The following is a 288,358-nucleotide window of genomic DNA, read 5'->3' as shown; positions in this document are numbered from 1 at the left end:
GCTTTTTAACCTGTTGTACAGCACATTTTTAAGGCATCTATTTGCTCATCAGTAATGGAGCTAGTGCTGTTAGCATCTCTCACTGGAGAGAATGTTTCCATTTCATTCTCACGTCTGAAACGTGAAGAATGATCAGAGTTGAGTTAAAGGGTAGGGAAATCAGTGCTGGCCAGAAAACCAATATCGATCCACCATTGCAGAAAGGTCTGCATTTCTTGGACAATGACGGAAACTTAATTCCTCCATTTACTGGAGAAATGTTTCTTTTATCAGAGAAATAACTAAATTCAAATGCTTCAGTAGCCTTAAATTTAACTTCACACATCCAGGTTAGCATTTTTAAATGGCAAATCATATATTTTCATAGTTCAAAATATCTGGCCGACCCACTGATAAGAACCATGGGATGATATGAGTTACTAGGCTAAAAACACATCATAATGCAGTTTGAAATCAGGGTGTTTGATCTGATAAATCAATCTAAGCCAAATCCCATGGTCTTAAACAAGCCTAAAGAATTCCTATGTGAATAAAAAGTTGTATCAATATTGAACGGTATATCAGTGACAGCATCAGGGCAGCTTATTTAGCTGATTTTCTAACAATCAAAGTGACATGATCAGTAAATGTACATAGGTTGATGTTTTGTTTTGCCCACCACGTCACCTCAGACTAGACCCACGGATATGCAAATCAGGCTTGGTCCTACTCCAAGAGGACCACATCCACCCCAAACCTTTTTTGTATTCCTCAGTTCAACGCTGAAAGTGTGACAGGTATGTCCAGATGTGGAGCCTGTGCTCACTTTGCCCACTGGAATCAAACTTTACCTCACTGATGAGACCTAAGAAGGTTAAAACTTATTTTCCGTCCACTGAAGTTGTAATTAGCCCCATAGTCTGTTTTGTGGGTTTATCTTTATCAGCAGAGATTGCAATGTCCTGTTACTGTACCATGTTTGTTTCCTGTACTTTGGAAGCAGCAGGGTTCTTGTATCTGTTTTGTAAGCTGATCCCGCTATGTTTACAGAGTTTCTTAGGTTCATCTGTACTGCCTCCTGTATATTATTATTCAACCATGGCCACCTGCTGTTCCACAAATAGGTGGGAGACAGTCAAGCACCCCATACAGCAGAAGATGTCTTTATTTCATGTTGCAATCTTTCCATCCATCAAGTCAATCATTCTCTGCGTGAGCAGCTGCCCTAGGATGGCATTATTAATCTCATGGCTTTGGGAATAAAATCTCTGTGTACCTCTTGTGTTTAGTCCTGATAAGCACTGTCTTTCTGTGAGTTTTTACTATTTTCCATGACAGTTTTGTGCTTTGCCCTTGTATACTTTTCCTATAGTCCAGATACTTGAATGTGTTTATAATCTGTTTTCCTGCTTCTGTTCCTTCTTTTATCTCCACTTATTGCTGGACTGTCTATCACGCAATCCATTTTGCAAAAAGCTTTGCAGGTGCAATGAAAGAAGCAGGTAGGCCTGAAGTATTTAGGCCTCTGTTTATCACACTACATCTTCTCTTTATTCTGATATGATGATGTTACCAGAGTATTTGCAATGGTCCTAGGAGGGTGGGTAGGTTGGTGTTCCCAGAGACCCAGGCTACTCCGAATATTCAAGTGTATGGGTCATTCATTGGCATTCAGTGATCTTACGTTTGACGTCCCTAATAATATTGCTGATCTGTGATAATTCTGTGGTTACAAAACTGAAGGACAGATCAGGAATCCCAAGCTGTCCAGCCTATAGTTATAGCGTTTTAAGCTGCACTCCGGCCTTACTTTCATTCATCAGTAGACTTCCTTCCACCTTTTCCTCTGGTTGCTTTCTGTGTAGGCACTGGATCTTTGTCTTTCCAAAAGTATTTGTGCACACCCACAATACCCTTTTAATATTGTCCATTTTCATGCATAGGTAAAGATGAGTCTTTTTTTGGCTTTTGACATATGCTGGCCATTCACAGTTTTCAAGTCATCAAACAGCATAAGTGATATTATGAGTTAATTATAACCATATCCAAGGCCACACACAGGGCTGTTTAATGGGTTAAATGTTTATTAAATGACAATTGAGAGATATTCACAGATAATCTCAGAGGTCAATGTTCAGACATGCCCTCAGTTTTTGAATGCTGCCACAAACCCTGTAATGTAGTTGTGCGTCCTCAGCTTATTTGATGAGGGAGATGTCTTGTTTTGCAAGATGTACCCATGATGGTTTAATTTAAAAGTTGAAGAATATGGAGCTTTTGGAAATGGGTAAACACTGGTGATTATTTCTTCTGCTACAATGGAGTTTAGAAGATTGGTTTTCATTCTGCAAAGGAGGGAAATAACCTCAATTCCACACCATGCTTGTACAATGTTCTACAATCTATGAAGCAGAACACTACAAACGTTTCATTTTCATATCTGTAGTCCGCAGATGTTATCACAACGGCTTGGTGCCCAGCTGGCACTCTGGAATGGTGCTAGCCGGCGCTATACTTTTTTACGCAAACCTGTGCTTACGCAGGTTTGCATCAAAAAGTATAAATCAGGGCCTGAGTCTTGCAGCCACAGTGAAACACAGGGTAAAACATGACCACTAAGCACACTAAGCGAGCAACTGGGAGTGCAGGGAGGAAAGGGCACTGAGTGATGAGTGGTGGGGAGGCAGTGAAAGCTGCTTGTCTTCTTTCTTGCATGAGGTTAAAACTGATGCTGGCACTTGTGTAGTACTAAGGGTATATGGGAACATTATTTGATAATAGTCTCATTCTTTCTTTCAAGCTGTGAAGATCCCAGAAGGAGGCTCCGGCAGGGGTTGACAATATTGCAGATTTAACCCCTGCATACAGGGAAATCCAAACAAGAATTTTTACAACCCTCAATGTATATTGATGTATTTTGAAACATCTATTTGGCATATCTAGAGCATAACTTTAACTCTCTCATGTTGAGTCAGATTCATTTTAAAGCTGATGTTTATCTGCCATTCAGAAAAAAGGTGATGTTTCCCTTGCATGAGTTCTCTCATGTACAGTGATACTGGATTTATGAATGAAACATTTCTGACATTCCAAGCACGGATAAAGGCTTTAGCTCCAGTGTGGGTTCTCTCATGTGCAGTGAGATGCCTTTTGTAACTAAAACTTATCTGGCATTCAGGACATGGGTAAACTTTTTCTCCATTGTGGGTTCACTTCTGTTGAGTAAGATTACTGCTGCATCTGGAGCTTTTCGGACATTCGGAGCATGAATAAGGTTTTTGTCAAGTGTGTATTTTGTGATGTTTAATAAGACTATTTTTGTACCTGAAGGACTTGTGACATTCAGAGCACTCATAAGGTGTTTGCCCAGTGTGGGCTCTCTCGTGTCTTTTGAGATTGCCTTTCTGATTGAAGCTCTTCTAGCATTCAGGGCACTGATAAGGGTTTTCCCCAGTGTGAGTTCTTTCATGTGAATTGAGATTGTATTTAATACTGAATGTTTTCTGGCATTCAGAGCACTGATAAGGTTTTTGCCCAGTGTGAGCTTTCTCGTGTCTTTTGAGATTGCCTTTCTGATTGAAGCTCTTCTGGCATTCAGAGCACTGATAAGGTTTCTCCCCAGTGTGGGTTCTTTCATGTGAATTGAGATTGCACTTATTACTGAATGTTTTAGGGCATTCAGAGCACTGATAAGGTTTTTCCCCAGTGTGGATTTGCTTATGTTGAACAAGACCAATTTTCTGTCTGAAGATTTTCTGACATTCAGAGCACTGATAAGGTTTATCCCCAGTGTGGGTTCTCTCATGTAAAGTGAGATTGGATTTATGGCGGAATGTTTTTTGGCATTCAGAGCACTGATAAGGGGTTTCCCCAGTGTGGGTTCTCTCATGAAGTTTGAGAAAAACTTTCTGTCTGAAGATTTTCTGACATTCCGAGCTCTCATAAGGTTTTTCCCCAGTGTGGGTTCTCTCACGTGCAGTGAGATTACTTTTGCAACGGAAGCTTTTCTGGCTCTCAGAACAATTATAAGGTTTTTCCCCAGTGTGTGTTCTCTCATGCACAGTGAGATGACTTTTGCAACGGAAGCTTTTCCGGCACTCAGAGCAGTAATATGGCTTTTGTCCTGAGTGGGCTCTCTCATGTGCAGTGAGATAACTTTTGTAAGTGAACCTTTTCTGGCATTCGGGACATGAATAAGGTTTTTCTCCGGTGTGGGTTCGCTCATGTTGAGTAAGATGACTGTTGCATCTGAAGCTTTTCTTACATTTCGAGCATGAATACGTTTTTTGCCCAGTGTGCATTTTGTGATGTTGAATAAAAGTGTTTTTAAGCCGGAAGTGTTTTTGGCATTCAGAGCACTGATAAGGTTTCTCTCCAGTGTGGGTTCTTGTATGTAAACTGAGATTGAATTTATCGCAGAATGTTTTCTGGCATTCAGAGCACTGATAAGGTTTCTCTCCAGTGTGGGTTCTTGTATGTAAATTAAGATTGAATTTATGGCAGAATTTTTTCTGGCATTCAGAGCACTGATAAGGTTTTTGCCCAGTGTGGCTTCTCTCGTGTAATTTGAGATTGCCTTTCTGACTGAAGCTTTTCTGGCATGCCGAGCACTGATAAGGTTTATGTCCAGTGTGTGTTCTTTCATGATGAGTGAGCTTGGTTTTATGAGTGAAGCTTTTATGGCATTCAGAGCACTGATGAGGTTTTTCACCTGTGTGGGTTCTTTCATGCTGAATGAGACCAACCTTCTGACTGAAGATTTTCTGACATTCAGTGCACTGATAATGTTTTTCCCCAGTGTGGGTTCTCTCATGCAAAGCGAAACTGGATTTTTGACAGAATGTTTTCTGGCATTCGGAGCACTGATAAGGTTCCTGCCCAGGGTATGTTCTCTCATGTTGAATGAGATTGCGTTTCTGACTGAAGCTTTTTTGGCATTCAGAACACTTATAAGGTTTTTTCCCAGTATGGGCCCTGTGATGTTTAATGAGAGTAGTTTTGCAACTGAAGCTTTTCTGGCATACATAACATTGATAAGGTTTTTGCTGAGTGTGGGTTCGCTTGTGTAGAGAAAAATTGGATTCATGACTGAAGCTTTTCTGACATTCAGGGCACTGATACGGTTTTGCCCCAGTGTGTGTTCTTTCATGCTGAGTAAGATTACACTTATAACCGACACTTTTCTGACCTTCAGAGCACTGATACAGCTTTGGTCCAGTATGTGTTATTTCATGTTGAATGGAATTGACTTTCAGATTCAAGCATTTCTGGCACTCTAAGCTCTTATAAGGTGGTTTCCCAGTGTGTGTTTTCTGATGTTGAGTGAGATATGACTGATAAGTAACCTTTTCTTCACACTGAGTGCACTTATGAAATTTCATTCTGGATTTAATTGGGGTTTATCCTGGATACTTCCCATGGTATAACCGAACTGAATTCCACAGTCAGGACATGTTTACATAATGTTCATCACTACCCTCAAAACACTTGTATTGAACCATGATCACTTTTGTTTGGAGTTCATTAGGTGTCACATCTGTAGGATGCCTTTCTAAGTAATCCCGTAAACCTTCTCTGACCATTCCCTTGCACCTATGATATTTGGTTTTGTGGCGAAGCTTTTACTTACAAGGGGTTTATGCAGCACTGATACGTTCTTTGCCGGGGTGAGTGATTACAAGTTAGATACAATTTTACATGCCTGGATTGTCAGGAAGTAGTCCCTGTTAAGATATTATGTACCATTAGTAGCAGAACACAGGTTAATTTTTTCATTTACACACTGCCCACACCAGGGATGTCACTGAATCTGAAGGTTCTGACCAGTTACAAATAACCAGGATTATCTCCAGGGATGGAGATGGTGGTAAGAATAGTTAGTCACTGGATATGATGTTCCAATGTTTTTGCTTTCCTAAGATTAAAGAAAGATCTTTAACTATTACTTTCTTTTGTATCATGCGTGTTCTATGATCCTGATTCAGATAAGACATATGAGTAAAATCTGTTCTCTCATGTTGAAGTAGATAGTCTTTCTGACAAAGATTTCACAGTTTAGGCACTGCTATAGTTTTTTCTCAGCATTACTTCTCTATCGCATTCCTCATTTGCCACAAGACTGAATTTATAACAGAGGTTTGGTAATTCTCTAATGCCAGATTTTCTTCTGTTTTCGGTGCTGCTTTTCTGCAATTTGCATTGCTGTGTAAATCATAAGTTGTATAGAGTAACATGAAATATTCTTTCAATTAGTATGTATTTTGGGCTCCAATATGCATATGTATATTTTTTACACTTTAAAGGCTGTTCTAGCTCGAATTCTCACACTACCATTTATGTCTTCTGTATTTTAGATGTCTGATTATGTATAATGAAATTTGTGGAATTCGACAAATCATTTGCGGTTTCGGTAGTTTCCTTTAATGTTAGTTCCTCACCAATCCTGAGGTCTAGGCAGAAGTTAATTTTTGGAGCTCTGGGCATCTTCTACAAAAAAGTGTTTATTTCCATTCATATTTTTAAATAACTGGTCTGCTTTTTTGCCAAGGTTGCATTCACCTGTAGGATTAAAAATAGAGATGTTACTAAGTGTAAACCGGTACAATAAAAGAACCACTTTAATGTTAAATGGTAGCACATTATCAGAAGGCAGCCAATTCAAGTACAATTTGTATTTGTATTTTTTTTTATAGTTTAGCTGTTTTACTGCGACCAGTTGATGTCCACCACAATCTAAAGGAAATTTGGCAGGAATGCTAGCAGGAAAAGGATTTTCTTTCAAAAAGCAAAGTCTGAACATGAGACAAAAGCTTCCATCACGTCCTGAGTTCATTTTTTTTGTTTGCTGTAGCACCTTGATACATTCCTTATGGCTTCCTGGAGTCGCAGGATTTGGTTTCTCACACCCTGGAACTAAAGATACAGTTAACCTTCCAATCCAAACCAGACAGCCAAGAACTCCATATTGTTCTGCCTGGATAAAGTTGTGGTTAAATATACAGTCCATGAGCTGCCTGTGAAGGCCACCAGTACAAGCAAACTTTGAATAAAGGGGGTGCTGAAGTCATGCCACTTTTGTCTGATATCAGTGGTGTGAAATACTCCTCTTACCCTTTAACCACAGGACTTGTTGAAAAATTTTAGAACAAACAATAAACAAGATTCAGCCAGAAAGCTTGTTGAACACTTAAAATAAACATTAAGTAAGGTTTTGCCTCATGACAAGAGCTTGTTGAACATTTGTAAAGTGAACAATAAGCATGAAGTGGCAAACAGACCTTGCGGCTACTGCTGGATTGAGTGGAACTATTCTTTTATGAAAGACAAGAAGGATTGAGGCACGCAGGCACTAATCTTCTGGAAGCACACAAGAGGAATGTTATACTATCAGGAATGAATTTGCATGAGCTTAATTATCACCATTTGTTGACACATTTGTAAAACCGAAGAACATTGTAGGTGTTGTTGGTCTCCAGCTGGTGAGGACAGATAACAATGTTTACACATACTGGTGACCACAGATGGCCAATGTGAAAATGGACCAGAGGCTGCTACAAATCCAAAATAAGTTATAAATACTGATAAAAACAAAACGTGTCTGGAAAGAAAAACTACACAAATTAGTTTAAAAGTTAACCACAGGTCTCTAAAATTGGCTCATAGAAACGTAAATCTTTGTACAAATGGAGCATTTTAAACACAGCAACTTACAAAAAACAAATTATAGAACCCAATATGTTCCACTTTATCAGGTCACTTACCATCAAAAGAGCAGCTACACATTATACAATCTAAAACCACAATATTGTTAAAATCTGCTGTATTCGGGAAACGTTGACTAGTGTTTAAATGGAAGATGCATTGACTAATATAGTGCATTACAGGAAGGGTTACTACTCAACTACTTATGGTATCTTTTATCACCAGAGACTCTATAGCTAACATCACAGGGTTCTCCCAGTTCCTGTAACGAGAAAGCAGAGAGGGACCAGTTTATCACCAGGGATCGGCTGCTCCCACAACAGCAGGTGTGCTTTGTCCTGAGCTCTTCTGCGCCGGGTGGCCGCTGTCTACGGTACAAGCTACATACTGCATACTGGAAATATGAAAAATACTGTATATATAGAGATATACCGAAGTGGAGTCACATATTTGTTATTTACAGTAGAGTTGTATGTTCTATTTCTCTTAAACACATTTTAAACACACTCTCTCTCTCTCTTTCTATATATAAGGTTAAAGTGACATCATAAGTAGGTAAGGCAATAATAGTTAACTTTACGTTAAAAACAACCCTATAAATTAACTGCAATAACAAAGGTTAAAGTGATGTTGTTCTAATTAGGTAATGTCAGTCGTAACAATGTGTTTTAAATCCAAAAACACACTGACATTCACCAGTAATATTTGACTGAGCCAACTATAAATTGAGCCCCTTCCATGCACATCACATATTACTTCACTCATGTCATGTTTAATCACACCACTGATGACATCACTGATTAAAGCTCAAGTGGCATCATTGATGACATCACTGATGACATCATTCAATGAATGTGACAGTTTAGTATATGCCTAACATATCAAAGGTATTCAGCAAGGTACATCTAGACCTAATTTTCCATAGCCTCTTTTTCGTTAATGTGGGTGTAAGCTTTTGCCACAAGCTTGGCCTCCCAATGGGTTGTGGGTGTATGAAGGGAGTGAGCTCGCCACGAGTGGTTGTGCAAACACGGTGCGCAGCAGAGACTTGCTGACTAAATTCAACAAGTTTATTTCCAGGTCTCACCCCATGAAACGTACAAGCAAATATATAGGTCTGTTCTATGGACACATACAACACAGTACAAGCAAATATATACATCTGTACTACAGACACATATAATACAATACAATACAATGAAGAGCATAAAACAGTAAAATGCATGATTCCAGAACAAAAAAGCATTAAAATGTCACATTTAGGTGCTTGGTCTCCTGGTTTTACACAAAATGTCAAGAAAACAGTTATAGAAGATTTTAAAAAAATCTCATTCAGTGCAAAAAGTCACTGAGAAACAATTGCTTCACGTATTCTAAAGATGAAGTGCATGATTACAAACAGCAATGGACTGGACTAATGGGCTCAAATACTGAGCTTCCATAATTCAAATCGGCTTAGTGTCGTATCGTACTCAAATAGCAAAAAACACTCCATTGTTCAATGATCATAGCAGTAATCCCTGCTTCTTCCTATAGAGCCAAACCGCATATAAGCAGCGACTAAATGCAAAGACTACTAGGGGGCTGGTATCCATCTTAAAAATCAGAAGAGCTATTCTATATTGTCTTACACCTAGCACTTGGCATAGAGGCCCTATCCATGCCCATCTTGTCTATAATATGACTGGAATGTGTTCAACATCCTGTCAAATCTGTTCAAAGTGAACAATGAGCAGAATTTCTATTGTCGGACTTCCAGTTTTTGGTAAATGTATTAGCTAACAAAATGAAGAACCAAAATTTACTATACAGTGCTTCGGCTTGGCTGGGTGCAATTACCACCAGGTAGAGCTCTAGGGAAGGGATGTATTTATTAGCCAGAAACTCCTCCGTAAGTCCTCCAATTTTAGAATCACTGTGATAGGACTGGATCTTGAAGCCTTTTCTACCAAAGCATTAGTGCCTGGGTAATGGATGTGGGATCACTCCAACAACTAGCCATCCCTATATTACCCAAAAGCGTTGTATTGGACCCAAGGAATTGGGTGCATTTTCCCAGTGTTCATAATTTCAGTTAGGTCACATCTGAAATGTAACAACTCAGGAGTGGACCACAATGTAACGCAATGGAGGAGAGGTCTAAGGGAGGCCAGGTATCCTATCAAAGAACAAGGGAACCTGAGGAGTATTCTATGGCAGACTAAATAGGGATATAACAAATCAGTTTTCCCTGTGAGACAACCCATAAATATTCCCTGCTCCCCAAATTTCAGACCCTACAAAGCTGCACTTTGTGTCATTGCACAGTACACCTTAATGGCGAGGGAGACAGATTCAGGAGTTATACCTTTATATCTTTTAAAGATGGCAAATGCTCTTTGTTGGAGGATCATTTCGCTTATCTATAGTTGTGATCTCCAAAAACATGAGTTGTCTAGTCTACCAGGTAATCTAAATTGTTGACAGAATGTAAAGTCCAGCCTTTCATCGAAAACCTCCTCTAAAGGACCCGTGCAGGATAGCACCATGACCTTGGTTTTTGATGTATTCAGTTCAAGGCCTCGAGCTACATGGAAGTCAACAAAGTTGGTAAGCGGATTCTGTAGCCAATTTGGGGTGCAGGAGACAATCAGGGTATCATCTGCGAGTAAAAGGGAGGGCACAGAGTTGCCTCCTATCTTTGATGCATCGTGCGTGCAGTTGCTTAGAGATTTAGTAAAATTGTGTATGTAGAGAGAGAATTAGGGGTGAGGCAGGATCACAGCTTTGACGCACCCCACACTCAACAGGTATGAGGGTCAGAAGTTTGCCCCCACCTTACTTGGGAAAAGTCTCCTTTGTGAAGTTTCATAAAAATACTTAGTATTCCCATTGAGGCAAGGGTAGACCATGGGGAATACCAGGTGACCAAATCGAAAGCCGCTCTTAAATTCACAAATCCCACATACAGGTAGGTGATGTTGGATAATCCCAGGTACTTTCAGCACAAGATGAGACTTAAACAAAGAATCTGGTCCATCATGCTCACCTTAAGGCGGAAGCCTGCCTGTAGAGACAAGAGGATGTGAGATTCTGCTGTAGAGAAGTCTACATCGTTTTGGAATTCATCCATAGCCACATTATTAGAACCAGTTGGATTGGTGTATAATGCTCCGTAGTATTCTTTGAATTCTTCATTCATCATACCTTGTGTATGCACTAATTTGCAAGACCTATTTCTGACAGATTGGGAGAGGGGGTACACTCTTTGGTTTTATTAACCAGACAAGCAATTTCCGTGCCCTATCACAAGTAGAATGCGTTCTAGTCAAGCAGGATGTCATGTCTATGCGTTGTAATCATCCTAGTAATTCAGCATGTTTATTTGTAGTGCCCTTTAGTTGCCACCTTTGTCCTGCAGTTATCACCATTTCTCTCTCTAATTCTTGCAAGGAGTCTTCCTCTCATTTGAATTCAAAGTCAATAGTTTAACAAACAGCTATCTTAGTTTTTATACATATGATTCTAACCAGAACTCCAAACACCTCCTTCTCCAGGAGGGGAGTGCAGGCAGTATTCCCATTTTTATTAAAGAAATGAGTGATTGTGTCTCTTAAATGTTTCTGTAAATGTTGAGTCAGTCAGGAGGGATATAGCTTATAGGTATAATTGAGAGTGTGGATTCTTCCCTCCTGTATCTGTAATTCGAGAGGGTCATGGACTGATAACATCCTGCCTCTGTAGGACACATTGTATACATACAGGAGTAACATAGTGGGATAAACAAAATGGTCCATGCATCCATGGAGATCATGGGGGGCAGGTTAAGAGGCAGGGAGTGAGTGGCAGTGCAGTAAGGGAGTGAGTCAGAGGCAGTGCAAACAGTGAGTCAGTGGCAGTGCAGGGAATGAGTGGCAGCGCAGGGAGTGAGGAGCAGTGCAGGAAGGGAGTGAGAGACAGTGCAGGAAGGGAGAGAGAGGCAGTGCAGGAAGGGAGCGAGAGGCAGTGCAAACAGTGAGTGAGTGGACGTGCAGGAAGGGAGTGAGTGGCAGTGCAGGGAGTGAGTGGCAGGGCAGGGAGTGAGAGGCAGTGCAGTGAGTGGAGGTGCAAGGAGTGAGTGGCAGGGCAGGGAGTGAGTGGCAGTGCAGGGAGTGAGTGGCAGGGCAGGGAGTGAGTGAGAGGCAGTGCAGTGAGTGGAGGTGTCAGGTGTCATGATAAAGGTAATCTATTGTCGTAATGCCTTTAGAAGCCCAAGAAGGGACTAACGTTAATGATTTTGGAGTATGGATATTTTCTTAGTGTACCAGATGTAGGTGCAAAAAAATTTGTAAAACTTAGGCCCGTATTTATACTTTTTGACGCTAAACTGCGCTAACGCAGTTTAGCGTCAAACATTTTTGCGCCGGCTAACGCCATTCTGAAGCGCCATGCGGGCGCCGTATTTATTGAATGGCGTTAGCCGGCGCAAGCAGACCGGCGCTGCCTGGTGTGCGTGGAAAAAAAACACGTACACCAGGCAGCGCCGGCGTTGGGAAAAATGGCGCTAGGGCGTCTTAAAAATGGTGCAAGTCAGGTTGACGCAAAAAATCGCCTCCACCCGATTTGCGCCATTTTTAACGACGCCCAGACGCCATTTACATGACTCCTGTCTTAGTAAAGACAGGAGTCATGCCCCCTTGCCCAATGGCCATGCCCAGGGGACTTATGTCCCCTGGGCATGGTCATTGGGCATTGTGGCATGTAGGGGGGCACAAATCAGGCCCCCCTATGCCAAAAAAATATATAAAAAAAAAAAAAATTATACTTACCTGAACTTACGTGAATGTCCCTGGGGTGGGTCCCACCAGCCTTGGGTGTCCTCCTGGGGTGGGCAAGGGTGGCAGGGGGGGTCCCTGGGGGCATGGGAGGGCAGCTGTGGGCTCATTTTGAGCCCACAGGTCCCTTAATGCCTGCCCTGACCCAGGCGTTAAAAAGAGGCGCAAATGCAGGGTTTTTTGACCCGACCACTCCCGGGCGTGATTTTTGCCCGGGAGTATAAATACGACGCATTTGCGTCGCAGTCATTTTTTTGGACGGGAACGCGTACCTTGAATCTCATTAACGCAAGGAAGGCGTTCACACAAAAAAATGACGCTCTTTACTCATACTTTGGCGCTAGACGCGTCTACCGCCAAAGTATAAATATGGCGTTAGTTTTGCGCCGAATTTGCGTCGAAAAAAACGACGCATATTTGGCGCAAACGGAGTATAAATATGCCCCTTAGTGTCGAGGATCGAATGCAACGACAGGATGGCATATACAGTATCTTTAATGATTTTCTGGAAAAACTTGGGTGGGATGTGAGACATTGTTGAGGACGGGGGTGGAAAAGGGTGGCAGATTGTGGCTTCAGCAGGTAGCCAGATAGGTGTACATTCAGTATTGGTGTCAAACCAGCGTGCACCTTGGGTGGCTAGAAAGGCTGTCTTTTACGTGTACCAGTTAGGGAAATAGCATCCACCTAAATCCCTTGATGCCCATAGCTTTTTCAAACTAATTCTAGGTTTTTTGTTTTCCCAGAGAAAGGAAACGATCGCTTTGTCGACGCTTTGGAAAAAGTCTGTGGCTATTCGATTTGGGATCACACTACCGAGGAAGTTGATTAATGGAGAGGCCATCCTTTTAATGGTCTCCAGCCTGCCCCACCAAGATATGTGTTTCGGGGACCATATTGCTAGTAGTTCTTTAATTTGGCTTGGGTTTTATATTAATTGGATGTGACTGATTCTTCGAGATTATTGGAAAACCAAATACCAAGGTACTTAATGGAGGATTTCCATTGGAAATTAGAAGGGCCAATTACCGACGGATGACAGTGGATATTAAGAGGAAGGATCTCTGTTTTGTCTTTGTTCAGGGAGTATCCGGAGTATTGGGTAAATTGATTTACAATAGAGAGGATTTCCAATATAGCCGATTCCGGGGATTCAGCGCCACTTCCGTTACATCTGCCTCCAAGTCTTTACTGGGCGCTTGGATCATAAATAACCATAAGTAGCGATGGTGGCTCAGCGCTGCCAGGGCGGGATAGTTAGATGCGATATGCAGTGAGTAGACACAGTAGAGGATGTCAGACCTTCGTTATGTGAGCATACACCTCGAGGCCAAATCAACGGAACTGGGCCACGCTCTGTCCTTTTTATATGTTCTAGGCGTTCATTGTAAACAGGTCTTAGATACACAAATCCTGCAGGTCGTTCATTACATGTTCGATGTTTTTTAAACTTACAGTCCGATCCTTCACTTGCTGGGGGGAAGGTTGGGAGCACCTTCCTCATGTATCCAGATGCTCTGGGCAGGTCAGGAGTGTGGGGCAGGCTGTGTGCTTGAAGCCCTCCCGTCTCGTTTCTATCCAAGGCTTGCGAGCGCAATTTCTCATCAGTGGGGTCCAGGGACTCCCATTTCAGCTAAATTCTGGGGAGGTTCGGTGGGTTGAGTGATGCGGTTGTGCTAAGCCCTCCCTAATCTGGTGTTTGCATGCGCGGTCTCCGTGTCCGAGGGATACACGGTAGCTAAGGTCCCAAACATATACTGTGCTTCCGTCTTTTTCTTATGGCTCAGAATGAACGCATTGGGCACCGGGACCGGAGAATGCGCGCTGGGCTCCGGGTAGGTCGGGCGCACCGAGCGGGTCGGGCCAAGTGATCAGAGCAGTTTTGGCGCATGCACCCCCATCTTGGGCTCCAAGGAGGCACGCTGCAGGCACATTAGGCCAACATATCAGCATTGTGGTGAGTCTTCATGGCGATCATTCAATGTAGGGCAGTCGCGGAATGCCTTAAAATGTTTTTGGGGTTCATAGAGATGTTTGGGGCCAAGTTTGCAGTCATGTTGTGCAGCAGGCTCGGAGCAGCTCACAGGAAAGCCGCTATATTGCGCGTATGCTGACCACGCCCCCCCCCAATAGCTATCAATTATATTGAAGACACAGAGGTGAGTATTATGTATTACTTTCCTTGGTTTGTCTATACAGCAGCCAAGTTAAATGTAGTAACAAAAAGACTGCCATTCCAGAACCCACTGGAATTCCTCACTGCAGCAGTCTGAACTGGGTGCACTGTCATGTCTCAGTACCTGTGCACTTCTTCTGTTGGTTCCTCACAAGCACCTACCTGTGCACCTCCTCTGTCAGTACAGCCAGGCGAGCTTCTAAAAATGAAGCTTGTGATACCTGTACTTCCAGCCGTGGCCGTTGACTATCAGACTGTTACCTGATGTCTTCTCTGTGCAAGCATTGAGTTGATCCCTGCGTTTTGACTAACAGTGAGCCTTCGGAGTGAATGTGCAGACTTAGGGGTGTGAGGGGCAGGTGATGGAAAGGAAATCAGGTGAACATGGATATAAGAAATGCCCAAAGGCAGAAATGCCGCATCCACCTGTTAACAACGGACACTTCCTCCCGCTCTGCCAAAGGCTTTTCTGGCCACAGAGAAGCTTCCTCTGCACTAAACGGACAGTACTAAGGGACAAATTTAGGTTTTAGAGGAGGGGTTAATCCGTCACAATGGCGACGGATATCCAGTCCGCTGAAATCGAAATCCCATTATTTCCTACGGGATTTAGATTTCGGCAGACAGGATACCCATCACCATTGTGATGGAGTAACCCATCTGCCAATATCTAAGACAGGCCCATAGTCAAATACCCTTAAAAGGAAGAAAAAGCAACAGTTGTTTAATATGAACACATCTGTTGGCTACGGGACATGTCAGGTCAATTACTGATTGTGATGGCTTCAATCTATTAAGAGCTAAATGGCTGATAATGCTGTTGTTTGTGCCCCTTGTCTATGTGCATGATGTAAAGGTACGTATTCCAGTGAACCCCTCCTTCTGGAAGGAGCTGCAGCTTAAAGCAAAATAAAATCCAAAATGTATCTGCTTTAGGAAGAACTAAAGAATCTCTCTGTGTGAAGTGTCCAGGCCAGAGCGGGGCCGTGGAAGCTGCACTAGTTTCAGGGAGATGGACCAATATTATGGCCATAGAAAATCCACCTTAACGCACGACTCCCAGGGGGGCTGTAGAAAGTGGCAAAGATAGCTTTACATATAACAAAGTCAAGAAAGGAGTTCGCACTTTAGCTGATCCAATGTGAACAGAAAAGGAGTGTGAATGGAGTTACCTATATTATACACTTCCTGGAGAGTTTCCTTTGTAATATGCTTCCTGGAGAGGTTCCTTTGTAATATGCTTCCTGGAGAGTTTCCTTTGTTATATACTTCCTGAAGAGGTTCCTTTGTTATATACTTCCAGAAGAATTACCTTTTAGTATATACTGCCTGAAGAGTTAACTTAGTTATATACTTCCTTAAGAGTTTCCTTTGTTATATACTTTCTGTAGAGTTTGCTTTGTTATATACTTCCTGAAGAGCCCTTTATTATGTACTTCCTGAAGAGTTTCCTTTCTTATATACTTCCTAGGAGTTTGCTTTATTACGTACTTCTTGAAAAATTACCTTTCTTCTACACTTCTTCAACCTAAAGTAGCAGCATCATGTCCCCATCCATCTCTCTTTCTGCAAACTGTTCTTGTTTAGATTAAATCTTGTCCATGTGCACTTCCTAAAGCTGTACCTGTAGCATGTGCGTGCTCTGTGAGCGCCCCTCCTTTGCCAAGTTACTCTGTGAACACTGGTAAACGTCCGCTTTTTCTGAAGTGAAGAAGATGCAATGTTCTCAACAGAACTTTTAGCTAAATATTTGTATATGATTAAATGCCCCTTGAAAGTTTCAACAATGATGAAATAATGACTTTTACAACCAGATAAATATTTTTTATTCATGTTCCTTTACGTTTCCATTTAGCGATTTTCAATCTTTTTACATCCAACAGGAAACAAGCTTTGAATGCGCAAAATGATTATGAATAATGAAGATAATTTTGTAAATCTGGAAAAACGGTCAGAAATGATGAGATCCAGTATTCAGGAAAACATCAGTGCAGTCGGCGACTGAGAAACCTGCACATAAACAGATCCTGGAAGAAGCAGACAAGAGCAGTTCAGTGAATGTAAGAGCCTGAGCTGTGCACCTCCACGCCACAAGACGAAGAAATGACCTCTAGAAAATGAAGGCAACAAAACTGACAAACCTTCCAATGGAGTGAAGCCAGACAACTGAAGGGCAAGGGAAAGAAGAGTTCTGCCGTCTAAAATACAGAGCACGGTCCCAATTTGCACTGACCAGAAGGGGGTGAATCTTTACCCGCAAGCGTCCAAAACCATTATCCAATCTAAAGACAAAATCACTCAAAAAGAAGCCTTGCACATATTATGAGCGTGGCCATGTCGGCCCATCAGGAAACACAGTCATGGAATGTAGTTAAATATATACCAGATCCTGGGACACTAACCAAGAAAGACAAATCATACGCCTGCAGCAAGAGCTTTTGTTTGTCGTCAGAACTAAAGCACCCTCGGCAAACACACACATGTGAAAGAAAATACAATGAATGCGTTAATATCGTCAGTCATTCAGCACTCTTAAAAGGTCATCAACGAACACGCATGGGAGGAAAACCATACCATTGCAATGAATGTGAAAGAAGTTTTAGTGATTCTTCAAATCACATGGCTCATCAGCGAACACACACAGGGGAAAAGCCATTCAAGTGCAGTGAATGTGTGAGGAGCTTTAGTCGATTACTAGTCCTACAAAGATATCAGCGAACACACGCAGGGGAAAAAACATTTAGATGAAGTGAATGTCTGAAGAGCTTTAGTCGATTAACACTCCTAAGAGAGCATCAGCGAATACATACAGGGGAAAAGCCAGTCCAGTGCAGTGAATGTCTGAAGAGCTTTAGTCGATTAACAGTCCTAAGAGAGCATCAGCGGATACATACAGGGGAAAAGCCATTCCAGTGCAGTGAATGTCTGAAGAGGTTTAGTCGATTATCGAACTTACAGAGCCATCAGCGAACGCACACGGGATAAACCATTCAAGTGCAGTGAATGTGTGAATAGCTTTAGCCTGTTATCAATTCTACAAGTACATCAGCGAACGCACACAGGGGAAAAACCATACTATTGCAGCGAATGTGGAAGTAGTTTTAGCGAATTTTCAACATTAAGGAGGCATCAGCGATCAAACACAGGTGAAAAACCATACCATTGCAGCAAATGTGGAAGTAGTTTTAGTGAATCTTCAACATTAATGGGACATCATCGAATACACACAGGGGAAAGGCCATTCAATTGCACTGAATGTGTGAAGAGTTTTATTCGATTATCAGCTCTCCAAAGACATCAGCGAACACACACAGGGGAAAAACCGTACCATTGCAGTGAATGTGGAAGTAGCTTTAGTTACTCTTCGACATTAAGGAATCATCAGCGAACACACACAGGGGAAAAACCATACCATTGCAGCGAATGTGGAAGAAGTTTTAGTGAATCTTCGACATTAAGGGTTCATCAGCAGATACACACAGGAGAAAAGCCATTCAAGTGCAATGACTGTGGAAAGAGCTTACGTACTTTATTACACTTAAAAAGGCATCAACGAACACACACTGGGGAGAAACCATTCAATTGCACTGTGTGTGTGAAGAGCTTTAGTCACTCAGCACTCCTTTTTTAGGCATCAACATACACACTTGGGGAAATCCATTCAGATGCAGTGAATGTGTGAAGAGTTTAAGGGGGTCATTCTGACCTCGGCGGTAAAAGGCGCTTACCGCCGGTCAGAAGACCGCCATAACACCGCCGCGGTCGCGGTAAACCGCCACGGTCATTCTGACCCGCTACTTGAAAACCTCCAAAAACCCGACATCCACAAAAGTCCGCCACACCAAAGGTCAGCGAAAAAATGGCGGTGACCAAACCTCCACCGTCACGCCAACACAAAAACGCCCATGCCATTCCGACCCACGAATCCACGCAGCGGTCTTTCAACCGCGGTATTCCATTGGCGGTACACACCGCCACGCTCAAAATACACACACCCTTACAAAACACAACCACATTGGACAATTTGAAATACACACACCTGATACACATACAAACACTCCCACACACCCAATACAATATAAAACAAGAAGAAATTAATTTTGACTCTGCATTATGTGCAATGTTATGCGTCAAAAAATATGACGCACAATGTGTATGCGTGAAAATATGACGCATAACGGGAAAATAAAAACGGCGGCCATTTTATGCAGGAAGTGATGTAATAGGATATTCTGTTTACAAAATCTGTACTGTGAGTTAACTTTCACTTTCACTTTGCAGTCTCAGATTTATCTAGACTGTGTGGTTGTGTGAAAAGTGTAGTCCTGTGTTTAACTGCTTTTGTGTCCTGTGTACCTTGTATTTTGTCTTTTTGTGATCATAGTCTTGTTGTCTAATATTGTCTTAGTCTGTTTAGTGTACTTTTGTCCAATCCTGTTTTTGTTTGTATTGTCTGTGGGAGTCTGTTCTGGGTAGTTTAACTTTGGGGTTAGTTGGGCTATTTTTCTTAAGTTTTCTTTTTCCTTTACTACTCTACCTTTCCCCATTTCCCACTTTTACTTGTCTATCTCATTTTTCTCCTTTAAAGTAGTAAATATGTCAGGTAGGCCTCGGCTTGCCAGGATGGGTTAGGAGGAATTGGGGGGATTCATTTGGCTCGTTTGCCATTTCCTCCCATTCATGCTGGAGGCTGGGGGCCGTGTGATACAGGGGTATCACAAGGAGGCACGGAAAGTCCGGTGGGGGAAGGTGCGCCATCACCTGGTCCGGGTGTACAGGAGCATGAGGAATGAGCATCAACTGAAGCACCGCTGGGCTGATCTCATATCCAGGGAGCAGGACCTGCTGGACCACCTGGGAATCAGGATTGGTGGCCATGTTGGTGAGTCCAAATCAATTACATGTGAATAAATGAAATCTGTGTGGGGACATGTGATGATTGTTACCCAATCTGCTAGATAAGTAGCTGACTGTGTATAATGCTAGGGAAACCTAATGTGTATTTGTTGCACAATGTGTAGGAAGACCAATGCTAGCAGTCAGATGGCTCATGTTGTCAACACATACCGGATGCCTGTAGCTGTATGTAATGTAGTGTTGCCTTTGTGTCAGACAAGTGACACATTAATGCCTCTATTTGAACCCTACAGGTCATATTGGCCAGTGAGAAAGTCATGTAGAAACAACATACCTACATATGTTGACGCCATAGCTAGACAGAAAATTGTAAACCCATGATGATGCTATAAATGTGTGGTGCCTTGACGTCACATGAAGTCAGCTATGTTGTCCACACATATGTCACATGTGTGTCTGGTTGCTGTGTGTTGAAAATGTCCACCTAGCCTGTTTGATTGTGAGGGGTCATGCAGTCCTCAAGTAACCAGCTTTTGGATGTCTCTCTGGGATGCACATGATGAGATGTATGCAAGCCATTATTGTTGGGGCATACTAATGGAGGGGTATCTTTGACAACACCTGACTGTCCTGGCCACTGCATGTGTGTAGTAGGGTGTGTAACTGTAGCAGGAGACTCATCCATTGTTAATGTTGAATAAAAATTCATCCATGTAGTATGAGCATGTGGGAAAGTGTATCATTACCATGTCATATTCACACAGTGTCATAGTAACTGCAATTATTTGTCAGAACACCGAGTCTGAGTATATTCTTCCTTTCATGCTTTACAGGTGGACCAGCACCGTACACCGTGGGAGAGGTGGCACATTTTGAGGACCCCGATACCTACAGTGAGTGTGGCCTGAGTGCTATATTTATTGTTTGCTAGTGATGCATGATGGACTACTGTGTGTTCAACAGAATTCATGATTTGATGCGCTGGCCGTTCATTGTCATTGTTGCTTTAGTGGGATTTCAAATATCACTTCTGTTTCTGTAGACCAATACTTAGCCATCTCTCAGATTTAGGGGCTGTAGGTCATTCCAGTTGGGCCGCTATGGGGAATGGGATGAGTCATGTGGAATACACTGGTTAATGTAAGAGTTGCTCTGGGACTTGGCTTGAACTGAGTCTGCATATCAGACTGACATTCTCCCAGATAGCTTTGGCAAATGGCTTGTATGAAATGTGCAGCTTCCTAGTTGAGGATGCACTGTGTACACTGTAGGTTGGATCTTCCGGGGGCATGTACTTCCACTAGTTGAACTAGAAGTGTGTGTGACTAGAGTGCAATGGCCTAGGTGTTCAGTCGACTCATGATCATGGGTGTTCTTGCTCCTCTGTGTGTGTTGTAAAACATGCCTCACTGATAGTATGTGATGTTGGCCTCAGTCAGAGCATTTTGACATGTATGGACCTTGGATATGACAATGTTTGGCTGACTCCAAAGTGTTGCTAGCCCTTCACTGGTGTTGTGTGGGAAGGCACATACTTGTTGACCTTTCTATACACTCCTGGGTGTGCATTGAACATGGGATTGTTGGTTGTTCTTCCCACCACACCCTCAAAGACTGCCATGTGATTGGGAATAGGGTACCTAGGACTGTAGCAACCAGTATGTTACACGTACTTGTGACCTTTTGCAACTTTGTTTAGAACCTAGGGCCAGATGTAGCAAACAGTTTTCAAGTTGCAAACGGCATAAATTGCCCTTTGTGAGTCGCAAACGTCTGTTTGCTATGCAGAAATGTATTTTGTGATTCGGAGCCGACTCGCAAAATGCATTTCCGACTCGCAAATAGGAAGGGGTGTTCCCTTCCTATTTGCGACTCGCAGTGGTATGCAATTCCATTTGCGACCGAGTATGTGGTCGCAAAGGGAGTCGCAGTTACCATCCACTTGAAGTGGATGGTAACCCACTCGCAAACTGGAAGGGGTCCCCATAGGAACCCTTCCCCTTTGTGAGTGGACTCAAAAACTTTTTTTCCGAGCAGGCAGTGCTCCAAGGGACCACTACCTGCCATGAAAAAATCCGAAATTAAAGTTTTTTTTTTTTTCTAAGTGCAGCTCATTTTCCTTTAAGGTAAACGGGCTACACTTAGGAAAAATAAACCTGCTTTATTTAAAAGCAGTCACGGCCATGGAGGTCTGCTGTTCCCAGCAGGCCTCCATCCCCGTGAGTGCCCATAGTCGCTAAGGGGGCGCAAATTGGGACCCACCTCATTGATGTTAATGAGGTGGGTCTTTGCGACCCCATAGCGACTCGCAGACGGTGTCGGAGACACCGTTCTGCATAGCAAATTGCAAGTCGCAATTTTCCGTCTTCCTACATCTGGCCCCTAGTGTACACATTCGGTTATGGCCCATGGGTTCAATATTAGCAAACAACAAATTTCAAATGGCATTGAGTGAGGGTTGTGATAGTTAGCACATAGAGTGACATATGTAGTGAAGTCAGTATGCGGAAGAGGTGCAGCCATAATGTCAGATGCATTAGGCATTATTTAGATGAGTAGTTTAGGGTGATGTCATCCATCATGTAGAGACATGGATATGCTAGGTGTGAGATGCCCTTATGTATGCAGGCTTCACATGTACTTCCTCTGAGCCTTTAAGTGAACTATGTTGTGACAATTGCTGCAACAAATACATTACAAGTAATGTACAAATAACCCATTGTGCTATTCCACCCAATGCAATTCCAAAGGTAAATATTTGCCATTTCTCTTCACAGCTGCAAACATGAGTGCCGCAGATAGACACCAATTTGAGAGGCGTGCCATGCGATACAGGCACATCCTGCAGGTGCAGTCGGGGTACCGGAGGATGGCCCGAAAATATAAATCCGATCGGGCCTCCGGGGCCTGGTGGGCCTCACCACAGGGTGGGCCTACATTGCCCACAACAGCCACCAACACCACATCCACCAGGTCTCCCCAAGTGGCCCCAGCAACGTCGGGAACAGTAGAACCTGGCTCATCCTCAAAACCTGGACCCAGCCATGTTCTACAACCAGGACAGTCCAGTGGGCATTCAACTGCTGGCACAAGCTTCACCTCGGCCGGCACACAAACAGCATCAGCCCCTCCTGTGGACCCAGCCGCATTCCTGGCATTGAGCCGTAAATTGGACAAGGTGTTCAATAAGGTGGACAAGCTGAGCCAGGATGTGGCGTATATAAAAAAAAGGGTTCGCTCCATCAGGCGGACCCTACGGAGGGCCAACCTCTAGGACATTTGCCGTGTTGAACTTTTACCCCTCCCCTTTCTCCTCTTTTCTATTTTGTACTGATAGTTGGGTTTTGGGGATTAGTATTAGGTTAGTATAGGTAATTAGCTTAGTTAGTGTTAGGGAAGAGGGTGGGGGGTCCTTATTCTTTCTATCTTTATTTTTTGTGTCTGGTCAATGTTGGGATTCATGTTTGTTTAAAAAAAAAAAAAAAAAATTATGATTGTTTAGGATAGTATAGTATGTGTGTAGGTTAGTAAGTGTTGTCCTGCATGTGTCCTGTCTCATAATGGTGGGTGGGGGGTTGATGTTTAGATCGTTTCGTTACATGTGTAGAGTAAGTTTAGCTTAGGTTAGTTAGGGACAGTTGTGGGTTAGTAGTAGTCAGGTTAGATTAGTGTAGGTATTACTTTTCCCTTAGTTGCCTCTTGTGTTAATAAATAGTAATAAATATATAGTTAACCCTTTACATGATGCGTTAGGTGCTACTTTATCATGGCCTTGACATCAGTGTAGGTGAATGTTTTTGTATGACATTAGTGTCCTATGCTCGCCATCCCCAGGAAATGGAGGTTTAACATGCCAGCTACCCGTGTGATAACTTGGTAAGTATCCACCATTTGGGAGACCCACCATTGGTAGTTTGCATTGATCACCAAGGTTTTGTGTTGGTGAGTATGTATTCTACTTCACAAAGTGTGCTTCCAGACTTGTTATTGTGGGTAATTTCATAGGTCGGACTGCAGTGTGAAGTTCAGGGAGATCTTTGTAGATGAGGAGTTGTTAACACTCTTGTCTTGTTGCCTTCATTGCTGACCTACATCATGTGTGTACTAATTCTGCATGACTTTCCTTCATGGAAGTATACTCAGAAAGGGTGATTGATGCGGTGTTATTTTTTATGTTTGCTTACATTTTGCAGCATAATTTCATGTTTTAGTATTGCATGGTGCCTACATTTCTCAGCCACCATTAGTTGACTTGAATTGCTATAGATGGTGCATCATTCTGTCCAACACAGCATGATTGTGTGTGGTTAGTCCCTTCATCAGTTATTCTCCTCAGTATGGTAAGGCTATGATGCAATCCTGGCCACTGCACAGATGTTTCAGACTATATGATGTCAGGACAGTTGTATTGACAATCTACATGGTTGCCACACAGGCACTTTGGAGTTATGTACTGCACAGTTGAAGTGTGAAATAACACAGAGACATAATAGGTGTGCAAGTGCTATTTATTGATAGGTGCTGTAGTGCAAAATGTCCATTGTCCATGTTTGCTGGGTCCGTTCTGGTGCATTCTTACATGGTGATCCTACAGAAGGGGTGTGGATGATGCTCCTGACATGCTGGGGTGATGTCACAGACAGTGCAGAGGGACAGGAATTGGCAAATAGTAGGAGGGAGACATTCACTGGCAATGCTGACAAGTCATACAGTGGATTGCAGAACAGTCATTGAGTGTAGTTGTTGTGAGACTGGCATTTGACAAAACGTAGGACCTTGGTCAAAGTAGGCCATGGTGCAGGGACTAGTGCTTTCGGGTACTCTTCCGTGAGAATGTGATCTGTTCCATGTCTTCTTCTTCTGATGTGTGTGTTGCCTGGTTTGTCATTGTTGTTGGTTGTGAAGGGGCAACACACACCTCAGTGTTAGAAGATGTGGAGGCAGACATCCCGGGGGCTGCTCCCTGTGGAGTTATTAAGGGCAGTACTGCAGCAAGGAGGGCCTGCTGGTTTTTGAGAATGGCAGCCACATCACGATGGTAGGCAGCCAGGTCGGCCCTGAGGGGTTCAATGTTGCATTCGTGCACACGTTGACTGGATTGCAGTTGTAGGTGTTGTGTCAACTGGATGACAGCTGTGCTGATTTCCTTCTGCGTTTTGGCAAGTTCCTGCAAGAAAGATGTTAGGGCTTGCATAGCAGCTGCCTGATCTGCAAATGACGTCATGCACGAACGCACCCCCTCAAGGCTGGCTGCCATGTTTTGCATCCCCACCCGCACCTCCTTGGCCAGCTCCCGCTGTACCCCAACTACAGTTCTTTCAAAGCTGGTGCCAGTGTCGTCAGAGTCCTCAGCTGTGTTGGAGCTGGCAGGTCTTAGAATTGGGGTGGTGGGTGTTTCTACTGTGATGGCTGCTTCTTCTGTGCTCCTCCTTGTGACTGAAGGTGGGGTCTGGAGGGTTTCAAGGACCTTTTGGATGGTCTCCTGTGGAATGTTTATGGGCTTGTCATCCATGTCATCAGGGAAATCAGGGACAGGCATATCGGCAGAAGATCCATGTTCCTCTGCAATGAAACAGGGTACAATTAGTGTGTCTGTGTTGTGACAATTTTGCAATAAGATGCAAGCCTTTGGATGCCTTAACTTTGTGCTCTGTTTTTGTCTTGGTATCTGCTGTCCTTCATATGGGCATTGTTATAGGCCTATGGCCCACCTGTGTGTCACATGTATGATATAGAGTTATCAGACTTGTCTGCCTAATTGCCTCCAGGTGTTGCTTTGTACAAATTTGGGAATAGCCATCTTTTTGTCCTACTCGTCCCTCCGTGTATATCTATTCTTATGGAGAGACATTTTGTTGCGTGGGCTCTCATTATCCTACATGAGATTACTGTCTTTCTAGGCAGCAGGATAGCTAATGGTGTGGGGGACTGAGTCTGACCCACTTGTAAATAACTCTGTCACCCTGATTCTTTCTTTTTGCTCTGGCTAACTAGTAGTGCCTCATGTTTCCCACGGCAAAGAAATGTTTAGACATCCGAGCGCATGACATCTTTGGAACTTCTCAGGGAAGTTGTGGTCACTCAGATCCAAAACAATTCTCTCTTTTCCAGTATGATCTCATACACAAATGACAAAGACAGTATTTGTTTTATATGATGATTTCATTGAACAACTGACTTGTAGATAATTAGGTGTGAGCCACAATAACCCAAACAATACAACATGGTAGAATTGAAATAGTCAGCAGGAGAGTAAAACATTTGAACAAAGCTATCATGGTGTCTAACTGTTTCTACTATCCCTCTGCTTGTTCTATTTAGAGCACAGCATGTTAAGCTTCGAGCTTGCCTGTCTGAATCACTGGGGAGACATCATCCCTCATATCAGAGCAATGGCCTGTGATCTGGTTCAGCATCTGCAGCAAGGCAGGCAGCGTCTAGTTGTGGTTTTCTGTTCGGAAACTCCCTCTTGCGTGTCTTGGGACAAGGAAGTGATTTTATAAGTAACATGTCATCGTGATGACAAAGTGTCCCTACGCAGGAATGCCAAATCTTCACTCCTACCACGTCTATCGGCAATGTACCAGACTGTATCCTTGACTGGGGCACAGAGTGAATATGTTCTGGCGAACTCCAGTGCTGAAGTAGGCAACACAGTGTGATTTGACTAATAAACAACACCGTAGGACTGGCTATTTGCAAAATTAATTGATACGAAGCCTAATAAAAAGCATTTAGTGCAAAGTGCTCAGAGGCTCTTAGATGTAAGCAAATGAGTAAAAGTACATTCAGGGCAAGGTGCACAAAGGCCTAAAGCCTGAAGCTAATTCGCAAAGTATACGTTTCACTTACAACACTACACTTTGACTGGCTGTGGGTGTTGTGAATGCCCTGGCAGCACACTTGCCTCTCAGGACCTGCCCCAAACACTTTTTATTCACATTGACCTAAATGTACATGTGACGTGGCATATCCTATGCATGGCAATGTTAGGATGTGGTATGGATGTAAACATTGTTGATGTTTCCAGATGATGTTGGGTAATGTGTGTTTAATTGGATTGCCCTGTTTATCGTATCAAAGTCCTATTTTGTCCTCAGACTGTGCAGGTGTGTTTCAGTGACCAGTTGCATGTGTCCCCTCCTCAATGTTGTTGTCTGAGCAGTATGACATTAGTGATGTAGCCTTGTTAGCCAGGCACGTGAGGGACCCTGACGTATGCAGCATGTGTGTGTCCTTAGTGCTGTGTGGCTCCTATTGCTGTTTACTTTGGCTGATGTATGTGTCAAGTATGGGCATTGGCATTTGAGTGTACTGGTGCCTTTGTCTTATTTCTAGAAATAGTTGCAGATGTCATCCTCACCCCCTAATTTAGGTATGTATGTTCCATGGGGAGGTTCCTGCCATTTGCTACTATAGCTGCACAGAGATCAGAGGTGTTAGTGTCAACTGTTGTTGCAGTTACATTGCAGTTGTTGTTTTGGCTACTGGATTACTGATAGGGACCTAGTTGATGTAGGATACATTTTGACTGACGAGTGCCTGGATGTGAGTTTGACGTAGTGGCCTTCCCACCTGACGCTTCTTTCCCTTGGCTCTATTGTTGTAATTACAGTATGGCCCCATGGGACTGTTGTTGGTGCTGTATTTTGTCGTGCCCCAGCTTCAGTCTGTGCTGGCCATGCCCACCTGCCGTGCCTCTTTACCCATGCCACTTCATATATGTGCTGACTTACATGCATTGTGTAGTAGGTATTCCCCCCCCCCCGGTTGCATGTATCATTATTGCATTTTAATTCCCCATGCGACTTACCCTGCATGTGCGTTGTGTGGTGATAGTCTGCGCTGTCCTGTCCTTTAATCCCTGTGACGATCTCCTCAGGGATGACGGCTGCGACCATCTCCTCCATGTGGTCCAGGGCCTCCTGGTGTGCTGGACTCCCCCCTCCAGTCTGCAGTGCTGCCTTCCTGTTCCTGGCCATTTGTTCTTTTGTCCTACGTTTGCAGTCATGCCAGCGTTTCTTACACTCGGTGACTGTTCTGCGTTCTTCAGCCACACTGTTGATCTTGTCCACAATTTTTTGCCATATGGCCTCTCTCCTACTGATTGGCAATTTAGAGGTGATGAACAATTGGTGCTGGTGTTCCGTCATCTCTTTAACCAGGATTGCCTGCTCCTCTGCACTGAAGCGACACTTTCTTTTTTTTTCTGAAAATGTCCTGATCCGGTATGGTTCCTCCTGGCTGGTTCCTGGTCTGCTGTCATCTTCCTGGGGTCTGTTGTGGCATCTGGGATCCATTTTGGCTCTCCTCTGCTGAAAGGGCAGTGTTCGCGGGTAAATTTGACGCTATTGCGTAAAAAAAAAACGCTTTCCAGGTTGCGCTGTCGTAAATCGACCCACAGTGATGTGCGTCACGTAAACGTTGGTTTTCTTTACGACTTGACGCCGCTGTGTGCTTCACGAAATAATGACTCTCACCTGTTGGTTGCGCCGCCGTGCGTCAAAGTATAAATTTGACGCCCGCACAGCGCATCGAAATGGCGTTAGCCGGCGTTAAAATTTTTGGCACAAAGCTGCGCCGGCGCAGCTTTGCGTCAACAAGTATATATATGGCCCTTATTTTTCTACTTCAGGGTGAGGAACTTGCCTAGAGGATCTGGTGATCAGAGTTGTTTGGTCCCTGAAAGGACAGGGTCGGTTGGAACTGCAGGCAATGTAGCTGGTACTGAAGGCCTTCGTCTCCTCCATCCGTGGGCAGTCTGTCCAGATCCTGGCAGACAACTCTGCAGCAATATGCTATGTCAATAAGCTAGGAGGAATAGAGTCTCATTTCTTTTGCCTGGAAACATTGAGACTGGTCTTGGGCAAACCACCAAGGGATTTGGATCACCACCGGCCACCTAGCGGAGTGTCCCTGAATGTCAGAGCTAACAGTCTCATCTTGTGTTACCTTGTCGACCATAAGGGACATCTGCTTTGGACATTAGTCCAGGTCATCTTCCCCTGGTGGGGTACTCTTAAGATGACTTGTTCGCTTTTTCAGAAAATGCTCAATGCCAGCAGTTCTGTGTCCTCCTGTATTCTTTCATGGGAGCCTGGGGGGACACGTTTCAATTCAGGTGGAGCTTTCAACTGCACTACACATTTACTTTGATTTCTTGGGTTCTGTGGAAGTTACACCAAGACCGGTCCCAAGTCTTTCTCACCGCCCCAGATTGGCCAAGGGGAGTGTGGTATGAAGACCTTTAGCAGTTCTCCATATGTCCACTTCTGAAGCTGCCATGCAGACTACACCTTCTATCGCAGTCGGCGGGAATGGTGCCACATCCCAATTTCCAAGGCCTTCTCCTTCATGCCTGGAGATTGAGCTGGACATCTGAACATCTGGACATCTGAACTCAATGTAACTGGCACCAGAGGTGGTAGACATCATCTTGTCAGCATGTTGACCCTCCACCAAGTCCATCAGAACAAAAGGTTAATTATTAATAGTGACAATCTTTCTGGGGTATGCTCTACCTGCAGATTCCTCATTGACCCGTCTACCTCCACATTTGATGGACGTGTTAAAGGGAGAATTATTAAGATCCCAAATTCATTTTTTGGTACTGGATGACTCTGTCGATGTTACTCAGTCTACTGGCCTCGAAGCTGGGGAAATAAACGGATGAAAACGGCTGTCCTTGTGCACGAAATGGTTTTGATGACATCATCGGACTCCACTTCCGGACCTGATGCGAACCAACGCCCCCTACCGGTGATTTGAGAGGTTAGAAGTTTCCAGATCCAGACTGGCACCTCTACAGGTGAGGAATCTGCAGGCAGATAAGAGTATCCACCAGAAAGATCTCAGGGCTATCTGCATGGCATGGTGGGAGTTCACTGAGAATTGTCTTCTCCAGCGGGGCTGAGACCACTGGGGATGTTTGATTAATTAATTTAAATAGCTTGTTGATTGATGATAAATCTGTCCCTAGCCTTCAGTGTGGATGTGCAGAATAAGTAGCCGCTCTGACATCCAGTTGTGTGACTTTAAGGCAACAGATAAAAGGAAAACAGAATTGCATTTTGCAAGCTGCTTTTGTCAATTTATTGTTGTCCTTAAAATGAAAATAACATTTTTTTAAAAAAAAGCTAATGTGAGAAGCTGTAAATATGTAATGTCTTTCCTCCTAATACACATGACCTAAGTGTAATTTGTAATAATTTGCAGAAAGTATGAAACATACTGAAACTAGAGCAGAATTGACAAAGGTTGAGAGTTTTAGGTCATAAATTGACGTCATTAGTATAACAATTCATGTAATCCATAGGTTGGAGGAAGCTGCTGGTATATATTTCTGCAAGTTTCATTTAACCATTGGTGTTTTAAAGTATGGGTTCCATTTAAGTTAGTCTATCTTTGGATATTTCATCAAACGTATAATAATTTGTGGAAATCAGATGTGTGGTATATTTTTTGTGCAGCATTTCCTTGTTTGCCTTCTACTGTTTATGAATTGATTAGCTAATGTTAATTTGCATTTTTGTATTTTGTGTATTTTTTTGTACTATGGATGTAACAATTTCATGGAATATACATTAATGTACATTCATTCTAAAATAAATCTTGATTGGCTCATTCACTCACATTCTGTCAACTCTTATTTATGAAGACAACACTGAAATGTATGCCTAAGACCAGGGGTCTGGAGGCCCATGGAGGTCTGTGAAGCCACTCAGGGGATCCGTAACTGCTCAGAAAAGCAAATAATGTTAAGAGATTAATAAATTGTATGTAAGAAGAGACACACAATGTACAACTTATTTTTTTAATGTTCCGTAAATGTGATAAATTTGAAATTGGAGGCTGAAAATTAACTTGCTATCCTCAGATTGCGAGACTTGTGAGAGCAGTGCAAGTGCATCAAACAGAATATAGTATGGACGATGAGTGGCCTCAGATGGATCTGTGAGAGCAGTGCAAGTGCATCAAACAGAATATAGTATGCACGATGAGTGGCCTCAGATGGATCTGTGGGAGCAGTGCAAGCGCATCAAACAGAATATAGTACGGACGATGAGTGGCCTCAGATGGATCTGTGGGAGCAGTGCAAGCGCATCAAACAGAATATAGTATGGACGATGAGTGGCCTCAGATTGATGTGTGGGAGCAGTGCAAGTGCATCAAACAGAATATAGTACGGACGATGAGTGGCCTCAGATGGATCTGTGAGAGCAGTGCAAGCGCATCAAACAGAATATAGTATGGACGATGAGTGGCCTCAGATGGATGTGTGGGAGCAGTGCAAGTGCATCAAACAGAATATAGTATGGACGATGAGTGGCCTCAGATGGATCTGTGAGAGCAGTGCAAGCGCATCAAACAGAATATAGTATGGACGATGAGTGGGACCAACTGAATTAGAAAAGCTCATACCTTCCTATTAAAATGTTGCTTGTTTATGTTTGTTTGCGAATTAAATAAAAATGTAATCATTTTTGTATTTGTTTGAAGAATGTTTGTTTGTTTCCGTGTTTTTTGTGCATTGTTTTGTGGTTCAAATGATCAAAGATGCTTAGGCCAGGGTCGCCGGCTTCCACTAATGACTCGGTGTGTGTCTCCAGATTCCAGTGATGATGCAGGGGTCCATCGAAGTCAGAAGGTTAAGGACCACTTGTCTAGGGTCAAAAGCCTGAGTTAACAATGTTGGTCAGTCACAGCTTAAAGTGGAGGGCACTGACTCATAGCCAGAGGATTTGTCTTGAACCTGATGATCGCCTCTTACTCATCCTCATTGATTGCAGTAGGTGAACTGGATCAGGTCTCCTCCTCCCTTGTTTAGACGGACCACTAGCTGGGTGAGTTCATCTCTCATTTCAAAATCAACATGCAGCACTTATCGGAGAACACTCTCCACAAACCTAGCCTACTCTGCACCTTCTCCGGCAGCACTTGTAGGAGACTTGTGGGTGAACACCAGAGTCTATGTCATACCCAACCTATTCCATTCTTTTACAGCTCTAGTAAAAGACTCATAGGTGAACATCTCAAGCAAATACAACAAAACTGGGACTGCCGACTGAGCGGATCACAGCCCCTAAGTGACTGTTCCTAGATATCGACCAGGGCTAGTTTGTCCCATGTGTGGGTGGAAACTTCACAGGTTTGTGTCCAGAAAACCTGATTGTTCACAGGGGCAAGGGCACCTTGTTCTGGAAGGGCATGGCTGCTGACTACATTTGACTGGGAGTTACCTGTCAAATTATTGATAGTTTAGAGATCACTAGTATACCGTATGCTGTCAGACTCTTCAAGGTGGAAGAGAAACCTTCTTCATGCAGCTGCAGCTAGATCTGACCCTGGGAACAAACCAAACTTCAAGCAACTTGGTTTCCACTGGTTCTCCTGGTAGATCATTAGAAGATCCTCCATTAGGTGAATCTGTTCTCATACCACAATAGAACAGAAAAATCTGGTTCACTTACTGGAGTAGTCAAGGCTTATTTCAGGAGGTAATAGGAGTTGAGCTCAACAAAAGTTATTGCAAGGATAACTAGATGAATCCATGTTACTGGGAGAGAACCTTTCTGAGTTTTGGTTTAACCTATCAGCGCATTCTGTGAGTTTTAGTCTTGGTTCATTTTAATTCAGCTAATTGGACCAATACACCTGATAATGTTATGTAAAGCAAAGTCAAGGCATGAAAAGTGGTGTGGTGATGCCATTTTAGTGATGCTTGAGGGCACGTTACTTTAGCGACTAGTCCTGCTGCCTCTACCCTGTAGGCTAGTAATGCTTTATTTATTTCATTTTTTTTCTTTTAGAAAGTGGCCACATTTGTGGTGCTGTTTTATTTGTTTTTATCTTCTTGTTCTTAGCTTAGGAACATATTCATATTTTTTTAGCACAAAGTTTTCTCGTTCTGTACTTTTTCCAAGAGTGAGATGAGATAGGAGTGTCAGCACAAGTGGTACACTGCGTCTCTAACATTTCACAGAAGCACACGTGGTTTTACACCGGACACTTTCTCAGAACATTAGTTGTTTTATTATAAAACATTGCTCTGTCCCTTACACGTTAGTTGGAGGTTCCAGCCAGACGACTGCCACTGTATGCTGATTTACTTACTACAGCCATTTGCTGAGACTACCGGTTCCCTGGTCTGTATGGGGAAGGTGTCTCTATAGGCAACAGGGTTCTTCCTATTTCAGGTACGGGGATGATGTCTTCCCGGAGGGGCGGGGTCCTGAAGAGTGGATTAGAGCTTAGCCTTACATTAGTAGCACAGGCAGGAATCACACACTTGCAACGTGACAGTATGGTGGGACTTTTCTTGTGTTTCATGTTCCTTGTCACCATTTTATTCTTAGTATGTCTTTTCATCATCGCTATTGCAGTTCATGCCTTTTTATCCAGGACACAGCTGATTCAATAAATCTTTATTGAACCATTTCCTGCCTTTGTTTGTCTGTGCATGTGTGAGCTGAATGTAACTGAGAGAAAAGGATGAGATCTGATCCACCACGATTTCCCTGAGAAGTCACAGTGTCATGCGTCCGGCTGCCACAAATCACCCCTTGCTCACGGGCATAGGTGAGGCTCTGTTAGCTAACCGGAAACAGATTGGGCCGACAGCTGTCACATGGTGTGGGATCGAACTCAGGTCTCCACTATTCAGGTGAAGCTGGCGCCTCAAATCCAGCAGCCTGGTTGGTATAATGAGAACCAAGGCAACAGTGGTGTCCATGTGGACATGAAGCCACCTGATCACCTTACGTATGATAGGGTAATTTCACACAGCATACTTCATGTCCTGCTAGAGCTGTTACTTTTAAAAAGAATAAATATTTATAGGGAGGGCAGGTAGAACTGGAAATACCATATAAATAATGTCCTAGCAAACTGTGTAGTCAAAGGTTTATAGATCCTAGAATATGAATCTCTATACAATAAACCATCTGATGGATGGAAAGCAAACACTGTAGCGTTGGTCAAAAGTCCCTTGCACAATATTCACTTGATAACGTACATTTAATTGTAGCATACTAGCACACATGGAATGCTTTCTTATGCAGGAGGCCTGTCTACAGAGTCACCTGATACGTGCTATAAGTGACAGTATTAAGTTGCTACTGAAGCAGTACTTGATTCTGGTGGGTTATAGGGATCCCCCAGGGTGGTTCTCCATTAGACTTAGACATAAGTGACTACTGCCCAAAGACTAGGTCTTGGCACTACCAGTGATTGGTGGCAGCTGACTATAGTAGTGTGTGATAAGCCTATAAACATGACCCCCTGATGCAGACTGGCCTCTGGCTCTTCCTTGTAAATCTGTGCAGTATTTCATGACTAGGATTTGGGTTCCTCGGTGTGTAAGTAGCCCTAAAAGTGTAGGGTGCTTCATAGGGTTACCATTAGTGTTGGGGTGGGAATGTCTGGTGCACGGTGTTCATTTGTGTTCCCTTGTCCTGAGTGCCTAACTGTGAACATCTGGAATCCCAGTCAGGGTTTTATCATGTACAGTGGTGATGGCAGTGTACAGAGTTTTGTGAATCAGCAGTCGCTGGGATAGCGCAGTGGTGTGGGAAGAATGTAAATATTCAGTTGTGTTACATATTGGCTTCCTTTACATTTTCTCTGACTCCCCTCCCCTGGCCAGCCTCAAGACAACCACACAGAACTGAAACAGACGTATTGTTCATGTGTCATTGAGTAGCACTGCAGCCCCGCTAACATCAACATGTCATCCTAGCGTTCCACTAACAGTAGTTTTAATAAAACATAGCCAATGCTCCATAATCCACAGCAAATATTTGTCGTCGGGACTCTCTGGCTGTCTGCTCTGAAGAGTCTCCTCAGCCCAGTGGGTTCCTCCCTGCGCAGAAGGCTGTGTCTGGCTGTTTAACAGATATCAAGCGCCACTGCACAGCGTTAGGTGTATTTGTAAAGCACACTGTCACCCACGAGGGGATCCTGGCCAGGGTGTGTGTCTTTGGGGGGTAGTTTTTCCAGTTCATAATAACACTAAGTTTTGCTACGAGCAATGCCAAGTCTATACATTTCACAGGGCTGTATCGTACTTATCATTTTAAGAACATGGACAAAGGCCTGGTATATGGAATTATGGATGTCACAACCACTAACTTGGGATAACACATTAACTAATAATTAGTTAATTAATTAATTAAAAATAGGATGGTAGTGAGCTACAGGGCCACATAATGTGAGCAAAATTGGCATTATCCTTAAAACAACTAGAGGAGGGCCCAGGCTAAATTATGTTGGGTGTTAAGTAGCCCATGTTCAATACATTAAGTCGAATGCATTTAGGGGTTGATATTTTGGATGGTTAGATGAGTATCTTCTTCCATTCCATGTCATTCAAGGGTCAAGCAAAGCTTAGATCAGGACCCATCCAAGTGTCATATGAAGGCGCTATATAGCTATCTAATCGATACACATCCAAATGTCATATGATTGCAAGAGTCCCCTGCTGCCCTCCTGGAATGCGATTCTGGTAGCTTGCCTGCGTCTGGATAGACAAGCGAGAATCAGGGACACAGAGGTGTTATCCCCGTCCCGCTGATTCCCCACTGCATCTGGTCAGATACTGTCACTGCTGTGGCTAACATTCCTGCTGCCCCTGTGGAGCTGCTCCCGGCGGTTCAAACCTGATTTACCTGTGTGCTGTCTGAATGGTGCGGCTGAATGGCACACCTGACCTCGGCGAGTGAGGAATGTGATAGTGAAGGTTGCACATGCGTGCTTGGGAAGGTGCAATCAATTGTTGCTGGGTGATTGCTGAGTTCTGCGCTTGAAGCACCATCACACTACCTCCCCAAGAAGCACGTGACTGCTGGCCTACCCTACTGCTGGGAGTCAAGAGCTGAAGGTGTTCTACTTGATCCAATTTGCAGAGCCATAGGAGGATGTACCCAGGGGCATCAGAGGCAAACAACCCCAGGCCTCATAGCCGAGGCCCAGTAGCCCGTTTGTTCTGAGCCCACTCTTGTGAATGGGCTCTGACGATCAGTGAAGCGTTAGCTGCATTCCTCCTCACCTGTGCTGCTCCTTATATTACCCTTTCCCTCTAGTATTGTTTATGAAGCCAGTTTCACTCGGCCAACACAAACCGGGCTGTGGAGTATTTAAAGACCTTGAATACCAACTCCCTCCATGCAACTTTGGAACCACATACAAGAGTGCTTGTAGTCTCTTACACCATTCTCGTCAAATAGTATTGACTTGTCACATTGGTGTCCCTCTGTCGCTCACATTAAAAAAAACATTTTAATTAGAACATGAGCCCTCACCCACCCTCAGCTGGCATGCTTAGTTATAGTGTTCCTTCTCATCCCATAACACCGTTATTATGGCGTGGGCTACAACTCTCCGAAGGGAGGAGCTCTGGAGAATGGACAACTTGTGTGTGCAATGGTATGGGTATATGACTTCACTGACCTCTGGCCGGCGTTTGCATCGCTCCCCCCAATCCCCTGTTGCTGCTGCTGCCCTTCGCTCTCTGAGCCTGCCTGGCTCTGTGTGTTCGATGCCCTCATCCACCCACAGGCTCCCACCGCCCCTCATCCCGGTGGCCTAGTAGTGGCCTTTTGTCTCTCTCTCTGCTGCCTGCTGCCTTTCTGTGCCTTTTTGCCTTTCTTTCTGTTTTGTTCACTCTTTTTTCTTTGTTTTTCCTCCTTACCTCTGATCCCAGAGTTTCCCCTGCCACCCCACCCCCTCCCAGCACCATGTTTTCCCGCCCTCCCACCTCCCAGCTGAATGATCCGTCCCAACTCCTTCCCCTTCTTAATGGCATCTGCTGTGTGGGCGCGCAATATGCTGCGTGGGAGTTGTAATACGTTGCATTCCACAGAGGTCTCCATCGAGCCCCACACGAGCCGTATTGGTGCACTTTCTAGACTTCCTGACATAGTGAAAGGTATCAGCAGGTTCCTGGAAAAAGAGCACATGTGTGACTGGGCACCCGATATTCTTGGACAATGATCACACTGGAGGGGGGTCCTGGGCCCTCTTAGAAGCAAGGACTCTAAGTAAGCTACCTTGTGACCGTCTAGGCTATGAATGTGGCTGGACAGTAACGGAAGGACTTACTATTGTGATCCCTCCGGAGATGTCAGGGATGAAAACAGACAACAGAGATGACAACTGCATGTGAAAGCCGAGTAGTGGACAGTCCAGTGGGTTGATGGCCGCGGGCAGGTTGTTCCTTCCTTTAAATTTCCCTGTTTGATCCAACCCTAGAAATCGGCTCAAGTGCCCACATTGTGGGGTGGAGTTTCTTGGCTATCACACATCCCTTGCATGAGTATGGTTTGTCAAATATAACAGGAGAGCGGACTTGGTGAATGGACACCAAGGCCTGACCTATGGGTGTCTCATAAACACTGTGATCATTCCAGGTTTAGTCTGTTTTTCTTTCTGGTCTCAGCTTCCCCTTATCTTTACTGAAGTGTGAAGTTCTTAGGAAATCAGGGAAATGCTGATATCATTACCGCGCCTGCAGCACAGGCTGACATGTTTTATTATATTCTGATGAGTCTCTTGGTCACCTGCGTTGATGCTGCCAGTGCATTATGGCCTCTTCCTGTGTCAGTCGCAATGTCTTTTATTGTTAGTCAACATGTGGACAAGGCAGACCCTTTTTGTGTTATATTACTTTAGCCTTTTACATGCTTTTCTGTTTCCGAGCCCTGTTTTACTTTGAAAACATGAGCTTAAATCAGTGGTCAAATCCTATACAAACTCCAATACTTACCTATGAATTGGTTTTCATGCTAGCATCTCCTATACTTATCTATGAATTGGTTTTCATGCTAGCATCTCCAATACTTACCTATGAATTGGTTTTCATGCTAGCATCTCCAATACTTACCTATGAATTGGTTTTCATGCTAGCATCTCCAATACTTACCTATGGATTGGTTTTCATGCTAGCATCTCCAATACTTACCTATGGATTGGTTTTCATGCTAGCATCTCCAATACTTACCTATGGATTGGTTTTCATGCTAGCATCTCCAATACTTACCTATGGATTGGTTTTCATGCTAGCATCGCCAATACTTACCTATGAATTGGTTTTCATGCTAGCATCTCCTATACTTACCTATGAGTTGGTTTTCATGCTAGCATCTCCTATACTTACCTATGAGTTGGTTTTCATGCTAGCATCTCCAATACTTACCTACGAGTTGGTTTTCATGCTAGCATCTCCAATACTTACCTACGAGTTGGTTTTCATGCTAGCATCTCCTATACTTACCTATGGATTGGTTTTCATGCTAGCATCGCCAATACTTACCTATGAATTGGTTTTCATGCTAGCATCTCCAATACTTACCTATGAATTGGTTTTCATGCTAGCATCTCCAATACTTACCTATGGATTGGTTTTCATGCTAGCATCGCCAATACTTACCTATGAATTGGTTTTCATGCTAGCATCTCCTATACTTACCTATGAGTTGGTTTTCATGCTAGCATCTCCAATACTTACCTACGAGTTGGTTTTCATGCTAGCATCTCCAATACTTATCTATGAATTGGTTTTCATGCTAGCATCTCCAATACTTATCTATGAATTGGTTTTCATGCTAGCATCTCCAATACATACCTATGAATTGGTTTTCATGCAAGCATCTCCAACACTTACCTATGAATTGGTTTTCATGCTAGCATCTCCTATACTTACCTATGAGTTGGTTTTCATGCTAGCATCTCCAATACTTACCTACGAGTTGGTTTTCATGCTATCATCTCCAATACTTATCTATGAATTGGTTTTCATGCTAGCATCTCCAATACTTATCTATGAATTGGTTTTCATGCTAGCATCGCCAATACTTACCTATGAATTGGTTTTCATGCTAGCATCTCCTATACTTACCTATGAATTGGTTTTCATGCTAGCATCTCCAATACTTCCCTATGAATTAGTTTTCATGCTAGCATTCTCACCAGAGGTCACAGCAGATCCAGCTACTGCCAGTCGAAAGTTGATTCCTGACTCCGGATGTGTGCTGAAGGTAGGTCTGACTGATGCAGACATCCTCACTCCTTCGGCAGAGCTCTGATAAGGAACAGTTACACTGACTGATCAAAGGTATGATGTGCAGTCCATCTCAAGAAACTTGTGAGTCAAGTTCTGATGTTTAACGCCTCAGTTACATTTTAGCATTGTGGTTCTAAATAGCTCTGGAGTCTGGGCTGGACTGGCCTTGGCGGCATCGAGTGATTTCCCGGGGGGCTGGAAGGGTGGGGGCCGGTTTTGCAGTACCCCACCTCCCCCCACGCCCCAGGGGGTAGTGTGACAAAGTTGCCAGGGCTGCTTTGGGATCCCAGTCTGGCCCTGTTTAGAGCAGCAGCTGTTTAAAGTGCTAGAAATATTCAATTTGTTTTTGCTGACAGTGACTTGCCTACTTGCTCTTATGTTCACACTCTGTGTGGGTTCGGTTCATATTAAATGCACTAGACTGCGGAGTTTAAAATAAACATTTGAATCTATATGTCTCTGTTTCTTAATTTTAAATGTGATATTCATAAAAGATTGTTTGATTTCCACTGCATCCCTGAAACTTGATAGTGACATGAAAACACTGCCTGTGCAAGACTGCTCAGCAGGTCTGTCAGGGCTCTGGTGCAACTGGCTTTCTAATCCAGTCCTGAAATTCTTGCATCAAAGGGTTAGAAATCCAACCCTTGCAGCTCTGGAGACCACCCTCAGAATTAATCTCAGGTGATCGAAGGATAGTGCGTCTGATCGTGGCCACTGTACCCTAATCAAGAGAACCAGGCTACCGGGCAATCTCAGGAAGAAAATCTGCAACATATCCCTCCTACCGGAGACCCACATGCGAAAGAACAAACATCCTTCATACTGTAGCGGCCAAAAACAGAAGAGACAGGTTTTTACCAGCCCATGTCTGCACTAAATCCAGACATCAAGATTGTAACCAAAATGGTATCAGAGACATTGGATGGATGGATGAAGGTTTGTATCACTCTGGCCAGGCAGGTCTCGTTGGAGGTGGAGTACGGTAGGATAGCATCAGACGACTCTTCACAGTTCCCAGAAGATTGAGGAAGGGGTAGGGCGGCACCAAGAAGATGTGTGCGTTCATGAGGCTCGACTTGGAGAAAGCATCCAACCACGCAGTGTCCCTTCATACAGGCCGTGCTCATACAGATGAATTCCATCCAGAGTTAACAAGACGTGTGAGCAACACGCATCCCCTCCACGCTTATGGGCGATGGAGTTCTCTCAGGCTGAATGTCGCTGAGCCGAGGAGGGAGGTAAGGATGCCCTCACTCTCCTTTCAGTATTTGTTGTTCAAATCTTTTTTATTTTGATCATTACAACATTTCAAACTGATGCAGTACATTGGGTGCACATTATGAGTTTGTAAATATTCGTTAACAAGGGTTCTTGGGGGAAGGGAGAAGGACCTGGGCTTCTGAGGTGTCTGGTAAAGATAAGTGGTAATACTTTTTTGGCATTTCTTGGCTACATATAGCAGTTTGTATTCTCTCATTTCCTTAATGTTGTGCATAGGTAGTAGTTCTGTTTCGGATGGTTTGCGTATATTGTGCTTATTCTGTGTCGACAGCCTTGTGTGTTGATTAGAAGGTGCGTTACTGTAGGATGCTGGCCTGGTTTGTAGTGGGTAGCTATGGTACTTACACCTTATACCAGGTCCAGTTATCCCTTATTAGTGAAATGTAGTCAGTGTCTAGAAGCCAGGCCCTCTAGGGCTAGCTGTAGCTGAGCAGCCAAGGCTTATCTAGGAGACATGCAAAGCTCATCCAATACCACTGTAGTCACACAGTACTCACACACATGAAAGAAAATACTCAGTGTTACAAAAATAAAGGTACTTTATTTTAGTGGCACAAATGCCAAAAATACCATAGAGGCTATACTCCCCTAGGAGGTAAGTAATACACAAATGATATACACTATCATGCAGAAATAGCTATAAAAACAGTTAGAAACAGTGCAAATAGTGAAAATCACAATAGTTAGAAATGGGCCGAGGGGGAACACAAACCATTAACTAAGAAAGTGGGATGCTAAAGTAATTTTCCCACCTAGGCAAGTGTAGTTCGTACAGGGGTGCTGGGAGTATTGGAAAACACCAAAGGTAAGTAATAGAACCCACCCAAGAGCCCGGGAAAGCAGGAGTAAATCACAGTAATGTTCCTAGGACACACAAGAACACGAGAAAGAAGATTATGCAAGAACCAGCAGAAAGTGCAAGACACCAACAATGGATTCTTGGACCTGAAGAATTGTGGAAGAAGGGGACCAAGTCCAAGAAGCACAGAAGAGTACAGGGAGAACAGGAGCCCCTGCTAACCTCAACGAAGGTGCAAAAGAAGAACCACCAGTGAAGAACATCAGTCAGTACTGCACCCAAGAAGATGAATGCGGGTTCCTGGTTGGTGCAGATAATGTCCCACGCTGGATGGATAATTGCAGTCTGGTTTGCGTCACTGGATTCCGCCAACAAGGCTTGTCATTTGCAAAGCTCGCAGTTAGCAGAAAATGGAGTTGCGCGGGACCAGGAAGGACCTAGTGGACTCAGAGGGGGCTCTCAGCAACTCAGAGAGCCCACAGAAGACCAGGCAGCGCACACAGAGGTCCCACAGCACAGGGACAAGGATGGTGCAAAGGGAGCCCCATGCAGCACTACATCAAAGGTTCCCACACCTCCAGAGAACTATGCAGGAAGCTGTGCATCGCAGAAAGGAGTGCAGGGGGCCAGAGCTGCATGGTGCACGAAGAACTTAGCGGAATGATGCCAACAAGCCTTGGCAACTGCAAAACACTTGGTGCACGGGAACTGTCTTGCGTGGGGAGGCAAGCTCTTACCTCCATCAGAATTGGACAGTTGGACGTCAGGACTGTCGGGACCACTTCAGCCCACCACCTGTAATGCAGGATCCACGCAGCTCATCAGGAGAGGGGTCCCACACAGCCTGTCATTGATGCAGAGAGGTGACTGCAGAAACAGGGGAGTGACTCCTTCATCCCAAGGGAGATTCCTTAGTTCTTCTGGTGCAGGCTGTCCTCTAAGGATGCACGACCGGGAAACAGTTGAAGTTGCTGGCAGGAGCTGAAGATACAATGTCGCAGAAGTCGTCTGTGCTTCTTTGTTGCAATTTGTAGAGTTCCTGGAGGGTTCAGATGCAGTTTCTTCAGTAAGAAGGTGAAGTAAAGTATGCAGAGGATTCATGCGGGATTCATGCAATCCGAATCTGAAGAACCACCCAAGAGGGAGACCCTAAATTGCCCTGAAAGGGGGATTGGTCAGCTACACAGGTAAGCACCTATCAGGGAAGGGCTCTGACATCACCTGCTGGCACTGACCACTCAGGTGCCCTTCAAAGCATTTCCAGAGGCTTGGGAAGGCTACCCCCAAGCCTGGAACACCTATTTCCAAAGGTAGAGGGTGTAACACCCCTCTCCCAAAGGAAATGCTTTGTTCTGCCTTTCTGAGTTTGAGCTGCTTAAGCAACAGGAGGGCAGAAACCTGTCTGAGAGGTGACAGCAGCTGGGGCTGCCTGTAAAACCTCAGAAGGCAGTAATGGCAATACTGGAGGTCATCTAAAGAGCCCCCAGAGTGCAGGGAATCATACAACCAATGCTTGCAAAAGCATTGGGGTATGATTCCAACATGTTTGATACTAAACATGCCTATGTTCAGAGTTACCATTATGTAGCTGGACATAAGTAGTGACCTATTTCCAGGTCACGGGTAAAATGGTGTCCCCGCACTCACAAAGTTGGGGAAATGGTCCTGGAGGTCGTAGGGGCACCTCTGCTAGTGCAGGGGTGCCATCACACATAGGTATTCTGCACTGTGCCCTCAGAGCTGGAGGGCCTGCTATACGGGTGACTTATAAGTGGCATGGCACAGTGTAAATGGCAGTGAAAGGGTGCATGCACCTTTTCATGCAGGCTGCAATGGCAGTCCTGCAGGAGCCTTTGCATGGGCTCCCTATGGGTGACAAAAGAAATGCTGCAGCCCATAGGGATCCCCCGGAACCTCATTGCCCTGGGTACCTAGGTACCATATAATAGGGACTTATAAGGGGGCACCAGTATACCAATTTTAGGTGAACTACTGGGTTACCAGTATGCAATGACAAAATTTAGAGGCGAGAGAGCATAATCACTGGGGTCCTGGTTAGCAGAATCCCAGTAAACACAGTCAAGCACACTGACATCAGGGAGAAAATGGGGGTAACCATGGCAAATAGAAGGTACTTTTCTACAGTTACTGTCCGGTTACTGTGATGGTGCCTGGGTGTGAGTGTGATACCTAACTCACTAATCCGCCCTGATTTTGATTGATGTTGTGTGGCACGGTATGTTGCACCGCTATGCATGACATGATTTTCCAAGTTGGACTATGAGGGTTTGTATAATTAGTGTGTGTGCCACTCATAGTAGAATGTGTTCCTGTGGTGTGTTGCATGGTTGTCAGGTGTTCTTGGTTTTAATGGCATGCATTGTAATTCGGAGGGGGTGGATGTCGTTTTTGGCTTCGGTCCGAACCAGGTAAGTGTCCCAGTGCCTCGCCCCATTATTGTCACGCCCCTGTCGCAGTACCTGAGCCTCGGCTCCAGCCCATTGCAATACGTTTCTTAGCCATTTTTTGATATCTGTAGTGGCTGGTGCTTTCCATTGCATTGCTATTAGACGTTTAAAGAAGAAGAAAGCCAGGTCTATGAAACTACGTAATTGTTTATCACCCTTCTTTTTGGTGTGAATGCCTAATAGGCAGGATTCCGGAGTAGGTTGCAGTTGGTGACCTTTGAGTTCCTCAGTTAGTGTAACTATTTTGTGCCAGGCCCTTCGTATGGACGGGCATGTCCATACCATTTACCCGTATGTCCTAAGTGTGCCTTCCCTGAAATCCTCTGTGGTATGGTATATTTGAATGCCTAGATATTTGAAGGTAACATGACACCATGATAATCGGTACTCAGGGAGATCAGGCCGCAGTTGCTCTTGAACGGGGGCCATTGGAAACAAATATGACTTCGCCAAGTTCACCTTTGTGCCAGATACACATGCCATGACAGGTTGGGGTACCCAGAGTCACCTGCAAATGTCGAGGGACAGCTGTTAGACACACACTAGCCCTTAGGGACAACACCAGACCCAGACAACTATTTACAGGGTATAGGGTCCTTGTCCTTACCTATTAGCCACACGTGGTGCCTCTGGGGTTGCCCCATCATACTCCTCAGAATGTAAGCGTCATGCACTGAGCCAGGAAACTTGGCATTCACATGGGAGATGTACTCGTCAGCCAAACACACCATCTCCACATTCATTGAATGATAGCACTTCCGGTTTCTGTACACGTGTTCACTCCTGCGGGGGGTACCAAGGCCACATGTGTCCCATAAATGGCACCTATGATGTTGGGGTTATGTCCCAGGGCACAGAAGTCACCTTTCACTGTAGGCAAATCCTCCACCCGAAATCCTCCACCTGAGGGAAAACGATGTAGCTGCGCATGTGTTAAAGCGGGGCAGAAAACACTCTGGACAACACGTTTGAGAACGTAGGCTGGGACATCCCTGATGCTATGGCCACTGTAGTCTGAAAAGACCCACTTGCCAGGAAATGGAGTACTGACAGGACCTGCACTAGAGGGGGGATTCCTGTGGGATGGCAGATAGCTGAAATCAGGCCTGGCTCCAACTGGGCACACAGTTCATGGACTGTTGCACGATCAAGTCTGTAGGTGACTATTACATGTCTCTATTCCATTGTCGACAGGTCCACCAGCGGTCTGTACACCGGAGGATGCCGCCATCTCCTCACCTGCCCCAGCGGACGTGCCCGATGGACGAGAACAGCGAGCACAGAGTCAGCTAGCACTGAGGTAGTAAAAAAATAATTTATTGCACACATTTTTCAATCCACTATGTGCCTGTCTCTGTGTGTATGCAGGGCCTAGATATTTGTGATGCTTTAAAAAATAATGCCATGTGGCCCCCTGAAATGGCAGCTGCCTGACCTGTAATGTGGGGCAAGGGGATATGAGGTAACTGCGCTGGCGTTGTACACCGTCGCGGTAGGCAGTCGAAGACCGCAGAGCAATCCTGCATTGGTTAACATTGGGCCCTATGGGTCCCAGGAGCCAATGACTATGTACGCCGGTGGTGACGGTACGCACCGCCGCGGACATGACCGCCATTTTCACTCTGTTCACTCACTTGATACCTGACCTTCGACAGGAGAGGACCTACACTGCAAGTGCTGCTGTGACCTCAGTCTGGAAGCGACGATGGCTCATGTGTCTGGGGAAAGGGCCCCTGCCTTCACTTCAGAGGAGTTGGACAAGTTAGTGGATGGGGTCCTCCCCCATTACACGCTACTCTATGGTCCTCCAGACAAACAGGTGAGTACACTGTGAGCATGCTGTATGGGCAATGCCTGTTTGGAGTAGTGTGGATGGAAGATACGGGGGGGACTGGGGCCCGCATGAGCGGACGGTGAGTGTATGTGCGTCAGGACAAGGGTGGGAATGTGGGCCAATGACTGTGACGGTCTGGACGGTTAAAGTTTTTCCTTTTCCACTGTACTATTCCTCTAGGTCAGTGCCCACCAGAAGAAGGATATTTGGTGTGCCATCGCCAAGGACGTCCGGACCCTGGGGGTCCACCACAGACGGAGCACGCACTGCCGGAAAAGATGGGAGGACATTCGCCGCTGGAGCAAGAAGACGGCGGAGGCCCAGCTGGGGATGGCCTCCCAACATGGGAGGGGTGCCCGTCGCACCATGACCCCCCTGATGTTCCGGATCCTGGCGGTGGCGTATCCGGAGTTGGATGGGCGCTTGAGGGCATCACAGCAGCCACAAGGGGGTGAGTACACTCTCATTCAGCTGACTCTGCGCACATTAGGAGGTGTCTGGTTGGGGGAGGTGGGCAGTGGGGTCCCCTAGTCCAGGGCGAGCTTTGTAGGCAAGGACCCTTTGTGAGGCAGGCTATGTGGCACCCCAACCCCACCAGTGGTAAGAGCCATCTACACCTAGTCAGGTTCCTGTGACCTCCATGTGTGCAGCAATCGGGCATAGGCCTAGTACCCCATATGTCCCTGTGATTAATTAGGGAACTCTAAGTGCACGGTGTAGTGCAGAGGGCTGCTGTGTCTGTAGTGTCTGCCTACGGTAGCGGTATTGCATGCACTGAACATGTCTTTCTTCTCTCCCCCCCCCCCTTTTTGTGGTCTCCCTGTTCTTGTGTGCATTAGCATCATCAGGGGGAGGAGCAGTGCCACCGGAACAGAAGGGAGCTGCATCCCACATGGCCCTGGAGGGCGAGACAAAGGAGTGAGGTCACCAGTGGGGCGGAGGGCGAGGGGAGCTCCACGGCGGGGACAGGAGCAGAGACCAGCGACACCGATTCCTCCTCTGATGGGAGCTCCCTTGCGGTGGGGGGGCCCCTCTGTGCCCTCTGCATCAACAGGTACAGCCGCCACCCCCCCTACCAGCACCGCCCTCCCAGCAGCCCCTCAGCGTGTGTCCCATGGCTGCTCACCCAGGAGGGTGGGCATGGCCCCTCTGTACCCACTGCATCCACAGGTACAGCCGCCACCCCCCCCCCCTACCAGCACTGCCCTCCCAGCAGCCCCTCAGCGTGTGTCCCATGGCTGCTCACCCAGGAGGGTGGGTATCTCCTTTGCCCCAGGCACCTCAGGCCCTGCCCCAGTCAGCCCTGCTGCCCTCAGTGAGGAGGCCACTGACCTCTTGAGATCCCTCACTGTTGGGCAGTCTACCATTCTGAATGCCATCCAGGGTGTAGAGAGGCAGTTGCAGCAAACAAATGCATACCTGGAGGGGATTCATTCTGTCCAGGCAGCCCAACAGAGAGCATTTCAGGCTCTGGCCTCAGCACTGATGGCAGCCATTGTCCCTGTGTCCAACCTCTTCCCTCCAACTTCCTCCACCCAGACCCAATCCCCTGTACCTCAGCCTATCCCAAGCACACCATCAGACCAGCATGCACACACCTCAACACACAAGGGTGGCTCAAGCAAACATAAGCACCACACATCCCACAGGCACTCACACAAGCATCATACCCATGCACACATACCAACATCCACTGCCTCCACTGTGTCCCCCTCCTCCACGTCTCCCTCCTCCCTCCCAGTCTCGTCTCCACTCATACCTGCATGCATTACATCTTCAGCCACTACCTCCATCACCAGCACGCCCATCACCACACACCGCTCATGTGCACTCACCACCCCTACTACCATTCACACATCCCGTGTCCTCTCCCAGTGTGTCTGTGAGCCCTCCTCCCAAAGTACACAAACGCAGTCAAACACCCACCCAACAGCCATCCACCTCACAACAGCTTACAGCCCATGCACCTTCACCCAAAGTTACCAAACGAACACCTCCACTCCCATACCCCCTCCATCTACCCATCCCTGCACTGGAGAGACTTGAGAGACTGTGGTTTTGCACTCCCCAGGATAAAGCAGTGGGCAACCCACCCACTGTAAAGACTTGAGAGACTGTGGCTTTGCACTCCCCAGGATAAAGCAGTGGGCAACCCACCCACTGGAGAGACTTGAGTGACTGTGGCTTTGCACTCCCCAGGATAAAGCAGTGGGCAAACCACCCACTGGAGAGACTTGAGAGACTGTGGCTTTGCACTCCCCAGATAAAGCAGTGAGCAACCTACCCACGGTAAAGACTTGAGAGACTGTGGCTTTGCACTCCCCAGGATACATCAATGGGCATGGAGCGCCCTCGTGGAGCTGGCGTTGTGCACTCATCCGGCTGAGGTGCCCCCCTTCCCTTCCCCCTGAGGTGCCTGTTTCATTTCGATCTGATGCCCCAGCAGTGTTCTCTCCGTTTCGAGTCTGGTATCTAGTGTGGGCCTCGCCCATGCATTTTGGGCCCAGTGGTCCACAGACTATGAATGGTGCACTACCCGGACTTGATTGGTTGGTGTACATAATTATTTATACTGTATATAAAGTTTTGACTAATGGATTTTTATTGATTACAATCGTTCAACTCATTTCCTTTTGTCCTTGCGTTCTTCCAGTGGGTGGGGGGTGTAAATGTAAGGTTGCAGCATGTATTGATGTGTATTTTGTTGTGGGTGAGAGTGGGGGTGTTGTGTGTTACGTGTGTGTGTGTCACTCTCTTTTCCCTCCCCCCTCCTCTGTGTTGTAGGTGCAGTACTCACCGTGGTCGTCGTAGTCGTCTTTCGTGCTCCTGGTAGAGGAGCCGGAATACTATCGCAGGGAGTATTTGGAGTTCAGGCTCCATGGCGTCCTGGTTCCTCGTGGGTTGTGTAGAGGTGAGTGTTTTCCCTTCCAAGTCCTGTTTCTGCTGTGTTTTTATTCGCGTTGAATCCGCCCCGGAAAAGGTGGCAGATTGGCCTGTCATAATAGTGTGGGTGGTACATTGTCTTCCGCCTGTCTGTTGGCGGTGACCGCCGGTGTGTTTGTTTGTACTGCCGTGGCAGTTGGAGTGTTAAAGTGGCTGTATATGTTCGCGGTTTCCGCCATGGTCGTGATTCCATTTTTTTTACCGCCGGCCTGTTGGCGGTCTTACTGCTGCTTTAACACCGACCGCCAGGGTTGTAATAAGGGCCATAGTGTTGTGCCGTCGTAGCTGCGAGTCCGCATCTTTGTGTCGTGCTCGTAATTCACGGAGTGTTCAGGGTCTGCGGTGCCTCACGCCACCCCGCATTCTAGTGCATGCAGGTCTGTCTCTAATGTGGTCAATTTACATGTTAAGATGTGCCAGACTCCCCCAGTGGCTGAGAGGCAGTGTCTTTGTACCACCACCTTGTGTGCGTCCCATTCCACTGCTCGTGATGAAGCTGTTCCCTTATGCTCAAAGTATCTTACGATACGGTCACCTAGCTCTTGGCAGAATGGCAGATCTGTAAGTATGGCAGGCTACATTCACCACACTGGTATACTTGTGCGCGGCCTGCCCATTGTAGTTCGACCCTTAACAGACAATGTGCCTAAATATTCTGCCTGCAGGATGTCTTGCGCCAAGCGTGTTGGACCTAAAAGTAAGTCTATGATAGTATGCTGTCCATGTACTGGGGATTAAAAGGAGTATTCCCGCTGTGTCCCTTTTCCTTCCTGGCTCCCCATGTCTCCATCAAGAACTTTGTGTGAACTAGCAACTCCCCATCAACATCCCTCTGGGTTGGTGGCCAACGGGCCTGCAGCCATCACCCCCCATGCAGATAACAGAAAAAGAAACTGTTGTGGGGTGGTTTTTCATCCATTCGGAAAGACATGATGGGGACGCAGGTATCTGGATGGTGTTTGCTGCTTTTCTCCGGCCCGCTCCCATAATTAGCCAAGTCCTCAAGCTCCGCGTCCCCTTCCAGGTGTGGGTGCTATGTGCGTCCATCGAACGCTTGTGGCCATCACCTTGATGTTGTTAGAGGTCTACAAGCATGGCTTTATGCCACTGACGCGAGCCAGTGTCTTCCGGTATGAGTGTTTTTGGGTTCCTTAAGTCAATAAGGACGGTTGATTGTTGCAGCAAAGTTATTCATTAGTGCTTGTGGCGTACCTGAATCTAGACTCCACGTCTACGGAGTGGATTCTACATTTAAATCTCAGGCAGTGCCAGTTATAGTAGTGTGGTTACAAATCGTCTGCTGTGAGTGGGGTGATACCTGGTCCCTGTTTCGAACTGGTCGTCGTGACATTTGAATGACACTCTGAGGAATCAGTATTGGATGTGCGGCCCTCCTGTAGAGTTGTGAAGCAATTGAACATGAGCTGTGTGGCTTCCAGTAGTGCTTGGGCTTGACTTTCCGCCGCTTGAGCTTTTGGCAGTCGCACCCGGGCACCCGGTTTCCTTTTGTGTCGGGGTATCATCCATCCCTCGGATTGAGATCCCTCGTGTGTCGATTGTGCCAAGCCTTTAGCGTACAGCCATGTCCAGACATCTTCTGGGGTTGGGAAGATGTGATTTTTTTCTCCGACTGTCACTCAGCCTCATTGGAAAGAGCAGTGCATATTTGATGCAATGTTCGTGTAGGAGTTGTTTGACCTTTGAGAATGAGCTTCTCCTGCGCAGTACCTCGAGCGTGTAATCTGGATAGGTTGTGATGGTGCATTTTCGAATCTCCATGGGCCCTCCGTTAGAAAACTCTGCAGGATGAGGTCTCGATCACGGAAGTTGAGGAGGCAGGATATCAGTGGCCTGGGTGGGGCACCGGGTGGTGGTGGTCTGCAGGCGATCCTGTGTGCTCGTTCGATGGAGAAGAAAGCCGGCATCCTGTTCTCCAGTACTGTGGTCGTCAACCACTGCTCCAGGAAGAGTTCGGCATTGGCTTCCCTTCACACATTCCGGGAACCCCAGGAATCGGATGTTGTTCCTCCGTGATCACCCTTCTGCGTCTTTGGCCCTGCGCTGCAGGGAAGCCACTTCCATCTATAATTGCGTTACCATGCTGCAGAGTTTCTGTACTGTAGGCTGCAAGGTCACCAGAGATGACTCAGTATCATCTACTCTATCAACCAATTTGCGTTGGTCCACTCAAAGTAAGTTAACTTCATGTGACACGGATTCAATCTTTGATTCTAAGGCAGTTTTAGTGTCTAGTACTGCTTGCAGGAGTTTCTCAAATTGTGCGGAATGAGTTTGAAGCGTGATATTCATCTATTGGAGTATGGCGCCATCGCATGGTCCCTCCTAATGGTAGGAGAACTTCGCCATTTTGGGCTTCACCATATTTCGCTCTGGCAATTCTGTGCCCACAGTTCCAGGTTCTCCGTTGGCAGCCCTCTCAATATTGTGGTGTTTGGGTACAATATGCCAGGGATTTCTTAAACATTCAGTAGCTGACTCTAGGGCCCGACCCCTCTACGCTGCTCTCTTTGTTTCCAGCACCACCAGCAGTAGGCCTCACCGTTCTGCCTGTCTTCTGGTCTCTAGTTTAATGTCCGTAGGGTGGGCCATATACTGTGGGTGTTTTTTTCAGTGAAGTTGATGCTCTCAATTGGGGTCCCTGGGACCTATATTTTTGGTGTGGGGCCCTGTCGGCCAGTTCGTCCACTCTGAATAGTCATATTGTGCCTTTCTGGGGTAATGGTCGTTTCAGGCGGTTCCTTTTCCTCCTGCGGTCAATGCTACTCGGAGTTTCGGATGTGGGGTGCGCCCATCTCTCAGTTCGGGAGCCCCGTCGCCAACGTCAGCCTGATTAGGATGTCTGAGCTCCCCCGACTCACCAGTTTGCCTCGTGTTGCACCACTGCAGCACTCGGTGGCACGTCGTTTGTCTCCGCATCGCTGTCTGCACTGTTACTTGTTGTAATCTCTGAGGTTCACAGTGGCTTCATCTTCAGTGCCCGCGTCAGCAGCACCTCGCGTTCAATGGTCACGTTTTGGTTCCCGTGTTCTACTTTCTGCAGCGACTGTCGGAAGGTGGCTGTACAGCGTACTCTGGCAGGGGCCTCGCCTAGGCGCTTTCACTCCGCTTCGTGCAGTGGCCTCCAGGGGACCCAGTCAGCTTTAATTCAGGATGGCTGGGTGCCCAGGCAGGGTAGATTTGGTCGAATATTAATCAGGCCTGGATCGGAGCTCCATCTTAGGCGTCTGCTCCGGTCACCATCTAGGCCACACCTCCCCCCACTCTCTTTCAGCATTGCCTTAGCAATATAGCCTTTCCCTGTTACAATTAGATCGTGTTTTTCATATTGGACTGGGACCCGTAAACGTACTCATCCTCAAAGTCTTTGGTAAAGTCTCAGGATATAAAATAAACACAAAACATAGGGCCTCACTTACAAGGAAATGTCGGAGCCGGTGCAGTGCCAAATTTGGCAGCGCCGCACTCCAACATTTCCAACAATACAGGGATACGCCATATTTACAGCAATATGGTGCACCACTGTGTTTCCCCCTGTGCCAGCACTAAGGGCCAGATGTAGCAAACTCCAAATTGCGAGTTGCAATTTGCGAGTCCCAGCGACTCGCAAATTGCAACTCGCAATTTGAAATGCAGAAAGGTGTCTCAGACACCTTCTGCGACTCGCTATGGGTCAATTTGCGACCCCATAGCGAGTCAGGGCACTCACGGGATGGTGGCCTGCTGGAGACAGCAGACCACCATGTCCATGACTGCTTTTAAATAAAGCAGTCTTTTTTTTTCAAAGTGTAGCCCGTTTTCCTTAAAGGAAAACGAGCTGCACTTTGAAAAAAAAAACGAAACATTTTGTTTCAGACTTTTTCAGGGCAGGTAGTGGTCCCTTGGACCACTGCCTGCTCTGAAAAAATATTTTTTTGTCCAGTCACAAAGGGGAAGGGGTCGCAAATGGAATTGCATCGCGAGTCGTAAATAGGAAGGGAACACCCCTTCCTATTTGCGAGTCGGATCCAACTCGCAAAATGCATTTCTTCATAGCAAAGAGGCATTTGCGACTCGCAAATGGCGATTTTCGCAGTTTGCGACTCGCAATCTCTTTGCTACATCTGGCCCTAAATTAGCTGCCTTGCACCAACAGAGCCACTCTAGCGCCATGGTGCAAGGATGGTTGCGTTGCAGGGGATATTGTTTCTGTGCAGGAAGGAACACCTTTCTGCACAAAAAACTATCTTTAATGGTGATTTTCTCCTTCTATGAATGCAGCACACATAGAAAGAGGAAAAAACGAGGAGAAATAAAAATATTTCTGCGTGTCGCACCATGCTAATGCCACTCCTGGGGTGGCATTACTTTGTGGCGCTGCCTCAGGTTCACGATTTCTAGTAAATCTGCGCCTGCGTCAAAAGCAATGGGTGTTGTGGAGTAACACCGACAGCAGCAACAACTGCACGCTCCTCTGTCGCAGAAAGCTGCGTCGGAGGTGCCCATATCCGCAAGGTGGTGTTAAGTCACGAAAAGTGGCTTAGCCCAGCCTTGTAAATATTGAAAATGGCACAGCGCCACCGCAGCATCACTGACAGTGACGCTCTGGTGGCGCGAGGGGCTTGTAAATAAGCCCCATAGTGGCTTCACCTAACCCCCTTATGACCAATGTCTTCCCCAAACAAACGCAAAATATATTACATGGCCGTATGGCGCACTGATGATTTTTGGGCAATTAGCAAAAGCAGAACTTTCTTCTAAAGCAGAATCCCGGTTGCACCTCATGGCTGCGACGGACAATAAATTAATTATATATATGAAGCGACCGTCCCCTGGTCGTACATTTATACAGTTGAGGCGGAACTCTAAAACCAGAAGGGGTTTGTTCACAGGGGCATCTCCAGGACACAAAAGATTCTTATTGCCTATGGAGGCCCCCCCGGGTTCTATACGGTCTTCTGTCATCTTTAGCTTTTGCATGGAGCTGGCTGGTGCTTTACTCACAGATAACAGCATGAGGATTCATTAATATGCCAATGATACACAACTCTACTTCAAAGTCTACTTTGCTTCAGAAACCCAACACTTCAACCACTGATTGTACTCCATCCAAAGCTGCATGTCCAGGATCAACACGAGCAACAACCAAAACAAAACAAGCCAGGTTCTGTTGGAGGCTGGCCTGGCTTATAGTGGGTACAAATGGTACTTACACCTTGTGCCAGGTCCAGTTATTCCTTATTAGTAGATTAGAGGTGTTCTAGCAGCTTAGGCTGATAGAGGTAGCTGTAGAAGAGCAGCTTAGGCTTAACTAGGAGACATGCAAAGCTCCTACTATACCACTTATATCATTTAGCACTATGTCATAAGAACCACAATACTCAGAGTTACTAAAAAGGTACTTTATTTTAGGGACAATGGGCCAAAAATATTTCAGAGGATATACTCCCTTAGGAGGTAAGTCAAATACACAAAATATACACACAAACCAAAATCAGGCAAGTAATACTGTCAGAAAGTAGTGCAAACACTGTAGAATACAATAGGATGCAATAGGCCTAGGGGCAACACAAACCATATACTAAGAAAGTGGAATGCAAACCACAAATGGACCCCTAGTCTGGTGTAGTGTGTAGAGGGTCGCTGGGAGTGTAAGAAAACTCTAAGGAGGTCCAAGATACCCCACCCCAAGACCCTGTAAAGAAGGAGTAAAGTACTACTATTTCCCCAGAAACACACTAAAGTTGTGATAGAGGATTTTGCAAAGACCACAACAGACTGCAAAGCACTGAAGATGGATTCCTGGACCTGAGGACCTGCAAAGGAAGGGGACCAAGTCCAAGAGTCGCGTAAGTGTCCGGGGGTCAGGAGCCCTCTAAACCCCGGATGAAGGTGCAAAATGGCTGCCTCCGGATGGAAGAAGCTGAAGATTCTGCAACAACGAAAGGTGCTAGGAACTTCTCCTTCGTGCAGATGATGTCCCAAGGAGTGCTGGAGGATGCAGGGTTGTTTCCTTGGCAAAATACCGCAAACAAGCCCTGCTAGCTGCAAGAGTCATGGTTGAAGAAAAAGGAAGGGTGCTGCCCAGGCCCAGGAAGGACCAAGATGTCGCCACTTGGGAGTGGAGGTAGAGGGGGCCCTCAGCAACGTAGTGAGCCCACGCACATGAAGGTAGCACCCACAGAAGTCCTTGAACACGGGTTCAAGAAGTCTGAACACAGCGGTTGTCTCAACACTGCAAAAGAGGGTCCCACGACATCAGAGATCAACTCAGGGAGCTGAGCATCGAAGGACAGAGTGCTGGGGACCTAGGCTTGGCTGTGCTTGCAGGTTTTCATGGAAATGTGCACAGAAGCCCTTCTGACTGCAGTTCACGTGGTGCACAGGATTACTGTCTGGAGAGGGGAGGCAAGGTCTTACCTCCTCCAAATTTGGAAAGTTGGCCCCCTGGACAGTCTGAGTCACTTGGGTCCATCACCTGTGTTCCAGGGGCCACGCTTGTCTGGATGAGAGGGGTCCCAGAGTACCGGTGATGCTGACGTTTGGTGCCTGCTGAAGCAGGGGGAAGATTCCGTCAACCCACGGGAGATTTCTTCGTGGCTTCCAGTGCAGGATGAAGGCAGGCAGCCCCAAAAAGCATGCACCACCAGTCGAGAAAGCCGGCAGCATTAGGCGCTACAATGTGGCAGGTAGTCTTCTTGCTACTTTGTTGCAGTTTTGCAGGCGTCCTGGGGCAGTCAGTGGTCGATCCTTAGCAGAATTCGAAGAGAGAGGTGCAGAGGAACTTTGGTGAATTCTTGCAAGTCGTTATCTGAGGAAAAGCCCACTGGGGAGACCCTAAATAGCCCTCAGAGGAGGATTGGCCACCTAGTCAGGTAAGCACCTATCAGGAGGGGTCTCTGACGTCACCAGCTGGCACTGGCCACTCAGAGGCCTCCAGGGTGCCCTCACACCTCTGGATTCAAGATGGCAGAGGTCTAGGACACACTGGAGGAGCTCTGGGTACCACCCCTGGGAAGGTGATGAACAGGGGAGTGGTCACTCCCCTTTCCTTTGTCCAGTTTCACGCCAGAGCAGGGACTGGGGGTTCTCTAAACAGGTGCAGACTGGCTTATGCAAGTAGGGCACCATCTATGCCCTTCAAAGCATTTCCAGAGGCTGGGAGAGGCTACCCCTCCCCAGCCTTTAACACCTATTTCCAAAGGGAGAGGGTGTAACACCCTCTCTCAGAGGAAATTCTTTGTTCTGCCTTCCTGGGACTGGGCTGCCAGACCCCAGGAAGGCAGAACCCTGTCTGTGGGGTGGCAGCAGCAGTAGCTGCAGAGAAAACCCTAGAGAGCTGGTTTGGCAGTACCTGGGGACAATAGTGGAGCCCAGGGGATGCATAGAATTGGCATGCCAATACCAGATTTGGCATGGGGGGACAATTACATGATCTTAGACATGTTACATGGTCATATTCGGAGTTACCATTGTGAAGCTACACATAGGTATTGACCTATATGTAGTGCACACGTGTAATGGTGTCGAAATGGCCCTGAACTATGTGGGGGCACCTTTTCTAGTGCAAGGGTGTGTAGGAAAGTACCATCTTGCCTGGCATGTTACCCCCATTTTTCACTGTATATATGTTGTTTTAGTTGTATGTGTCACTGGGACCCTGTTCTCAAGGGCCCCAGTGCTCATAAGTGTGCCTGAATGTGTTACCTGTGTAGTGACTAACTGTCTCACTGAGGCTCTGCTAATCAGAACCTCAGTGGTTATGCTCTCTCATTTCTTTCAAATTGTCACTGACAGGCTAGTGACCAATTTTACCAATTTACATTGGCTTACTGGAACACCCTTATAATTCCCTAGTATATGGTACTGAGGTACCCAGGGTATTGGGGTTCCAGGAGATCCCTATGGGCTGCAGCATTTCTTTTGCCACCCATAGGGAGCTCTGACAAATCTTACACAGGCCTGCCACTGCAGCCTGAGTGAAATAACGTCCACGTTATTTCACAGCCATTTTTCACTGCACTTAAGTAACTTATAAGTCACCTATATGTCTAACCTTTACCTAGTAAAGGTTGGGTGCTAAGTTACTTAGTGTGTGGGCACCCTGGCACTAGCCAAGGTGCCCCCACATTGTTCAGGGCCAATTCCCCGGACTTTGTGAGTGCTGGGACACCATTACACGTGTGCACTACATATAGGTCACTACCTATATGTGGCTTCACAAAGGTAACTCCGAATATGGCCATGTAATATGTCTATGATCATGGAATTGCCCCCTCTATACCATCCTGGCATAGTTGGCACAATCCCATGATCCCAATGGTCTGTAGCACAGACCCTGGTACTGCCAAACTGCCTTTCCCGGGGTTTCACTGCAGCTGCTGCTGCTGCCAACCCCTCAGACAGGCATCTGCCCTCCTGGGGTCCAGCCAGGCCTGCGGTTCCCAGCAATGCAGTCTAGCGTGGGGAGGCAAGGACTTACCTCCACCAAACTTGGACTGAAGAGTCACTGGACTGTGGGAGTCACTTGGACAGAGTTGCTGAGTTCAAGGGACCTCGCTCGTCGTGCTGAGAGGAGACCCAGAGGACCGGTGATGCAGTTCTTAGGTGCCTGCGGTTGCAGGGGGAAGATTCCGTCGACCCACGGGAGATTTCTTCGGAGCTTCTAGTGCAGATAGGAGGCAGACTACCCCCACAGCATGCACCACCAGGAAAACAGTCAAGAAGGCGGCAGGATCAGCGTTACAAGGTCGCAGTAGTCGTCTTTGCTACTTTGTTGCAGTTTTGCAGGCTTCCTTGGCAGAAGGTGAAGAGAGAGATGCAGAGGAACTCTGATGAGCTCTTGCATTCGTTATCTAAGGAATTCCCCAAAGCAGAGACCCTAAATAGCCAGAAAAGGAGGTTTGGCTACTTAGGAGAGAGGATAGGCTAGCAACACCTGAAGGAGCCTATCAGAAGGAGTCTCTGACGTCACCTGCTGGCACTGGCCACTCAGAGCAGTCCAGTATGCCAGCAGCACCTCTGTTTCCAAGATGGCAGAGGTCTGGAGCACACTGGAGGAGCTCTGGGCACCTCCCAGGGGAGGTGCAGGTCAGGGGAGTGGTCACTCCCCTTTCCTTTGTCCAGTTTCGCGCCAGAGCAGGGCTGAGGGATCCCTGAACCGGTGCAGACTGGCTTATGCAGAGATGGGCACCATCTGTGCCCATCAAAGCATTTCCAGAGGCTAGGGGATGCTACTCCTCCCCAGCCCTGACACCTTTTTCCAAAGGGAGAGGGTGTAACACCCTTTCTCTGAGGAAGTCCTTTCTTCTGCCTTCCTGGGCCAAGCCTTGCTGGACCCCAAGAGGGCAGAAACCTGTCTGAGGGGTTGGCAGCAGCAGCAGCTGCAGTGAAACCCCGGAAAAGGCAGTTTGGCAGTACCCAGGTCTAAGCTAGAGACTCGGGGATCATGGAATTGTCTCCCCAATGCCAGAATGGCATTGGGGTGACAATTCCATGATCCTAGACATGTTACATGGCCATGTTCGGAGTTACCATTGTGACGCTATACATATGTCGTGACATATGTATAGTGCACGCGTGTAATGGTGCCCCCGCACTCACAAAGTCCGGGGAATTTGCCCTGAACAATGTGGGAGCACCTTGGCTAGTGCCAGGGTGCCCACACACTAAGTAACTTAGCACCCAACCTTTACCAGGTAAAGGTTAGACATATAGGTGACTTATAAGTTACTTAAGTGCAGTGGTAAATGGCTGTGAAATAACGTGGACGTTATTTCACTCAGGCTGCAGTGGCAGGCCTGTGTAAGAATTGTCAGATCTCCCTATGGGTGGCACAAGAAATGCTGCAGCCCATAGGGATCTTCTGGAACCCCAATACCCTGGGTACCTCAGTACCATATACTAGAGAATTATAAGGGTGTTCCAGTATGCCAATGTAAATTGGTGAAATTGGTCACTAGCCTGTTAGTGACAATTTGGAAAGAAATGAGAGAGCATAACCACTGAGGTTCTGGTTAGCAGAGCCTCAGTGAGACAGTTAGGCACTACACAGGGAACACATACATAGAGGTCACAAACTTATGAGCACTGGGGTCCTGACTAGCAGGGTCCCAGTGACACATAACAAACATACTGAAAACATAGGGTTTTCACTATGAGCACTGGGCCCTGGCTGGCAGGGTCCCAGTGAGACAGTGAAAACACCCTGACATACACTCACAAACAGGCCAAAAGTGGGGGTAACAAGGCTAGAAAGAGGCTACTTTCTCACACAACCCCCCCCCCAAACGAAGGACAATAAGGCTAACCTTGGCCAGTTGAGACTTTATTGTCTAAGTGGTGATAAGTAGAGAGTAGCTCTGCAATAGACTGGTTACTCCCTTTATCATCCACTATATGGTTACTTCCCTGTGGGGATGTAAACCACCCTGTTTGAAGTTTTTTAGCTAAGCAACATTGTGAAGATGTATTTTCAGAGTTTCTATCAGTAAGTTTTAGTTTAGAGCAGTGGGAATTGTCCACTGAACCTATTTGTAGTGATGGAAATGCCAGACAGGGATGCTGTCTCAGAAAAGCCATAGCTGGGCAAAAACTTTGTCCATATGGCTGGAAGAGAGAACAGGGATGCTGTTTCTCTTGAGTTGGAGCAGGGCAGGGATGCTGTCCTATGAGCTCCACACTAGGGCAGGGATGCTGTCCTAAGTGTTGTGAGGCAGTGCAGGGTTTCTGCACTAAAGTTTCTCTGGGAGGGTTGGAGGGATGCTCCATGTTAACTAAAATTGTGCTCTTTTTCTCACCAATGTTAGTTATCCCACAGAGAGGTACTTCTACCTCAGGGAGTACAGTTTTGCCAACTGATGATTCCCTTGGAACAGGTTCCACCCTAGGAGAGGTTTCTCCCACCACAGGAATGGTATCCTGAATGGTAGGGTGGTTAGGGGATACTGTGATACCCATTTTACCTGTTGATGGAGAGGGATCCTGAGTTTTCAGGCCTTCTCTCCTTTGCTTTTTCATTTCAGTAGAAATGAGAGGGAACAATTCCTCAGGGATGCCCAGCATGGCTGCATGGGCATAAAACTCTACATCAGCCCAACCTGAGGCCTCTAGGTCATTACCTAAGAGACAGTCTACAGGTAAGCTAGGTGATACCACCACCTGCTTTGGGCCAGTAACTCCACCCCAACTAAACTGAATTATAGCTAAGGGAAGAAACTTAGTGGAGTTATGGACATCAATAATCTTATACTGTTGTCCAATGATGTGTTGATCAGGGTGCACTAGGTTTTCAGTCACCAAAGTGATACTGGCACCTGTGTCCCTGTAGGCCAAGGCCTCAACACCATTTATTGAAACTGTCTGCCTGTACTTATCAATTGTAAGGGGACAAGCAGCCAGTGTGGCAAGGCCAATGCCACTAGGTGAGACAGAAACTGTCTTGGGAGTGACTACCCCAGTTTCTACTATGGACCCAAAAGTGAACCCAACTACACCCTTAACTTGACTGTTGCCAGCAGTCCCACCACTAGTACCACTACTGCTAGGGGCACTAGAGCTTGATGTATTAGTGGTGGTAGGCTCAGGGGGTTTACCTGGACAGGACTTATCCCCTGGCCTATGGCCTCTGTTTTTACACACAAAGCACCAAGGCTTTTTAATGTGTGCAGGTTGAGAAGAAGAGGAAGAATTAGTTTTATCCCCACCCTCTGAAGAGTGTTTAAGATTTGAAGTGGGATCTTTGGTTTTACCCTTATCCCCATGCTTATATTGAGATTTTTCACCATCTTTCTTCTTATTGCCATCTTTGTCACCCCCTGTATGAACTTTTCTGTTCACCCTTGTTCTGACCCATTTGTGTGCCTTCTTTCCCAATTCTTGGGGAGAGGTCAGATCAGAGTCTACCAGGTACTGGTGCAACAAATCAGACACACAATTATTAAGTATATGCTCTCTCAGGATTGTGTTATACAGGCTTTCATAATCAGTAACTTTACTGCCATGTAACCACCCCTCCAAGGCCTTCACTGAATGGTCAATGAAATCAACCCAGTCTTGTGAAGACTCCTTTTTGGTCTCTCTGAACTTTATCCTGTACTGTTCAGTGGTTAAGCCATAACTATCCAGGAGTGCATTCTTAAGAACTTGGAAATTATTAGCATCATTTTCTTTCACAGTAAGGAGCCTATCCCTACCTTTTCCACTAAATGATAGCCATAGGATAGCAGCCCACTGCCTTTGAGGGACATCCTGTACAACACAGGCCCTCTCAAGTGCAGCAAACCACTTGTTAATGTCATCCCCCTCCTTATAAGGGGGAACTATCTTATGCAGATTCCTGGAATCATGCTCTTTTGCAGGATGACTATGGGGAATACTGCTGCTGCCACCATGGGTATCTAAACCCAACTTCTGTCTTTCCTTCTCTAACTCTAAAGACTGTCTAACCAAATCCAGCTGTTGCTTCTTGAGCTTCAGTCTGGTTTGTTCCACTCTCAATCTATTGAGCTCCCTTTCTAACAATCTGTCATCAGGGTGGGTGGGAGGGACATGCCTTGAAACAGAAGTATGGTGAGAATGGACAGAAGGAGACCTGTCCCTTACAGAAGCCACCCTAACAGCTTGGTTAACAGAAACATCACTACCAGTATGGTGAGAATAAATGCTTTTGCTATGATGTGAGACAACACTATTTATATGGTGTGGCTCCTCATCATTACCAACTATGCTAGACTGTCTAGTAATGGGCAGGCTAGGAAGTTTCTTTCCTGAATCTTTTCCTGGGGGAGTCCCTGGATCTGATTGAGAACCATTAGCTACTTTTTCTACAGATTGGGCACTTATGGCCTTATCCTGTACTCTAAGCATGTTAATTAACAGTTCTAAGGAAGGATTCTTCCCTACACTCAAACCTCTCTCTATGCAGAGATTCCTTGCTCCTTTCCAGCTAAGGTGATCATATGCAAGTTTGGACAGATCAACATTTTGGCCTGTGCCAGACATTTTTTAGAGAGAGTTAAAGTGATAGTAAAAGATAAAAAGTTTGTCAGAGCTTTTAGAAAGACAGAGAAAAAACTTTTTAAACTTTTTAGAAAGTTAGAAGTACTTTTCAGCACTTAGAAAAGAGTGAAAAGAGGAAATGCAAAACTTTTTGGCTATGTGTATATACACTGACCTTGTTTTGTATATTTTTCTCTTATGAAAAGTACAATGACAAGAGTGGTAAGTAGTCTCAAAGCACTTATCCCACCGCTGCACAACCAATGTAGGAGGCTGGACTGGCTTGTGGTGAGTACCAAGGGGTACTTGCACCTTGCACCAGGCCCAGTTATCCCTTATTAGTGTATAGGGTGTCTAGCAGCTTAGGCTGATAGATAATGGTAGCTTAGCAGAGCAGCTTAGGCTGAACTAGGAGACGGGTGAAGCTACTACAGTACCACTTAGTGTCATATGCACAATATCATAAGAAAACACAATACACAGTTATACTAAAAATAAACGTACTTTATTTTTATGACAATATGCCAAAGTATCTTAGAGTGTACCCTCAGTGAGAGGATAGGAAATATACACAAGATATATATACACAATAGCAAAAATATGCAGTATAGTCGTAGAAAACAGTGCAAACAATGTATAGTTACAATAGGATGCAATGGGGAAACATAGGGATAGGGGCAACACAAACCATATACTCCAAAAGTGGAATGCGAACCACGACTGGACCCCAAACCTATGTGACTTTGTAGAGGGTCGCTGGGACTATTAGAAAATAGTGAGAGTTAGAAAAATAACCCTCCCCAAGACCCTGAAAAGTGAGTGCAAAGTGCACTAAAGTTCCCCTAAGGACAAAGAAGTCGTGTTAGAGGAATAATGCAGGAAAGACACAAACCAGCAATGCAACAACTGCGGATTTCCAATCTAGGGTACCTGTGGAACAAGGGGACCAAGTCCAAAAGTCACAAGCAAGTCGGAGATGGGCAGATGCCCAGGAAATGCCAGCTGCGGGTGCAAAGAAGCTTCTACTGGACAGAAGAAGCTGAGGTTTCTGCAGGAACGAAAAGGGCTAGAGACTTCCCCTTTGGTGGACGGATCCCTCTCGCCTTGGAGAGTCGTGCAGAAGTGTTTTCCCGCCGAAAGGACGCCAACAAGCCTTGCTAGTCGCAAATCGTGTGTTTGGCGTTTTTGGACGCTGCTGGGGCCCAGGAGGGACCAGGAGGTCGCAAATTGGACCTGAAGAGAGAGGGGACGTCGAGCAAGACAAAGAGCCCTCACTGAAGCAGGTAGCACCCGGAGAAGTGCCAGAAACAGGCACTACGAGGATGCGTGAAACGGTGCTCGCCGAAGTTGCACAAAGGAGTCCCACGTCGCCGGAGACCAACTTAGAAAGTCGTGCAATGCAGGTTAGAGTGCCGTGGACCCAGGCTTGGCTGTGCACAAAGGATTTCCGCCGGAAGTGCACAGGGGCCGGAGTAGCTGCAAAGTCGCGGTTCCCAGCAATGCAGCCCAGCGAGGTGAGGCAAGGACATACCTCCACCAAACTTGGACTGAAGAGTCACTGGACTGTGGGGGTCACTTGGACAGAGTTGCTGGATTTGAGGGACCTCGCTCGTCGTGCTGAGAGGAGACCCAAGGGACCGGTAATGCAGCTTTTTGGTGCCTGCGGTTGCAGGGGGAAGATTCCGTCGACCCACGGGAGATTTCTTCAGAGCTTCTGGTGCAGAGAGGAGGCAGACTACCCCCACAGCATGCACAAGCAGGAAAACAGTCGAGAAGGCGGCAGGATCAGCGTTACAGAGTTGCAGTAGTCGTCTTTGCTACTATGTTCCAGGTTTGCAGGCTTCCAGCGCGGTCAGCAGTCGATTCCTTATCAGAAGGTGAAGAGAGAGATGCAGAGGAACTCGGCTGAGCTCATGCATTCGTTATCTAAAATTTCCCCAGAGACAGAGACCCTAAATAGCCAGAAAAGAGGGTTTGGCTACTTAGGAGAGAGGATAGGCTAGCAACACCTGAAGGAGCCTATCACAAGGAGTCTCTGACGTCACCTGGTGGCACTGGCCACTCAGAGCAGTCCAGTGTGCCAGCAGCACCTCTGTTTCCAAGATGGCAGAGGTCTGGAGCACACTGGAGGAGCTCTGGACACCTCCCAGGGGAGGTGCAGGTCAGGGGAGTGGTCACTCCCCTTTCCTTTGTCCAGTTTCGTGCCAGAGCAGGGCTAAGGGGTCCCCTGAACCGGTGTAGACTGGCTTATGCAGAATTGGGCACATCTGTGCCCAACAAAGCATTTCCAGAGGCTGGGGGAGGCTACTCCTCCCCTGCCTTCACACCATTTTCCAAAGGGAGAGGGTGTCACACCCTCTCTCAGAGGACGTTCTTTGTTCTGCCATCCTGGGCCAGGCCTGGCTGGACCCCAGGAGGGCAGCTGCCTGTCTGAGGGGTTGGCAGCAGCAGCAGCTGCAGTGAAACCCCAGGAAGGGCAGTTTGGCAGTACCAGGGTCTGTGCTACAGACCACTGGGATCATGGGATTGTGCCAACTAGGCCAGGATGGCATAGAGGGGGCAATTCCATGATCATAGACATGTTACATGGCCATATTCGGAGTTACCATTGTGAAGCTACATATAGGTAGTGACCTATATGTAGTGCACACGTGTAATGGTGTCCCTGCACTCACAAAGTTCAGGGAATTGGCTCTGAACAATGTGGGGGCACCTTGGCTAGTGCCAGGGTGCCCTCACACTAAGTAACTTTGCACCTAACCTTTACCAGGTAAAGGTTAGACATATAGGTGACTTATAAGTTACTTAAGTGCAGTGTAAAATGGCTGTGAAATAACGTGGGCGTTATTTCACTCAGGCTGCAGTGGCAGGCCTGTGTAAGAATTGTCAGAGCTCCCTATGGGTGGCAAAAGAAATGCTGCAGCCCATAGGGATCTCCTGGAACCCCAATACCCTGGGTACCTCAGTACCATATACTAGGGAATTATAAGGGTGTTCCAGTAAGCCAATGTAAATTGGTAAAAATGGTCACTAGCCTGTTAGTGACAATTTGGAAAGAAATGAGAGAGCATAGCCACTGAGGTTCTGATTAGCAGAGCCTCAGTGAGACAGTTAGGCACTACACAGGGAACACACACATATAGGCCACAAACTTATGAGCACTGGGGTCCTGACTAGCAGGGTCCCAGTGACACATAACAAACATACTGAAAACATAGGGTTTTCACTATGAGCACTGGGCCCTGGCTGGCAGGATCCCAGTGAGACAGTGAAAACACCCTGACATACACTCACAAACAGGCCTAAAGTGGGGGTAACAAGGCTAGAAAGAGGCTACTTTCTCACAGGCAGCATGGGGGATGGAGGAGGGAGGGGAGGGAAGAGGTCAACCGGGAAAGGAAAATCTTAGGACCACGGGGCGGGTTGTGAGAGGAGGAGTGGAAGTGGAGGTAGAGTGAGTGGTTGTATGAGGAGTAGGTGTGCTGGACTTTGGTTCAGGTGCATGGACAGAGTGCGTGTGTGAGGTGGATGTCTGTTTGTTGTCTGATTGGGAGCATTTATGTTTAATTGGGGGGCAGACAGGGTGGGAGAGGACAAACAGGACGTGTGTATGTATTTGCGTTGGTGTCTGCAAGTGAGGTGGGTGTGCTGCATGAGGTTGTGTTGGTGGTGGTGGTGACTGCACATGTGGTGTGTGAGATGCATGTCTGCGAGTTTGGTGTTGTGGTGACTGTGGGTAAGACTGTACAGATGGTAGGAGCTTGGACTGATGATGCACTGCATGCAGGTGTGAGTGATGATGTGACTGTGAGGGAGGAGGAGGTGGACGAGACAGTGGAGGCAGTGGTTGTTGTAATATGTGCATCTGTGTATTGGCTGTGTGTGTGCTTGTGGAGTGAAGTATGGTGCCTGCGTTTGTCTGTGTGAGTCCTGTCTGTTGTTTTGAGTGAATGCTTCTCAAATTGTGTGTGTGTGATGGGTTGGGAGAAAGGGCTGTGGGACTGGGAACAGGTAGTTTGAGGAGGGATGGAAGAACCAGGGACACTGGCTGCCATCAGAGAGGAGGCCAGAGCCTGAAACGATTGCAGTAAGGCTGCCAAGCCACAGTGAATGCTCTCCAGGGAGGCACTGCATTGCTGCATCTGGGATGCCAGCCCCTGGATGGCATTCACTATGGTTGGCTGCCGTACAGAGATGGATCTCCCTCCTCACTGAGGGCACCAGGGATGACAGGGACAGGGCCTGAGGTGCCGGGGGTGAAGGAGATGCCCACCTTCCAGGGTGAGTGGGCATGGGCAACTGGGTGGGGGCTACTGGGAGGTTGGTGCTGGTATGGGGTGGCAGAAGATCTTGTAGCTGGGGTGGTCCCAGAGGGGTCCACCACCACCAGGGAGCTTCCATCGGAGGAGGAATCTGAGTCTGTAGTCGTCGCTCCTGTCTCCCCCTTGGTTCTCCCCTCGCCCTCCAGCCCACTGGTCCCCTCAGCGCCTGTGCTCTCCACCTCCTAGGTCCCATTGGCTGCAGCTCCCCCACTAGCCGGTGCCCCTGCTCATTCGCCTAATGCGCAGAAGGACAGGATGAGAAAAGGAGAGAGGGTGGGGGAGAAAGAAAGGGAGCACAGGGTCAATTACAGCAACAACAGCACATATGGCATAAACATCACATTCACTCACTGGGACTTAACAAGGTTGCAGTATGGACAACACTGACAAACTATTACCTAGGTAAAACAGCAATAAAGAACCCAAACACTACCAACTGCACACCTACTGGAACTCACTAAGCTATGTCTGCCATGACATGCAAGCTGCTCATCAATACCAGATATACATTCTACACTACATAGCTTAGTAGGACCACACATGAAAAGCTAAACTGGCATATAGTGGCACCCACTGACTAGAACCTTGCACCCAAACCCCATGCCTGCCCAAATAAATAAAAACCACCCCCTTGTGGCTGCTGTGCTTCCCTCAAGCTCCCATCCAACTCAGGATTGACCACCGCCAGTATGCAGGCCATTGGGGTGGGGTCAGACTCCGACGGGCACCCCTCCCTCGTTGGGAGGCCTTCCCATCTGGTCCTCCGCGGTCTTCTGGGCCCAGAGTCTCAGGTCCTCCCACCGTTTCCTGCAATGGGAGCTCTGCCGGCTAAGGATCCCCAGGGTCCGCACGTCCTTGGTGATGGCATGCCACAACCCTTTCTTCTGATGGGCGCTGACTTGCAGAGGAGACACAGACAGAAGGTGTTGAGACGAGGCCACTCACCTGAAAAGTAGGATGTCTGCAGGAGCAATGGTATGCCCCCCGATCTCCTGGATCACCTCTCAGCACTTCCTGGTGGACACAGAAACCCCGGAAGGTGCCCAAAAGTAAAGGGGGAGTGGAAGAGAAAGAGACAAAACACTGCCACATCTTGCCGGTCCAGCCAGGCAACCTGTAACTTCGGGGGGCAGGTCGTTGTTGACAAAGTGATAGTAGAGTTAGTGCACTCAGCTTCCTTGAAACTGAATCTCTCTTTCTGATATGGGCATGGGAACGGTAGAAGAACACCAGGATGCTCCAATACTTTTCTTGGATAATAACTGTTGGCACAATTACTAACACTGCATTACCAAAAACCCAAACTGAGTACCATAACAATAAGTACTGCGACACTAGGGCTGGCTTCACAGAGATTCACTGTTGCACACTACAATTAGAACTGTGGTTGCACTTGTCATGCACAAGAGAGATAAACAAGGGCATTTTTGAAATCACGTATAACTTTCCTGCATGCATAGGGTTAAACTAAAAGGAACATAAACAATCCAAGAAATACAAATGTCCACTCTGAGTTTAAACAGTTAGGGTGGCACTGTTTGGTTTGGTTTCACTGTGTGTGTGAAAAACCCTTCAAAAGCACATTTCCTCAAAACTGAAACACAGGCATGAATGACACAATTTAAATCCAAGAGTTATGCTATTAGAGAAAGAAAAGTCATGTAAATGCTCTTTTAAAATTGCAGTCACTTTTTGTAGTACTTGAGCTCAAGCAGATTTAGGCAAGTAACTGCAATAATAATGTAGAATGTTCAGAAATGCAATTGTCTCTTCACGATAAGCACTCTGCCAAACTACGAGGTCTGAAATACACCAGCTGTTCTAAGAAAGCACAGCGCTCAAAGAACAAACTCCCTGGAGAATACTAGTCACTTAGCTGCAGTCTTTTCCGGAGTGCTGGAGTAATGCCTGGTGTCAGCTGGTATAGGAACGAAGAAAAGACTTGCCTCGAAAGTCCTGAATACAAGGTTGACAGCAGGGGCTGGACTGCCAAATCAGATGCTGAGATCAGGAAGCAAAACAAAGCCAAGCAGGGAGGCATGCTTCACTCTGCTATTTATAGCCAATCAGGAAAGTAGTTGAGTTTCCACATGTGGATGAGTCACCACACCCAATTAGAAGCACATGTCTGCACCACACCCAATTAGAAGCACATGTCTACACCTGCTCACATTAGCAAACAAGAATTGGTAAAACAAGCATTGATAAAACCAATTGTGTAACACAGCACTTTATGTTTACTTAGAAACATTAAGGTTTAACCAAGAACAGAGATATGATTTAACCCTAATCCCTGGGGATTCTGACAGATAACGCACAAGGCACCTTGGGGATTCCTGACAGAAGAATACCATGAACTCAACAATCCATTCTGTTACACAGATGGTTTACATCCAGCATATGGCCCACATGAAGCACACACATGACCCTTACCTCTGCATACACATTTCATGTAGCCAGCACACACATACCTCTTCATGCAGCCATGTTGCATCCAACGTACCCATTATGCACTCACCTATTGGTCTGGAGGCCCATACAACTGCCCATACAGGGGTACAACCCCATCCACAAGCTTCTCCAACTCCTTGGATGTGAAGGCTGGGGCTCTTTCCCGTGTAAAACCGGCCATCGCAGGTTCCGGACACAGGTCACATCAGCACATGCAGTGGAGATGTTCAACTCTACAAAGTCAGGAATCAAGTAAAGTGATACAGAGAAAATGGGGGTCACGTCCGCTGTGGTGAACACCGTCACTGCCGGCGTTAATCATCATTGGTTCCTGTATTCCATAGAGCTCCATGTTAGCCAATGACGAGTTGCACAGCGGTGCAGACTGGTGTCCTCCATGATGCCAATCGCCGCCAGAGTGAGGTCACTTCCACCTGTCCCTGCATACAGGACATGCGGTTGCCATTTCCTGATAGTAGTACTCATGTTCCACACAATATTGTGCGTCATTGGTATCGATAGTACACATCTTGACAATTCCAGTCCTCTACATATATACATGTACTGTGTACTGTGATACTGTGTGTTGATACTTCCTGTAGTCACACAATTTTTTTTTGGCTCACTTAGGTACCAACCACTGTGGAGGAGGAGGAGGCAAGCTCCTGTGTAAGGACCCCTAGTGGACTTGGCTTCACTGGAGGAGCAGCATATCATACTCACCTACCATGTAGGCAGGGCCACAATTACTGAGCAGTGTGCACAATTACAGCCTGATCTAATTCCTGCTATCCGTAGCACTACAGCAAGTCCCCCTGTAGTGCAGGTACTCTCAGTGCTCCACTTCTGGCAAGTAGTTCATATTCCAGGTAACAGTGGGCTTGGCTGTAGGAATGTCACAGCCAATGTCTTCTGTAGTGCTTGGAAAGGTTTTGGCTGCCTTGCTCAAATATATGGACAGCTACATCTCATTCACCCAGTGTGAAGGTTTGTCCACTGTGAAAGCAGGATTCTACACCATGGGACACTTACCACATGTGATTGGGGAAACTGATGGGAACCTATTGCCTTGGTCCCTCCCAGGGCATGTGAGTAGGTCTACAGGAATAGGAAGAGTTTCCACTCAATTAATGTCCAGATGATGTGCCTGGCTGATCAATACATCTCCCACGTCACTGCCAAGTTTCCTGAATCTGTGCATGATGCATATGTATTGAGGAATAGCAGAGTCCCACAGGTGATGGCACAACTACAGAGGCACAGAGTGTTGCTCATAAGTGAGACTGAATCTTCACACAATGTATGTCAGTGTATGCCAAATGGAGTTGTACTCTAGGCAATTTTACATTGGTAATGTGTGTCCCTCACTACTTCCAGGTGACTCAGGCTACCCAAACCTGTCCTGGCTGTTGACCCCTGCTAAGAATCAGAGAACAGGGCCTGAGAATCGGTACAATGAGGGACATGGCCGTACCAGGAGGGTTGTAGAACGCACATTTGGTTTACTTAAAGCCAGGTTCAGGGGCCTCCATTTAAATGGTGGGTCCCTATGCTATGCCCCTAAGAAGGTCTGCCAGATTGTGGTGGTCTGCTGCATGCTGCACAATTTTGCCCTCAGACGCCATGTGCCCTGCCTGCAGGAGGAGGGGTGACAATGCACCTGTGGCAGCAGTTGACACTGAAGACAGTGAGGAGGAGGATATTAACAACAGGACCCATCTCATATAGCAGTACTTCCAATGACACTCAAGTAAGACTGTAGATCTGATCATATCTCTTATTAAGCTAAGTGCTGTGTGCCAGCTGTGTTGTGCCAATCACTGCCTATACATTTCTACTGATGTCACTTATGCATTCCCTTTTTGCAGATGTTGGTGTGGTCATAACTGTGTGCTGATGTGATGACTACATACTGCTTTAACACTTTTGTTGGATGGAATCACACATTACAAGACATTTGCACAGGATGATACAGTTAATTTCATTGCACATTTATGTCTGATAAAGCACTATTACACAAGTTTTGTTCAAGGGTGTTTATTTAAGTTACTATAATAATGGGATAGTGCTATGGAGTGGGGTGATGGTTGAAGAAAACTTCAATGTGGTGGCTCACTTTGTGTGTAGCTCAGGTCCAGTGTCCATAGGCCGAAGATAAGCAATGGCAGTCCAAAGTGAACAAGATGACTCAGTGGGACACATGGGGAACACTCTTAAGGGGCTCCTTTTCTGGCGGTGGTCTTGGTCTTGGCAACAGTCTCTGGTGTCTGTCAGGGTCGCAGGGAACTTTTGCGGGTGGTTCTTCTGCTGCAAAGGGAGGGGTGCTGTTGTACTGTGAGTCTTGTGGTAGGTCCTCTTGGCCACTAGCTGCAGCAGATGTTGATGGCTGGTGAGTGGACTGGCTAGTGGAAGTGGGCTGGTGTTATCTGTTCTCCCGCATGGTGTTGGCCATGTCACCCAGCACCCCTACAATGGAGGCCATGTTGGCATTTAGGCCCTGCAACTGCTGCCTGACCTCCTGGTGGTGTACCCCCTGCAGGCGCTGGTACTCCTGCATGATGCTGATCAACTGGCCCATCCTGTCCTGTGATTTCTGGTATACCTGAGGACATGTGAGCGTGACCTCCCACTGCCCGTGTCTGTGTCCCCTGAACAGTGTGCCCACTCTCACTTACACCAGGACCTTCATTGTCTTGTCTGTGTGGTCTCGGCTTGGGTCCCGGTGGGCATACTATTGAGCGACATGTCCTGGGGACAGGGGTTTGGGGACGTTTGCTGGCTGCTGTGGTGTTGGAGTCAGAGTGGGGGGGGCTCTGGTGGACTGGCTGTGGGATGTGAAAGCCGACTGACCTGTGGTCGCAGATGGGCCAGGGATTTCATCCAGCTCGGGACATCCAGAGTTGCTGTCATCACTGAGGGCATCTTCTGGAGGAGGACTGGGTTGAAGTGGCAGCTGCTCGTCGCTGACATTGGCTGGGGCACCTGTGGGGATGTAAGTGATTTGTTAGGTTAATTGTCTGTCACATTTTCCGCATTTCTACTTTCCCTATGGGTTTGCTGTTGCCCTCATACCTTTGGTCCTGTATGATTATGGATTGTGGGATTGGTTGTTCTACAGGCTGTCCATGCAGTGCTGGGAGGGGTGTGCTTGCAGTGGGTAGTGCATGCAGGGGTACAAATTTAAGTTTGGTCACTGGGGTGGTGCACTGTGTGGGATGGAGTGGGGTGTAGAGAGTCGGTGACAGGGAGACATGCCATGCAGCTATTGGTGGAGGTAGGTATTAATGTGACTTACCAGTGTCCAGCCCTCCAGTGACTCCAGTGAGGCCCTCAGGATTGCCAAGACTTGCTCCTCCCATGGTGTGAACTGTGGGGGAGGAGGTGGGAGTCCACCGCCAGTCCTCATGATGGCGAGCTGGTGCCTTGATGTAATGGAACGCACCTTCCCCCGTAGACTGTTCCACCTCTTTCAAATGTCATCCCTTGTGTGTGGATGTTGTCTCACGGAGTTCACCCTGTCCACAAGCTTCCTCCATAGCTCCATCTTCCTGGCAATATAGATCTGCTGGACCTCTAACTTGACAATTTCCTCCACCATCACCCGCAACGCCTCATCTGTGAAACAGGGGTGCTTTTGTGGGGACATGCCTATTGTCTGTTGTGTGTGTTATGCAGTGGGTGTTCAGTGTTGTGGTAGGGTGTGAGGTGTTGGATGCGTGATTGATGTATAGGTAGATGTGTGTGTGAGCGGTTCTCTAAGTGATTGACCTGGCAAGGTGTAGCAGTCTTTTCGTGTTTACAAAGGATTGTGGGGGGGTGTTTTATGGTGCTGTTGGTGGGTGTGTGTATATGTGTCAGGTGTGGGTTTTTTGATCTGACCAATGTTGGCCTGAAGTGGTGTTGGGTGCCCAATTCCACTGTGGCGGTGTGCACTGCTGTTAAATGTCCACTGTGGTGATTTGTGGGTCATAATTTGGAGGGTGGTGATTTGATGGCGTGGCGGTGAGGGTGGTGGGTCTGAGAGTTTTTCGCCTTCGTTGGGTCTGTCGGACTTGTGGTTGTGGCTGGTTTCTGTCAGTTTTCTGTTTGTGTGTCATAATCTGGCGAGTGGATTACCGCCTCCACGGCAGTCTTTGCTAAAGACCGCCACTGTGATAATGACCACCAAAGTGTCCAATTTGGAGAAGTTCCATCAGATCTTTTATACATGAAAACCACAAAGACGTGAAAATATATTGTCCGATCAGAATAACATAAACTTGATTTCTTCAAGTACATGGTGTGATGTTGATTAGAAGTTGCATGGTTTTACACATATATTAGGTATCTAACCAATTCATGATAGCAGCGTGATACAAGATGACCACAAGAATGACCTTCACATTACTCAAATGGTTGGGACATTCAAAGGCATCAACCCCTACCCTGTCCTATGTGGACATCCAGATAGCTCTTTGTTGCTGGGCAAATGAAGCAATTCATGTCGCATGAGGTGTCTGTTTCAAGCAAGCCTTAGATGTCAGGGTACATTAGTTTAATAAAGGTCATCCAGCCCTTTGCATATGGATCATCACTGAGTATCACAGAATGAGGACAAGCCTGAGGAAATACAAAATGGATTTGTTACCCAGTTTCTACACTTTGACGGTTGCGGTCACTTCTAGCTTCTCCATCGCAGTGCACAGGTGGTACCAAGAACCTAAACATGTGTGACTAATGCATTTTTGTGTGGTAATGCGGAACACCACACTCAAATGTGTTAGTCTAACCTCTGATGCGTGTTCCTTGGAAGGGCAGCAGCTTCACTTCACATCAGCATCTTCCAAACACCGGTGCAGAGGGTTGACTTGTATCTGGTGTTTACAGAAAGGTGGCAATTAGAGATGACAGCCTGTATTTCATTAGATACATGCTTGAAGTAAATTGGGCAGCTTTTTTCTAATTCCCCCTTTTCTGTAGGTTATTCTTTATGTTTGATAGGGCTGTGTATGAAGCTAGATTCCAGGCGTGACACCAGAGACTGTCTGTTTGCTGCTTTGTTGACCTTTAGGATTGCCGCCTTTCGCATAGACAAATACTGGCCGTCTGGTAAAGTTTTCACACTCTGCAAAGGGCCGGACATGGTTCTTCAGTAGACTTTGTATGAAATCATCTGTGTTCATTTTAACATGGCCTCTGTCTTTATTTACTTTATTTAGCAGACAGGTGTGATATGGAAAGCATATTTACATTACTTTTGAAAGTATGCACTGATAAGGTGAAAAATACCAGCTTGAAGTGACTTTTCAAATTTTTATTACGACCGGGGCATTACAATTCTGGCCATGCCGGTATAAAACTGTCAAGGAGGCAACGCCACTGATCACCTCCCTCCAAACAATGGTTGAATTACAAAGCAAAAAAGCAATAGGCTGTAGTCAATAAATTCACAAGACAGAGCAATCAGGTATCATGAAAAGTAGTGAGCGATGCTGGGTCTGAAGGACTAAAGGGTTATGTCACCACTCGAAAATGTTAGACTCCTTCAAATAGGCTCCTATTAGGGCTGCCACCTTTTCCAGAGAAAAATACTGACAATTTGTTCATGTTTTAAGATTCTACAAAGGCCTAAACTGGATACTTAAACTAGACTTTTCATGAAATTGTCTGTATTTACCTTTAACATGGCTTTACTGCTTTGTTTACTTTAACTGTCAGTCATGGATTATTAAGGCAGCTATATTAAGTGCGGCTGAAAAGAGGAAAAGTACTGGTTTTAGATGATTTTGTTCTGCTTTTTTCTGGCCGGGAAATTAACATACTGGTCATGCCTGTAAAGAACTGGCCAGGTGGTAACCCTAACTCCTATATCATAAGACACTCCTCGTCCAATCAATCAATTAATCAGTATTTGTAGAGCACAGCACTGTCACCCCTGGGGGTATCTGGGCACTGGGGAGCAATGTCTCTGTCGAACAGCTAGGTCTTGAGTCTCTTCCTGAAGTCCGCCAGTGAGGGTGATTTTCGGAAGGGGAGGGTTAGGTAATTCCATGCTTTGGAGACGATGTAGGACAAGGAGCGGCCACCATTGTGGTTGCGCTGGATTCTGGGTATGTACCTGAAGGCCAGTGAGGAGCGCAGGTGTCTGGCGGGCTGATAGAGGATTATACGGTGGTTGATGTAGGCTGGTCCTTGATCACTTAGAGCTTTGTAGACAAGCATGAAGAGCTTGAACTGGCATCTCTTCTGGGAGCCACTGGAGGTTTGTGAGGTGGGGGGTGATGTGGGTGCATCTGGGGAGGTCTTGGACGTGTCTGGCTGCCGCGTTCTCTATGGTCTAGAGCATCCTGAGAAGCTAGGAAGAGATGCCGGAATAGAGATTCTGCAGAACATAGGGAGGGTGTAGGTCGGGAGACGACTGTGTTGTTTGTAATTCATGGGGAGTTTGCTGTCAAGGATGATGCTGAGGTTGCACGCGTGGTCTGTAGCTGTGGAAGTGGGTCAGAGTTCAGCTGGCCACCAGCTATTGACCCATATGGATGTGTTTCTCTGAGGATCAGCAATTTCGTTTTGTCGCAGCTGATTTTGAAGCAGTTTGTTTTCATCCAGTCGGCTATGTTAGCCAAGTTTGTCCTGGTGGTGGAGGGGTCTTCTGTGAGCGAGAAGATGAGCTGGGATACGTCTGCATAGGAGATGATGTTGAGTCCGTGGAGTCTGATGATGTCATCCAGGGTGATCATGTAGGTGTTGAACAAAGTGGGGCTGAGGGATGATCCTCGGGGTATGCTGCATATGATGATCTTGGGTGTGGAGGTGAAGGGCGGCAGCCTGACACTATGGGTATGTCCTGTCAGGAAGGAGGTGATCCATTTGAAGGCGTCTTCCTGTATGCTAATGCTATGGAGTCTGCTGATGAGGGTGTGATGGGAGACAGTGTTGAAAGCAGCTGATAGGTCAAAAAGGATAAGGGGAGAGTCTTCCCCGTGATCAAGTTGCTTTCTTCCAGGTAGCTGGTGAGCTTTTCAACAATGGCCCTGTCGAGAACTTTGGCAGGGTAGGGAAGCAGAGGAATGGGTTGGTAATTTTTGTAGTTGTCTGGGGTTAGTGGAGGGTTTGCTTTCCAAGAGCTTCCATTTGTCCGTACAAACACCTAAGGTGATGAAGGTGTGGAGGAAGCTCGTGGGTTCCATGCTGATGTGGTTGATTCAGACTTGGAACAGGTGGTGGGGGCATGAGTTGGTGAATGTCCTGGAATGGATGGATGACATGCTGGCCGAGGTAGATTACAGCGCCCACGAAAAACACAAAAAATGGCCTCAGCTAAAGGAACCTTCACACCCTGAACAACAGAGACTGCAGTCCCACACTTTGCCTCCACCATCTACCAAATGGCAGAGCTTATGAAGATAAATCACCTACCCTCACAGCAAAAGAAGCCACTCTAAATTCAAAAGGGAGCCCTATCTTCTCCTCCAGAGCTTAATGAATTTCCAAGAAAAAACACAACCCAATTTTGTACACTTGACCAGGTCCAGGACTTACAAAATGAAACCCAAAGGTCTCCAATTGTTCTGCTTTCCAGCTCTTATCTCATAACCAAGCTTACAGAACCTCTCTGGAATGCACTTCTGAGTTTGAAGAAGACATTTATTGTTATTATTACTTCACTGCAAGGTTCCTGAGAGACGGAATTGGTAGATTGGAAACACACGTTCAAAAGTAGTCACAGCAATGAAAGCAAAATATATCAAAGTACTTCTCAGTTGCAATGTACACAGCAAATACATGTGATTATATTATACCATAACTTCAAGCAAAGCATAAAAGTCAAAATTCATCACCGTAGGGCAAGGCTGTAGGGCCTATATTCAGCTTCAACTTTCTGGGGTCTGCAAATTGATGACTCCGGTCAACTGCGAGAAAGAGATTTTCTACCCAAACGGGAGACAGGCAACTGATATCTCCGTTCCTGTCTGAAGTCAAGCAGATTCAATCTACCCCTGCTGTAGTCTAGAGTCATCCTTAAAAGCAAACTCAGTGTGAGAACCGAAGAAACTTGGAGAGTGGCCAATTCTCCCGAGCTCACTCGTTCTCAGACTGGATTGCGAGGTAAACACAAAATCTACGTGCTCTTATCAGCTAAGGTCTGGTGTGAAAAACACTGCTTGGTCTACCATGTGGAAAAACACAGCTTGGAAAAAACACAGCTCATCTGCAATGTCTCAACTGCAATGTCTAACCCCACGTTAAAGCCAATAGGCAGCTAACCTAAATATCAAATGTTATGTCTAATGTCATGTCAAAGCCATTAGGCAGCTAAACTGAATACAGAATGTAATGGCTAATGCCATGTCAAAGCCAATAGGCAGCTAAACTGAATACAGAATGTAATGGCTAATGCCATGTCAAAGCCAATAGTCAACTAAACTGAATACAGAATGTAATGGCTAATGCCATGTTAAAGCCAATAGGCAGCAAAACTGAACAAAACATATAATGTGCTACTGGTGAACATTGAGCAACTAATATGCGCAGTGGTGAAACACAAAGTCATTGGTCAAACACCATTAATAGCATCACACCAATTCTCTGGTTTACTCATACACACAATGAATGTCTTATACAGGTAACACGTGAATGCACACACATAACATGCACAGGATGTTAGCACCAGGATCTGGGTTAGTGCATAGAAGCAGAACTCTACATGAGTGGGCAGTAAGCCCTACATTCATGTGACAAAGTTCACAACTACTGATTTACAAAACTCTGAGAAACCATCGCTCTACATGATAAAACCATGACAGGGATTCTAGGCCACTGTCCAACAAATGAGCGCATGCTTTGGTTGCCCCTCCAGGTCCAGGCCAAGGGACAAGCCTAAGCCTTCACACACAGACACCATATCAGTGTGACACTGGGGGAAAAAAGAAAAACCATGACGCCAGATGGTCGAGGGTAGGCACTCAGGGCAGGATAACACAAATTGACACCATGCACCGGACATTCCCACCCCAACACTAATGGTAACTGTGAGAAAGTAGCCTCTTTCTAGCCTTGTTACCCCCACTTTTGGCCTGTTTGTGAGTGTATGTCAGGGTGTTTTCACTGTCTCACTGGGATCCTGCTAGCCAGGGCCCAGTGCTCATTGTGAAAACCCTATGTTTTCAGTATGTTTGTTATGTGTCACTGGTACCCTGCTAGTCAGGACCCCAGTGCTCATAAGTTTGTGACCTATATGTATGTGTTCCCTGTGTGATGCCTAAACTGTCTCACTGAGGCTCTGCTAACCAGAACCTCAGTGGTTATGCTCTCTCTTTACAAATTGTCACTAACAGGCTAGTGACCAATTTCACCAATTCACATTGGCATAATGGAAGACCCTTATAATTCCCTAGTATATGGTACTGAGGTACCCAGGGTATTGGGGTTCCAGGAGATCCCTATGGGCTGCAGCATTTCTTGTGCCACCCATGGGGAGCTCTGACAATTCTTACACAGGCCTGCCACTCCAGCCTTAGTGAAATAACGTCCACGTTATTTCACAGCCATTTACCACTGCACTTAAGTAACTTATAAGTCACCTATATGTCTAACCTTTACCTGGTAAAGGTTGGGTGCTAAGTGACTTAGGGTGTGGGCACCCTGGCCCTAGCCAAGGTGCCCCCACATCGTTCAGGGCAAATTCCCCGGACTTTGTGAGTGCGGGGACACCATTACACGCGTGCACTATACATAGGTCCCTACCTATGTATAGCGTCACAATGGTAACTCCAAACATGGCCATGTAACATGTCTAAGATCATGGAATTGTCACCCCAATGCTATTCTGGCATTAGGGAGACAATTCCATGATCCCCGAGTCTCTAGCACAGACCCGGGTACTGCCAAACTACCTTTCCTGGGGTTTCACTGCAGCTGCTGCTGCTGCCAACCCCTCAGACAGGTTTCTGCCCTCCTGGGGTCCAGCCAGGCTTGGCCCAGGAAGGCATAACAAAGGACTTCCTCAGAGAGAGGGTGTTACACCCTCTCCCTTTGGAAAAAGGTGTCAGGGCTGGGGAGGAGTAGCCTCCCCCAGCCTCTGGAAATGCTTTGATGGGCACAGATGGTGCCCATCTCTGCATAAGTCAGTCTACACCGGTTCAGGGATCCCCCAGCCCTGCTCTGGCGCGAAACTGGACAAAGGAAAGGGGAGTGACCACTCCCCTGGGAGGTGCCCAGAGCTCCTCCAGTGTGCTCCAGACCTCTGCCATCTTGGAAACAGAGGTGCTGCTGGCACACTGGACTGCTCTGAGTGGCCAGTGCCAGCAGGTGACGTCAGAGACTCCTTCTGATAGGCTCTTACCTGTGTTGCTAGCCTATCCTCCTTCCTAGGTAGCCAAACCTCCTTTTCTGGCTATTTAGGGTCTCTTCTTTGAGGAATTCTTTAGATAACGAATGCAAGAGCTCATCAGAGTTCCTCTACATCTCTCTCTTCACCTTCTGCCAAAGAATCGACCGCTGACTGCTCTGGACGCCTGCAAAAACCACAACAAAGTAGCAAAGACGACTACTGCAACCTTGTATCGCTGATCCACCCGCCTTCTTGTCTGCTTTCCTGGTGGTGCATGCTGTGGGGGTAGTCTGCCTCCTCTCTGCACTAGAAGCTCCGAAGAAATCTCCCGTGGGACGACGGAATCCTCCCCCTGCAACCTTAGGCACCAAAATACTGCATCACCAGTCCTCTGGGTCCCCTATCAGCACGACGAGCGTGGTCCCTGGAACTCAGCAACTCTGTCCAAGTGACTCCCACAGTCCAGTGACTCTTCAGTCCAAGTTTGGTGGAGGTAAGTCCTTGCCTTCCCACGCTAGACTGCATTGCTGGGTACTGTGTGATTTGCAGCTGCTCTGGCTCCTGTGCACTCTTCCAGGATTTCCTTTGTGCACAGCCAAGCCTGGGTCCCGACACTCTAACCTGCAGTGCACGACCTCCTGAGTTGTCCTCCGGCGTCGTGGGACCTTCTTTTGTGACTTCGGGTGAGCTCTGGTTCACTCTTCTTCGTAGTGCCTGTTCCGGCACTTCTGCGGGTGCTGCTTGCTTCTGAGTGGGCTCTTTGTCTTGCTGGACGCCCCCTCTGTCTCCTCACGCAATTGGCGACATCCTGGTCCCTCCTGGGCCACAGCAGCATTCAAAAACCCTAACTGCGACCCTTGCAGCTAGCAAGGCTTGTTTGCGGCCTTTCTGCACAGAAACACCTCTGCAAGCTTCTTCACGATGTGGGACATCCATCCTCCAAAGGGGAAGTTCCTAGTCCTCTTCGCTCTTGCAGAATCCACAGCTTCTACCATCCGGTGGCAGCTTCTTTGCACCCACAGCTGGCATTTCCTGGGCATCTGCCCACTCCCGACTTGAGTGTGACTCTTGGACTTGGTCCCCTTGTTCCACAGGTACTCTCGTCTGGAAATCCATCGTTGTTGCATTGCTGGTGTTGGACTTCCCTGCAGAATTCCCCTATCACGACTTCTGTGCTCTCTGGGGAACTTAGGTGCACTTTACACCTACTTTTCAGGGTCTTGGGGTGGGCTATTTTTCTAACCATCACTGTTTTCTTACAGTCCCAGCGACCCTCTACAAGCTCACATAGGTTTGGGGTCCATTCGTGGTTCGCATTCCACTTCTAGAGTATATGGTTTGTGTTGCCCCTATACCTATGTGCTCTCATTGCAATCTATTGTGACTGTACATTGCTTGCATTGCTTTCTGTTACTATTACTGCATTTTTTTGGTATTGTGTACATATATCTTGTGTATATTTGCTATCCTCATACTGAGGGTATTCACTGAGATACTTTTGGCATATTGTCATAAAAATAAAGTACCTTTATTTTTAGTATATCTGTGTATTGTGTTTTCTTATGATATTGTGCATATGACACCAGTGGTATAGTAGGAGCTTTACACGTCTCCTAGTTCAGCCTAAGCTGCTCTGCTAAGCTACCCTTTTCTATCAGCCTAAGCTGCTAGACACCCCTCTACACTAATAAGGGATAACTGGACCTGGTGCAGAGTGTAAGTACCCCTTGGTACCACTACAAACCAGGCCAGCCTCCTACAGTAACCATATGAAGCACCCTACAAATTTAGGGTTACTTACAGACAGATGGCTCCTAATCCAAGCCAGGAGTCAATCTCCCCACTGGAGGTCAGGTATAAAGACTTATCACACATTACAATAATCAGTTGACCAACCACTGGTAGTGTCAAGACCTAGTTTTAGGGCAGTCTTCACCACTGTCTAAAGGATTACCACTGCGTGACCAAACAAGCCCTGGTCGATCTCTAGGACCAGTCACTGAGGGCCAGTGATCGGGTCGGACAGCAGTCCCAGTTTTATTTTATTTGCCTGAAATGTTCACCTACGAGTCTTCTACAGGTGCAGCAGGAGGTAGAGAATAGGTTGGGTTTGACATAAAGAGTGTCTGGTGTTCACCCACTAGTCTCCTACAGGTGCTGCCGAGAGAGGGTGTAGAATAGTTTTGGTTTGAATAATATTGCCTGGTGTTCACCAACCAGTCTCCTATAGGTGCAGCCAGAGAGGGTGTTGAATAGTTTTGGTTTCAAAGAGAGTGCCTGGTGTTCACCCACCAGCCGTCTACAGGTGCTGCTGGACAGAGTGAAGAATAGGTTCACCCACGAGTCTCCAAGTGCTGCCGGAGAAGGTGTGGAGTAGGCTGGGTTTGTGAGAGAGCATCTGGTGTTCACCCACCAGTCTCCTATAGGTGCTGCTTTAGAGGGTGTAGAAAAGTTTTGGTTTGAAAGAAAGTGTCTGGTGTTCACCCTACAGCCGTCAACAGGTGCTGCTGGACAGAGTGAAGAATAGGTCGGGTTTGACAGAGAGAGATGCTCATAAATGGGCGCTGTTAGCATTTAAATGATCACACTCCTGTTTGCAGTACTTGAGTAGGGGGAGTCACGGAGAAGTTGGTGTTGCCTCAACCCTCCTCCTCAATGCTTACAAGATTGTCTTGCTTTTACTTTTAACATCATGAAGCCTTGATTTTGAAATGCATGATGAACTCACCGAGCTAGTGGTCCATCTGAACAAGGGAGGAGGGACATGATTCAGCTTTTCTAATCCATCTGAGGCCACTCATCGTCCATACTATATTCTGTTTGATGCGCTTGCACTGCTCCCACAGATCCATCTGAGGCCACTCATCGTCCGTACTATATTCTGTCTGATGCGCTTGCACTGCTCCCACAGATCCATCTGAGGCCACTCATCGTCCGTACTATATTCTGTCTGATGCGCTTGCACTGCTCCCACAGATCCATCTGAGGCCACTCATCGTCCGTACTATATTCTGTTTGATGCGCTTGCACTGCACCCACAGATCAATCTGAGGCCACTCATCGTCCGTACTATATTCTGTTTGATGCGCTTGCACTGCACCCACAGATCAATCTGAGGCCACTCATCGTCCGTACTATATTCTGTTTGATGCGCTTGCACTGCTCCCACAGATCAATCTGAGGCCACTCATCGTCCGTACTATATTCTGTTTGATGCGCTTGCACTGCTCCCACAGATCCATCTGAGGCCACTCATCGTCCGTACTATATTCTGTTTGATGCGCTTGCACTGCACCCACAGATCAATCTGAGGCCACTCATCGTCCGTACTATATTCTGTTTGATGCGCTTGCACTGCTCCCACAGATCAATCTGAGGCCACTCATCGTCCATACTATATTCTGTCTGATGCGCTTGCACTGCTCCCACAGATCCATCTGAGGCCACTCATCGTCCATACTATATTCTGTTTGATGCGCTTGCACTGCACCCACAGATCAATCTGAGGCCACTCATCGTCCATACTATATTCTGTTTGATGCGCTTGCACTGCTCCCACACATCAATCTGAGGCCACTCATCGTCCATACTATATTCTGTTTGATGCGCTTGCACTGCTCCCACAGATCAATCTGAGGCCACTCATCGTCCATACTATATTCTGTTTGATGCGCTTGCACTGCTCCCACAAATCAATCTGAGGATAGCAACTTAATTTTCTGCCACCAATCTCACATTCATTCACATTTACAGAACGTTTACAGAATTTTCAGTTGTACATTTTGAGCCTTTTCTTACATACACTTTATTAATCTCTAAATAATATTTGATTTTCTAAGCAGTCACAGGGCCCCCTGAGTAGGCTTCACAGACAACAACGGTTCCCTGGACCACAGGTTAAGAATCACTGCCCTAGACACACATTTCAGTATTCTCTCTTCTTAAATAACAAAATCACTGAAGAGTTGACAGAATGTGAGTGAATGAATACATCAAGAATTATTTTAGAATTAATGTGCATTAGTGTACATTGCATGAAGGTGTTACATCAATAGTACAGAAGAATACATCAATGACAAAAATGCATTTAACATTAGTTAATCTATTCATAAACGGTAGTAGGGAAACAAGGAACTGCTGCACCAAAAGTATAATTTACATCTAATGTCTAAAAACTAACTTAAAGCAATCAATAGTTTAAAATATCAATGGTTGAATGGCACTTGCAGAAATATGTTCCAGCAGCTTCCTCCTTCCTATGGATGACGTGAATTGTTAGGCTAATGACATCAATTTATGACTCAAACTCACACACTCTCTAGTTTCAATATGTTTCATACTTTTGGGAAAGTATTACAGAACACTTGGGTCATGTGATATTAGGAGGAAAGTTATTACATATTTACAGTTTCTCACATTAGCTTTTTTTTTTTAATAGCGTTATTTTCATTTTAAGGGCAACAATACATTGACAAAAGCAGCTTACAAAATGCAATTCTGTTCTATTGTTATTTGTCTCCTTGGAGTCACACAACTGGATGTGTGATTGACTGTGTGCAGCTCTTTGTTCTGCACTGAAAGCTAGAGACAGATTTCTTATCAATCTACAAACCATTTAAATTATTCAAACATCCTCACTGCCCTCTGCCCAGGTGCAGAAGACAATTCTCTTTAGTGACAGGTGCTGACACACTTGACTCTCATTGGGTCACAAAGCCTTCAATACGAAACATGCCAGGATGTACAGAACTGGCAACATAGATGTGCTGTGTTCATTCGGGTATTTAACACCAAGTAACAGTTTCATTTTCAAGTTCTGAAAGTGACCTCATCCCAAACTACCACTACTAGGATCAGGTGATGGTGGTCCGCAGCAGGGACTCAGCACTTTACTAGTAATTCAATGAAATGCATTCGTTTTTATCCATCTTAGGCTACTGAAGATGTTTCCATTTCTTTCTTCTCACATTAATATTTTATCAGAGAACTAATTCATCTACACGAGGCTGGACTATGAGAATACTCTATTTGGCGTCTCGAGAAATACAGAAGCACATTTAAGATGAGTCAGAAAGCTGCGGTCTATCTGGTGGTCCGAGAAAGTCACAACTGCATCACAAATGTTCATTCTTTACTCACGAGGCAGCACACACTCTTTAAGTCCTTGCATTCACCAGCAGAGCTATATAAACTGAGAGTTCCTTTTTGCTTTTAAACATAAATCTGAATATCATTTGTGTTTCTTTTCTTCTCAATCCAGATTTCTTTTCCCGTGCCAAGGTTCTAGAAATGTATAGAATTTAGTCAATAGTTCTGGATGCTAGCTTCTAAGAGCTGGAATTCTTTCCTGTTGAAGATTCAATCTTTACTTAACGGTCAAGCCTTCAGAAACCTATTAGGATCTAAACGTTTCAACATCTTTTTCTCCTATCAACAGTTTTGCCATCATACACTGATTCTATCCTTGCACCAGTCAGAATTTGGTTGAATGATTCTCTGCAAATAACAAACTCATAAAATATATTTACGGGAGTGGCTAAGATGGCCACCGTGTAGGAGCCTTTCTCCTGCGCTCCGCCATCGGCCTGGAGAAACACCAGCTTGTGCGCCCTGTTGTATAACCAGTAGGCACGGGCAGTGTCCCCTGGTGCTGTGCGGGCCCCTGATACTGGCCGCAGAACCGGAGCGTGGTCCGGCAGATGGCGAAAGCAGGGCTGTGGCAGGTCACGAATGGCGCGGAGGCCTCTTGGGTCCCTGCCGGGGTGAGGAGGCCCGGTTTGCGGGGGATGTTGTGTGGGGGCACCCCCCAGTGTACAGCCCATCAGCCTGGTGAGTGTCTCCTGGGGCCGGGGGACCTTGTGTGGTGCTGCGGGCCAGGGGCACTGACCGGTTGCCTGCGGAAGTGGGCTGAGGAGGACCGCGTGTTACGCGGAAACTGCTGGGGGCTTTTGAGGCCCAACCGGATGCCGAGGAGTGGTCAGACAGCCCCCTGATCACCGGTCGGGCGAAGGAGAGGCGCCGGAGCCGCGCTGGCTTAAAGGAAGGACAAGACAGGCCTAGCGGAGCGGAGGCCCATGGACGCTTGAGTGGCTGCAGGGAAGGTAGAAGGTGATGTAATCAAACGACAGAGAGCGGGAGCACTGAGGCCGTTGGGGACATGAAATAAGAGCGGCTGCGTTGCGCGGCCGGAGAAGCGAGTCAGTCTTCCACGTGAGGATCTGGGACGGGGCGGATCAGACCAGCGACTCCGAGACTGCCTGGGACCCTGGGCTACGGGTAGGCGAGGGGGGGGGTGAGCGGACACCCCCAACCCAGAGACCTACGTGACTGCTGCTGTGTTTGGCCACCAACGGCGAGTCAGGTGAATGACGTAGGACATTCCGGGGCACCTTGACCCCAGCACAAGAACTGCGACAGAGGCCAAATTTGGGGCAAACTTGGAACTAGGATAGGGGCGCTCTGCACGGCCCGGAGACTGGACTGAGGGTTGACACCGGACCTGACGACTCAGGTATCAGCGACGGTACAGAGACACTCAACAAGCAGACGAACGCAGCTGGTGGACTATATTTCCAATAAGGTCAGAGATCGCTCACGGGACGGCTGCAATGATGTCCCAGGGACATAACAAGAAGGAGGGTTCCCTCAAGGACCTCTTCAACAAAATTCCAGCCAAGAAGGCACAGCCATTCGAGCCCCCGTTGACGGAACGTGGAGAGTCGGTAGACCAAGGAACATAGGGAGACGGAGAAGCACCCCTGACTAGTTGCTTCATGGAGCAGCTATTTGGGTCCCTACGTGGAGACTTGAAACAAGAAATAGTGGTGGAGGTCTAAGAACTTAAACGAGAAGTTGTGGATCTGGGTAAGTGAGTAGACACATTAAAACAAGCCAGTGATGCGCAAGAGGAAGAACTGGACTGCTACAAGAGAGAGCCTCTTACCCTACAGGACAAGAATCAAGAACTGCAATACCAGATCGAGGATTTGGAGAATAGGTCACGACGCTCCAATATTTTAATAAAGGGTGTACCATCGCAAGCGGTGACGGGAGTGCTAGAGGACTTAGTGGTGCGCCTTTTCCAACATATGGCACCGGCCCTAAAGAATCAGACTGTGATGCTTGACAGAACACACAGGGTTGGCCATCCGATCTGCTCACAAGGTCAAGCTCAGGACACACTGACCTGCCTGCATCACTACAAAGGGAGACCATAATGTCAGTGGTATGAGACCAAACATTAATTGACTTTGAGGGTTTTTGAGTTTATTCCAGGACTTATCGACGCTGACGCTACAGCATTGTAGAGTGTTCCGACCTGTAACGGACTTCCTAAGAGAAAGTGGTATTAGATATAAGTGGGGCCATCCTTTCCGCCTCCACTTCGTCTGACAAAATGAAACCCACAGCATCCGCACGTTGGAGGAGGCACAGGCCATGGATGGAATGCCATCCCCCTCAGAGACATGGCACAGTCGCCAAAGGAACGAGAGCAGCAACCGCGAATTGATGGGGGGGCGCTCAAAAACTGAGGCCAGACGAACCAAACATCATAAGCCCACAACGGCAGAGAGTCAAAAAGAGAGGGTGACATTACTTAAAAGCCTACGCAGCCATGAAAGCGTCTCGGAAGTGGATTCGGACCAATGAAGATCCACATACAATCTTGACAAAGAACTGCGGCCCGATGGGCAGTTAGAGAAGCAGAGCACAATCTGGTGAAGGCAAAGGGACACTTGACTGAGACCGCCATGTGGCGGAGCTCCAATCCCCTCAACAGTGGTGGTCGCCTGACGACGGAATGAGGACCGGGCTCACCCCCAGATTGATCTACGTTTGTTCTCCGGCGGGGAAAACTTTTCAGTTTATACCTTGTTGTTTGTTCTCTCTTTCCCTATTCCCTATCCCTCATTCCTGAGTTTGCAGGGCCACTCCTTACACCCTTGCCAGTCACGGGTACACATACCTGAGTACTTTTCCTATTGGGTAAAGGGTTCAATCAACACTGTATCAGTAAGCCTCACCTTCCCCATGACCACTGCCCTTAGTCTAAATGTTCAGGGTCTTAATGCAGCTGTGAAACGTCAAGTACTGCTGATACAGCTCAGAGACGCAAGGGCTGATCTTTGCCTGCTACTGGAAACTCATCTAGTTCGCTCGGACTGGAAAAGGCTGAGACCACGCTGGTTTGACAGACAATTTTACTCCTCAGGCCCCGGGAGGCGGGCAGGGGTAGCAATCCTTTTGGCCACCAACTTCCTGGGACGGGCACTTGGTGTACAAGCCTAGATTCCTGGGAGTCTTCTCTCCCTTCACATAGACCTTCAAGGCTGATGGTAGCTACCATTTACGTTCTGAATGAACAGCAGGCACGATTCTTAAGAGATGTCCTGGGGAGGGTTCTGGCTACCCTGGACGAGGACATTGTGGTGGAGAGAGACTTTCACCTAGTGCCAGACACCCAGCTTGACAGATCAGTTCAGAGATATGGCCATACGGTTGCCTTCCCAAAGAATTTCCGGGAGTGGGTGGGGGCGGCACTACTCATAGATATCTGGCGCAAGCAGCACCCGACGGAGAGAGCATACTCTTTCTTCTCTGCTGCGCACCAGACCTACGCATACATTGACCTTTTCCTCACCTCACCACACGTTACCAACCGGGTAACCAAGACTAAGATCGGGATGGCATCCCTGTCGGATCACGCCTTGCTCAAGTTGTCGCTCAGCCTTTCACCGCACGTCCCAGATGCAAAACGTTGGCACTCCTAACATACAAGGACACACTAGCAGAAATTGAGGACACGATAAAGCATTACCTAGACACAAATGACACCCCTGAGGTCAGTGTTGCCACTTTATGGAAAACTCTTAAAGCAGTTATTAGGGGACATGGCATAGCGATAGCGGTGAGACTAAATAAGGCCAGATGGGAAAAAGGCCATGAGCTAGAGGATGACATAAGGAGTCTGTAAGTCACCCATGGCCGGACTGGGTCTTTGGTAGTGAGGAGACAACTTAGCACTCTCTGTAAGCAGCTACAAACCTTAGACGGGGATAAGGCAGAATACGCCCTATTACAGACTAAGCAGAAATACTACGCAGGGGGTAATAAAGCGGGCCACCTACTGGCTCACCGACTCCGTGTGCAGGCAGCAGGACGACGTGTGGTGGAGCTCCAATTGCCTGATGGCAGGTGGACCTGCCAAGAGGAGCAAATTTTACACCAGTTTGAGCAGTTCTACTCTGACTTGTGCACAGCAGAAGAACTTGATGAGAAGGGAGTGGAAGGCTATCTGAACTCTGTCGCCCTGACCCGAATCCCCCCAGCTGCTAGTGAACTAATGGACGGGGATATCACTACAGCGGAGGTCCTTGTGGCCATACACCGTTTACAACCAGGTAAAGCGCCTGGTGCAGACAGCTTTGAATCAGAATTCTATAAGTCCTTTGATGCCCAGCTAGCCCCAGTGCTGGCTCAATTATACAATATTTTAAGCACGGCTTCCCCACTCCCCCCACTATGCAACTAGGCGTGGTGACCGTTATCCCTAAGCCGGGGAAGGACCCGCGCCTGTGCTCCTCACACTGACCCATCACATTACTGCATGTGGATGCCAAGATCTTTACGGGAGTCCTAGCCCACAGGCTGAACCCATACCTGCTGGGCCTAATCGACCCGGACCAAACTGGGTTCAGCCCTGAGCACTCCTGTAGCGATAATACTAAAAGATTATGCTATTTACTGGACAAGGTACATCACGCCCAAATCCTAGCCCTTCTTCTTTGTATTGACGCAGAAAAGGCCTTTGACCGGCTCCACTGGTATTACCTCCATGAGGTTCTGAGGCATTTCGGGCTTGGTTCCAGATTCTGCGACTGGATACGCTGCAATTATAATAAACCTAGAGGTATGGTATCTGTGAATGGCAGATTGTCCCAGCAGTTTTCTATTTTAAGGGGCACACTGCAGGGCTGCCCCCTCTCGCCTCTACTTTTTGCAATATACATGGAGACCTTTGCTGAACGTATACGCAATCATCCAGATATAACTGGGCTACCGATGGGTGGTAGAACGCATAAACTGGCTCTCTACACAGATGATGTGCTGCTCCATCTCTCTCAACCTCAAATCTCCCTGGCAGGGGTCATGACAGAACTGATAACATTTGGTAAAGTCTCAGGCTTTACAACCAATCTCACCAAATCATCGATACTGAACTTAACTATCCCAGAGGCAGAGAGGTGCACTCTAGAGGTGAGGCTGCCCTTCTCATGGGCCGCACAAGAAATCATGTATCTGGGCCTGAAAATACATCCCATGCCCGAAGCGACGGCAGCATGCAACTACAAAAGTATATTGGATACTGCTCGCACTGAACTGACGAAAGGGAGGGCCTACAGCCTCTTGTGGCTGGGTCGTACAGCTGCTATTAAGATGACTCTTCTGCCTAAAATACTTTACCTCATGCAGAAACTGCCACTGCAGCCACCTCCCCACCTGCTAGACAAGTTGCAGGCACTTATATGGGAGTATATTTGGAGTGGCAAGAGGGCTAGAATGTCGAAGGGCCAGGCATGCCTATCGCAGGCAGAGGGAGGCCTGGGTGTCAGGCATCTGCTTAGCTACTATTACGCAGCTCAGCTGCACTATATGGTCAAATGGGCCCGCCTGCAGACGTAAAAATACTGGTGTTTTATTGACCAGGCAGTAGCGGGAATGCACATATGGAAGGTGCCATGGCTACCTAGAAGACACTGTCCGCCCGGAGTGTATGTTTCCCCAGTCCTGCGGGTTACGATGGCAGCATTGGGTCAGGGTATAGATGGCAAAGGGACTGTCCATGCCGATCTCCCCCCAGACACCGCTTATTGGCAACCCCAATTTCGCCACCACAATTGGGGAGCCTGCTTATCTAACGTGGCAGGACTCACAGTGCAAGAGAATCATGGACCTCTTTAATGAGAAAGGTGTCATGGACTTTAGCTGACTATAGGCAGAGTATGGTTTCCCTGACAACGCATACTGGCAATACCTGGCTGTCCACCACTGGGTAACCTCCCCCGCAATACGTCCGCATGGGAGCAGACCCCTAACTTGCTTCAAACAGTGGCTCCTAACTAGGGAAACGGACAAGCGATTCCTGTCCGATATTTACGCCTTTTTGGTTACGCCGACCACGCTTCTCACCACACCAGCCAAACGCAGATGGGAGTTCGAATGCGAGTGCACCTTTACAGATCGAGAGTGGCGGGATATTTTACACAGGGCACGAGTGACAGCCCGCGCCACAACCACCAAAGAAATGGTCCTGAAAATAGCCCACTACGTGTATTACACACCCGCTTGGATGGCTAAATGGGGGGTGCATAGCAATGGTAAGTGTTGGTGTGGATGCAGACAGCAGGGCACACTCACTCACTTGTTGTGGCACTGTCCAAAAGTTACCCCCTTTTGGGGCCCAATTCTCCAAGCAATAGATGATATTTATAACACCAACATACCTCTGTTTCCTAGTTATAGCCTGCCGGGCCTCCCCAACCACCAAACATACCCGCTCCGCTCCTCTAGGGGCCGGGCTATTACTCTGGCCTTGGGAGCTGCTAAGCAGCTACTGCTGGCGCGCTGGGGCTCGGAGTCTATCCCCACTCAAACTGACTGGTTACACAAATTGTGGACACTTATGGGCATGGAAAAACTGACGGGAGCAGCGACCAGTACACTACCCTGCTTCGATAAAACTTGGGGCCCGGCTCTTATACATATGGCAGCAGGGCTTAGGGAACTGACCGGCAACTCATACCTCCGCATCCTGCGGCTGACAAGGACAGTAAATTCTCATGGCTGAACCAATATACTTACCCCTGACAAACAATTCCGGCCGATAATCCGAGCTCTGGGTGGGCCCAATGACTGACAACAGCAAACCACTGAAATAAGGTATCCCCCGCCTCTACACCCCTCTACCTTCTCATCTTTCCTTCTTTTTGTTTCCCCCCCACCGGCCAATGGTTGTAGGTGGGAGATATTGCAATGTTCTTTAAAATAAATGAAAGAGATCTTAAACCATAAAATATATTTACATACAATTAAAAAATCAAATAAATCATTTAAATAGACCATGGTGAGCCATCCAGTCTCCCAAGGATGGAGCTGTTGAACACCACTGCGGAAGTACCACTATGGTGGGTGCATTAACAAATGCATGTGATAATGGAAAATGAGCATCACTTCTCCTGCATTATCTTGGGAGGTAAATGCTGAGCACTGCAAACATTAACCCAGAGAGTTACTGTTCACATTTTCCTACTTTCGATTCTTGTGCTTTTGGACACTGTTCTCTTGCCACTGTCACTGAACCATCTTGCATAAAGCACCAAACACCACATTCAGCTATGAATATTCTCCAGTGTGTGCTTGTTTAATCGGTTTGAGTGTGTTGGGTTTATACGTTTTAGCACTAATTCCAGAAGTAATCTGAAATACACGTGTTAGTCCAAGCATTGGTCATAGTGTTGCTTTTACAGGCAGCATGATCAGGTGTGCTTGGATGTTTTTCTTTAGAACTTTACTTCATCAAAGAAAAAACACACTTTTCCTTTTAGTCCACACTCTGTTGATGTCTTAATGTGTTGATTGCAACTTCTTTTCTTTTTCTTATATGTAGAGAAATGAAATGAGCAACCACTGACAACAGACACTTTTATGATTCTACAACTATCTGCGTGTTTTTTGTTTACTTACTAGCCAAGGCTTCTATCATCTACTTATCATCACTTGGAATTTGAATATCCCGCATTATTGTAATGTTATCATCTTCTGAAATTCACTGATAGCTATGTACACTTGGTAATCAACTAAAGCTCTTCTCTTATTCACTGCACTTGAATAGTTTTTACTCTTTGTGTGTTCGCTGATTTGTTTGTAGTTGCAATAACTGGCTACAGCTCTTCACACATTCACTGCAGTTGTATGTTTTTTTCCCCGGTGTGTGTTCACTGATGGCTTCGGATGTTTGATAACCAACGACAGCTCTTCACACATTCATTAAACTTGAATGGCTTTTCCCCTGTGTGTATTCGCTGTTTCCTTAATGTTGAAGATTCACTAAAATTACTTCCATACTCGCTGCAATGATTTCGTTTTTCACCTGTGTGTGATCACGGATGTTTTTGAAGATCTGATAAATGACTGAATCTCTTCTCATATTCATTGCAATATAATGGTTTCTCCCCCATGTGTGTTCACTGATGCCTTTGGAGGTGTGATAACAGACTAAGGGGGTGATTCTAACCCTGGCGGTCGGTGTAAAAGTGGCGGCCAACCCGCCAACAGGCTGGCGGTCCAAAAAATGGAATTCTGACCCTGGCGGGAACCGCCAACACAGCCCGCCAACTTAACACTCCGACCGCCGCGGCGGTACAGACAAACAGCGCGGCGGTCACCGCCAACAGGCAGGCGGCAGACAATGTACCGCCCACACTATCATAACTCACCAATCCGCCACCTTTTCCGGGGCGGGAGCACCGCCGATAAAAACACGGCGGAAACAGACTACGAACGGGAAAACGCTCACCAAAACACACTCCACGAGTACGGAGGACAGCATGGAACCCGAATTAAACATCCTACCTGCTCTCGTCTACCTTCTCATCTACCACGAGTACGAAGTCCGGCGCAGACGACAACGGTGAGTACTGCACCTACGACACACGGGAGGGGGAGGACGAAAGGTTACGGGCACACACATATGCGACCCCCCCCCCCCCCAATCATGTACTCACCAATGCAGAGCACCAAGTCACAGTGACACCACCCAAACACCCCTGAAAAATGCTAGGACATAATCATATTTGGAATAAATATTTATGTACCAAAAAGCTCCAGAAAATTAGCGTACAACCATGAAAGATATCCACAACAAAACAAATGACATACACATCAGTGTATAACTGAAGTAACAAGTCCTGCACATCCTACGAATTCAGCATGTCCGTGGGCCAAAGTCTTGAGAAACAAGGGCAAAGCCCACACAGGAGACCTGAGTCCTTTGGAGAGAACACTGCAGGGGCATCAGATGTAAAAACTACAGGCACCTCAGGGGGAAGGGAAGGGGGGGGGCACCACAGCCACATGAGTCCACGACGCCAGATCCACGAGGAGCCACCATGCCCACGGGACCATCCTGGGGAGTGCAAAGCCACAGTCTCTCAAGTCTCTGCAGTGGGTGGATTGCCCACTGGACCATCCTGGGGAGTGCAAAGCCACAGTCTCTCAATGTCTCTACAGTGGGTGGGCTGCCCACTGGGCCATCCTGGGGAGTGCAAAGCCACAGTCTCTCAAGTCTCTGCAGTGGGTGGATTGCCCACTGGACCATCCTGGGGAGTGCAAAGCCACAGTCCATCAGGTGGATGACAGTCTCCACTGGTCAAGGAGGAGGCATGGTGGGCACAATGAACCATCAACGGTGCTTGAGACGGCGGTGCCCTGTTCAGCGGTGCTTGAGACGGCGGGGCCCAGCGGAGCGGTGCTTGACAGGAAGGGCCCAGCGGAGCGGTGCTTGAGACGGCGGGGCCCAGCGGAGCGGTGCTTGACAGGAAGGGCCCAGCGGAGCGGTGCTTGAGACGGCGGGGCCCAGCGGAGCGGTGCTTGACAGGAAGGGCCCAGCGGAGCGGTGCTTGAGACGGCGGGGCCCAGCGGAGCGGTGCTTGAGACGGCGGGGCCCAGCGGAGCGGTGCTTGAGAGGAAGGGTCCAGCGGAGCGGTGCTTGAAATGAAGGGCCCAGCGGAGCGGTGCTTGAGACGGCGGGGCCCAGCGGAGCGGTGCTTGACAGGAAGGGCCCAGCGGAGCGGGGCTTGAAATGAAGGGCCCAGCGGAGCAGTGCTTGAGACGGCGGGGCCCAGCGGAGCGGTGCTTGAGACGGCGGGGCCCAGCGGAGCGGTGCTTGACAGGAAGGGCCCAGCGGAGCGGTGCTTGAGATGGCGGGGCCCAGCGGAGCGGTGCTTGACAGGAAGGGCCCAGCGGAGCGGTGCTTGAGACGGCGGGGCCCAGCGGAGCGGTGCTTGACAGGAAGGGCCCAGCGGAGCGGTGCTTGAGACGGCGGGGCCCAGCGGAGCGGTGCTTGAGACGGCGGGGCCCAGCGGAGCGGTGCTTGACAGGAAGGGCCCAGCGGAGCGGTGCTTGAAATGAAGGGCCCAGCGGAGCGGTGCTTGAGACGGCGGGGCCCTGTTCAGCGGTACTCTTCTGCACCGTGGGCCCTGTTCAGCGGTGCCTATCTCCACGGCGGGGCCCTGTTCAGCGGTGCTCTTCTGCACCGCGGGCCCTGTTCAGCGGTGCCTATCTCCACGGCGGGGCCCTGTTCAGCGGTGCTCTTCTGCACCGCGGGCCCTGTTCAGCGGTGCCTATCTCCACGGCGGGGCCCTGTTCAGCGGTACTCTTCTGCACCGCGGGCCCTGTTCAGCGGTGCCTATCTCCACGGCGGGGCCCTGTTCAGCGGTACTCTTCTGCACCACGGGCCCTGTTCAGCGGTGCCTATCTCCACGGCGGGGCCCTGTTCAGCGGTACTCTTCTGCACCGCGGGCCCTGTTCAGCGGTGCCTATCTCCACGGCGGGGCCCTGTTCAGCAGTGCTCTTCTGCACCGCGGGCCCTGTTCAGCGGTGCCCATCCAGCAGGTCAAGGGAGCCAGACCTGGCCTGGACTCCCTGTTCAGTCGCCCTCGGACCGTGACGTTTCTGGACCCTTCGGGGACGGACTCCTGGCCTCCTTAGTGTCCTCCTTCCCAGCTGGGATGTGGCATGTGGGGTCCACCTTCTCCGCGCTCCTGCTGCCCTTCCGCTCCTTTGATGGGGCTCCCGGGCCCTTGCCTCCCCCAGATGGTGTGGGTGGTGAAGTGGCCGCACATTGCTCCTTGGGGGCAGCCCTGTCGGTCCTCGCACGGCGGTCCTTGGTTTTGCGGGTCCTCTTGCCGGGGGGGGGGGCTGGACGTGTCCTTGCTGCTGATCGATGTGTCACTGCTGGCAAAGGGTGGGCTCCAGAACCCAGGCACAACAGTGACACCCGAAGCTGGGCTGGTGGTGGCTGCGGTGCTCTTGGGACTCTTTGAAGATGGATGGGGGAGGTCATCGGGGGGAAAGAGGTTAAGGTTAGCCAGGAAAAGTTTTTTAGGGCCAAGGTAAAGGGTAGGAGAAGTGGAGATGGAAGTGGAGGTAGAGGAGGTGGTTGTAGGAGAGTCAGGTGTGCTGTCATTGGGTGAAGGTGCTGGTGCTGTAGGCTGTCGTGAGGTGGATGGCTGTTGGGTGGGTGGCTGCCTGCGTTTGTGTGTCTTGGAAGAGGGGGTGACAGACACAGTGGGAGAGGACACAGGGGACGTGTACATGGCAGTGGGGGTGGTGACTGCACGAGTGTGGACTGTACTGGAGGGTGAGGTGGTGATGGAAGCACTGGCTGATGTTGGGGTGCATGCAGGTGTGAGTGTAGACATCACAGGGAGGGAGGAGGGAGACGAGGAGGAGGGGGACACAGGGGTGGCAGTGGCTGTTGGCATGTCTGCATCTGGGTGTTGCTCGGGTGAGTGTTTGCGGGATCTGTGGTGCTTGTGTTTGGATGAGCTGCTCTTGGGTGTTGAGGTGTGTGCAGGCTGGTCTGATGGTGTGGATGGGATAGGCTGAGGAACAGGAGACAGAGACAGGCTGGAGGCAGTCAGAAGAGGGAGGCTGGAAACAGGGACAATGGCTGCCGTCAGTGCTGAGGCCAGAGCAGTGAACGCTCGTTGATGGGCAGCCTGACCCGAATGAATGCCCTCCAGGTACGCATTGCTCTGTTGCACCTCCCTTTGCACACCCTGGATGGCATTCAGAAGGGTCGTCTGCCCAACAATGAGCGTCCTTACCAGGTCAATGAGCTCCGCACTGAGGGCAGCAGGGGCAACAGGGGCAGGGGCTGAGGTGCCTGGGGCGAAGGAGACGCGCGCCTTCCTGGGCGAACCGGCACGGAGCGAAGACTGAGGGGCTGCTGGGAGGGCGGGGCTGGTGCGCTGGGTGGCGACTGTACCTGTAGAGGCGGGGGGCACGGATGTTGCCGCCACCCCTAGGGAGCTCCCATCCGAGGACGTGTCGCTTTCGCTGCTCTCACCAGCGGTCCCCGTCGTGGTGCTCCCCTCGCCCTCCGGATCACTGGTGCCCTCAGTGTCTGTTCCTGGGCCCACCGGGGCCTTGTGTCCTGCAGCTCCCTCGTGCTCCGATGCCATATCTCCTCCGCCTGATGATGCTAATGCACACATGCACAAGAAGATGAAGAGAAAGGGTGGGGGGAGAAAAAAGAAGACCAGGTTGAGTGCATGCAATGTCAACACCGTTGGCGGAGAGGACAGACACAGGTGCCTAATGCACTAAGCCGCGCATTCGGGGTACACTACTCAGTACTACTGACTAAGACAACAGGCCAAGAGACGTCAAACGCGCACATGGGAGATGCTGGACCTTCAATGGCTGTACTTGTCACCCTACAGAGGTGGGGGCCGGGGGCACAGGGCCATGCCTAAGGGAGAGGACTACACTACAGAAAGCGCCCTGGCCTAATGTCACCCACAGCCCTCCTCCCCCACCCAGACGCCTCCACTGCGCAGAAAGATAGGAGAATGTGCTGATACTCACCCCCTTGTGTCTGCTGTGATGTCTTAAAGCGCCCATCCAATTCAGGGTAGGCCACCGCCAGGATCCGGGACATCAGGGGGGTCATGGTGCGACTGGCACCCCTCCTAGGTTGGGAGGCCATCCCCAGCAGTGTTTCTGCGGTCTTCCTTGTTCCGCGGCGGATGTCCTCCCACCTCTTGCGGCAGTGGGTGCCCCGTCTGTTGTGGACCCCCAAGGTCCGGACTTCCTTGGCGATGGCACGCCAAATCTCGATCTTCTGATGGGCGCTGACCTATTAGACATGTACAGGGTGGAAAGGAGGAAATCATCAATGGCCTGCATGTTAGATGTAATTGGCCCCCCCCACCCACTTTGCCATATGGCACATGCTCTCATCTGTCGGGCGTTGCACTCCTCATTCGCCCCCCACCCCACCAACTTACATCCACCCCAATCCACACAGGCATAGCCCATTCCATTAGCACCCGGGGTACTCACTTGTTGGTCTGGAGGACCGTAGAGTAGCGCATACTGGGGGAGGACCCCATCCACGAGCTTGTCCAATTCTTCAGACGTGAAGGCAGGGGCCCTTTCCCCAGTCACAGCAGCCATTGTATCTTCCAGACCGAGGTCACAGCAGCACTTGCAGTATAGGTCCTCTCCTGTGGATGATCAGGTCTCGAGTGATTAAGCAGATAGAAAATGGCGGTCACGTCCGCGGCGGTGCGTACCGCGGCGGTGCGTACCGCGACCGCCGGCGCACTTCGTTATTGGCTCCTGAAACCCATAGGCTTCAATGTTAACCAATGCGGCTTTGCGCCGCGGTCTTCGACCGCCTACCGCCACGGTGTGCCCCGCCAGCGCAGTGACCTCACATCCCATTGTCCCACTTCACAGGTCAGGCAGCCGCCATTTCAAGGGCCCACATGGCTTAATTTTGACTGCGACACACAGGCCTAGGCCTTGCATTGCCACACATACACGCCTTTCAACCCATTGCCATTCTTTAACTGTGCAAGCTGTCTGTACGTACCTGTGGTTTGGCTGACTCTGTGCTCCATGTTGTCCTTCCTAGGCACCGTCCGCTGGGACTTGGGATGAGAAGGAGGAATCCTCGCGTGTACCGACCGCTGGTGGACCTGTCGACAATGGAAGAACGCCATATAATCCTTCGATACCGACTTGACCGTGCCACTATCCATGAACTGTGTGCCCAGCTGGAGCCAGCCCTGATGTCCCCCATCCGCCAACCCACAGGGATTCCCCCTCTGGTGCAGGTTTTGTCAGTCCTCCATTTTTTGGCCAGTGGGTCATTCCAGACCACAGTGGCCATGTCATCTGGAATGTCTCAGCCTATGTTTTCAAAGATTTTGAGCAGAGTGTTGTCTGCCCTGATGAAACTCATGCGGAGCTACATCATTTTCCCCGAGGAGGGTGACTTGCCCACAGTGAAGGGTGATTTCTATGCCCTTGGACATATCCCCAACATCATTGGTGCCATTGATGGGACCCATGTGGGTTTGGTACCCCCAAAAGACGATGAGCAGGTGTACCGAAACAGAAAGAATTATCATTCGATGAATGTCCAGGTGGTCTGTTTGGCTGACCAGTACATCTCCCATGTAAATGCCAAGTTCCCAGGGTCAGTGCATGACGCGTATGTGATGCGAAATAGCAGCATCCCCTATGTGATGGAGCAGCTACAGAGACAACGTGTGTGGCTAATAGGTGACTCTGGTTACCCCAACCTGCCGTGGCTACTGACCCCAGTAAGGAATCCCCGGACAAGGGCAGAGGAACGCTACAATGAGGCCCATGGGCGTACAAGGAGGGTGATTGAGCGAACCTTTGGCCTCCTGAAGGCCAGGTTTAGGTGCCTGCATATGACTGGTGGATCCCTAATGTACTCACCAAAGAAGGTGTGCCATATCATCGTGGCGTGCTGTATGCTTCACAACCTGGCTTTGCGACGCCAGGTGCCTTTCCTGCAGGAGGATGGTCCAGATGGTGGTGTTGTAGAAGCCGTGGAGCCTGTGGAGAGTGAAGAGGAGGAAGACTCTGAGGACGACACAGACAATAGGGACAGAGTGATACAACAGTATTTCCAGTAACACCCAGGTAAGAATCACCCACGCCATTTCACAATTGCTTCTAGCCTCCTGCATCTGTACTTTCTGTAGTTCCCCACAGATGTTTTTTATTAATTTATGCCTTTCCCTTCCCTTCTCAGTGCTGTCTGACTCAGTACCTGACTTCTGCTTGGTTCGCCCATGAAATACAGCGTATTGACATTGGTATGTTGTCATGACTAATTGACAGAACAGAAATTGAACAGTAATATGTTATCCCTTTGTTAATAATACAGCATGACTCAAAACAGGTTTGTGTGCAAAATGTGATTTATTTACAGTGCTAGATACCGGTACATGTGATTCTAAGGGTGATGGGTGGGGGTGGAGGAATATCCATGGCAGAGTCCAGTTCTCAGTCTCACAGGTGCATTGTTCTTTTGCCTGTGGAAGGATGGAGCATAGGCAGTTCATGGTTGGACAGGGTGGCAATGTGGGACAGTGGGAAGACTTGAGGGGGTATGTCCTGCTGGCGGGGGTCTTGACATCCTACTCTGTCTTTTTCTTTGGTCTCAGGCTCCTCTTACGGGGTGGTTGTTCTTCAGCAGGAGGTGGGGTTCTGGGGGGCTGTCGAGGTGTTGGGACCTCCTGTCCACTAGCGCCGGCGGAGGTGGTAGGCTGTTCCTGGTCCGGCCTAGTGACAGGGGCCCTGTGTGGTGCACCATGGTCCCGCAACGCGTCCTCTATCCTGTGGAGGGCCAGGACGATGGTCCCCATTGCGGTCCCGATGATTCTCAGCTCCTCCCTGAACCCCATGTAGCGTTCCTCCTGCTGTGCCTGGATCTCAGTGAACCTGGCCAGTACCGTCGCCATCGTTTCTTGGGAGTGGTGGTAGGCCCCCATGAGGGTGGTGAGGGCCTCTTGGAGAGTGGGTTCCCTGGGCCTCTCCTCACCCCCCTGTCGCACAGCAGCCCTCCGAGCTGCCCGGTTTCCCCCGGCCTCTGTCCCCTGGCCGGTGTGCCCGCTCCCACTGCCCCCAGGTCCCTGTTGTTGTTGGGGTGTCGGGTTAGCCTGGGTGCCCTGTAGTGGCAGACACACCGCTGATTGAGCTGTCCTAGAGACAGAGGCATGGGCCCGCTGGGTGGGAGCTGTGCTGGTGTCGGCAGAGGGGGTCGGGTCTGGTGTGGCCTGTGTCTGGGTGAGGGGAACCGACTGCCCAGAGGTCCCCGATGGTCCGGGCTGGTCATCAGGTTCACTGTCGACAGAGCTGCTATCCTCAGTGTGGGCCTGTTCCGGTGGTGGGATGGACACTTCTGGACCCTCCTGGCTGGTGTGTTGTCGTTCGGGTCCTGCATGGGGTAAGAGAGTTTGGTTATTGTTTCTGTGTGTGCAATAGCATGCGTGTTGTGGGTGCCCTTGTCCCCCAGTGCAGGCATTCCCTGGAGGGAGGTGTTGTGAGGGTATTTAGTGGGGGGGAGGGGTTAGTGCAGTGGTCATGCTTAGGTGATGGGTGCCCATGGTTTGTGTTGGCATGCAGGAGTTGGTGTTGGGATGGGTGGGTTGTGCTGGTGAGACATTGTCAGGAAGGATGTGTGCTGGGGGGTTGGGGGTGAGGGTGGGGGTGTGGGTTGGCATGCTGGTGGGGTGTGGGGGATATAGTAGTTGAGATGGGACTTACCAGAGTCCATTCCTCCGGCTACTCCTGCGAGGCCCTGAGGATGCAGGATGGTCAAGACCTCTTGCTCCCACGATGTAAATTCGGGAGGGGTGGGTGGGGGTCCGCCGCCAGTCTTCTGGACCGCGATGTTGTGCCTGGAGACCATCGACCGGACCTTCCCCCGTAGGTCGTTCCATCTTTTGCGGATGTCCTCCCTATTCCTGGGATGCTGTCCCACCGCGTTGACCCTGTCCACGATCCGCTGCCATAGCTCCGCCTTCCTGGCTATACTGGTGTGCTGCACCTGCGAGCCGAAGAGCTGGGGTTCCACTCTTAGGATTTCCTCCACCATGACCCGGAGTTCTTGGTCCGAAAATCGTGGATGCCTTTGGGGTGCCATGGGGTGGTGTGGGTGAGGTGTGGGGTGGTGTATGTGATGAGGAGTGTGTTGGTGAGTGGTGCTTTGTGCTACTATGTGGTGTGTGTGATGGTGTAGTGTGCCTCAGTGTGTCTTGCTTTGGATTGTCTGCTGTGTCTCTCTCTCCTTCTCTCAGTAATTGGGGTCGCAGGGGTTTGTGGGTGATGTGGGTGTGTGTTTTATAGTTGGTTGATTGTGTGGGAGTGGTGTGTGTATGTGTATCAGGTGTGTGTTTTTCAAATTGTCCAATGTGGCTGTGTTTTGGTGATGTGTGTGTATTCTGACCGCGGCGGTGTGTAGCGCCAATGGAATACCGCGTTTGAATGACCGCCGTGTGGATTCGTGGGTCGTAATGGCATGGGCGTATTTCTGTTGGCGTGACGGTGGAGGTTTGGTCATCTCCAGTTTATCGCTGCCCGCCGATGTGGCGGGCTGCAGTGGAGGACGGATTTTTGGAGGTTTGGCCGTTGTGGGTCAGAATGACTGTGGCGGTTGACCGCGGCCGCGGCGGTGTTATGGCGGTCTTCTGACCGGCGGTAAGGGCATTTTACCGCCGAGGTCAGAATCACCCCCTAAAGCTCTTTCCACTCTCACTGCAATGGTATAGTTTTACCCCGGTGTGTGTTCGATGATGTTGTTGTAGGGCTGATAAGCAACTACAGCTCTTCACACGTTCACTGCAATGGTATGGTTTCTCCCGTGTGTGTTCGCTGATGTATTCGTAGGTGTGATAATTGCCTGAAGCTCTTCACACATTTAATGCAATTGTATGGTTTTTCCCCAGTGTGCGTTCGCTGATGTCTTTGCAGGCATGATAATTGACTAAAACGTTTTGCACATTCACTGCATCCGAAGGGCTTTTCCCCTGTGTGTATTTGCTGATGTTTCCTTAATGTTGAAGATGCACTAAAACTACTTTTTCTACATTGGCTGCATTGATAAGTTTTTTTGCCTGTGTATGTTCGTTGATTTTTTTGGAGATCTGATAACTGACTGAATCTCTTCACACATTCATTGCAATGGTATGGTTTCTCTCCTGTGTGTGTTCGCTGATGGCTTTGGAGGTGTGATAAATGACTAAAGCTCTTCATACATTCACTTCAGTTGTATGGTTTTTCCTGAGTGTGTGATCGCTGATGCTGTTTTCGGTTTGATAAAAAACTAAAGCTCTTTTCACATTCATTGCACTTGAATAGCTTTGCTCCTGTGTGTATTCGCTGATGATTCCTTAATGTCGAAGAGCTACTAAAGTTACTCCCACATTCATTGCAATGATAGGGTTTTTCCCCGGTGTGTATACACTGATGGCTTTGGAGAGCTGATAATCGACTAAAGCTCTTCACACATTCAGTGCACTTGAATGGCTGTTCTCCTGTGTGTATTCGCTGATGATTCCTTAATGTTGAAGAGCCACTAAAGTTACTTCCACAGTCACTGCAATGGTATGGTTTTTCCCCGGTGTGTGTACGATGATGGGTTTGGAGATCTGATAACAGCCTAAAGCTCTTCAGACATTTATTGCACCTGAAAGGCTTTTCTCCTGTGTGTATTCGCTGATGTTTCCTTAATGTTGAAGATGCACTAAAACGACTTTCACATTCGCTGCAATGGTATGGTTTTTCGCCTGTGTGTGATCGGTGATGCTGTTGTAGGGCTGATAAGTAGCTAAAGCTCTTCACACATTCACTGCAATGGTATGGTTTTTCCCCTGTGTGTGTTCGCTGATGTATTCGTAGGTGTGATAACTGACTGAAGCTCTTCACACATTCACTGCAATGGTATGGTTTTTCCCCAGTGTGCGTTCGCTGATGTCTTTGCAGGCATGATAATCGACTAAAACTTTTTGCACATTCACTACATCTGAATGGCTTTTCTCCTGTGTGTGTTTGCTGCTGGTGCTTTAATTGCGATGACAAACTAAAGCTCTCACTGCATGTGTATGATTCTTCTTTCTTGGTTAGAGTCTCTGGGTCGGGTCTATATTTGTCTACAGCACATGACTGTGTTTTCTGATGGGTCAACATGGTTGGTAAAGCACTTGTATTAATCTCACTTTCCTGTATTTGTTCGTATTAAGGACTTTTGATTTCCAATTTAAAAGTAAAGTACAATGGTCACTAAATACTTGCCAGACTCATAATATGAGCAAGGCTTCCTTACGAGAGATTATGTATTTAGATTGGATAACAGTTTTCAAGGCTTGTGGGTAAAGATTAATCCTCTTCCTTTTGGTTGATGTACATTGGGACAGTCCGTTGTATCGTAGACAGTAGAACTCTTCTTTTCTTTATCCTTCAGTTGTTGTCTCCACTCAGTTGTGCTTTTCTCTGGTTCTTGTGGTGTAGCCAGGAAGAGTTTACCTAGAGCATTGAATTATGGTCTGTTATCATTTTAGGAACCGGAGCACCGTGGTAAACACATCATACAGATCCCATGAATCAAAACTGGTGTTGGTCGCCTGTTTATTTAGGAGGTGGTTTGTCAGTGCTGTTGCCTTAATTTTCTTGAAATCATTTCACAGTCTTGTGGTGTGAAGGTGCACAGCTTACAGTCTTGTGTTCACTGAATTGTCCTTTAGAGCTTCTTCCAGCGTCTGTCAGTTTATGCTCAGGGTCCTCAGTCTCTGACTGTACTGATGTTTTCCTGAATATTGGAGGTGATTGTTTCTGACCATTTTTGTTGACTTACAGAATCACTGTTGTTATTCATAAGCATTTCATGCATTCAAGGCTTGTTTTCTGTTGGATGTAAAGAGATTTAAAATTACGAAATGCAAATGTAACAGAATGTGAAAAACAATATTTAACTGGCTATAAACACCATCTCTTATTTACCATATTTGAAACTTAGCAATGTTTTTTTCACCACCCACAGATATTTAACTAAATGTTCTGTTGAACATGTCACATCTTATCCACTTCAGAAAAGGAGGTGATTTATTAGTGATCACGTAGTAACTTAGCATGGAAAGGGCAAGCACGGGCCACCCACATGCTACAGGTACAGCTTATGGTAGATGCAGATGGACCAGATTTCATGTAAACAAAAACAGATTGTGGAAAAAGAGGATTCAGGATGTACTGCTGTTTCTTTAGTTTCAGGAAGTGTACAACAAAGTTAACTTCTCTGGAAGTATATAACGAAGTTTACTGCATTCATATAATTCAATGCTTTCCTGATCCCATTGGATCATCTCAAGTGCCACCTCCTCTCTTCACCTTGTCTTTACAGACCATCTGAGATATGAAAACTACTCTGGAAACAAATTGGAAACCTTAGTTAATTATATATTGGTCCTACAAGCAGATCAGGCCACCTTTAGGGACAGAATAGATGCGAGCAAATTGGTGCTGCTGGGAACGCGCCCCTTGCTGACAGAGATTCTGTCCCACATCAACGCCCTTCAGATGGAGGTATCACAAGTACAAACCATGGTGGAGGACACTGAGGGCCAATCTTGACAGAACCATATGCAAGTGGTGGGCCTCCCAAGAGGTCCAAATATGGAACTTTTACTCAAGGAATGTCTGCTTCATATTGTCCTTGGCAGTAAATGTATCAAGTCTGGACACTGGATCGGGTCCACTGAGACCCAGGCCGGACCCCACACAGGGGTTCCATCCCCGCTGGAGGTGGCTTGTCTCTTTAACTACTGGGAATGCAATCACATACTGCAAGTTGCCAGGTCCAAGGATCCCTGATGAATCTCCAAGGCCTCAATGAACATGTATCCAGACTACACTACAGAAGTACAAAGAGTCAGAGGTTCATTCTTGATGGTCACACAGAACCTCCAGCAACTCGGCCTGAAATATTCTCTTACACACACAGCCACATTGCCTATGGTGGACTCTCAAGCCACCCTATTTTTCACAACACTGGTAAATGCCTGGGGCTGGCTGGAGATGAAGGGGGTGTCTGCAATGTCCCACGACATTCAATGCAATACAGACTGGAAACCTTCCACACCACAAAGGCATCAGCCCAGGACCCCCAGGAGCAGGCCCTCCAGCGAGTAGGAAGAGCAAGAACGTGCCATGGTTGTGGCAGAGGTTGTATCCTGCCACAGTAAAACAGCGACCTTCCCTAGGTTCCCTTCCATCACCCCAGACCGGGAGGTGATCTCTGATTTGGATCTCACTCTAGCAGAATTGAGCACAAGCCTGGAATTAATGTCCATGACATCTGACCAAGTGATATGACACCACAAAATGTGTTCTATTTTGGAGTGGAGGTGCTTCTCAGAGTGCAGACTGAAAAGGAGAAGAAAAAATGGGCACCACCATTAGGGTACGGTTTGTGCATTTCTCTCCTTGACAAACGAAGAGACTGTAATCCCCCGGTCTCATATGGAACATGTTCCTCATGGCCACATATGAGACACAACCAGGGACCTGGGAGTTGGGGTAAATGTTTTATGTTTTTGTTCGTGGACAAGCAGCATTACTCTATACACCCAGGTCGGGGACCGGCTGTGGTCACAGGTTCTAGAATTCAGAGCCTGGAAGAGAGCAGGTGGATAGCCTAGGCACCAACATGCGGACAAGTCACACATATATGCCTACATATAACATACTGACCTAGACTATACCGGGAATGGCCAAGCCCAGATGCCGTCACCTAATTTATTCTTACTTTTGACGCAGACTAACATTGCGTTTCTTCAGAAAACACATCTTACTGCAAAGATGGTGGGTGGCAACCTCTTATTTGGAGTATCAATCAACTCAGTTTTATAGAGTGTGTCTACTCACTTGTGAGGGTATCCAGGCACTGGGTTCTTGCTTGGATCAGTTGAAGAACCAGGTCTTCAGTCCTTTTCTGAATTCAGTGAGAGAGGATGATGTTCGGGGGTGCAGGGGGAGGTCGTTCCAGGACTTGCCAGAGAAGTGGGAGAAGGAGCATCCTACACTGCTGCTTCGGCGGATGCGGGAAATGTGAGCGATGGAAATGGAGCGCAGGTGTCTAGAGAGCTGATGAAAGTTCAGGCAGTGGTTGATGTATGCTGATCTAGGGCCTGTGCCTGGGTGGATCCCTTGCCTACCTCAGGGCTACTCGAGCAAGGGGCAACTATCCTGTGGAAAAGCCCGCTGGTTTGCAGAGACCACCAAATGGTGGTCCTGTTATAAATTCCACTGTGTCAGCTAACGCCTTGATCCCTGCCCGAAATGGGATCTACATGTCCTGCAATATGAAATCAATAGTGCCTGCTGTCATTCAGTGCGAGAGCCTTGAATCCCTGCTTGTGTTGAGGTTTACACTTACTACAACATGCAAATAATATTGCCTGCTAAGATTCAATGCGGGAACTAATATTGTCTGTGGTTGCCGCCTTGGACCACTGCCTGTACTGGGGTTGCATGCAATGCAATATGCAATCAATATTCCACGCTGCAATTCTGTAATTCAGTGCACGTCAGCACTATAAAATCCAGAAGCACTGAGCGTGCTCACTATTCCAGGTACTGATCAGAGGAACACCTTGTTTCCTGGGCTCCCGCACTAAACTGGATCTCTCAGTTTTGTTGACAGACTTTGTTGGCCAAGGTTTGTTCACCTGAGCACTTTGGTGATGAGATTGCTCACGCTGCAAGTGATCCGGCCCTCACTTGGGACAGAGTGGATGCTCCCTGGTAGGAGCCAAGTCGGCTGAATTCCTTAGCGTTTCAAGCCTCGTCACAGTTTTGGTTCTAACTCAGAGGAAGAGACTAAGGCCCTAATTATGACATTGGCGGTAAGTCCCACTTACCGCCATGCTGACTGCCGCCAACATACTGCGACCGCAGCGGTATACCGATACCCATATTATGACACACACATAGCAATCCGTCACTATACGGACACAAACACAAGTCCGTCAGCCCAAAGGTCAGTGATAAAATGGCGGTACCAAAACCCACACCGTTACGTGAACAGAACTATGCCCACAGCATTATGACCCACAAATCACCGCAGCGGACATTCAACCGCGGTAAACCATTGGCAGTACATACTGCCGCTTTGCAAATACACACACACACATACAAAACAGCACCACATTGGACAATTCAAAATACACACACCTGACACACATGCACACACCACACTCACACACCCACACCACTACAAAACACACACACACAATACCCACATCCCTTTACGACAAACACAATTTGTAACTAGAGAGAGATACAGCAAGAGCACCCACACAACCAGAGCCTCACAGCACACACCCCAACACATCACCCCACACACCCTCAAACACACCATACACATTACACCCATGGCACCACAAAGACATCCCAGGTTCTCAGAGGAGGAGCTAAGGGTCATGGTGGAGGAAATCATCCGGGTAGAGCCACAAGTATTCGGATCACAGGTGCAGCAGACATCCATTGCAAGGAAGATGGAGCTATGGCGGAGAATCGGGGACAGGGTCAATGCTGTGGGACAGCACCCCAGAACAAGGGATGACATCAGGAAGAGGTAGAACGACCTATGGGGGAAGGTGCGTTCCGTGGTTGCAAGACACCAGATAGCTGTACAGAGGACTGGCGGTGGACCCCCACCTCCTCCCCCACAACTAACAACATAGAAGGAGCAAGTCTTAGTAATACTGCATCCTGAGGGCCTGGCAGGAGTAGCTGGAGGACTGGACTCTGGTAAGTCAAATCTCTATTACTATCAGCCCCATACCTGCATGCCATCACATACCCCCACCCCCATCACCCCACCACCTCACATACACCACACCATCACAACCCACTCATCCCAGTACCCAGCACTGCATGTACCACCAATGCATGGACATCACTCACAGCCCTGCATAGACACCCATCACAACAGCATGCACACTAGAGAGAGCACCTGGCCCACTAAATCACTACTCACACAAGGCAAAGCTGACAGGGTACTCACAACCATACAGGGCAACACACCCATGCACAGGATGTCACATGCAGACACATTAACACTGCATTTACATCCCCACAGGTCCCACACCCAACATCACCGGAGAGGAGGTGCCAGCAATAACCAGTATCCCCCCCGACAAAGAGTTCCACAGTGATGACAGCAGCTCTGCTCGCCTCGATCTGGATGACCAACCTGGCCCATCAGGGACCTCCGGACAGTCGGTTACCCAGGTACAGTCCCATACCAATACAGAGCCTCCCCACTCAGGAAACACCAGCACAGCACCCACCCAGCAGGTCCATCCCTCTGTCCCCAGGACACGTCAATCAGCAGTGTGTCCACCACTAAAGGGACCCCAGGCCACCCCACAAACATAGGACGATCAGGGACCTGGGGTCAGTGGCAGTGGGCACACAGTTCAGAGGACAGAGGCACAGGACAACAGGGAAGCTGGGAGGACTGCTGTGCGACAGGGGGAGGAAAGGCCCAGGGAATCGACCCTCCACGAGGCACTCACCAACATCCTGGGAGCATACCACCGTTCCCAGGAGACAGTGGGCCAGATACTGGCCAAGTTGCAGGAGACCCAGCGACTGCAAAATGGACAGTGCCTGGGGATCAGGGAGGACCTGAGGGACATTCACACAACCCTGGTCACCATTGTAGGGGTGCTGGCAGACATGGCCAACACCATGAGAGAGGCAGTGGCACACCAACGGGCCCCTGACACTAGCCACACCGATGAACAGCCCTCCACCTCCGCTGACACTAGCGGACAGGAGGCCCCACCACAGGAACAACAGGCCACTAGCACCCTTCTCCCTGCAGAAGGAGAACCACCCTGAAAACGGTCCCTGCGATCCAGGCAGAAGCCAGAGAACATTGCCAAGACCCCCGCCAGGAAATAAGACTCTCCTGAATGCCACCCTTGTGTCCCACTCTGTCACCTTGTCCACCTTGAACTGCCATTGCTCCCCTTACTATGCCCCCGTGGACAATGCACCTGTGATACAAAGAGACTGGACTCTATCCTGGACTCTCCTCCACCATCACCCAAGCCCACTGCACATCCCCATTAAATTTTCAGCAATTAAATAAACACAAGTATGTAGTATGTCAAATGATTTAAGTATGTATTCCTTTAACAATCTGTAGACATTGCAAGTAGACTGTACAGTGATGTATACATAGGTATGACCTGTATTGTGCTGCAGTCAATATACCAGGAGCGAGAGTAGGGCACAAATATCTGTGAATAGACATGTCGAAAGGTACAGTAAGTGGCCATAGTAGTGGGAACAGCAGCCTGGCAGTGAAAATGTACAACACAAAACTGCAATGGGAGGCGAAGTTACAGTGTCTTACCTGTGTGTCACTGGACGTACTGTTGAATGATAGATGTTCTGTTGTCCTCATCCTCTGCCTCCTCTTCGTCACTGTCCACAGGCTCCAACGCTGCCACACACCCATCTCCAGCCTCATGCTCCTGCAGAAAAGGCACCTGGCGTCTCAAGGCAAGGTTGTGCAACATGCCACGATGATCTGGCACACCTTCTTGGGTGAGTAGCACTGGGAACTACCAGTCAGATGGAGGCACCAAAACCTGGCCTTCAGGAGGCCAAAGGTTTGCTCTATAATTTGCCTTGTTCACCCCTGTGCCTCATTGTAACGTTCCTCTGCCCTTGTCCTGGGATTCTTCACAGGGGTCAGTAGCCATGAGAGGTTGGGGTAACTAGAGTCACCTGTAAATATCGAGGGATACCTTTTAGCCAGACACTCACCATTTGGGGCAACCCCAAACCCATATATCAACATACACTGGGTGGGGACCATGGGCTCACCCATTAGCCACACCCTGTGCCTCTGGGGTTGAGCCATCACATATGGGATGCTGCTATTCCTCAGGATATAAGCATCATGCACTGACCCAGGATACTTTGCATTCACAGAGGGAGATGTACTAGTACGCCAGGCACACTATCTGCACATTCATGGATTGAAAGCCCTTTCGATTTCTGAACACCTGTTCATTTCTCCTGGGGAGGACAAAGGCAATATGTGTACCATCAACTGCCCCAACAATGTTGGGGATATGTCCCATTGCATAGAAGTCAGCTTTCACTGTGGCCAAATCCTCCACCTGGGGGAATACGATGTAGCTGCGCATGTGTTTCATCAGGGCAGACAACACTCTGTTCAGCACTATTGAGAGCATTGGCTTGGACATTCCTGCTGCCATGACCGCTGTCACTTGGAAGGAGCCACTCGCCAAGAAATGGAGCACAGATAGGAATTGCACAAGAGGGGGGGATCCCAGTGGGTTGACTGACAGCTGAGATCAGGTCTGGCTCCAATTGGGCACACAGCTCTTGGATTGTGGCCCTATCAAGTCTGTAGGTGAGGATAATGTGCCTGTCCTTCATTGTTGCCAAGTCCACCAGGGGCCTGTACAAGGGGGATGTCTCCATCTCCTATTCATCCTCAGCGGTTGTACTCTAGGGGGCAAAACGATGAGCATCTGGTCAGTTTTCAACATTTCCTCAATGTACAATGCATTGCATGTTGTGACAGAAACAGTATGTTTATTTTAGTCCCAAAATGTGCTTATGTCGGCTGTGACACAGTTAGGTGCCATGGCCTGCCCCCCCTGAAATGGCAGACACCCGTTATGTGTGAAGCGACAGGTGGAAATGAGGTAATGCAGCTGATGTTGCGGTTGAGTACCGCAGTGCAACTCCTCATTGGTTATCATTGGGCCCTATGGGTTACAGTAGCCAATGGTGATGTACGCCAGCAGTGACAGTATGCACCGCAGCGGACGTGACTGCCATTTTCTATTTGTTCCCTCACTTGCTACCTGACCTTCAACAGGAGAGGACCTACACTGCAAGTGCTGTTGTGACCTGTGTTTGGAAGCGACCATGGCTCAAGTCACTGGGAAAAGAGCCCCTGCCTTCACCACTGCGGAGCTGGAGAGCCTGATGGATGGGGGGTCCTACCCCAGTACCGATTGCTTTATGGGCCTCCAGACCAACAGATGAGTACACTGTGTGCATGATGCATGGGGCATGAATGCATGGTGTGCTGTGTGTGAAGGCCTCGTGTAAGAGGGGAGTGGTGGAGGGGTCCTGGGCAGCGTGCTGCATGTATGGTGGGCAATGTATGTGTGTAAGGGGATGGGAGGGATATGGTGGGCCATGGGTGTAACAGGCCGGACAATATGACTGATCCCTTTTTCTATTTTAATTTTTCTGCAGGTCAACGCTCATCAGAAAAGGCTATATGGCATGTGATCACCAAGGACGTGCGGGCCCTGGGGGTCTACGGCAGGCGGAGCACCCACTGTCGAAAACGGTGGGAGGACCTGAGACGCTGGGCAAGGAAGACAGCGGAGGCCCAGCTGGGGATGGCCTCCCAACGAGGAAGGGGTGCCCGTCGAACCCTGACCCCCCTGATGTTCCACATACTGGCAGTGGCCTATCCGGAGCTGGATGGGCGCTTGAGGCCATCACAGCAGCCACAAGGGAGTGAGTATAGTTTCCAAAATCTGCAAATTGCGCGTGGTGGGGTGGTCTCTGGGTGGGGGATGTGGGCCTGTGGGTGCCCCTAGGCCAGGCCGGACATTGTAGGGTAGGTTCCATGATGGGAAGAGGCTAATGCACTCCACCCCTAAACATGCTAGTGGGCATCTACTACTGGGCAGGGATCTGTGGCTCTCAGGTATTACTGTCCATGGCCTGGTGACTAGCATTGTGAGAGGTAGTGCACTGCGTAGTGCGTAGGGCTGTCCCCTGTGTGTTGTGTACGCCAACAGTGGTGTTGTTGCTGGCATTGACCAAGTGTATCCTCTGTCTTTCCCCCCCCTTTTTGTTTTGTCACCCTGTCCTTATGTGCAATAGCATCATCTGGTGGAGGAGCAGAGGCACCGGCGACGGAGGGAGCTGCATTCCACATGGCCCTGGAAGCCAAATCCACAGACCGTGAGGGCACCAGTGGGACGGAGGGCGAGGGGAACACCACTGCGAAGGCAGGAGGGGACAGTTTGGACAGTGATACCTCCTCCGATGGAATCTCCCTGCTTGTGACGGACACCTCTGTGGCCGCCCCAACTACAGGTACAGCCGCCACCCCCCGTACCAGCACCACCCTTCCAGCAGCCCTTCAGCGAGTTTCCTGTGCCCGCTCACCCAGGAGGGTGGGCATCTCCTTCGCCCCAGGCACCTCAGGCCATGCCCAAGTTAACCCTGCTGCCCTGAGTGAGGAGGCTATTGACCTCCTACGACCCATCTCTGTTGGGCAGTCAACCATAGTGAATGCCATCCAGGGGCTGGCAGGGCATTTGCAACATACAAATGCATTCCTGGAGGGCATTCACTCTGGCGTGGCGGCCCAACAGAGATCATTCCAGGCTCTGGCCTCCTCCCTGATGGCAGCCATTGTCCCTGTCTCTAGCCTCCCCCCTCCAACTTCCTGTATGCAGTCCCATTCCCCTGAACCCCAACCTATCCCAAGCACACAATCAGGACCAGCAAGCACCCAAGACAACACACAGGAGTGGCTCAGGCAAACACAAGCACCACACATCATCACACAGGAACTCACACAAACACCATCCAGAAGCAGACATACCAACATCCACTGTCTACACTGTGTCCCCTCCTCCTCCTCCCTCCCAGTAGCGACTCCACTCACACCTGCATGCACTACATCCTCATCCACTACCACCATCACCAGCACACCTATCAGAACACACACCTCACTGGCAGTCACCAACCCCACATCCATGCACACGTCCCCTGTGTCCTCTCCCACTGTGTCTGTGCCCCCTCCTCCCAAAGTACACAAACACAAGCACTCAGACACCCAATAGCCATCCACCTCACAACAGCATCCAGCCCATGCACCTTCACCCAAACACAGCAGACAGACACCTCCTACAACCACTCCCTCTTCCTCCACCCCAAACGTTCACCCTCTTCCCTCCCCAGTGTCCCTAAGAAGCTTTTCTTCTCCACCCTTGACCTCTTCCCTACCCCCCACCCCGTCCTTCACTTCGGGCCAGGGTGGGCAGAACCCAAGCCAGCACCTCAGCCACCCAGTCCACGGCCACTGTAGTTTCGGCAGCTACTGCAGGTGTGAGAGGCTCCAAGGAGACACCCATCAGCACTGGCAGTGTGCCTGCACCAGCTGCCAAGGACAAGAAGGGACCACCAGCTGCCAAGGGCAAGAAGGGACCACCAGCTGCCAAGGGCAAGGAGGCACCACCAGCTGCCAAGGGCAAGAAGGCACCACCAGCTGCCAAGGGCAAGGATGCACCACCAGCTGCCAAGGGCAAGGAGGCACCACCAGCTGCCAAGGGCAAGGGTAAAGGGCCTGCCCCGCAGGCAGGAGGGACAGGAGGCCTGGTGCTGTGACAGGATCTGAGCCCCCACCACCAACCATGGCGCTTCAGCCATCCAAGGCTGCAGGGGAAGAGCTGGAGCCTCCCCCCACCACTGGCAGCACCGCCACCAGCACCACTGGCAGCAGCAGCAGCCCCAGTGGGCTGACGCCTGAGGCTGCAGCGGAAGGGCTTGTGCCTCCACCCTCCACTGGTAGCACCAGCACCACTGGCAGCAGCAGCAGCCCCAGTGGGCAGCTGTCTGAGGCTGCAGGGGAAGGGCTTGTGCCTCCCCCACCACTGTCAGCACCGCAACCAGCACCACTGGCAGCAGCAGCAGCCCCAGTGGGCAGCCGTCCGAGGTTGCAGGGGAAGGGCTTGAGCCTCCCCTCTCCACTGGCAGCACCGCCACCAGCACCAATGGCAGTAGCTCCAGTGGGCAGCCATCCGAGGCTGCAGGGGAAGGGCTGACAGCACTGACACCAGCACCGGCCCTGCCACCACTGCGCAGCTGTTGCCGCCGGCTGATTGACTGTAGTCCTGCCTCCATGGAGTGTCATGCATCCTGCCCACAACAAATCATGTGGGTCTGACACCCAGGTGACGGACTGTGACCTTGCACTCCCCATGTGCTGCATCACAGAGCACAAGGCCCCCTCCAGAACCAGTGGAAGAAGGCATCCACTCACCCCCTCCTTGCCAGGATGAGGCACACTGGGTACAAGGCCCCCTACAGAAACAGTGGACGAAGGCATCCACTCACCCCCTCCTTGCCAGGATGAAGCACACTGGGCACAAGGCCGCATCAAGAACCAGTGGATGAAGGCATCCACTCACTGCATCCTTGCCAGGATGAAGCACACTGGGCACAAGGCCCCCTCCAGAACCAGTGGAAGAAACATCCACTCATCCCCTCCTTGCCAGGATGATGCACACTGGTCTCAAGGCCCCCTCCAGAACCAGTGGAAGAAGGCATCCACTAACCGCAACCTTGCCAGGATGAGGCACACATGGCACAAGGCCCTTTTTCCTCCCCCCCTCCCCTGTGTGCTAGGCGGCAGTACTCACCGTGGTCGTCGTTGCCGGCGTTGGTATTCCTGGTGTAGGAGGAGGTAGACCAGCATGGGGAACACCTGCAGTTCGAGCTCCATGGCGTTGTGGTTCTTCCTTGAGTCTCCAGAGGTGAGCCCTTTGCCTTCTGTGTACTATTTCCACTGTGCTTTTGATTTTGTTGGTTCCGCCCCCGAAAAGGTGTCGGACAGGCCAGTTGTAATAGTGTGGGCGGTACATTGTCTTCCGCCTGGCTGTTGCCGGTTTCCGCCACGGTGCTTGTTGCTACTGCCGGGGTGGTCGGTGTGTTAAAGTGGCTGTCTGTGTTGGCGGTTTCTGCCGTCGTCCAAATTTTATTGTTTTACTGCCGGCCTGTTGGCGGTATTACAGCCGCTTTATCACCGCCACCAGGGTTGTAATGAGGGCCTAAATGTGACCTAATTTCTTGCGCTACAAGTAAAGATCATTATTGATAGACACACATTCGAGAGAAAGCAGTTCCATAAAGACAACCAGTTTGACTGAAGAGTAAAGAACCTGATTCATGAATATTAGTTCATATAACTACCTCTGTCAGGTAGGTGACTTAACCTGGGGCATTTAGCAATTGAAGAGAGAAAGAAACGTTTAATGAAACTCTTATTGGTATGTATGCCTGCAGCAGTGTCCAGAATGGGGTGCAGCTAAGGTGTTAAAAGGAATGCATTGAACAATACGGCCTGGCGGTGTCCTGCTGGTGTGGCGCTCCCGTTCCCTGCCGGAGGACCTTCTCCACGGACCACGTAAGGTGACCGTCTGACAGAGGAGTGTGTGGTGTCTGCGTGTGTGCATTAATGTGTGTATGCGTGGTTGTATGCATGTCTGAATGTTAAAATGAGTGTGTGTCTGCATGTAAGTGTGTATGCTTGTGAGTATGCATGTTTGGATGGGTGTGAGTATGCGTGTATGAATGTTGTGAAAGCGTGTATGAATGTTGTTGTAAATACATGTATGAATGTTGTTGTGAATGTGTGTATGGATGTTGGTGTGAATGCGTGTATGGATGTTGGTGTGAATGCGTGTTTGGATGTGTGTGAGTAAATGCATGTATGTAAGTATAGGTGAGTGTCTACATGTATGTGGGGGTGGGAGGCACTGTGGCTGAAGGAGGGTTGGGAGGATGCGGCGCTGTGGCTGAAGCCTCAACCAGTGACAGGGAAGAAATTCCCTGTCACCTGTAGCCTTTCCGCCATGGTTTAGTGGCGGTGCCACTGTGGAAACCATGGCGGAAAGCTGGCTCCTAATATCGCCGGCGGTCTTCTGTGGATTGCCTGGCAGGAGATGATCATCTCTGGCCCGGCGGTTCCGGCTGTCATGGTGGTATGAGTGGAGATGTGGCAGGTTGGCAGAGGCCCACCCGCCACTCTCATAATGTGGCGGTCTGCACCGCCAGCCTGTTGATGGTGGGACTGCCACGTTTACCCTGGCAGTCAAAATGAGGGCCGATGTGTCCTCATCCGCCTGGTCCTCTCAGCAGAGTTTGAGACAGTCTCCAACCCCATACTCATCCAACGCCTACACGAGATCAGAATCCAAGGAGATGCACTCCGATGAGTCTGCTTCTTCCTGAGTGGAAGAACCAAGTCAGTTAGCCTGGCACCGTACACCTCAAATACCTGCGACCTCATCTACACAGTTCTACAAGGATCCTCCCTGAGCCCGACCCTCTTCAATGCATACATGCTCCCTATAGCCAAAATCATCCGCTCTTAGACCTGACAGCCTTAGGGTGGTCATCCCCCAACTTTTTGCCTCCCTCCATTCACTTTTCTGACACTGTTTTTGCTGATTGTAGGACTCTGTACACTTTACCACTTCTAACCAGTGCTAAAGTGCATATGCTCTCTCCCTTAAACATGTTAACATTGGTTCATTCCCAAAGGCATATCTGATTTACTCGTAAGTCCCTAGTAAAGTGCACTACATGTGCTAAGGACCTGTAAATTAATTGCTACTAGTGGGCTTGCAGCACTGATTGTGCCACCCACATAAGTAGCCCGTTAACTATGTCTCAGGCCTGCCATTGCCACTGCCACTTCTCCTTGGCATTTAAAAGTACTTGCCAAGTCATAAACTCCCCTTTTTCTACATATAAGTCACCCCTAAGGTAGGCCCTATGTAACCCATAGGGCAGGGTGCTATGTAGGTAAAAGGCAGGGCATATACATGTGTGTTTTATATGTCCTGCTAGTGGAAAACTCCTAAATTCATTTTACACTACTGTGAGGCCTTCTCCTTTCATAGGAAAGCATTAGGACTACCCTCATATACTGTTTGAGTGGTACATTGTGATCAGAAAGGGCTAACTAGATCATATTATTATTGCCAGAATGGTGAGGCTGGATTTTATAATACTATTTTAGAATTGCAGCTTTTAGAAACTGAGAATTTTTCTGCACTTAAAAACCATCTGTGCCTTGCAGCCTGTCTTTAATCAACCTCTGGGCTGGGCTGGTTGACAGCTTCCTTGTGCATTTCACCCAGACAACCACAAACACATGACACTCAGTCACACCTGCACTCATCTGCATAATGAATGGGTCTTCCTGGACTGAAAGGGTGAAGGGCCTGACACTTACATATCAAAGGCTAGTGGCCTACCCTCACACAATGGACTGCCAAACCCCGTACGAGGACCCTGGTAGACAGACCTCTACTGAAATGGGAATCTGTGCACTTCAAAACCACTCTTTGAAGGCTCCCCCAATTCAAAAGCATTTTTGGGTATATAAACTGGGTCCCTGACTCCACCAACTCAGACACTTCTGGACCTGAACCTGCAACCTGTCAAGAGGAACTGCCTGGCTGCCCAAAGGACTCATCTGGACTGCTTTACTGAGAAGTACTGCTGCCCTGCTGTTGCCCTGCTGCCCGCTGACTTTGCTGAGAAGTGCTCTCCAAGGGCTTGGATTGAGCTTGCCTCCTGTTTTCTGAAGTCTCAGGTTCAAAAAGACTTCATCTCTTCAGGAAACTCCTTGTGCACCGAAAATTGACACACAGCTTGCTGGAAACGACACACAGCCTGCCTTGCGACTGAGAAATCGCCGCATAGCAAGTGGAAATTCGACACAGCACCTGCCTTGTGACAGAAAATTTGACACATCACCCTACTGGATGGACTTCTTTCAGCGCGCCCAGGTTTTTCCCACATCGTCCTTGGGCGTCAAAAAGATCCCCGAGACTGCGCATCGAAAAATGACGCAAGCCCCTTGTAGCATGAAAAGAAATGCTGTGTCAGAAAATCCGATGCACACCATATTTTTCCACGCATCTCCTCCTCTGCGGTCCTCATGCGTGTTATTTTTTACACAAACCAGGTACTTTGTGTAATCAAGAGACAACTGTTGGTTTCTAAGATTTAAGACTCTTTTTAATCTTGCAAAATTGATATTTCAACTTGTGCTTATTGAATCTTCATCGTTTTGACCTTATTTTATTCAGATAAATATAATCTATTTTTCTAATCCTGGGTGGTGCATTTTTGTGGGGTTTTCACTGTGTTACTATATGATTTATTGCAGAAACACTTTATACATTGCCTTCTAAGTTAAGCCTGACAGCTCAGTGCCAAGCTACCAGAAGGTGGGCACATGATAATTTGGATTGTATGTGACTTACCCTGACTAGTAATGTGATCCCTACTTGGACAAAGGTGTATACCTCTGCCAACTAGAGACCCCATTTCTAACATCCGCTCTCACAACAGCATCCTCTCCTATACTGACAACTTGTAGCTCATTCTGTCTCTCATGGTCAAGATTCCCAGTACCTTTGGTAGAGTTGTTGTTGAAAAGTAGATAATCTCTCCTTCCTGAAGATACCTCTGCACAGTGGATCTCTCCACAGGGGAGAGATACCCAAGCAGGGATCCATCGACTAGGTTCCAGGGACATTGGAGAGCAGCCCCTTGGGAAAGGGATTGTGCTCACCCACCACCCCTAAAATATCTTGGTCTTTCTTTCCCCCCTGGTGAGCGGATGAGGTTATTACCCCCAATCTGCCACCTTGGTGGGGGGGGGGGGGGGTAGATGAGGTTATTACACCCAAACTGCCACCTTGGGGGTGGGGGGGCAATGCGGTTATCACACCCAAACTGTCACCTTGGGGGTGGAGGGGGATAGTGGGGGTGGCACAAAGCCCACTAGACACCAGGGAAAAAAGAACATATAGGGGTGAGGACTGCCTACCATGAGCAAGTCCATACTGTAGGAGGCTGGACTGGCTTGTAGTGAGTACCGAGGGGTACTTACACCTTGCACCAGGCCCAGGTATCGCTTATTAGTGTATAGGGTGTCTAGCAGCTTAGGCTGATTGATAATGGTAGCTTAGCAGAGCAGCTTAGGCTGAACTAGGAGACGAGTGAAGCTCCTACAGTACCACTAGTGTCACTTGCACAATATCATAAGAAAACACAATACACAGATATACTAAAAATAAAGGTACTTTATTTTTATGACAATATGCCAAAGTATCTCAGTGAGTACCCTCAGTGTGAGGATAGCAAATATACACAAGATATATGTACACAATACCAAAAATATGCAGTATAGTATTAGAAAACAGTGCAAACAATGTATAGTTACAATAGGATGCAATGGGGACACATAGGGATAGGGGCAACACAAACCATATACTCCAAAAGTGGAATGCGAACCACGAATGGACCCCAAACCTATGTGACCTTGTAGAGGGTCGCTGGGACTGTAAGAAAACAGTGAGGGTTAGAAAAATAGCCCACCCCAAGACCCTGAAAAGTGAGTGCAAAGTGCACTAAAGTTCCCCAAAGAGCACAGAAGTCGTGATAGGGGAATTCTGCAGGAAAGACCAAAACCAGCAATGCAACAACGATGGATTTCCAGACGAGGGTACCTGTGGAACAAGGGGGCCAAGTCCAAAAGTCACGACCATGTTGAGAGTGGCCAGATGCCCTGGAAATACCAGCTGTGGGTGCAAAGAAGCTGCTACTAGGCAGTATAAGCTGAGGATTCTGCAGGAACGACAAGGGCTAGAAACTTCCCCTTTGGAGGATGGATGTCCCACATCGTGAAGAGTCGTGCAGAAGTATTTTCCCGCCGAAAGACTGCAAACAAGCCTTGCTAGCTGCAAATCGTGCGGTTAGGGTTTTTGGATGCTGCTGTGGCCCAGGAGGGGCCAGGATGTCACCAATTGCGTGAGGGGACAGAGGGGGCGTCCAGCAAGACAAGGAGCCCTCTCAGAAGCAAGCAGCACCCGGAGAAGTGCCGGAACAGGCACTACGAAGTGGAGTGAAACGGTGCTCACCCGAAGTTGCACAAGAGAGTCCCACGCCGCCGAAGGACAACTCAGGAGGTCGTGCAATGCAGGTTAGAGTGCCGTGGACCCAGGCTTGGCTGTGCACAAAGGAAATCCTGGAAAAGTGCACAGGAGCCGGAGTAGCTGCAAAAGACGCGGTTCCCAGCAATGCAGTCTGGCGTGGGGAGGCAAGGACTTACCTCCACCAAACTTAGACTGAAGAGTCACTGGACTGTGGGAGTCACTTGGACAGAGTTGCTGGATTCAAGGGACCTCGCTCGTCGTGCTGAGAGGAGACCCAGGGGACCGGTGATGCAGTTCTTTGGTGCCTGCGGCAGCAGGGGGACGATTCCGTCGACCCACAGGAGATTTCTTCGGAGCTTCTAGTGCAGAGAGGAGGCAGACTACCCCCACATCATGCACCACCAGGAAAACAGTCGAGAAGGCGGCAGGATCAGCGTTACAGAGTTGCAGTAGTCGTCTTAGCTACTTTGTTGCAGTTTTGCAGGCTTCCAGCGCGGTCAGCAGTCGATTCCTTGGCAGAAGGTGAAGAGAGAGATGCATAGGAACTCTGATGAGCTCTTGCATTCGTTATCTAAGGAATTCCCCAAAGCAGAGACCCTAAATAACCAGAAAAGAGGGTTTGGCTACTTAGGAGAGAGGATAGGCTAGCAACACCTGAAGGAGCCTATCAGAAGGAGTCTCTGACGTCACCTGCTGGCCCTGGCCACTCAGAGCAGTCCAGTGTGCCAGCAGCACCTCTGTTTCCAAGATGGCAGAGGTCTGGAGCACACTGGAGGAGCTCTGCGCACCTCCCAGGGGAGGTGCAGGTCAGGGGAGTGGTCACTCCCCTTTCCTTTGACCAGTTTCGCGCCAGAGCAGGGCTGAGGGGTCCGTGAACCGGTGTAGACTGGCTTATGCAGAAATGGGCGCCATCTGTGCCCATGAAAGCATTTCGAGAGGCTGGGGGAGGCTGCTCCTCCCCTGCCTTAACACTTTTTTCCAAAGGGAGAGGGTGTAACACCCTCTCTCTGAGGAAGTCCTTTGTTCTGCCATCCTGGGCCAAGCCTGGCTGGACCCCAGGAGGGCAGAAACCTGTCTGAGGGGTTGGCAGCAGCTGCAGTGAAACCCCTGAAAAGGCAGTTTGGCAGTACCCAGGTCTGTGCTAGAGACCCGTGGGATCATGGGATTGTGCCAACTATGCCAGGATGGCATAGAGGGGGCAATTCAATGATCATAGACATGTTACATGGCCATATTCGGAGTTACCATTGTGAAGCTACACATAGGTAGTGACCTATGTGTAGTGCACACGTGTAATGGTGTCCCCGCACTCACAAAGTCCGGGGAATTTGCCCTGAACAATGTGGGGGCACCTTGGCTAGTGCCAGGGTGCCCACACACTAAGTAACTTTGCACCTAACCTTTACCAGGTAAAGGTTAGACATATAGGTGACTTATAAGTTACTTAAGTGCAGTGGTAAATGGCTGTGAAATAACGTGGACGTTATTTCACTCAGGCTGCAGTGGCAGGCCTGTGTAAGAATTGTCAGAGTTCCCTATGGGTGGCACAAGAAATGCTGCAGCCCATAGGGATCTCCTGGAACCCCAATACCCTGGGTACCTCAGTACCATATACTAGGGAATTATAAGGGTGTTCCAGTATGCCAATGTGAATTGGTGAAATTGGTCACTAGCCTGTTGGTGACAATTTGGAAAGAAATGAGAGAGCATAACCACTGAGGTTCTGGATAGCAGAGCCTCAGTGAGACAGTTAGTCATAACACAGGTAACACATTCTGGGCACACTTATGAGCACTGGGGCCCTGGCTGGCAGGGTCCCAGTGACACATACAACTAAAACAACATATATACAGTGAAAAATGGGGGTAACATGCCAGGCAAGATGGTACTTTCCTACACATACCCTCACCCCGAAAACTACAGCATGAGTCTTTCTGCCCCACCGGGGGGGGTGTCGATGGGGGTGATTACCCACCAGCTGCTCCTTGGGGCACCAGGTAAAGTTTTGGAAAAAAAAATTCAGGGGTGAGGGAAGTCCCCTAATAGGTGTTGCTTTGACCTTAACCCAAAAACTGTGGCATTAGTCTTTCTGTCCCCCTGGGAATGTTTATTCCCAGGGGGAACCCTCAATTTGCCTGCCTGTGAGGCCAAAAAGCCCACTATATACCAAGGAATGTTTGTAATTTATTGTTTTACAGGGGTGGATGGCCTGCCCACCATGGGCATAGCGATGCCCCACCCCCAAAAAAGAAACAAGTCTTTCTGCCCCGTCTGGGCAATTACCCCCAAACTGGGGGGGAGGGTCAGAAAGCCCACAAGACACCAGGGACTGCATTTATGCAGTGTTTTGTGCTATGCTGGGCATTAGCCTGTCCTCTCCTCTATCCCACTGTCCAATAGACTTTCTGCTCTCCGATGGCGGGTGAATAGGGGTATTCATCCCTAATCTGCTCCCCCAGGAACATAAAGGGGGTCATTCTGACCTCGGCGGTAAAATGCCCTTACCGCCGGTCATAAGACCGCCATAACACCGCCGCGGCCGCGGTCAACCGCCACGGTCATTCTGACCCACAACGGCCAAACCTCCAAAAATCCGTCCTCCACTGCAGCCCGCCACATCGGCGGGCAGCGATAAACTGGAGATGACCAAACCTCCACCGTCACGCCAACAGAAATACGCCCATGCCATTACGACCCACGAATCCACACGGCGGTCATTCAAACGCGGTATTCCATTGGCGGTACACACCGCCGCGGTCAGAATACACACACATCACCAAAACACAGCCACATTGGACAATTTGAAATACACACACCTGATACACATACACACACCACTCCCACACAATCAACCAACTATAAAACACACACCCACATCACCCACAAACCCCTGCGACCCTAATTACTGAGAGAAGGAGAGAGAGACACAGCAGACAATCCATAGCAAGACACACTGAGGCACACTACACCATCACACACACCACATAGTAGCACAAAGCACCACTCACCAACACTCTCCTCATCACATACACCACCCCACACCTCACCCACAACACCCCATGGCACCCCAAAGGCACCCACGCTTTTCGGACCAAGAACTCCGGGTCATGGTGGAGGAAATCCTAAGAGTGGAACCCCAGCTCTTCGGCTCGCAGGTGCAGCACACCAGTATAGCCAGGAAGGCGGAGCTATGGCAGCGGATCGTGGACAGGGTCAACGCGGTGGGACAGCATCCCAGGAATAGGGAGGACATCCGCAAAAGATGGAACGACCTACGGGGGAAGGTCCGATCGATGGTCTCCAGGCACAACATCGCGGTCCAGAAGACTGGCGGCGGACCCCCACCCACCCCTCCCGAATTTACATCGTGGGAGCAAGAGGTCTTGACCATCCTGCATCCTCAGGGCCTCGCTGGAGTAGCCGGAGGAATGGACTCTGGTAAGTCCCATCTCAACTACTATATCCCCCCCACCAGCATGCCAACCCACACCCCCACCCTCACCCCCAACCCCCCAGCACACATCCTCCCTGACAATGTCTCACCAGCACAACCCACCCATCCCAACACCAACTCCTGCATGCCAACACAAATCATGGGCACCCATCACCTAAGCATGACCACTGCACTAACCCCTCCCCCCCACTAAATACCCTCACAACACCTCCCTCCAGGGAATGCCTGCACTGGGGGACAAGGGCACCCACAACACGCATGCTATTGCACACACAGAAATAATAACCAAACTCTCTTACCCCATGCAGGACCCGAACGACAACACACCAGCCAGGAGGGTCCAGAAGTGTCCATCCCACCACCGGAACAGGCCCACACTGAGGATAGCAGCTCTGTCGACAGTGAACCTGATGACCAGCCCGGACCATCGGGGACCTCTGGGCAGTCGGTTCCCCTCAGGCAGCCACAGGCCACACCAGACCCGACCCCCTCTGCCGACACCAGCACAGCTCCCACCCAGCGGGGCCATGCCTCTGTCTCTAGGACAGCTCAATCAGCGGTGTGTCTGCCACTACAGGGCACCCAGGCTAACCCAACACCCCAACAACAACAGGGACCTGGGGGCAGTGGTAGCGGGCACACCGTCCAGGGGACAGAGGCCGGGGGAAACCGGGCAGCTCGGAGGGCTGCTGTGCGACAGGGGGGGGAGGAGAGGCCCAGGGAACCCACTCTCCAAGAGGCCCTCACCACCATCATGGGGGCATACCACCACTCCCAAGAAACGATGGCGACGGTACTGGCCAGGTTCACTGAGATCCAGGCACAGCAGGAGGAACGCTACATGGGGTTCAGGGAGGAGCTGAGAATCATCGGGACCGCAATGGGGACCATCGTCCTGGCCCTCCACAGGATAGAGGACGCGTTGCGGGACCATGGTGCACCACACAGGGCCCCTGTCACTAGCCCGGACCAGGAACAGCCTACCACCTCCGCCGGCGCTAGTGGACAGGAGGTCCCAACACCTCGACAGCCCCCCAGAACCCCACCTCCTGCTGAAGAACAACCACCCCGTAAGAGGAGCCTGAGACCAAAGAAAAAGACAGAGTAGGATGTCAAGACCCCGCCTGCAGGACATACCCCCTCAAGTCTTCCCACTGTCCCACATTGCCACCCTGTCCAACCATGAACTGCCTATGCTCCATCCTTCCACAGGCAAAAGGACAATGCACCTGTGAGACTGAGAACTGGACTCTGCCATGGATATTCCTCCACCCCCACCCATCACCCTTAGAATCACATGTACCGCTATCTAGCACTGTAAATAAATCACATTTTGCACACAAATCTGTTTTGAGTAATGCTGTATTATTGACAAATGTATTACATATTACTGTTCGATTTCTGTTCTGTCAATTAGTCATGACAACATACCAATGTCAATACGCTGTATTTCATGGGCGAACCAAGCAGAAGTCAGGTACTGAGTCAGACAGCACTGAGAAGGGAAGGGAAAGGCAAAAATTAATGAAAAACATCTGTGGGGAACTACAGAAAGTACAGATGCAGGAGGCTATAAGTAATTGTGAAATGGCGTGGGTGATTCTTACCTGGGTGTTACTGGAAATACTGTTGTATCACTCTGTCCCTATTGTCTGTGTCGTCCTCTGAGTCTTCCTCCTCTTCACTCTCCACAGGCTCCACGGCTTCTACAACACCACCATCTGGACCATCCTCCTGCAGGAAAGGCACCTGGCGTCGCAAAGCCAGGTTGTGAAGCATACAGCACGCCACGATGATATGGCACACCTTCTTTGGTGAGTACATTAGGGATCCACCTGTCATATGCAGGCACCTAAACCTGGCCTTCAGAAGGCCAAAGGTTCGCTCAATCACCCTCCTAGTACGCCCATGGGCCTCATTGTAGCGTTCCTCTGCCCTTGTCCGGGGATTCCTTACTGGGGTCAGTAGCCACGGCAGGTTGGGGTAACCAGAGTCACCTATTAGCCACACACGTTGTCTCTGTAGCTGCTCCATCACATAGGGGATGCTGCTATTTCGCATCACATACGCGTCATGCACTGACCCTGGGAACTTGGCATTTACATGGGAGATGTACTGGTCAGCCAAACAGACCACCTGGACATTCATCGAATGATAATTTTTTCTGTTTCGGTACACCTGCTCATCGTCTTTTGGGGGTACCAAAGCCACATGGGTCCCATCAATGGCACCAATGATGTTGGGGATATGTCCAAGGGCATAGAAATCACCCTTCACTGTAGGCAAGTCACCCTCCTCGGGGAAAATGATGTAGCTCCGCATGAGTTTCATCAGGGCAGACAACACTCTGCTCAAAATCTTAGAAAACATAGGCTGAGACATTCCAGATGACATGGCCACTGTGGTCTGGAATGACCCACTGGCCAAAAAATGGAGGACTGACAAAACCTGCACCAGAGGGGGAATCCCTGTGGGTTGGCGGATGGGGGACATCAGGGCTGGCTCCAGCTGGGCACACAGTTCATGGATAGTGGCACGGTCAAGTCTGTATCGAAGTATTATATGGCGTTCTTCCATTGTCGACAGGTCCACCAGCGGTCGGTACACGCGAGGATTCCTCCTTCTCATCGCAAGTCCCAGCGGACGGTGCCTAGGAAGGACAACATGGAGCACAGAGTCAGGCAAACCACAGGTACGTACAGACAGCTTGCACAGTTAAAGAATGGCAATGGGTTGAAAGGCGTGTATGTGTGGCAATGCAAGGCCTAGGCCTGTGTGTCACAGTCAAAATTAAGCCATGTGGGCCCTTGAAATGGCGGCTGCCTGACCTGTGAAGTGGGACAATGGGATGTGAGGTCAATGCGCTGGCGGGGCACACCGTGGCGGTAGGCGGTCGAAGACCGCGGCGCAAAGCCGCATTGGTTAACATTGAAGCCTATGGGTTTCAGGAGCCAATGACGAAGTGCGCCGGCGGTCGCGGTACGCACCGCCGCGGTACGCACCGCCGCGGGCGTGACCGCCATTTTCTATCTGCTTAATCACTCGAGACCTGATCATCCACAGGAGAGGACCTATACTGCAAGTGCTGCTGTGACCTCGGTCTGGAAGATACAATGGCTGCTGCGACTGGGGAAAGGGCCCCTGCCTTCACGTCTGAAGAGTTGGAGAAGCTCGTGGATGGGGTCCTCCCCCAGTATGCGCTACTCTACGGTCCTCCAGACCAACAAGTGAGTACACCGGGTGCTAATGGAATGGGCTATGCCTGTGTGGATTGGGGTGGATGTAAGTTGGTGGGGTGGGGGGCGAATGAGGAGTGCAACGCCCGACAGATGAGAGCATGTGCCATATGGCAAAGTGGGTGGGTGGGGGCCAATTACATCTAACATGCAGGTCATTGATGATTTCCTCCTTTCCACCCTGTACATGTCTAATAGGTCAGCGCCCATCAGAAGATCGAGATTTGGCGTGCCATCGCCAAGGAAGTCCGGACCTTGGGGGTCCACAACAGACGGGGCACCCACTGCCGCAAGAGGTGGGAGGACATCCGCCGCGGAACAAGGAAGACCGCAGAAACACTGCTGGGGATGGCCTCCCAACCTAGGAGGGGTGCCAGTCGCACCATGACCCCCCTGATGTCCCAGATCCTGGCGGTGGCCTACCCTGAATTGGATGGGCGCTTTAAGACATCACAGCAGACACAAGGGGGTGAGTATCAGCACATTCTCCTATCTTTCTGCGCAGTGGAGGCGTCTGGGTGGGGGAGGAGGGCTGTGGGTGACATTAGGCCAGGGCGCTTTCTGTAGTGTAGTCCTCTCCCTTAGGCATGGCCCTGTGCCCCCGGCCCCCACCTCTGTAGGGTGACAAGTACAGTCATTGAAGGTCCAGCATCTCCCATGTGCGCATTTGACGTCTCTTGGCCTGTTGTCTTAGTCAGTAGTACTGAGTAGTGTACCCCGAATGCGCGGCTTAGTGCATTAGGCACCTGTGTCTGTCCTCTCCGCCAACGGTGTTGACATTGCATGCACTCAACCTGGTCTTCTTTTTTCTCCCCCCACCCTTTCTCTTCATCTTCTTGTGCATGTGTGCATTAGCATCATCAGGCGGAGGAGATATGGCATCGGAGCACGAGGGAGCTGCAGGACACAAGGCCCCGGTGGGCCCAGGAACAGACACCGAGGGCACCAGTGATCCGGAGGGCGAGGGGAGCACCACGACGGGGACCGCTGGTGAGAGCAGCGAAAGCGACACGTCCTCGGATGGGAGCTCCCTAGGGGTGGCGGCAACATCCGTGCCCCCCGCCTCTACAGGTACAGCCGCCACCCAGCGCACCAGCCCCGCCCTCCCAGCAGCCCCTCAGTCTTCGCTCCGTGCCGGTTTGCCCAGGAAGGCGCGCGTCTCCTTCGCCCCAGGCACCTCAGCCCCTGCCCCTGTTGCCCCTGCTGCCCTCAGTGCGGAGCTCATTGACCTGGTAAGGACGCTCATTGTTGGGCAGACGACCCTTTTGAATGCCATCCAGGGTGTGCAAAGGGAGGTGCAACAGAGCAATGCGTACCTGGAGGGCATTCATTCGGGTCAGGCTGCCCATCAATGAGCGTTCACTGCTCTGGCCTCAGCACTGACGGCAGCCATTGTCCCTGTTTCCAGCCTCCCTCTTCTGACTGCCTCCAGCCTGTCTCTGTCTCCTGTTCCTCAGCCTATCCCATCCACACCATCAGACCAGCCTGCACACACCTCAACACCCAAGAGCAGCTCATCCAAACACAAGCACCACAGATCCCGCAAACACTCACCCGAGCAACACCCAGATGCAGACATGCCAACAGCCACTGCCACCCCTGTGTCCCCCTCCTCCTCGTCTCCCTCCTCCCTCCCTGTGACGTCTACACTCACACCTGCATGCACCCCAACATCAGCCAGTGCTTCCATCACCACCTCACCCTCCAGTACAGTCCACACTCGTGCAGTCACCACCCCCACTGCCATGTACACGTCCCCTGTGTCCTCTCCCACTGTGTCTGTCACCCCCTCTTCCAAGACACACAAACGCAGGCAGCCACCCACCCAACAGCCATCCACCTCACGACAGCCTACAGCACCAGCACCTTCACCCAATGACAGCACACCTGACTCTCCTACAACCACCTCCTCTACCTCCACTTCCATCTCCACTTCTCCTACCCTTTACCTTGGCCCTAAAAATCTTTTCCTGGCTAACCTTAACCTCTTTCCCCCCGATGACCTCCCCCATCCATCTTCAAAGAGTCCCAAGAGCACCGCAGCCACCACCAGCCCAGCTTCGGGTGTCACTGTTGTGCCTGGGTTCTGGAGCCCACCCTTTGCCAGCAGTGACACATCGATCAGCAGCAAGGACACGTCCAGCCCCCCCCCCCCGGCAAGAGGACCCGCAAAAACAAGGACCGCCGTGCGAGGACCGACAGGGCTGCCCCCAAGGAGCAATGTGCGGCCACTTCACCACCCACACCATCTAGGGGAGGCAAGGGCCCGAGAGCCCCATCAAAGGAGCGGAAGGGCAGCAGGAGCGCGGAGAAGGTGGACCCCACATGCCACATCCCAGCTGGGAAGGAGGACACTAAGGAGGCCAGGAGTCCGTCCCCGAAGGGTCCAGAAACGTCACGGTCCGAGGGCGACTGAGCAGGGAGTCGAGGCCAGGTCTGGCTCCCTTGACCTGCTGGATGAGCACCGCTGAAGAGGGCCCGCGGTGCAGAAGAGCACCGCTGAACCGGGCCCCGCCGTGGAGAAGAGCACCGCTGAACAGGGCCCCGCCGTGGAGAAGAGCACCGCTGAACAGGGCCCGCGGTGCAGAAGAGCACCGCTGAACCGGGCCCCGCCGTGGAGAAGAGCACCGCTGAACAGGGCCCCGCCGTGGAGAAGAGCACCGGTGAACAGGGCCCGCGGTGCAGAAGAGCACCGCTGAACCGGGCCCCGCCGTGGAGAAGAGCACCGCTGAACAGGGCCCCGCCGTGGAGAAGAGCACCGCTGAACAGGGCCCGCGGTGCAGAAGAGCACCGCTGAACAGGGCCCGCGGTGCAGAAGAGCACCGCTGAACAGGGCCCCGCCGTGGAGATAGGCACCGCTGAACAGGGCCCGCGGTGCAGAAGAGCACCGCTGAACAGGGCCCCGCCGTGGAGAAGAGCACCGCTGAACAGGGCCCCGCCGTCTCAAGCACCGCTCCGCTGGGCCCTTCCTCTGAGGCACCGCTCCGCTGGGCCCTTCCTCTCAAGCACCGCTCCGCTGGGCCCTTCCTCTCAAGCACCGCTCCGCTGGGCCCTTCCTCTGAGGCACCGCTCCGCTGGGCCCTTCCTCTCAAGCACCGCTCCGCTGGGCACCGCCGTCTCAAGCACCGCTCCGCTGGGCACCGCCGTCTCAAGCACCGCTCCGCTGGGCCCCGCCGTCTCAAGCACCGCTCCGCTGGGCACCGCCGTCTCAAGCACCGCTCCGCTGGGCACCGCCGTCTCAAGCACCGTTTATGGTTCACTGTGCCCACCATGCCTCCTCCTTGACCAGTGGAGACTGTCATCCACCTGATGGACTGTGGCTTTGCACTCCCCAGGATGGTCCAGTGGGCAGCCCACCCACTGTAGAGACATTGAGAGACTGTGGCTTTGCACTCCCCAGGATGGTCCAGTTCGCAATGCACCCTCTGCAGAGACTTGAGAGACTGTGGCTTTGCACTCCCCAGGATGGTCCAGTGGGCAGCCCAGCCACTGTAGAGACATTGAGAGACTGTGGCTTTGCACTCCCCAGGATGGTCCAGTGGGCAGCCCACCCACTGTAGAGACTTGAGAGACTGTGGCTTTGCACTCCCCAGGATGGTCCAGTGGGCAATCCACCCTCTGCAGAGACTTGAGAGACTGTGGCTTTGCACTCCCCAGGATGGTCCAGTGGGCAGCCCAGCCACTGTAGAGACATTGAGAGACTGTGGCTTTGCACTCCCCAGGATGGTCCAGTGGGCAGCCCACCCACTGTAGAGACTTGAGAGACTGTGGCTTTGCACTCCCCAGGATGGTCCAGTGGGCAGCCCACCCACTGTAGAGACATTGAGAGACTGTGGCTTTGCACTCCCCAGGATGGTCCAGTGGGCAATCCACCCTCTGCAGAGACTTGAGAGACTGTGGCTTTGCACTCCCCAGGATGGTCCAGTGGGCAGCCCAGCCACTGTAGAGACGTTGAGAGACTGTCGCTTTGCACTCCCCAGGATGGTCCAGTGGGCATGGTGGCTCCTCGTGGATCTGGCGTCGTGGACTCATGTGGCTGTGGTGCCCCCCCCTTCCCTTCCCCCTGAGGTGCCTGTAGTTTTTACATCTGATGCCCCTGCAGTGTTCTCTCCAAAGGACTCAGGTCTCCTGTGTGGGCTTTGCCCTTGTTTCTCAAGACTTTGGCCCACGGACATGCTGAATTCGTAGGATGTGCAGGACTTGTTACTTCAGTTATACACTGATGTGTATGTCATTAGTTTTGTTGTGGATATCTTTCATGGTTGTACGCTAATTTTCTGGAGCTTTTTGGTACATAAATATTTATTCCAAATATGATTATGTCCTGGCATTTTTCAGGGGTGTTTGGGTGGTGTCACTGTGACTTGGTGCTCTGCATTGGTGAGTACATAGTTGGGGGGGGGGGGGTCGCATATGTGTGTGCCCGTAACCTTTCGTCCTCCCCCTCCCGTGTGTCGTAGGTGCAGTACTCACCGTTGTCGTCTGCGCCGGACTTCGTACTCGTGGTAGATGAGAAGGTAGACGAGAGCAGGTAGGATGTTTAATTCGGGTTCCATGCTGTCCTCCTTCCTCCTGGAGTGCGTAGTGGTGAGCGTTTTCCCGTCCGTAGTCTGTTTCTGCCGTGTTTTTATCGGCGGTGCTCCCGCCCCGGAAAAGGTGGCGTATTGGTGAGTTGGAATAGTGTGGGCGGTACATTGTCTGCCGCCTGTCTGTTGGCGGTGACCGCCGCGCTGTTTGTTTGTACCGCCGTGGCGGTCGGAGTGTTAAGGTGGCTGTCTGTGTTGGCGGTTCCCGCCAGGCTCAGAATCCCATTTTTTTTACCGCCAGCCTGTTGGCGGGTTGGCCGCCGCTTTAACACCGACCGCCAGGGTTAGAATCACCCCCAAAGTCCACTAAACACCAGGGCCCATATTTATACTTTTTTAGTGCCGCATTTGCATCATTTCTTTATGCCAAAGTGGAGCAAAATTACAAAATTCATTTGTATTTTGTAAGTTTGCGCCATTTCTGCGCCAAAAAGCAGTGCAAATGCGGCACTAAAAAAGTATAAATACGGGCCCAGGTGTTTAAAAACTGAGCCAAAACAAACAAAAGGAAGTACGGCCTACCCTGGCATGGAGCCATGACCCGTCCCAGAAGGGTACTAGTGCCTTTCTGCCTATAGGGACAGGTAGGAAGTTTGTAGCAACTGGGAAGGTTTCCCCAAATATGTCTCCCGGGGAGGTAGAAAGTCCACCTGACCCCAGGAATTTCAACATTAGGGCAAAAAAAAGTGATGCAGGTGCACCCTGGCTTTAGTCACACTCCCACCCCAAATGGCATAAACAAGTCTGTCTGCCTCCCTCCCACCCTGCAGGGGCAGATAGGTTTGCTCCCCAATTTGTGTCTGGGGGCAGAAAGCCCACTGTATGCAGAAATATATTTTAAACAAAATAATGGAGTGGGTCCGGTTCATCCTAACATCAAGCCCATCCTCACCCCTAAAGGCTCAACAGTCTTTCTTCTCCACAGGGGACATTGGATTCTTTTGGATGCTGTCTTCACATATGGGCCAGGAGAGTGTGGCTAACTCCCAAAGTTGTCCACCTGTAATGGTGAATTGCTGCACTTTCTGGGCTTGGGTAGGCTGCCACCTGGAAAAGCCTACCAGACAAAAACAGATCTGAAAACTAGACACCGGGGAGAGTACAGGGCGATGTGCATCATGTGGATCCCACAACAACGTCTTATCCACAATGCCCTGCAAAACTAAAGGTTGACTAAAATCAGACATTTTCCTCACATTTCTGTGAGGAAAATGGCTGTAATCTGCAGAGAGTCACAAGTTTCCTACCACCCAGAGATCCCATATCTCCATGATAAGAACAGTACCCTACTTGTATGGGTGGGCCAAGAGACCATAACACAAAATGCCCTAAAGTGCTACGTTGATAGTTAAGTAATAGGGGTATGAGCTGTAGTATTTGGGGCTGTGCTGTGGTGCCATCCAAGCAAACTAACAAACCTAAGACATTCTTGAAAACTACACAACCAGGGGATTCCCGGGTGGGGTGCCTTGCACGGATCTCATGAGGTTTTCTTACCCTCAATGACTGCAAACCTCAAACGTTCCCTGACATCATGCCCTTTCCTTACATTTCTGTGATTGAAACTTTTGGAATCTGAAGGAATCCACAAAATTCCTAGGATCCAGCCTTACCCCACTTGTGCTGATAAAAAGCAGTGTGCCTCCTGCGTGGCTGAGCCTAGTTCCTGCGACAAGAACGGATCAAATAACGGTCAATTGGAGCCCTTGTGAGTAGGCTCCCATTGACCAAGTTACCCCACCCTAGGTATCTAGTTTTAAAAAATGTGCAAGTTTGCTCGGTTTCCCTAGTTACTGGCTGAGCTAGGGCCCACAATCCACAGATACTCACTTTACAAAAAAAGGGCCAGCTTTGAGTGAAAAAATGTGATGCATCCATTCTGTGTTTTGGGCTTTTTCCTGTTGCCGGCACAACACCTACCCTCACTAGTTAGTTACCATTTTTATCAGGAGACTTGGGGGAACGCTGGATAGAGGGAAGTTTGGAACTCAATGCAGATTGCAGAACTTTTCATCACAGAAATGTGAGGATAATGTGTTTTTATAGTTAAAGTTTGACGTTTGCAGCGTGATGAAAGCCACATACGTCACCCCATCCTGGATTTACCCAGGTGTCTAGTTTTCAGAAATGCGCCGGCTGAGCCAAGGCCCAAAATCCACACCTACCCACTCTGCAAAAAAAGGGTCTATTTTGAGTGGAAACATGCGATGTTCACATTTTGTGCCGTTTCCTATCGTAGGCACTATGCCGACGCACACAAGTGAGGTACCATTTTTATCAGATGACATGTAGGAGAATAGAATAGTAGAACACTTATTATTACCAATTGGATTTCACTACATTTGTGCCTTCCAAAACTAAGCCAGTGAGTAAGAAAGGAGACATTTTGAAAAATACCTTCTAAATCATATGCTAGTATGGGTACGCTAAAGTACAGAGTTGTATAAATAACACTTTTGCAAATTGGCCATTGTGTAAAAAATCTACAGATTAACATGTTTTCACGAATGGCTGTTGTTCCTACTCATTTTCAATATTTCTTTATTTCAACAGTTAGCATCTTTGGGGAAACCTTAAGAGTTTACAGATAACACCCCTTTCTGAATTCTGAGTTTTGTCTACTTTTCAGAAATCTATGGACTTCCTGGATCACACATGGGTTTCACAATGGTTTTCACCACACAGTGGAAGTATGTTCAGGGCACAAAAAGAGGAAAAATGGGCTACCTCTTTAATTCAGCTCTGCAAGTCCCTGAAAGTTGTGAAGATGGTGACTTTAATGCAGCAAATGTTCGATGATGTCGTTTTTAGGGGAAAAAAACAGACACTTTTATCCAGAGCACTTTTTTCCTATTTTCATTCCCACAAAACTCAAAATTTAGCTTTATTGTGCCCATTATCACAATCTCCTCCAAGGGGATCCACAAACCCTGGGTACCTTTACAATACCCAGGATGTTAGAAATAAGAGGAAGCAAATTTGCCATGGGTACCTTATGTGCAAACAAGTTATGGAGACCTAAGCACAAACTACCGCAAATAGCTGAAAAGAGGCTCAGCACATAGGTGTGGTGGGAAGGTCCAGAAGTTAAGGGGTTAATATGAGTAGTCAACAAACATTTCAGCTAGATTTTTTTACCCGAGAGGACCATTAAGGGAATTTTACTAATCCAAATCTGTGGTTTCTGCATTTTGGATCTCAAATTAGTTGAATTAGTTCATTAAACATGGGAGCTCCTGTTACTATAGGAGTCAATTACACAACATTGAGAAGACAGGGGTGTCCCTGATAACGGGGATGCAATAACATTTGTTCTACCTGCACGTGCTGCATATGCCTTTGAAATTTTTTCCTAATGCTTGGACTTTGATCCATAAATACTATTACTGGGCTTTCCATACGTACAAGTATGCAGCCGTTCCTGCACAGCACTAAGCATATCATGACCTTGAGGCCTGCTTACCTATCAAGATCAGCAAAATTTGTTTGTTGGTCACTTACCGCACACACCTTGGAATGTCAGACTGGGTTCTCTAATTCAGGGGCCTCCTGAAACCATACTGGCTGGGTACACACGGTATCCTACATAGGTGAATCAGACAGCGTGTACAGCAGAAGAAAGAAGGCACAGCAGTTCGAGTAGGACGTGCAACATAAACAGAAGGTTCCATACAGGCAATCAATCCATTGACTTTATAAGCGTTGTTATGGGCAAAGCAACAAAATTGCCTTCTGGATTGCTTGCAACACTAACAAGACAAGCAGCATTTTGACTACGTGCCACCTTCAGAAGAGTGCACCACCTGGGGAAGTAGCTACTCTTCTACACATGGCAGACCCTCACTGGTACTACTGGTGTACTAAGGCCAGTACCAATGAGTACAAAGCTGCATCAGCTGTAGATCTAGGAATGAAATGACTGGGCAAACAGTTTCTTCCATCATTCAGAGCAGAGAAGCAGCAGCCTTGGCCATGTGCTAAAGGCTCTCAGCAGTCCCCGTTCAAAAGCATGCTTGGAAGCGTATACATCTGTGAGCTGTGACACCTTGGGGTCATGAGCCATCAAACCACATCTCAAAACAAACAGGCATTGGCAAAGCCAATACGTCACGCCTATGGATGAGCTATTGGCTTTGGCAATCGGGTGGGGGTGGTGAATGAGAGGGCGGGTGGGGTGGTGAACGGGAGCAAGTTGGGGATGTGGTGAATGAGAAGGGGGAGGGCAAAGTGAACGGGATGGTGGATGGGTGGCGGTAAATGGGAACGCGGGCAGGTGGTGGTGAACGTGATGACGGGTTGTTGGTGAATGGAAGGATATGTGGGTGTATATAATGGGACTGGCAAAAAAGCATTCACCAAAAAAAGGTACAGATACTTCAGAAGGATCAGATTCTGGGCAGATCTAGTGTTCATCAAGTGACAGAAAGAGAAAAAAACATTTAATGAATAGTCGGCCTGGGTTGCACAGAAAGGAAAATGCATTGGCAGTTGTGGAATGGGGAAGAATAGTGAGTGTGGTAGATTGGATTATAGTGGAGCGGAGTGTGATAGATTGCAGTGGAGTGGGGTACATTGAATAGGAATAGAGTACAGTGTGGTAGATTGGATTATAGTGGAGCGGAGTGTGATAGACTGCAGTGGAGTGGGGTAGTTTGAAGTGGAATAGAGTACAGTGTTGTAGATTGGATTATAGTGGAGTGGAGTGTGATAGATTGCAGTGGAGTGGGGTAGTTTGAAGTGGAATAGAGTAGAGTGTGGTAGATTGGATTATAGTGGAGCGGAGTGGAATAGATTGCAGTGGAGTGGGGTAGATTGAAGTGGAATAGAGTAGAGTGTGGTAGATTGGATTATAGTGGAGTGGAGTGGAATAGACTGCAGTGGAGTGGGGTACATTGAATAGGAATAGAGTACAGTGTTGTAGATTGGATTATAGAGGAGCGGAGTGTGATGGACTGCAGTGGAGTGGGGTAGTTTGAAGTGGAATAGAGTACAGTGTTGTAGATTGGATTATAGTGGAGCGGAGTGTGATAGACTGCAGTGGAGTGGGGTAGTTTGAAGTGGAATAGAGTAAAGTGTTGTAGATTGGAATATAGTGGAGTGGAGTGTGATAGATTGCAGTGGAGTGGGGTAGATTGAATAGGAATAGAGTACAGTGTTGTAGATTGGATTGAAGTGGAGTGTGATAGATTGCAGTGGAGTGGGGTAGTTTTAAGTGTAATAGAGTAGAGTGTGGTAGATTGGATTATAGTGGAGTGGAGTGTGATAGATTGCAGTGGAGTGGGGTAGTTTGAAGTGGAATAGAGTAGAGTGTGGTAGATTGGATTATAGTGGAGTGGAGTGTGATAGATTGAAGTGGTATAGATTAGCCTGGGGTGGAGTGGGTAAACTGGGGTGAGGTAGAGTAGAGAGGAGCGGGGTAGATTGGGTGGAGTGGAGCTGGGCAGATGGGTGCGGAGTAGATTTTAGAGAAGTGGAGTGAGGTGGGTGGGTGCATTGGAGTGGAGTGGGGTAGGATGAAGTGGTGTTGTGGAGTGAATGACGTAGGTTAGAGTGACGTGGAGTAGAATGACGTGGAGTTGAGTGGCGTGGCATATCGGAGAGTGACTTAGAGCAGAGAGGCGTAAAGTGAGTGGAATGTCGTAGAGTGGAATGGCATAGAATGGAGTGACATTACATAGAGTGGAAGGACATAGAGTGAAGTGGAGTAATATGGAATATGCATGGTTTTATAGCACATTGCCATTACAGACAACACATTTTCAATTGAAATTACCATTACATTTGCATAGAAATTCGGTTTTACTCCACACAAATCATAATGTATGCAAATGTAATCCCCTAGTGTATTGATGTGTTTTAATTGTATTAAAATATTTGTTTCCACCACGATTCAGAATTACAAAAAAATGTGCTTCATTTGTACTAATTCTGAAATGTACTGCAACATCAGCACATTTTTCTTTATTGTGTGCTGGTAAAAAACATCCAATAACCTCATCTCTTGCATGGATACTCAGCAGTCAGAAAAATAAAAATAAACACTATGTTCCCTGGAAGAGAGAGCCTAACAGTTGACCTCTGCCTCTGAATGCACAGCAAATGTGACAAGATAAGAACAGGATTTAAAGGCCAGTTTAAAGAAAGCGAGTTTGTGGAAGAATACAGCAACAATGTTTAGGCTACAGGAGGGACAAATTCAAGCTGGACAGCCTAAAGCAAATAAAACCAGCAAATAGAAAACCAAAAAATGTGAGCCTCAAAGCATAAAGTCAATGGTAAGCAACAGGTGGAATGCATTCCTGGGGCAGGCTTTGACCTAAAAAGTAAGACAATTACTTGCTTAACTAAAAAATGCCATACAAACTTTGAATACTTCTGCAGAACAGGACTTAGGTGACATTGTTAGTGGACAGCCCAACTGAGTGAAAATAGTGCACCAGACTCTTTGAAAACATCTGTTGGTGAATCAGACTGAAGACTACATACAGGTTTGCTCCAGATGGACATGCACATTCTCCAGACAGGGTTTTGATTGTAAAAATACGAATTGAGGGGATATACCACACAGATTTAAAGCACAAATGTATCAGATGCCTACAACATCATTCTTGCAGAGGATCACTGTCCTCCATCCTTTAGAAGGAATGCACCCTCAGGAGAGAAGGAAAATTATTAGCATTTTCCTCCTACAATCCTGAGGACCTCAGGGTAAAGTATGCAAGTGTGAGCTTCAAATCAAGCTCCAGGGCTATATAGAAACCAAGTAGAGGTTGATAAAGAATCTATTCTATATGTCATTGGTGAGCCCCCAAAACAGGCTCAATATCCTCTGAAGCCAGAATCAAAACACGAAGGTTATCTTGAATCAGCTTATTATCAGGGCATTATAGTGCCTTACAGTTGTACATCGAACACCCCTCTTACTAGCAGTAAAGTTACTACTAGTAAAATTACTAGTATTAAAGTTACTAGTATTAACTTACCTTTGTGAATAATGAAAGTAGTAGAGTTACACTTTTGGTCTAAGTAAGACTTCTCCTCTAACTTTACCTTTGTAAATCGGGCCCTATATCTTGGTACCTTTCCATAGTTTTGGGCAACAAGGTTTCTGCTAAACTAGGCTGAAGGGCTTATGTACTCTCATGTGACACACCTAATGTGTGACACGGCACTAGTCTGCCAGGCAGATATATCATAAACAGGTCAAAGAACCTCCACTGATAAGGGACCAAATGGATTCTTCGGATTCCCAGCACTGAAATCGCCCATCAGAGCAGTTCTGTGAAAACTATGCCTGCCAAACCCTCCTTCACCCAGGACAACAGGTGGGATCTACGATGAGTTCAACCAGAGAGTCTTCCAATCAGTCTTATTCAGCAATGAAGCCTTTTCTGGAATTCGGAGGAGTCAGCCAACTATAATAGAGAATGTTTTAGATTTGTCTCTGCCAGTCTTTCTTCATGGAAGTGGAGGCAGGGTCACAGGAGGCCGGATGTGTATTTGACATCCCATGATGGACATCTAGTAAGCAACAGGGGGGTATATCAGGAAAGACACCAAGGGTTGCAATCAGAAGCAGGCGACATGCACAGGGGCTGAACTTTAAGGGGAGAAAAATCCAGTTTCTCTGCCCTCACATGTTCACAAGTTAAATGAGGTTCTCATTGAGTTAGAAATTGTAGAGTTTAGCACCGGGTTTCTTCAAAAACTTTCTGTAGGATTATAATCAACAACTCTACTTTGTGTATTTCTAGAAATCAGCAGCCTCAAAGTAAAATATCGAAGAAAAATTGGAAAAATCTTCTCTTGATGTTGGTAATGTGGAAGTACAGGCCATGTAACAGAAAGACTGGATATCAGAATAAATCTATCAGTGCACTTTACAAATCTGTAAGTACCCTTACCCAAACGGCAGAGCACAGAATTAGTCGTTTACAAACATCCTTCATAACTGTGCAGAATGTGCAGATGCACACTTTAGAAAACACCACAAATAGTGTAAGAAAACAAAGAGCAGAAGGCACAGATTTACCCTTTTGTAAACACCACAAATAGTGTAAGAAAATAAAGAGCAGTGTGCACAGATTTACTCTTTTGTAAACACCCCTCATAATGAAGTAACAACAGGGCTTTGTGCACAGATTTACTTGTTTATAAACATCCCTCATAATGAAGTAAACAACAGTGCTTTGTGCACAGATTCACTCTTTTGTAAACACTCCTCACAATCAAGCAAACAACGGTGCTTTGTGCACAGATTCACTCTTTTGTAAACACTCCTCATAATCAAGCAAACAACGGTGCTTTGTGCACAGATTCACTCTTTTGTAAACACTCCTCATAATCGAGTAAACAACGGTGCTTTGTGCACAGGTTCACTCTATTGTAAACCCTCCTTATACTCAAGTAAACAACAGTGCACTGTGCACAGGTTCACTCTTTTGTAAACACTCCTCATAATTGAGTAAACAACGGTGCTTTGTGCACAGATTCACTCTTTTGTAAACACTCCTCATAATCGAGTAAACAACGGTGCTTTGTGCACAGGTTCACTCTATTGTAAACCCTCCTTATACTCAAGTAAACAACAGTGCACTGTGCACAGCTTCACTCTTTTGTAAACACTCCTCATAATCAAGTAAACAACTGTGCAGTGTGTACAGATTTACACTTTTATAAACATCCCTCATAAAGAAGCAAACTGTGCAGCGTGCACAGATTCACTCTTTTGTAAACACTCCTCATAATCGAGTAAACAACGGTGCTTTGTGCACAGATTCACTCTTTTGTAAACACTCCTCATAATCGAGTAAACAACGGTGCTTTGTGCACAGGTTCACTCTATTGTAAACCCTCCTTATACTCAAGTAAACAACAGTGCACTGTGCACAGCTTCACTCTTTTGTAAACACTACTCATAATCAAGTAAACAACTGTGCAGTGTGTACAGATTTACACTTTTATAAACATCCCTCATAAAGAAGCAAACAACGGTGCTTTGTGCACAGATTCACTCTTTTGTAAACACTCCTCATAATCAAGTAAACAACGGTGCTTTGTGCACAGGTTCACTCTATTGTAAACCCTCCTTATACTCAAGTAAACAACAGTGCACTGTGCACAGGTTCACTCTTTTGTAAACACTCCTCATAATCGAGTAAACAACGGTGCTTTGTGCACAGATTCACTCTTTTGTAAACACTCCTCATAATCGAGTAAACAACGGTGCTTTGTGCACAGGTTCACTCTATTGTAAACCCTCCTTATACTCAAGTAAACAACAGTGCACTGTGCACAGCTTCACTCTTTTGTAAACACTCCTCATAATCAAGTAAACAACTGTGCAGTGTGTACAGATTTACACTTTTATAAACATCCCTCATAAAGAAGCAAACAACTGCAGCGTGCACAGATTTACACTTTTATAAACATCCCTCATAAAGAAGCAAACAACTGTGCAGCGTGCACAGATTTACACTTTTATAAACATCTCCCATAAAGAAGCAAACAACTGTGCAGCGTGCACAGATTTACACTTTTGTAAACATCCCTCATAAAGAAGCAAACAACTGTGCAGCGTGCACAGATTTACACTTTTGTAAACATCCCTCATAAAGAAGCAAACAACTGTGCAGCGTGCACAGATTTACACTTTTGTAAACATCCCTCATAAAGAAGCAAACAACTGTGCAGCGTGCACAGATTTACACTTTTGTAAACATCCCTCATAAAGAAGCAAACAACTGTGCAGTGTGCACAGATTTACTCTTTTGTAAACACCCTCATAATGAAGTAAACAACGGGGCGGTGTGCACAGATTTATACTTTTGTAAACACCCCAAATTCTGTAACAAAAAAAGACCAGTTTGGACAGATTTTGTCTCCATCAATGGCTCTCAGAGCATAGTAAAAAGCATTGCAACATACAGATTAGTACAGTAAAAAGCAATTCAGTGAGCACAGATTTCATATAGTTCAGTATGAACCAGAGAAGTGTGCACAGATTCCTCATACTGCAGTAAGAGGTAGTGCAGTGTGCACAGAAATCTCAGAGTGATCTAAGATGCCCTTATTAGTAGATTAGTAGTGCTCTAGCAGCTTAGGCTGATAGAGGTAGCTATAGCAGAACAGCTTAGGCTGAACTAGCTCCTACTATACCACTTATATCATATAGCACTATATCATAAGATCACAATACTCAGAGTTACTAAACATAACTTTATTTTAGTGACAATGTGCCAAAAATAAGAGGAATCAATTCCTCAGGGATACCCAACATGGCTGCATGGGTACTAAACTCTACCTCAGCCCAACCTAAGGCCTTAGGTCATTCCCTAAGAGACAATCTACAGGTAAGGTAGGTGATACCACCACCTGCTTAGGGCCAATAACTACACCCCTACTAAGCTGAACTGCACCTAAGGGGAGAGACTGAGTGGAGTTACTGACATCAGTAACCTGGTACTTCTGTCCAAGGAGATGTTGTGCAGGTGATATCAAGTTTTCAGATACTGGCACCTGTGTCCCTGTAGGCCTGGGCCTCAACACCATTTATGGAAACTGACTGCCTGCACTGTAAGGGGACAAACAGCCAGTGTGGCAAGGCCAATGCCACCAGGTGAACAGATTCCTCATAGAGCAGTAAGATACAGTGCAGTTCACAGATCCCTCACAGTGCAGCAGGATGCAGTGAAGTGCACAGATCCCTCACAGTGCAGTAAGATGCAGTGTACAGATTTCTCACAGAGCAGCAAGATGCAGTGCAGTGCACAGATTTCTTACAGTGTAGTAAGATGCAGTGCAGTGTGGACACATTCCTCAGAGTTCAGTAAGATGCAGTGCACAGATTCCTCAGTGCAGTAAGATGCAGTGCAGTGCACAGATTCCTCCCAGTGCAGTAAAGATACAGTGTACACATTACTCACAGCGCAGTAAGATGCAGTGTAAACATTACTCACAGTGCAGCAAGATGCAGTGCAGTGCACAGACTCCTCACAGTGCAGTAAGATACAGTGCAGTGCACAGATCCCCTCTTTAACACAAATGGTGACCACAAACACCCCCAGGGCCGGAAGCAAAGCCCCCCAGAGGTCCCCGGATAGAAGAGCCCAGCTCAGCCTGGCTCCATCCAGAGATTCCTCATAGTGCAGTAAGATGCAGTGCAGTGCACACATTTCTCAGGCAAGTAAGATGCAGTGCACAGGTTCCTCACAGTACAGTAAGATGCAGTGAAGTGCACAGATTGGTCACAGTGCAGTAAGATGCAGTGCACAACCCCTAAGTGCAGTAAAATGCAGTGCACAGACTCTTCACAGTGCAGTAAGATACAGTGCACGAATTCCTCACAGTGCAATAAGATGCAGTGCAATGCACACAGATTCCTCATAGTGCAGTAAGATACAGTGCAGTGCACAGATTCCTCATATTGCAGTAAGGTGCAGTGCACAGATCCCTCAGTGCAGTAAGATGCAGAGCACAGATCCCCTCTTTAACACAAATGATGACCACAAACACCCCCAGGGCCGGAAGGAAAGTCCCCCAGAGGTCCACGGATAGAAGAGCCGAGCTGGGCCTGGCTCCTGACAGAGATTTCTCACAGTGCAGTAAGATGCAGTGCAGTGTGCACAGATTCCTCATAGTGCAGTACAATACAATGCAGTGCAGTGCACAGATTCCTCACAGTGCAGTAAGATGCAGTGCAGTGCACAGGTCCCTCACACTGCAGTAAGATGCAGTGCACAGACTCATCACAGTGCAGTAAGATGCAGTGCACAGATCCCTCACAGTACCATAAGATGCAGTTCACAGATTCCTCACAGTGCAGTAAGATGCAGTACAGAGATTCCTCACAGTGCAGTAAGATGCAGTGCACAGATTCCTTGCAGTGCAGACTCCTCACAGTGCAGTAAGATGCAGTGCACAGATTCCTTGCAGTGCAGTAAGATGCAGTGCAGTGCACAGGCTCCTCACAGTGCAGTAAGATGCAGTGCACAGATTCCTCACAGTGCAGTAATATGCAGTACAGATTCCTCAGTGCTGTAAGATGCAGTGCACAAATCCCTCACAGTGCAGTAAGATGCCGTGCAGTGTGCACAGATTCCTCACAGTGCAGTAAGATGTAGTGCACAGATTCCTCAGTGCAGTAAAATGTAGTACAGTGCACAGATCCCCTCTTTAACACAAATGATGACACAAACACCCCCAGGGTCGGGAGGAAAGCTCCCAGAGGTCCCCGGATAGAAGAGCCCAGCTCAGCCCGGCTCCTGGCAGAGATTCCTCACAGTGCAGTAAGATGCAGTGCACAGATCCCTCAGTGCAGTAAGATGCAGAGCACAGATCCCCTCTTTAACACAAATGATGACCACAAACACCCCCAGGGCCGGAAGGAAAGCCCCCCAGAGGCCCCCGGATAGAAGAGCCCAGCTCAGCCCGGCTCCTGGCAGAGATTTCCTCCAGGATTATTCAGTCTATTTCTACAAACACAGCAGAAGGTGCTGACAATCTCCTACCTGAGCAGAAACCTGTGCAGACATTTCCAGGCTCTCTCCTCCTCCTGGGGCTGGGGGGGGGGGGGGGGGGGCAGGTGCAGATTTGGGGTCTGAGGTGGCGGGGGCTGTGAGGGTCTGAAGATGAAGATAACTGCACAGACAGACAGGGGGTCCCTCCTCCTCTGCAGCAGGCTGGACACAGATGGAGAGGCCGGAAGTGATGTCAGCATCCGCTGCTGCTGCTGTCTCTGCCACCGCTGACCCGGAAGAGGAAATCCTTCTCCCTTTCATATAATGTGCTCAGTGGATTTCATCAGCAGGCGAGGAGCGCCCTCCGGTGGCCGCTGACGGAACCGCCGCCTCCAGGAAGGAACTGAAATTTCGACTTTTATTGAATTAAATATATGAAAATGCAGGTTTTGTTGCTTTGGAGATTTCTGTTGCTTCCTGTTGTGTTGTCCCGCCCTCCCTGGTGTGTGGCTGCTGCTGCAGAGAAGTATTAACAGCTTCACTTCACATGAGCATCTTCCAAACACTGAGGTAGAGGACTGAAGTGTATTTACATCACACACTCCACTCTCATTCTTCCTCGCCATGTTGTGTCGCAGACAATGTGACGCCGCGCACGGGCGCTGTGGAATGCACAGGTCTCACTGCGTGTGCTGTGCTCCTGGGCGTCCGTCTAACTTCTCCTTCTTAGAGTCGTGTCTCCCTCACAAAGCACTGTATGAACCGCTCTTTGACTTTACCCCGCTACTCTCCATGTCTTCCAGGGCAAACTCTTCAAGCGCCTCCAGATGTGTCTGGGTGTGTCCTGTTCCACAATCACTGAGGCGGAAGGGGGGCAACAACATGAACCTAGCTCTCATCGGTGGCACACGTAAGGCAGCACAGCAGCAAGGATGACATGCTGGTTCTGCAACACAGCAGCAAAGCAGCAACGTCCCAGTGGTAGGCACCCAAGCTGGCAATGAAGCAGTCCAGCCTTAGATCCAGGGCACCAGGATGTTCCTTACTGTCCCCAGCTTTTTTGCCATCTCACTAGTGACACTTTGGCATGACATTTGTTCATGCCTCTGCCTCATGATACCAGAGATGTCAACCAGAGATGTCAACCAGAGATTGCTGGAGGCCATGGAGCGGAGAGTAGGTACCTCTTATGGGGGACAAGTTGTCCTTATTCGGAATGAGGCATCCTTGGACTCCCGGAGTTCCGACCATGGTCTCCATCCCCACCCTCACCTGATCTGCCAGCTCCCACTCGACCCCTACCTCGCTCCTTTGGAAGGTTAATTGTGGGTCCTGGGAGTCCAGGTCTCCGTGTGGGCTGGCAGCTGGTGTCTGTTGCAAATTGGGCAGATCATTTGGGGATCCTGGGATGCTGCCAACCCTGCCCGTGACAGGAGATGGAGTCTGTATGGCACCCAGGAGTTGTTGGAGGGTGTCTTGGTGGATGATTTGCAGGTGGTCATCGCCATCCTTGGGAAAGTCCAGGACAGACAGCTGGGCAGGAGGTATGGCATCATCCGCTGCAAAGATAGAAAGGTATGTTAATGTTAGCCTCTGCTAGATGTTGACATGAGTAATCTATTTAATAATCGAGGTTTCTAAAGGTGCACTTTCGCCCCTCAGTTATGTGGTCCTAGCAGTACACTGTGTAACCAGAGTGTCATTGTTTTTGCTGCTCTGCTGGTAAATAAGTACCCCTTTCACACATGCCACTGCGTGTTAGGTGAGTTCCATGGGTGTTGCGTAGGGTGTTCCATTATAGCACCCATGGAGGCCAGAGATTTTTTGCGCATTCCCAGATTTGGTTTTATTGAAAAATGACAGATTCCTAGAACCCCTCAGGGGTGGCACTGAAGTGGTCTAAAGGGGAGGATTGATGTATTTCTCCAGAATTACGTTCTCTTGCAGTGTGTGCTGCATTATGCAGCACGCATTGAAGTGGTAGACAGCATTCCTGTTTGTTAGTGTACAGGCAATTGTCCTTTCATACACATGGTAAATCAAACCTGCAACACAGGCACACTTCCACCATGGTGCAAGGATACCTGTGTTGCTGTTGGAATTATGGAATGCACAGGTATGCACTGCTTTTTGTGGATAAAACACATCCCTGCATTTTAAAAGTATTGTTACATAGCACAGTAAGCTGGGTTGCAGCACCACAATACGTGATTTCCACCTACATAGGTCCCTGAGTTGAATAGTGTTGTGTGGTACACCTGTTGGCCATGGGTATTGATGCACAGTTTAGCAACATTTCCATTACATATGGATTGTTGTCACATGCACTTTGTGCCTGCTCTGAGGGGATGGGCCATGTCCTGATGGTTAGCTTATCTCACTGACATTCTCCCCCTGACATCCAGTTATGAGTAGTTCATCTGCAGAGTGTCACACAACATTTGACTCTAGTCCACACCTGTGTATTTGTAGGGACCTCCTCAGATTACCTACACAGGTGAGTGGCACACAGTGTTCATACCCAGATCAAACCTTAATTCTTAAATGCCTGCAACATGTTGATCATGCATGTCCATATCCAGTGTGACCACATGTTGTTTTGCTGTGGATGGCAGTGGTTGATGTTTTACCCAGCATTGTACTAGCAGTACAGACATCAGAGTCACACATCATTGGGCCCACCCACTTCAGGCTGTGTTCTTCCATAGGTTGTATCATTTGTGGTGGTTAGGTGTTTCTTGTTATCCCTTGTCAAGTCCGTGTTTGACATCCTCTAGATTGTACTTGTGGCACCATGAGACAATGTTCCATCAGACTCCCTCCTGGCACGCGCCACATGTTCCCCCCAATCCAGATGACATGTAGCTTGTATACCCCCAGTGGTCTTTTCTCAGCAATCCCTTCCCAGGTGTGCTACAGGCATTGCATAGTCAGACCCAGTGGCCCTTGTGTAATTGTGTAGGTACCATTTAGTAAACATTCCCACCTCTGCAGTATGCACGGTCTCCCACTTCACACAAAATGTAATTTTGGCATGCACAGTCAGCACCTAGCTTGCGGAGCAGTATCAGCGCCCCACCATGCCCACAATCAATCAATGTATGTGCCCACACATGGTCCAGTGGTGTGCATCTCTTAAATCCCCCTCCAAATGATGATTTGGGATGAACCCACATATACTCATAGTAGGAGGCTGGCCTGGCTTGTGGTGGGTACCAGAGGTACTTACACCTTGTGCCAGGTCCAGTTATCCCTTATTAGTGTAGAAGAGGTGTTTCTAGCAGCTTAGGCTGATAGAAGGTAGCTATAGCAAAGCAGCTTAGGCTGAACTAGGAGACCTGTAAAGCTCCTACTATACCACTGGTGTCCTATGCACAATATCATAAGAAAACACAATACACAGAAGTACTAAAAATAAAGGTACTTTATTTGTATGACAATATGCCAAAAGTATCTCAGTGAGTACCCTCAGTATGAGGATAAGTTATATACACAAGATATATGTACACAAACCAAAATTAGGTAAGAAAAGTAATGCAAACAGTGTAGGATTACAATATATTGCAATAGGAGCACATAGGTATATGGGCAACACAAACCATTTACTCCAAAAGTGGAATGCGAACCACGAATGGACCCCGAACCTATGTGAGCTTGTAGAGGGTCGCTGGGACTGTAAGAAAACAGTGAGGGCTAGAAAAATAGCCCACCCCAAGACCCTGTAAGGTAGGTGTAAAGTTAACCTACAACCCCAGAGAGCACAGAAGTCTTGATAGGGGGATTCTGCAAGGAAAACCAACACCAGCAATGCAACAACAGTGGATTTCCGGACCTGAGTACCTGTAAGACAAGAGGACCAAGTCCAAGAGTCGCGACAGTGTCGAGAGTGGGCAGGAGCCCAGGAAATGCCAGCTGAGGGTGCAAGGAAGCTGCCACCGGATGGAAGAAGCTTGGAGTTCTGCAAGAACGAAGAGAGCTAGGGACTTCTTCTTTGGAAGATGGATGTCCCACATCGCGATGAAGCTTGCAGAGGTGTTCCCACGCAGAAAGACTGCAAACAAGCCTTGCTAGCTGCAAGGGTCACGTTAGAAGTTTTTGGGTGCTGCTGTGGCCCAGGAGGGACCAGGATGTCGCCACTTGGAGGAGGGGACAGAGGGGGCACCCAGCAACTCAGGGAGCCCTCACAGAAGCAGGCAGCACCAGCAAAAGTACCTGAACAGGCACTTGGAAGGAAAGTGAACCGGAGTCCACGCGAAGTCACAAAAGGGAGTCCCACGATGCCGGAGGACAACTCAGAAGGTTGTGCACTGCAGGAAGGAGTGTCGGGACCCTGGCTGTGCACGAAGGAAATCCTGGAAGAGTGCACAGGAGCCACGGCAGCTGCAAATCACACGGTACCCAGCAATGCAGTCTAGCGTAGGGAGGCAAGGACTTACCTCCACCAAACTTGGACTGAACAGTCACTGGACTGTGGGAGTCACTTGGACAGAGTTACTGAGTTCCAGGGACCACGCTCGTCAGGATGGGAGGGGTCCCAGAGGACCAGTGTTGCAGTCTTTTGGTGCCTGCGTTAGCAGGTGGAAGATTCCGTCGACCCACGGGAGATTTCTTCAGAGCTCCTGGTGCATGGTGAAGGCAGGCTACCCCCAGAACATGCACCACCTGGAAACAGTCGAGAAAGCCGGCAGGATGAAGCGATACAAGGTTGCTAGTAGTCGTCTTGCTACTTTGTTGCGGTTTTGCAGGCGTCCTGAGCAGTCAGCGGTCGATCCTTTGGTAGAAGGTGAAGAGGGAGATGCAGAGGAACTCTGGTGAGCTCTTGCATTCGTTATCTAAAGACTTCCCCAAAGCAGAGACCCTAAGTAGCCAGGAAAGGAGGTTTGGCTACCAAGACAGGTAAGAGCCTATCAGAAGGAGTCTCTGACGTCACCTGCTGGCACTGGCCACTCAGAGCAGTCCAGTGTGCCCCCTGCACCTCTAAATCCAAGATGGCAGAGGTCTGGGACACACTGGAGGAGCTCTGGGCACCTCCCCTGGGAGGTGAAGGTCAGGGGAGTGGTGTAGACTGGCTTATGCAGAGATGGGCACCATCTGTGCCCATCAGAGCATTTCCAGAGGCTGGGGGAGGCTACTCCTCCCCAGCCTTCCCACCTATTTCCAAAGGGAGAGGGTGCAACACCCTCTCTCAGAGGAAATCCTTTGTTCTGCCTTCCTGGGCCAGGGCTGCCTGGACCCCAGGAGGGCAGAAACCTGTCTGAGGGGTTGGCAGCAGCAGCAGCTGCTGTGGAGACCCCGGAAAGGCAGTTTGGCATACCCGGGTACTATGCTAGAGACCCGGGGGATCATGGAATTGTCCCCCCAATGCCAGAATGGCATTGGGGGGACAATTCCATGATCTTAGACATGTTACATGGCCATGTTTGGAGTTACCATTGTGACGCTATACATAGGTAGTGACCTATGTATAGTGCACGCATGTAATGGTGTCCCCGCACTCACAAAGTCTGGGGAATTTGCCCTGAACGATGTGGGGGCACCTTGGCTAGTGCCAGGGTGCCCACACACTAAGTAACTTTGCACCCAACCTTCACCAGGTGAAGGTTAGACATATAGGTGACTTATAAGTTACTTAAGGGCAGTGGTAAATGGCTGTGAAATAACGTGGACGTTATTTCACTCAGGCTGCAATGGCAGGCCTGTGTAAGAATTGTCAGAGCTTCCTATGGGTGGCAAAAGAAATGCTGCAGCCCATAGGGATCTCCTGGAACCCCAATACCCTGGGTACCTCAGTACCATATACTAGGGAATTATATGGGTGTACCAGTATGCCAATGTTAATTGGTAAATTTAGTCACTAGCCTGTTAGTGACAAATTTGGAAAGCAGAGAGAGCATAACCACTGAGGTTCTGGTTAGCAGAGCCTCAGTGAGACAGTTAGGCATCACACAGGGAACACATACAGGGCACATACTTATGAGCACTGGGGCCCTGGCTGGCAGGGTCCCAGTGACACATAGACTAAAACAACATATATACAGTGAAGTATGGGGGTAATATGCCAGGCAAGATGGTACTTTCCTACACTCATTAGTTTATCCACACATGGTCCAGTGGTGTGCATCTCTTAAATCCCCCTCTAAGTGATGATTTGGGATGAACCCATATATACTCATTAGTTTATCCACACATGGTCCAGTGGTGTGCATCTCTTAACTCCCACCGCCAAGTGATGATTTGGGATGAACCCACATATACTCATTAGTTTATCCACACATGGTCCAGTGGTGTGCATCTCTTAAATCCTCCTCCAAATGATGATTTGGGCTGAATCCACATATACTCATTAGTTTATCCACACATGGTACAGTGGTGTGCATCTCTTAAATCCTCATCCAAATGATGATTTGGGATAAATCCACATATACCCATTAGTTTATCCATACATGGTCCAGTGGTGTGACATCTCTGAAATCCCCCTCCAATTGATGATTTGGTATGAACCCACATATACTCATTAGTTTATCCACACATGGTCCAGTGGTGTGCATCTCTTAAATCCTCCCCCAAATGATGATTTGGGTTGAATCCACATATACTCATTAGTTTATCCACACATGGTCCAGTGGTGTGCATCTCTTAAATCTTCCTCCAAATTATGATTTGGGATGAACCCACATATACTCATTAGTTTATCCACATGTGGTCCAGTGGTGTGCACTTGTTACATCCCCCTCCAAGTGATGATTTGGGATGAACCCACATATGCTCATTAGTTTATCCACACATGGTCCAGTGGTGTGCATCTCTTAGATCCCCCCTCTAAATGATGATTTGGTGTGAATTCCTGTGGTCCCTTTAGTGGCAGCTAGGAACAATCTGGGGAATTTAGCCAAGCCTCGTGCTCTGCCAATCCATTGCTTTTCCTATGTGAATGAGTGACACACCTTGGAGCTTGTAGATGTTCCCCTGGGTTTCATGACATACTGCGCGTTCCTGCCCTTAGTATTTGACACAGCATGTCCTTCTGCACTGCAGTGTGTAATTTCCTCATACATGAGGTACAATGTGAGGTACACGTGGACAAAGGCTGCACTTCAGAGAATGAGTTGAGGGAAGTAATGGTTGTGTAATGATCAGTGCTACTTATGAGTGATCATTGTGCATTACATCTTTTTACTGTTTCACCATATAAGTGCCAGCATGCTAGCCTTTGGCCTACAGAGTGTGTGTTACAGTGCCAGGGCATTGCTGCCTCCACCTTATGCTATTGCGTAGTGCCCACATTGCCCCACATTGTAACTTACCCTGTGCTTGTTGTTTGTCTTCATACACCACACTGTCCTGTCCTGGGGTTCCTGCCACCAACTCCTCAGGGATGAGCGCTGCCACCATCTTCTCCAACTCATCAAGGTGCTTTTGGGGTGCTGGACTTCCACCTCCGGCCTGCAGTGCTGCCTTCCTTTGTTCTGCGCTTGCAATCGTGCCAGCGTTTCCTACAGAAGATGACTGCCTCTTGACCTCATTCACACTGTTTACCTTGTCCACTGTGTACTGCCATGTGGCCTCTTTCCTCCCTAATGGCAACTTGGAGGTGACGAAGAGCTGGTGTTGATGCTCCTTTACCTCCTTGATCAGGATGCTGATCTCCTCCTGACTGAATTTCCACTTCCTCTTCCTCTTGCCCTTCTCCCGGGACTCTGACTGTGAATCCTGGCTTGTACTAAGGTTGTCCTGGGGTCTCTGCTCGCCTGTGGGGTCCATGTCAGCTTCAGCAGTGTTGTCAGTGTGTTTGTTTGTGCTCCGGCGTAGACGTCCAGCACATTTTACAACGCTTTTTGGTGCGAATATGACTCTCGGCTGGCTAGTGGCAGATGGGCGCTAATCAAGCTAGTGTCACTTTTGCAGCACTAGGGTCATTTTTTTTTTTTTGCAGCATGGCGCACAGGCTAGCACCTTTTTTTTATGTTAGCATGATCCTAACGCCATGCAGCGCTGTTTTGTAAATATGGCACAAGCATGGTGTTAGTATCTGACGTTAGCCGATGATAAACGTTTTGATGCACAACTGCGCTAGAGCAGTTGTGTGTCATGTCTTGTAAATGAGCCCCTAAGTTCGATGTATAATTTTAGAGACCAAGGGCGTTATTGGCCATTAAGAGCTCTGCTCATAGAAGCAAGTGCCCTCACTTACCCAAAGGTGGTATAGTTCATCACTGGGCAAAAGAATACTAGAAATGTTTGGTGTATCCCAGTATAATGATCTGAATGGAGCTTGAACTAAAATTGACTATAGAGCTTTCTTAATAGTAATTTAATTAGGGTGAAAATATCTAAGCCAACATTAAAAAAAGATGTGGGAAGCCTAGAGATGCAATGATCCTAGCTTCTCCTGAAGGAGTGTGATCAAATAAATTCCATTTAATACAGATTTACGGTCGACATGTTTCATTCCTGGATCATCAAAAAAGATCCAGTGGCATTTCTTCAAGACCGAAACGTGTATGTACCTAATCTTCACTTAGGGAGGTTAAGGATTCTCTAATATGAATGTGGTCCCACCTCAGTGTCAAATATACCATAGAATTGGAAGACGTACACGTATATGTGTAGGTTCTTAGTGTTAGTCACCCCCCTATAGTAAAGTATGTGCCCTTTGGTGATTGTGGATGTCACAGTCTTGGTGTTTTTGCCTAGTGCGATGTGGTGGGCCATCCCGGAATGTATAGAGGGAGTCAATAGTTCTGTATTCTGGCTGCTAAGAGCTGGAATTCTTTACTGCTCAAAAATCAATCTTTATGTAGCCAAACTAAATTTTTCAACAGCTTTGTCGCCTATCAATAATTTCACCATCATGCACTCATTCTGTCCTTTCACTAGTTGAGATTTGGATGAATGGTGTTCTGTAAATCAGAAACTCATAAAATATATTTATATAGATATAATGTTATCATGAAACATTTAAATAGTCAGTGACGAGCTAGAAACTCTTCTAAGGACCCAGCTCGATGTTGGACTCTTCTGGGAAAGTGCCACGGTGCTTGATGCATTTACAGACACAAGTGATGATGGAAATGAGCATCATTTCTCACGCATAAGGGCTTTGGAGGTAATTGTCGTGCACTGCAAGCATTAACTCTGAGAGATACAGCACACATTTTTCTTCATTCACTTCTTGTGCTTTCGGACACTGTTCTCTGGTTGTCACAGAACCATCAATGTTGCATAAAATGACCAACACCACAACCAGCTATGAATATTCTCCAGTGTGTGCTTTGTAAATTAATCCTTAAAGTTATCTGAAAAAACCCTTCTTAGTCCTAGTATTGTTCACAGTGTTGTTTCTATAGGTAGCATGATCGTGTGTGCTTTGATATGTTTCTTTGTAGCTCTTCTTCACCCCGCTTTGTGCTAATGTTCCAATGTGCTTCATGGTATTTCAGCAAATGAGCAACCGCTGGGAACAGACACTTTTATGATTCTACAAATATCTGTGTTTTTGTTCTTTCCTACTAGTTGGGTCGTCTATCATCTGCTGTTTATCATCTGTATTTGAATGGCCCACATAATTGTAATTTTATTATTTGCTGTACTTATTTCCTCTTCGTTCGCTGCATCTCTATAATTATTCCTACATGTGTTCAGTGAGTGCGTGTGTTTGCTGGTATTTTTTGGGGTTTGATAATTGACAAAGGGTCTTCACACATTCACTGCAACTGATTTTTTTTCTCCAGTGTATGCTTGCTGATGATGTTTTAGGGTCGATGAGTTGCTAAATCTCTTCTCGCATTCATTACACTTGAATGTGTTTCCACTGTGTGTGTTCGCTGATGATTCCTTAATGTTGAGTAACGAATAAAACTACTTCCACAATCATTGCAATGGTATGGTTTGTCTCTTATGTGTGTTCGCTGATGTCCTTGTAGGTTTAATAATCAAATAAAGATCCTTTTCTCCTGTGTATATTCTCTGATCAATCTTTAATGTTGATGACTAAGGTAAACTAGTTCCACATTCATTGCAATGGTTTGGTTTGTCCTCTGTGTGTGTTTGTTGATGTCTTCGGTGGTATGACAACTGATTAAAGCTCTACACACATTTGCTGCAATAGTGTGGTTTCCCCCGTGTGTGTACGCTGATGATTCCTTAATGCTGAAGGTCCATCAAAACTATTTCTGCATTTTGGGCAAATGTATGGGTTTTCTTCTGTGTTTATTTGCTCATGTCATCATAGAATTGTTAGGTAACAAAAGCTCTTCACACACTCAGTGTATTTAAATGTTTTTCTCCATGTGTGTTCACGGGTGATACTTTAGTAGAGATGACAAACTGCAGTTCTCATTATACATGTATGATTCTTCTTTTTTGGTTGGTGCCTCTGGGTTGGGGATATATTTGTCTCCATCCCATGACTGTGTTTCCTGATGGGCCAACATGGTTGATAAAGCACGTGTTATTCTCACAGTCCCTGCATGAGTGTGCTAGTTTGGATGTTTGTTTTCCGTTTTAACAATCAAATGTAACGGTTGCTAAATACTTGTGAAGTGCAGAATATTCATATGGTTTCCTTTTTGGCCAATGTTGCCGTTAGATGTGATAATGGTTTTGCTCGCTTGCAGGTAAATATTTATCTTCCTTCTGGCCGGTACATACTGGGACACTCCGTTGTATTGCAGACAGCAGAACTCTTTTCTTTACTCTTCAGTTGCCTGGCTCCGCTCCGTTGTGCTTTTCTATTGTTGCTGTGTTTGGACCGAAAGCATTTACAATACACCTAGAGCACTGAATGATGGTCTGTTATCATTTTAGGAATCAGAGCACTGTGATAGTCACATCCTACCGATCCCATTATCAAAGATGGTGCTGAACACCGGTTTACACAGGGGGTGATGTACCAATGTTGTTGCCTACATTTTCTAGAGATCATTTCTTTGTCTTGTTTATGGAGATGCAGAGCTCAGACTCCCACATTCACTGACCTGCCCTTGACTGCTTCTTCCAGGATCTGTCAGTTTACTCTGAGGTTCCTCTGACTACACTGATGTTTTCCTGAATACTTGAGCTCATTTTTTCAGAACGTTTGTTTGCAGATTGTCAATATTATCTTATTCATAATTATTTCGTGCATTCAAGGCTTGTTTCCTGTTGGATGTAAAAAGATTTAAAATTACTAGCTGAAAAATGCAATGGAATGTGAATACACAATATTTATCTGGTTCTAAAAGACATCTTTGAGACTTAGCAAGTGATATTTCACCATACACAGATATTGAACCAAATGTTCTGATGAATGCGCCACGTCTTATTTACTTCTGAAAATGAGGTGACTTACCAGTGTTTACAGGGTAACTTAGTAGAGAACGGGCACACACCGAGCACCCACATTCTACAAGTACAGATTTAGGACAATAGGCATGGACAAGATTTAATTTAAACAAAAACGGGTTGTGGAAAAGAGGTGGACCTGAATGAGCAGCTTTTATTTCAGTTTCAGGAAGTGTATAACAAAGGAGCTGTGCTGGAAGTAAATAACAGAAGCATCTCCTCAGTAAGTTTATAACAAGGGTAACTCTTCAGGAAGTATATAACAAAGGTCACTGCAGTCACAATGCTTTCCTTTTCACATTGAATCAGCTGAAGTACCAACTCGTGCTTACCTTGCTATTTGTTAAGCTATCTTTACCACTTCCCCAGCCATTGTGGAGCTGGTTGAAGAATTCCTGGCTTCTTTTAACCTAGAAGATGGGAAGATCATTGTGTGGAGAGATAGATTTTCTATTGCCAAATATGTGTGCATCTCACTAAAACTAGGAGGCCTGGGTCTGTCCCTGAAGTATACAAATACGTGACGTGTAGAATTCTTCAATTAATCTCAGCCACTGGTAATTACTCCGGCTGCATCCCAAACCATCAATTTGTTGCACACCATGCCACCTCAGTTTGGACCCAGACATATACAAATCATCTTGGACCCTGCTTCAATAGGGTCAGTCCAGCCCAAACTGCCAGACCAAGTTGTCCCGGAACCGGAACATAAGCAACCAGGAACCATTTCCGCCCTTATTGGGGTATTTCAATCTGATGTAGCTTGTAGCTTAGTGTCAGTGACACAGTGAACACGGGAGTCCTGGTCATAACAATCACACTAGGAGCTTTGCAGTAAAGTGTAAAACAAAGTTCTGACCCTGACAGGTTTCTTAAACAAGCGATTTTTCAGTCAATTAGTCCTCACTACAGAGAATACATTACAACCAATAATTTATCCAACAGATTCCTGCAGGCACCAGATGTGCGACTAGTCATCATGTTTCCTTCTTCTGCCTTTTCTTGATATTGGACTTAATGTTGTCCATTTGATAACCCGGGGGATGCTTCGTGGACAGATGGGCTGTGACAGAGCAGTCGGAGGTGTCAGTTATCTGCACTACGACTGACACCAGGTGGGTGCAACATTTGTACTTTTGTGTCTTTCTAATATCCATGTCTAGATAATGGCCTGGTAGTCAAGCGACCCTGGTTGGCAGCACGGAGATGCCAATCTCCATCACAGACACTCGTCTGAGTGTACAAAGGAGGTGCCCTGGCTGGTTGGTGTTTGTGAGGTACAAACAGAGGAGGTGCAGAGGTAGGTGCTTATGAGGTACAAACAGAGGATGTGCAGAGGTAGGTGCTTATGAGGTACAAACAGAGGAGGTGCAGAGGTAGGTGCTTATGAGGTACAAGCAGAGATGGTGCATTAGTAGGTCTTCAAGAGGTACAAACAGAGGAGGTGCTCAGGTAGGAGCTTGAGAGGTGGAAACAGAGGAGTGTATAAAGAAGGTGCACAGGCTGGATGGTGTTTGTGAGGTACAAACAGAGGAGGTGCACTGGTAGGTGCTTATGAGGTACAAACAGAGGAGAGGTACAAACAGAGGAGGTGCACAGGTAGGTGCTTATGAGGTGCAAACAGAGGAGGTGCACAGGTAGGTGCTTGAGAGGTACAAACAGAGGAGGTGCACGGGTAGGTGTTTATGAGGAACAAACAGAGGAGGTGCACAGGTAGGTGTTTATGAGGTACAAACAGGAGGTGCACATATAGGTGCTTATGAGGTACAAACAGAGGAGGTGCACAGGTAGGTGCTTATGAGGTGCAAACAGAGGAGGTGTACAGGTAGGTGTTTATGAGGTACAAACAGAGGAGGTGCACAGGTAGGTGCTTAAGAGGTACAAACAGAGGAGGTGCACAGGTAGGTGCTTGAGAGGTACAAACATGAGTTGCACATGTAGGTGCTTAAGAGGTACAAACTGGGGAGGTGCACAGGTAGGTGCTTGTAAGGTACAAACAGAGGAGGTGCATAAGTAGGTGCTTGTGAGGTACAAACAGAGGAGGTGCAGAGGTAGGTGCTTATGAGGTACAAACAGAGGAGGTGCAGAGGTAGGTGCTTATGAGGTACAAACAGAGGAGGTGCTGAGGTAGGAGTTTGAGATGTGGAAACAGAGGAGTGTATAAAGGAGGTGCACAGGCTGGTTGGTGCTTGTGAGGTACAAAGAGAGGAGGTGCACAGGTAGGTGCTTATGAGGTACAAACAGAGGAGATGCACAGGTAGGTGCTTATGAGATACAAACTGGGGAGGTGCACAGGTATGTGTTTATGAGGTACAAACAGTGGAGGTGCAGAGGTTGGTGTTTAAGAGGTACAAACAGAGGAGGTGCACAGGTAGGTGCTTATGAGATACAAACTGGAGAGGTGCACAGGTAGGTGTTTATGAGGTACAAACAGTGAAGGTGCAGAGGTTGGTGTTTAAGAGGTACAAACAGAGGAGGTGCACAGGTAGGTGCCTATGAGGTACAAACAGAGGAGGTGCACAGGTAGGCGCTTATGAGATACAAACAGAGGAGGTGCAGAGGTAGGTGCTTATGAGGTACAAACGGAGGAGGTGCACAGGTAGGTTCTTATGAGGAACAAGCAGAGGAGGTGCACAGGCAGGTGCTTATGAGGTACAAACAGTGGAGGTGCACAGGTAGGTGCTTATGAGGTACAAACAGAGGAGGTGCACAGGTAGGTGCTTATGAGGTACAAACAAAGGAGGTGCACAGGTAGATGCTTATGATGTATAAACAGAGGAGGTGCACAGGTAGGTGCTTATGAGGTACAAACAGAGGAGGTGCACAGGTAGGTTCTTATGAGGTACAAACAGTGGAGGTGCAGAGGTTGGTGCTTATGAGGTACACACAGTGGAGGTGAACAGGTAGGTGCTTATGAGGTACAAACAGAAGAGGTGCACAGGTAGAGGCTTATGAGGTACAAACAGAGGAGGTGCACAGGTAGGTTCTTATGAGGAACAAACAGAGGAGGTGCACAGGTAGGTGCTTATGAGGTACAAACAGAAGAGGTGCACAGGTAGAGGCTTATGAGGTACAAACAGAGGAGGTGCACAGATATGTGCTAATGAGGTACAGAGGAGGTGCACAGGTAGGTTCTTATGAGGTACAAACAGCGGAGGTGCACAGGTAGGTGCTTATGAGGTACAAACAGAGGAGGTGCACAGGTAGGTTCTTATGAGGAACAAGCAGAGGAGGTGCACAGGCAGGTGCTTATGAGGTACAAACAGTGGAGGTGCACAGGTAGGTGCTTATGAGGTACAAACAGAGGAGGTGCACAGGTAGAGGCTTATGAGGTACAAACAGAGGTACGTGATTATGAGACACTTCACAATTGGGAAATTGTAAACACTGGACATGATTGTAACATATATCACGGGAAGTGCGTGCTGGGACGATAACATAATGAGGGAGCGGAAAAGAAGGGAAGTGGAGAAGAGGACAGGCATAAAGGAGGAACAGGGGAAAGAACACAGCATCTCCAAGGAATCAGCTGTAAAAGCAGGTAAATTCTAGAACAGGTGAGACGCCGCTTTTGAGTTCTGATTTGAACACTTGCGGGGGCTGACAGGAACTGGTGGTGCCGTTCTTGCGGGATGGCTCAAGCCTTCATGAGTTTATACTGACAGTCAGTGGGGGAACAACGTGCTGACCCCTCACATTGAACACCCCCGGTGTCAGTAAGTCTGCAACAGAATTCATAGGCCCATTAGTGCATTTTACATCAAAAAGACATTCACAGCGCAGATCAGATTACATCTTGAAAGTGTGAGTTTCATGGCCTTCTGAGAATTTCATGGTGGCACCTTTCATGCTCAATAGGTTTAACCCATCTACGGCCTTGGGGAGCCGGGGGTCCATCATTAATTGTTAAGATATGAAAAACCATCAATTGTGTTCCCATTTTTTCTAATCTACTGTTGTATTGCTCATATCTTCATGCTTGTTCTGCTCATACTGATTTATACTGATTACAAGCACACGCAGTATCTGCACTTAGATACAGCATTAATTCTCATTAAAGCCTGCTGAAACATACAGGGGCATATTTATACTCCGTTTGCGCCGAATTTGCGTCGTTTTTTTTCGACGCAAATTCGACGCAAAACTAACTCCATATTTATACTTTGGCGTTAGACGCGTCTAGCGCCAAAGTTCATGGAGTTAGCGTCATTTTTTTGCGTGAACACCTTCCTTGCGTTAATGATATGCAAGGTAGGCGTTCCCGTCTAAAAAAATTACTCCCAGGCATGTGTGTGGTATTTATACTCCCGGGCAGAAATGACGGCCGGGAGTGGGCGGGGCAAAAAACCCCGCATTTGCGCGCTGAATTTAACGCCTGGGTCAGGGCAGGCGTTAAGGGACCTGTGGGCTCAGAATGAGCCCAGAGGTGCCCTCCCATGCCCCCAGTGACACCCCCTGCCACCCTTGCCCACCCCAGGAGGACACCCAAGGATGGAGGGACCCACCCCAGGGACATTAAGGTAAGTTCCGGTAAGTATTTTTTTTTTGTGGCATAGGGGTGCCTGATTTGTGCCCCCCTACATGCCACTATGCCCAATGACCATGCCCAGGGGACAGAAGTCCCCTGGGCATGGCCATTGGGCAAGGGGGCATGACTCCTGTCTTTGCTAAGACAGGAGTCATTTCAATGGGGGATGGGCGTCGTAAAAAAATGGCGCAAATCGGGTTAAGGCGATTTTTTTGCCTCAACCTGACTTGCCCCATTTTGAGACGCCCATACGCCATTTTCCCCTACGCCGGCGCTGCCTGGTGTACGTGTTTTTTTTTCACGCACACCAGGCAGCGCCGGTCGGCTAACGCCGGCTAACGCCATTCTATAAATACGGCGCCCGCATGGCGCTTCAGAATGGCGTTAGACGGCGCTAATTTTTTTGACGCTAAACTGCGTTAGCGCAGTTTAGCGTCAAAAAGTATAAATACGGGCCACAATGCGGACTTCTTCTGTGTGGCACCTCATGCGTGGAAGGGGCTCTGGAACTCACTAATAAATAATCCTGTGAACCTCACTGGACCGAAGAAGAGATGGGATGTATGTGGGAAGCGGTTCTGGGACGAGAAGGTCCCCCGCCATGCGTAACCAAACTGCCTACATATGATCCTACTTTTTTGGTCATGCTACAATCTCATCTCATGTGTGTGCATTGACATAGGCCTGGTCTTGGTCTTCTAGACCCAGTCCTGAACAGGGAGGGACACATCAAGTGCGGCCTGGTGCTGACATCGGACTCCCGCCCATGCCAGGGGTTTCAGCTGGTAGCAGCGTACCATGTTAGTGAACTAGACGGGCAGGCCTGTACCTGTCAGCATGAATGTGCACCCACCGGCCCTTCCAACTAAAGTTCTGCAGCTAACAATGAATCTGGAATCCTAGACACAACCTCCCCTGCATTGTGTGTGTGCATCAGTGGCGGCTGGTGACATTTAAAAGTGGGGGGGCGTAAACACTTGTGCTAAAGTAAACCCAGCAAGTAGGCCACGTTTTCAAGCAGGGCTTTTGGGGGGGAATGGGTTCCCCCCACGTAAATCGTGGAAAAGAGGGGGCAAAATAGAGCACATTTACAACACAAGACAAACTGAAACCTATAAATTTAAGCAGCTGCCTGCTCATTGCATCTGCTTTCCTGTCCCTCGACAACATGTGGAAATGGTGGCCTTGAGAGTCCGCCTGAGGCAGAAGAAAAGTGGGAGAACGAGGTCTGAAACTTTAATGCATTCGCATTCTAATCTCAGCTTCCCTGCATAACAAAGTGAGCGATCCCCAGCAAATGAGTTCATCACCCTGTGCCTTTGATTCATTTTCAGACAAAATTAGAAACTTTCATGTACAGTCAGAAACACATGCATTAAGTGCATTGTAAAGAAAAGCATGTGAATTACTTTAAAGTGATGAGCTACACTTCTTGGTTACTTGAAGCCTAGCAAGGCACTGATTCATCTTCTTTAAAGGGTTTCCTGTAACCTGACTTGTGAAAGTGTGGCATGGCTCGGTGCCACCCAAACTGTCTACAGGAGCAGCAGCCTGCTGGTCTGGCGGCCTTGTCCTCTTTATACTGAAAGTGAAAGCGTGGCACGGCTCGGAGCCACCCAAACTGTCTACAGGAGCAGCCGCCTGCTGGTCTGGCTGCCTTGTCCTCTCTATACTGAAAGTGAAAGTGTGGCACGGGTCAGTGCCCCCAAAACTGTCTACAGGAGCAGCCACCTGCTGGTCTGTCGGCCTTTGTCCTCTCTATACTGAAAGTGAAAGCGTGGCATGACTCGGTGCCACCCAAACTGTCTGCAGGAGCAGCAGCCTGCTGGTCTGGCTGCCTTGTCCTCTCTATACTGAAAGTGAAAGTGTGGCATGGCTCGGTGCCACCCAACCTGTCTACAGGAGCAGCAGCTTGCTGGTCTGCCTGCCTTGTCCTCGCTACACTGAAAGTGAAAGCGTGGCATGGGTCGGTGCCACCCAAACTGTCTACAGGAGCATCCGCCTGCTGGTCTGTCGGCCTTTGTCCTCTCTATACTGAAAGTGAAAGAGTGGCACGGCTAGTGTCCTATCTATACTGAAAGTGAAAGCGTGGCAGGGCTCGGTGCCACCCAAGCTGTCTGCAGGAGCAGCATCCTACTGGTCTGGCTGCCTTGTCCTCTCTATACTGAAAGTGAAAGCGTGGCACGGCTCGGTGCCACCCAAGCTGTCTGCAGGAGCAGCAGCCTGTTGGTCTGGCGGCCTTGTCCTCTCTATACTGAAAGTGAAAGCGTGGCACGGCTCAGTGCCACCCAAACTGTCTACAGGAGCAGCAGCCTGCTGGTCTGGCGGCCTTGTCCTCTCTATACTGAAAGTGAAAGCGTGGCATGGCTCAGTGCCACCCAAACTGTCTACAGGAGCAGCCGCCTGCTGGTCTGGCTGCCTTGTCCTCTCTATACTGAAAGTGAAAGTGTGGCACGGGTCAGTGCCCCCCAAACTGTCTACAGGAGCAGCCGCCTGCTGGTCTGTCGGCCTTTGTCCTCTCTATACTGAAAGTGAAAGTGTGGCATGGCTCGGTGCCACCCAAGCTGTCTACAGGAGCAGCAGCCTGCTGGTCTGGCGGCCTTGTCCTCTCTACTGAAAGTGAAAGTGTGGCACGGCTCGGTGCCACCCAAGCTGTCTACAGGAGCAGCAGCCTGCTGGTGTGGCTGCCTTGTCCTCACTACACTGAAAGTGAAAGCGTGGCATGGGTCGGTGCCACCCAAACTGTCTACAGGAGCAGCCGCCTGCTGGTCTGTCGGCCTTTGTCCTCTCTATACTGAAAGTGAAAGAGTGGCACGGCTAGTGTCCTATCTATACTGAAAGTGAAAGCGTGGCAGGGCTCGGTGCCACCCAAGCTGTCTGCAGGAGCAGCATCCTACTGGTCTGGCTGCCTTGTCCTCTCTATACTGAAAGTGAAAGCGTGGCACGGCTCGGTGCCACCCAAGCTGTCTGCAGGAGCAGCAGCCTGCTGGTCTGGCGGCCTTGTCCTCTCTATACTGAAAGTGAAAGCGTGGCACGACTCAGTGCCACCCAAACTGTCTACAGGAGCAGCAGCCTGCTGGTCTGGCGGCCTTGTCCTCTCTATACTGAAAGTGAAAGCGTGGCATGGCTCAGTGCCACCCAAACTGTCTACAGGAGCAGCCGCCTGTTGGTCTGGCTGCCTTGTCCTCTCTATACTGAAAGTGAAAGTGTGGCACGGGTCAGTGCCCCCCAAACTGTCTACAGGAGCAGCCGCCTGCTGGTCTGTCGGCCTTTGTCCTCTCTATACTGAAAGTGAAAGTGTGGCACGACTCGGTGCCACCCAAGCTGTCTACAGGAGCAGCAGCCTGCTGGTCTGGCGGCCTTGTCCTCTCTACTGAAAGTGAAAGTGTGGCACGGCTCGGTGCCACCCAAGCTGCCTACAGGAGCAGCAGCCTGCTGGTGTGGCTGCCTTGTCCTCGCTACACTGAAAGTGAAAGCGTGGCATGGGTCGGTGCCACCCAAACTGTCTACAGGAGCAGCCGCCTGCTGGTCTGTTGGCCTTTGTCCTCTCTATACTGAAAGTGAAAGAGTGGCATGGCTAGTGTCCTATCTATACTGAAAGTGAAAGCGTGGCAGGGCTCGGTGCCACCCAAGCTGTCTGCAGGAGCAGCATCCTGCTGGTCTGGCTGCCTTGTCCTCTCTATACTGAAAGTGAAAGCGTGGCACGGCTCGGTGCCACCCAAGCTGTCTGCAGGAGCAGCAGCCTGCTGGTCTGGCGGCCTTGTCCTCTCTATACTGAAAGTGAAAGTGTGGCACGGCTCGGTGCCACCCAAGCTGTCTGCAGGAACAGCAGCCTGCTGGTCCTGTTGCCGTCTCCTCTGTAGCAAAAGTGTTGCTTTTGTGTACATATTTCAGGTTGTTCTGGGTGTACTGTCATTGTTGTGAAGTCTGGGGGTACGATTTCCACTAGATCTGAGTGATTTGTTATTAGAGCACACTCGTCCTCCCATTTGAACCCGAACGTAGTACTTCACGTGCAGACCCAGTACGTGGAAATCAAATGCAGATTGTGGTTGCACGTGTACTGTTCACCGTTGGCATTACCTGAGTTTCTCTCTTTTCTCAAAACAGAGCACATGCCTCAGGCCTCCAACGCTCTAAAAAAGTGAAAAATAATACATGTTGCTGGTGCTGCAGAGTCAATGTCACGCGAGCCAGTATCGCCTGAAAATCATACCCACCCTCACGCTACCGCTGCAGTTAAATAATCTCTTCAGATAGTCAAACAGAATGCACATTTTACCATTTCATTTTTCTGATTGAACCAAGGTGATGTGGTATGGCTACTGCACTCGAAGCCACTGCACTCTACTATGCAACACTCTAATCTACACCACTGCATTCTACGATTCTACGATGCTGCATTGTACAACACTGAATTCTATACTGCTGCACTCTATGTCACTCCACTTTACACCACGTTATTCTGCAGCTCTCTACGCCAGTGCACTCTACACCAATCCACTCTACTGTACTGTACGCCACTCTACACAACTCCACCGTATGCCACTCCTATATGCTACTCTACTCTACGACACTCTACTCCACTTTTTGCCGCTCCACAACATACCAGTGTTCTCTAAGCCATTAACTTTTAGCCATGCTGTAGAGCAGCCACCCTGGTGTACAACTTGGCTAAACATACTGCCAAAGCTAATAGCACTTGCATAGGCGCTTTGTCAATGCTTTCTGAGTAGAGCTGCTCATATGTATTTCTCCCCCTCCCCCATGATGGTGGGAAGATGCCTCTTTCATCCTGTAACACCAGCTTCCCATCCTAGACAATGTATGTGTTTGACCTTTCAGAACAGACCAACTAGGAGAGGCAACAAGCTGACAAAATAACATCGACCACCTCCACAGGTAGGTGGAAGGGGCTCTGATGCCCCCTCTCAATCTCCAGACATGAAGGTGGGGGCTCTGGAGGAGGAGGTGCAGATCCTGCCCCTCCAACTGGGAAAGAAGGTGCACCTGAGAAGCAGGTGGTACAAGGAGAGGCGCAGACGATCCACCCTGAGAGGCAGAAGTAGCAGGTGCTACATGGAGAGGTGTAGAGGGTGCACCCTGAGAGGCAGAAGGAGCAGGTGGTACAAGGAGAGGTGCAAAAAGTGCACCCTGAGAGGCAGAAGGAGCAGGTGGTACAAGGAGAGGCGCAGACGATTCACCCTGAGAGTCAGAGGAGCAGGTGGTACAAGGAGAGGCGCAGAAGGTGCACCCTGAGAGACAGCTGGAGCAGGTGGTACAAGGAGAGGTGCGGAAGGTACACCCTGAGAGGCAGATGGAGCAGGTGGTACAAGGAGAGTTGCGGAAGGTGCACCCTAAGAGGCAGAAGGAGCAGGTGGTACAAGGAGAGCTGCAGAAGGTGCACCCTGAGAGGCAGGTGGAGCAGGTGGTACAAGGAGAGGTGCAGAAGGCGCACCCTGAGAGGCAGAAGGAGCAGGTGGTACAAGGAGAGCCGCAGAAGGTGCACCCTGAGAGGCAGGTGGAGCAGGTGGTACAAGGAGAGGTGCAGAAGGTACACCCTGAGAGGCAGAAGGAGCAGGTGGTACAAGGAGAGCCGCAGAAGGTGCACCCTGAGAGGCAGGTGGAGCAGATGGTACAAGGAGAGTTGCAGAAGGTGCACCCTGAGAGGTAGGTGGAGCAGGTGGGACAAGGAGAGGTGCAGAAGGTGCACCCTGAGAGGCAGAAGGAGCAGGTGGTACAAGGAGAGCCGCAGAAGGTGCACCCTGAGAGGCAGGTGGAGCAGGTGGTACAAGGAGAGGTGCAGAAGGTGCACCCTGAGAGGCAGAAGGAGCAGGTGGTACAAGGAGAGGTGCAGAAGGTGCACCCTGAGAGGCAGGTGGAGCAGGTGGTACAATGAGAGGTGCAGAAGGTACACCCTGAGAGGCAGAAGGTTCAGGTGGTACAAGGAGAGCCGCAGAAGGTGCACCCTGAGAGGCAGGTGGAGCAGATGGTATAAGGAGAGGAGCAGAAGGTGCACCCTGAGAGGCAGAAGGAGCAGGTGGTACAAGGCAAGCCGCAGAAGGTGCACCCTGACAGGCAGATGGAACAGCTGGTACAAGGAGAGGCGCGAAAGGTGCACCCTGAGAGGTAGATGGAGCAGGTGGTACAAGGATGTAGGAAATTGGCTCTGTATATACTATTTCAAAGTAAGAAATAGTGTGCACTGAGTCCAAGGGTTCCCCTTAGAGGTAAGATAGTGGCAAAAAGAGATAATTCTACTGCTCTATTTTGTGGTAGTGTGGTCGAGCAGTAGGCTTATCAGAGGGTAGTGTTAAGCATTTGTTGTACACACACAGGCAATAAAAGGGGAACACACACTCAAAGACAATTCCAGGCCAATAGGTTTTTATATAGAAAAATATATTTTCTTAGTTTATTTTAAGGTCCACAGGTTCGAGATTTACAACTAATACTTCAAATGAAAGGTATTTCACTTAGGTATTTTAGGAACTTTGAATAATCACAATAGCATGTACAATTTTGACACGAATAGTAATAAGCTATTTTAAAAGTGGACACAGCGCAAAAATCAAGTTTCTGGGGAGGTAAGTAAATGTTAAGTCCACAGGTAAGTAAAACACTTACAGGGTTCAAAGTTGGGTCCAAGGTAGTCCACCGTTGGGGGTTCAAGACAACCCCAAAGTTACCACACCAGCAGCTCAGGGACGGTCAGGTGCATAGCTCAAAGAGGTGCCCAAAACACATAGGCTTCAATGGAAACAGGGGTGCCCCGGTTCCAGTCTGCCAGCAGGTAAGTACCCATGTCCTCGGAGGGCAGACCAGGGGGGTTTTGTAGGGCACCGGGGGGGACACAAGCAGGCACAAAAAGTACACCCTCAGCGGCATAGGGGCTGCCGGGCTACTACAACCAACCACCAGAACCAGTAAGGAAGATACGCTAACATGTGTTACTACATTCAATCCTGTGTCTAACATTATCAAAAAGATAATAAATGAGGATTGGAAAATTCTCACCTCTGGAGGACTCCCTTTCCAGTTACCCATGAATGCCTACAGAAAAGCCAAGAGTATTCGTGATATGATTGTCCACACTCGTCCACGGGGCAGTCCCGTTAGAAACAAACAAGGAACGATTTGGGACTTACCACCTCCAAAAGGACATTTCCCGTGTGTTTCACAACTAGTCCCCGTTTTTGTATGTCCTTTTACAGCAGATATCATCTGTGATGTTCCCTCTTTAGTTTAGTCCCAGCAGTCACCCTTCTATTTTCATTTTCCTGTATTTTCCTTCTCCCCTTTTTTCCTTTCTTTATTCCTCCTAAAAACCCACTCACCTTTACCCAGCCCCATACCATTCACCTCCCCCTTTTTTCCTTCTTTCTCCTTTCTTCTTTTCTCTTCTCTTCTCTTCTCTTTCCTTTTTCTTTTCTCTTTTTTCTGTTTTTCTTGCTTCCCTGCCCCCTCCTTTCTATCTCCCCTGTCCCCCCTCCCTTTTTTCCCCTTCCCCCTCATGTCTTTCTTTCTCTTCCCCCTTTACCCACTCCTTTTCCCCTTCTCCCTCCTGTTTTTCTTTTTCTCCCCCCCACCCCTACACGTACAAACCCCCCCTTTCTCCCCTTTTGGGCTTCTTCACTTTACAGCTCCATGGGGACTACATCTCCTGTTGTCCCATGGAGCTCTTTGACGCACCGCGACCACCGCGGCGCATCTTCTATGTAAGCTCTCCCCGTGTCCTCCTTCGGCACGTATCGGGTTGAGCCATGCTCCCACAGGACTAGAACTCCCATCGTCACGGGGAGCCTGTTGACGCGCCGCGAACTCCGCGACGCGTCATGCGTATGCGCCCTCCCTTGTCTCTGACACGGGACGCAGTTGAAGCGCTCCGATTCCAGTGATCCCGGCACCTCCAGGTTCACCACATTTGCGCCTCCCATTCCTTGACGAACTTCCGGGAGCACCGATTACGTTTTCTGGATGCCGGACATCGCCGGCCCAGCATGCAATACGTTTCCTACTTCACCAGTTACCTCAAATACTGGGCCCACCTACAGCTCCATAGCAGAGCGGTTGGGCACCGGCATGTAGGTACTCCCACCCGGTATTCCCTTTGGAGTGGTAAGTCTTTATTCAGGCCGTTGCCTGCTTTTTGGATTCCCATTGCCTTTTGGCAGGAAGTTGGCCCCCACCCCCTCCCCAGTTCTTTGGCATCCCCCACTGAACACCACTAATGGAGCCATTATCTTGACACTGCTGGGCTTGTCCCAGTCTTTCGTGTTACTTTTTCTTCCCTATTTTTTCTTTTTCTGTTTTCCCTTTTAATTTTCTTGTTCTTCTCCTATTTCCTCTCCCCTCCCCCCTCCCCCCTCCTTCTTATCTGACGCTCCTGGCTCTCTTTATCTTTCTTTACTCCCCTTCCCCCCAAGAGTGTGACTACAAGGGCAAACACCCCCCCCCGAATGACCCAGACCAGAGGCTAATCGCCCCCATTTCTAGGGTAAGTCACCACTGCATGTGTTTTTGAGTGTCTTTATCTTTAACCTTGTGTGTCACCACCGTGTTTACTGTGTTGTGTGCTGTGGTGTGCCACCTTGTTTTATTTGATTGTAATTATTAGTTTATCAATCTTCCTCACAGACCTACCCAAATAATGAACCAACTGTTCAGGTAGGCCTTCATACCCCTTTTATTTCACTTAGCAAGCACACCCATTAGCAGCTGTGCTCTGGGGATCCTAGACCCTGACGAATGCCCCTGACCTTCCAGCACATAGAGAGGGCAGAAACATGTTGGTCATGATTATTTTTTAGACTCTAAGAGACATAATACTCTATTGAGTCTCTCCCCCAATTTTAGCCTTACCTGCATGCACCTTTATTAAATGTAATCGATTGAAATAGGTGACACGCATGGTAATTTTATTCTAACCCTATCTGGATCCCTGAGATTTATCCAGTAAGATTCATTTCAGCACTCCCTCTTGTTCCTTTAACAAAGAGGTTGAGTCTGCCCAGGTAGTACCATCTTACCTGGGTGGGGCTAGGTGGTCAAATGATGAAGCATGACACTATTATGTGTGTGAGACCACCTAGTCCGTAAAATGAACTCCCTTTTGCTTAATACAACCACCCTGATAGAGACACTCATTACACATTTCCCATAGCACGAACCCCCACCTAGCCGGTATCAACAATTGAGGGCACACTGATCAAGTTCCACCCTCAATTTTTACTACCCCACACCTTCAGTGGTTGACGGATATGTAGATTTATTTTTGGAGTATGTGTGGGGTGGTATCACTCCCATAACTCTCTTTTTGTGTTTCACGTGCCACGGTTCCAGTCTGCCAGCAGGTAAGTACCTATGTCCTCGGTGGGCAGACCAGGGGGGGTTTGTAGCGCACCAGGGGGGACACAAGCAGGCACAAAAAGAACACCCTCAGCGGCATAGGGGCGGCCGGGTGCAGAGTACAAACAGGTTGCTTCTTTGTTGCAGAAAGTTGCAGTTTCTTGATCAGGGCCACTGTTCTCTGGAGCTTCTTGGTCCTTTAGATGCAGGGTAGTCCTCTGAGACTTCAGAGGTCGCTGGACCCTGTTGGATGCGTCGCTGTTGCAGTTTTCTTTGAAGTAGGGAGACAGGCAGGTGGGGCTGGGGCCAAATCAGTTGTCGTCTCCGTCTTCACTGCAGGGCTTCAGGTCAGCAGTCCTTCTTCTTCTTTAGGTTGCAGGAATCTATCTTCCTCGGTTCTGGGAGCCCCTAAATACTGAATTTAGGGGTGTGTTTAGGTCTGGGAGGGCAGTAGCCAATGGCTACTGGCCCTGAGGGTGGCTACACCCTCTTGTGCCTCCTCCCTGTGGGGAGGGGGGCACATCCCTAATCCTATTGAAGAAATCCTCCTTCTACAAGATGGAGGATTTCTAAAAGTAAAAGTCACCTCAGCTCAGGACACCTTAGGGGCTGTCCTGACTGGGGGGTGACTCCTCCTTGTTTTCTTCATTATCTCCTCCAGCCTTGCCGCCAAAAGTGGGGGCAGTGGCCAGAGGGGCGGGCATCTCCACTAGCTGCGATGCCCTGTGGCACTGTAACAAAGGTGGTGAGCCTTTGAGGCTCACCGCCAGGTGTTACAGTTCCTGCAGGGGAAGGTGAGAAGCACCTCCACCCAGTACAGGCTTTGTTCCTGGCCACAAAGGCACTCTCCCCATGTGGCCAGCAACATGTCTGGTGTGTGGCAGGCTGGCAGAAACTAGTCAGCCCACACTGGAAGTCGGGTATGTTTTCAGGGGGCATCTCTAAGATGCCCTCTGGGTGTATTTTTACAATAAAGTACACACTGGCATCAGTGTGCATTTATTGTGCTGAGAAGTTTGATACCAAACTTCCCAGTTTTCAGTGTAGCCATTATGGTGCTGTGGAGTTTGTGTTTGACAGACTCCCAGACCATATACTCTTATGGCTACCCTGCACTTACAATGTCTAAGGTTTTGGTTAGACACTGTAGGGGCATAGTGCTCATGCACATATGCCCTCACCTGTGGTATAGTGTATCCTGCCTTAGGGCTGTAAGGCCTGCTAGAGGGGTGACTTACTTATGCCACAGGCAGTGTGAGGTTGGCATGGCACTCTGAGTGGAGTGCCTTGTCGAATTTGTCATTTTCTCCCCACCAGCACACACAAGCTGTGAAGCAGTGTGTATGGTCTGAGTGAGTGGTCCCTAGGGTGGCATAAGACATGCTGCAGCCCTTAGAGACCTTCCCTGGCATCAGGGCCCTTGGTACCAGGGGTACCAGTTACAAGGGACTTACCTGAGTGTCAGGGTTGTGCCAATTGTGGAGACAAAGGTATAGTTTAGGGAAAGAACACTGGTGCTGGGGCCTGGTTAGCAGGGTCCCAGCACCCTTTCAAATCATTACTTAGCATCAGCAAAGGCAAAAAGTCAGGGGGTAACCATGCCAAGGAGGTAGCCAATCATTTTCGGTAGCTGTTTCTCCTGTTCCAAGTGTGGAATCTCCCGGAGCCGCTGACATATAGCCAACGCTACCGCTTCCCCTTTAATGTTACTTAGTATTATTGAAGAGACTGCGCCAAAGTTACGCATTAATTTCATCCCCAAGTCTACAGATGGTGCAGCCCTGTGTTCGTTTGGAATTTGTTTTAACACTTCCAGTAAATTGGCAAGTGTTGGGTACCATGTGTGATAGTATATATTGCAGCAAAGACTGTACCCCATGTGGTGCAGTCATCCACTGAGGGAACCATTCCAAATCAAAAGCACATTGTGAGAATTCTATGTTTTCCTGTGGTCCTGTATGGGGAAACACAGCTTCCAGCTGATTTGTTTTCTGGGCTATTCAGAATGGGATTTATCTCATTCCGTGGGCACCTTGCCCATGATAGAATGTACTGTTTGTGGGTTGATCTTAGTAACGGCCATTTGGTGTCCAGCAGGTGCTGGTGGTGCAGGGCACCCTGGTGTTGTGTTTAAAGTTTGCATTACGAACTGAACAAGTCATCTGTATAATGTTACTAGCTCATTGTATATGTTGCGCAGATCAGCTGCCTGCACATTTGGTACACTGGGTGTGGTGTATATGTGTCAAACAGTGGCCACATTAGTCCGTCCTTACCTAAGGGACCTAGTCTTGCAATCTGTATTACGTGTGGTAGGGCGCCACTAAACCAGTTCTGATGTTCTTGACAAGTAATCGGTATTTCAAGATACTGGTATGCTTGGTACCTTTGTGGCATGTTGTTACACCGCAGCGCTCGCTGCGGCCGCGGGCTCAGGTTGCCGCGGCGCGGCACGTCAATTTTGCCGCGGCCGACGCCCGGGCCGCTGTAGACGCCGAGGCAGACACCCAGGTCGCGGGGGTCGCCGCGGCTCCGGCGAGGGCCATAAAGGCTCCAGGGAGCCGGTCTGGGGGTCACGGCGCTCGCCGCTCCCCCTTTTTCAAGTTCTGCCTTAAAGGCAGACGCGGCAGAGCCTGAAACCCCGAGGGGGTTTCAGGCATGGCCGCACACAGCGCATTATGCGCTTAACATTTATTTCTCTTGCATGTATTCACCTGCCCACCACCACTTACCGATGTTCCTAGGACAAACCGAACCCTTACACTGGGGGTTCTTTATACTTGCCTTTTTTCTCTTCCCAGCATGCTTACCACTTCCTCTCTACCCAGCATGCATTGTCTAACACACATACCTAATTCATTACTGTTTTCTTTTCCCCAATCCAAGATGGCGGTGTTCTACTTCCTGTTTCCTGTTTCCTGTCCAGGGGTATTTAAGGGGATTCCAACTGCCTGTTCATTGCGTTGCAACACTCCTTGGTGATAGTCACGCTCCTATTTGATATCCTTCTGCGAATCCTGTCTGTTCCTGATTAGTTTGTTTTCCTGCCTTCCTGAACTGCGGTCCTAATACCCTGGTGTCCTCCTTTCGTTTCAGGGAGTTCCTGTGGAGGTTTTTTACCCTACTGGGGTTTTTCGTCTGGGACTCCTTCTGGAGGGCACGGACTGTAGTGGTTCGCTCATACCAAACAGCACCGTGGCTACCGGAAGGGGTCGCCCCTACCTCGGCCAGAGCAGAACCCGTCGGAACAAGGACCGTTCCCCTACGCCTCTCCGCTGCGAGGGTAAGACCGTTGAGAACCGCGACAGATTGCAACGCCCACAATTCCTGTTGCAGTCCGGAACTATGGATAACCCAGTGGTAAACACGGAACCTACTAACCAGGACCTGCTGGCGACGATACAACAACAGGCTCAAGAACTCCAGCAATTACGTACTGAGAATACTGTTTATCGACAAACCTTTGCCTCCAGGACCACAGATGTCCCTGCAGTAGCCGCCTCTACACCTCGATTTTCCGGGGATCCCACCACATTAAAAGAATTCCTGGATGCCTTAACGGTGTACTTTGCCTTTCGCCCCTCGCAATTTGTACAAGATAAGACCAAGGTGGGGTATTTGATTAGTGCCTTATCAGGACCAGCCTTGGCCTGGGCCACACCTCTAGTAACCAGAAACGATCCCTGTCTATCTAATTATTCCACCTTTATCACTACTTTTAAACAGATGTTTGAACGCCCTGGACTCGAGGCGTCAGCAGAAGAGGCTCTTTGCGAAGTCCAACAAGGGAGTCAGGATGTATTACAATACATCACCCGTTTCAGACAATTAGCTGCAGAAACAACCTGGGTGGAACGTACCTTGGTGACACTCTTCCGTAGAGGTCTAAGAGAGGACATCAAAGATGAACTAGTACATTCTGCCAGGATAGAAAACCTCAAAGGGTTGATGGACCAAGCACTAACTATAGAGTATCGGTTAAATGAACGACGAATGGAGAAAAAGAAGAGTCGTTTGCCTTTTCACTCAGTACCATCTCGTCCCTTCGCCCATCGTTCCGAGGAAGCCCGCCCTGAATCCAAAGGGAATACCGAGGAAGAGCCCATGCAGATTGACACAGCTCGCGGACCTCTATCCGCCAGCGAAAGGGAACATAGACGAAGGAAGGGGCTTTGCCTATATTGTGGTGCAGCTGGTCACCTAATTCGCGCCTGCCCCATTCGTCCAACCAAGCCCTTGGGAAACGCCAACTCCCGTCCCCAGTAAGAAGGGTGAGGACGGGATATCGTGATATACCTTCTATTTGCTCTTCCAGGGAGGAAGGAACTGCTCTTTTTCTCTTACCAGTTATCCTCCATTTAACTGATGGCCGCGAAGCAAGAACTTTGGCTTTATTGGATTGCGGAGCCAGTGGCCTCTATTTAGATGAAACCTGGGCCAAAGAACAACAAATAACACAAATACCCAAAGAAATACCAGAACAGGTACATACTGTTGATGGGTCACTCTTGGCCTCTGGACCGGTACAATACACCACCCCTACTTTCTGTTTACAGTTCGGTAAACATCAGGAAATTCTCTCGTTTGACTTAATCTCATCACCACACCATGTCATGATCCTGGGAATTCCATGGCTTACACGGCACAATCCTTACATCAACTGGGAAACAAAAACCATTTCGTTATCCTCCCATTTTTGTCAACACCATTGCTATCCGGCCGGGGATTATTGGTCCCCAAAAAGTCTCTCAACAGCACCTGCCCAGGTGGGAGGATCCATTAATGTTCTACAGGGAGTTCCCAGACAGTATCAGGACTATATCGATGTATTCCAGAAGCCAGAAAGACCTGAATTGCCACCCCACAGAGAATACGACTGTGCCATTTCTTTAGAGCCAGACACTGTAGTTCCTTTTGGGCGGATGTACTCCCTCACCGAACCAGAGAAACAAATTCTGAAGGAGTACCTAGATGAGAATCTACAAAGTGGGTTAATAACTCCCTCCTCTTCACCCGCCGGGGCTCCTCTTTTCTTTGTACCAAAGAAAACCAAAGACCTGCGTCCCTGTATCGACTTCAGAGGGTTAAACAGGATCACTATCAAAGACCGGTATCCGCTACCCCTCATCAAAGACATCTTAGAAGCAGTCAGAGGAGCCAAGAGGTTCACTAAGCTGGATCTCCGAGGAGCCTATCATCTGCTAAGAGTCAGAGAAGGTGATGAGTGGAAGACCGCCTTTAGAACACCTTTTGGTCACTACGAATATAGAGTAATGCCCTTCGGACTCACTAATGCCCCGTCCATCTTTCAAAGATTCATGGATTCTATCTTTTCTGATCTTTTGCAACAAACAGTGGTAGTGTATCTTGACGATATCCTAATTTATTCGGTTCATCCAGAGGAACATTCCAAACACGTCCGCCAAGTCTTAGAAAGACTCCGACAACATCATTTGTTCTGTAAGCCTGAAAAATGCGAATTTGATCAGATAGAAGTGAAATATTTGGGATACTATATAGACCAAACCGGAATTGCCATGGACTCAGACAAAGTACAGGCTATATTGAACTGGCCATCTCCTTCTTCCATCAAGGAGACTCAATGTTTTCTGGGACTAGCCAACTTCTACCGGCAGTTCATAGCAGACTTTGCCCAGAGAACCAGCTTCATTACTCAAACCCTCAAAAAGGAACACCTAAAGAAAGGTTTTTGTTGGACACCAGGCGCTGAGTCAGCTTTTCAGGACTTAAAGAAAGCCTTTAGTCAAGCCCCTATTCTTCGACACCCAGACACTAGCAAACAATTCATTGTTGTCACAGACGCCTCAGAAAGAGCCATTGGGGCTGCCTTGTTACAAAGACAAGACGATGATGACCTAGAACACCCTGTATTCTATCTATCCCACATTCTATCTGATTCTGAGCGAAACTATTCCGTGCTAGAACGCGAATTACTCGCCTTAAAGGTCGCGTGCACTGAATGGAGACACTTTTTGATGGCATCAAAGGAGCCCTTCGAAGCCCGGACCGATCATAGAAATCTACAGTGTTTAAGAAATTTCCAGTGCCAAAATAGCCGGCAAGCTCGATGGGCCTTCTTCTTCAGCCAGTATGATTTCTATATCACCTACATCCCTGGTTCTCAGAACATCCTGGCGGATGCCCTGTCCCGACGTTATCATGGGTGCGGTGATTTCGCGGTTCAAAACTTATTCGACAACAATAAAATCATAGGGGTAGCACAGACCTTTTTAGATCAAGTTAAGTCTGAATATGCCCGTCTACACGAAACAGAACTAAAGAGGTTACGTCCACAGCTGCACATAGATCTTGACTACTATTATCATGATAAGGCCCTGTTTTTACCCACTAAAACAGTGCAAATCGAAGCCTTACACATGTGCCATGATTCTCCTATTGCGGGTCATCGAGGAGTGAAAGCGACTCAAGATCTTTTGCTTCGCTCTTTCTGGTGACCAACTCTCAAGGCTGACACTGAGGCATATGTGTTATCCTGTCCTACATGTGCTCAAGCCAAGACACCCCGAACCAGACCTGTGGGCTTACTCCGCCCATTACCTGTTCCCCCAGGCCCATGGCTTACCATATCCACTGATTTTATGTGCGCCTTACCTTCCTCAATGGGAAACCACGTCATAATGGTAACTGTGGACTCCTTCACCAAGATGGCCCACTTCACGGCCTTGAGAAAGTTACCCACGGCAAAGGAGTTAAGTCAGGTCTTTACTCAAGAAATTTTCAGGCTACATGGGCTACCCCAAGTTATTATATCAGACAGAGGTCCCCAATATATCTCCCGTTTCTGGAACCAATTCTGCAAGATCTTGGGGATCCAGGTGGCCTTGTCATCCGGGTTCCACCCTCAAACCAATGGACAAACAGAACGACTCAATCAGGGTCTCGAGCAGTACTTACGTAGCTTCTGTAACGCTACACAAAGTAATTGGGCTCCCTACTTACCGCTTGCCGAATTCTCCTATAATAACTCTCTACACAGTGCCTCTAAAGTCTCTCCTTTCTATGGCTCCTATGGTTTCCATCCCAAGGCCTTCCCAACTCCCCTGAGAGACAACTCCAACCTTCCCGCCATCTCCTCTTTCGTTCGACAGCTACGGGGTATACAGCGAATTATCCATTCTAACCTTGTGTCCACCAAGTCCCGCATGAAGACAATAGCAGATAGGAGACGCTGTGCGGCTCCTCTATATCAAGTCCATGATAAGGTCTGGCTCTCCTCTAGATTCCTACCTCTCCGACTCACCCAAAACAAATTCAAGCCCCGCTTTTATGGTCCCTTTCTCATTCTCAAGAAGATCAACCCAGTGTCCATGCGTCTTCGCCTACCTCGGACATGGAAGATCCACCCAGTATTCCATGTCTCGCAACTGAAACCTTACCATCCTGATCTCTTTCATAGGCAGTTGCCCTGTCCCCCTCCTTTGTTGGTTGACAATGTGCCTGAATACGAAGTGCAGGAGGTCTGTGACTCTCGATTTTTCCATGGGCGCCTCCAATACCTTATTCATTGGAAGGGGTACCCTTTGAGTGAGTGTTCCTGGGAGGATGCCTCTTCAGTCCATGCTCCTCTTTTAATCCGCCGCTTTTTTCGGCTCTTCCCTCACAAACCCGGGGCCTCGGGGAGGGGGCATACTGTTACACCGCAGCGCTCGCTGCGGCCGCGGGCTCAGGTTGCCGCGGCGCGGCACGTTAATTTTGCCGCGGCCGACGCCCGGGCCGCGGTAGACGCCGAGGCAGACACCCAGGTCGCGGGGGTCGCCGCGGCTCCGGCGAGGGCCATAAAGGCTCCAGGGAGCCGGTCTGGGGGTCACGGCGCTCGCCGCTCCCCCTTTTTCAAGTTCTGCCTTAAAGGCAGACGCGGCAGAGCCTGAAACCCCGAGGGGGTTTCAGGCATGGCCGCACACAGCGCATTATGCGCTTAACATTTATTTCTCTTGCATGTATTCACCTGCCCACCACCACTTACCGATGTTCCTAGGACAAACCGAACCCTTACACTGGGGGTTCTTTATACTTGCCTTTTTTCTCTTCCCAGCATGCTTACCACTTCCTCTCTACCCAGCATGCATTGTCTAACACACATACCTAATTCATTACTGTTTTCTTTTCCCCAATCCAAGATGGCGGTGTTCTACTTCCTGTTTCCTGTTTCCTGTCCAGGGGTATTTAAGGGGATTCCAACTGCCTGTTCATTGCGTTGCAACACTCCTTGGTGATAGTCACGCTCCTATTTGATATCCTTCTGCGAATCCTGTCTGTTCCTGATTTGCTTTGTTTTCCTGCCTTCCTGAACTGCGGTCCTAATACCCTGGTGTCCTCCTTTCGTTTCAGGGAGTTCCTGTGGAGGTTTTTTACCCTACTGGGGTTTTTCCTCTGGGACTCCTTCTGGAGGGCACGGACTGTAGTGGTTCGCTCATACCAAACAGCACCGTGGCTACCGGAAGGGGTCGCCCCTACCTCGGCCAGAGCAGAACCCGTCGGAACAAGGACTGTTCCCCTACGCCTCTCCGCTGCGAGGGTAAGACCGTTGAGAACCGCGACACATGTTTGCAACTCTGTACATGTAGAAATATGCATGTTCTAGTGTCCTCCTCAGGAAAGGTGACCCAGGAATAGAAAGGTTCTGTTTGGTAAGCTTCATGAGCTTCCACAATGACCGTGACATCCCCGCCCTCATGTGTTAAGCCATGCACTAGTAAATGTAGTGTTAATGCATATCTGACATTCTCGGGAATGTCTATGGTGTTAGCCATGTTATCAAACGTGTACATAGATGGACACCAAATGGGGAGATAGTCCTTTTAAGAGTTTGAGGTCGAACAACCTACAACCTAGTTAGGTGCTCCCTGTTCAGCTCAGGAGGATTATTCCCAAGACCACGGACGTCTCCGTATAATGGTACTTATGCACCTGTTGTGTGTGAGAGAGAGATACTCAGGGCATCCGTAGATTAGTGCCAAAACACCGTTGTTGGTGGTGTCATGCTGCACTTGGACTCTTGCTCTGAGCAAGACTGCTGGTTTAGGGATGACAGTACTTTTGTTTTGTAGGAACTAAACCAATCCTACAACAAGTTGCAACTAACGGCCCAACCCTCCTGGTTGACAAGCAGTACTTCACCAAAACACAAACAGTAAAAGGCGGTTTCTGGCATACTTCTTTACGCATCGACTCAGGAGAGCAACATTTCAGGGGGGTCGTGGTTAAAAGGAGATTATCCTTTTCTGCCATGAGCAACAAGTCACACCCAGGCAATGAAGAAGAAACAGCAAAGTTTTCAATAGGTTTTATTAACAAGACTGCTATCTACTGTAAAATGCATGGGCTGCAATTATTTTGATAATGACCAATACAAAAACAGAACTGTAAAGATGAGAGTCATGAGTATAACAAGCCCCTCCATCTTGCAAAAAACATGAGTTGCGAAATAGGCCCTAATACCCTAGCATGGATAACCTAATCTCTAACCTAAAGAGAGCTAAGGGCCAGATGTAGGAAATTCCGAGTTTGCGACTTGCAAATTGCGAGTCTGAGCGCCTCGCAATTTGCAAGTCGCAAACCTGGATGCAGGATGGTGTCCCTGACACCATCTGCGAATCGCAAGGGGGTCACAAACGCCCACCTCATAAATATTAATGAGGTGGGTCGCAATATGCGACCCCCTTCCGATTCGCAGCACTCACAGGGATGGTGGCCTGCAGGAGATAGCAGACCACCATGTCTGTGACTGCTTTTGAATAAAGCTGTTTTTTTTGTATTGCAGCCTGTTTTCCTTAAAGGAAAACGAGTTGCAATACAAACGAAAAAATGAAACGTTTTTGTTTCATTTTTTCAGAGCAGGCGGTGGTCCATAGGACCACTGCCTGCTCAGAAAAAATGTTTACAGGGCCAATCACAAAGGCGAATGGGTTAGCACCCATTTGAAATGGGTGCTAACTGCGAATTGCTTTGCGACCGTGTTCGTGGTCACAAAGCAATTCTACATCGCGATGCGAATCGCAAATAGGAAGGGGAACACCCCTTCTTACTTGCGAGTCGCATTCCCATTTTGTAAGTCGGTAACCGGGTTACCGACTCGCGAAATGGGAATGAGCATCGCAATGTGCTTTTTGCATGGCTCAAACAGCGAATTTCGCTGTTTGCACCATGCAAAAAGCTTCGTACATCTGGCCCTAAGTGTGGTAAACCTAATCTGCCAGTACAAGGTGCATGAGAAGCGTCCCCCAACCCTTGTTACCTTGGAATGAGGTCTCTAGATCAGTCTCCATGGAAACACAAAGGCTGCGTCTGCATCAAGGGGACGTGTAGCATAGATAGCGTTGATGGCATCTGGTAGGAATCCTTGTCTGCGTGAGATGTATTTATACAGATCTTGTAGGACCCCTGACACAGGTATGTTCCCAAACAATAGATAGGGAGGTGTGCTTGGGGTGGCATCTACATAAACAATCCTCTCCAAAAGTACATTATGTTCCTGTCACACGTAAGTGGGGAAGGGTCATGATGTGAATACCTACGTATCTCACTTAACAATGACATTGATAGTGATGCCTTCACAGAGTGGCACTGATAACGTGAAATAAAACATCTTCCTAACTATAAACATAGCAGCCATCTTGGAAGACAGAATTAAATACATTTGCTAAAACAGAGCAGGTTAAAAGTCACTAGGTGACTGGGCACAGGCCTGCAAGCCAGAAGGCTAAGCTAAACTCCTGATTCCCATTAAAAGGATCCACTGCACTACCACCTATGCACTTATGCTTCTCAAAACTACAGTGTCTTGAATGACACCCGGTGCCGTGATCCACAGCAACTGAAAAGTACTGATACTGAGGGGAGGCCATATGATGGGCAGTGTGTTATAGGGCAGAGAGCTTAAGGGGACAGACCCTGCTCTTCAGCATTACTTGAGTGGAGGGAAGTGAGGAGCAATTTAGACAGTCACCCTAAGGTTTGTCTTAAGCTTTTTGGGAGTAACCATCAAACGTTGCTCTTGTTGGACCCTAAACCATGGGGCAGAACATGCGCATGCTCTGGCCCGATCAGCAATAGTAGAGTCAGCTTCCAGCATGGCCACTGTAGTGCCAGCCCAACACATTGCGTGATAGTTATCTCTTCATCCTCCAGCTGCTGGAGGTTCTGCAGGTGCTGCTCCATTTTCAGATGGAAATCCAGTTGTGCCCCATTAGCCAGCATGGGGGATATGTCCAACAAATCCTCATCCCTCCTATACTCAATCTCTTTCCTCTTTGCTTGTTGTTCAGTGATCTGTGGGAACAGATAGGGAGAGGTGGGCCAGTTGGAGTGCAAGTCCTAACCCTGTCCACAAGGTGGCTAATTCGATATTCCAACTTTTCCTGAGTATTTTTCATACTCCAGACATTGGACTTGTTCATATCCTTATGCTATTCGACCGGCCATGGATGAAGAGTAGCCACTATTCAGCATCTATTTAACTCTTGGATCTTTAAGTCACTTCTCTATATTGATACCAAATGTATCATGCATTGTAAAGGACTTCTTCCGTCATCATTAGGAGTCCCACCAACTCCTCTACGTGTCGGCACAAGTGTTTACCAGATTATTGGTATATGGGGGCATTTATGAGCTCCTAGCACCACCTTGCGCAGTATTAGCATAATTTTATTTGACGCTAATGTCGCCCAACGAGGCCACAATCCTCGCACAATATGCATGCATTGCGCCACTTTATAACCCTGCACCAGGTATAATGTATACACAAGTGGCATTACCTCGTTAGGGAGGCCAAAAAAAAAGGTGCAAGAAAATCTAGCAGATTTTCTTGCATAGCTTTTTACGGCACTTTTAACGCCTGCTGAGAGTAATGGGGACTTCCATTGTTTAGAATGGGCCCCTAAGTACTCTGCAGGAGTTGGCACTACTCCTGAAGAGTACATTAATAGCATTACAAATAATCTGTGCACTGCATCCTTCTGCACTGAGGAGTCTGTGCACTGCATCTTACTGCACTATGAGGGATCTGTGCACTGCACTGTACGTTACTGCATTGTGAGAAATCTGAGCATGATGCACTGCATCTTAAAGCATTGTGAGGAATCTGAGCACACTGAACTGCATCGTACTGCACTATGAGGAATCTGTGCACTGCATCTTACTGCACTGTGAGGAATCTGTGTACTGCACTGCATCTTATCTCACTGTGAGGGATATGTGCACTGCATCTTACTGCACTGTGAGGAATCCGTGCACTGAATCTTACTACACTGTGAGGAATCTGTGTGCTGCACTACATCTTACTGCACTGTGTGGAATCTGTGCCAATGCACTGCATCTTACTGCACTGTGAGGAATCTGTGCACTGCACTACATCTTACTGCACTGTGTGGAATCATTGCACTGCATCTTACTGCAGCATGAGGAATCGGTGCACACTGCACTTCATTGTACTGCACTGTAAGGAATCTGTGCACTGCATCTTACTGCACTTTGAGGAATATGTGCACTGCACTGCATCTTACTGCACTGTGAGGAATCTCTCCACACCGCACTGTATCTTACTGCACTGTGAAGAATCTGTGTACACTGCACTGCATTTCACTGATTTGAGGAATCTGTTCACACTGCACTGCAACTTAGCGCACTGTGAGGAATCTGAGCCACTGCATTGCATCTTACTGTGCTGCATCTTACTGCACTGTGAGGAATCTGTGCACACTGCACTGCATCTCACGGCTTTGAGGAATCTGTGCACACTGCATTGCTATTTACTACACTATGACCTGCTGTACCACTGCACTGAAACGTACTGCATTGTGAGGAATGTGTGCACTGCACTGCATCTTTACTGCACTATGATAAATCTGTACGATTGCACTGCATCTTACTGCACTGTGAGGATTTTGTGCACACTACATTGCATCTCACTGCTTTGAGGAATGTGTGCACACTGCTCTACATCTTATTGAGGTTTGAGCATCTGTGCCACTGCACTGCGTCTTACTGCACTGTGAGGAATCTGTGCACTGAACTGCATCTTACTGTACTATGAGAAATCTGTGCACTGCATCTTACTGCACTGTGAGGAATCCGTGCACGGTGTACAGCATCTTACTGCACTGTGGGGAATTTGTGCACTGCACTGCATCTTACTGAACTGTGAGGAATCTGTGCACTGCACTGCAGCTTACTGCACTATGAGGAATCTGTGCTGTGCTTTTACTGCACTGTGAGAAATATGTGCACTGCATCTTACTGACGTAGGGGGAGTCTTTGCACGCTACACTGCATGTTACTGCACTATGAGAAACCTGTTTACCCCACTACATCTTACTGTGGTTTGAGGAATCTGTGCGTTGCACTGCATCCTACTACATTGAGGAATCAGTGCACACTGCACTGCATCTTATTGCAATGTGAGGAATCTGTGCACACTGTACTGCATCTTACTGCACTGCACTACATCTTACTGCACTGTGACAAATCTGTGTCATTAGACGGCATCTTATTGCACTGTGAGAAATCTGTTCACACTGCACTGCATATTACTGCACTATGAGGACTCTGTGCACTGCATCTTACTGCAGTATACAGAATATATCCACGCTGCACTGCATCTTACTGCGCTATAAGGAATCTGTGCACTGCAGCTGATTGCACAGTGAGAAATCTTTGCCACTGCACTGCATCTTACTACCTTTAAAGAGCCTGCCTATGCTGCACTTTATCTAACTGGTGTGGGAGGAACCTGCAAACTTCCATACATCTTACTACACTCTAAGGAATCTGTGCACTGCAGCTGATTGCACTGTGGAAACTCTTTGCCACTACACTGCATCTTACTACCCTTTAAAGAGCTGTCTATGCTGCACTGTATCTAACTGCTATGTGTAGGAAGCTGGCCTGGTGTGTGGTGGGTACCTATGGTACATACATCAGGTCCAGGTATCCCCTCTTAGTGAAGTGTTGGCACCATGACAACAAAAATTCAGTCAGTAGAATCAGGCCCTAATTAGGAGGCCGCCCGCCAAACTACTGCATTCGGAAGACCGCCAGCCCGCTGGCCATATTATGAGTTTCCGCCCGCTGGCCCAGCAGCAAACTACCCACAACATTGATGCCGGCTCATAATTGAGCCTGTGGTAAAGTTGCGGTGCGTCGGGTGCAACAGCACCCGTCACACTTTTCACTGCCTGTAAATCAAGCAGTGAAAAGCGCAACGGGGCTGCACATGGAAGCCCCTGCACTGCCCATGCCAAGTGCAGTCACAAGAAAAACCTTCCTGCAGGATAAACCTGGGCACAGAAGTCGTAATCCCCAGGGCTGTGCTGCTAGCAGTTCTGCCCTGGCGGATTACAATCTGTGGAAATTTGTCGGTGCCGGCAGTCGGACTATGGCGCGTTCGCCATGGTCAAAATGTGGAGGCCAGTCCGATCACCACCGTGAGTCTGGCAGTCCTAGGACTGCCAGACTCATAATGATGGCCTGTGTCACAGTTTTGGTAACAAATAGCCGGGACAAAGTCACAAGTTCAGGCTGACTGCGATGAAGTGCGGGCCAGATCAAGGCCCAGGTTTATCCTGCAGGAAGTTTCTTCTTATGACTGATGTGATGATGGCGCAGTGTGGCTCAGCAGGGCACTGCGTCACTCAAAGTGGCATTTTCAAAATAGCAAGTTAAAATATAACTTTACTATCGAAGAGACTTTAATTTTTAATTTACATGAGTGGAAGAGGTATTTCTCTAGCTGTTTTCAAACAGAAGTTATCACTTATTAAATGTATTAAACACCCACTAAGAAGAAAAGAAGAGTGTTGCAAAACCCAGAAGAGACTGCAAGAAACCAACAGTGGATTCCAGATGAGGAAGACCTGTGGAGAGGGGGACCAAGTCCAGAAGACACAGCAGAGTCCAGTGGGGGCAGGAGCCCCTACCCACCATGCAGAGGATGCAGGAATTGGTCAACGGTGAGGAAGAAGAGTCAGCACTGCAGCCCTGGAGTCATAGTCGAGTTCCTGGGGTTTGCAGGTGATGTCCCATGGCAGAAGGATGATTGCAGGAGGGTTTGAGTGTTCGGATTCCACCAACAGGCCTTGGCACAGGCAAAACTTGCAGTTGGCAGAATGTGGTGTTGCCGGGGACCAGCAAAGCCTAGGAGGACTCAACCCAGGAGGGAGCCCTCAACATCACAGAGAGCCCACAGAATCACAGGAGTCCCACAGGACGGGGACAAAGATGTTGCAAATGGAGCCCACGCAGCACCACGAAAAGGAGTCCTACTCCACAGGAGAGCCACTGAGGGAGCTGTTGTAGGAGGCTGGACTGGCTTGTAGTGAGTACCTAGGGGTACTTGCACCTTGCACCAGGCCCAGTTATCCCTTATTAGTGTATAGGGTGTCTAGCAGCATAGGCTGATAGATAATGGTAGCTTAGCAGAGCAGCTTAGGCTGAACTAGGAGACGTGTGAAGCTACTACAGTACCACTTAGTGTCATATGCACAATATCATAAGAAAACACAATACACAGTTATACTAAAAATAAAGGTACTTTATTTTTATGACAATATGCCAAAGTATCTTAGAGTGTACCCTCAGTGAGAGGATAGGAAATATACACAAGATATATATACACAATAGCAAAAATATGCAGTATAGTCTTAGAAAACAGTGCAAACAATGTATAGTTACAATAGGATGCAATGGGGAAACATAGGGATAGGGGCAACACAAACCATATACTCCAAAAGTGGAATGCGAACCACGAATGGACCCCAAACCTATGTGACCTTGTAGAGGGTCGCTGGGACTATTAGAAAATAGTGAGAGTTAGCAAAATAACCCTCCCCAAGACCCTGAAAAGTGAGTGCAAAGTGCACTAAAGTTCCCCTAAGGACAAAGAAGTCGTGTTAGAGGAATAATGCAGGAAAGACACAAACCAACAATGCAACAACTGTGGATTTCCAATCTAGGGTACCTGTGGAACAAGGGGACCAAGTCCAAAAGTCACAAGCAAGTCGGAGATGGGCATATGCCCAGGAAATGCCAGCTGCGGGTGCAAAGAAGCTTCGACTGGACAGAAGAAGCTGCGGTTTCTGCAGGAACGAAAAGGGCTAGAGACTTCCCCTTTGGTGGACGGATCCCACTCGCCGTGGAGAGTCGTGCAGAAGTGTTTTCCCGCCGAAAGAACGCCAACAAGCCTTGCTAGCTGCAAATCGTGTGGTTAGCGTTTTTGGATGCTGCTGTAGCCCTGGAGGGACCAGGAGGTCGCAAATTGGACCAGGAGAGAGAGGGGACGTCAAGCAAGACAAGGAGCCCTCTCAGCAGCAGGTGGCACCCGGAGAAGTGCCAGAAACAGGCACTACGAGGATGCGTGAAACGGTGCTCACCTGAAGTCGCACAAAGGAGTCCTACGTCGCCGGAGACCAACTTAGAAAGTCGTGCAATGCAGGTTAGAGTGCCGTGGACCCAGGCTTGGCTGTGCACAAAGGATTACCGCCGGAAGTGCACAGGGGCCGGAGTAACTCCAAAAGTTGCGGTTTCCAGCAATGCAGCCCAGCGAGGTGAGGCAAGGACTTACCTCCACCAAACTTGGACTGAAGAGTCACTGGACTGTGGGGGTCACTTGGACAGAGTCGCTGGATTCGAGGGACCTCGCTCGTCGTGATGAGAGGAGACCCAAGGGACCGGTAATGCAGCTTTTTGGTGCCTGCGGTTGCAGGGGGAAGATTCCGTCGACCCACAGGAGATTTCTTCGGAGCTTCTGGTGCAGAGAGGAGGCAGACTACCCCCACAGCATGCACAGACAGGAAAACAGTCGAGAAGGCGGCAGGATCAGCGTTACAGAGTTGCAGTAGTCGTCTTTGCTACTATGTTGCAGGTTTGCAGGCTTCCAGCGCGGTCAGCAGTCGATTCCTTATCAGAAGGTGAAGAGAGAGATGCAGAGGAACTCGGCTGAGCTCTTGCATTCGTTATCTAAAGTTTCCCCAGAGACAGAGACCCTAAATAGCCAGAAAAGAGGGTTTGGCTACCTAGGAGAGAGGATAGGCTAGCAACACCTGAAGGAGCCTATCACAAGGAGTCTCTGACGTCACCTGGTGGCACTGGCCACTCAGAGCAGTCCAGTGTGCCAGCAGCACCTCTGTTTCCAAGATGGCAGAGGTCTGGAGCACACTGGAGGAGCTCTGGACACCTCCCAGGGGAGGTGCAGGTCAGGGGAGTGGTCACTCCCCTTTCCTTTGTCCAGTTTCGCGCCAGAGCAGGGCTAAGGGGTCCCCTGAACCGGTGTAGACTGGCTTATGCAGAGTTGGGCACATCTGTGCCCAACAAAGCATTTCCAGAGGCTGGGGGAGGCTACTCCTCCCCTGCCTTCACACCATTTTCCAAAGGGAGAGGGTGTCACACCCTCTCTCAGAGGAAGTTCTTTGTTCTGCCATCCTGGGCCAGGCCTGGCTGGACCCCAGGAGGGCAGATGCCTGTCTGAGGGGTTGGCAGCAGCTGCAGTGAAACCCCAGGAAGGGCAGTTTGGCAGTACCAGGGTCTGTGCTACAGACCACTGGGATCATCGAATTGTGCCAACAATGCCAGGATGGCATAGAGGGGGCAATTCCATGATCTTAGACATGTTACATGGCCATATTCGGAGTTACCATTGTGAAGCTACATATAGGTATTGACCTATATGTAGTGCACGCGTGTAATGGTGTCCCCGCACTCACAAAGTTCAGGGAATTGGCTCTGAACAATGTGGGGGCACCTTGGCTAGTGCCAGGGTGCCCTCACACTAAGTAACTTTGCACCTAACCTTTACCAGGTAAAGGTTAGACATATAGGTGACTTATAAGTTACTTAAGTGCAGTGTAAAATGGCTGTGAAATAACGTGGACGTTATTTCACTCAGGCTGCAGTGGCAGGCCTGTGTAAGAATTGTCAGAGCTCCCTATGGGTGGCAAAAGAAATGCTGCAGCCCATAGGGATCTCCTGGAACCCCAATACCCTGGGTACCTTAGTACCATATACTAGGGAATTATAAGGGTGTTCCAGTAAGCCAATGTAAATTGGTAAAATTGGTCACTAGCCTGTTAGTGACAATTTGAAAGAAATGAGAGAGCATAACCACTGAGGTTCTGATTAGCAGAGCCTCAGTGAGACAGTTAGGCACTACACAGGGAACACATACATATAGGCCACAAACTTATGAGCACTGGGGTCCTGACTAGCAGGGTCCCAGTGACACATAACAAACATACTGAAAACATAGGGTTTTCACTATGAGCACTGGGCCCTGGCTAGCAGGATCCTAGTGAGACAGTGAAAACACCCTGACATACACTCACAAACAGGCCAAAAGTGGGGGTAACAAGGCTAGAAAGAGGCTACTTTCTCACACAACCCCCCCCAAACTAAGGACAATAAGGCTAACCTTGGCCAGTTGAGACTTTATTGTCTAAGTGGTGATAAGTAGAGAGTAGCTCTGCAATAGACTGGTTACTCCCTTTATCATCCACTATATGGTTACTTCCCTGTGGGGATGTAAACCACCCTGTTTGAAGTTTTTTAGCTAAGCAACAATGTGAAGATGTATTTTCAGAGTTTCTATCAGTAAGTTTTAGTTTAGAGCAGTGGGAATTGTCCACTGAACCTATTTGTAGTGATGGAAATGCCAGACAGGGATGCTGTCTCAGAAAAGCCATAGCTGGGCAAAAACTTTGTCCATATGGCTGGAAGAGAGAACAGGGATGCTGTTTCTCTTGAGTTGGAGCAGGGCAGGGATGCTGTCCTATGAGCTCCACACTAGGGCAGGGATGCTGTCCTAAGTGTTGTGAGGCAGTGCAGGGTTTCTGCACTAAAGTTTCTCTGGGAGGGTTGGAGGGATGTGTAGGAGGCTGGACTGGCTTGTAGTGAGTACCAAGGGGTACTTGCACCTTGCACCAGGCCCAGGTATCCCTTATTAGTGTATAGGGTGTCTAGCAGCTTAGGCTGATAGATAATGGTAGCTTAGCAGAGCAGTTTAGGCTGAACTAGGAGACGTGTGAAGCTACTACAGTACCACTTAGTGTCATATGCACAATATCATAAGAAAACACAATACACAGTTATACTAAAAATAAAGGTACTTTATTTTTATGACAATATGCCAAAGTATCTTAGAGTGTACCCTCAGTGAGAGGATAGGAAATATACACAAGATATATATACACAATAGCAAAAATATGCAGTATAGTCTTAGAAAACAGTGCAAACAATGTATAGTTACAATAGGATGCAATGGGGAAACATAGGGATAGGGGCAACACAAACCATATACTCCAAAAGTGGAATGCGAACCACGAATGGACCCCAAACCTATGTGACCTTGTAGAGGGTCGCTGGGACTATTAGAAAATAGTGAGAGTTAGAAAAATAACCCTCCCCAAGACCCTGAAAAGTGAGTGCAAAGTGCACTAAAGTTCCCCTAAGGACAAAGTAGTCGTGTTAGAGGAATAATGCAGGAAAGACACAAACCAGCAATGCAACAACTGTGGATTTCCAATCTAGGGTACCTGTGGAACAAGGGGACCAAGTCCAAAAGTCACAAGCAAGTCGGAGATGGGCAGATGCCCAGGAAATGCCAGCTGCGGGTGCAAAGAAGCTTCGACTGGACAGAAGAAGCTGAGGTTTCTGCAGGAACGAAAAGGGCTAGAGACTTCCCCTTTGGTGGACCGATCCCTCTCGCCTTGGAGAGTCGTGCAAAAGTGTTTTCCCGCTGAAAGGACGCCAACAAGCCTTGCTAGCCGCAAATCGTGCGTTTGGCGTTTTTGGACGCTGCCGGGGCCCAGGAGGGACCAGGAGGTCGCAAATTGGACCTGAAGAGAGAGGGGACATCGAGCAAGACAAAGAGCCCTCACTGAAGCAGGTAGCACCCGGAGAAGTGCCAGAAACAGGCACTACGAGGATGCGTGAAACGGTGCTCGCCGAAGTTGCACAAAGGAGTCCCACGTCGCCGGAGACCAACTTAGAAAGTCGTGCAATGCAGGTTAGAGTGCCGTGGACCCAGGCTTGGCTGTGCACAAAGGATTTCCGCCGGAAGTGCACAGGGGCCGGAGTAGCTGCAAAGTCGCGGTTCCCAGCAATGCAGCCCAGCGAGGTGAGGCAAGGACTTACCTCCACCAAACTTGGGCTGAAGAGTCACTGGACTGTGGGGGTCACTTGGACAGAGTCGCTGGATTCGAGGGACCTCGCTCGTCGTGCTGAGAGGAGACCCAAGGGACCGGTGATGCAGCTTTTTGGTGCCTGCGGTTGCAGGGGGAAGATTCCGTCGACCCACAGGAGATTTCTTCGGAGCTTCTGGTGCAGAGAGGAGGCAGACTACCCCCACAGCATGCACAAGCAGGAAAACAGTCGAGAAGGCGGCAGGATCAGCGTTACAGAGTTGCAGTAGTCGTCTTTGCTACTATGTTGCAGGTTTGCAGGCTTCCAGCGCGGTCAGCGGTCGATTCCTTATCAGAAGGTGAAGAGAGAGATGCAGAGGAACTCGGCTGAGCTCATGCATTCGTTATCTAAAGTTTCCCCAGAGACCCTAAATAGCCAGAAAAGAGGGTTTGGCTACCTAGGAGAGAGGATAGGCTACTAACACCTGAAGGAGCCTATCAGCAGGAGTCTCTGACGTCACCTGGTGGCACTGGCCACTCAGAGCAGTCCAGTGTGCCAGCAGCACCTCTGTTTCCAAGATGGCAGAGGTCTGGAGCACACTGGAGGAGCTCTGGACACCTCCCAGGGGAGGTGCAGGTCAGGGGAGTGGTCACTCCCCTTTCCTTTGTCCAGTTTCGCGCCAGAGCAGGGGCTAAGGGGTCCCTGAACCGGTGTAGACTGGCTTATGCAGAATTGGGCACCTCTGTGCCCAACAAAGCATTTCCTGAGGCTGGGGGAGGCTACTCCTCCCCTGCCTTCACACCATTTTCCAAAGGGAGAGGGTGTCACACCCTCTCTCAGAGGAAGTTCTTTGTTCTGCCATCCTGGGCCAGGCCTGGCTGGACCCCAGGAGGGCAGCTGCCTGTCTGAGGGGTTGGCAGCAGCAGCAGCTGCAGTGAAACCCCAGGAAGGGCAGTTTGGCAGTACCAGGGTCTGGGCTACAGACCACTGGGATCATGGGATTGTGCCAACTATGCCAGGATGACATAGAGGGGGCAATTCCATGATCATAGACATGTTACATGGCCATATTCGGAGTTACCATTGTGAAGCTACATATAGGTAGTGACCTATATGTAGTGCACGCGTGTAATGGTGTCCCCGGACTCACAAAGTTCAGGGAATTGGCTCTGAACAATGTGGCGGCACCTTGGCTAGTGCCAGGGTGCCCTCACACTAAGTAACTTTGCACCTAACCTTTACCAGGTAAAGGTTAGACATATAGGTGACTTATAAGTTACTTAAGTGCAGTGTAAAATGGCTGTGAAATAACGTGGACGTTATTTCACTCAGGCTGCAGTGGCAGGCCTGTGTAAGAATTGTCAGAGCTCCCTATGGGTGGCAAAAGAAATGCTGCAGCCCATAGGGATCTCCTGGAACCCCAATACCCTGGGTACCTCAGTACCATATACTAGGGAATTATAAGGGTGTTCCAGTAAGCCAATGTAAATTGGTAAAAATGGTCACTAGCCTGTCAGTGACAATTTGGAAAGAAATGAGAGAGCATAACCACTGAGGTTCTGATTAGCAGAGCCTCAGTGAGACAGTTAGTCACTACACAGGTAACACATTCAGGCACACTTATGAGCACTGGGGCCCTGGGTTACCAGGGTCCCAGTGACACATACAACTAAAACAACATATATACAGTGAAAAATGGGGGTAACATGCCAGGCAAGATGGTACTTTCCTACAGGATGCTCCATGTTAACTAAAATGGTGCTCTTTTTCTCACCAATGTTAGTTATCCCACAGAGAGGTACTTCTACCTCAGGGAGTCCAGCTTTGCCAGCTGATGATTCCCTTGGAACAGGTGCCACCCCAGGAGAGGTTTCTCCCACCACAGGAATGCTATCCTGAACGGTAGGGTGGTTAGGGGATACTGTGATACCCTTTTTACCTGTTGATGGAGAGGGATCCTGAGTTTTCAGGCCTTCTCTTCTTTGCTTTTTCATTTCAGTAGAAATGAGAGGGAACAATTCCTCTGGGATGCCCAGCATGGCTGCATGGGCATAAAACTCTACATCAGCCCAACCTGAGGCCTCTAGGTCATTACCTAAGAGACAATCTACAGGTAAGCTAGGTGATACCACCACCTGCTTAGGGCCAGTGACTCCACCCCAACTAAACTGAATTATAGCTAAGGGAAGAAACTTAGTGGAGTTATGGACATCAATAATCTTATACTGTTGTCCAATGATGTGTTGATCAGGGTGCACTAGGTTTTCAGTCACCAAAGTGATACTGGCACCTGTGTCCCTGTAGGCCAAGGCCTCAACACCATTTATTGAAACTGTCTGCCTGTACTTATCCATTGTAAGGGGACAAGCAGCCAGTGTGGCAAGGCCAATGCCACTAGGTGTGACAGAAACTGTCTTGGGAGTGACTACCCCAGTTTCTACTATGGACCCAAAAGTGAACCCAACTACACCCTTAACTTGACTGTTGCCAGCAGTCCCACCACTAGTACCACTACTGCTAGGGGCACTAGAGCTTGATGTATTAGTGGTGGTAGGCTCAGGGGGTTTACCTGGACAGGACTTATCCCCTGGCCTATGGCCTCTGTTTTTACACACAAAGCACCAAGGCTTTTTAATGTGTGCAGGTTGAGAAGAAGAGGAAGAATTAGTTTTATCCCCACCCTCTGAAGAGTGTTTAAGATTTGAAGTGGGATCTTTGGTTTTACCCTTATCCCCATGCTTATCTTGAGATTTTTCACCATCTTTCTTCTTATTGCCATCTTTGTCACCCCCTGTATGAACTTTTCTGTTCACCCTTGTTCTGACCCATTTGTCTGCCTTCTTTCCCAATTCTTTGGGAGAGGTCAGATCAGAGTCTACCAGGTACTGGTGCAACAAATCAGACACACAATTATTAAGAATATGCTCTCTCAGGATCAAGTTATACAGGCTGTCATAATCAGTAACTTTACTGCCATGTAACCACCCCTCCAAGGCCTTCACTGAATGGTCAATGAAATCAACCCAGTCTTGTGAAGACTCCTTTTTGGTCTCTCTGAACTTTATCCTGTACTTTTCAGTGGTTAAGCCATAACCATCCAGGAGTGCATTCTTAAGAACTTGGAAATTATTAGCATCATTTTCTTTTACAGTAAGGAGCCTATCCCTACCTTTTCCACTAAATGATAGCCATAGGATAGCAGCCCACTGCCTTTGAGGGACATCCTGTACAACACAGGCCCTCTCAAGTGCAGCAAACCACTTGTTAATGTCATCCCCCTCCTTATAAGGGGGAACTATCTTGTGCAGATTCCTGGAATCATGCTCTTTTGCAGGATGTCTATGGGGAATACTGCTGCTGCCACCATGGGTATCTAAACCCAACTTCTGTCTTTCTTTCTCTAGTTCAAAAGACTGTCTATCCAAATCCAGCTGTTGCTTTTTAAGCTTCAGTCTGGTTTGTTCCACTCTCAACTTATTGAGTTCCCTCTCTAACATTCTGTCATCAGGGTTGGTGGGAGGGACATTCTTAGACACAGAAGAATGAACAGAAGGAGACCTGTCCCTTACAGAAGCCACCCTAACAGCTTGGCTAACAGAAACATCACTACCAGTATGGTGAGAATAAATGCTTTTGCTATGATGTGAGACAACACTATTTCTATGGTGAGGCTCTCCATCATTACCAACTATGCTAGACTGTCTAGTAATGGGCAGGCTAGGAAGTTTCTTTCCTGAATCTTTTCCTGGGGGAGTCCCTGGATCAGATTGGGAACCATTTGCTACTTTTTCAACAGATGTGGCCCCTATGGCCTTATCTTGTTCTCTAAGCATGTTAAGCAATAATTCCAAAGAAGGATTCTTCCCTACACTCAAACCTCTCTCTACACAGAGACTCCTTGCTCCTTTCCAGCTAAGGTGGTCATATGCAAGTTTGGACAGATCAACATTTTGGCCTGTGCCAGACATTTTTTTGAGAGAGTTAAAGTGATAGAAAAAGAGAAAAAAGTTTTCAGAACTTTTTAGAAAGACAGAAAAAAAAACTTTTAAAACTTTTAAGAACTTTTTGAAAGTTTAGAAGTACTTTTCAGCACTTAGAAAAGAGTGAAAAGAGGAAATGCAAAACTTTTTGGCTACGTGTATATACACTGACCTTGTTTTGTATATTTTTCTCTTATGAAAAGTACAATGACAAGAGTGGTAAGTAGTCTCAAAGCACTTATCCCACCGCTGCACAACCAATGTAGGAGGCTGGACTGGCTTGTAGTGAGTACCTAGGGGTACTTGCACCTTGCACCAGGCCCAGTTATCCCTTATTAGTGTATAGGGTGTCTAGCAGCATAGGCTGATAGATAATGGTAGCTTAGCAGAGCAGCTTAGGCTGAACTAGGAGACGTGTGAAGCTACTACAGTACCATTTAGTGTCATATGCACAATATCATAAGAAAACACAATACACAGTTATACTAAAAATAAAGGTACTTTATTTTTATGACAATATGCCAAAGTATCTTAGAGTGTACCCTCAGTGAGAGGATAGGAAATATACACAAGATATATATACACAATAGCAAAAATATGCAGTATAGTCTTAGAAAACAGTGCAAACAATGTATAGTTACAATAGGATGCAATGGGGAAACATAGGGATAGGGGCAACACAAACCATATACTCCAAAAGTGGAATGCGAACCACGAATGGACCCCAAACCTATGTGACCTTGTAGAGGGTCGCTGGGACTATTAGAAAATAGTGAGAGTTAGCAAAATAACCCTCCCCAAGACCCTGAAAAGTGAGTGCAAAGTGCACTAAAGTTCCCCTAAGGACAAATAAGTCGTGTTAGAGGAATAATGCAGGAAAGACACAAACCAACAATGCAACAACTGTGGATTTCCAATCTAGGGTACCTGTGGAACAAGGGGACCAAGTCCAAAAGTCACAAGCAAGTCGGAGATGGGCATATGCCCAGGAAATGCCAGCTGCGGGTGCAAAGAAGCTTCGACTGGACAGAAGAAGCTGCGGTTTCTGCAGGAACGAAAAGGGCTAGAGACTTCCCCTTTGGTGGACGGATCCCTCTTGCCGTGGAGAGTCGTGCAGAAGTGTTTTCCCGCCGAAAGAACGCCAACAAGCCTTGCTAGCTGCAAATCGTGCGGTTAGCGTTTTTGGACGCTGCTGTGGCCCTGGAGGGACCAGGAGGTCGCAAATTGGACCAGGAGAGAGAGGGGACATCGAGCAAGACAAGGAGCCCTCTCAGCAGCAGGTAGCACCCGGAGAAGTGCCAGAAACAGGCACTACGAGGATGCGTGAAACGGTGCTCACCCGAAGTCGCACAAAGGAGTCCTACGTCGCCGGAGACCAACTTAGAAAGTCGTGCAATGCAGGTTAGAATGCCGTGGACCCAGGCTTGGCTGTGCACAAAGGATTTCCGCCGGAAGTGCACAGGGGCCGGAGTAGCTGCAAAAGTCGCGGTTCCCAGCAATGCAGCCCAGCGAGGTGAGGCAAGGACTTACCTCCACCAAACTTGGACTGAAGAGTCACTGGACTGTGGGGGTCACTTGGACAGAGTCGCTGGATTCGAGGGACCTCGTTCGTCGTGCTGAGAGGAGACCCAAGGGACCGGTAATGCAGCTTTTTGGTGCCTGCGGTTGCAGGGGGAAGATTCCGTCGACCCACGGGAGATTTCTTCGGAGCTTCTGGAGCAGAGAGGAGGCGGACTACCCCCACAGCATGCACAGACAGGAAAACAGTCGAGAAGGCGGCAGGATCAGCGTTACAGAGTTGCAGTAGTCGTCTTTGCTACTATGTTGCAGGTTTGCAGGCTTCCAGCGCGGTCAGCAGTCGATTCCTTATCAGAAGGTGAAGAGAGAGATGCAGAGGAACTCGGCTGAGCTCTTGCATTCGTTATCTAAAGTTTCCCCAGAGACAGAGACCCTAAATAGCCAGAAAAGAGGGTTTGGCTACCTAGGAGAGAGGATAGGCTAGCAACACCTGAAGGAGCCTATCACAAGGAGTCTCTGACGTCACCTGGTGGCACTGGCCACTCAGAAAAGTCCAGTGTGCCAACAGCACCTCTGTTTCCAAGATGGCAGAGGTCTGGAGCACACTGGAGGAGCTCTGGACACCTCCCAGGGGAGGTGCAGGTCAGGGGAGTGGTCACTCCCCTTTCCTTTGTCCAGTGTCGCGCCAGAGCAGGGCTAAGGGGTCCCCTGAACCGGTGTAGACTGGCTTATGCAGAATTGGGCACATCTGTGCCCAACAAAGCATTTCCAGAGGCTGGGGGAGGCTACTCCTCCCCTGCCTTCACACCATTTTCCAAAGGGAGAGGGTGTCACACCCTCTCTCAGAGGAAGTTCTTTGTTCTGCCATCCTGGGCCAGGCCTGGCTGGACCCCAGGAGGGCAGATGCCTGTCTGAGGGGTTGGCAGCAGCTGCAGTGAAACCCCAGGAAGGGCAGTTTGGCAGTACCAGGGTCTGTGCTACAGACCACTGGGATCATCGAATTGTGCCAACAATGCCAGGATGGCATAGAGGGGGCAATTCCATGATCTTAGACATGTTACATGGCCATATTCGGAGTTACCATTGTGAAGCTACATATAGGTATTGACCTATATGTAGTGCACGCGTGTAATGGTGTCCCCGCACTCACAAAGTTCAGGGAATTGGCTCTGAACAATGTGGGGGCACCTTGGCTAGTGCCAGGGTGCCCTCACACTAAGTAACTTTGCACCTAACCTTTACCAGGTAAAGGTTAGACATATAGGTGACTTATAAGTTACTTAAGTGCAGTGTAAAATGGCTGTGAAATAACGTGGACGTTATTTCACTCAGGCTGCAGTGGCAGGCCTGTGTAAGAATTGTCAGAGCTCCCTATGGGTGGCAAAAGAAATGCTGCAGCCCATAGGGATCTCCTGGAACCCCAATACCCTGGGTACCTCAGTACCATATACTAGGGAATTATAAGGGTGTTCCAGTAAGCCAATGTAAATTGGTAAAAATGGTCACTAGCCTGTCAGTGACAATTTGGAAAGAAATGAGAGAGCATAACCACTGAGGTTCTGATTAGCAGAGCCTCAGTGAGACAGTTAGTCACTACACAGGTAACACATTCAGGCACACTTATGAGCACTGGGGCCCTGGGTTACCAGGGTCCCAGTGACACATACAACTAAAACAACATATATACAGTGAAAAATGGGGGTAACATGCCAGGCAAGATGGTACTTTCCTACAGGATGCTCCATGTTAACTAAAATGGTGCTCTTTTTATCACCAATGTTAGTTATCCCACAGAGAGGTACTTCTACCTCAGGGAGTCCAGCTTTGCCAGCTGATGATTCCCTTGGAACAGGTGCCACCCCAGGAGAGGTTTCTCCCACCACAGGAATGCTATCCTGAATGGTAGGGTGGTTAGGGGATACTGTGATACCCTTTTTACCTGTTGATGGAGAGGGATCCTGAGTTTTCAGGCCTTCTCTTCTTTGCTTTTTCATTTCAGTAGAAATGAGAGGGAACAATTCCTCTGGGATGCCCAGCATGGCTGCATGGGCATAAAACTCTACATCAGCCCAACCTGAGGCCTCTAGGTCATTACCTAAGAGACAATCTACAGGTAAGCTAGGTGATACCACCACCTGCTTAGGGCCAGTGACTCCACCCCAACTAAACTGAATTATAGCTAAGGGAAGAAACTTAGTGGAGTTATGGACATCAATAATCTTATACTGTTGTCCAATGATGTGTTGATCAGGGTGCACTAGGTTTTCAGTCACCAAAGTGATACTGGCACCTGTGTCCCTGTAGGCCAAGGCCTCAACACCATTTATTGAAACTGTCTGCCTGTACTTATCCATTGTAAGGGGACAAGCAGCCAGTGTGGCAAGGCCAATGCCACTAGGTGTGACAGAAACTGTCTTGGGAGTGACTACCCCAGTTTCTACTATGGACCCAAAAGTGAACCCAACTACACCCTTAACTTGACTGTTGCCAGCAGTCCCACCACTAGTACCACTACTGCTAGGGGCACTAGAGCTTGATGTATTAGTGGTGGTAGGCTCAGGGGGTTTACCTGGACAGGACTTATCCCCTGGCCTATGGCCTCTGTTTTTACACACAAAGCACCAAGGCTTTTTAATGTGTGCAGGTTGAGAAGAAGAGGAAGAATTAGTTTTATCCCCACCCTCTGAAGAGTGTTTAAGATTTGAAGTGGGATCTTTGGTTTTACCCTTATCCCCATGCTTATCTTGAGATTTTTCACCATCTTTCTTCTTATTGCCATCTTTGTCACCCCCTGTATGAACTTTTCTGTTCACCCTTGTTCTGACCCATTTGTCTGCCTTCTTTCCCAATTCTTTGGGAGAGGTCAGATCAGAGTCTACCAGGTACTGGTGCAACAAATCAGACACACAATTATTAAGAATATGCTCTCTCAGGATCAAGTTATACAGGCTGTCATAATCAGTAACTTTACTGCCATGTAACCACCCCTCCAAGGCCTTCACTGAATGGTCAATGAAATCAACCCAGTCTTGTGAAGACTCCTTTTTGGTCTCTCTGAACTTTATCCTGTACTGTTCAGTGGTTAAGCCATAACCATCCAGGAGTGCATTCTTAAGAACTTGGAAATTATTAGCATCATTTTCTTTTACAGTAAGGAGCCTATCCCTACCTTTTCCACTAAATGATAGCCATAGGATAGCAGCCCACTGCCTTTGAGGGACATCCTGTACAACACAGGCCCTCTCAAGTGCAGCAAACCACTTGTTAATGTCATCCCCCTCCTTATAAGGGGGAACTATCTTGTGCAGATTCCTGGAATCATGCTCTTTTGCAGGATGTCTATGGGGAATACTGCTGCTGCCACCATGGGTATCTAAACCCAACTTCTGTCTTTCTTTCTCTAGTTCAAAAGACTGTCTATCCAAATCCAGCTGTTGCTTTTTAAGCTTCAGTCTGGTTTGTTCCACTCTCAACTTATTGAGTTCCCTCTCTAACATTCTGTCATCAGGGTTGGTGGGAGGGACATTCTTAGACACAGAAGAATGAACAGAAGGAGACCTGTCCCTTACAGAAGCCACCCTAACAGCTTGGCTAACAGAAACATCACTACCAGTATGGTGAGAATAAATGCTTTTGCTATGATGTGAGACAACACTATTTCTATCGTGAGGCTCTCCATCATTACCAACTATGCTAGACTGTCTAGTAATGGGCAGGCTAGGAAGTTTCTTTCCTGAATCTTTTCCTGGGGGAGTCCCTGGATCAGATTGGGAACCATTTGCTACTTTTTCAACAGATGTGGCCCCTATGGCCTTATCTTGTTCTCTAAGCATGTTAAGCAATAATTCCAAAGAAGGATTCTTCCCTACACTCAAACCTCTCTCTACACAGAGACTCCTTGCTCCTTTCCAGCTAAGGTGGTCATATGCAAGTTTGGACAGATCAACATTTTGGCCTGTGCCAGACATTTTTTTGAGAGAGTTAAAGTGATAGAAAAAGAGAAAAAAGTTTTCAGAACTTTTTAGAAAGACAGAAAAAAAAACTTTTTAAACTTTTAAGAACTTTTTGAAAGTTTAAAAGTACTTTTCAGCACTTAGAAAAGAGTGAAAAGAGGAAATGCAAAACTTTTTGGCTACGTGTATATACACTGACCTTGTTTTGTATATTTTTCTCTTATGAAAAGTACAATGACAAGAGTGGTAAGTAGTCTCAAAGCACTTATCCCACCGCTGCACAACCAATGTAGGAGGCTGGACTGGCTTGTAGTGAGTACCTAGGGGTACTTGCACCTTGCACCAGGCCCAGTTATCCCTTATTAGTGTATAGGGTGTCTAGCAGCATAGGCTGATAGATAATGGTAGCTTAGCAGAGCAGCTTAGGCTGAACTAGGAGACGTGTGAAGCTACTACAGTACCACTTAGTGTCATATGCACAATATCATAAGAAAACACAATACACAGTTATACTAAAAATAAAGGTACTTTATTTTTATGACAATATGCCAAAGTATCTTAGAGTGTACCCTCAGTGAGAGGATAGGAAATATACACAAGATATATATACACAATAGCAAAAATATGCAGTATAGTCTTAGAAAACAGTGCAAACAATGTATAGTTACAATAGGATGCAATGGGGAAACATAGGGATAGGGGCAACACAAACCATATACTCCAAAAGTGGAATGCGAACCACGAATGGACCCCAAACCTATGTGACCTTGTAGAGGGTCGCTGGGACTATTAGAAAATAGTGAGAGTTAGCAAAATAACCCTCCCCAAGACCCTGAAAAGTGAGTGCAAAGTGCACTAAAGTTCCCCTAAGGACAAAGAAGTCGTGTTAGAGGAATAATGCAGGAAAGACACAAACCAACAATGCAACAACTGTGGATTTCCAATCTAGGGTACCTGTGGAACAAGGGGACCAAGTCCAAAAGTCACAAGCAAGTCGGAGATGGGCATATGCCCAGGAAATGCCAGCTGCGGGTGCAAAGAAGCTTCGACTGGACAGAAGAAGCTGCGGTTTCTGCAGGAACGAAAAGGGCTAGAGACTTCCCCTTTGGTGGACGGATCCCTCTTGCCGTGGAGAGTCGTGCAGAAGTGTTTTCCCGCCGAAAGAACGCCAACAAGCCTTGCTAGCTGCAAATTGTGCGGTTAGCGTTTTTGGACGCTGCTGTGGCCCTGGAGGGACCAGGAGGTCGCAAATTGGACCAGGAGAGAGAGGGGACGTCGAGCAAGACAAGGAGCCCTCTCAGCAGCAGGTAGCACCCGGAGAAGTGCCAGAAACGGGCACTACGAGGATGCGTGAAACGGTGCTCACCCGAAGTCGCACAAAGGAGTCCTACGTCGCCGGAGACCAACTTAGAAAGTCGTGCAATGCAGGTTAGAGTGCCGTGGACCCAGGCTTGGCTGTGCACAAAGGATTTCCGCCGGAAGTGCACAGGGGCCGGAGTAGCTGCAAAAGTCGCGGTTCCCAGCAATGCAGCCCAGCGAGGTGAGGCAAGGACTTACCTCCACCAAACTTGGACTGAAGAGTCACTGGACTGTGGGGGTCACTTGGACAGAGTCGCTGGATTCGAGGGACCTCGCTCGTCGTGATGAGAGGAGACCCAAGGGACCGGTAATGCAGCTTTTTGGTGCCTGCGGTTGCAGGGGGAAGATTCCGTCGACCCACAGGAGATTTCTTCGGAGCTTCTGGTGCAGAGAGGAGGCAGACTACCCCCACAGCATGCACAGACAGGAAAACAGTCGAGAAGGCGGCAGGATCAGCGTTACAGAGTTGCAGTAGTCGTCTTTGCTACTATGTTGCAGGTTTGCAGGCTTCCAGCGCGGTCAGCAGTCGATTCCTTATCAGAAGGTGAAGAGAGAGATGCAGAGGAACTCGGCTGAGCTCTTGCATTCGTTATCTAAAGTTTCCCCAGAGACAGAGACCCTAAATAGCCAGAAAAGAGGGTTTGGCTACCTAGGAGAGAGGATAGGCTAGCAACACCTGAAGGAGCCTATCACAAGGAGTCTCTGACGTCACCTGGTGGCACTGGCCACTCAGAGCAGTCCAGTGTGCCAGCAGCACCTCTGTTTCCAAGATGGCAGAGGTCTGGAGCACACTGGAGGAGCTCTGGACACCTCCCAGGGGAGGTGCAGGTCAGGGGAGTGGTCACTCCCCTTTCCTTTGTCCAGTTTCGCGCCAGAGCAGGGCTAAGGGGTCCCCTGAACCGGTGTAGACTGGCTTATGCAGAATTGGGCACATCTGTGCCCAACAAAGCATTTCCAGAGGCTGGGGGAGGCTACTCCTCCCCTGCCTTCACACCATTTTCCAAAGGGAGAGGGTGTCACACCCTCTCTCAGAGGACGTTCTTTGTTCTGCCATCCTGGGCCACGCCTGGCTGGACCCCAGGAGGGCAGATGCCTGTCTGAGGGGTTGGCAGCAGCAGCAGCTGCAGTGAAACCCCAGGAAGGGCAGTTTGGCAGTACCAGGGTCTGTGCTACAGACCACTGGGATCATCGAATTGTGCCAACAATGCCAGGATGGCATAGAGGGGGCAATTCCATGATCTTAGACATGTTACATGGCCATATTCGGAGTTACCATTGTGAAGCTACATATAGGTATTGACCTATATGTAGTGCACGCGTGTAATGGTGTCCCCGCACTCACAAAGTTCAGGGAATTGGCTCTGAACAATGTGGGGGCACCTTGGCTAGTGCCAGGGTGCCCTCACACTAAGTAACTTTGCACCTAACCTTTACCAGGTAAAGGTTAGACATATAGGTGACTTATAAGTTACTTAAGTGCAGTGTAAAATGGCTGTGAAATAACGTGGACGTTATTTCACTCAGGCTGCAGTGGCAGGCCTGTGTAAGAATTGTCAGAGCTCCCTATGGGTGGCAAAAGAAATGCTGCAGCCCATAGGGATCTCCTGGAACCCCAATACCCTGGGTACCTTAGTACCATATACTAGGGAATTATAAGGGTGTTCCAGTAAGCCAATGTAAATTGGTAAAATTGGTCACTAGCCTGTTAGTGACAATTTGAAAGAAATGAGAGAGCATAACCACTGAGGTTCTGATTAGCAGAGCCTCAGTGAGACAGTTAGGCACTACACAGGGAACACATGCATATAGGCCACAAACTTATGAGCACTGGGGTCCTGACTAGCAGGGTCCCAGTGACACATAACAAACATACTGAAAACATAGGGTTTTCACCATGAGCACTGGGCCCTGGCTAGCAGGATCCCAGTGAGACAGTGAAAACACCCTGACATACACTCACAAACAGGCCAAAAGTGGGGGTAACAAGGCTAGAAAGAGGCTACTTTCTCACAGCTGTGCTTCGCAGAATGGAGTGCTGAGGGCCGGAGCTACATGATGCCTGAAGATCCCTTGGAGAGGATGCCAACAAGCCTTGGCATCCCAGTGTGCCTGGGGGTACTGTCCTGCGTGGGAACGCAAAGGCTTACCTTCACCCAAGTTGGACAGCTGGTAGAGAGGACCGTCTGGACTACTTCACACCACCACCCGTGATGCAGTATCCATGCAGCTCAGCAGGAGAGGGGATCCACGCAGCCAGTAGTCATTGCAATTGGTGCCTGCAATCCAAGGGAGATTCCTTCTTCTTTCCTGTGCAGACTGAAGACGGCTGTCCGCACAGGATGCATGACTGGGGAAATGTTGCAGTTGCTGGAAGGAGCCATGGAAACAATGCAGCAGGCAGTATTGTGTCTTTGTTGCAGCCTGTCGGTCCTAGAGAGTCCAGATGCAGTTTCTTCAGTCAGAAGTCGAAGTAGATGCTGCAGAGGAACCTGGCGTGGAGCCTTGGAAGCTGAATCTAAGGAACCACCTAAGAGAGAGACCCTAAATAGCCACTGAAAGTGGGATCGGTCATCTAGCTTGGTGACTACCTATCAGAAGGGGGCTGTGATGTCACCTGCCTGACCTGGCTGCTCAGATGCTTCCAGAGTTCCCTACAAACCTTAGATTCAAGATGGCAAAACCCAGGGACCCTCTGGAGGAGCTCTGGGCACCACCCCTTGGGTGGTGATGGATAGGAGAGTGGTCACTCCCCTTTCAACTGTCCAGTTTCGTGCCAGAGCAGGGTTTGGAGGTCCCTGAACCGGAGTAGACTGTTTTATGCATGGAGGGCACCAAATGTGCCCTTCAAAGCATACCAGTGGCTTGGGGATGCTACCCCTCCCAAGCCATGTAACACCTATTTTCAAAGGGAGAGAGTGTAACACCCCTCTACCAAAGGAAATCCTTTGTTTGCCTTCCTGGGCTTGAGCTGCTCAAGCAACAGAAGGGCAGAAACCCGCCTGTGAGGTGGCAGCAGCTTGGAAAACCCCAGAAGGCTGTAGAAGCAATGCTGGGGGTCCTCTAAGGAGCCCCCAGAGAGCATGGAATCATAAACCAATACTTGCAAAGGTATTGGGGTATAATTCCAACATGTTTGATACCAAACAGGCCTATGTTCAGAGTTACCATTATGTAGCTGGACATAGGTAGTGAGCTATGTCGAATGCACTAATAAAATGGTGTCCCCGCTGTAACGAAGTCCAGGAAAATGGGGCTGGAGTTCATGGGGGCACCACTGCTAGAAGCCTTTACATGGGCTCCCAATGTGTGGCATAATATAGGCTGTATCCCATAGGGATCCCCTGGAAACCCAATGCCCTGGGTACCTAGGTACCATATACTAGGGACTTACATAGGGGCACCAGTGTGCCAAATGTGGGATGAAATACATAGTTTTGGGAGGGAGAGCATAATCACTGGGGTCCTGGTTAGCAGGATCCCAGTGAGCACAGTCAAACACACTGACCTCAGGCAGAAAAAAGGGGGAACCATGCCAAGAAAGAGGGTACTTTCCTACACTGTGTGAGGAACCTGCACACTGCAATACATCTTACTGCACTATAAGGAATCTGTGCACAGTGCTCTGCATTTTACTGCACAATGAGAAATTAGTGCACACTACCCTACAAATAATCTTGTACACTGCACTGCTTTTAATGAAGAATTAGAAATATGTGCATGCTGCACTTTATCTTACTGCAGTGTGAGAGATCTGTGCATACTGCACTGCTTTTTAATGCACTATTGGAATCTGCGCAGTGCACTGCGTTTACTGCAGTATAAAAGATCTGTGCACACTCCTGTGCCTTTTCGTGTAGTATTAGTAATTCATGCACGAAGCACTGCATCTAACAAGACACAGGCAGCAAAAGCCCATTCCTGTGCACTACGTAGAGGTCACTGACTCAGTCCTGCCTTCATCTCCCTTAGAACACTTTGAAACTACAAGACCAATTACAGTTTTAATTACTCAAATCCTGCACTAGGTTTTAACCGGACACTAAACAATGGGCCGTGATAAACTGGACACAGGGCACCAAAATAAATAATAAGTGTAAAAGTAAGTGTAGAGGAAATGTTGTGTGCATGGCCATTTCTCCAGTTTCCCATGAAATACCCCTTCTTCACCGCCACCAAGTTCCCCAACCAGGGAAACTTACTTCAGCATTTTGTGTAGAATTAAACGTTTACAGCCTGGGAAAAGGTCAGATTGGAGTTTATGAATATGCACCTCCAGCTTTAACTCAGGGGATCCTGGACCAGGCCTGTATAGACCCCTGGCGGAATCACCTCGGGAGCGTGGCTACACATTCTCATGATTAGAATATTTAGATTACTCAAATGTTTGCTTTTGTCACCAATTCTAGTGCAGAATAGCACAACCTATAATTATTAGTTTCACTTGCGACAAAGGGTGCTCTTTCAAACTGGCCATTTGTGCTGCACTAAGCCTACTTCTCAGGCTTGTAGACACGAAGGGGCATATTTATACTCTTTTGCACTGAATTTGCATCATTTTTGTGCGCAAATTCGGTGCAAAATTAACTCCATATTTATACTTTGGCACTGGAACCGTCTAGCGCCAAAGCTTTGGAGTTTGTATCATTTTTTGGTTGCAGGAAACTACCTTGCTTCAATGAGATGCACGGTAGGCGTTCCCGACCCAAAAATTACGCTATGTCCTTAGCACAGTGGCGGCAACCTTAAATAATGGTGCTAAGCTTGCTTAGCGCCATTATTTGACGCCTGGGTCAGAGCAGCCGTTTGGGGACCTGTGGAACCATTTCCATGATCAGACACCATGGAAAGAGCCCACAGGTGCCCACCCCAAGCCCCTGGAACACCCCCACCCACACCAGAGGGACACCAGAGGATGGGGGGACCGCATCCCAGGTAAGTAGGGTAAGTATAGGTAAGTATTTTTAATATTTTTCAATAGTGCCATTGGGGGCCCTGAAATGGACCCCCCTGCATGGCACAGGGTGCAATGGCCATGCACAAGGGATCCTGGCCCCCTGGGCTGGCCATTGGGGTGGTGGGCATGACTCCTGTCTTTTAGAAGACAGGAGTCATGTAGTATGGTGGGGTTTGCGTCAGAAAATGACACTAGTCTGGTTAGAGGCATTTTTTTGCCTCTACTCAGCCTAGCGTACTTTTTTGGTGCAAAACACACTTCCCTCATATCGCCACCCCCACCCGGCTAGCATCTTTTCTTTTGATGCTGGCCCACTCTTAGCGCCGGCTTGCACCATTCCATAAAAATGGCACCTGGCTAGTGCTCAGGAATGGCGCAAGTGGGCGCTATACTTTTTGACGCAAAACTGCATTTTTTGAGGGGGACTTATTTCCCACACAGCAAAATTTTAACGAGCAGCCAAACTCCAGAAGAAGAAATTGGAAACACAGATTTGGCAAGCAGAGGCAAGACACAGAGAGGCAGGCACCCACAGGATGGTACGGGATATGCAACAACTCAGGGGCACTCTCGAGCACGTTTTGTTTAAAGACGAGCCAAAAGGATAAGACGAATAGGCTCTTGGCCTATAAGTTATGGATCTGCTCCATAAGCAATCATATCAGGGAGATTGAGAACGATGAGGGCTGCCTTCAACAGGAGACGGAGGATGTACTTAAAGTGTTTCATCAATTCTATTCCACTGTTTACTATGCATAACACCTCGACGACCAGCATCAAGATCATCACCCTCTTACTTACACCCACCCCCGATAGGTATGAGAACTTTCACCTCCTAGATGAAGACTTAACCCCGGACGAGATCCGTGCAGTGATTAGAAGTCTCTCATCACGGAAAGTGCCATGCCCGGGTGGGTACTCTACTACATACCCTAAAGCCTATGCTGTCCTCCTTATAGAAACCCTGGTGAAGGTGTTCAATTTTCTTCTGGTTTCCGGAGAGGTTACTGATACCATGTTGGAATATCATATTATCCTACTCCTAAAGCAAGGTAAACCTGCTCCATGCTGTCCCTTTTACAGGCCCATAGAGCTATTGATTTTCAATGTGAAATTGTTCACTTCATTCCTTGTGGTCTGTCACATCTGGCCTTCTTTTATATTCCCACCTCAGTCCAGCTTCATTCGTAATATAAACAGGCAAACGACAACACTCGCTTAGCGGTGACACTCATGGAAGTGGCTGAACAGTACATGCAACCAATGGCTCTCCTCTCACTCAATGCCAAGAAGGCTTTTGACAGGGTTTGACTGTGTATACTTATCCTAGGTTCGAAATAAGAGCCACTTATGGCCCAAGATGAAAGCTTTCAGTCTTGCTAACTTTTGGAAACACGCTGCCAAACTTAAAATCAGTGCCTCCTTCTCCCCTTTGATTATGCTCAACAGGTGTACATGGCAGGGGTGTCCTTTATCCCTTCTAGACTTTGTTCTCATGATGGAATCCACAGTGACCAGGATATCCAATCCAACCCTGCAATTCATGGCATGATGATAGATAGCAGAGAACATGAATTGTATCTCTTCGCCAACGATATCATCAGCTTTATTACTGACCCAGACGCCACCATTATGGCACTGATGATGGATTTATCCTCCTTCTCTCAAGCTTTGAGATTTAAAATACGTTTCTCAAAATCCCGGGGCTCTGGGGCCCCATCCAGGAGGTGGCTTCCAATGGTAGACATCAATGATTGCCCACTTGGGTATCGGACTTCCACCACGCACAAGCGACATGTAGCTGCAATATCCCTCCTCTTCTTACTTCCCTTTTCAAGGGCTTCTTTCGTGGGGTGAGCGGGAGATCTCCTGGCCAGGCAGGCCTGATAGCCTGAAAATGAACTTCATGCCTCATCTGTGGTATAGTCTCCAAACCCTCGCTCTAGCCATCCCCAAAGTGACTTATATACAAATTCGGACCAAAATGCTTGACGTTGTGTGGAGAGGCAAGTCCCCGAAAGTAGCGAGGATATCACTATTTAAACCTGTCATGGAGGGTGGCTTAGGTTTTCCAGATGTCCTCACGTACATCCTTGCTACACAACTCCAAACCACCCTGGACTGGAACTATGACCTTGACAGCAAACCTTGGGTTCAGTCAGTACAAGCGTTCTCCCTGATTCCTCTGTCTGGGTTTCTGTGTCTTCATAGGCCTGGAAGGGTACCCCAGCCCCTGCCATCTACACTCGCCACACTGGAGAGAGGGACGGCAGAAACTGGCATTTCCAACTTATCCCTTTCTGCTTACCTCTTGATGCATAACCCAGATTTTCCCCCTGGCTCCCTGAGTTGGACTGAGGGCTGCCCACCTGCCTTATGAGACTTCTACGATTATGAGAATGTGCAGTCAAGGAGGACCTGGTTGCTGAATTTGCACGGACCAGGTGGGACACCTACAGATTACGGTGGTCAATTTGAGTCTGGAGGTCCTGGGTCTGCCAGACTCACAGTGGAGGTCAGACTGCCACCAATGTGGCAGTCCAGCTGCCACATTTTGACTGTGGCAGAGCGGTCTAACCACCAGCACTGCTAGGTTGCCGCCAGTCGATGGCCTGGCGGTGCGTCGGTATTAATCCTGCCCTGGGGATTACGACCACTGTTTCCACCAGCCTTTGCATGGTGGTCCCACCACCATGCAAAGGCTGGTGGAAACGGGGTGTCGGCCTCACGGGGGTACCTACACTGCCCAAGCACTTGGCATGGGCAGTGCAGGGGTCCCCATGGGCAGCCCTATTGATCTTTTCACTGCTTGACGGACACGCAATAAAAAGCGTGGTGGTTATTGTCACACCCGACGCACCGCAACACTGCTGCCGGCTCTATTACGAGCCTGCGTCAATGTTGTGGGAAGTTTCCCGCTGGGCCAGCAGGAAACTCGTAATAGGGGCCACGGACAGAAGACCACACTGACGGTCTTCCAAAGGCGGGACTTTGTAGGGCAGCCTCCGCCGCACGCCAATGTTATAATTAGGGCCTCAGTCAGGCACTTCACTGAACCGCCCATTAAAACCCTATCCCTTAATAACACCAACCGCAGAGGCATATCATGGCTATACCAACATATCTTGAACCTTGCTCCCCCCAAATAACATGCCTATTTTGGCAAAGGGAGTTGGACAGCAAGATCTTTGACGACATGTGGAGTGCCATGTGACAGAGGCCTGCTAAATCTTCAATTTGTCTTCACTATAAAGGGAATGCCTATAAAATACTAACACTTTGGTATCTCACACTAGTTAGACTCACAGAGATGTTTGGAATTTCAGACTTATGTTGGAAGGAGTGTGGTGAGCGCAGCACATTCCTGCACACTTTGTGGTCCTGTTCGGTAATCCAAACATTCTGGGTAGAAGTGACCTGCACAATACATGGCATTATGAATGTCTCCTTACTACGCGATCCACTCACAATTCTCCTAGGGGGCCTGGGGCAGATAGACTCTTTCTAACAACAACTCCGCAGGGGTGATTGTTTTCCCACCTGTTACTAGAGTGGCCCACATGTAGAAAAAGCTGCACAACCCCTTATTGAACATGTGGTGGGGCAACACCTGGTCTATATATCTCATGGAAAACCTATGGACAATTGTTTGTGTTCGCGTGGCCAAATTTGATGTGACATGGCCTCCTTTCACTACTTACATACAACATTTACAAAGAGCTGCCGAGGGGGGGACGCTCCACATCACAGTGTCCAAGACTCTGAGGGCATCTGAGATACATAATATGACCTTTTCCGACGCAGAAGGTACGTCCTTCAGAGCCGAACAACCAACTTGATTGATTTGGTCCATTGGGGATGATTGGAGGGGCCTTGAGGGTTTTTTTTGTTACTTATTAAGTCGGGTCATACTAGCTGTGTAACCTTTGCCTTTGGACAGTCAGACACAGACGAACCTGAACATAAACTCACAGACGCTGAAAGAAGCAGTCAAGGGCAATTCAGTGGATAGAAGAGTCTGAGCATCCGCACCTCCACGCCACAAGACAAATAAATGAAGTCTAGAAACAATGTCTAGAAGGTTAAGGCAACAACACTGACAAACCACCTTATGGATAAACCGGTGTCCAACACCAGCTGTGATCATGTGATCAGTATAATGTGGTTACCGTAGGGCTCTGCTTCCTAGAATGATAACAGACCATTGTTCGTGCTCTAGGTGTATTGTAAACTCTTTCTGGGCAAACCACAGCAACCAGAGAAAAACACAACAGAGTGGAGCCAGACAACTGAAGGGTAAAGAAAAGAGGAGCTCTGCTGTCTCCAATAAAACTGAGGAGGATTAAACCTTTCCTGCAAGCTTTGAAAACTGTTATCCAATGTAAAGACATAGGCTGTGCCGCCCGCCGAACCCATACCAGAAACTTCACCGCCAGTGCAGTGAAGTCCCTGCCGGCTCTATTATGTGTTTCATGCCAGCGGTGCAGTGGGTGCAAATTTGGGCAGTGAAATGTGCGACAGGGCTGTGCATGGGGGCCCTGAGTCACCCATTCTCCCAGCCTTTCCCTTGCAGTGTAAACCACCAGAAAAAGGCTGGCGGAAGGGGACTCATGATCCCCACGGCAGCGCTGCTTGTAACGCTGCCCTGGCAGATTTAAAATGCTGAGACCGCCAGGCTGCCTGGTGGCGGCAGCCTGGCGGTGTTTCGACCGTGGCGGCTCTGCCACGGTCATAATATGGCGGGCTGACCACCACGTCCGCGGGGGTCCGCCCGTCACCACGAGTCTGGCAGTCAATGGTCCACCAGACCCATAATGACCCCCATAATCTTTCATAAGGAACCCTTGCTCATATTGTGAGTCTGCCAAGTATTCAGTGACCATTGTATTTTACTTTTAAATTGGAAATCAAATGTACTTAATACCAACAAATACAGGAAGTGTGAGACTAGTACAAGTGCTTTACAACCATGTTGGCCCATCAGGAAACACAGTCATTAGATGTAGACAAATATAGACCAGACCCGGAGAACAGTCATACACATGCAGTGAGGTGCTTAGGTGAAAAACCATTCATGTGCAGTGAATGTGGAAGCAGTTTTAGTCATTCTTCAGTATTAATGAATCATCAGCGAACACACACCAGGGAAAAACCTTTCAAATGCACTGTGAAGACCCTGTTGTTTAGACTCACCCCACCTCCAGAAAGGCTGCGAGACCCTGTTCTATAGACTCACCTCCGGGAGGGCTGCCCGACCCTCTTCTTTAGACTCACCTCCGGGAGGGCTGCGCGACACTGTTGTTTAGACTCATCTCTACCCGGGAAGGCTGCAAGACCCTGTTGTATAGACTCATCTCCCTCTGGGAAGGCAGAGAGACCCTGTTGTATAGACTCATCTCTGGGAAGGCTTTGAGACCGTGTTGGTTGGGCTCACCTCCGTGAAGGCTGAGAGACCCTGTTGTATAGACTCACCTCTGGAAAGGCTGAGAGACCCTGCTGTTTAGACTCACCACCCTCTGGGAAGGCTGAGAGACCCTGCTGTTTAGGCTCACCTCCGGGAAGGCTGAGAGACCTTGTTGTTTAGACCCACCTCCGTGAGGGCTGTGAGACCCTGTTGTTTAGACTCACCTCCGGGAAGGCTGTGAGACCCTGTTGTTCAGGCTCACCTCTGGGAAGGCTGCAAGAGTCTGTTGTTTAGACTCACCTCTGGGAAGGCTCTGAGACCCTGTTTTTTAGACTCACCTCCGGGAAGGCTGCAAGAGTCTGTTGTTTAGACTCACCTTGGGAAGGCTGCGAGACCCTGTTGTTTAGACTCACCTCCATCCTGGAAGGCTGAGGGACCCTGCTGTTTAGACACACCTACCTCTGGGAAGGCTGAGAGGCACTGTCGCTTAGACTCACCTCCGGGAAGGCTACGAGAGTCTATTTTTTAGACTCACCTCTGGAAAGGCAGAGAGACCCTGCTGTTTAGACTCACCACCCTCTGGGAAGGCTGAGAGACCCTGCTGTTTAGGCTCACCTCCGGGAAGGCTGAGAGACCTTTTTGTTTAGACCCACCTCCGTGAGGGCTGTGAGACCCTGTTGTTTAGACTCACCTCCGGGAAGGCTGTGAGAACCTGATGTTCAGGCTCACCTCCGGGAAGGCTGCAAGAGTCTGTTGTTTAGACTCACCTTGGGAAGGCTGCGAGACCCTGTTGTTTAGACTCACCTCCATCCGGGAAGGCTGAGGGACCCTGCTGTTTAGACACACCTACCTGTGGGAAGGATGAGAGACCCTGTCGCTTAGACTCACCTCCGGGAAGGCTGCAAGAGTCTATTGTTTAGACTCACCTCTGGGAAGGCTCTGAGACCCTGTTGTTTAGTGTAGTCAGTTAGGAAAGTATTCAGTGAGTACAAAGGTGCTACCAATCCCTGATTCCAACTGGCTCAGAAGATGCACTAGTCAGGGTGAATACTTCCAAAAGACCCCCTCTACCGGCAGTTCATACTGGTTATTCATGCATTTCCTAAATTTGCTAGGCACATAACCCACCAGAACAATATTCAATTAAATTATATGGAATGTAAATATTGTTACAACAGTAGTTCCACCTATGTTAAAGTTGTTTATTAGTCCATACGCATGTTCAAATTGGCACCACTGTATCCACAGTCAGTTGGAATATAGTCCAATAAATCGTACTCCGTGATTCTCAAAATCAATTTCCAAGATAAGCGTCACATTGAATTTCCACCAATAAAATCTTCTGCTATCTCTCAAGTTCAGCCCGCCAACACGTGTTTCGTCAGGGATATCACCCTATGACTTCATCAGGGCTGTAACAATGTATAACACACATATTATGACGTTACAATTCAGATACCAGTATTCTTGCTAATCTGAATAACCATGCGGTGTCGTGTGGGTAGTTGAACAGTGACAGGGAAAACAGATAAACGCACCTATATTAATGTGATGGGTGGCAACCAATTTTTGTGCGTAAGTGACCATGTACCCAGAATTCCTAAATGTACCTAAGTGAATAGCACTCAACCCAATGCTGTATCCCACAATGGACCAACTGTGTAAATCATTTATGTGTGCATGCCACTGTGATCAGTACCCAAATAGTATAATGCCACTAACCTTCATACTCAAAACATCCTTCCATGAGAAGTCTCTAATTTTCAGTAATAGATTGATGTCATAACGATGTATCAAGGTCTAAAGTGATGATAATCAAATTCTCTGTCCAAATATCAAAAGCTAAATCAAATTAAATAAGTGTAAGTCCTTACCACTATGGTCTCAGAAATGCATGCTGCTGATGCCTAGCTACATAGCCCCTAGACAATATAAAGCTACAAACTCCTTGTATAAGCAGCTCCACTACTTACAGATTTATGACTGTAACCAAGTATATGTAAACCAAATCTAAATCTATCGTGGTGTCCCTACTCGTTATTTAAATATTCACTGCAAGTAACTTGTATATAAAGAAGTCAACAGCCTCCTAAAATATGTCCAGTATTCGAAAACCTTTGTTCCCTTAAAAATAACTAAACCATTGTGCACCGAAAAAAAGTATGCTCGCTATATACGTGTAACAGAGTACCGCCACTCCAATACTTCTGCCCAGAGCCCCAGTCTCAGTCCGACCGGGCCTACACAATTACCTTGGGCCAGCTCTATTACATCTTTTAAGTTCAATCTGGTTGGAAGCGAGCGCGCTCATCAATCGAGCGTCACTCCTGCTGAAGATTAGATACCAGCACCAGTGCGTCTTAACGCGGAAGTGACTAGCCCGTATATGTTAGTCCTTCCTTATTGTCCATGGCCACCGCATAAACACAGAAAGAGGACTCCTCCCTCGCTCATTACTCACTATCTTTGGACCACTGAGTAAAAAGATCGAATTTATGTCAATGTAATCATCTATTGCCCTGCCTCTTATTCTAAAGTGAAGTTGATAGTTAGCACTTTTTCAATATTTGGAAACTAACCTATTTTAAATTAACACATTCAAACATTTCAAAACAAAAATTTTAAATTATTAATTGGTATATATGCTATTCGAGAGACAGTGGCAAGCATACACAAATTGTCATCACAAGTCTATACTTAATCAAAATGCAATTATATAGAACCATTCAAAGATACTCTAAATAAATTGATAAGATCCAACCATAGTCTTAAAAATTAATAACTATAAAGTCCAAACTAATTGAGACTAAAATTTCAAAATTACATTCCTAAAAAATACTCCAACTCATTAACTGTATTGGAGCCCACCTCCACCGCCTGTAACCTCATGATCCATAGTGATTCCCTTCGTCTAAGTTGTAATTCTCTGTTTCCACCCCTGGGGTCCACAGAAATATGTTCTAAACCAAAGAATTGAATTGTAATCTGTGTGCTTTGATTCTTACAGACCAGGACATGTTGAACTAGTGGATATCTCTCATCCCTTTGTTTAACCGCCCTCAAATGTTCACCAATCCTTATTTTCAATGGGCGTATAGTGCTCCCTACAGATACACATTTACATTTGCATTTTATAATGTATACAACATATTTCGTGTCACAAGTCATATGTGAACTTATTCGATAGACCTTACCATCATTGTCAGTAAATTCCGTTAGACCATGGCAGGCCCATTTACAAACCCCACAATGGCCACATTTATAAAAGCCTGGATATTTTCTGGATAGACAATTCTCTTTGTTTAGAGGTCTAGGACAGGTCCGACATAACAAATTCTTCAGAGATTGTCCTCTTCTGTATGTAAATATCGGGCGTGATGTAAGGAATTTTGTTAGCATGTTGTCTTGTTTCAAAATGTTCCAATGTTGTTGCATCACCCTTCACAAAATAGATGCACTCTCATTATAATCTGTAATTAATCGAATCTCATTCGAACTTTTATCCAGAGGTTTCCGACGTGGTAATAAAGTCTCTGTCCGTTTCACTTTTTCAACCCTTTTCCGTGCATTATAAATCGTATCCCAACTGTAACCTCTTTGTACAAATTGAGAGATCATTTCCTGTGCACATTCTTCAAATGCTTGTGTTCTACTACAATTACGTTTCGTCCTGACTAATTCCCCAAAGGGTATTGCCAATTTCTGGTGTTTGGGGTGTGCACTGGGAGCATGTAAAATTGCATTGCACAAAGTTGGTTTCCTACACAATCTACTATGAACATGGTCATCAAGTATAAACAATTCAACATCTAGAAATTCAATTTTCTGTTTACTAAACTTGTGAGTGAATTTAATATTTACATCATTTTCATTCAAATACTCACAAAATTCAGTCAGTTGTGTTGAATTTCCAGTCCAAATCATAAAACAATCATCAATATATCTTCCCCAGTACGAGATATAATCCTGCCACTCTCTGGCCCCTGGTCCCCAAACCCACCTCTCCTCAAACTATCCCATAAAAAGATTGGCGTAAGAAGGGGAGAATTTGGCACCCATCGCCACTCCTTGCCTCTGTCTGTACCACTGGTTGTTAAAGAGGAAAACGTTATGAATTAATATTAAATCATCCATCATCAGTATCATCTTAATGTGTTTAAGCAAACTAGCTGATCTTCTGTTTAACATATGTCTCAGAGCTTTAAGACCTACCTCATGTTGGATACTAGTATAAAGTGCCACTGTAAGGAAATGGCTCCCTGTTGCAGTTACCACCCCCAACTTTTTGCCTGATACTGATGCTGACTTGACTGAGAAGTGTGCTGGGACCCTGCTAACCAGGCCCCAGCACCAGTGTTCTTTCACCTAAAATGTAACATTGTTTCCACAATCGGCACACCCCTGGCACACAGATAAGTCCCTGGTAAAAGGTACCAGTGGTACCAAGGGCCCTATGACCAGGGAAGGTCCCTAAGGGCTGCAGCATATGTCCTAAGGGACCCCTCACCTAACACATGAACACTGCCATTGCAGATTGTGTGTGTCGTTGGGGAGAAAAAAGCAAAGTCGACATGGCATCCCCCTCAGGATGCCATGCACACAAAATGCTGCCTGTGGCATAGGTAAGTCACCCCTCTAACAGGCCTTACAGCCCTAAGGCAGGTGCAGTATACCACAGGGGAGGGCATAGCTGCATGAGCAATATGCCCCTACAGTGTCTAAGTCTATTCTTAGACATTGTAAGTACAGTTGTGGCCATATTAAGTATATGGTCTGGGAGTTTGTCAAAAACGAACTCCTCAGCTCCATAATGGCTACACTGAATACTGGGAAGTTTGGTATCAAACCTCTCAGAATAATAAACCCACACTGATGCCAGTGTTGGATTTATTAAAAAATGCACACAGAGGGCATCTTAGAGATGCCCCCTGTATTTTACCCAATTGTTCAGTGCAGGACTGACTGGCCTGTGCCAGCCTGCTGCTGAGAGACGATTTTCTGACCCTTTGTGGTGAGGGCCTTTGTGCTCTCCGAGGACAGAAACAAAAGCCTACTGTGGGTGGAGGTGCTTCACATCTCCCCCCTGCAGGAACTGTAACACCTATTACAATGCCCCAGGGTACTCCACCTAGTGGAGATGACTGCCCCCTGGACACAGCCCCCACTTTTGGCGGCAAGTCCAGGAGAGATAATGAGAAAAACAAGGAGGAGTCACTGGCCAGTCAGGACCACCCCTAAGGTGTCCTGAGCTGAGGTGACTCTGACTTTTAGAAATCCTCCATCTTGCAGATGGAGGATTCCCCCAATAGGATTAGAGATGTGAACCCCTCCCCACCGGGAGGAGGCACAAAGAGGGTGTAGCCACCCTCAGGGCTAGTAGCCATTGGCTATTATCCTCCCAGACCTAAAATTGAGTATTTAGGGGCCACCAGAACCTAGGAAGATAGATTCCTGCAACCTGAAGACAAAGAAGGACTGCTGACCTGAAGCCATGCAGAGAAGACGGAGACACCAACTGCTTTGGCTCCAGCCCTACCGGCCTGTCTCCCCACTTCAAGAAAAACTGCAACAGCGACGCGTCCCCCTGGGTCCAACGACCTCTGAAGCCTCAGAGGACTACCCTGCATTTAAAAGGACCAAGAAGCTCCTGAGGACAACGGCCCTGTTCCACAAAGACTGCAACTTTGCAACAAAGAAGCAACTTTTAAAGACCACACGTTTCCCGCCGGAAGCGTGAGACTTTCCACTCTGCACCCGACGCCCCCGGCTCGACCTGTGGAAAACTAACTCTACAGGGAGGACTCCCCGGCAACTGCGAGCCCGTGAGTAGCCAGAGTTGACCGCCCTGAGCCCTCACAGCGACGCCTAGAGAGGGAATCCAGAGGCTCTCCCTGACCACGATTGCCTGCTTCAAGGAACCCGACGCCTGGTAAAGACACTGCACCCGCAGCCCCCAGGACCTGAAGGAACCGAACTCCAGTGCAGGAGCGACCCCCAGGTGGCCCTCTTCTTAGCCCAGGTGGTGGCTACCCTGAGGAGCCCCCCCTTTGCCTGCCTGCATCGCTGAATAGACCCCTGGGTCTCCCATTGAATCCTATTGCAAACCTGACACCTGTTTGCACTCTGCACCCGGCCGCCCCTGTGTCGCTGAGGGTGTACTTTCTGTGCCTGCTTGTGTCCCTCCCGGTGACCTACAAAACCCCCCTGGTCTGCCCTCCGAAGTCGCGGGTGCTTACCTGCTGGCAGACTGGAACCGGGGCACCCCTACTTCCAATGAAACCTATGCGTTTTGGGCACCACTTTGACCTCTGCACCTGACCGTCCCTGAGCTGCTGGTGTGGTAGCTTTGGGGTTGCCTTGAACCCCCCCACAGTGGACTACCTTGGACCCAACTTTGAACCCTGTAAGTGCTTTACTTACCTGTGAACCTAACAAATACTTACCTCCCCCAGGAACTGTTGATTTTTGCACTGTGTTCAATTTTAAAATAGCTTATTGTCATTTTTGCCAAAACTGTACATGCTATTGTGATGATTCAAGGTTTCTAAGATACCTGATTGAAATACCTTTCATTTAAAGTATTGTTTGTAAATCTTGAACCTGTGGTTCTTAAAATAAACTAAGAAAATATATTTTTCTACATAAAAACCTATTGGCCTGGAATTGTCTTTGAGTGTGTTTTCTTCATTTATTGCCTGTGTGTGTACAACAAATGCTTAACACTACCCTCTGATAAGCCTACTGCTCGACCACACTACCACAAAATAGAGAATTAGAATTATCTCTTTTTGCCACTGTCTTACCTCTAAGGGGAACCCTTGGACTCTGTGAATGCTATTTCTTGCTTTGAAATAGTACATACAGAGCCAACTTCCTACAGATGTGAAACTAGACTCAGAGGTGAATGATACGGAGTCTTCTGCTGGTGACTTTGTGGTGAGGGGCGTTCCGTAGCACCATCTGCAGACAGAGGTGAATGAACCCTGCCGGGGCTTCAGCCACCTCGCTGATCCCGGTTCCTTCATCTACACAGCCTGCCATGGATGGAAGTGAAATTAGACTCAGAGGTGAATGATGCAGAGTATTCTTCTGATGACCTTGTGGTGAGGTGCATTCAGTAACACCATCTGCAGACACAGGTGAATGAACTCTGACTGCGCTTCAGCCACCTCGCTTAGCCCGGTTCCTTCATCTCCACAGCCTGCCATGGATGGAATTGAAACTAGACTCAGAGGTGAATGATACGTAGTCTTCTGCTGGTGACCTTGTTGTGAGGTGCATTTGGTGACACCATCTCACAGACAGAGGTGAATGAACCCTGCCGGCGCTTCAGCCACCTCACTGATCCCGGTTCCTTCATCTTCACAGCCTGCCATGGACGGACGTGAAACTAGACTCAGAGGTGAATGATACTGAGTCTTCTGACGGTGACCTTGTGGGCAGGTGCGTTCGGTAAGACGATTCCGCAGATAGAGGTGAATGATCCCTGCCAGCGCTTCAGCCACCTTGCTGATCCCGGTTCCTTCATCTCCACAGCCTGCCATGGATGGATGTGAAACTAGACTCAGAGGAAAGATGATACCTCACTTGTGTAGGTGGGCCAAGTGCCTGTGACAGGGAAGAGCCAAAAACATGTTGAAATTGAGGGAAAACCAAAGCGGGTCCAAAATGGCAGTTTGAAAAAAAAAATTTTTAGGCTGACAAGTGCAGCAGAATTTTTATCGGTATAGATGAGACAATGCTGGGTGGTAGGAATTTTGTGGATTCCTGCAGATTCCGGAAGGTTCCATCACAAAAATGTGGGAAAAATGTGTGATTTCCAGCAAAGTTGGAGGTTTGGAGGGCATTGTGGGTAAGAAAATGGTGCAGGGTGCATGTGAAGCACACCACCCTGGAATCACTCAAATGTTTAGTTTTCAGATGTGTCTAGGTCTTGTGGATTTTTCTACATGGCAGCGTCCCAAAGTCCAAATAGTGCAGCCCCTACCATTCCAAGTGGGACGATTGTGAGAGTTACCAAGTTCTCATGGCGCAAATGTAAAACCAAAACCCAAGATAATCAAATGTCCTCTTGCTTGCCGTGGGATAAGATGTTTTAGTGTGCGGAGGGAGAGCTGAAAGACTGTTACCCCCTTCAGTTGGGGTGGGGGAATAACCAGGCCCATACTGTTTGGTAGCCACCACCCCACTATTTTATATATTTTTTTAATTCCCTGGCATCTAGTATGCTTTCTGCCTCCCCCGGGGACTGGATCCGGGGTAGTTGTCCCATCTGCCCACCGGTGGGCAGAACAACTTTGCCCCATTTATTTAGAAGAGTGGGGGTATGCCATACCCCCACCCTCTTATTTTGTAAGAAAAATCTTCCCTGGCCTCTGGTGGGCTTTCTGCCCCCCTTGGGGGCTGATGGGCCTTCCAAAAATAGGCCGATCTGCCCCCAGGTGGGGCAGAAAAGGCCTAAAATAAATTTGCCCCCCCGGGGAACAACCCTTATCTAAGGGATCACTCCCCTTGAGTGAAATTGATGCAAAAAAAGTAAAAATCACTGGTGTCTAGTCGTTGGCCTAACAAAAATAGGCCGATCTGGCTTAAAGACAATTTGACCCCCAGGGGAACGACCCTTCCCTAAGGGGTCCCTTCCCATATTAAAAAAAAAAAGTAAATAGAAAATAATTTGTATCCCTGGTGTCCAGGGGTTTCTGCCACCCCTGGGGACAAATCGGCCTAATTATAATAGGCTGATCTGCCCCCAGGAGGGCAGAAAAGGCCTCAAAATATTTTGCCCCCCCTGGGAAGCAGCCCTTGCCCAAGGGGCTGCTCCCCTTATGTATAAACATAAATAAAAAATAAAACTCCCTGGTGTCCAGTGGTTTCTGCCCCCCTTGGACCATGGAAGCAGTCCAGAGGTGCCCTTCCCTGCCCACAGGGACATCTCCTGCCACCCTCGCCCACCCCTGGAGGACACCCATGGAGGGGGGACCCATCCCAGGTAAGTACAGGTAAGTTGAGGTAAGTATTTTTATTTATTTTTTTAAAGTGGCATAGGGGGCCTAACTTGGGCCCGCTACATGCCACTGTGCCCAATGACCATGCCCAGGGGATTGGGCAAGGGGGCATGACTCCTGTCTTTGCTAAGACCGGAGTCATTTCAATGGGGGTTGTGCGTCAAAAAATGGCGCAAGTCCGGTTTGAGGCATGATTTTTGCCTCAAACCTGACTTCCACCATTTTTTGACGCACAACCCCCATTTTCCCCTATGCCGGCGCTGCCTGGTGTGAGTCATTTTTTTTTACTTTGATCAGTCTGCAGCGCCAACTAACGTCATTCCTTAAATAAGGCACCCGCCTGGCACGTATGAATGGCGTTAGCCGCAGTAAAAACTTTGACGCAAACCAGCGCCGGCGCTGGTTTGCGTCAAAAAGTATAAATATGGGCCTCAGTGAGCTCAGGAAGACAAGACAGTGACACACTACACAAAAACTATATATATATTGCCACAGTAACATATTATGTGCTATTACCTTACTGCTGTTATTTCAACTTTGATGTTTTCTTGTTTTTTCATCGCAAAAGCTTCTTCATTCAAAGCCTTGCTTTCTTTTCCATCATAGCTACTTTCCTTTCTGACCTTAAACAAGACACCTCGGCTAGAAATGTCATGCTGCCTGTCACTACATTTCAGAACCCCTTGCAGAGGGCCACAGGGTAGGCACAGGTTTCTGGGACCAAATGTGGTGACTGAGAACGTTTGCTCCTGATGTCTCAGAGCCTGCCCTACTTCTGCTTACTCTGGAAAAGCGCACCGCCTGCATGGTTGGTGCATTCCTTCCCTCTCTCAGCAGGCAGGTCTGGGACATCAGGACAGTGAGACAGCAATTCCTTCCAGGTCAGAATCCAGCTGATGTGTCCTCTCCTGTGGGAAGCTGGCTGTCCAATACCCACCAGCTGTGGTTGCACAAAGGTCCTCTGAGTACTTTGCAGAATGCTTCCTTCCTTGCTCAAACAGACAACAACGGGGCAGCAGGTCCCATTCTCATACATTTAAAGCAAGCAAGGAATGAGGGGTCTCTGTCTGCACTCTCAGAACCAGCTTGGGTTGGTTCTTCTCTCGTGTCCTCTCCAGGCTGTGCTCTTGTTGGAAAATGGGTTATTGGTAGGGCAGGTAGGTACCTACACCTAGCAACAAGCCACAAACCTCCACAAAAGTACAGTTAGGTCTCAGTAAATTAATCCCAGCTCTACCCTTGGTAGCTTAGCATCGAGCGTCAAGGCTTAACTTAGGAGACAAAGTGTAAAGCATTCAAATATCACAAAACAGTAATTAAATAAAACACAGGAAACAGTTTAAAAATCCAAAACCAATTTATAAAAATAGCTTATATTTTTATCTTTAAAATGACACAAAAACGATTAAAATCGGTTCAGGGGAACCGGAGATATGAATTTTTAAAGTATTATTATTTTCTAGCGCTCAGAAACGAAAAGCGCCAATCGGGTCATCTGGTTGCACCAGGACCGGGGCAAAGTCAAACTTTCAGGCCGACCGCGATGGAGCCCTGCTCGGCTACAAGTCGCGGGAGGCCTCGGTCAAAAAGTTACCTTCTGACTTAGTCTCTTTTTCGATGTTTTTCTTCCCCGGGACGAACCTGCCAGTTGGATCCGACCTCCTGGAGCCCTTGTCCGGATACGCGAAGTCGGTTTCCTCGGTGGTGATTTTTACCTTCGGACTTAGTCGTTTTTTCGAGACGAAAATCCTTCGACCGGGGTAAACCTGGATCTTGATCCGACGTCCGTGGAGCCCTTCTCGGATACGATGGCTGGAAGGTCCCGGTCAACTTTTTACGTTCGGACTTAGTCTTTTTTTCGGATGTTTTTCTTGACCGGGACGAACCACGAAGTCAGGCCGGGTCGCGGTTGAGGCAAGCCGGCTAGAATTTCCGCGTCGAGTCGGTCACTTTATGGAGCTTTTTTCTAAAATTTCTCCAATCTTTTCCAAACTTCTGGGGCTTCACCCAGATGTTCTTTTAAGGTTCTTTTGGGGTCCACAGCTCACCCCAAGGGTCCAGAAGTTCTGTGATGGTCCTTGGGAAGTGCGGACTTCAACTCCCAGAATACACCTGGCGCAAACTCCTTTTTGGCCACTGGACAGTGGTCAGCTGGTCACTTTTTCAGGAGTTGGTGCAGGGGACTCTGGTTAGCAATTTTTCACCTGTAGCAAACAGGGAGTCCCTCCTTGAACCAGTGGAAGCCAGGCAAAGTCCTTCTTGTGGTGAAGCCCAAGTGTGCAGCTGGTGCAGTCTTTCTGAGTGCAGGGTCCAGGTGCAGGCCAGGGGTCCAGCAGGGCAGTCCTTCTTCTTCTTGTAGTTCTTTCTTCTTGAAATTTGGTGGGGATCTGAGGCGTGGGTGCAGGTCTGCCAGTTTTATCCTTGCTCCTGGGTGAAAAGCAGGGGGGCCCTGGTCCTCCAATCAGGGACAGGGTCGTCCCCCTGTGATGACCACTTCCTGGGAAGTGTGGCAAAAATCCATCCCAGAAGGCAATAGTCTCTAAAAATCCAAAATGGATGAATCTGATTTTTGGAGGAGAGATCTGGCTGAGCCCACCCACTGGTGTGGCTAAAAATCATAAACACACCCCTCTCCTGCCCTCTCCTAATCTAATCAAGGGGGCACCTAGCTGTCTGGGGTTGCAGGATGTGGGGGTGTTGCTGGGTGCTCCAGATGTCCTTCTCTGCCTTTGAAGACCAGTTTGGCAGCCCTCCCCCTTCCTGCCTCACCATCTGCTGAGGGGAGATTCTCTCCCCTAGGCACATTCCTTTGTGTGAAGTCAGGCCACTTCACACCTCATTAAAGTAGCCTGGCAGAAGCTGCTGCAGGCTGGCCAATCAGAGCACAGCAGCAAAAACAATGCAGAGCTGAAATTGGCAACTTTTTAGGTAAAGTCTAAACTTTTTACCTGCACTAGTTATATTAAATCCAACAACTGGAAGTTGTGGGATTTATTATAACAATCAATTTGATACCAAATTCTTGGTATGTAACATTTAAGGAGACTTTAAAATTTAAAATAAAGTCTGCCCATTCTAGCCTATGAAGGCCATTTACTTCAATGAGGGAAAAACGAATTTGGCTGTTTTTACCTCACCAGGGCTTATAAATCTATTTTTATAAAATCCCTGCTTATAGTTACATGGCACCCTGCCCTAGGGGCACATAGGGCACACCTTAGGGGTGACTTATATGTAAAAATAAGGTAGTTTAAGACTTTGGAAGTACCTTTAATTCCAAAGTCGAATTTGCATATAACTTTAATTTAAAAGCAGCCAGCAAGGCAGGCTTGCTTTTAAAATGACACTGGGCACCTCAGCAATGCACCTAGGTGTGCACCACCTATGCTGTGGTCCCTAAACCTACATGCCCTACCATATACTAGGGACTTATAGGTAGGTTAACTTAGCCAATTATAATTAGCCTAATTTGCATATCCATTTTACACAGAGCACAGGCCCTGGGACTGGTTAGCAGTACCCAGGGCACCATCAGAGTCAGGAAAACACCAGCATAAAGTGGAAAATGGGGGCAAAAAGTTAGGGGGCCTCTGCAATCAGCCCCAGTTTCTCACACAACCCCCCCCCAGCCCACACGCCCAGGAGACTCAGCCCAACCCTGGGAGAGTCTTCCTGGCTTGTTAGGCGAGGAAGACAGTGAAGAAAACTGGCTGTCCCTTTGCAGGGCCTACTCTGCCTTATATCCTCCTGTCAGGGTCACTCCCTCTGGGTAGTGAAGCCATCCCAACAGTAAAAGGACCCAACCCAAACTGAAACTTCCCTCTAGGGGGGTCTTCCTCCTCTCTCTCTGCCAACTTGGGTAGTGTGGTGCCCAGCTCCCCTACTCCTAACTTTGCTAGGGCAAGACCTAGCTTACCCAAAGAGGTCACCCAACACTTGAGCAACCCCACCATGACCAACAGGGTCAGGGGGCCTACCTTGCTATTGGCCTTGGGGTCTGCCTCCCAGGCCAAGTACAGTGCTGCCAGGAAGGCTAGCACCCAGCAGAGGCTACTGACAGCTGTCAGTACCCAGAACCACACCCTAAGCTCTCCACTGACAGGTGGCTGAGCTGCTTTAGGGGCATCTTTGGGGTCCTGGCACCCCTCTTGCTGTCTAGAGTGGGGGGCTACCACCTCCTGTGGCAGACACCCTCCTTCCACTCTCCCTTCTGTCAGTGCAGGGGCAACACCTTGCATCTGGACAGCTGCCTGACTACTCAGGACTTCCTTGGAGTCAGGTGAGGCCTCACCAGTGCCAACTCTGGGCTCCACCCCTACTGGGGCAGAAGGCCTTTGGCTCCCTGGAACTCTCTTTAAGAGTGGCCTACCCTTCCTTTTCTTCTTTCCTTTTCTTGGGGACCCCTGTCTCCTAACTGTAGGGACTGACTCCCCAGGACTTTGGGTTGGGGGGGCGCCCTGGGCGACCACCCCATCTGTGACCAGACTCACCTCTGGGAGGTCATTGCCCAGGATACAATCTAGGGGAAGGTCAGCACTGACTACCACCCTAATCCAGTCAAGGATACCCTCCCTCTCTAGGGGCACTATGGCTACAGGTTTGGAGGTGACCTCCCCTGTGGCTATCCTGACTTTCTTTGTCTTTCCTGGGACATACATGTCTGGGGTCACTAACCGGTCACTCACTATAGTGTGACTGGCACCGGTGTCTCTCAGGCCAGTGGTAGGGATCCCATTCACTTGAATGTGGTGGAAGTGCCTACTCCCACCCTCAGGGATCACCAGCTTACCATCTGGTCCTGTCTCCCAGCACAATGCTAGGAGGACTTCATCATCTGAGGAATCCTCCTCTATGGCTACACTGGACAGCCCAGTGCTAACCACTTTCTTTGGACAGGCTGCATCTCCTCTGAAGTGACCTGTCTGCTGACAGTCAAAGCAAGCCCTACTGTCCAAGAGCTTTTTTAACCCTGGGTCTCCCTGTCTCTGCATGTCAGATTGGGAGTGGGATTTACTCTCCTCCTTCTTAGGGTTCTGGGGTACAGAGGGAGTCTCTGTGGTGGGCTTACCACCTCCCTCCTTAGGTTTTTGGGGACCTGTCCCCCCCTTCTTGGAGTCTCCCCCCTGGGACTTGACAACCACCCTGGTTCTCAACCACTCATCAGCTGCCTCCCCTAGCTCTCTAGGGTTGGTCTGCTTAGAGTCCACTAGATGCTGGCGTAACCTTTCTTGGATACAATTGGTCAAGATGTGCTCTCTCATGATCAGATTGTATAACCCCTCATAAGTATTAACTTTGTTGCCAATAATCCAGCCCTCCAGTGCTTTTAGTGAGGTGTCTACAAAGTCAACCCAAGACTGGGTACTGACCTTCTGGGTGTCCCTGAACTTCATTCTATATTGCTCTGGGGTCAGACCAAACTTCTTGGCTAAGCACCTTTTCATACTAGGGTATGAATCTGCCTCCTCCCCCCTTAAGGTCAGAAGCCTATCCCTCCCTGAGTTGGGGACCAACTCCCACAAAAGGGAACCCCAGTATTGAGGCCTAACCCTTCTCATTTGGAGTGCCCTCTCAAAGGCCTCCAGCCACTTATCTATGTCATCCCCCTCTACATAAGCAGGGACCACCCCCTTGGGTAATCTGGGGCAAACTCCACCACCCATGGACACCTCAGCTTCTTTATCGCTGCTTCCATCTCTTTTTTCTTTGTATGCCCACTTTTTCTTTTCTAGGGCCAGCTTCTCTGCTTCCAAAGCTATGTAGGCTAGCTGGGCTTCCAGCTCTCTTTCCCTGATGGATGGGTTCTCTCCTCCTGAAAGGACCCTCTTCCTACCACTAGCTTTGGGTCTGCCCCTAGTGACTGTATCCATTGAGGTCCGTTCCTCCTCTTCCTCACTTGGGGTCTGATGCCTTCCCTCCCCTGAGTGGTTAGAGTTAGCATCATCCTCTTTTGGTTCCTCCTCTGGAGCTTCCTCTGTCTCTACCTCTTGGGCCTCAGCCCATGCTGTCAGGGATTTAATCAGGATTTCCTTCCTGAGATTAGTGGTTGCAGGCAACCCCCTCTCAATACACAACCCCCTAAGCTGGACTACTGTCAGTGTGGGTAGGCTAGCCAGATCAAGCTCCATGGTTCCCTAGTTTTGTGTCAACAAAAACTTTTTGCAAAAATTGGAAACAAGAATTTAGAAAAATTACAAAAATTCAATAATTGAAATTAATCCAAATTAATTACAAAAAAAAAATTAAAATTAAAAATTAAAAACAATTTTTGCACTAGGACAATTTAAAGGATTTTTAATTTGTTTTATCTAAAACTGTAACGTGATATTGAACACAAGTACAGGATCCCGTCGCTGCTTCCAATTATGTTGGAAAATGGGTTATTGGTAGGGCAGGTAGGTACCTACACCTAGCAACAAGCCACAAACCTCCACAAAAGTACAGTTAGGTCTCAGTAAATTAATCCCAGCTCTACCCTTGGTAGCTTAGCATCGAGCGTCAAGGCTTAACTTAGGAGACAAAGTGTAAAGCATTCAAATATCACAAAACAGTAATTAAATAAAACACAGGAAACAGTTTAAAAATCCAAAACCAATTTATAAAAATAGCTTATATTTTTATCTTTAAAATGACACAAAAACGATTAAAATCGGTTCAGGGGAACCGGAGATATGAATTTTTAAAGTATTATTATTTTCTAGCGCTCAGAAACGAAAAGCGCCAATCGGGTCATCTGGTTGCACCAGGACCGGGGCAAAGTCAAACTTTCAGGCCGACCGCGATGGAGCCCTGCTCGGCTACAAGTCGCGGGAGGCCTCGGTCAAAAAGTTACCTTCTGACTTAGTCTATTTTTCGATGTTTTTCTTCCCCGGGACGAACCTGCCAGTTGGATCCGACCTCCTGGAGCCCTTGTCCGGATACGCGAAGTCGGTTTCCTCGGTGGTGATTTTTACCTTCGGACTTAGTCGTTTTTTCGAGACGAAAATCCTTCGACCGGGGTAAACCTGGATCTTGATCCGACGTCCGTGGAGCCCTTCTCGGATACGATGGCTGGAAGGTCCCGGTCAACTTTTTACGTTCGGACTTAGTCTTTTTTTCGGATGTTTTTCTTGACCGGGACGAACCACGAAGTCAGGCCGGGTCGCGGTTGAGGCAAGCCGGCTAGAATTTCCGCGTCGAGTCGGTCACTTTATGGAGCTTTTTTCTAAAATTTCTCCAATCTTTTCCAAACTTCTGGGGCTTCACCCAGATGTTCTTTTAAGGTTCTTTTGGGGTCCACAGCTCACCCCAAGGGTCCAGAAGTTCTGTGATGGTCCTTGGGAAGTGCGGACTTCAACTCCCAGAATACACCTGGCGCAAACTCCTTTTTGGCCACTGGACAGTGGTCAGCTGGTCACTTTTTCAGGAGTTGGTGCAGGGGACTCTGGTTAGCAATTTTTCACCTGTAGCAAACAGGGAGTCCCTCCTTGAACCAGTGGAAGCCAGGCAAAGTCCTTCTTGTGGTGAAGCCCAAGTGTGCAGCTGGTGCAGTCTTTCTGAGTGCAGGGTCCAGGTGCAGGCCAGGGGTCCAGCAGGGCAGTCCTTCTTCTTCTTGTAGTTCTTTCTTCTTGAAATTTGGTGGGGATCTGAGGCGTGGGTGCAGGTCTGCCAGTTTTATCCTTGCTCCTGGGTGAAAAGCAGGGGGGCCCTGGTCCTCCAATCAGGGACAGGGTCGTCCCCCTGTGATGACCACTTCCTGGGAAGTGTGGCAAAAATCCATCCCAGAAGGCAATAGTCTCTAAAAATCCAAAATGGATGAATCTGATTTTTGGAGGAGAGATCTGGCTGAGCCCACCCACTGGTGTGGCTAAAAATCATAAACACACCCCTCTCCTGCCCTCTCCTAATCTAATCAAGGGGGCACCTAGCTGTCTGGGGTTGCAGGATGTGGGGGTGTTGCTGGGTGCTCCAGATGTCCTTCTCTGCCTTTGAAGACCAGTTTGGCAGCCCTCCCCCTTCCTGCCTCACCATCTGCTGAGGGGAGATTCTCTCCCCTAGGCACATTCCTTTGTGTGAAGTCAGGCCACTTCACACCTCATTAAAGTAGCCTGGCAGAAGCTGCTGCAGGCTGGCCAATCAGAGCACAGCAGCAAAAACAATGCAGAGCTGAAATTGGCAACTTTTTAGGTAAAGTCTAAACTTTTTACCTGCACTAGTTATATTAAATCCAACAACTGGAAGTTGTGGGATTTATTATAACAATCAATTTGATACCAAATTCTTGGTATGTAACATTTAAGGAGACTTTAAAATTTAAAATAAAGTCTGCCCATTCTAGCCTATGAAGGCCATTTACTTCAATGAGGGAAAAACGAATTTGGCTGTTTTTACCTCACCAGGGCTTATAAATCTATTTTTATAAAATCCCTGCTTATAGTTACATGGCACCCTGCCCTAGGGGCACATAGGGCACACCTTAGGGGTGACTTATATGTAAAAATAAGGTAGTTTAAGACTTTGGAAGTACCTTTAATTCCAAAGTCGAATTTGCATATAACTTTAATTTAAAAGCAGCCAGCAAGGCAGGCTTGCTTTTAAAATGACACTGGGCACCTCAGCAATGCACCTAGGTGTGCACCACCTATGCTGTGGTCCCTAAACCTACATGCCCTACCATATACTAGGGACTTATAGGTAGGTTAACTTAGCCAATTATAATTAGCCTAATTTGCATATCCATTTTACACAGAGCACAGGCCCTGGGACTGGTTAGCAGTACCCAGGGCACCATCAGAGTCAGGAAAACACCAGCATAAAGTGGAAAATGGGGGCAAAAAGTTAGGGGGCCTCTGCAATCAGCCCCAGTTTCTCACAGCTCTGGACACCACTTTGTGTACAGTGATTCTCCTCACAGCAGGACTCTCTCCTGTTTGGACTCCCTACAAGAGGGGCACAAAGAGATGTGAGTTTTCCGCATCTAGCTAACAGTAGCCACACGGAACAGTGATAAGCAAACAAAGAATGGCTTTACTTGAAGGATCTGGAGCCGGGAATTTTATATACTATAATTTGGAATAACTATACGTTAATCCATGTGCAAATGTGTGACCAGATACGTATAAAGAAGCTGCACTTTGTGAACTAATGACCATACTCGGTTATACAATGTATTCACGTTTAATCAAATATATTTTCTTAAGTTAGCCTCAGTAAAAGAAGGCCTCAAATGCTTTTCCATGATTAAGTAAGTGTTGTTTGTATTTTCTTATACGTTTTCCTTCTTGTTTCCGGAGTGATAACGTGCTAGTAACAGGAGTGGGTCATTGTTTGCTTTTAGAGAACCTTGGAGGAGATTAGAGTTAATTGGCAGTTAGTTGTGATTTGCAGCATGTGTGGGGATGAGAAGACCACTCCTGTACCATGCTGTCCGGACCAGTGATACACTCAACGTTGTGCAGCTGGTGCACCTCTGTTCAACAATGGGAAACAAGGGAGTCTGACTGTCCCAGAAAGATTTTGTATTTGTTTTGTCTCCATCTCTGGGGTGTTGGTGGAAAGACATTGTGGGTGAAATGAAATGTAATAACTGTGTGTTCTTAGAATATGCAGATCTGATCCCTTCCTGACTCTCCTGAAAGAAGACCCATCCCTGGGTCTGCTGTAGATCTCTCCTACCTGGGAGTTTATATTTCTTGACCTTGAGTTAGAACTGATAAAACTGGCTCAAATGCTGCATGCTTTCCGCTGCTCATTTATACTCTGTTGAATTTATTTCTTTATTGACCTCTGAAGACTGACTGAAAAACTGATTGAAATGATTAAGGGGCAGATTTAAGAAATGTGGCGCTGCACTAGTGCGGCACTACTTCCCTTGCATCCGTTAGTGCTGCGTACGACCACCACATGCGCACCGTATTTAAAATACAGCGCACCATGGTGCAGGGTAGGGGGCAATACTGTCATTTTGTTACGCTATTGATGTACTCTGTAGGAGTAAATCTTTATGTTTTCAAATCTTTCTCTTTGTCGTCCTGGTGCAACCCAGTGGGTTTCACTGTACTTTTACCTGGATTGATTTGATCCTGGCTCCCGGTCTACCGACCCCAGTGGAAAACCAAAGGTCCATTCAGCCGGTGGTGCTACTGGTTTGGTGCTCTCTCTCGCAGTCTCACCCTTCACCCCATCGTCTACCAGACACCAGTGCTCATGGCGACTAAACAGCAGCCCCGCACAGCAAAAGTACCTAATCAAATGTATAAAGGAGCCCTGTGACCTCTTTCCTCATTTCAGTGTCTAGGCCTCCTCCCTCCAGTTTCAGCAGCATCAGCAATAAACTCCCAGTGTCTGGAAAAACACCCACAACTCCATCGTGGGTGCATGGGCAGGCCAGGGGCTTCCAAAATGGAACCTACAGGTGACCATTACTTTCACTCGAACACACAATAAATGCCCCATACAGCCTACACACAAGTACAGTCACACAACAAGCACGGAAATGTTAGCACTAGGACCTGAATTAGTGCGCAGAAACCAAACTTTACATAAGTGGGCCCGTTGACCTTAATTCCTCTGAAAAAGAAAAAAGTCTGGTCCCAACTACTGACTCACAACATTCTAATCACTGCCCCATTGCTCTACATGCTAAACCCTGGACAAGGACAGTAGCTTTTGTCCAACAAATGAGAGCACGCTTGGTGAGACCCTCTAGGTTCAGAACCTCACTCATGTCACGTGACAGGCCTAGGTCTAGCCAATAGATAAGTCAAACTGTCAGCTATGCCTCCCCCCCCCCCCCCCCTTCGCCTGTCCCGCCGGGGACGGTGTAGGCAGTATGGATTGACAGGAGAAATCCTAAAATGCAACTGAGCAGGCCTTCCATTTCTACTGGATGAAACAAATGTCATAGGCTGCAATGAGAGCAATCCCATCAGGACACTATAGTTTGATCGCAGTGCACCATATTCCAAGACAAATGCTGAGTTGGAATTGGTGACATTTACTTTTTTACCGATTCCTGCAGGTTTGCATAAACCTAAGGCTGCTCAGTTTGTTCTGGAGGAGCAGCTTTGAGGAACTCCTGAAGTCAGTCAATAGCAGAACAGTCATCAGAGAGTAGTTGAAATCTGTAGGCCAAAGTAAGATGGGTCGAAAAGAAAACATAGGGACCCACAGATCCCTGATGTATTCTTGAGGCATCAAACAATTCAAACCTGATAAAGACTAGGACTATAAAAATACCCTAAAGGATTGCGAGTAATTGCCCAAAGCTGTATGCCTCATTGTTTCGAGTACAGTAAAAGATTCCTCAAAACAGCCGGATCTCCGAAGTTTACCACATTGCAATCTCCCAGCCTACCTTTAGGTGAAGGCCCGAGCCTACTCACTCTGCGTGACAGAATGATCTGCGCACCATCACTTATATCAAGGACCCTACTTTCCGCTAGGCAGTGAAGAACCTTGTTGGCTAACTGTTCCCCAGATTCAACCTGGCCTTGCCTGAGAGCAGGTACACCATTTAGGACCACAACATAAGGACCGGTGGCAGGGTGAAGAGGTAAAACAGTATTGCTAGGGAGTAGCTCTACCGTCCAGCCCCGGACTGCGCCCTCCAAGTGTAGATGTAGATGCCCCATGCAGCCGGGTCACTACTGGGGGCAGTAGCTCTAGTTTGTTGGGGGGGTTTCGGGGGCACTTCATTCATATCTCAAACCCGGGTTATGTGCAGATCCAATACTGCCTGTTGTGCATCTGAAGGGCGAACAGGAGTAAGAGTAGGAAAAGAAGAAATATGAACACCCACTGAATTACACCCCCTTTGATGAGGTACCGCTGCGGCTGATGCGGATACAGACGTGGTAGGATGAGAGTTCTGAGTAAGCGCAGCAAATAGAATCCCAATACGACCCAATCTCTCCTGCACAGGGGCTCACTGGTCTTGAAGCAGGGTGCTAAGCTTTGTTCAACAATCCTCCAGGAATCTCCCACCCACTCTCTACACCAGTGCTGCAGAAATCTCTTAAACAACCCCATTAGCATTTTACCTCTTGATTGTGGGATTAAGGACTCTACTACTTTTAGGAGCAGGAACAATGGAAGGACGGAGGCTCTCATTTGAGGTGTAGCCCACCTGACCAATAGGTAAAGTCGGGGGACTAGCAGTAGAAGTGCTTGAACAATCACCCCCAATTACTCAAGCAGCTCCTCTTCAATACGCCAGTGGAGGCTCCATAGATTGCCTTGGTTAGAATATTAGCACTGTATGGTCTCATAGAGGCTTTGAAAAACAGCCTCACAAATTATGAAAAAACACTAAAATGCTCAGTTAGTTTGAGACCTAAGAAGAGCAGCATTTTGGATATTATGTTTGTAGGAACCTTTAAATAACCATCTCTTTATAACTGGTCATCCTTCACCCGTCCCTTTTGCTCGTAGCTTTATGAGTAACTCTTTGTACTGGGCTCCTTCATTCCTCACCCATCACAGGTACTGTTGTCATAGATATCACGCGCCCTAACACCTAGTAGATAAAGTAGCACCATGAAAGAACCTTAAAAAACATAAAATCATGTTTTAATTTAAGCCTCTTGTGGCAGAGTCATTTCATGTGTTAGTAGTAAAGAGTAGGATCAGCACTCGAATGTCGCCCTCGTTGGTACTTGTGACTCGCTCTCTGACAGTGTGCAGCAGGTGGTATTTATAAGGATTATGAAGAAGAGGCGTGCCAGGACATGTGTTAGTAGTAAAGAGTAGGATCAGTACTCAAATGTCGCCCTCGTTGGTACTTGTGACTCGCTCTCTGACGGTGCACAGCAGGTGGTATTTATAAGGATTATGAAGAAGAGGCGTGCCAGGAAATGTGTTAGTAGTAAAGAGTAGGATCAGCACTGGAATGTCGCCCTCGTTGGTACTTGTGACTCGCTTTCTGACACTGTACAGCAGGTAGTATTTATAAGGGTTATGAACAAGAGGCATGCCAGGACATGTGTTAGTAGTAAAGAGTAGGATCAGCACTCAAATGTCGCCCTTGTTGGTACTTGTGACTTGCTCTTTCACAGTGGACAGCAGGTGGTATTTATAAGGATTATGAACAAGAGGCGTGCCAGGACATGTGTTAGTAGTAAAGAGTAGGATCAGCACTCAAATTACGTCCTCGTTGGTACTTGTGACTCGCTCTCGGACAGTGCGGAGCAGGTGGTATTTATAAGGATTATGAACAAGAGGCGTGCCAGGACATGTGTTAGTAGTAAAGAGTAGGATCAGCACTGGAATGTCGCCCTCGTTGGTACTTGTGACTCGCTTTCTGACACTGTACAGCAGGTAGTATTTATAAGGGTTATGAACAAGAGGCATGCCAGGACATGTGTTAGTAGTAAAGTGTAGGATAAGGAGTCGAATGTCACCCTCATTGGTTCTTGCGACTGGCTCCCTGACAGTCCACAGCAGGTGGTATTTATAAGGATTCTGAACAAGAGGCATGCCAGGAAATGTGCTAGTAGTAAAGAGTAGGATAAGGAGTTGAATGTCGCCCTCGTTGGTATTTGTGACTCACCCTCTGACAGTCTGCAGCAGGTGGTATTTATAAGGATTTTGAACAAGAGGTGTGCCAGGACATGCGAGTAGGATTAGCACTCGATGTCGCTTCTCGTTGGTACTTGTGACTCGCTCGCTGACGGTCTGCGGCAGGTTGTCAGAAGATTACCCATTAAATCAAACTTCCACAGGAACAGATGCCTTTTGCCCAACTCCCTCCAACAGATGCGTTCTCAGGCTTTAACTGATTATCTGAACCCTGCATCCACTAGGGGAAAGGGGAATGGGAACAGAAAAAGAGAGACTGCCTCCAGATCCAGTTCCAGCCTGTGTTTCCCACTTGAAGATAGAATATTCAGTGTGTGTCTCTGAAAACCTGCACCTTTCTTCTTATTGGGATTTTTTTAAAGGAAGGACCTGCAGTCGGGTGATGAGAGCAGAGCTAAGTACATTCCTACTGTGCATTCAACTGTTCAGCCATTCACATTCACTAATTCATATCATTCTCCTAACCTGGATCTTTTGAGAGACTAGCCTCTCTCTAAGAGAACAATGTTAACTACATATCTTCTTTTCTCCATGAGTCAGAGGATTCCAAACTTCTCAGGAGAACAGTTCAAAAGTTCACAAATATACAAACTACTAATGTATTTTACAGGAAACGAAAACCCCTGTTCAGGGTTCAGTTTTCTCAATCAGTCTCTGGGAATTAGTCTGAGCACTGAGGTTTGTCTTTAAGACTGACAAGTCTGCAAGGCGAAGAGTGTTTTGAAGATATATATGTACATATATATATTGGGAAGTCTGGAAATCATTCAAAAGGATTCCTTAGTGCACAAAAACCGAGGTATGGAACTGCTCTGCAGGGTTTCAGTTCTCTAGTTCTTCAACCACTTTACGGTCAAAACTCTAGATTTCCCAGTGTATGCAGACAGACAACGAGGAACGGATTTAAGGCACTATTCATATAACTGTGCAGCCTGCTGGGAAGTGTTTAACACTCATTGGTCTGCTGATATTTTTGGTGAACAAACGAAAGTTATAAAGACAAAGAACGGTTTATTGTTTTTCTGTTTAAGAGATTTTTTTTAAAATCCTAAATACGTGTGGGTGTCAATGATTTAAAAAAAAAAATGTTTTCTCTTTGTGGGGTTGCATCATTCAATCGGTTCTGCCTCCACTGCCATTTCTTGAGAGCCCTGGCAAACCACCTATAGTTTGGAAGCAATGGTATGATGCTTTTGAAACGTATTTAGGGGTGATAGGAGCATCACGGTACAGGCCAGAATGGAAAAAATGTCTTCTTCTCCATTCAATTGGCTTCGAAGGGAGAACTATTTTCAAGCACCTACCAAACTTACAATTGGATGATGGTGAAATGGATGAGTATGAGATAGCGGTGAAGAAAATTAGCAACAGGTTTGATGCACCTCCTAGCTTGGTGGTGGCTAGGCATACGTTTTTTAAAAGAGAACAACGCTCCAGTGAAGATGTAGACACTTATATTTCGGCGTTGCACCTTCTGGCTGCGGAATGTCAGTTTGGAGCGCTGGTTGATCAACTCATAAGAGACCAATTTATTTGTCAAGGGACAAATAAATCTATCAGACAGAAGTTGTTATCGCTGGACAATCCAACATTGGTGGAAACCATAAGAATTGCAAAGAACATTGAATCTTCTATCAAGTCCTCCAAGGAAATAGAATTGGCGACGACTAGCAGAGTTAACGCTGTCATTCACAAAGATGATAAAAGGACTGTGGCCAAATCTAGTGGACAGAAAAACAATAAGCTGGCCAATTCCCAAAGAAATTTCAAGAAAATAAATGTTTGTTTTAGATGTGGTAATATGATGCATCAAAAAGGATTTAGGAGTTGCCCAGCACTGAATGTCCAATGCAGGAGCTGTGGCAGGGTTGGGCATTTTGCCACCAAAGTGTGTCAAGGTGGAAAATGAGAGTCTGTCATGACGGTGATGGAAGAGAATGAAGAAGCGGTGGAGCACCTCATTGGAGAGGTTCAGGATATGGTTTTAGTCATTGATGATGGAGTGGTTAAGTCTGGTGATCCGGATAATTGTGTGGATCCGTATGTGTGCATAAGAGTGGGAGACAAGTCATTGCGGTTGCTGGTAGACTCAGGGGCTAGGATTACCATGATTACTCTAGACTTCTTCAAGCAGTATTGGGGAGAGCGTGCCCTTGAGCCGCCAGACAGGGCTCCAGTGTTCTATGAAGGGAGGAAGATTGAACTTCAAGGTTTTTTTGAGGACATTCTTGAGTTTAAGGGGAGACGCATACATGGGAAGATCTATGTAGCGGCAAGAGGGTTGAACATTTTAGGTTGGTTCCATCAGGGCCTTTTCGGAATGGTGCTGCAGCCAGGTACGCCTGAACAGGTTGCAGTGCTTAGAGAAACGGAGGTGATTGAAGGCCTTCTCAATGAATTCCCCAAAGATTTTTCAGGTGAATTGGAGAAGTTGAAAGGTTTTAAACATAAAATAAAAGTGAAAGTGAATGCCGCCCCAGTCAAACATAAAATTAGGTCTGTGCCTTTCAGTGTGAGAGAAGATTTGGAAAAAGAACTGGAAAGTTTACAGAACAAAGGGATTATAGAACCTATTGAATCCTCTTTGTGGCTTTCTCCATTAGTAGTAGCTATGAAAAAGAATGGGGAATTGAGAATTTGCGTGGACTTGAACAGCACTCAACAGAGAAATGTGAGTGGACTCACATCCCCTACCTAATATTAATGAAATGTTGTCTACCATTAAAGATTCGAAGATCTTTACGAAGTTAGATTTGGCTAGCGCGTATCATCAGGTGGAACTTGATCCAGAGTCCAGGTACTTAACAGCATTCGTGTTGCCTTTTGGTGTTTTCCAATTCTGCCGCATGCCATTTGGGCTGGCGTCTGCAGCCTCGGTGTTTCAAAGAATTATGGGGGTCATTCTGAAGACCGCCATAACACCGCCGCGGCAAACCGCCAGGGTCATTCTGACCCACAACTGCCAAACCGCCAAAAACCCGACCTCCACTGAAGGCCGCCACATCAGCGGTCAGCGATAAACTGGAGATGACCAAACCTCCACCGTCACGCCAACAGAAATACGCCCATGCCATTCCGACCCACGAATCTACGCGGCGGTCTTTCAACCGCGGTATCCCATTGGCGGTACACACCGCTGCACTCAAAATACACACACATCTACAAAACACTGCCACATTGGACAATTACAAATACACACACCTGATACACATACAAACACCACTCCCACACAATCAATACGATATAAAACACACACCCACATCACCCACAAACCCCCACAAATCGAAATTCAGAGACAAGGCGCAATACACAGAGAGAGAGCACAGGGAACGCAAACCACAAGACACACAGGAACCCAACATCATCCCCCACACTACATCTACGCACAAAACACCACACACCACCGCACTCATCACCACAAACACCACCCCACACCTCATCCACACCACCCCATGGCACCCCAAAAACACCCCAGGTTCTCGGACCAAGAACTCAGGGTCATGGTGGAGGAAATAATTAGGGTAGAGCCCCAGCTCTTCGGCACACAGGTGCAGCACACCACAATAGCCAGGAAGGCGGAGCTATGGCAAAGGATCGTCGACAGGGTCAACGCTGTGGGACAGCATCCCAGAAATCGGGAAGACATCCGAAAGCGCTGGAACGACCTACGGGGGAAGGTGCGGACGATGGTGTCAAGACACAACATCGCTGTGCAGAAGACTGGCGGCGGACCCCCACCCACTCCACCCGAATTCACAGCATGGGAGCAAGAGGTCTTGAACATCCTGCATCCTGAGGGCCTCGCTGGAGTAGGCGGAGGAATGGACTCTGGTAAGTCTAATCTCAACTACTTCATCCCCCCCAACCACCAGCATGCCAACCCACACCCCCACCCTCACCCCCAACCCCTCAGCACATATCCTCCCTGCTAATGTCTCACCAGCACAAACCACCCAAACCAACACCAACCCCTGAATGCCAACACAAACCATGGACACCCATCACCTAAGCATGACCACTGCACATACCCATCCCCCCCCCAAACCACCCTCACAACTCCTCCCACAAGGGAATGCCAGCACTGGGGGACAAGGGCACCCACAAATCGCACGCCATGCCACACACAGAAGCAATAACCATACTCTTTTACCCCTGCAGGGCCCGAACGCCAACACACCGGCCAGGAGGGCCCAGAAATGTCCATTCCACCTCCATAACAGGCCCCCAGTGATGACAGCAGCTCTGTCGACCTAGAACCTGATGACCAGCCCGGACCATCGGGGACCTCTAGACAGTCGGTTCCCCTCAGGCAGCCACAGGCCAGAGCAGACCTGCCCCCCTCTGGAAACCCCAGCACAGCACCCACCCAGCGGGCCCATGCCTCTGTCTCCAGGACAGGTCAAGCAGCGGTGTGTCTACCACTACAGGGCACCCAGGGCAACCCACCACCCCAACAACAACAGGGACCTGGGGGCAGTGGTAATGGGCACACCGTCCAGGGGACAGAGGCCCAGGAACAAAGGGGAACTGGGAGGGCTGCTGTGCGACAGAGGGAGGACAGGCCTAGGGAACCCACTGTCCAAGAGGCCCTCACCACCATCATGGGAGCGTACCACCACTCCCAAGAGACGATGGCGACGGTCCTGGCCAGGTTCCAGGAGATCCAGGCCATGCAGGAGGACCAGTACATGGGGTTCCGGGAAGAACTGCGCAGCATCATTTCCGCAATGGGTACAATCGTGGTGGCACTCAACCAGATTGTCACCACATTGCGGGACCATGTGGCCCCCCAAAGGGACCCTGCCACTAGCATGGAGGAAGAACAGCCCACCACCTCCGCCGGGGCTAGTGGTCAGGAGGCCCCGACACAACAGCAACGGGCCACCCGGACCCCACCCCCTGCAGAAAAAGAACCACCCTGCAAGAAAGGCCTGAGATCTAGGAAGAAGACAGAGTAGGATGTCAAGACCCCCGCCATGCACGGATCCCCCCGGATGTCATCCCACTGTCCCACTTGTTCACCCTGTCCAACCTTGAACTGCCCCTGCTCCACCTTCCACAGGCATATGGACAATGCACCTGTGAGAACGAGAGTCTGGACTCTGCCATGGACATGCCTCCACCATCACCCTTTTTGAACTATACACCAATTTTTGCACTTCAATAAACACAATTATTGCACAAAAACCATCTGGAGTCTGCTATTTATTTTTTTAAACCAAATGTATTCGATATAACCGACCAAAAATGTCCAATTACATTGTGATGACAACATACCAGTGTCACACAGCGGTAGTCCATGGGGAAATAAACCAGAGGGCACTCCGTGGGGACCAGATCACTGACATAGGAAGGCAAATTCACAACTAAGTTACCATACATTGGGGTGAAAGGTCAGACAGTAGAGAGCCAGTACTGTTACAGATATAATAAAATGCAGGAGTAGATTCTTACCTGTGTGTTACTGGAAATACTGCAGTATCACTCTGTCCCTGTTGTCTGTGTCGTCCTCTTCGTCTTCCTCCTCTTCACTCTCCGCAGGCTCCACAGCGGCCACAACACCACCATCTGGACCATCCTCCTGCAGGAAAGGCACCTGGCGTCGCAAAGCCAGGTTGTGAAGCATGCAGCAGGCCACGATGATATGACACACCTTCTTTGGTGAGTACATTAGGGATCCACCTGTCATATGCAGGCACCTAAACCTGGCCTTCAGGAGGCCGAAGGTTCGCTCGATCACCCTCCTAGTACGCCCATGGGCCTCATTGCACCGTTCCTCTGCCCTTGTCCTGGGATTCCTCACTGGGGTCAATAGCCAAGGCAGGTTGGGGTAACCAGAGTCACCAATTAGCCACACACGCTGTCTCTGTAGCTGTTCCATCACATAAGGGATGCTGCTATTTCGCATGACGTACGCATCATGCACTAACCCTGGGAACTTGGCATTTAAATGGGAGATGTACTGGTCAGCCAAACACACCACCTGGACATTCATCGAATGATAACTTTTTCGGTTCCTGTACACCTGTTCATTGTCTTTTGGGGGGACCAAAGCCACATGGGTACCATCAATGGCACCAATGATATTGGGAATGTGTCCAAGGGCATAGAAATCACCCTTCACTGTAGGCAAGTCACCCACCTCAGGGAAAATGATGTAGCTCCGCATGTATTTCATCAGGGCAGAAAACACTCTGGACAATACCCTTGAAAACATAGGCTGAGACATCCCAGATGAAATGGCCACTGTAGTTTGAAATGATCCACTAGCCAAAAAATGGAGTACTGACAGCACCTGCACTAGAGGCGGAATCCCTGTGGGTTGGCGGATGGGTGACATCAGGTCTGGCTCCAGCTGGGCACACAGTTCCTGTATAGTGGCACTGTTGAGTCTGTAGGTGAGTATGACATGTCGTTCTTCCATTGTCGACAGGTCCACCAGCGGTCTGTACACGGGAACATTCCTCCGTCTCCTCGCAAGTCCCAGCGGACGGTGCCTAGGAAGGACAACATGGAGCACAGAGTCAATCAACCCACAGGTAAGTTCCCACAGCCTGCACAGTACACGAATCTCTCTGGATTGAATGGCTTGTATGAGTGTCGATGCAAGGCCTAGCCATGTGTGACGCAGTAGGAATTAAGCCATGTGGGCCCTTGAAATGGCGGCTGCCTGACCTGTGAAGTGTGACAATGTGAAGTGAGGTCATTGCGCTGGCGTGGCACGCCGTGGCGGTAGGCGGTCGAAGACCGCGGCGCAAAGCAGCATTGGTTAACATTGAACCCTATGGGTTTCAGGAGCCAATGACCATGTGCGCCGGCGGTCGCGGTACGCACCGCCGCGGGCGTGACTGCCATTTTCTCTCTGCTTAATCACACGAGACCTGAGCATCCACAGGAGAGGACCTATACTGCAAGTGCTGCTGTGACCTCGGTCTGGAAGTGACAATGGCTGCTGCGACTGGGGAAAGGGCCCCCGCCTTCAGTTCCGAAGAGTTGGAGAAGCTCGTGGACGGGGTCCTCCCCCAGTATGTGCTACTCTACGGTCCTCCAGACCAACAGGTGAGTACACGGGGGCCAATGCATAGTGGGCAATGCCTGTGATGAGTGGGGTGGATGTACGATGGAGGGGAGGGGAGCGAATTACGAATGCATGGCACGACAGATGAGAGCATGTGCCACATGGCAAGTTTGGGGAGGGGGGGCCACTCACATGGAGCATGCAGAAAAGTGATGATGTTTCTTTTCCCCCCCTGTACATGTCACATAGGTCAGCGCCCATTAGAAGATCGATATTTGGCGTGCCATCGCCAAGGACGTCCGGGCCCTGGGGGTCCACAACAGACGGGGCACCCACTGCCGCAAGAGGTGGGAGGACTTCCGCCGCGGGAGCAGGAAGACCGCAGAGGCTCTGCTGGGGATGGCCTCCCAACCTAGGAGGGGTGCCAGTCGTACCTTGACCCCCCTGATGTCCCGGATCCTGGCGGTGGCCTACCCCGATTTAGATGGGTGCTTGAGGACATCACAGCCGACACAAGGGCGTGAGTACCAGCACATTCAGCTATATTTGCGCACAGTGGAGGTGCCTGGGTGGGGGAGGAGGGCTGTGGGTATCCCTAGGCCAGGGCGATTTCTGTAGGCTAGGCCCCTCCGTGAGGTATGGTCCTGTGCCCCCGCCCCCCACCTCTGTAGGGTGCCTAGTAACGCTATTCATGGACCTGTGTATTCTGTGTGGGCAGTTGTCGCCCATAGGCTTGTAGGGCATGTCCCAGTGAATGAGTAGTGTACCCCAAGTGCGCAGCGTAGTGCAGGGGGCTTCTGTGTCTGTCCTCTCCGCCAACGGTGTCCCCAATGCATGCACTCAACTTGTCTTTATTTCTCCACCCCCCCCCATTTTCTTTGTTTTTCTGTGAATGTGTGCATTAGCATCATCAGGCGGAGGAGAAGTGGCATCGGCGCAAGAGGGAGCTGCATCTCACATGGCCCCGGAGGGCCATGCAACGGACTCCGACATGACCAGTGAGACGGAGGGCGAGGGGGGCTCCACCACGGGGACCTGTGCAGACGTCAGTGACACCGACACGTCCTCGGATGGGAGCTCCCTTGCGGTGGCGGCAACATCCGTGCCCACCGATACTACAGGTACAGCCGCCACCCAGCGCACCAGCTCCGCCCTCCCAGCAGCCCCTCGGCCTTCGGCCCGTGCCCGCACTGCCAGGAAGGCGGCCATCTCCTTCGCCCCAGGCACCTCAGGCCCTGCCCCAGTCACCCCTGCTGCCCTCAGTGAGGAGGTCATTGACCTCCTGAGGACCATCATTGTTGGGCAGTCTACCCTTTTGAATGCCATCCAGGGTGTGGAGAGGGAGGTGCATCAAAGCAATGCATACCTGGAGGGCCTTCATTCGGGTCAGGCTGCCCAGCAGCGATCGTTCAACGCTCTGGCCTCAGCACTGACGGCAGCGATTGTCCCTGTCTCCAGCCTCCCTCTTCTAACTCCCTCCACCCAGTCCCACTCCCCTGTTCCTCTGCCTATCCCATCCACACCTACAGACCAGCCTGCACACACCTCAACACCCAAGGGAAGCTCATCCAGACATAAGCACCACAGAACACACAAGCATTCACCCAAGCAACATACAGATGCAGACATGCCAACAGCCACTACCTCCTCTGTGTCCCCCACCTCCTCGTCTCCCTCCTCCCTCCCTGTGACGACTACACTCACACCTGCATGCACACCACCATCAGCCAGTACACCCATCACCAGCACACCCTCCAGACCAGTCCGCACACGTGCAGTCACCACCCCCACTGCCATGTACCCGTCCCCTGTGTCTTCTCCCAGTGTGTCTGTCACCCCCGCTTCCAAACCACACAAACGCAGGCAGGCACCCAACCAACAGCCATCCACCTCACGACAGCCTCCAGCCCAAGCACCTGCACCCAAAGACACCAGACATGACTCTCCTACAACCACATCCTCTTCCTCCACTCCCATACCCACTCCAGCTACCATTCCCATTGCTCCTAAAAAACTATTCCTCTCTAAAGTGAACCTCTTTTCCTCACCGGACCCACCCCCCTCCATCTCGTAAGAGTTCCAAAAACACCTCAGCCACCACCAGCCCAGCAACTCCCAAGAACGTCGTGCCTGGTTTTTGGAGTCCGCCCTTTCCTTGGGCAGGGACATCGGCCAGCAGCAAAGGCACAGCCAGCCCCCCCCCCTGGGAAGAGGAGCAAAAAACTGAAGGGCAGGCGCAACAGGCCTGATACGCCTGCCCCCAAGGAGGTTAGCCTTGCACCGTCACCTGCCACATCGGGTAAGGGAGCCAAGGGCCACGGAGAGTCTGCCAAGGAGGGCAAGGGCAGCAAAGCGCAAAAGGCAGGGAGCAGCCGACCTGGCCATGAGGGCCCCACCAGCCCCATTCCGGGGGTATCGGAGGAGACCCAGGGCCCCAGGACTCCATCACAGGAGGGCCCCGCAACGGAAAGGTCCGATGCTGACTGAGCGGGAAGTATTGGCCAGGTGTGGTTCACTCGAAACACAAGACAGGCACCGCTGACCAGGGGCCGCTGTGAGAAGCACCGCTGAACAGGGGCCGCTGTGAGAAGCACCGCTGAACAGGGCCCCGCCGTGAGGAGCACCGCTGAACAGGGCCCCGCCGTGAGAAGCACCGCTGAACAGGGCCCCGCCGTGAGGAGCACCGCTGAACAGGGGCCGCTGTGAGAAGCACCGCTGAACAGGGCCCCGCCGTGAGGAGCACCGCTGAACAGGGCCCCACCGTGAGGAGCACCGCTGACCATGGGCCGCTGTGAGAAGTACCGCTGAACAGGGCCCCGCCGTGAGGAGCACCGCTGAACAGGGCCCCGCCTTGAGGAGTATCGCTGAACAGGGCCCCGCCAAGACAGGCACCGCTGAACAGGGCCCCGCCCTGAGGAGCACCGCTGAACAGGGCCCCTCCTGTCAAGCACCGCTCCGCTGGGCCCTCATCTCAAGCACCGCTCCGCTGGGCCCTCCTGTCAAGCACCGCTCCGCTGGGCCCTCCTGTCAAGCACCGCTCTGCTGGGCCCTCATCTCAAGCACCACTCCGCTGGGCCCTCCTGTCAAGCACCGCTCCGCTGGGCCCTCATCTCAAGCACCGCTGGCCCATTGGCAGGCCCGGATCTGTGTCGGGCAGGGCTTCACGGGGCACTCTGCCCACCATGCCTCCTCCATGACCAGTGGACTCTGTAATCCACCTGATGGACTGTGGCTTTGCACCCCCCAGGATGGCACAGTGGGCATGGAGGCCCTTCGTGGATCTGGCCTCGTGGACTCATGTGGCTGAGGTCCCCCCCTTCCCTTCCCCCTGAGGTGCCTGTATTTTATTTTTGTGATGCCCCAGCAGTGTTCTCTCCAATGGACTTGATCTTGTGTGTGGGCTTTGCCCATGTGTTCCTGCACATTGGCCCACGGACATTTGGACTTTGCAATACTGTGCCGGAGTTTTGCTACTTGTATATATAGAGTTCTAGATGTGTAATAATTCTTTATATATTGCTAAGTTCGCTATACTTAATTATTGCTATAATATAGTTCTATTTTTACAATCATTGCCTTTTGTCTTTGCATTTTTGTTTTGGGGGTTTGGGGGTGTAACTCTGACTTTTTAATCTGCATTGGTGTGTAGGTATTTCGGTGGGGGTGAGGGTGGGGGTGGGTGTGTGGCGTATGTGTGTGCCCGTAACCTTTCCTCCTCCCCCCTCCCCTGTGTCGTAGGTGCAGTACTCACCATTGTCGTCCTGGAAGAAGAGCAGGAAGGCAATGGCTGGGAGGATGTGGAGTTCCGGTTCCATGCTGTCCCGATTCTGCGTGGAGTGTGTCGAGGTGAGCGTTTTCCATTTGAAATGTCTGTTTCCGCCGTGTTTTTATCGGCGGGGCTCCCGCCCCGGAAAAGGTGGCGGATTGGTGAGTCGTGATAGGGTGGGCGGTACATTGTCTGCCGCCTGGCTGTTGGCGGTGACCGCCGCGCTGTTTGTTTGTGCCGCCGTGGCGGTCGGAGTGTTAAAGCGGCGGCCTGTGTTGGCGGTTCCCGCCAGGGTCAGAAGTCCATTTTTTTTACCGCCAGCCTGTGGGCGGGTTGGCCGCCGCTTTAACACTGACCGCCAGGGTCAGAATGACCCCCTATGTGTACACTGTTAAAGGGGATTTCCAATGTGGTGGTCTTTCAGGGCGATGTACTAATTCACGCTTGATCAGCAGGTGCATAACAAGATTCTAAGACAAGGGCGGCAGAAATTCATGGCTCATGGCATCGTTCTTAGAAAAGTGCCAGTTCATGAAGTCGTCGGTTGAGTACTTGGGTCATGTGATAAGTCAGGAGGGGGTTAGCCCAAAACCCGGTTTGATTGATGCTATCAAATCAGCTCCCCCGCCCACCGACAAGGCTGGTGTGAAAGCGTTTTTACATATGTGTGAGTTTTACTCTCGGTTTATACTGGAGTATGCTAGTCGGGTGAGAGTCTTGTCCAATCTATTGAAAGATAAGACCAGTTTTGAGTGGGGTTCAGAATGTGAAAAAGCGTTTGAGGATATTAAAATCCAGTTGACTCAGGCCAAAGTGCTGAAACCGTATGATCAACGATTCCAATGCTGTCTAACGGTTGATGCTAGCAATGTTGGACTGAGGGCGGTGTTGACTCAAATGATTGAAAGTGTTGAAAACACCATTGGTTTTGCATCTAGAGTATTAAGAACACCAGAAGTGCATTATTCGGTCATCGAAAAAGAGCTGCTGGCCCGTGTTTGGGCCATTGAAAAATTTAGGAGTTACGTGTGGGGGAGGCATTTTGTATTGAAAACAGATCATAAGCCCCTAGTTTCAATCTTGAAGGGGACCAACGACAAAACAGATACACCCAGGATTGGTAGATTAGTAGCGAGGTTGATGCAATATTATTTTGAAGTCATGCATATACCCGGGGGAAGGAATGTAAGAGCTGATTATCTGTCGAGATTTCACAGTCAGATCAGCCCGAAGTCCGAGGAAATTGTGGACGATGAATGTTGTGTGATTGCAGCTGTTGAGGTTGATCAGGTGTGCGTGTGTTCTGAGTCAGAGTGGAAGGAGAAGTTGGCTGAGGACAATGACCTGGGCTCGGTAATGAGGTTTATAGTTGAGGGCTGGCCATATGATAGGGATTTGACGATCGCGGTTCAGCCATTCTGGAAAGTTTCAGATGAGCTAACAATTGAGGAGGGCATTCTCTTGAGGAATGATAAATTCATTCCTCCGGTGGTGTTGAGGAGTTTATTACTGAAGAGGGTGCATGAAGGTCATTTGGGGGCCACTGTGACCAAAAGACGAGTAAGAGACAGCTTTTGGTGGCCATGCATGGACAGTGAAATCGAACAATTAGTAAGGAATTGTGCTGTGTGTTCTAACTCCGACATGAGTTTGAAACCTGTGACACCACCCCTTATGCCCATTGCTTGTCCTGGAGGTCCCTGGCGTAAATTGGGTGTCGATATGGTGGGACCTTCTCACTCGCTCAATAGCAAGCTACGTTATGCATACGTAGTGGTTGAATACTTCTCGAAATGGCCTTATGTCAAATTTGTACAGGAGCCAAATGCAAAGGCTCTTGTGACTTTCTTAAGGGAAGTCTTGATGAATGAGGGGTTTCCGGAGGAAGTCATTTCGGATAATGGTGTTCAATTTGTCTCTGAGGAGTTCAAAGCATTTTTTAAACAGGGTGCAGTTAAACATTTGAGGTGTTCACTTTATCAACTCCAAACAAATGGGTTGGTGGAGAGATTCAACCGTGTGTTGGGAGACTGTATCAGGTGGGCATTGAAGAGTGGGTGTGATGTGCAGGCGTCGGTTCAAACAATGCTTTGGTTTTACAGAACAACTCCTCATTCCACCACGGGGTATCTCCTTTTGAAGCTTTGAAAGGGAGAAAGCCTTATACTCAAATCAAACCAGGGTGGATGTCCAAGTTTTTCGAACAAATGCTGGTGGGAGATCGTACTGACTTTATCAAGGCGGATGTGGAAAACAAGCAGTCTACACAAAAGAGATACTTTTACTGTAAGAAAGGGGCTAAAGAGTCGCCTATTGCAGAAGGTGATTGGGTAGCTGTAAAACTGCCTACTTTTGTTAAGAAAGGCAATGCCAAATTTTCTGAACCGGTTAGGGTCGAATTGGTTTTGGGCAATGCTGTAAGGGTTCAGGGCAATAAGTGGTGGAACAAATCCAAGGTGGTCAAACTGAAAGGGAAATGGGATCCTCGGGGTGTGTGCAGGTGTGATTTGGTGAAGCAATTGGACCCAAATGAAAGTGGGGGTGGTTTGGTGAAACAGTCGGACTTGAAGGCAAGTGGTGATGAGGGTCCGGTTGTGCGCAGGAGTAATAGAGTACAAAAATTGCCCTGGAAACTGTGTCAATAATTCAATGTGTAATTACTATGGAGACTGTGTCAACGATAATGGTTATTTATAGGCGTTATACTAGGTGGTTAGTATTTGTATGTTTTTTTTTTTTTTGGGGGGGTGATGGTACAGTAAAAATAAAAAATAAATCAATGTTGTACCTGGTGCTCGCGAGTAGGGTATCGGCCTCGCGACCAGGTTTCTGTGCTGTTGCTAGGCGGTAGATGGGACGCGCATTAAACGGGCTTCGACGGTTGAGCCGGCAGCCGTGCCCAGTCACGCTTAGGAGACTGTAATTTCTGTAACTTTATTATCTACAATAAACATATTTATTATCTCACCGTGCTCTCCTCGCTTACTTCATTCTGTTAGGCCAAAACAAATTCTCCTCAGAAAACTGATAGCCAGTTGTTAGAAGAAGGAAAAAATTCAGCTTCTTCAAAAGGGAAAAAGTAGCTAGTGTGCACATCGTGACAAAAAAAGTAATTAATTACTCAAAACTGGAAGAATTCTCTATGAAATGAAGCGCCTCAGGAACACTGCTCATTCTCCTCAGGATGAGAGTTGAAGTGCAGGGCTCCCAGAGAGAAACAGCTGGAGGGAAGCTTCAGCACGAGACTAAGGTAGAAACACTAGAGCGCTGACCTCACAAGGATTTGCAGCCATCATCTTGAGTGGCAGTTAAACCTGAAGAGCTAGTTCTAAGAACAGCTTCCGTAAGAGCCACCGGGAGTGAGGACGCCGCTGCAACCAATGTGGGTACAAGGAAAAGGGGAATCGTTTTTGCTGAGGGAAGAATTTAACAATGCTGACAATAGTTTTCCTGACATTTACCATATGCTCCCTCCTCATAGGCTAGATTGTCCCCATGTGTTTCAGATTGTGAAGTTAAGGACATGGAGCTGCAGTCGGAGTGGCATCAGAAGCCACTGACTTGTGACGTGTTCCATAGTTCTTGTACTCTCTGTCAGACTGCCAGGGCATGTCCCACAATATGTCAGTTGATCAACCTAGTTAGTGGAGGACCGGAACAGGGTTGATCTGCAGATAGGGAAGTGTTTGTAGTCAGTGGCTGGTAAGTGCCACACTTAGGCAGTTTATGCAAAACAGAATGTTCTTAGCTTTGTGTACTGACATGCACGTGACTCAGCCATTTTGTATGGGACCTGTGGACATAATTTTTTGACTTGTCTTTTTCATCCATGCAGGTTAACGCCCCTGGGGGTCCACAGTTGGCGGAGTGACGACTGTCGCAAAAGATGGGAGGACCAGTGATGCTGGGCCTGGAATATCACAGAGGCCCACCTGGGGCTATCCTCCCAACATGGGCGGGATGCTCGTCAGACCATGACCCACCTAATGGCCCGCATTCTGGCGGTGGCCTACCCGGAGATGGATGGACGCTTGAGGGCAGCACAGCAGACACAAGGAGGTGAGTACACAGCTAATTCCTGCTTGTTCCATTGCCAGCTGATTGAGTGATGTACTCACTGCTGCCCCTGACAATTAGGGATGAGCGATGTGTCACATAGAAGATGGGAGGTTGTTTGTGTTGACATGTCATGTGTATCAAACTGGTGTACCTTGCCTTCTGAACATGGGACCCAGTCCAAACCTTGGGGGAATACTCAAACCACTTCCTCTGCGGGGACCACAAATGGCGGAGTACAGTGAAAAATCTTGTACTGTTTGTAGTTGTAGTGGGTGTGATTTCTGAACCGAAGAAAAGTCTCTAACATGTCACTGGACAAAGGTAATCACTATCCTCTTCCATGTGTCAGGGCATATGTGTATGTAGACATCTGCCACCCAGAAGCAAGTTATCCTCATTATATGAAGGATGCTGGTGCCTCACTGAAGTCTGTGATGTGTTTGTGCATAGATGTTACATGCCTTACATGGAGAATAGTTTGCAGATGTAGCAAGATACTTTCCCTTGGTAAGTGGGGAATGTCCATTGACATGCATCATGTTCCATGGCTGTAGCTAACATTCCTTGTGCCTACATGTCAGCATGTTCATTTTTCTTCCTAGTTAACATTTTTGATCTGCAATTAACGCATGTCCTAGCTATGTTGATGGTACGATGTCTGTATCCCCTCAGATATATGTTCTTGGGAAACTGTTGTTGTAATGGTACATTTACAATGGGGTTAATGTCCATGTTGTGTCACAGACGGGAGTGTGTTGGCATTGTGTATTCTCTGACAGATACCTTCATGCATTATAGTAAGTCATCTGGAATATAGATCAGCAGTAGCAATGAGGGATATGACAGGTGGGCCAAGATTGTGGGACTACTCTGTGTTCATCTATGTCCTTGATGTGCCATCTTGTTGAAGAGTGCACTGCACATGTGGATCGATTGAGAATTATTCCCTGACTTGTCATGCATCATGTAGTGACTTGCAGTGATGTTAACATCAAATGTGTTTGTGGTCATGCATTCATTCACATACAGAAACCGTGTTTGGCATGTCCAAAATGTGGGTAGGGATGTTGCTCCTCACTGAACAACAGGTTTGGGTGCCATTATCAGTGATTGCAAGTTCAGTGTCTCTACAACATTCAAGATACATATGTGTACTAATGACACACTCACATGATGTCATTGTCATGGGTTTTAGACATTAGTGGTAACTAGCCTGTGGTTTACTGCTTCATTGCTGTGTGTATCTTTGAAACATTACTGAAACATTACTCTGACATATTGAACCTGATATCAATGGTGTTCATTTCAGTGACACATGTAAGGCCTCTCTGTGTGATATCAATAGTATCTCCTTGATTGTATTGGGACAAGTGTCACTTGTAGATCTGTACATTTTTGACATGTGTCAGTTTTGACATGGATATTTCCATTGCCAATTGTTAGGGATAGTGTGCTTTTGTATCTGAGATAGCTTGGTGACATTTGGTTCATCCCAAAATGTTGGTACAGCATAAAGGTGCAGAATGGATGTGTCCACAAACTTGTGTATGACATTTGGGTGGGTACTTTACAAGACAATGCTATTGTTGAGTACAAGTTATCTGTGGTCTGCTGCATGTGGCACAGCATTGAGGATGAAGAGGTCAGCGAGTTGTTGTATGGTTGTGGTGTTTGTCAGACTTCATCCATGGAATTGTAGTAGTCTGATATCTTGATTTTTTTGTGGTTAACTTTGGTAAGTTAAAATGGCATGCATGGCTATGTTGTGGCCCATGTATGGGCTGAGGTCTACTTGACCTGATGGTATTTGTTTGTCACTCAAAGTTGTGATTGAAGTGTTATTATGTTCATGTTATGACCCTATTTCTCTTTTTTGTTTTTTGCAGCATCAGTGCAGGCAGGCGAAGGAGACAGGGCACAGCAGAGTGGGGAATCATCTGACCATGGGACCTTGGGTCAAGACACCACCAACACAAAGGGACCCAGTGGCCTGGAGGCCGAGGGGAGTGCCACGGGGGAGACCGGGACATTCTCATCACCAGATTTCATCTCCAGTGGCCACTCCCAAGTGGTAGAGGACCCATCGGGGACCACTCACAATACCATCGTTGTCCGCCACCCCCATTGCCCTCTCTATTGCTCTCCACCTAGTTGCCCATGCCTGCTCACCCAAGAAAGAGGGAACCTCCTTTGCCGCAGGCACCTCTGCCCAGCTCCTATTTGCCCTGCTACCCTCAGTGAGGAGGCTATTTACCTCCTGAGAAGTATCTCTGTGGGTCAGTCCGTCATTGTGAATACCATCCAGGGATTGTTAAGTCAACTACAATAGACTAATGCATTCCGGGAAGGCATGCATGGTGCAATGGCTGGCCTATAGTGATCTTTTCAGGCTCTGGCCTCCTCACTGGCAGCAGTCAGTCACCCTCCATCTTCCAGTCCAAATCCCCCCTTCCCCTACCTGTGCAAAGCACACAACCAGATACTCAGGCATCCACCTTAACAGATAAAGGTAGCGCATACAAACACATGCACCACAGGTCACACCACCAGCAGGCACACAAACAACATCCACCTGCAGACACAGCAACAGTCACAACTTTCCCTGACACCCTCATCATCTTCAGCATTACACACACACACACACACACATCATCAAGCATACCTACAGACACCACCACAACAGATACAGCCACTACACCCATCCTCCCCACATACACCACCCCAGGAGACCCTCAGACATCCACCCCAAGCACCACACCCGCAGACACCACAACTGACACACCTATCACCTACATCCACCATACCTGCAGCCACCACCCCAACAGACACCGACCCACCACGGCATCCCCCAGCACCTCGACCCACCCTAATCCCAAGACACATAAACACCCTAACTCACTGAGCCAACAGTCTCACCACAAAAAAGCATCCCTCCCATAAACATACACCCAAGACATACACACTTACATGTCAGACAACCACTTTCTCCCCTAGGATAATCCCTGAGGTGCCTGCCTGCCCCCTTGATGCCCCTTCTTGTGGAGGTTACATGGCAGTTAGTAGTCAAGTTTTGGCACAACACTGTACCATCAGTTGTGTGCAATTTGGACAGGTCAATGGCCTTTGGACATTTCCATTGTTCATAATAAACCCCCCGGTTGTATTTTTGGGTACACCTTTGTCCTGCAATTCCTTTTTAGCTTTATGTTGTTCCTGCATGACTTTGATTGTGTGCCTCCAGTTGTGTGTGTTTGAGCCAGCTTGCTGCTCCATGTGCTGTTGTTTGCAATACATGAGTTTGTGTGCGGTGCTGTTGTCCCCCAAGAGAAGGGTATGCCTTAAGTGTATAGATATGTGTTTATAAATGCAATGGTGGTGTGATGGCATTGTGTACTGTTTGGTATGGTAAGTATTTATTTTCGTGTTGTCCAATGTGGGCATGTAAGGTGTTAGATTTGTCACCCTGATCTGGCTTATGTATACATGTGATGTGTGTCAGCTTGAGTTTTGTTAGTTCAGACATGGAGTGTGTTATGTTATGTTGTGTGTTTGCATTTGCTTGTGCATGTGTCCATTTAGGTGTGTGTCTCTTGCAGCTAGTTCGTGTAGAGGTATGTCCCATGTATGAGTTGTATGTGCTTTGCTGTCTTGCCTTTCCCTATTGTGTAGCAGGTTATGACCTGTGATTTTTGTACTGTTTGTCCCTGCGATCCATGTAGGGTAATTTCCTGTGCACATGTTGTTTGAGGGGCATGATCAACATGATATGTGTCCCAGTGCAGCCTCCTTCCCCAAATGCTCCTGATGCTCTCATTCCAACTGTACAGGTATTGTTGGTGTGGTGCTCTTTATCTAATTGTCTCTCTCTGTCTATTGTGTATTCTATTGTGTATGCCATTGTGCTTCCATTGCAATGTGATGTGTGTGTCCATTGCCTAGGTTGTGTACTGGTGATGTTGTATATGTTCCATGCCACATCGATATAAATGTGTGTTGTATGTGTGGACAGTCCCTGGGCAGTGTTGAATGTGAATATGTGATTTGTATTTGTATATGTGTTGTAAGTGTGTTGTTGTTGCTGTGTGTGACAATGTTTTGTGGCCTTCCATGTGCCTAAGCTGTGTGCCCATGTGTATTTGTGTATTGTTGCAGTGCACTGTGAGTGTGCAGACCAAAGTGTGTGTGTACTGTGAGTGTGTACGTGTCTATGTTGATGTATGTTTGCGAGTGTGTGTTGTATGAAAAGTGTAGCTGCTGCCCATTGTATAACCCCTTTCGATGCGTTTGCTGATGATACAAATTATTATACACAAATTAATGATACAGGTAGGTGCGGTTACTTACGGTTGCTGTCCATGGCAGCATTGATTTTGTTGTCTTTCGGTGACCAGAAGCAGCGGAACAATGTTTAGGAATGGCTCCATAGCGGCTTCAGACATGTAATGCTCCCTGCAGGTGAGTGTCTCCCTTTATACTGTTCGTTTCCACCTCCTGATATTTGGTGGCAGGACCGCCACGGTCAAATTGGCGGTGTGCAACCTTGTGATGAGTAAACACTGTTCGGGCCGGCCTGTTTGTGCTTCACTGTGACCGTGCCGGTCTGTGCTGGCTCGCAGTGCTGACAGACCGCTGGCGGTCTTCTGTTGGTACGACCACCAAACTCGTAATACAGTGGTCCGCTCCCAAGACCTTTGGTGGTCAGCCCGCAACAGCCAATATGGTGGTCACAGGACCACCAAGCTTGCAATGATGGCCTTATTCTTGCAGACTATACAAGAATCAAGAACAGGCCTACACCAAAATGGGTTAGTTGGGTATGAATTTGCAGTGCTGAGGCAGGGCCTCTGTAAGGTAGGAGAGAGTCTCCAGAGCAGAGTAAAGAATTTCGGAGTTGAAGAACACTGTTAAAGAACTCCAAACTACAGTGGCAAAAGTTACTTTGTTTTTCAAACATTTCCCAGTGGGAGCAGAAGACAAAGATCGATGTAGCAGAATAATCTGTGTTGCGAGGGGTTCCTGGAGGAAGCAGGGAGAATATAGAATGAAAGAAAAAAAAAGTCACAGCACTATTAATTTAATTTTAAATAAAATCTGTCATTAGTTTAAATATATTCAATTAAATAACATTTATTTTGGAACAGTTTAAATTAAAGAAGATTTTTTTTTCGACTACAGTAAAACCTATTTTTATTATGCATTCATAATTATTAAAAGTGATATATAGAATTAATTAAAAGTAATTTTATTACAATTTATTTACATTGGGTGTTACATTATTTTTTACACTCTAAAAAGGTTCTTAAAATGTTTTATACTTTAGTAATAACAGTTTCATTTTTAGGTTTCTGTTTATTAAATGATATTTATTTATATTTGTAACTATTTTTAATAATTCTATTAATTTAATATAAATATCCTAATGGGTTTTAATTTACTACCTCTATCAGGGCAAAACGTAAATGCAATTTTGCATTTTCTAAACAGAGGCCTCAATAGAAATCACTATTTAAGAAATGCAAATTGCAATGTATTAAAATACTCATTTCCTAATACAAAGTGGGAATTGCTATTAGGAAACGGCAATTAGATAATCCCATGCCATTTGTGACAATAGCCCGGTTTTGCTTTTTCCAAATAGCGCTATTTGGAAAATGCAAAACCAAGGATGGCTTTGAGCAAAAGACTCCCAAAATGCACACCAAAATTTGTGGTGCACATATAGAGCACACATCTGTCCTAGGGGGCATGTGTGCTCTGTTGCACTTAAAAAAAACACGTTTTTGGATACTTTTTGTTAAATTGCATATGGTTATCATTGACTAGAAGTCGATGGTAATTGCATTTCCTTAATGCCAAATTCGCTCTTAGGAAATACTTTGTACATCTGAAGAGGAATCGCAAATAGGTGATCCCTATTCGCGAATTCCTATTCTGAGGATCACAAATTGCGGCTTCTATAGAGTAGAAATTGCAATTTGAGATTCCCTAAAGGGCTTTGTACATCTAAAAAGCCCATTTAGCATTTCTTAACGGCCCAAAATAGCAGCTCGGACTGTTAAGAAATGCTAAATGGCTTTGTACATGTGGCCCTTATTTTCCAGATTGTTGCTGTGTTAGCTGCTGGCCATGTGGGGATTGGACTTACACCAGCTCTACAATGGAGTAACTTACTAATGTTTTGGGTTCCTTTTGGCTGCAGTAACTTTAGAAGTGCAGTTTGTGAATAGTAACAGGCTTACATTTTTTGTGGGTGAGTGCAGGCCGACTCTCTCTAAACCCCTCTTTGCTCCTCCTTAAACATCTCCGGCTTAGTAGTAAGTATGCCTCATTTTGTAGACTCTCTCCTGGTCTCTCCTACATTTACTACCAAGTAGTAAACTTGTATGTGTGAGGATCTCCCCACAGAAAAGATAGGAGAGATGGAAGTTTATGTATGAACTGCATTTAGTAGTAATAATGCTTCTGCTACAGTCCTTCATACATTTACTACCAAGTAGTAAACTTGCATGTGTGAGGATCACCCCGCAGGAACGACGAGACAGATGTAGATGGAGATTTACACTCTTAAGTTTGAAAACTGCATTTTGTAGTACTTCAGCAGTACTATTGTAGTATTACTAAACTGATAAACCTGTCAGCATCAGGGTGTTCTTCAATCACATTTTTTCCCCTTTGCTCTGCTGGAATTTGTTTTTGTTGCCACAGGACTCGGTGCAGTTTATTGCTGCTAACCACTGCTAGAGTGCTCACTCCCCTTAAAATGATAAAATTGGCTTACAGTCAATTGCCACATTTAATTTACTTATAAGTCCCTAGTGAGGCGGTGCTATGTGTACTCATAGTCTTTAAATAAAATACTACTAGTGGTCCTGCAGCTCTCACTGTGCCACCCACTGAAGTGGCCCTGTCAAATATGTCTCCTGCTTGCTACTGCAGCCTGTGTAAAGTTTAAAACTGCCAATTTGACTTGGCAAAATAACTCCTTTGCCAGGCCTAATCCTTCCTTTCTTATACATACATCTCACCCCTGAGGTAGGCCATTAACAGCCCTTAGAGCAGCGTACAGTGTATTTAAAAAGTTGGACATGTACTTTTACGTTTTACATATCTTGGTAGCGAAAACAATTTAAATACGTTTTTTACTACTCCAAGGCCTACTTCTCCCATTGGATAACATTGGGTTACCTTATTACATTTAATAAGTGATAATCTTTGCTTGTGAACAGGTAGCAATATCATGTCTGGTCACTAAGGAATTGTAATTTAAAATCCTCTTTAATGGTAAAGTTGGATTTTAAGTGACAATTCTGAAAATGCCACTTTTAGAAAGTGGAACTTGCTTGTTTTCATAGACAGCTTGACATCTCTGAATCTGGGACTGAGGCCAAAGTGGATTGAGGTTTCATTGCCCATGACTCAAAAGACACAGACCCTTAACTCTGAAGTTTCCACTGAAAAAATCACAGAAGGGATTAACAGTTGCAGGTGGTGAAACTGTTCAGCTGAAATGAGCTACCAGTCGAATTCTCTATAGCTAGTAAATTCCTGCACAAGGCACACCTACTGACACTATACAAAGAGGACAAATGGAGGGCATTTTAATCCCTGATGTTAGAGTAGATCATAAAAGGTATATTAAAAGAAGTCTCCATGCAACTCCTACAGAGCGGTCTCCTAGCTAAATATGAAAATACAAATTCTGATGAATAGAATAGAAACAGTTGTAACACTAATACACAGAGACCAGAATGGTTTTATGCACCACCACATTTAAACGCATAACATCAGACAGCCTGATAATGCCCTGGCCCTAGAGGGGCACTTTCTGGTTCCCACCACTCTACTTTTAACTGATTTTGGAAAGCCAATTTGACAATCTGAATTGGGGTTACTTCTTTGTCTTGCTTGAAATATGTTAAATTCTTTCATGCAGAACATGTGACGAGGATACATATAGGACATCGCTTGCCCAAACTCATTTCTATTTACAAGGGTACCAGGCAGGGCTGCCAATTGCCCCCCTTCTTTTCGCTCGTGCAAGAGAACTATTGGTTAGAATTTGTAAAATGAGAACCCCTGAGTTATGCTTTAAGTGAGCAACCAGAGTGAAACATACGGTATTACTTTATGTTTATGACCTATTTATATATGTGAGTGACCCTAAACTTTGAGGCCCACAAATATTTCAGCCAGTGAATGATTTTGAAACGTCAATGCCCACGAGCAAAGATATCCCATTGGCCCTCTCCACAGGCCGTAGAACCACTGGAGCTATGGCAGCAGTGGCCATGTTGTTAGGCTGAACCTGAGACCGGGAGGGGATTCAGCTTCAGGAGTCTTGTGGTGGTGTTTTGGGATTTCCAGGCCCGTGCCAATTGCACCCCCAAATTCAGGAACATTTCCCATGCCCGGACTGTTGGTCTTAGGGGCTCATGATTTGGGCCTGACTGACCATGAGTTAGCCATACTGATGGGGAAGACCCTAGACTTTGATTTCAAGTATTCTCTATTCATAAATAAGAAAATCACCGAAGAGTTGACAGAATGTGACTGAATGAATCATTCAAAATGTATTTTCGAATGAGCGTACGTTAATGTATATTCCATGAAATTGTTACATCAGTAGTACAGAAGAATACATCAATGACAAAAATGCATATTAACATTAGCCAATCAATTCATAAACAGTAGTAGGGAAACAATGAACTGCTGCACCAAAAGTACAACATACATCTAATGTCTAAAATGTAACTCCAAGCAATCCATAGTTAAAAGGCCAATGGTTAAATTAAACCTGCAGAAGAATGTACCAGCTGCTTCTTCCAACCTATGGATGACATAAATTGTTAGTCTAATGACGTCAATTTATGACCTAAGCCTCACATACATAGACAATTCCTCTCTAGTTTCAGCATGTTTAATACTTTTGGCCAATTATTACAGAACACTGATGATAGGAGAAAGGTTATTACATATTTAAAGCTCCTCACATTAGCACATTTAAAATCTGTTTCATTTTAAGAGCAACATTACATTGACAAGAGCAGCATGGCCAATAGCACTCCTGTTTTCCTGTTATCTGTCAACAGTTTTCCTGTTATCTGTCGCCTCAGAGTCGGAGTGATTGTGCACCTCCTTATTCTGCACATCTGCACTGAAAGCTAGGGACAGATTTCTTGTCAGTCAATTAACCATTTACATTATTCAAACATCCCCACTGCCACCAGCCCGTTTGGAGAAGTCAATCCTCAGTGAACCCCCGCCATGCCATGCAGATAGGTAACCATATGACTAGGAAAAAACTAGTTACTTAACTGTGCTAGTTTTCTGGTGGACACTCTTATCTCCTTGCACGTTCCTCACCTGTAGAAGAATCTCAGGTGCCACTTTGGATCTGGATACTTCAAGGTACTCACATCACCAGTGAGAGAGAAGGTCTAGTCTGCATGGCTGCTTGAGAAGAGGACATATGAAGAAATGCTGAACGTCTGCATACCACACTACCCTTGGCCAATCCAGGTTGATGAGAATGACTTGGGACCGGTCTTGGAGTATCTTCCACGGAACCCAAGGAATCAAGGGAAATGTCCCCCCAAGGCACCCAATAATGGACACTGGAGGACACAGAACTGCTGATGTACATTTTCTGAAGAGGCAAAAATGTTCACCTGAGGAGTATCCCACTGGTGAAGATGTCCTGGACTACCTCCAGTAGAATACACCACTTATGATCAGTAAGATAACGCCACCTGACGCTGTTGGCTCTGACATTCAGAGACCCCGCTACATGACTGGTGGTAAGCCAAATCCCTTGGCAGTGTGTCCAAGTCCCAATTCTTGTAGACAAAGGAGCTGAGACCCTCCCCCCTCTTACTTATTGACATAAGGATCGACCTTGGATGTAGGGGAGGAAGGCCTTGAGCACCAGCCAAATTGCCTGCTATTTCAACTGGAGAACCTGTTCTTCCAGAGACCACGGGCCTCTGATCTCCAGATCTTCTAGGCAAGCTCCCCACCCTGAGGTGGGAGCATACATTACTACTGTAGCCACAGCTAAAGGGGGAGCAAAAGACATCCTGCAACTCAGGTTCATCTTGTTCCCCCACTAAACCACTTCTGCTGAAACACTGGGGGAGATTATGTAACAGTCCAACAGGTTTCCCCCGTACTGTAGCCACTGCCTGCAGAGGCACCCCATTAGGCTCTTCATGTGCCAAAGTGCATGCAGGACTAGGAGAATGCAGGAACCCATCAGACCTAGGAGTCATAGGACCTTCAGAACTGGGAATCGTGCACTGTGTTGGAAGGAGGGAACCAATTTCTGAATGTTGGCAATTCTCTAAGGTGGATGAAAGGTGTGGAGAATAGTGGTTTCCTGTACTGACTCAATAAACTGGAGTCATTGGGGGTGCTTCCGGTGGGATTTTGGATTGTTAATTAAGAAACCCAGGTCGAACAGCATGGCTACTCTTGACTGTACATAGCGAGATACTGCCTCCAGCGATCCAACTTTAATTAGCCAGTCAAACATGTATGGAAATATTGGTGTGCCCGACATTCGTAGATGGGCTGCAATCACTGTCATCTTCTTTGTGAAAACTTGAGGTGATGATGTTAACCTAAACGGGAACACTACAAACTGGTAGTGGATGAAGCTACTACAAAACATAGATGGACCACAATATCAGATGTGAAAGTGAGCATCCTGCAGGTCAAGTGACACCATCCAAACTCCAGCTCCCAATGCCAGTAACACCTGAGCTAAGGTCTGACTCTTGAACTTTTGCTTTTTGAGGAAGAAGCTAAATTCTCTGAGGTCCAGGCTCAGACGCAGAAAGTTGTCCTTCTAGGAAACAAATAAGCTGGCCGTGTTCCAACTCTACTTGCACCACAGCTCCTTTGTGTATGAGTACTGCCACCTCTTGCTGAGAACAGGAAGATATATCCAGACCCGGGAGAGGAGTGAAGGCAGGGGTGGACGGGGTTGGGGTCTGTAGGAATGAAAGGGTGTAGCCTCTTTCTACGATTTGGAGGACCCACTGGTCTAAAGTAACAGCCTTCCAGGCCAGGAGAAAGAACGATACCCCCCAACCCCGGGCCTCAAGTGGGTGAGAAAAAGTGAACTAGACCTGCTTTCCTGCTGGTGAAGGGGAGGAGAGGAAGGAAGAGGAGGAGGCTTGCTTGATGGATCCACCGTATTTTTCTCTGGCTCTGCCTCTATACACTTTGATCAGCGGATTTTGCTACTGATGGGATTGGAGAAGGTAAGTCTGATGTTGGTTAAAGGACAATTCCTTCAACACGCCAGGAAAATGGTGAAATGGGTGATAATCTGTCATAGGAGGTGGCAGTTGAAGTATCAAGGAGTGGGTTGTAGCATTGCTGGCTTTGAACTTCTCTAATGCTAAATCCGACAAGGCATGTCCTGTCAAACTGGAGGTCATGAGGCTGGCCTGGACATTAGGAGAGAAGGCAGAAGTGTGTAGCCAGGTGCGCATATGGATGGAGATAGAAGTACCCACGGCTCAGACTAACAAATCAGCAGTGTCCAGTCCAGATTGTATTATGTGGAATGATGCATTCTGACCATCCAGGACCACCTCTTAGAAGAGCACCCTCATTTTCTCTGGCACATGAGGCACAACCATCTGAGCCATATCCCATATGGCATGGGTGTAGCACGCTCGCAGGCAGTATTTAAGAACTTCAATGCCATGCTTTCTGTTGAAAAAATAATTCTTTCCTAGGCATCAAGGCTCTTAAATTCTCTGTCTAAGGGAACTGTTTGGAAGCTCCCAGCCGAATGTCCAGATAAGAATGATGTCTGGATAACTAAGCTTTAGGGTGAGGGATGGGAAGCGAAAAAATGGAGGGACTCCTGTGGCAAAGAGCTAGTGGTGTATCATGAGCTTGTTGACTGTTGGGACGCAGTTTGGCTCCTCTCAGGCTGCCAGCACTTGATCCAGTAGGGCATCATTAAAGGGCAGTAACGGCTCTGCAGTAGGCTCCACCAACAGGGCCTCTGTGAAAACATTAGTTTTAACTGCAATTATAGAAAGTTAAAGCTTTAGGACCTCAGCTGCCATCTTTCCCACCAAACAGAAGGACATAATTTCCGATGCGGGCGGCCCAGCTGTATGTCCAGTTCCATCTCTGGAGAGGTGTCTAATCTGCTGCAGAAGGCAGGCCAGTAAACTCTTACCCCTGGCCATTGCTACCCAAGATGTATAAATTCAAAGGGTCAGAATCTGAATAGGTCATGGATCTCATTTCTGTATCTTCCTCCGATAGTCTTAGTGCTTCCCTGTGCGGTATGTACAGAGACGCAACTTCAAGCAATGGTGGCAGAAGCAGGCGTGGTGTAGGGATCAGTAGTGGTGGGGCTGCCATGTAGGAGGATGAAGCAGATTGGAGTATCTAAGAGCTGGATCAAAGGATGGACAAGTCTCTGTTCATCCAGATGGGATGAAGCAAAATGGCGTGAGAGCCAAGGGCATAAACACAGGGCCAGTGTATGACACTTAGGGCCTGAAGGCATGCCAGATGACACCAATGCCCTTGCAAAGACTCCGTACATGCCATTAAGAAATGTTGCCGGGTCAGAACCTGGAGCCTGGAACACAGGTGCAGGTTAAGAACTGCCAGGAGAAAGGGTCCCGGCACCGAAGGATCCAGGAAGTTCAAGGATGGATCCCGTGGAGGTCGAAACAGTTCTGGGTCAGGTGCAGTGTAGTCTCTAGAGTGGGGCAATTGGGAAACGGGTAAACTGCTTCAATGGCAACTAACTATGGTTCCAAGGTGAATTCCCTGGGGGAGTTGGAGGACGTTGAAATGACTTCTCTTTGGAATGCTTCTTGTGCCTTTTCCTCTTCCCCCAAAAGAGTGGGTTGACGGTGCCCTGTAACGAGGTTGGAAGCTAGATCAGCTGTGCCTCTTGTCCCTTGGCCTGCCCATGAAGAGCCTCGCCTCATGGTTCTTGATGACATTTGGGTGTTTGGTCTGGCAGTAGTCACGAGACTGGAAGTCGTGGTCCAAACCGAGTCACCAGAGGCAGATGAACTGGGTATCAGTTATGGACATCTGTCCTTCACAATCCCTACGGTGTTTGACTCCAATCTCTTTGGAGAAGACATGGTACTGCACTTGTGGTAAAATTCCTGTGAAAACCTCAAGATTCTTTGAGAAAGCAATCGCTGGATTCGTACCAAAGATGCAGAACAAAGGGAACATATGTCTTAGCACTGGGATGAGCCCAATATATGGCTTCAGTGATGTCACTGGATCCCTCCTCCGATGCTGATGCAAAGCCAGGGCGACCGCCCAGCAATATGTTAGCCTTGAAGAGTCTGGATCTCGACTGGTGCCTGAGTATTATTCTATGGGTACGGAATTTGCAGGTAGACTTATCCATCAGAAGTGGTCTCTGTTTAGTCACAGGCGCTGAGACGATTGATTCTCATTGGTTCACAAAACCTTCAATATGAGAAATATATGTGTTTGCTGGTGTACTTGGAGGTGTGATAATTGTCTAAAGCTCTTCGCGCATTCATTTCTATGGTATGGATCTTCCCATGTGTGTTTGCTGATGTCTTTAGAGGTGTGATAACTAACTACATTGCTTCATATATTCACTGCATTTGTATGTTTTTCCCCTGTGTGTGTTTGATAATGTCTCTCAAGGTGTGTTGACCGACTAAAGCTCATCCCACATTCACTACAATGGTATGGTTTTTCCCCAGTGTGTGTTCGCTGATGACATTGTAGGTTTGATAACTGACTAAAGGTCTTTGCACATTCATTGCAATGGTATGGTTTTTCCCCGGTGTGTGTTCGATGATGTCTTTGTAGATCTGATAATTGACAAAAGCTCTTCTTACATTCATTGCAGTGGTATGGTTTTTCCTTTGTGTGTATTCGCTGATGTCTTTGGAGTTGTGATAACCAACTAAAGCTTTTCACACATTCATTGCAATTATATGGTTTTTCCCCTGTGTGTGTTTGCTGATGCCTTTGCAGGTGTGATAACCAACTAAAGCTTTTCACACATTTCTTGCACTGGTATGTTTCTTCCCCTGTATGTGTTCGCTGATGTACTTGGAGGAGCGATAACCGACTAAAGCTCTTTGCACATTCATTGCAATAATAAGGTTTTTCCCCTGTATGTGTTTGCTGATGTCTTTGGAGGTATGATAACTGACTAAATTGCTTCAAACATTCATTGCAACTGTATGGTTTTTCCCCTGTGTGTGTTTGATAATGTCTCTCAAGGTGTGTTGACCGACTAAAGCTGGTCCCACATTCACTGCAATGGTATGGTTTTTCCCCATTGTGTGTTCGCTGATGACACTGTAGGTTTGATAACTGACTAAAACTCTTCACACATTTACTGCACTTGAATGGTTTTTCCCCAGTGTGTGTTTGCTGATGTCTTTGTAGGTGTGATAATTGACAAAAACTCTTCACACATACATTGCACTTGAATGGTCTTTCTCCTGAGTGTGTTCGCTGATGTATCCTCAGTGTTGAGTAACGACTAAAACTACATCCACATTCATAGCAATCATATGGTTTTTCCCCTGTGTGTGTTTGCTGATGTCTGTGTAGATCTGATAGCTGACAAAAGCTCTTCATACAGTCATTGCAATGGTATGGGTTTTTCCTTGTGTGTCTTTGCTGATGTCTTTGGAGGTGTGATAACCATCTAAAACTTTTCACACATTCATTGCAATTAAATGGTTTTTCCCCAGTGTGTGTTTGATGATGTCTTTGTAGATCTGATAACCGACTAAAGCTCTTTGCACATTCATTGCACTTGAATTTGTTTTCTCCTGTGTGAGTTTCCTGATGATTCCTTAATCTTGAAGATTTGCTAAAACTACTTCCACATTCACTGCAATGGTATAGGTTTTCTCCTGTATGTGTTTGCTGATGTCTTTGGAGGTGTGATAACTGACTAAATTGCTTCACACATTCATTGCAATGGTATGGTTTTTCCCCAGTGTGTGTTTGATAATGTCTCTCAAGGTGTGATAACTTAGTAAAGCGCTTCCCACATTCACTGCATGTGAATGGCTTTTCTCCTCCGTGTGTTTGCCAGTGCTCTTTAAGGAGTGCTAAATGACTAAAGCTTTGCACACATTCAGTGCAATAGAATAGTTTTACTCCTTTGTGTGTTTGCTGTTCGTCCTTTTGTAGCGATGACAAGCTAAAGTTGTCCCTGCCTGTGTATGATTCTTCTTTCTTGGTTAGTGTCTCTAGGTCGGTGATATGTTTGTCCACTTCCCATGACTCTGTTTCCTGAAGGGCCAACATGGTTGATAAAGCACTTGTATTATTCTCACATTTCCTGGGTGAGCTGGTATTTAGGACATTTGATTTCCAATTTAAAAGTCAGCTGTCGCACACAACATATGCCCGCCATCTTTTCGAGTGATTGTGCCTCTTGACTGGATAACAATTTTTGACGCTTGCGGGTAAAGATTATTTTTCCTTCTTATCAGTACAAGGTAATATATTCTCTTGTTGCTGCAGTTGGGCCATAAAGAGTTTACAACAGACCTAGAGCACTGAATGATGGTTCTTTATCTTTAGTCCAAGCACTGTGGTAACCACATCATACTGATCCCAAAATCAAAGCTGGTGTTGGGCACCGGTTTATACAGGAGGTGGTTTGTCTTAATTTTGTAGAAGTCACTTCATAGTCCTGTGGTGTAAAGACGCCCAACTCAGACTCTTACATTCAATGAATAGCCTTTGACTGTTTCTTCCAGGATCTGTCAGTTTGTGTTCAGGTTCCTCTGTTTCCAACCGCACTGTAGACTGGTCCTTGTTATTTCTGACAGTTGCCTTGCAGAGTTGAAGTATTATCTTCATTATTTAACATCATTTTGTGACTTCAAGACTTTTTTCCTGTTGAATGTAAAGAGATTTAAAATTAAAGAATACAATTGTAATAGAATATGAATGCACAATACTTATCTGGTTGTAAACAACAACGCTCTTTTACCATCTTTGAAACCTCGCAAGGTATAGTTCACCATACACGGATATTTAACTAAAAGTTATGTTGAACACATCCCATTTTATTTACTTCAGAAAAGAAGGTGATTTATTGGTCTCCACGGAGTGACTTAGTACAGAAAAGGCAGTCACGGAGCACCACGTGCTACAAGTACAGCGTAAGTAGATTCACATGGACAAGATTTCATTAAAGAACAGATTGTGGAAAAGGAGGGATCAGGATGTACTGCTGTTTCGTCAGCTTCAGGAAGTATCTACCAAAGGTAACTCTTCAGACAGTATATAACAAAGGTAACTGTATTCAACTTCTGTACTTTCCTGTGACTTTGTATCAGCTCAAGGGCCAACTCGTCTTTACCCTGCTGTTCTTTAAGTAATCTCGGACACTTTCTGAGCACCCGTGGGGTTGGTCCAAGCAATTCTGGTTTCTTCTAACCTGAAAGACTGGAGCATTATTGTGTGATGAGGTAGATTTTTTTGGGGGCGTTAACATCTGTCCATCTTCCTAAATGTAGCGCAACTTGCAGGGCCTGGTTTTGGCCCGCACATGTTATGTAGAGAAGAGATTCTTTAACTCTAGCTAGAGTAGTTAAAGTTCAGACCTCCTTGAAATTCAAGATGCAGCTCTTTCTAGTGCAGGGGTTCTCTGTAAAACAGAGTGAGGAGTTCATTGTAATGTCCCGCTTTCACATTATGCTCAGAGAGAAGGCAAACAAAGTTTGATTTATAATGTAATATTCAACTATATTAGTCATTTAGTCCTTATTATGGAGACTCTATGAAAACTAATAATTTACCTGATAAATCCCCACAGATAACAGATGTGTGCATATTATTCATTATTCTTCAATTTTCTGACGTTCCAGGGTATCTGACGTAGTTGTGCCCGTTTGGTGCATAAGAAGCGACTTTGTAGCCAGGTGGGGTTCTGCTAGATTGGGAGGAGGTGCACAGGTAGGTGCCTATGAGGTACAAACAGAGGAGGTGCACAGGTAGGTGCTTATGAGGTACAAACAGAGGAGGTGCACAGGTAGTTGCTTATGAGGTACAAACAGAGGAGGTGCACAGGTAGGTGCTTATGAGGTACAAACAAAAGAGGTGCGCAGATAGGTGCTTAGGAGGTACAAACAGAGGAGGTGCACAGGTAGGTGCTTATGAGGTACAAACAGAAGAGGTGCACAGGTAGGTGCTTATGAGGTACAAACAGAGGAGGACTTGAGAGAGCGACACACTTCCTAGTGTTCTGTTCATTCGAGTTAGCTCACACTTTCGTGAAGAGATGGCAGTCAGATAAGTTAGATAGTCAGAAGAGCAAGCAATGTGCTGTTGACTCACTTTGAACAAGGCATCCAGATGATGGGCGGAATGCTGAACAATTTCAAAATCTGGCCCCAAATCACAGATCTGGCCCTAAATCCATTGTTTTAGGTCAAGACTTATTTGCACATGGCTGGTGTAGGAAAGTGCCTCTTTTGAAATAGTCACCCCTCCCCCCCCCCACACACACTTTTTGCCTGGTTTCTGGTGCAATTTTGACTAAACGTGCACTGAGTCCCTGCTAAACGGGTCCCCAGCACCAGATCTCTTTCCATAAAACTGCACAGTTTTTCCCAATTGGCAAACCTTTAGCTGCCACTAGTAAATCGTACCCCTGGTACCTAGGGCATGGGGTACTAAAGAAACTAAAGAAAGGCTCCGGACAGCTGCAGCACATATTCTGCCACCCTCAGGGACCCCCTCCCTAAGTGCACACAGTGCTGCTTTCGCAGACTGCATGTCTTGCTGCAAAACCAAATTGAAAACATGTTAAGGGGAAAGGTACAAGGTCCAACACTGCCCCTCTGCTTTAAAATACCTGTGGTTGTTTTGTAGGGTGGGACACCAACTGAGGTAGGACCAATATTCCTAAAGAATGAAGACCTGATATGGAGAAGCAGTAGGATAATCCACCCCTTAGATAAATAAAGAGAACAACATTTTTTAATGCTGAAGTGATTTTTTTTAATACAGTTAAATCTTTTCATCTATTGGGTAAATACAGCAATATTGATCAAATTTCCTTAATACAGAAGGTTTCATTGAGCAGAAGACAGTATTTCGCCCCTTACATGGCTGTAAGCCTGGGGCTTTCTCAAGGCTGTAGAAGGTAGAAGACATAGCTGTTATTATTTACACCTTTGGAGATTGAAATTTTGAAGAAGTGAGACCACCACCTAGTTGTGAGAATATGTAGAAAGGAGAGTGATTTCCCAAAGGAACTGGAAGCTGATAGCCCATAAGCAACCAGCAAAGTGGGGCCGGCAGTTTGATGATAGGAAAACTGTCCCAGTGCTCCTTCATGGTCCAAGGACACACCCGTGCGAATTAGTCACCAAGAGATGATGAAAAGTGATGCGAAGGTGAACCAAGTGTGATCAGATAAACATTAAAAGTCACGAATATGAGCAGTGCTGGCAGTTTTTATAATATAAATAGAGGAAAAGTTATAATTTATTAGCTGTGTTTGTGATAGTTAAAGAGTGCTAAGGACAGGAAAGAAAAAGAGAGAGTATGGGGGAAATACCTCTTATTAACAGTCAGTAGCAATTGATCCTGTTATGTTATCCAAAACTTTTTACAACCAGTTATTCCAAACACCGCATGTCCAAATAGGGTGAAGATTCAAATTCATCCTAAACAAATGAAAGAACTAACAATTACACTACATACTTGTATGGAAAGAGGTCAAGCTGCATAACTGACTATAAAACACATAGGGGCTGATTCTAACCCCGGCGGTCTTTGACCGCCGGGGCGAGGGTCGGCGGGAGCACCGCCGACAGGCCGGCGGTGCCCCGCAGGGCATTCTGACCGCGGCGCTTTGGCCGCGGTCAGAAAGGGTAAACCGGCGGTCTCCCGCCGGTTTACCGCTGCCCTCAGAATCCCCCATGGCGGCGCAGCTTGCTGCGCCGCCATGGGGGATTCTGACCCCCCCTACCGCCATCCTGTTCATGGCGGGAAAGCCGCCATGAACAGGATGGCGGTAGGGGGGGTCGCGGGGCCCCTGGGGGCCCCTGCCGTGCCCATGCCAATGGCATGGGCACGGCAGGGGCCCCCGTAAGAGGGCCCGCAAGGTATTTCAGTGTCTGCCTTGCAAACACTGAAATACGCGACGGGTGCTACTGCACCCGTCGCACCTTCCCACTCCGCCGGCTCGATTACGAGCCGGCATCCTCGTGGGAAGGGAGTTTTTCCCTGGGCTGGCGGGCGGTCTTTTGGAGACCGCCCGCCAGCCCAGGGAAAAACTCATAATACCCTCCGCGGTCTTCTGACCGCGGAGCGGTATTATGGGGGCGGAATTCTGGCGGGCGGCCTCCGCCGCCCGCCAGAATTAGAATCACCCCCATTTTGTTTAATTAATTTAATGATCATCACAGAGAGACTGAAGTTCTATCGTAGTAAGAAACATCTCACTATGCACATGTTTCTAAAGCGAAGTACTGCTAGTTACCACACAAGGGAAAGAAATGCTCACATAGTTTGCTAGGTGCTCTCCGTAACAGAATACAAGACACAGAAAGTGTTGCGGGAATGCTTTTGTATCTAGAGCGCAAGTTCTAGTGAGATATTTGCTGGCAGAGATTGGTCACTAAAAATGAGCGAGGGGGCATTATTTTGTTCAAAGTATTCTATAAACCGGGTGAAGGAAGCATTGGATCCCAGCCAGGGACTACGGAATGCACTTACTGTGAGGAGCACAATTCTAAAACAGGGCGGTTCTAGAGGAACATACAATTGCAAATAATCCTAGGGCTGGTAAAAAAGCACTCACCGTTCGTTAATAGCAAGCCTAAAATCAACTCTATTAATCATTGGGGCTAAGTCCCAGGACAGTCAGCATCTGCTTGGGGTGTCAGCGCACTACATAAGCGCCATACTGGTGGGATCTGCAGACCCTCATCTCCCTCAATCATAGTAGAATGAGCAACGTGTCCGCCGTATTGGATTGGTCACCAGGTCATAGACAAAAGAACAAAAACTTGGTCAGTTCTAGATGGGCCAATTTGACAGGGAACACAAAGCTATAAGAGAAAAGATTTGGAAACAGAGTATAATGGGATCAATAAATAGTTGTGCTAGTAAAAATGTCATAAGCTATCATGCAAAAAGGGGGGGTCCAAAGCTACCAAGCAAGAAAGTCCCTAAACCATCTCTATGGCCGAAGAGGGGGCGGGCGATTATAGGGACTCTTCCGCCCTGTGTCTAATAGTCATGATATGTGCCATATTTGAGATGTAAAGAGTCTAAGGGGGTCATTCCAAGTTTGGTGGGCGGCGGTTGCCGCCCGCCAAACTTCCCCCATCAAAAGACCGCTCTGCGGTCAGAAGACCGCGGGGCCATTTCGACTTTCCCGCTGGGCCAGCGGGCACCCGCCAAGGGAGCGCCCGCCGGCCCAGCGGGAAAGGCCCTGCAACACAGGAGCCGGCTCCGAATGGAGCCGGCGGAGTTGCAGGGGTGCGACGGGTGCAGTTGCACCCGTCGCGATTTGCACTGTCTGCTATGCAGACAGTGAAAATCATGCTGGGGCCCTGTTAGGGGGCCCCTGCACTGCCCATGCCAGTGGCATGGGCAGTGCAGGGGCCCCCAGGGGCACCACGACACCCGTTCCCGCCATCCTGTTCCTGGCGGGAAAAACCGCCAGAAACAGGCTGGCGGGAAGTGGGTCGGAATCCCCAGCGCCGCCATGGAGGATTCTCCCAGCCGGGGGAAACCCGGCTGGGTGACCGCGGCTGATACAAAATGAAGCACCGCCAGCCTGTTGGCGGTGCTTCCGTGGTCATCCACCCTGGCGGTCGATGACCGCCATGGTTGGAATGACCCCCTAATTATTATAATGATCCCCATGTTGGAGATGTAAAATTGCAACGCTGCATATTAAGCTTAAGAATGGCTGGATGAAGTTATTATAGGGGTCAATCAATCAATCAGTGTAGTGCAGCTACTCACTCAAAAGGGTTTCAAGATGCTGAGGGGGGTGAGGGCGTGTCGCGTCCATCATTGTGAAGGTTCTTCAAATAGCCATGTCTTCACCTCCTTCATGAAGTTGAAGAGGGGTGTAGTCTGTCTGAAGTGGAGCAGTAGGGCGTTCCAGGCTGTGGCGGTGAGGTAGGAGGAAGAGCGTACCCCTGTTCTTGTTTTCCTGATGCGGGGTACTTCGCCGAGAGAGAGCTGGGCTGTGGGTCGGGTCCTGTGTGGTATGTGGAAATTGAGTTGCCTGTTCAGGTAGGCTGGTCCAGTGTCGTAGAGGGCTTTGTGTGCGTGAGTGAGGATCTTGAAGGGGATTCTTTTCTCTATGGAAAGCCAGTGTAGTGTGTGCAGGTGCTGAAAGATGTGACAGTGTTGAGGTAGCTTGAGGACCAGTCTAGCGGTGGCGTTCTGGATGTTCTGTAGTTTGCGGGTGAGTTTCTAGTTGATCCTGACATACAGCGTATTGCCGTAGTCCAGTCTGCTGGTAATGAGGGTGTGTGTGATGGTCTTTCTGTGTTCGAGGGGGATCCATTTTAAAGTCTTGCATAGGAGGCGGAGGGTGCGGAAGCAGGTGGATGTGACTGAGTTGATTTGGCGGTCTATGTTGAGTTTGGAGTCCAGGATGATTCTGAGGTTGCGGGCTTGGTTCGTGGGGTTGGGAGGGTTTCCGAGGGTCGGTGGCCACCATGAGTCGTTCCACACGTCGGGTTGAGGGCCCATGATAAGTATTTATCTTTTGTTTGCGTTGAGTTGTAGGCAGCTGTTTTTCATCCAGTTGGGGACTGCTCCCATACCTTCGCAGAAGTTGTGTCTGGCTGTGTTGGGTTTGTTGGATAGGGAGAGGATGAGTTGGGTGTCGTCGGCATAGGAGACAATGTTGAGTCCGTAGTTTTTGACGATGGTGGCTAGAGGGGCCATGTGGATGTTAAACTGCATGGGGCTGAGGGAGGATCCCCAGGGAACTCCGCAGGTGGTTGGTGTGTGGTTCACGAGGAAGGGGGGAGTCTCACTCATTGAGTTCTGCCAGAGAGGAAGAATTGGATCCAGTCGAGGGCCTCGTCTCTGATGCCGGCCATGTGAAGTCTGCGTGTCAGGGTGTGGTGTGAGGCTGAGTCGAAGGCTGCCGAGAGGACATACAGGATGAGTGCCGCAGTCTCTCCTTTGTCCAGCAGGGAGCGGATGTCGTCTGTTGCGGCTTGGAGGGCTGTTTCAGTGCTGTGTTTTTTATTGAAGCCAGATTGGGAAGCGTCAAGGATGTTGTGGTCTTCCAGGAAAGTGGCGAGTTGGCTGTTGATGGCTTTCTCAATGACGTTCTCTGTAAATGGGAGCAGGGAGGTGGGCCTGAAGTTCTTGAGGTCGGTGGGGTCCACTGAGGGTTTCTTGAGGAGAGGGTTGATCTCTGCATGTTTCCAGTCATCAGGGAAGGAGGCGTCTGATAGGGAGCTGTTGATGGAGAGGCGGAGCTTGGGGGCGATCGCTTCAGCGGCTCTGTTGAAGAAGTGGTGGGGGCATGGGTCTGTGCGGGCCCCGGAGTATATGATCTTCATTTTCTACAGTGTATCTGTGGTGGTGAGGGGGGTCCAGTTGGTGAACGCTGGTTTGTTGGTCTCGGGTTCCGGTGGAGGGGGTTCTGCACGTGGGTTGTCCTTGTTGAAGTTGTCACAGATGGTCTTGATTTTGTGGTGGAAGTATGTGTTGGGTTTGCTGCAGAGATCTTGTGAGGGTGGGATGTCCATTGCTTCGCTGTTGGGTTGGGCGAACTCCTTGATGATGTTGAAGTGTTCCTTGCTGTTGTGTGTGTGTGAGGAGATGCTTTCTTCTATTGGCTTCTTTTTGGTGCTTTTGATGAGTTGGTGGTGTCAGGTGGTGGCGGCTCTGAGGTTGCTTTGGGCTTCTGTAGATTTGGTGTTTCTCCAGATATCAAATAAGGGCTGCCAAAACCTCTTCTATAAGACGGCCAAAATGTGGAAGATATACCATGTATAAACAGTGAGGAGGTTGGCATTATGCTATGGGATACTGAGGGTGCTAGTAGTCTTTAGTTTAGATTTAGGGAAAAAATAGAACATTCATGGTACACAGTCATGTCTGTTAAAGCCAAAGGAAATCCTCAGTGTCTTCTTACAGTTGATATGTCTCTTGTTCTGGAGACATTATGGATTGAATCATTTCTGCTAAAACTGATTGTAAAGGGCCTGAGACTCATGCTCCATATTGGTATTGTATACCAAAGACTAAGGAACACATAGGGGCACTTTAGGTGTTGATAAGTTAAACCAAGCCTAGTTGCACAGAAACAAGCAAGGGTCAAACAGAACAAAAGTAGAAGACAAACATATGTTCTAAGTCTCAATCAAATACATTCATGCCGGATTGACAGTTCTTATGCTAATGACATCAAAGGGCTTAAATCTTGTAGTAGTTAAAGCCAAAAATGCCATTCAGCATCTTTATTGAGTCCTTTTTGTATTGTGTTGTATCGGATGATTAGAGCACTTAATTTGAGCTCTAGGTCTCCAAAAGACACCCTGCACCCGGAGCCCCTCAGCCTTGGAGAGCTGGGCCATCAGTGTCCCTACGAACCCCTGCAACTCAACTTACATGGCAGATGTAGGTTGACCTCCCCCTATCAGAGCTTGCAGTCCCTTTCTGAAAGTCATCTCCTCCTTTGGATATCATTGGATGCCCAACACTGTGTTTGCTCTCTGCACCTGGCTGTCCCTGTGCCACTGAGGGTTTAAGTTTGGTGCTGCCTTGTGCCCCTGTGCTTGCCTCAACCCCCAGACACTAACACCTGACTCCGCTTGTACTTACCTGGGAGCGGCGCGTCTTCATCCCCCCTCAGCCTCCATTGAGTAACATTGGGCACCGACTCAGACTTTGACCCCTGCACCCAGCCGCCCCATGCCGCTGTGGGTGCACTCTTGGTACCATCCTGAACCTTGCCCAGTGCTAGTCTAAAGCACTGAAGACTGGGATCGTAAGTCATGTACTTACTTGTGAAACTGCGTCATTGTTTTCCTTCCATAGGATAACTTTGAAGACTGAAACAAGCACTGTGTCAACTTTTGAAACAGCAAAGTACTTTTAATTTAAAAACTGCTTACATTATATATATTTGGTCCAAAGCAGATATAAAAGGAACTGTTACTTTTTCTAAATTGGTCTTGGATTTATTCTTTGAGTGTATGTCTCATTTATTGCCTCTGTGAGTACAACGAATGCTTAACATGACTCCTTGTTAAGCTTAACTGCTTGCCCACACTACCTCAAAAAGAGCACTAGACATATCTATTTCTGCCTCTGCAAACCTTTGAGGATCCACTTGACTCTCTGCACAGTGTACTTCATTTTAGTGCACTATATAGAAAGCTTCCTACAGCTGGGTCCAGACTGGGGTGGGCATATTGGGCAGGGTTCTGTGGTGTACTTGGGACACCTTGTAGGTGGTGGCAAGGTGCAGCCCCTCCAGGCCAAGAATGAGACAATCATGGCCTGGTACCCACCTGGAACCCAAACAGAAGTGAGAGCCTTTTTAGGCCTCACTGGGTATTACCATAGGTTTGTTAAGCGTTATGGCACCATAGAAGCCCCCTTAACAGAACTAACATCCAAAAAGCAACCTAGGTTGGTGAATTAGACAGAGGCTTATCAGAACGCCTTTGACTCTCTAAAAGGAAGCCATGTGCACGGCACCTGTGCTCAGGGCCCCCGACTACTCCAAGGAGTTCATTGTGCAGACAGACGCTTCAGAGTATGGCATAGGGGCGGTTCTAGCACAACTGAATAAGGAGGACCTAGACCAACCAGTAGCCTTTATTAGCAGAAGGCTATTACCATGGAAACAGAGGTGGAGGGTCATTGAAAGAGAAGCATTTGCTGTGGTCTGGGCACTGAAGAAGCTGAGACCATACCTGTTTGGGACTCACTTCCGGGTTCAGACAGACCACAGGCCTCTCAAATATCTTATGCAGATGAGGGGTGAAAATTCTAAACTTTTAAGGTGGTCCATTTGCCTACAGGGGATGGACTTTACGGTGAAGCATTGCCCCGGGACTGAGCACGCCAATGCTGATGGTCTCTCCATACTCTTCCGCCTTAGTGATAAGAGGTCCCAAGGGGTTGGGTAGCTCTCCCCACTTTCAGATGGGGGGGCACATGTTAAACCTGACAGCCTTAGGGTGGTCATCCCCCAACTTTTTGCCTGCCTCACTCCGCTTTCTGACACTGTTTTTGCTGGATTTAGGACTCTGCACACTTTACCACTGCTAACCAGTGCTAAAGTGCATATGCTATCTCCTTTAAACATAGTAACATTGGTTCATTCCCAATTGGCCTACTTGATTTACTTGTAAGTCCCTAGTAAAGTGCACTACATGTGCACAGGGCCTGTAAATTGAATGCTACTAATGGGCCTGCAGCACTGGTTGTGCCACCCACATTAGTAGCCCCTTAACCATGTCTCAGGCCTGCCATTGCAAGGCCTGTGTGTGCCGTTTCACTGCCACTTCGACTTGGCATTTAAAAGTACTTGTCAAGCCTTAAACTCCCCTCTTTCTTCATATAAGTCACCCCTAAGGTAGGCCCTACGTAACCCATAAGGCAGGGTGCTATGTAGGTAAAAGGCAGGACATGCACATGTGTGTTTTATATGTACTGAAAGTGGAAAACGCATAAATTCGTTTTCCACTACTGTGAGGCCTGCTCCTTTCATAGGATAGCATTAAGACTACCCTCATATACTTTTTGAGTGGTCAATTCAGAAAAGGGTAACCAGGTCGTATTTAGTATGGCCAGAATGGTAATAGAAAATCCTGCTTTTTGGTGAGGTTATATTTTATATTACTATTTTAGAAATGCCAATTTTACAAAGTGAGTATTTCTCTGCACTAAAAATCCATCTATGTCTTACAGTCTGTCTCTAATCAACATCTGGGCTGGGCTGGTTGACAGCTTCCTTGTGCATTTCACCCAGTCAACAACAAACACAGCACACTCAGTCACACCTGCACTCATCTGCACACTGAATGGCTCTTCCTGGGCAGGAAGGGTGTAGGGCCTGACACTTACATTTCAAAGGCTGGTGGCCTGCCCTCCCACAATGGACTGTCAAACCCCCTACTGGGACCCTGGCAGACAGACCTGTACTGAAAGGGGAACTTGTGCACTTCAAAACCACTCTTTGAAGTCTCCCCCACTACAAAGGCATTTTTGGGTATATATACTGGGTCTGTGACCCCACCAACTCAGACACTTCTGGGCCTGAACCTGCCTGGCTGGACAAAAGACTCATCGGGAGTGCTTTGCTGGGAAGGACTGCTGCCTTGCTGTTGCTCTGCTGCCCTGCTGGTCTCTGACTTTGCTAAGAAGTGCTCTCCAAGGGCTTGGATTGAGCTTGCCTCCTGTTTTCTGAAGTCTCAAGGCCAAAAAGTCTTCACCTCCTTAGGAAACTCCTTGTGCGCCACAAATCAATGTGCAGCCTGCCAGAAACGATGCACAGCCTGCTTTGCGACCGAGAAATTACCACACAGCTGAACTGGAATGACGCAGCCTGACTTCCCGAATGAAGATTCGACGCAGTGCCTGCCTTACAACAGAAAATTTGACGCACATCCCTACCGGATCGACGCACAGCTGAACCAGAACAACGCAGTCATTCCCAGAGTAGAAAAATGGACGCAGTGCCTGCTGTGTGAGAAAAAATTTGACGCATCGTCCTCCCAGATCAAAGCAACGCCTGTGACTTCATTCAGCATGCCCAGGATTTCCCTGTATTGTCCCTGGGTGTCAAAAAGATCCCTGCACCGCAGTGAGGAACCAAGGCTGCGCACTGAAAACAATGCAAGCCCCTTGCAGCAGTGAAAGAAACAATCCGATGCACACCATATTTTTCCACGCATCTCCTCCTCTGCAGTCTCTGTGCGTGTTATTTTTGACGCAACCCAGGTACTTTGTGTAATCAAGAGACGTCTGTTGATTTCTAAGATTTAAGACTCTTTTTAATCTTGCAAAAGTGATGTCTCAACTTGTGCTTATTGAATCTTTATCGTTTTGACATTATTTTATTTAGATAAATATAATGTATTTTTCTAAATCTGTGTGGTGTACTTTTGTGGTGTTTTCACTGTGTTACTGTGTGATGTATTGCACAAATACTTTACACATTACCTTCTAAGTTAATCCTGACTGCTCAGTGCCAAGTTACCAGAGGGTGGGCACAGGATGATTTGGATTGTGTGTGACTTACCCTGACTAGGATTGTGGTCCCTAATTGGACATGGGTTTATACCGCTGCCAACTAGAGACCCCATTTCTAACAGTGGTGGTCCTCAACCTCACTCCTTACCTCCATCTTGGGATGAGAGAGTTAAGGTCCCTCTGCAGACTGAAACAAATTAAGGCCCTCATTACGGGAATCGCAGCGAGTTCGGTACTGGTGGTCGAAACAACGACAACCAGCACGTTGAAGACCCCGCTGGCCAATAAACAGTATTTCCACCAGCCAGCCCAGCGGAATGCAGGGCCTGTACATTGCCGACGCCAGCAGCACCCGTCGCGCATATCACTGCCTGTAAATTGGGCGCAACTGGGCTGTGCACGGGGCCCCTGCACTGCCCATGCCATCCCCGGGGCACCCATTCCACCAGCCTTTCCCTGGTGGCCTAAACTGCCAGGGAAAAGCTGGGGGAAGACAGGTTTGTTATCCGGCAGGCAGCGCTGCTTGCAGTGCTGCCCTGTCAGATAAGGAACTCCGCCATCGCCAGGCTGCCTGGAAGTGGTAGCTTGGCGGTGGCCGTGTTCCACCTGTGGCGGTCTCCCCATGTCCATTATGTGGCGGTCTGGACCGCCATGCCGGTGGCGGTAATTTCTGCCACCGTCGGCATGGCGGTTCAGACCACCATGTTCATAATGAGGGCCTAAAACTGGTTCCAACCATACCAAGGTTAAGCTCCAGGAGCTCTTGGCAGAGTATGGAAAGGAACACCCTACTGAGGAGGAAGAGATCCCCTTTAGGGATCAGGAGGATGAACTTCCCCCTCCTCACCTAACCAGGGAGGACAAGGTCCAAATGCCCCTGACTCCAAGGATAGTACTCACTGGATCTGGATCTGGATCTTCCGCAGGGGAGTCCAGCTCCTCTGGGAACATTGAGGGCATCCTTAATGAAGAGGACCTCCTTTTAGCAAGGATAGCCAAAAGGTTAGCTGTGGAGAGACAGCTTCTAGCTTTGCAAAGGAATTGACCAAAAATGGGATTAATGCTCATTAATGGTGGCAGCAACTTAATAACTAGGGACAGAGAGCACTCTGACACCCGTAAAATCCCCAAAGGGATTGTCCTCATGTATGAGGAAGGTGATGACATTACCAAGTGGTTCACAGCCTTTGAGAGGGCTTGTGGGATCAGAAGATTGAAAAAGTCTCACTGGGGAGGTCTCCTTGGAGAAACTGTTCCCTGGTAAGTGTTGGGATAGACTCCTCACACTCACTGGTGCAGATGCTGAATCCTATGTCCACATAAAGGCTACCCCGACTGAGGACTTTGGAGTATAGAATTAGGTTCAGAGGGCCTCACAAAACCTCAAGCCAGTCCTGGGTTGATGTTGTAGACTACTCAGTGAAAACACTAGATGGTTAGATAACTGGCAGTGGAGTGCATGACTATGATGGGTGTTATAATTTGTTTATTAAAGAACATCTTTTAAGTAACTGCTTCAATGACAAGTTGCATCAGTATCTGGTAGACCTAGTTCCAATTTCTCCCCAAGAATTGGGAAAGAAGCAGACCATTGCGTCAAGACTAGGATGACCAAGACTTCCACTGGGGTAACCAAAAGAAAGGGGTTACAAAGCCTCCCCAAGGGAAGGGTGGTGAGACACCTAAGGATTAAAGTAAAGAGGCTTCTAAAGGCCCCTAAAAACCTGGGCAGGAGGGTGGGCCCCAAGCCACAATCTTCCAGTGGGTACAAAGATAAAAATGTTGTTCCCAAAAAGGCCTGGTGTTTTAACTGTAAACAGCACGGACACCAAACTGGAGACTTGTCCTGTCCCAAAAAGAATCCCCCAAATACTGCGCCAGCAAGCACTGGTATAGCCAGTCTCTCTGTGGGATCAACAGTGTGCCCAGAGCAAATCAGGGTTCACACTGAAGCTACTTTAGTTTCTGAGGGTTGGGTAGATATTGCCACTCTAGATGTCTGGCCCCCTAATATGAACAAATACAGACAGCATCCCTTGATTAGGGGGACTAAAGTAGAAGCCCTGAGGGATACAGGTGCCAGTGTCATCATGGTAACAGAAAAACTGTTTTCCCCAGGACAGTATCTGGCTGGACAAACTTATCCAGTCACCAATGCTGACAATGTGACTAAGGTCCATTCCATGTCTGTGGTGACCTTAGAATGAGGAGGGGACACTGGCCTGAAACAGGTAGTGGTCTCTTCTGCGATCCAGTCAGCTAGGGAATGACCTGGAGTCCTCAGCTTGGGCTGAGGTAGAACTCAAAACCAATGCAGCCATGCTGGGAATCCCTGAGATGGTGTGTGTACAAACTAGAGCACAGATCTGAGCAAAGGGTGAAAAAAGTGTTGGAGCCAGGAATAATGGCTCAACCTTACAAGAAAAGGGTCAGGAAGACTGGGGGCCAGCTTCTGTATAGCAAAAAGCACAAGACTCCTCTTCTTAGGAAGACATCTTAGCATCCTTTGAGGTAACTGAGCATATGGAACTTGATCCTTATCAGATAGAGCTCTTGAGCTCATGGGGACCTTTAGGGACCAGCTGTGCCAGAGACTGAGAACCTGTCTCACTTTTGAAGGTCTGAGACAGCAAGCAGATGCACAGGAGAAGGTAGATGTCAGTGGCTCGAACAAGGTCTATTGGGAGGAAGGACTCCTATACACTGAGGCCAGATACCCAAAAACTGGTACAACCAAGAGAGTGGTAGTACCTCAGCAGTTTAGGGTTTTCATCCTCACTTTAGCACATGGCAGCCCCCTAGCTGGGCATCTGGGCCAAACTAAAACTTGGAATAGGCTTGTCAGCCATTTCTACTGGCCCAACATGTTTCAAAAGGTGAAGGAATTTTGCAGCTCCTGTGTCACCTGTCAAGCCAGTGGTAAGGCAGGTGGCCACCCAAAGCCCCCCTTAATTCTTCTACCAGTGGTTGGTGTTCCCTATGAAAGGGTTAGTGTGGACATAGTGGGTCCACTTGAACCACCCACAGCCTCAGGAAACCAATATATACTGGTAGTAGTGGATCATGCTACCAGGTATCCTAAAGCAATTTCCCTTAGGTCTACTACACCTCTTGTGGTAGCCAAAGCCCTATTGGTATCTTTACCAAGGTAGGGTTTCCTAAGGTGGTGGTTTCTGACAGAGGTGCCTACTTCATGTCAGCTTACCTAAAATGCATGTGGAATGACTGCGGGGTGACTTATAAGTTCACTACACCATACCATCCACAAACCAATGGACTTGCTGCAAGGTTCAACAAGACACTGAAGGGCATGATCATGTGGCTCCCTCAAAAACTTGAAAAGTTTACAAAGTCCTGGAACTCAGCAGTCAAAAGGAAAATTACTTGTAAGAAAAACTGACTTTTGACCTCTGACTGTGAACAAAGAGCAAATGTAACATAAGAACAAGATTTAAAGGCATCTTTTATTTCCCCTCCACTTTTTAACTGAACAGAACACCTGTTCAGTGTCAACTCGCCAGAAGGGACGAGTAAGTATTAAAAATAGCTCGACCTGATCAAATAAGACTCACCAATGCGAGTGGTCGAGTGGATTTTTCGAGCCTTGAGAGAGTGGGCTTTGCCCCTTTGAAATTCTGTTTGGCCACCCTGTTAGGGGACAACTTGCACTTAACGAGGGCTGGGAGAGACCTCTCCATGAGACCAAGCATGGTGTGGTGGACTACATGCTCGGCCTCCACTCTAGGATGGTAGATTACATGGAAAAAGCATCCAAAAACCTTGAGGCCAGCCAACAGCTTCCCAGTCCAGAACTGTCTGAATCTTGGGTTGTAAATGTTGAATTTGGCCTCCACCTACAAGGTGGACCAAGTATACAACTGTGCCCTGCCCTATTTGGCACTTAGCTGCTTTAATAACAAGGCCTGCTGTTTGCAATGCCTGCAAAACCTTCCCCAGGTGAACCAGGTGATCCTGCCAGCTGGAGCTAAAGACAGCAATATCATCTGGATATACTGCACTAAAATACTCCAAACCAGCAAGGACTTGATTCACCTACCTTTGGAAGGTAACAGGGGCATTCTTTAAGCCAAAGGGCATAACAGTATACTGATAATGCCGATCAGGTGTAGAGAATGCTTTCTTTTCTTTTGCTCCAGGTGCCATCCTAATTTGCCAGTACCCTGCAATTACCGTCAAAGGTACTCAGAAATTTGGCTGCACCTAACTTGCATCCGCTCTGGTTAAGTGGTATGCATCTGTCTTAGTGACAGAGTGGAGTCCTCTGTAGTCCACACAGAACCTCTTTTCTCTCTTGCCATCTTTGGTGTGAGGTTTGGGGACCAAGGACACTGGGCTAGCCCAGGGACAGTCAGAGTGCTCTATTACCCCTATCTCCAGCATCTTGTGGACTTCCACTTTGATGTTCTCTTTGACTTGGTCAGACTGTCTATAAAATGTGTTTTTGACAGGTAATCTGTCTCCTGTGTCCACATCATGGGTACACAGATGTGTCTGACCAAGGGTCAAAGAGAAGAGCTCAGCATACTGCTGTAGGACTTGCCTGCAGTCAGCTTGCTATTGGGCAGAGAGAGTGTCTGAACAGACAACTCCATCCACTGATCCATCCTTAGGTTCAGTTGAGAGGGGGTCAGGGAGAGGTTCACTCTCTGCTTCCTGACCCTCATCTGTAACCATCAGCATGGTTATGTCTGTCCTATCATTGTAGGGTTTCAGGCAGTTAACATGGATCACCCTTTTGGGTGTCCTGCTAGTGCCCAGGTCCAATAAGTAAGTGATCTGACTCTTCTTTTCTAGGACTGGGTAAAGGCCACCCGATCTGTCCTGAAGTGCCCTGGGAGCCACAGGCTCCAGAACCCAGACTTTCTGCCCTGGTTGGAATTCAACCATTGCAGCCTTTTGTTCATACCACAACTTCTGGAGTTGTTGGCTGGCCTCAAGGTTTTTGAATGCCTTTTCCGTGTACTCAGCCATCCTAGAGTGGAGGCCAAGCACATAGTTCACTGCATCTTGTTTAGGCTCATGGATAGGTCTCTCCCAGCCTTGGTTAACAAGTGCCAGTGGCCCCAAGGCAGAATGGCCAAACAGAAGTTCAAAGGAGGAAAACCCTACTCCCTTCTAGGGCACCTCTCTGTAGACGAAAAGCAGGTGTGGCAGGAGGACATCCCATCTCCTTCTGAGTTTTTCAGGGAACCCCATGATTATGCACTTCAATGTCTTGTTGAATGTCTCATCAAGTCCACTGGTTTATGGATGGTATGGTGTGGTGAATCTATAAGTCACCCCACACTCATTTCACATGAGTTTTAGGTATGCTGACATGAAGTTTGTACCTCTGTCAGAAACCACCTCCTTAGGGAAACCCACTCTGGTAAAAATGCCAATTTTTTGCCTACTGCAGGGGCAGTAGTTGACCTAAGGGGAATTGCTTCAGGGTATGTTCTCAGTTCCCTCAGGGGATAACACACCTTCCGGGGACGAGAGGTCTTGCTTCTTTTGCTGTTCAGAGGATGGTCCTCCAGTCCTCTTACCTTTTCTCTTGGAAAGGTTGGGTCACTATTCCAGGCTCCTTTTTCACCCTGTGCTCTGCTCTGTACCCTGGTGTTCACACACACACCAGTTCAGGGATTCCCAGCATGGCTGCATAGGATTTGAGTTCTACCTCAGCCCATGCTGAGTACTCCAGATCATTCCCTAGCAAACACTCTACTGGAATTGCAGAGGAGACTACTACCTGTTTTAGGCCAGTAACCCCTCCCCATTCTAAAGTCACCATAGCCATGGGATGGACTTTAGTTACATTGTCAGCATTGGTAACTGGATATGTATGCTCAGCCAAATTCTGTCCTGGGGAAACCAGTTTATCTGTCATGATGGTCACACTGACACCTGTATCCCTCAGGGCTTCTACCTTTGTCCCATTAATTAAGAGCTGCTGCCTGTATTTTTGCATGTTAGGCAGCCAGTGTGGCTATATCCACCCCACCCTCAGAGACCAAAGTAGCTTCAGTGTGAACCCTGATTTGCTCTGGGCACACTGTTGGTCCCACCTGGAGACTGGCTATTCCAGTACTAACTTGAGTAGTGCTAGTGGGATTTTTCTTGGGGCAGGCCATGTCTCCAGTTTGGTGTCCATGCTGTTTACAGTTGTGACACCAGGCCTTGGGATCAAGGTTTTTACCCTTGCACCCATTTGTGAACTGTAAAGAGTCTCGGGCCCACCCTCTGGAACAGGTTTTTGGGCCCCCCTTTGTTTTTGTCCTTGGGTGTATCACCACCCTTCCCCTGTGGAGGCTTTGTGACCCTTTTCTTTTGGTCACCCCCTGAGGAAGTCTTGGTCACCCTAGTCTTGACCTAATGGTCTGCCTTCTTTCCCAATTCTTGGGGAGAAATTGGACCTCGGTCTACCAGATGGTGATGCAACTTGTCATTGAAGCAGTTACTTAACAGGTGTTCCTTCATAAACATTATAAAGCCCATCATAGTCATGCACTCCACTGCAAGTTATCCAGCCATCTAGTGTTGTCACTGAATAGTCAACAAAATCAACCCAGGTCTGGCTCACGGTTTTGTGAGCCCCCCTGAATCTAATCCTATACTCCTCAGTGGAGAATCCAAAGCCCTCAATCAGGGTAGCCTTCATGTGATCATAAGATTCTGCATCTTTACGAAAGAGTGTAAGGAGACTATCCCTACACTTACCAGTGAACAGTTCCTAAAGAAGAGCTCCCCAGTGAGATCTGTTTAACTTTCAGGTTGCACAAGCCCTCTCAAAAACTATGAACCGCTTGGTGATAACATCACCTTCTTCATATTTTGAGACAATGCCTTTGGGGATTTTTAGGATATCAGTATTCTCCCTGATCCTATTTATATTGCTGCCACCATTAATGGGTTCTAAGCCCATTTCTGCTCTCTCCCTTTCTATAGCTAGGAGGTGATGCTCCAAACCTAACCTTTTGGCCAACCTTGCTAAAAGGATGTCCTCTTCACTGAGGATGCCCTCAATGTTCCCAGAGGAGCTGGACTCCCCTGTGGAAGATCCAGATCTAGTGAGTTCTATCACTGGAGACAGGGGTCTGGGGACCCTCGTCTCCCTAGTTAGGTGAGGACGGGGGAGGTCATCCTCCACATCTCTAACATCTTCCCTGTCTGAGGGGAGTTCTTCCTCCTCAGCTGGGTGGTCCCTGGTATACTCTGCCAAGAAGTCCTGGGGCTTGACCTTTGTAGGGTTGGAACCTGTTCTAATCTTTTTCAACTTACAGAGGAACCTCAACTCTGCCAACCCTAGATGGAGGTAAGGGTTGAGGTTGAGTTCCACAACTATATCCTCTGAGCTGCTCATTATGTTACAAAACAAAGTTGGGATTACTTGTTAGAAACTAAAAACGACTTTTAGAAACTAAATCCTAACTTAAAAATAACTTTTAAATTTAAAAAGAGATGCTAACGGGACTTAACCAAGACCCTAGGCGGACTTTTAAAAATTTAGAAAAATAGTCAAATTCAAAAATCATTTTTTTAAAAGGAAATTTTGGAATTTAGTTGTGTGATCAGGTATTGGTTGAGAAGTCACGAAAATGCAAAGAAATATAGCTTCTTATTTTTTTTTTAAAGCCACAAGTTTCAAGTTGCAGGTAAGTACCTTAAAAGTTTTGTATCTCACACAGGTATCAACAGTATTTTGTTTGAAATCTGTAAGTAATACCGTTTTTGAAATATTGACAGTTATCTGTTTTAAAAATGGGCACTACAATTTTCAGAAACAGTTCCTGGGGGGGAAGAAATGTTAGTTTAGTTTGCAGGTAAGTACAACACTTACAGTTTCAATCTCTGGGTTTTAGGAAGTCCCCCCGGTTGGGGTTCAAGTTCACCACCAGCAACACAAGGCTGGTCGGGTGCACAGGTCAAAGATGAGCAATTTTAACATGGGCTCCTATGGAGACAGAGAGCACTCAGAATCAGGTCTGCCTGCAGGTACGTAGCCATGTCTCGGAGGGCAGACCAGGAGGGGTTAGAAGAGCACTGAAGGGGCCACAAGTAAGCACCAAACGCACACCCTCAGTGGCCCAGGGAAGGCGGGGTGCAGGGTGCAAACAGCACGTACGGTTTAATGCTGGTCTATAAGGAGACCCCGGGGGTCACTCAGAGGCTGCAGGCGAGGTCCAGGGGCGTGTCTCGGGCACACCACCAGTCGGGCAGACAGGTGGGCCGCTGCTGAACCTAGAGAAACTGGGGGTTGGTTTCTCCAAAGCCTGGGGGCTGCGGGTGCAGTGTGTCTTTATGCATCGGATATCTTCGTCCAGAGCTTCGCAGTCAGGGGGGACCTCGGGATTCCCTCTGCAAGCATTGTCACAGATGGGTGGAGAGGTCATCCCAGGGTGGGCACTTACTTGCAATCGCCTGGGGACCCTCTCTGGCTGGGTGGACCACCTGGACCCGGGTCGTGGGTGTCAGGTGCACAGGGGTCAAGACTTCTCTGCTGAGGGTTTCAGCTAAGCAGTCCCTACTCTTCTTGTAGGTCGCCAGGAATCTGGTGAGCTGGGTTGAGGGAGGCCCTTAAATCCTACATTATGGGGCTTTTAGGGGGTCAGAGGGCAGTAGCCAATGGTTACTGTCCCTCAGGGTGGCTACGCCCTCCTTGTGCCCACGCCCTTTGTGGAGGAGGGCACAAACCGAATCCTATTGGTCCCTGTCCTCCAAACCAAGATGGAGGATTCTGCAAGGACGGGTCACCTCAGCTTTGGACACCTTAGGGGTGGTCCTGGCTGGGGTGGTCTCTCCTCCCTGTTTTCCCTAATTTTCCTGCCGGACTTGCCGCCAAAAGTGGGGCTTTGTCCGGGGGGTGGGCATCTCCACTAGGTGGGGTGCCCTGGGGCACTGTAATCCGAGGCTTGAGCCTTCGAGGTTCACCGCCAGGTATTACATTTCCTGTAGGGGGGGAGGTGTGAAGCACCTCCACCCAGGACAGGCTTTGTTTCTGATCACAGAGTGCAGAAAGGCACTCACCCCATGTGGTCAAAAACTTGTCTGAAAGTGGCAGGCTGGCACAGACCGGTCAGTCCTACACTAGCAGATTGGCTAACATACAGGGGGCATCCCTAAGATTCCCTCTGTGTGCATTTTTCAATAAATCCCACACTGGCATCAGTGTGGGTTTACTGTGCTGAGAAGTTTGAATCAAAACTTCCCAGTATTCAGAGAAGCCATTATGGAGCTGTGGAGTTCATAATGACAACCTCCCAGACCATATACTCATTATGGCTACACTGCACTTACAATGTCTAAGAATGGACTTAGACACTGTAGGGGCATATTTCTCATGTAGCTATGCCCTCACCTGTGGTATAATGCACCCTGGCTTAGGGCTGAAAGGCCTGCTAGATGGGGTGACTTGCCTATGCCACAGGTAGTGATTTGAGGGCATTTTTCTCCTCATCAGCACACACAAGATGCAGTGTGTGCTTTGTGAGGGGTCCCCTAGGGTGGCATAATATATGCTACAGCCCTTAGAGACCTTCCCTGGCCACAGGGCCCTTGGTACCCTGGGTACCTTTTACAAGGCACTTACCTGTGTGCCAGGGGTGTGCCAATTGTGGAAACAAAGGAACAGTTTTAAGGAAATAACAAAGAACACTGGGGCCTGATTAGCAGGGTCCCAGCCCACTTTCAATCAAAGTTGGAATCAACACTAGGCAAAAAGTGGGGGTAACCATGGCAACAGTGGCCCTTTCCTACACACCCCTCATGAGATTTTGTGATAGCTATTTTATAAAGTGCAAAGGCCTGGGCATGGTTTAGTTTCCACAAAAAGTGCCCTCCTAGTGTGAGAACAAAGCTTTGCAGAGTGCACAGATCACCTCCCCTCTGAACATCCTCTTAGTGTAATAAACAGTTAACCTTACAGATCTGTAAATACCATTTATAATCTAGTAAAAGGCGGTGTGGTGTGCACAGATCACCTCCTCTCTAAACACCCTTTTAGTGTGAGTAGTAATCAATGTGCCTTATAGATCTGTAAATACCATTTATAATGCAGTAAGAAGCAGAGGTTTAATCCACTTTTAATACTCCCCTTAGTGTAGTAAAAAGCAGAGTAGTTTGTGCAGTTACTTTTTTGTAAACACTTCTCTTAGTGTGGGAAAAAGCAGAGCAGTTTGTACAGGTTCCTCTTTTGTAAACACCCCTCATTGTGTGGTAAACAGGCAGTGCACAGTTTTCTTCTGTGAATGCCCCTCATAGTGTAATAAAGAGCAATGCACACAGATTTCGTCCTGTTACTGCCCCTCATATTATAGGTAAAAGCAGTGCAGTGTTTACAGATTTTCTCTGTAAAGGCATCTCACAGTGTCAGTAAACAGCACTGCATCGTGTACATATTTACTCTTTTGTATACACCCTTCATTCTGCTCTAAAATGGATTTCTTCTTGTAGCTGTAAACACCCCTTTTACTGTAGGCAAAAATAGTGCAATCTGCAAATGTACTTTTCTGTAACTGCTCTTGTAATATAGGAAGAGCAGTGCAGTGTGCACAGAATAGGTCTTTTGTAAACACTCCTCATAGTGTAGGAAAAAGCAACGCAGAATAGACCGATTTCTTATAATGGGAGCAAAAGGCCATGCAGTGCACACAGATTTTCTCTTTTTTACACACCTGTGTAGTGTAGTGCAGACTTCCTACATGCTGTAACCACTCCTTTTTAGTATAGTTAAAAAACAGAACAGTGTGCATCAATTTCCGATTTCAAGGTACAGCTAAAAAGCAGTGCAGAGTGCACAGATGTCCTCTTCTGTTAATGCCTCCACAAAGTGTAGTAAAAAGCAGTGCTGAGTGCACAGATTCCTCATAGTGCAGTAAGATACAGTGCAGCATACCCACAATCCTCAGTACAGTAAGATATAGTGCAGTGACACAGATCTTGCAGTGCAATAAGATACAGTGCAGTGTGTACAGATTCCTCACAGGGCATAAAGACACAATGCAGTGCCCAGCCTCCTCATAGTGCAGTAAGATGCAGTGCAAAGATTCCTTACAGTGCAGTTAAATGCAGTGTACAGATTCCTCGCAGTAAGATGCAGTGCACAGATTCCTAACAGTGCAGTAAGATGCAGTACAATGAGTACAGATTCCTCACAGTGCAGTGAGATACAGTGCACAGATTCCTCACAGTGCAGTAAAATACAGTGCAGTGTGCACAGATTCCTTTTAGTACAGTAAGATGCAGTGCACAGATTCCTCGCAGTGCAGTAAGATGCAGTGCAGTGTATACAGATTCCTCACAGTGCAGTGAGATGCGGTGCAGTGCACAATTCCTCGCAGTGCAGTAAGATGGAGTGCACAGATCCCTCAGTGCAGTAAGATGCAGTGCAGTGCAGTGCAGTGTGCACAGAATCCTCTTCGGTAAGGTTCAGTGCAGTAAGATGCTGTGCACAGATTCCTCACAACGCAGTAAGATGCAGTGCACAGATTCCTTGCAGTGCAGTAAGATGCAGTGTGCACAGATCCCCTCTTCTAACACAAATGATAACCGCAAACACCCCCAGGCCCAGAAGGAAAGCCCCCAGAGGTTCCCAGATAGAAGAGCCCAGCTCAGCGTGGCTCCTGGCAGAGAATCCTCATAGTGCAGTAAGATGCAGTGCAGTGTACACAGATCCGTCGTAGTGCAGTAAGGTGCAGTGCACAGATTCCTCACAGTGCAGTAAGATGCAGTGCACAGACTCCTCAGTGCACAGATCCCTCAGTGCAGTAAGATGCAGTGCACAGATCTCCTCTTTAACATAAATGACGACCACAAACACCTCTCGGCCCGGAGGGAAAGCCCCACCGAGGTCCCCGGAGAGAAGAGCCCAGCTCAGCCCGGCTCCTGGCAGAGATTTCCTCACAATGCAGTAAACATCTAAACAATGCAAATTGAAAACCTTTGTCAATAAGTTTACCCAAGTATGTGGTTTTACATGAAAGTTTTTTATAGTTTAAATATTTCAATCTCTAGTATTTACTGTCTCCTAAAGCCTTTTCTAGTTTCTTTGCTATATAATGATGAAGAGTTCCAGCCATTTACATTCATTCCAGACGGGGTCTAACGACTTCCAAGATGGGCAGGTTATATACTTTCCTTCTTACGTTCTACTTTGTTTTTACATTGATGCTTTGATTGTGGTTTATTTAGAATATTAACATGTTTTAAAAGGGTTTTGGTAATTTTATCTAATAAGTGATGATTGTATCAAAGTTTAATGAGACTGTGAAGATCATACAGTACATTCAGAGGCCCAGGAATCAAAAAGCAGGCCTATGGTTCTCTCCAAGGAGTACATCAATTAATTTTTCTTAGAAACTGGAAAAATAGGGTAACTGTGAAGTTAAAGGTCAACAAGGTTAACTAATTGTTAGGCCCCTTCAGTTTTTTATTAGACACAATGGCCCTCATTATGACCCTAATAGTCATACCCCGACCCGATATCTCCGTTCCGCCGACCTTGCCCTCACAACCGTCCCACTCGTCCGCAGAACTACAACCGGCGGTAGATCATTCTCGCACCTCACCGCAAAAACGTGGAACACTCTTCCTACCCACCTGCGCCAGACCAAAGACCTCCTTACCTTCAGGAAACTTCTCAAGACCTGGCTGTTCGAGGAGTAGCAGCACCCCCCCCCCTTCTCCCCCACCCTCCTCAGCGCCTTGAGACCCTTACGGGTGAGTAGTGTACTTTACAAATTCCTGATTAATTGATTGATTGATTGTGGTCCTAGGACTGCCAGGCTCGCGGTGGTGGTCAGACCTCCACGCTCGTGCCAGTCCGGCAGTCACATTACAACCGTGGCAGAGCTGGCACGGTCGGACCACTGACACCACTAGGTTGACACCAGTCCGCAGCTTGGCGGTCCTGCTGGTCGTAATCCACCAGGGTGGCATGCAGCACCGCCCTGGGGATTACGAGTCTCCATTCTGCCAGCCTTTTCATGACGGTCGTCCCGCCATGGAAAGGTTGGCAGAATGGGGGTGTCAGAGGCCCCTGCACTGGGCCTACGGCCTACCTTAGGGGTGTCTTACATGTAGTAAAAGGGAAGGTTTAGGCCTGGCACGTGTGTATACTTGCCAAGTCGAATTAGCAGTTGAAAACTGCAAACACAGACACTGCAGTGGCAGGTCTGAGCCATGTTTCAGGGTAACCAAAGTGGGTGGCACAACCAGTGCTGCAGGCCCACTAGTAGCATTTGATTTACAGGCCCTGGGCACCTCTAGTGCACTTCACTAGGGACTTATTAGTACCAAATCCACAGTACAACTTATATGGGGAGCACATGCACTTTACCACTGATTAGCAGTGGTACAGTGCGCAGAGACAATAAACCAGCAAAAACAGAGTCCAGTACACCATAAAACCAGGAGGTCAGAAGGCAAAAAGACAGGGGAGACGGCCAAAAAGCTGTCAGGACAAATACATGTCCCTCCAGCTGAGAGTAGGGGGGAACTACTCAACCCCTGGGGAGTCTTCCTCACTAAGGCAGAAGAACATGGACAGACTATCAGTGTTGGCGTGTTCTGTGCCAGGGTGGTGTTCCACCGTAAAGTCCATCCCCTGTAGGGACATGGACCACCTCAGCAGTTTTGGATTCTCACCCATCATCTGCATTATCCATCTGAGGGGTCTGTGGACCTGTGGTCAGTCTGAACACGGAAGTGAAACCCAAACAAGTAGGATCTTAGCTTCTTCAGTGTCCAGACCACAGCTTCCCTTTCAATTGCACTCCACTTCTGTTCCCTGGGGAGTAATCTCCTGCTAAGGAAGACTACAGGCTGGTCTAGAGAGTGAAAGTACTGCTCCCACAACATGCTCAGAAGCATCTGTCTGTACCACAAACTCCTTGGAGACGTTAGAGGCTGGAGGACGGGCGCTGTTCACATGGCATCTTCAGGGTGTCAAACGGGGTCTGGCACGCCTCAGTCCAGATCACCTGTCTAGGCTGCTGCTTAGAAGTCAGCTCTGTCAAGGGGGCAACACTGGTGCCATATTCCTTGACAAACCTCCTGTAGTACCCGGTGAGGCCTAAGAAGGCTCTCACCTCTATCTGGTTCTTGGGGGATGCCAAAGCCACTTTCTACCTGGTGTCCTAAGAACACCACCGACCCCTGCCCTATCTGGCACTAACTGGTCTTGATAGTGAGGCCTGCAGCGCCTTCAACACTTCCCAGAGGTGGTGCAGGTGGTCCTCCCAGCTGGAGCTGAAAACAGCAATGTAGTCAAGGTAGGCGGCACTGAAGTTTTCAAGCCCAGCCAGGACCTGATTGACCAGCCTCTGGAAGGGCATGACCCAGAACTGGAAGTGCCCATCTTTTGCTGAGAATGCTGACCTCTCCTTGGCCCCCTCGGTTAAGGCAATCTGCCAGTACCCAGATGTTAAATCAAACGTGCTGAGGAACTTGGCTGCCCCCAACCGATCTATGAGCTCATCAGCTATGGAGAAGGGGTGGGCGTCTGTTTTGGTGACGGCATTGAGCACCCAGTAGTCCACACAGAACCGAAGTTCTGGTGTGGCACCAGGTGCAGCAGGCTTGGGTACCAAGACCAATGGGCTGGACCAAGGGCTGCTAGTGCGCTCAATCACCCCTAAATTCATCATCTTCCTTGATGATGGCCTTCACTCTATCAGCCAACCTGTAAACTTTGCTTTTCACAGGCAGGCTGTCCCCAGTGTCCACATCCTACAAGCATACATGGGTGACACCAGGAGTGAGAGTGAATAGAGTGACAAAGTGTTTCAGTAACTGGCGACACTCACTCTGCTGATCTAGAGTCAGAGAAGGGGAGAGGACTACACCTTCTGTTGACCCATCCTGCTCCTTGGCAGACAGGAGATCAGGGAGAGGTTCACTATCCTCTTCTGCCCCATCATCTGTAGCCAGAAGCATGGTTAACTTGGACTTCTCAAAGTGAGGTTTGAGGCGGTTCACATGAAGAATCCTGAAGGGGTTCCTAGGAGCCTGCAAGTCCACCAAGTAGGTGACGTCACTCTTGCACTCCTTCACCTCAAATGGCCCTGACCACCTGTC

General features: G+C 48.1%; 3 pseudogenes; 1 reads left to right on the top strand and 2 right to left on the bottom strand.

Annotated features, from left to right (window-relative positions):
* Positions 1 to 2,918: 2,918 nt before the first annotated feature.
* Positions 2,919 to 5,360, bottom strand: LOC138276135 (zinc finger protein 845-like; annotated as a pseudogene).
* Positions 5,361 to 16,897: 11,537 nt separating this feature from the next.
* Positions 16,898 to 18,323, top strand: LOC138276134 (zinc finger protein 135-like; annotated as a pseudogene).
* A 72,644-nt stretch (positions 18,324 to 90,967) lies between these two features.
* LOC138276133 (zinc finger protein 850-like) lies at positions 90,968 to 261,492 on the bottom strand (annotated as a pseudogene).
* Positions 261,493 to 288,358: the final 26,866 nt, after the last annotated feature.

Source organism: Pleurodeles waltl, unplaced genomic scaffold, assembly GCF_031143425.1.
Source record: "Pleurodeles waltl isolate 20211129_DDA unplaced genomic scaffold, aPleWal1.hap1.20221129 scaffold_37, whole genome shotgun sequence".
Classification (NCBI taxonomy): Eukaryota; Metazoa; Chordata; class Amphibia; order Caudata; family Salamandridae; genus Pleurodeles; species Pleurodeles waltl.
This window is presented reverse-complemented; position numbering and strand designations above follow the sequence as displayed.